We start from the raw sequence: 274,225 nt of genomic DNA on the forward strand, positions 1-274,225 counted from the left end.
ACTGCCCTGGTGTTGTGGACGACGGGAAAGTATCACACGATCACAGTATTGATCATGACTAATCCAACTTTATTGCTGTAAGCTCCATGCTTATAAAGGCTAATAATTAGGCTCATTAATATTCCAAATACAAGCTCATCATTGGCTCCCAATTACCTAAGTTATATTTGCGCAAATGCTGCCTCTTTCTCATGGCTATAGTTACTTTATTTACTATTTGCTACTTTCTCTACCTTTCCCATCCTGTTGCTCTAATTTTTCTATCACGTATGCAGTTTCTTAAACAATACAGCTTCACAGCAGACAATGCAGCCTTGCAGTTTCTTAAACAATACAGCTTCACAGCAGACAATGCAGCCTTGCAGTTTCTTAAACAAAGCAGTTTCACAAACACACTGATCAGTGACCTTCTAATAGTTTTCTTGCTTTAGCGTGAGACCAGCGGTATAGAATCTTTAATGTGTCCTCTCTCTACCAACCAGGTTTCTGTAATATCTTCCACACCCTGGGGAGCCTGGTCCAGTGCCCAACCACCCTCGGAGGGAAGAACCTTTCCCACATATCCAACCTAAACTCACATGAAAAAAACCTAGTCGCAACCAAAAAGAACAAAAAGTTGCTATTTTCTTCCTTCCCCTTCTCCTTCTTTGGTGTTTACACAACAGTACTTCAGTGCCCTCGTTCATTGTCCTTGTTTGTAACTGCCTGCCTTCCCTTTGCGGGGAACACAGGCCTGTCTTTTGCATGGTCTTTTTTGTTTTACTTTGCAGTGTACACTAGGGGCAAAAGAGGTTTTGGAGCCAAACAGTTTGATCCAGATTCAGTTATCTTACTGGCACATAAAAATCAGGAGCTGGACTCCACGGTGCTGATGGGACACTCCCAGCTCAGCACATTCCATGATTCCATCAAGTCCAACTGTCACCTCAGCACTGCCCCAGGAACCCCCGAAACCACTAAACCGTGTCACTCAGCGCCACATCCAGGCACCTCTGAAACACCTCCCGGGGTTCTGACTCCACCCGAGCAACCCATTCCAGTGCCTGACCACCCGAAAAACACAGCGAGAAACATTTCTCCAGGAGCTGACCTGAAGCTCCCCGGCCTCAGCCTCAGGCCATTTCCCCCGCTCCTCCCAGCGCACGCTCCTTTCCAGCAGACCCCTCGCCAGAAGGCGGCTCACGGCTCCCCTCTGCCCCCCCGGCCGGCTCCGCTCCGGCCCCGCTCCCGCCACGGCCCCGCTCGGCTCTGCACGGGGAAGGAACGCGCCCACCCCGGCCCGACACCCCGCGGGGGCCGCGCAACGGGGGTCCCTCCCCGGGAGTCCCTCACCGCGGGTCACTTACCGGGGGTCGCTCACCGCGGGTCGCTCACCGGGGGTCACTCTCCAGCGGCCACTCGCCGGGGGCCGCGCACGGGGGGTCCATCCCCCGGGGCCGCGCACCGGGGGCCGCTGCCCGGGGGTCGCTGACCGGGAGCCGCTGCCCGAGGGTCGCTCACCGGGGGCCGCTGCCCGGGGGTCGCTCACCGGGGGCCGCTGCCCGGGTGTCGCTCACCGGGGGCCGCTGCCCGGGGGTCGCTCACCGGGGGCCGCTGCCCGGGGGTCGCTCACCGGGGGCCGCTGCCCGGGGTCGCTCACCGGGGGCCGCTGCCCGGGGGTCGCTCACCGGGAGCCGCTGCCCGCGGGTCGCTCACCGGCAGCGCTCCCGACCCCGCCCGCTCCAACCCAAACCCCACCAACCGACCCTCTCGGCCCCGCCCCCGACCCGCCCAATCCCCGACTCGCCCCGCCCACTCCGCGCCCTCCCATTGGCTGCGAACGTTCGGCCCTGGAGCGCGCGGGGAGGATTCGGCGCCTCGAGCCCCGCGCGGGGAGCGTTGCCTGGAAACCGGCGAGGGAATCCCGGGAATCCTCGAGGCAGCGGCGCTGCCCCGCCGGTCCTGGACGAGCCCGCGCGGGGAAGGGGCACTCAGCGCGCGGCTGCGGCCGCCAGAACGGGCAGGGAAGCAGGCGCGCAGAAGGCACGCTTCGGCCCCGTGCTCTGTGACCACTGCCCTGGGGAGCCTGGTCCAGTGCCCAACCACCCTCGGAGGGAAGAACCTTTCCCACATATCCAACCTAAACTCACATGAAAAAAACCTAGTCGCAACCAAAAAGAACAAAAAGTTGCTATTTTCTTCCTTCCCCTTCTCCTTCTTTGGTGTTTACACAACAGTACTTCAGTGCCCTCGTTCATTGTCCTCGTTTGTAACTGCCTGCCTTCCCTTTGCGGGGAACACAGGCCTGTCTTTTGCATGGTCTTTTTTGTTTTACTTTGCAGTGTACACTAGGGGCAAAAGAGGTTTTGGAGCCAAACAGTTTGATCCAGATTCAGTTATCTTACTGGCACATAAAAATCAGGAGCTGGACTCCACGGTGCCACGAAACCCCCAAACCACTAAACCGTGTCACTCAGCACCACATCCAGGCACCTCTGAAACACCCCCCGGGATTCTGACTCCACCCGAGCAACCCATTCCAGTGCCTGACCACCCGAAAAACACAGCGAGAAACATTTCTCCAGGAGCTGACCTGAAGCTCCCCGGCCTCAGCCTCAGGCCATTTCCCCCGCTCCTCCCAGCGCACGCTCCTTTCCAGCAGACCCCTCGCCAGAAGGCGGCTCACGGCTCCCCTCTGCCCCCCCGGCCGGCTCCGCTCCGGCCCCGCTCCCGCCACGGCCCCGCTCGGCTCTGCACGGGGAAGGAACGCGCCCACCCCCGGCCCGACACCCCGCGGGGGCCGCGCAACGGGGGTCCCTCCCCGGGAGTCCCTCCCCGCGGGTCACTTACCGGGGGTCGCTCACCGCGGGTCACTCTCCAGCGGCCACTCGCCGGGGGCCACTCACCGGGGGCCGCGCACGGGGGGTCCGTCCCCCGGGGCCGCGCACCGGGAGCCGCTGCCCGGGGGTCGCTCACCGGCAGCGCTCCCGGCCCCGCCCGCTCCAACCCAAACCCCACCAACCGACCCTCTCGGCCCCGCCCCCGACCCGCCCAATCCCCGACTCGCCCCGCCCACTCCGCGCCCTCCCATTGGCTGCGAACGTTCGGCCCTGGAGCGCGCGGGGAGGATTCGGCGCCTCGAGCCCCGCGCGGGGAGCGTTGCCTGGAAACCGGCGAGGGAATCCCGGGAATCCTCGAGGCAGCGGCGCTGCCCCGCCGGTCCTGGACGAGCCCGCGCGGGGAAGGGGCACTCAGCCCCTTCCAGAACGGGCAGGGAAGCAGGCGCGCAGAAGGCACGCTTCGGCCCCGTGCTCTGTGACCACTGCCCTGGTGTTGTGGACGACGGGAAAGTATCACACGATCACAGTATTGATCATGACTAATCCAACTTTATTGCTGTAAGCTCCATGCTTATAAAGGCTAATAATTAGGCTCATTAATATTCCAAATACAAGCTCATCATTGGCTCCCAATTACCTAAGTTATATTTGCGCAAATGCTGCCTCTTTCTCATGGCTATAGTTACTTTATTTACTATTTGCTACTTTCTCTACCTTTCCCATCCTGTTGCTCTAATTTTTCTATCACGTATGCAGTTTCTTAAACAATACAGCTTCACAGCAGACAATGCAGCCTTGCAGTTTCTTAAACAATACAGCTTCACAGCAGACAATGCAGCCTTGCAGTTTCTTAAACAAAGCAGTTTCACAAACACACTGATCAGTGACCTTCTAATAGTTTTCTTGCTTTAGCGTGAGACCAGCGGTATAGAATCTTTAATGTGTCCTCTCTCTACCAACCAGGTTTCTGTAATATCTTCCACACCCTGGGGAGCCTGGTCCAGTGCCCAACCACCCTCGGAGGGAAGAACCTTTCCCACATATCCAACCTAAACTCACATGAAAAAAACCTAGTCGCAACCAAAAAGAACAAAAAGTTGCTATTTTCTTCCTTCCCCTTCTCCTTCTTTGGTGTTTACACAACAGTACTTCAGTGCCCTCGTTCATTGTCCTCGTTTGTAACTGCCTGCCTTCCCTTTGCGGGGAACACAGGCCTGTCTTTTGCATGGTCTTTTTTGTTTTACTTTGCAGTGTACACTAGGGGCAAAAGAGGTTTTGGAGCCAAACAGTTTGATCCAGATTCAGTTATCTTACTGGCACATAAAAATCAGGAGCTGGACTCCACGGTGCTGATGGGACACTCCCAGCTCAGCACATTCCATGATTCCATCAAGTCCAACTGTCACCTCAGCACTGCCCCAGGAACCCCCGAAACCACTAAACCGTGTCACTCAGCGCCACATCCAGGCACCTCTGAAACACCTCCCGGGGTTCTGACTCCACCCGAGCAACCCATTCCAGTGCCTGACCACCCGAAAAACACAGCGAGAAACATTTCTCCAGGAGCTGACCTGAAGCTCCCCGGCCTCAGCCTCAGGCCATTTCCCCCGCTCCTCCCAGCGCACGCTCCTTTCCAGCAGACCCCTCGCCAGAAGGCGGCTCACGGCTCCCCTCTGCCCCCCCGGCCGGCTCCGCTCCGGCCCCGCTCCCGCCACGGCCCCGCTCGGCTCTGCACGGGGAAGGAACGCGCCCACCCCCGGCCCGACACCCCGCGGGGGCCGCGCAACGGGGGTCCCTCCCCGGGAGTCCCTCACCGCGGGTCACTTACCGGGGGGCGCTCACCGCGGGTCGCTCACCGGGGGTCACTCTCCAGCGGCCACTCGCCGGGGGCCGCGCACGGGGGGTCCATCCCCCGGGGCCGCGCACCGGGGGCCGCTGCCCGGGGGTCGCTGACCGGGGGCCGCTGCCCGAGGGTCGCTCACCGGGGGCCGCTGCCCGGGGGTCGCTCACCGGGGGCCGCTGCCCGGGGGTCGCTCACCGGGGGCCGCTGCCCGGGGGTCGCTCACCGGGGGCCGCTGCCCGGGGGTCGCCCACCGGGGGCCGCTGCCCGGGGGTCGCTCACCGGGGGCCGCTGCCCGGGGGTCGCTCACCAGGAGCCGCTGCCCGCGGGTCGCTCACCGGCAGCGCTCCCGGCCCCGCCCGCTCCAACCCAAACCCCACCAACCGACCCTCTCGGCCCCGCCCCCGACCCGCCCAATCCCCGACTCGCCCCGCCCACTCCGCGCCCTCCCATTGGCTGCGAACGTTCGGCCCGGGAGCGCGCGGGGAGGATTCGGCGCCTCGAGCCCCGCGCGGGGAGCGTTGCCTGGAAACCGGCGAGGGAATCCCGGGAATCCTCGAGGCAGCGGCGCTGCCCCGCCGGTCCTGGACGAGCCCGCGCGGGGAAGGGGCACTCAGCGCGCGGCTGCGGCCGCCAGAACGGGCAGGGAAGCAGGCGCGCAGAAGGCACGCTTCGGCCCCGTGCTCTGTGACCACTGCCCTGGGGAGCCTGGTCCAGTGCCCAACCACCCTCGGAGGGAAGAACCTTTCCCACATATCCAACCTAAACTCACATGAAAAAAACCTAGTCGCAACCAAAAAGAACAAAAAGTTGCTATTTTCTTCCTTCCCCTTCTCCTTCTTTGGTGTTTACACAACAGTACTTCAGTGCCCTCGTTCATTGTCCTCGTTTGTAACTGCCTGCCTCCCCTTTGCGGGGAACACAGGCCTGTCTTTTGCATGGTCTTTTTTGTTTTACTTTGCAGTGTACACTAGGGGCAAAAGAGGTTTTGGAGCCAAACAGTTTGATCCAGATTCAGTTATCTTACTGGCACATAAAAATCAGGAGCTGGACTCCACGGTGCTGATGGGACACTCCCAGCTCAGCACATTCCATGATTCCATCAAGTCCAACTGTCACCTCAGCACTGCCCCAGGAACCCCCGAAACCACTAAACCGTGTCACTCAGCGCCACATCCAGGCACCTCTGAAACACCTCCCGGGGTTCTGACTCCACCCGAGCAACCCATTCCAGTGCCTGACCACCCGAAAAACACAGCGAGAAACATTTCTCCAGGAGCTGACCTGAAGCTCCCCGGCCTCAGCCTCAGGCCATTTCCCCCGCTCCTCCCAGCGCACGCTCCTTTCCAGCAGACCCCTCGCCCGAAGGCGGCTCACGGCTCCCCTCTGCCCCCCCGGCCGGCTCCGCTCCGGCCCCGCTCCCGCCACGGCCCCGCTCGGCTCTGCACGGGGAAGGAACGCGCCCACCCCCGGCCCGACACCCCGCGGGGGCCGCGCAACGGGGGTCCCTCCCCGGGAGTCCCTCACCGCGGGTCACTTACCGGAGGTCGCTCACCGCGGGTCACTCTCCAGCGGCCACTCGCCGGGGGCCACTCACCGGGGGCCGCGCACGGGGGTCCGTCCCCCGGGGCCGCGCACCGGGAGCCGCTGCCCGGGGGTCGCTCACCGGGAGCCGCTGCCCGGGGGTCGCTCACCGGCAGCGCTCCCGGCCCCGCCCGCTCCAACCCAAACCCCACCAACCGACCCTCTCGGCCCCGCCCCCGACCCGCCCAATCCCCGACTCGCCCCGCCCACTCCGCGCCCTCCCATTGGCTGCGAACGTTCGGCCCTGGAGCGCGCGGGGAGGATTCGGCGCCTCGAGCCCCGCGCGGGGAGCGTTGCCTGGAAACCGGCGAGGGAATCCCGGGAATCCTCGAGGCAGCGGCGCTGCCCCGCCGGTCCTGGACGAGCCCGCGCGGGGAAGGGGCACTCAGCCCCTTCCAGAACGGGCAGGGAAGCAGGCGCGCAGAAGGCACGCTTCGGCCCCGTGCTCTGTGACCACTGCCCTGGTGTTGTGGACGACGGGAAAGTATCACACGATCACAGTATTGATCATGACTAATCCAACTTTATTGCTGTAAGCTCCATGCTTATAAAGGCTAATAATTAGGCTCATTAATATTCCAAATACAAGCTCATCATTGGCTCCCAATTACCTAAGTTATATTTGCGCAAACGCTGCCTCTTTCTCATGGCTATAGTTACTTTATTTACTATTTGCTACTTTCTCTACCTTTCCCATCCTGTTGCTCTAATTTTTCTATCACGTATGCAGTTTCTTAAACAATACAGCTTCACAGCAGACAATGCAGCCTTGCAGTTTCTTAAACAATACAGCTTCACAGCAGACAATGCAGCCTTGCAGTTTCTTAAACAAAGCAGTTTCACAAACACACTGATCAGTGACCTTCTAATAGTTTTCTTGCTTTAGCGTGAGACCAGCGGTATAGAATCTTTAATGTGTCCTCTCTCTACCAACCAGGTTTCTGTAATATCTTCCACACCCTGGGGAGCCTGGTCCAGTGCCCAACCACCCTCGGAGGGAAGAACCTTTCCCACATATCCAACCTAAACTCACATGAAAAAAACCTAGTCGCAACCAAAAAGAACAAAAAGTTGCTATTTTCTTCCTTCCCCTTCTTTGGTGTTTACACAACAGTACTTCAGTGCCCTCGTTCATTGTCCTTGTTTGTAACTGCCTGCCTTCCCTTTGCGGGGAACACAGGCCTGTCTTTTGCATGGTCTTTTTTGTTTTACTTTGCAGTGTACACTAGGGGCAAAAGAGGTTTTGGAGCCAAACAGTTTGATCCAGATTCAGTTATCTTACTGGCACATAAAAATCAGGAGCTGGACTCCACGGTGCTGATGGGACACTCCCAGCTCAGCACATTCCATGATTCCATCAAGTCCAACTGTCACCTCAGCACTGCCCCAGGAACCCCCGAAACCACTAAACCGTGTCACTCAGCGCCACATCCAGGCACCTCTGAAACACCTCCCGGGGTTCTGACTCCACCCGAGCAACCCATTCCAGTGCCTGACCACCCGAAAAACACAGCGAGAAACATTTCTCCAGGAGCTGACCTGAAGCTCCCCGGCCTCAGCCTCGGGCCATTTCCCCTGCTCCTCCCAGCGCACGCTCCTTTCCAGCAGACCCCTCGCCAGAAGGCGGCTCACGGCTCCCCTCTGCCCCCCCGGCCGGCTCCGCTCCGGCCCCGCTCCCGCCACGGCCCCGCTCGGCTCTGCACGGGGAAGGAACGCGCCCACCCCCGGCCCGACACCCCGCGGGGGCCGCGCAACGGGGGTCCCTCCCCGGGAGTCCCTCACCGCGGGTCACTTACCGGAGGTCGCTCACCGCGGGTCGCTCACCGGGGGTCACTCTCCAGCGGCCACTCGCCGGGGGCCGCGCACGGGGGGTCCATCCCCCGGGGCCGCGCACCGGGGGCCGCTGCCCGGGGGTCGCTGACCGGGAGCCGCTGCCCGAGGGTCGCTCACCGGGGGCCGCTGCCCGGGGGTCGCTCACCGGGGGCCGCTGCCCGGGGGTCGCTCACCGGGGGCCGCTGCCCGGGGGTCGCTCACCGGGGGCCGCTGCCCGGGGGTCGCTCACCGGGGGCCGCTGCCCGGGGGTCGCTCACCGGGAGCCGCTGCCCGCGGGTCGCTCACCGGCAGCGCTCCCGGCCCCGCCCGCTCCAACCCAAACCCCACCAACCGACCCTCTCGGCCCCGCCCCCGACCCGCCCAATCCCCGACTCGCCCCGCCCACTCCGCGCCCTCCCATTGGCTGCGAACGTTCGGCCCTGGACCGCGCGGGGAGGATTCGGCGCCTCGAGCCCCGCGCGGGGAGCGTTGCCTGGAAACCGGCGAGGGAATCCCGGGAATCCTCGAGGCAGCGGCGCTGCCCCGCCGGTCCTGGACGAGCCCGCGCGGGGAAGGGGCACTCAGCCCCTTCCAGAACGGGCAGGGAAGCAGGCGCGCAGAAGGCACGCTTCGGCCCCGTGCTCTGTGACCACTGCCCTGGTGTTGTGGACGACGGGAAAGTATCACACGATCACAGTATTGATCATGACTAATCCAACTTTATTGCTGTAAGCTCCATGCTTATAAAGGCTAATAATTAGGCTCATTAATATTCCAAATACAAGCTCATCATTGGCTCCCAATTACCTAAGTTATATTTGCGCAAATGCTGCCTCTTTCTCATGGCTATAGTTACTTTATTTACTATTTGCTACTTTCTCTACTTTTCCCATCCTGTTGCTCTAATTTTTCTATCACGTATGCAGTTTCTTAAACAATACAGCTTCACAGCAGACAATGCAGCCTTGCAGTTTCTTAAACAATACAGCTTCACAGCAGACAATGCAGCCTTGCAGTTTCTTAAACAAAGCAGTTTCACAAACACACTGATCAGTGACCTTCTAATAGTTTTCTTGCTTTAGCGTGAGACCAGCGGTATAGAATCTTTAATGTGTCCTCTCTCTACCAACCAGGTTTCTGTAATATCTTCCACACCCTGGGGAGCCTGGTCCAGTGCCCAACCACCCTCGGAGGGAAGAACCTTTCCCACATATCCAACCTAAACTCACATGAAAAAAACCTAGTCGCAACCAAAAAGAACAAAAAGTTGCTATTTTCTTCCTTCCCCTTCTCCTTCTTTGGTGTTTACACAACAGTACTTCAGTGCCCTCGTTCATTGTCCTCGTTTGTAACTGCCTGCCTTCCCTTTGCGGGGAACACAGGCCTGTCTTTTGCATGGTCTTTTTTGTTTTACTTTGCAGTGTACACTAGGGGCAAAAGAGGTTTTGGAGCCAAACAGTTTGATCCAGATTCAGTTATCTTACTGGCACATAAAAATCAGGAGCTGGACTCCACGGTGCTGATGGGACACTCCCAGCTCAGCACATTCCATGATTCCATCAAGTCCAACTGTCACCTCAGCACTGCCCCAGGAACCCCCGAAACCACTAAACCGTGTCACTCAGCGCCACATCCAGGCACCTCTGAAACACCTCCCGGGGTTCTGACTCCACCCGAGCAACCCATTCCAGTGCCTGACCACCCGAAAAACACACCGAGAAACATTTCTCCAGGAGCTGACCTGAAGCTCCCCGGCCTCAGCCTCAGGCCATTTCCCCCGCTCCTCCCAGCGCACGCTCCTTTCCAGCAGACCCCTCGCCAGAAGGCGGCTCACGGCTCCCCTCTGCCCCCCCGGCCGGCTCCGCTCCGGCCCCGCTCCCGCCACGGCCCCGCTCGGCTCTGCACGGGGAAGGAACGCGCCCACCCCCGGCCCGACACCCCGCGGGGGCCGCGCAACGGGGGTCCCTCCCCGGGAGTCCCTCACCACGGGTCACTTACCGGGGGTCGCTCACCGGGGGTCACTCTCCAGCGGCCACTCGCCGGGGGCCACTCACCGGGGGCCGCGCACGGGGGGTCCATCCCCCGGGGCCGCGCACCGGGAGCCGCTGCCCGGGGGTCGCTGACCGGGAGCCGCTGCCCGGGGGTCGCTCACCGGCAGCGCTCCCGGCCCCGCCCGCTCCAACCCAAACCCCACCAACCGACCCTCTCGGCCCCGCCCCCGACCCGCCCAATCCCCGACTCGCCCCGCCCACTCCGCGCCCTCCCATTGGCTGCGAACGTTCGGCCCTGGAGCGCGCGGGGAGGATTCGGCGCCTCGAGCCCCGCGCGGGGAGCGTTGCCTGGAAACCGGCGAGGGAATCCCGGGAATCCTCGAGGCAGCGGCGCTGCCCCGCCGGTCCTGGACGAGCCCGCGCGGGGAAGGGGCACTCAGCCCCTTCCAGAACGGGCAGGGAAGCAGGCGCGCAGAAGGCACGCTTCGGCCCCGTGCTCTGTGACCACTGCCCTGGTGTTGTGGACGACGGGAAAGTATCACACGATCACAGTATTGATCATGACTAATCCAACTTTATTGCTGTAAGCTCCATGCTTATAAAGGCTAATAATTAGGCTCATTAATATTCCAAATACAAGCTCATCATTGGCTCCCAATTACCTAAGTTATATTTGCGCAAATGCTGCCTCTTTCTCATGGCTATAGTTACTTTATTTACTATTTGCTACTTTCTCTACCTTTCCCATCCTGTTGCTCTAATTTTTCTATCACGTATGCAGTTTCTTAAACAATACAGCTTCACAGCAGACAATGCAGCCTTGCAGTTTCTTAAACAATACAGCTTCACAGCAGACAATGCAGCCTTGCAGTTTCTTAAACAAAGCAGTTTCACAAACACACTGATCAGTGACCTTCTAATAGTTTTCTTGCTTTAGCGTGAGACCAGCGGTATAGAATCTTTAATGTGTCCTCTCTCTACCAACCAGGTTTCTGTAATATCTTCCACCCCCTGGGGAGCCTGGTCCAGTGCCCAACCACCCTCGGAGGGAAGAACCTTTCCCACATATCCAACCTAAACTCACATGAAAAAAACCTAGTCGCAACCAAAAAGAACAAAAAGTTGCTATTTTCTTCCTTCCCCTTCTCCTTCTTTGGTGTTTACACAACAGTACTTCAGTGCCCTCGTTCATTGTCCTCGTTTGTAACTGCCTGCCTTCCCTTTGCGGGGAACACAGGCCTGTCTTTTGCATGGTCTTTTTTGTTTTACTTTGCAGTGTACACTAGGGGCAAAAGAGGTTTTGGAGCCAAACAGTTTGATCCAGATTCAGTTATCTTACTGGCACATAAAAATCAGGAGCTGGACTCCACGGTGCTGATGGGACACTCCCAGCTCAGCACATTCCATGATTCCATCAAGTCCAACTGTCACCTCAGCACTGCCCCAGGAACCCCCGAAACCACTAAACCGTGTCACTCAGCGCCACATCCAGGCACCTCTGAAACACCTCCCGGGGTTCTGACTCCACCCGAGCAACCCATTCCAGTGCCTGACCACCCGAAAAACACAGCGAGAAACATTTCTCCAGGAGCTGACCTGAAGCTCCCCGGCCTCAGCCTCAGGCCATTTCCCCTGCTCCTCCCAGCGCACGCTCCTTTCCAGCAGACCCCTCGCCAGAAGGCGGCTCACGGCTCCCCTCTGCCCCCCCGGCCGGCTCCGCTCCGGCCCCGCTCCCGCCACGGCCCCGCTCGGCTCTGCACGGGGAAGGAACGCGCCCACCCCCGGCCCGACACCCCGCGGGGGCCGCGCAACGGGGGTCCCTCCCCGGGAGTCCCTCACCGCGGGTCACTTACCGGGGGTCGCTCACCGCGGGTCGCTCACCGGGGGTCACTCTCCAGCGGCCACTCGCCGGGGGCCGCGCACGGGGGGTCCATCCCCCGGGGCCGCGCACCGGGGGCCGCTGCCCGGGGGTCGCTGACCGGGGGCCGCTGCCCGAGGGTCGCTCACCGGGGGCCGCTGCCCGGGGGTCGCTCACCGGGGGCCGCTGCCCGGGGGTCGCTCACCGGGGGCCGCTGCCCGGGGGTCGCTCACCGGGGGCCGCTGCCCGGGGGCGCTCACCGGGGGCCGCTGCCCGGGGGTCGCTCACCGGGAGCCGCTGCCCGCGGGTCGCTCACCGGCAGCGCTCCCGGCCCCGCCCGCTCCAACCCAAACCCCACCAACCGACCCTCTCGGCCCCGCCCCCGACCCGCCCAATCCCCGACTCGCCCCGCCCACTCCGCGCCCTCCCATTGGCTGCGAACGTTCGGCCCTGGAGCGCGCGGGGAGGATTCGGCGCCTCGAGCCCCGCGCGGGGAGCGTTGCCTGGAAACCGGCGAGGGAATCCCGGGAATCCTCGAGGCAGCGGCGCTGCCCCGCCGGTCCTGGACGAGCCCGCGCGGGGAAGGGGCACTCAGCCCCTTCCAGAACGGGCAGGGAAGCAGGCGCGCAGAAGGCACGCTTCGGCCCCGTGCTCTGTGACCACTGCCCTGGTGTTGTGGACGACGGGAAAGTATCACACGATCACAGTATTGATCATGACTAATCCAACTTTATTGCTGTAAGCTCCATGCTTATAAAGGCTAATAATTAGGCTCATTAATATTCCAAATACAAGCTCATCATTGGCTCCCAATTACCTAAGTTATATTTGCGCAAATGCTGCCTCTTTCTCATGGCTATAGTTACTTTATTTACTATTTGCTACTTTCTCTACCTTTCCCATCCTGTTGCTCTAATTTTTCTATCACGTATGCAGTTTCTTAAACAATACAGCTTCACAGCAGACAATGCAGCCTTGCAGTTTCTTAAACAATACAGCTTCACAGCAGACAATGCAGCCTTGCAGTTTCTTAAACAAAGCAGTTTCACAAACACACTGATCAGTGACCTTCTAATAGTTTTCTTGCTTTAGCGTGAGACCAGCGGTATAGAATCTTTAATGTGTCCTCTCTCTACCAACCAGGTTTCTGTAATATCTTCCACACCCTGGGGAGCCTGGTCCAGTGCCCAACCACCCTCGGAGGGAAGAACCTTTCCCACATATCCAACCTAAACTCACATGAAAAAAACCTAGTCGCAACCAAAAAGAACAAAAAGTTGCTATTTTCTTCCTTCCCCTTCTCCTTCTTTGGTGTTTACACAACAGTACTTCAGTGCCCTCGTTCATTGTCCTTGTTTGTAACTGCCTGCCTTCCCTTTGGGGGGAACACAGGCCTGTCTTTTGCATGGTCTTTTTTGTTTTACTTTGCAGTGTACACTAGGGGCAAAAGAGGTTTTGGAGCCAAACAGTTTGATCCAGATTCAGTTATCTTACTGGCACATAAAAATCAGGAGCTGGACTCCACGGTGCCACGAAACCCCCAAACCACTAAACCGTGTCACTCAGCACCACATCCAGGCACCTCTGAAACACCTCCCGGGGTTCTGACTCCACCCGAGCAACCCATTCCAGTGCCTGACCACCCGAAAAACACAGCGAGAAACATTTCTCCAGGAGCTGACCTGAAGCTCCCCGGCCTCAGCCTCAGGCCATTTCCCCCGCTCCTCCCAGCGCACGCTCCTTTCCAGCAGACCCCTCGCCAGAAGGCGGCTCACGGCTCCCCTCTGCCCCCCCGGCCGGCTCCGCTCCGGCCCCGCTCCCGCCACGGCCCCGCTCGGCTCTGCACGGGGAAGGAACGCGCCCACCCCCGGCCCGACACCCCGCGGGGGCCGCGCAACGGGGGTCCCTCCCCGGGAGTCCCTCACCGCGGGTCACTTACCGGAGGTCGCTCACCGCGGGTCCCTCTCCAGCGGCCACTCGCCGGGGGCCACTCACCGGGGGCCGCGCACGGGGGTCCGTCCCCCGGGGCCGCGCACCGGGAGCCGCTGCCCGGGGGTCGCTCACCGGGAGCCGCTGCCCGGGGGTCGCTCACCGGCAGCGCTCCCGGCCCCGCCCGCTCCAACCCAAACCCCACCAACCGACCCTCTCGGCCCCGCCCCCGACCCGCCCAATCCCCGACTCGCCCCGCCCACTCCGCGCCCTCCCATGGGCTGCGAACGTTCGGCCCTGGACCGCGCGGGGAGGATTCGGCGCCTCGAGCCCCGCGCGGGGAGCGTTGCCTGGAAACCGGCGAGGGAATCCCGGGAATCCTCGAGGCAGCGGCGCTGCCCCGCCGGTCCTGGACGAGCCCGCGCGGGGAAGGGGCACTCAGCGCGCAGCTGCGGCCGCCAGAACGGGCAGGGAAGCAGGCGCGCAGAAGGCACGCTTCGGCCCCGTGCTCTGTGACCACTGCCCTGGGGAGCCTGGTCCAGTGCCCAACCACCCTCGGAGGGAAGAACCTTTCCCACATATCCAACCTAAACTCACATGAAATAAAACTAGTCGCAACCAAAAAGAACAAAAAGTTGCTATTTTCTTCCTTCCCCTTCTCCTTCTTTGGTGTTTACACAACAGTACTTCAGTGCCCTACTGGCTCAAAACTGATAAGTCCTTCCCGTATAGGCTGGATTTTGTCTCTTATGCAGTGCCTAATCTGTCTGGAGTCCACCAGGACTCCCAGAGATTCTGGAAGGGATGGAGGCTATCGCAGGAAGTAACAAAGGTGTGCAGATATTCCGTGATATTCTACTCTAGAGGCAGCTCAAGAGACAGCCCTGGAGTTGGAAGCACTTGCCTTTGTCGCTGGACGATCTTGTCCAGCACCACACAAAGGATCTTCTTCTACGGCAAAGCCGCAGCTGCCTGGGAGCCACGGATTGAGAACCGGTGTCTTGGGGACAGGAGCTGCTGGGCCACCTGCTCCTGGGAATCTTACACTGCAATGGCCTGGGCTCCCACTCTTATGTGCATCCTTTTCCTGGCCATGTGCATCCTCAGCGAGGAGCGGGCTCTGCTGTTCCCTGCCCCTCCCAGGCAGCAGGGAGACCTGTCCAGAGGGGCTCCTGTGTCTGACTCCAGCAGGTCTCCCAGAGGCTCTGGGAGGGATGGAGTCTCCTGCCAGAAGTAACTGGGGTGCTGAGATACTCCTTCTCCTGCTCTTGCCGTACTGGATCGGGAGAGAGCCCTGGAGTTGGGAAAACCTGCTTTTGCCGTAGGAGACAACCCCCCGCGTGTTGCTGCACAGGATCCTGATTTGGCACTGCTGGGGCGTCCAGGGAGGCATGGACTGGGCACCCGTGTCTCGGGGACAGTAGCTGTTGGGCCACCTGCTCCTGGGAATGCCTGACTGCAATGGCCTGGGCTCCCACTCTTACGTGCAGTCTTTTCCTGACCATGTGCATCTTCAGTGAGGAGTGGGCTCTGCTAATAGAGGGAGCAGAGACTCGTATCCATGGAGGCTTTTCCATCTGGAGTCCAGCAGGTCTGACAGACACTCTGGGCAGGATGAAGGCTCTGGCCAGAAATAACACAGATGTGCAGGAGATATTCCCTTTCTTGGTCCTCCACAGACAGATAAGTAGAGTACCCTGGGGATGGGAACAGCTGCCTTTGCTGCTGGAGGACCTTTTCCAGCACAGCGCGGAGTCTCTTCTTGTGTTGCAGCATCCTGAGAGCCATGGATTGGGCACTGGTGGCTCCAAGACTCTTTCAGCTCTGCAGCTTGTTGGTGGGAATGCAACAGGCTCATGACTTCCACACTTTCCCTTGCCAGGTGCTTCCTCAGGGATAAGATGGGTCTATTGACACCCGTGGCTCCAAGGGAGAAAGGAGACCTGTCCACGGATTCCCCTTCCTGGAGTCCGGCAGCTCTCACAGAGGCTCTGGGATGGGTGGAAACTCTTGCCAGAAGTCAGAGAGGTGCAAAGATATTTATCTTGTCCTCCGCAGCTGAATCAGGAGAGCAGCCTGGAGATGGGAACAGCAGTCTTTACTTCTGAAGGATCTTGTCTGGCACTGTGCTGAGGATCTTTTTGTCTGCCAGCCTCCTGAGATCAATGGATTGGACATCAGCAGCTCCAGAACACTTTCAGCCGTGCCAGTTGCTCCTGGGAATACCTTATTGGAATTGCACGGGCTCCCTCATTTACTTCCAAGCTTTTCCTGTCGATTTGCATCATCGGGTACTAGCAGGGGCTGCTGATACTCACACCTACGAGAGAGCGTCGAGACCTGGTTACAGGGTTCCTCTGTCTGGATTCTGGCAATTCTCAGGGAGGCTCTGGCAAGGAGGAAGGCTCGTGCCAGAAGGATCGGAGGTGTGAGATATTCATTATCCTGCTCCTCCACAGTGGGCAGGAGAGAGCACCCTGGAGATGGGAACACCTGACTTTGTCACCACAAGATCTCTTCCAGCAACATACGGATGGTCTTCTCCTATGGAACTGCCGCAGTTTCCTTGAAATCTTGGATTGGCACCGGAGTCTTGAGCTCAGTTCCTGCTGGGCCACCTGCTCCTGGGAATGCCTGACTGCAACGGCCTGGGCTCCCACTCTTATTTGCAGCCTTTTCCTGGCCATGTGCACCCTCAGGGATGAGTGGCCTCTGCTGATACCTGCAGCTATGGATATCTAAGCCTCTGTGGAGGCTTATCCAGCTGGAGTCCAGCGGGTCTCATGGAGGCTCTGGGAATGATGAAGGCTCTTGCCCGAAGCAAGGGATGCATAGAGATATTCCTCATCTCGCTCCCGCACAGCAGCTCCAGAAAGCACCCTGGAGCCAGGAACAGCTGCCTTTCCCACTGGAGGATCTTGTCCAGCACTGCACAGAGGCTCTTTCCATATGGCACTGCCGTGGCATCCTTGCAGCCATGGATTGGGCACTGGCAGCATCCCCTTGCTAGTCTGTCCTTCTCACTGCACAACTTTGTCTAAATCTTCCTGTTGGTTTCCCATACCACGTGCTTTGCAATACAGGCATTTCAGGAGGGGTCCCAGGAGGACAGTCCACAGTCATGTCGGCTCGTGAGAAGAAGAGAGCTCTGTTGAGCAGAAGCAAAAATGAAACAAAAATCTAGAAAAATATTTACCGGTCTCATCTTAAAGCAGAAGTGAAATCGGTGCAATAGAACATCCAGCCAACTACAGTTTTCATGACAGCTATGATACAGCTTGGAAGTCAGAGTTTTAACCAGGAATTGCAAAATATCCAGGTGCTTCTCCTAGTAAGTTTTCTTAAACTCTTCATTTCTATTTCTGTCCTGCTTCCTGGCATACAAAGTTTGTCTGCAGATCAAAGAAGGACAGACTCAAGCTTGTATAGTAACTACATTTCTTGAGTTCATTCACGTTACCAGGCTGTAAATATTCTTGACTTATAATCCTTAAAACATCCCCTTTCCAAGGGAGATTATTAACAGGAAAAATAGCTAAACTGAGTCATGGAAGAATAAGTGAGTTTATTCAATTCTTTCCGTATTTCAATAGTCAAAGCCTTGAAGCCCTTTTCACAATAGAGACATTTGTATTAACAATGTTACCGTATGTCACTTTTCTTCCTACAATAATCCAACCAAACTAATTTGTCACTGCTCCAAGTAATTACCAGCAGCTTTTGCTGTATTTTCCCATCATATATCTCTTGGAGATAACCCCAAAACCTACCGTTTTCAAACACTGGCATTCCTATATCTGAAACTCCCAGCGTAGCACAGGGATTTGATAGCTGCAGACACACACAGATCAAGGGCTGAGAAATTAAGGCAGGAAAAGCTCTGTGCCTTCCCCTCCCTGCGTGTTCCTCTCTGCAAGTACAAGTGGTGCCTGACACTGTTTCCAGATTTTCTCATTGAAAAGCAAAGATTTCTTGGCTCTCCTTGCTCAAGGGAATGCAGAAAAAGGCATCTCTTAAGCCTAATACTTTAAACTATCCTAGGTTATTATTTCAGGTCATTCTCTCAGGTCCTGCACTAATCCATCATCTTTCCCATTTGCTTTTTTCACAGGTTCTTGCGTTCACATTCTACCAGCAAACCCTGCTTAGCAAAGTTGGCTATTACTGGAACCAATCCAGCTTGGCTTTCTAATGTTAAAGGATACTGCCTTTGCTTTACCAGTTGACACAGGTTTTCTTTTAAAACTCCTGCTTGAGTTGTTTCCCCTTTAGCACTATGAAAGAGGGACACCTACGAGCTGGAAGGGGGAGGGAATTGGCTAGCCAGCTTTCCCTGCCCTGAGGGGATGGCCAGCGACTGAGGGGGGAAAGGAAGGGTTTTTCTTTTCCCGCAGCGCCCACCCTGCCGACCATACGAGTCCCTGCAGCCTTGGCTTTCCCGAGGCACAACAGCGTCACCTGTGACCGGGAGGGAGTCCCCGCAGCCCTGCTCCCGAGGCGCCCGCGCACCCGGCTCGGTGCGGTCTGACTGCGCCGAGAGGCCAAAAATTACTTAATTATTTCGGTGAAAGTTTCCATTACGGTACCGTTCCTTGTTCATTTTGGGCTCCGCGGGGGGGGGGGGGCAAATCCTGCGGGTTCGGTCTCAGAAATAGACCCCGGGGCCTACAGAGATCTCTGGGTCTATATACATCTCTATAGATCTGGGTCTGTAGGTTCATATAGATCTCTGGGTCTGTTTCTGGGACCAAACTCGCAGGATGGGGGACATCGCCCTCCCCGTACCTCCTCCACCGGACGGGGTGGGGGGGAGTATCATCCTAGGGGAGGTGAGGCTCCTCCGTGTGATGATCTCTGTATTCATGGTTCAGACTGACCTGACCCTCTCAGATCCCATTGCCACCCTTCCCCCACTTCCCCCTCACACAACCTCGCCCTTCCAACCCCCCCCCACGCCCTCCACTCCCAGCCTTCCACCCGCCCCCCCCCTTGGCACTCCATGGGCAGCAAGAGTTTTATCTCCTGGCACCTTTTGTCTGGGAGGAATCTTCTTCTGCATTCCATTTTGGGAGTCGGACTGGCACTTCCAGCGCAGAGCTCCTGCAAGCTTTCAGCCTCGGCATTTGAAGCCAAGTGCCAGAATGTATAAAGGCTCTGGGAGGACCTGCACCTGGTTTGCCAGTCTGACTTATATTCGGGATGGGTGAAGGACCTGATGGAGAAAATGACTCTTCATGAGAATCATAACACCTTCTCTGTTTCTACAGCTACATCCACCAAAACAGCAGGCAGCAGGTAAGAAGTCCAAATTCTTCTTTTCTGGGCAGCGATAGAAAAAGATAAAAATGCTACAAAGCTATGTAAAAAAGTAACTCGTCAAGGAAAATGATAGGAATTAGAAATAAGAAATACAAATACAATCAAGATGCTAAGAAGGAGAGAACGGAAAGACAAATCTAAGGAGGAAGAGGCTGTAGAAAGGAGAAGGACGACTCGGAATCACAAACAGCAGAAGACAAACAAGTAAGATGCCTAGAAAGAAAAAAAATCACAAAGATGCTTGGAAAACTGCGCCCTGATCAAATTCACAGACGACAGCGAGCTAACTGGCGTGGCTGACACGTCTGAGGTACGGGATGCTGTCACGAGGGACTGGGACGAGCTGGGGAAGAGAGGCTGTGAGAACACATGCCTTAGACACACTTGAGAGTAGAGACCCGAGGTGATTAGAAACCAGATATTACAAATAAGAGCAGAAAAAGGAGAGCAAGAAAGATGAGAAAGTAAACCCAAAGCAGGAACTAAAACATCAAAGGAAACTGGAAAAGAAAAGCTAGTAGTCGGAACATGAACGTGTTGCTGGACAACAAGGGCCTGCACTCCCTCCCGTTTTTGGAGTTCTGAGCTGTTCTTATTGGGTTAGGATTCTGTGGTTCCAGCTTAGTCTCTATGGTCTTGGATGTATCAGCTATCAGTTCAGGGTTTGGACAGTAAACTTCCAGCTTATTATCTACTGTCTTGGAGTTGCATCTCACTCCCTGCTTTGTATGTTCCTTTCAATAAAAGAAACCTCCACGCTCTGCCTCCAGTCCGAGCTGCACCTTCCCTGCACCCTCACACTCCCCAGCTGTTCAGGTGCACTGCTCCCCTCTCCTGGGCTGCCTCCTGGCACGGGGCTCGTCCCTCGGCATCTTCCTTGAGCAATGATCCAGGTCCGTCCAGGGGCTTCCCCCACCTCCTGTGAGATGCTCTCACCATCACTGCTTGAGAAAGTCCCTGGGATCGACCACTCCCCTGCAAAAAGCTCCCTACGGAAGGTGCCCCCAGGTAACCACCCAACAGCGCCCGCCCCTCATCCTCCTCCCCGGCCACACCTCGGGCTGCCCCGCACGGGAGGGGGCGGCGGGCGGAGCCGCGGGCGAGGAGGGTGGAGGCGAGCCAGAGGTTGCGGAGGCAGGCGCGGGGCGTGGGAATCCGTGGAGAAAGAGTCACTGACACGAGCCGGGCTGGGAGAAGCTCGATTTTGATTTCCGAGGAAGGCCCTAAAGCGCGGCCGCCGCCCCGCCCCGTGCCCGCCCCGCTGCTCTGAAGCGCGGCAGCCCCGCAGGGCCGGGAGCGCTCTGACCCACTCGTCCCTGGGCTCTGAGGGGGTGCCTGTTATCCAGCCCTGGTATTTAGGGCACCGCCCGTACCCATCCCCGGGTTTTGGGGGTCCCTGTTACTTCTCACTGGGGTTTGCAGGGTTCCCTTCGTTTCGTGGCCCTTCGACCTTTCGCCGTCCTGCCATTCCCGGCCAGGGGTTCTTTAGGGAGGGCCCCCCCCCGTTCCGGGATTGTTTTGGGGTCCCCCCTCAGCTGGCGGGGGGGGTGTTTCGTGCCAGGGTGGGGGGGTGGGGTGTCCTATTCAGACATTACAAGCCAGAGCCCTCCCTCTGTTCTGTTTTTGGGGAGGGGGCCCGGGCCCTGTCCCCCTCCCCTTTTGTGGGGCTTTTAGCACGTCTATTTTTGTACTACAATTCTCGGGGAGGTCTTGTGTGTCCAAACCCAAAAGAAAATGTTCCAACAAAGCCTCAGGGTTCAGCGCTGGGGGTTTATTTTGGATGGATTCTGTGGGGGCTTGAGCCGGAGAGTATTTTTGGGGGTGTCTCCCCCCATTAAACCACGTGGTCGGCGCTGGGGTGGAGGAGCCACCGGTCCTCGGGGTCCCCGTCTCCCGGGGGAATCTCGGGGGGGCCGCCCCCCACCCCAGAGCTGCTCTCGGGGTGCAGCGGGGAGGGGCGGGGTGGGTGAGGGGTGGTCTAGGGGGTCCCCCAGTGGGTCCCCAATGTCCTCCAGGTGCTGGAACTGCATCTCCTCCTTGGCCAGTCTGCGGTGTGTGTGTGGGGGGGGAGGAGGTCACCTCAAAACCCCCTGAAACCCCCCTTGGGGTCACCCCAAAAATCATCTGGGTTCACTCCAACCCCCACCCCCGAAATCCCCTTCGGATCATCCAAAAATCCCCCAGACTCTTCCTCCTCCGCCGACACCTGGGTTTGCCCCAAAACTGCCCCCAAACCCTCTCCGGGTTCACCCCAAAACCTCGCCGGGGTCACCCCCGAACCCCCCCCTCGGCACCTGAGGTCACCCCAAAACGCCCCCAACCCGTCCCCGACTATCGGGGGTCACCCCAACCTTTCCCGCGGGCCCTATCCGGAGGAGGAGGTCCGGGGAGCGGGGTTGGAGGGGGAAGGAAGAGAAGGGACAAAAGAAAAGGGAAAGGATAAAAATAACGGAAAGGAGACGTGGGAGCCCGAGGCCCCCGCGCCGACCCCGGGGCGCTGCTGCCCCTCCGCGCACTGCCCCAGCGAACGGCGGCGGGGGCGGATCCCGGGGCTCGAACACCCTCGGCCCCGCCCCGCTCACCTGTGCGGGCCCCGCCCCGCTCACCTGTGCGGGCCCCGCCCCGCTCACCTGTGCGGGCCCCGCCCCGCTCACCTGTGCGGGCCCCGCCCCGGCCCCGCCGCTCACACCCGGCCGAGCCGCGTCCGCCCCGCGGCTGCGGAGGACGCTCGTCCCGGGTCGCGGCGGGACCGATCGGCGCTCGGGGCTGGAGCCCCGGCCCAGGGGCTGCTCCCGGCGCTGCGCCGAGCCCGAGCCGCCGAGCGGGGACGGGACCGGTTCCTGCCGGGGGACGCTGCGAGTCCCCGGGCCGGAGCAGCGAGGCGGGATAGGGGCTGAGACCGGGATCGGGGCCGCTCCGGGCCGGGACTGCGCCGGGGCCCGGGCCCGGGAGAGCGGCGGCGCTTTCCTCGTGCGGACGCTGAGCCGGGGCTGGGACCGGCCGGGGCGCGGGGACCCCCCGGGCCGGCCCCGGGACCCCCGAGCCCGCCGGTCCCGCGGGGGCCCTCTGGCGGACACGGCGCGGCGGCGCCGATCACGGCGACCCCCGGTGGGCGGGGGCGGAACTGCAGCCCCCGGTCAGAGCACCCCCCGGGAGAATATCGCCCGCCTCCCCCTTCCCCGTGGCACCCTGAGATGCTTCACCCCGGACAGGCACAGCTGGAACTGCAGAAGCCATGGTAAGCTTTAACAGGTGGGTCAGACCCGAGGTGCCCTGAAGGCAGGGATATGCATCCCTTTCCTCAGGGAATAAAACTTCCAGAGGCAACTCCTGGGGCTCTGAAGTGACAATGGCTTCCTGCACGGAGAGACGTCCTCACCTGTGCTCAGGTGCTGCCTCACCACGTGCCGGGAGCGCGTCCCACCACCACCTTCTCCTGGGTGAACACGTCCCCTGGAGCCCAACCCCAGGGGGGTGAAAATCAGCTGAATTCCAGGGAACTTGGTCAATTCCCTCACAGGGACATCAGCGGGGCTGGGGGAGGAGGGTTATAATCAACAAATTCTATGGGATATCAACCTGTCCTGTCCTGATCCCACTGAGCTTCCTTGGAATGTTGGCTGGTTCCTGACAAACCTGGCGTTAAAGCGGCAGCTCTGCAGGGGAATATCTGGGCTCCATAAGGCACTGTGAGGCTGTTCCAGCAGGAATTCACCATTGAAGAAGCCAAGAGCCAAAAGCAAATCCCAGGCTGGTGGCCAGGCTGGTGGGCAGCAGTTGGATCCGCTCTGGGGGAAAACACCCTGCCCCTGCCAGGAGCTCTGATTCTGTTTTTCCTGCCAGCTCCTGATCAGTGTCAGGGCCACAGTGAGGGATTCAAAATCCAAATAAACCTCAAAACCTACAGCATGAGTAATCCAAAGGAAGAAACTCACTGTTGTCATAAGAAGCTTAAAAATCAGTTAAAAATTCTATGACAACAATACTGGGATTCCCTGGCACCTTATTAATGCTCTTGGTTCCATTTTAATGTATTTTTAGTCCCTCAATTTGCAGCTTGTAGAACTTAGCCTGGGATTTAGAGGTTGAGCAGGGTTTGCTTTGCATTAACTTTTACCTCTGGCCCCAAGTTGTGCAAACACAACTCGGATCAATGTTTTCCTACAAAAGCAGTTGCTCTGCCCTCTCTAAATTCCCCCAAGTTTTCAGCTAAAAATTTCACCCCTGTCCTCCCTAAGTCACCCCAGGTTTTCCCACCTGGGAGCTACAAGGAAGCTGTAATTTCAAAGGCAGAAAGAGAAAATCTACCAGCAAAAGACAGAAAAAAGGGAAAAGTTTCAGAAAATACTTCTGCAATCTAATTAATAATTACTCCCAATTTCCCAGTGAAAAGAACAAGAATGTGCAGCCATTAGGGCCTGACAGTCCCCTGCCACCAGAGCTCAGCACACATCCAGAGTGACAATTCCATCATCTAAAAGAAAAAAAAGGAAGAAAAAGGTGATTTAGTTTGTTTTAAAGTTATTCTCATTTCTTAAAACCAAACCAACATTTATTTGCTTTTGATTTTTATTGGGTGAATAATGAGAAGTGGGCACAGGGCATGTCATTAATGCTGACTGGAATGATGCTTGCTGGGGGAAGACCAACTGATTGCCCAAGTTCAATTCATGCCCAAGGACTGATTTGCACAGGAGAAAACCTCTTGCCTGAAGTGATTTTGTTCCATCTAATAATATCTGTGCTGCCATTGCACAGAGTAGGTTTTCCCCTCACAGTAACAACTCTGGGCAGGAAAAGATTTATCAGTCAAGATGTGTTACCTGATCTTTCTACTTGAACTCATTTCTTCTCTCCCTCAAGTTTCAGGGACTTGCTGGTCCTGGAGCTTCATCAGAAGCTTTGGGTGGGTGGGATACCCAGACTGAGTTAGTCCTGGAAATGCACATCCACACCCAGGTCAGACAGTCAGGGATGTTTCCTGCACTCCAAACACCACAGCCCCAAGCACCAGGAGCCTGCAGATGCTCTGCATTGCAATCCACAGCCTCAGTTGGTCCTACAAGGGAAAGCCAAGTGGTTTTGCCTCCTCTGAGAGAGGAAAACACACAACAGCAAGTGTTGGCCCAGCTGACCCAGCCCTTGTGGGCAGCTGTACCACTGAACAGGAGAATCCATCCTGGCTCACTGTTATGGTAAAACACTGCAAATCCGGGAGGTCTGGGCCTTAAAAGCTCAATTTAGGTCAGCAAAAAGCTCTCTGGCTGGGACAATTCACTGAATTCACTGGGAGGTCCTCAAATCTGTTTCCTAGGGCATAAAAAGTCCAAAGGAAAAGCTGCTGAGCACACAAGACTTCAAGGTGCTGCAATCGGAGGTTCCCTGAACTGCAGGGAAATGTCCTGAGTGTGGCTTTGGACTGCTGCCCCTTGCACACTGTGCTCTCCAGACCAGTCATCCTTCCTGGGAAGGCCAGGGAGAAGGGAATGTGTGTTGGAGGCTCTCAGGGAACCCCCAGCCCCACTGCCAGTGCCTGCAGCCCTCACCCCAGTTCCTGTCCCTCAGGGGATGGCTCTTCATGCAGGCCTTGGGGACATGGGCTGGGGGTAGCCTTGGCAGGCTGGGGCACCACTTGGACCCTATGGTCTCAAAGGGCTTTTCCAGCCTCAGGGATCCCATGGGACACTTAGTGACTGACCCACCTGCACAGATAGGCACGGAAGCTGTTACCCATGGATCATATTCCATAAGCCAGAGCACTTCAGGGCATCACTGAGAGACTGCAGAGAGCAGGAAAACCACACTTACACCACTTACCCTGCTCAGGGGTTTCCCAGAGGGTCAAGAACAGCATTTCATTGTGATCTTGAGGGAAAACAACTCTTAAGATGGCCCTGAAGATGCCACTTTTCTGTCACTCCTGCCCCAGAACCACGGCCCAGCAGGTTTCTGTGGGAACCTGAATTATTTCTGTAGTTCAGAAGCTGCACATCCCTAAAGCATTCCCTTGGGAACATGAAGCTTCCCATAGGCATTTTGTACTTCAGTTTGGACTTTCAGCACACTCAAAGACAGTTTACATCAGAATGAGGGGACTTGATGACAGCACAGCATTACAGCAGGGACATCAGGACACTCACCACACAATACTCACTGTGGACTCCCCAATCCCAGCACTCCTTCTGTACCATCCTCAGCTCTCACAGAGACTCAGTTCCATTTCCAGGACTACCATCAGGAAATGGATCTCTGTTCCCAGAAGCAAATCCCCAAGGCCATTTTTACTCCCCGCAAACACAAGAATGACCAGGGACAGCTGGTGGAAGAGGACAAAAAGAGGACTGTGATGATCAGACACTTTTAACTGGGAGAGCTCCAATTCCTACCTGCCATCCTTAAGCAGCTCTGCCTTGGCACTGCCCCTCTGCTCCCAAACACCTCTGTGGGATTTTGGCCCCCAATTCACACAATTCCATGGTAATTTGCATAATAACTCAATAATAATCATTAATGGGTGCCCCAGGTGGGAGTCAGTGGGGTTCCTGTGCGCCAGCAGTGCCAGGAGATGTCTCATCCCTTCCCCAGGGCGCTGCTGCAGGGACATCCCCCCTGGGAGGCTGCAGGACACATCTGCACCAGGATGGGAATCTGGGCTCCCAAACCCATCCAACAGCTCCGGCCCTGCTGCTGCACCTCCCGTTTGGCCAGTGGGGCTGAGAGAGGGAAAACTTACAGAGGGAACTGAGAAAACAACCCCAAATCTCAGTAACTCACTTTGTAGTAAAAAACTGTGCCTGTGTTTACACACATCCAGGAAAAGCACTCCCACTGGAGGAGTCTTGGAATTACTTCCTTTGGCATTCCCTGGACTGGCACAGCTCAAACTGGTGCCATTCAATTCTCCATCTCCCAAATCCAGGTTCTCCTTTGCTGTGGGGTTTTTGCCTGTCCCACAGTCCCGAGGGACCTCTGGCAGCTGCATTGCCCAAGAGATGCCTTGGGACTGCTGGGAAACACCATTGGGAGGGAGGCAGAAATCAACTAATTCAGGGCAGCACCTCAAAATATTGGGGGAAAACACCATAACATTCCATGGCCTCCCTTTGTAAATAAACACCAAACTGCATAAATAAAAACAATAAGTGGTACACTACAACTGTTTGGCACTTTCAGTTTAACCACTGCAAGTCAGTTAGTAAATTCCACAGTGTTAACTTTTAAAAAAAAAAAAAAATTCAATTATGACATGAAAATCAGGGAGATCAGAGATTTCCCCTACGGTTTTACTTTCAGGGAAGAAAAAAACAAACCCACCCCCACTGCTGCAATACCTCAGGCTCCCAAAAAGGCCCGGGGGATGTGCTGGTGCTTTCGGCTGCCCTGGAGCACACAGAGGAACACGATGTCACCATCCCCACGGGCACAGCTGAGAACCGAAAGAGCAGCGACACCATCGGCTCCTAGAAGCCCTGCTGTGCTGGGGGCTTGGGGAGGAAAGGCACTGGCTTTTCTTCCTGCCTGAGAGCGAAAAGCCTCATTGCTGGTGACTTCTCCTGCCAAGTGCATCAGCTCTGAAGGGAAGCTCACAAAACGCAACTTCTTGCAACGAGAAAGTTTCCTGTTTTCTGGATAACTTTTCCAACTGAACTCAAAGTTCACACTAGAGGTGCAGGAGAAAGGACAAGACTGAAGCAATGACCCCCACGAGAAACACACCGGGACTCACTGGCACTCACTACTTCCAAGGCTGCTTTGGCTTCATGGGAAAGCCGAGAAAACGCGTGGAAGCGATGCTGATTTATCCCGTTTTGTCCCAGCCTTTTCCTGGACCTCGACTGCTTTTAGCACAGATGCTGCTATCTCAGTAAGGTTTTGGAGGATTATTGAAAGATATTTTAAGAGCTTACTGACTGAAAAAGCATAGAGCGTTTATCACGGACATCTGAACTCCCACAAACAGCTTCTTTCCCCTTAAAGTATGAAGTTATTTTCACAGTATCATTTAACAGGAAGCGCCCGGGAACTCAAGACTGAGCCCTCGGGAACATTAAACAGAGGGGGAAGAAGCTTTGCACCGGTGTAACACACTTCGGAACACATCTGACTTGAGTTTTACTCTCTGTGTTGAGACATTTCACAGACAAACTCCAGCAGGAGAACTGGCACATTCCAAACGGTACCTCGAGAGTCCGCACCGCAAGCGGCGCAGGAAAGCCGCAGTCCCTGGGGATCCTTTTCCACCCGCCTCCCGCTCTCCAAACAGGACAAAGGGCGCCGCCATGTTGTGCTGCCCCCGCGCAAAGGCTGCTGGGAGTTGTAGTTCCCGCCCCGCCGCACAACATGGCGGCCGCGCGGAGCCGCTGGGTCCCTTGGCCCGCCCGCCCGTCCCCTCATCCCTGAGCACTCCGGTCCCTGCTGATGGCAACGCTCCGAGCGCTCCGGGGAGCCACACTTGTCCCCCCGCTGTCACAAATTTCCATTTCCCCACTGTCGCTGCCTCTTCCACGCTTTTATTGTCAGTGCGGGCGCAGTGATGGGATTCTGTGCTCGGGGGGGGGGGGGGGGGGCCGCTGAGGTGTAGACACCTCTGCCCCCCAGAGTGCAGGTGGGGTGGGGAAGGGGGCTTGCGGCCCTTCCCCACGGTGCCCTGGCAGCGGGGGCTCTGCCCTGTGCCCCCTAAAATTAGGGGGCAGGATCAGCGCTTGGGGTGGGGTCATCCGTGTGGTCGCAGAAGGGGCCGGAGCCGCCGTCCAGGCTGTGCTGCCGTACCACCCCGCGGGGGCGCGACGAGGGCCGTGACCCCCGGGAGGGACCCCCCGGTTCCTCCACGGCCTCGAACACCTGAGGGGGACAGGGAGAGATCATCCCACGCCGCCCCGGGGCCGGACCCCCCGACCCACTCCGGCCCCCCGCTCACCTCCCCGGCCAGGGGCTCCTCCGGCAGCTCGGGGGGCTCGGGGGTCTCCAGCAGGCTGATGCTCCGCATGACAGCGCAGAGGGAGATGCGGGGGCGCCGGGAGGCCCCCAGCACCGCCCTCCCGGACGCCTCCTCCTCGGGGGGCTGCGGGGAGGGCAGCGGGGACAGCGGGGACGGGACACCCCTGTCCCTCGGGGAGTCCTCGGGGTGCGGCGCCCGCTCGGCCGCTCGGGGCTCCCACAGGCTGCTGTGCCGGCTGCCACACACCCGTCGGTCAGCACCTGGACACGGCCCCAAGGGGAGCCACACCTGTCCCCTCCTACCTGTCGCCTTCCACTGTCCCTGCTCACCTGTCCCCTCCCACTCGTCCCCACCCTGTCCCTGCCCCATGTCCGCTCACCTGGCGCTCAGGATGCCCTGGTAGAAGTCGAGCTGCCGCATGAAGCCCGGGTTGGGCAGGACGCTGGGCCGGCAGTGCCGGACATGCCGCAGTGCCCGCTCCAGGGGCCACCCAAACTCCTTCATGGTGTAGGCCAACACGGTGGCAGCCGAGCGGCTCAGTCCCATGCGGCAGTGCACCAGTGCCCGGCCCCCTGATGCCCTGCACGGGGAGCATCGGGGACACTGTGTCCACAGGGCTCCCCAAATGCCCCAGCAACCCCAGGGATAACAAAGATACCATGTTCCCAGGGATCTCAGTGTCCCCATGTCCCAGACCTCCCCAGCTCCCAGTGTCCTCAGCCATCCTGGTGTCCCCAGAGTTCCCCATGTCCCCGTGTCCCCACCCCAACACGGTGTTCCTGGGGATTCCATGCCACAGGGCTTCCCAGTGTTCCCCAGTCACCCTGGGGGCCCCAGTGGTATCATGTCACCAGGGTTCCCAGTGTCCCCAGCCACCCCAGGTTCACCATGTTCACAGGGCTCCCAGTGTCCCCAGCCCCCTCAGGGTCACCAGGAACACCGAGTCCCCAGCCAATCCAGTGTCTCTGGGGACCCCATGCCCCAGGGCTCTCTGTCCCCAAGCCTCCCCATGTCCCCAACCACCCTGGCGTTCTGAGCCACCCCAGTGTCCCCATGCCCCTGGGGATCCCACATCCCAGTTCTCCACGTGTCCCCAGCCATCCCAGCGTCCCCAGGAACCCCATGCACCAGGGCTCCCCTTGACCCCAGGGACCCCATGTCCCCAGGGCTCCCCTTGTCCTGCAGGGCTCACTATATCCCCAAGAACCCCATGCTCCAGATCTCCCTGGTCGCCCCAGTATCTGCAGAGACCCAAGTCCCCAGAGCTTTCCAGTGCTCCCAGTGTCCCCAGTGCACCCCAGCACCTCATTCATCAAGACTCCTCCCCTGAGGGCAGGGGACTCCTCCCTTTGCCCCCAGCTCCAGCCCCTGCCCTCCGTGCCCCCGATGTCCCCCCGGCATCCCCCACATGCCCCGGGGCTGCCCTGGCCCCACTGACCGGACGTGGGAGAGGAAGAGAAAGGTGTCATTCCAGTGGGGCAGGAGCTGGGCCGCCTCCTCGTCATACACCCGCACGTTCATGTACGTGAACAGCGCCGGGAAGAAGTTGTCAATCTCCCGTGCCACGTTCAGGATGTGAGTGACCCTGTGGGGACAAGGGTGACACCCCAACGGGTGTCCCATGATGACCTCATACCTGCCCCACCATGATCCCATGCCAGATGATCCCATGCCACACTACCATGTCACTCCAGATGACCCCATACACATCCATGACATTCCAGATGACCCCGTACCCACTGTGCCACCCCAGATACCCCCATGCCCACCCCAATGGCATGCCAAGATGACCCCACACTCAACTTAGATGGGATCCCATACCATGCAACCATGACACTCCAGCTGACCCCATGCCACACCACCCCATATTGACACCACGCCCACCCCACTGTGCCACCCCAGATAACCCCATACCCACCCCACTACGACACCATGATGACCCTGTGTCACCTCACCATATGACCTCATGCCCACCGCATTGTGCCACCCCAGATAACTCCATACCCACCCCACCATGACGACCCTGTGCCACCTCACCATGTCACATCAGATGACCTCATGCCCACCCCAGCATGCCATCCCGGGTCCCATGCCCTCATGTCCACCCTGCTGTGCCACCCTAGATGACCCCATACCCACCCATGACACCCCAGATGCCCCCATGTCCACAAAGACCCCATGCCACACCAGTGGCACCCTAGATGACCCCATGACCACCCCACCATGACCCCAGATGCCCCCGTGCCATCCCACACTCACTTGTTCTGCTGCAGCTCCTCCAGGTTGGCCGCGTTCCACTCGGAACCCTGTGCGGTGACAGGGGTGAGGGGTGGGGACACCCCTGCCCACCCTGCCCACCCTTCCTGCCCCACTGCCCACCAGGTAGAGGTGTGGGAAGATGCGTGAGGGCCGGTCCATCTGTGCCAGCACCAGCAGCATCTCGTTGTCAATGAAGTCCTTGTGCTGGGCCAGGCTGTGCCCCGTGCGCCGCTCCAGCTCCTCCCGCACCTGCGCACCGCCAGGGGTGAGGGATGGCCGTGCCTGGCCCTCCCTGTCCCCCCCACCTGCTGCCACCCACCTCCTTGGAGGTGACATTCTCCAGGTCAGCAGTGGCCATCACGTCCCGCAGCAGTGCCCGCACCGCCTGCTCTGACAGCTCCGTCGCCGCTGGCCTGGCGCCCGCATCACCTTGTCATGGGTGTCACTGCCGCCACCGCCCACCTACCCCACCCAGACCATGCCCTGCACAGACCCCGCCTGCCCGTGCTCAGGCCCTTCCCCTAAATGCAAGTCCCGCCTCTCCATTACCCATTTTCTTTAAGCTGGAAACTTAAAGACTGGAAGCTCTACCCATTTTTTTTAAGCCCCACCCCATTACTTCAAGCCCCACCCCATTTCCTTTAAGCGCCACTTGTTTCTTTAAGCCCTACCCTATTTCCTTTAAACCCCTCCCCATTCCTTTAAGCCCCACCCCATCCAGACAAGCCCTGTCCCACAAGCCACACGCTGAATGCAGACCCCACACCTTAGCACAAGCCCTGCCCTCACAGCCCCACCCAATGCCCCACCCTTATACCACAAGCCCCAGCCCTACCCAGGCTGTGGGGTGGGGCAGGGGTGGGGCAAGGGGTGGCTCTTACCGCAGGGGTGGGGGCGATGCAGGGCGCACGGACTCGAGGTCAGCCATGGCCAGCCACTCGTTGAGGCAGCTCTGCTCCGAGCTCAGTGCCGCCGCATAGTCGTGGGCCCAGGCCAGCGTGGGGCCCCCCGGGATGTGCCCACCACGGGCAGCGTCCTCGCAGGCGCGGTGCAGCTCCTGCAGCATGGCCCTGCCGCACACCACCTGCCACCCCTGCTCTGCCACCGCCACCCCGACACCACCTGACACCAGTCTGCCACCACCCCAACACCTGTGTCCCCTGTGCTGGCTGTCCCCAGCATGTGGGTGCCACTATCCCGCTCCCAGCCGTGCTCAAACCCTCCCCCAACCCTGTTCCCATGACTGTGCCCAGGTGCCCATGGTGGTGCCTGTAGGTCCGTGTCCTGGCTGTGCCCATAGTGGTGCCCACATCCCCTCTGCCTATGCTAACACCCACGTTCCCTGTGCCCAAGCAGTGCCCATATCCCCCACGCCTCCAGCAGTTCCCATATCCTGTGTCCATGGTGATGCCCCTATCCCCTGTGCCCTTGGCAGTGCCCGCATCCCCCATGTCTGTTGTGGCGCTCAGATCCCCCATGCCATGGTGGTGCCCACACCCCCTTTGCCCATGTCCAGGGTGGTGCCCACATCCTCTGTGACTCAGGTGGTGTCCACATCCACCTTCTCTTGGATGGTGACACATTCCCTGTGCCCATGGTTGTGCCCATAGTGGTGCCCACATCCCTTGTGCCCATCCTGTTACCCGCATCCCCCTTGCCCACAGTGGTGCCCACATCCCCCTTGCCCGGGATGGTGACACATTCCCTGTGCCCGCAGCAATGCCCACATCCCTCATGCCCATCGCGTTATCCCCCTCCCCCATGTCCAGGGCAGTGCCCACACCCCTCACACCCACCATGCCCATGGCAATGCCCATGTCCCCCACATCCGAGGTGGTGCCCATGCCCCCCATGCCCTCGGTCACACCCAGACCTCGCTCACCACATGGTCTGCACTGAGATGGGCTTGAAGATGCGGGTCTGTCCCCCCGATGTCACGCTGAACCCCCTGGACACCGCGGGGACACACGTGGGTCGGGGTGGGCACCCCAGGCCCACCCCTCACACGGGCCCCGCCCCCTTAAGCTCCTCCCCATTCCCAGAATCCCAGCCCCGCCTTACCCATCGCCGTCGAGGAACACCTGGGTGTCGCTCCAGAGGGGCAGCACCATGCCCAGGGTGCAGCGGGCGGCCCTGGGGCGGGCACAGGTCAGGGGGTGTGGCCGCCCCCCCGTGCCCCCCCCGCAGCCCGCTCACCCCTCGTGGGCGAAATCCACTCCCAGCAGCGCCGTCTGGCCCTCAGCTCCCGCCTCCTCTGGCCGCACCACCAACAGGTACCGCACACGCCGCGGCCGCGCCGACTCCAGCCGCACCGCCTGAGAGTGTGGGGGGCGTTAGCAGGGGGATCTGCCCCTCCCCAGAGCCCCCCGGTGCTCCCAGGGACCTGGGAGGAGCATCAAGCACACCGAGGGGCCAGGCTGGGCCGTATCCCATCCTTACCCCATCCCCATCCATTCCATCCCTCTTCTCATCCTGTCCTGTCCTGTTCCTTACCTATCTTGACATCATCCTACCACATCCCCATCCACCCCATCCCATTCTGTTCCTGTCCATATCCCACCCCCATTCTATCTCATCCCAATTCTGTCCTGTCTTATCCTATCCCCTTCCCTGTCCCATTTCTTGTTCCATCTCATCCCCACCCTCATCTCATTTCCATCCTGTCCCCATCCATATCCCACTCCCATCCTGCCCCCATCCTCATCCCACTCCCTATCTTGTCCCATCCCATCCTCAACCGTATCCCCATCCTGTCTCATCCCATTCAATTCGCATCTCTGTCCCTATCCCCATCCCTGTCCTCATTCTGTCCTCATGCCATATCCCTATACCCATCCTGTCCCATCCTGTCCCCATCCCATCCCCATCCCATGTCAAATTCTGTCCATCCCCATTCTATCTCCATTCCCACTCTATCCCTTTCTGTCACTGTCCCCATCTCACCTCTATCTCATCCCATCCCATCCCATCTCTGTCCCCATCCCATCCCCATGTTCCAGAGGGCTCCATGCCCTACCAGCCGGATGGCATCCTGGGGGCGCAGCAACTGCATCATGAGGTGCAGGTGCTTCTCCTGCTGCCCCGGGGCCTGGCCAGGGGGCTCATCTGGGGGAGACTCATCCAGGGGGGTCTCAGCTGGGGGGAACTCGTCCTGGGGGGGCTCCTCCGCAGGCAGCAGCAGCGCAGCCCCCTTGACCATGACAAAGCTCTGCCTGGGGGGCAGGAGGGTCCTGAGCAGCCAGGACACCCCCAGAGCACTCCTCCGAGGGAGACAGAGCTGGGGAGGGGGCAGCTGTACCCCCCCATCCCAGTGCCCCCCATCCCGGGAGTCCCGAGGCCCCTCTCACCGCCGCTGCAGTTTGCCACGTCTGGGAGCATCTTCCTCCTGCAAATTGTGGGGGCAATTCCTGGGAGGAGCGTGACCCCAGGGCATAGACCATGCCTGGGCGTCTCACACAACCCCCTCCAGCATGGACACCACAGTCCAGGGACCCCCTGCCAACCACCACCCCTAATAGCATGAGCCCCTGGGGGGGGTGTGGGGGCCCCATGGGGGTCCCACTGGGGAGGTGGATTACTTGGGACTTCCCCTCGGAATAGCAGAGAGGGTACTGCCTCCGTGCCCCCCACCCCTGGAATGGGGAGCCTGGGATGAGCACCCAGAAAAGGCCCAGTAGTTACTGGAGAGGGGGGGCACTGGGAGCCACTGGGACAGCAAAGGGACTGGGAGGACTGAGGAAAGTGGGAGCAACTGGAGACAACCCCCCATCCACACCCCCATCTTCCCCCCTTAACTACGGGGAACTACGGGAGCAGCGGAGACACCAACGCGCACTGAGGGCAACTGGGTAAACTTCCATCAAACTCGTAGTAAAGTTCCACCAGGAACGGCCGAGATAACCTTGCACTGGGAGCGACTGGAGATTTCCGCCCCCACCCCCTTCGCGCTGGGATCCCCCGGAACAGCATATCGGGACCTCCAGGCACCGAGACTCCCGGGAACATCCCGTACCCCCCGCACCGGGACACCCCGAACCAACCTATACCCGCCCCCAGGGCACCGGGACCCGCAGGAGCTCCGAGACCCCCCAGGCCCATCCCGTAGCCCCGCACTGGGATCCCCCGGGGCTCTGGGACAGCCCGTTTTCCCCCGGGAGTCCTCATATCCCCGCACCGGAATCCCCTGTGCCAGCCCGTACCCCCGCACCGGGACCTCCCGGGGCTCCAGGACCCCCCGTCCCGTCCCCGCCGGGATGCCCCGTTCAGTCCCCATCCCGGTGCCGCACTCACCGCGGGGCCCCCGGCGGAGCCCCCCGCCCGCCGCACCGTCACCAGCGCCATGCCCTCCGCGCCGCCCCCCCGCACCAGGAAGCGCCGCCGCTGCCCCGCCCGGACGGGAACGGGAACGGGAGCGGGAGCGGGCACGGCCCCGGGCATGGCACGGCCCCCCCGGGCACAGCAACACTGTCCCCGGGACCACCCGAGAGCCCTCGCTCAGAGCGGGACATCTCCAGTGTCCCGGAGCCGCCCTGGCAGCCTTTCCCGGGGATTAGCCGGGCCCACCATCCGCGTTGCCCCTGGGCAACTCAGGATTCACATTCCAGCCCGTGGGAGGCCGCCCCCCCGGGAAAGAGGGAAACTCCCGAGGCTCCCCGGCATGTGGGACCCCCCCATGTCGCCAGCAGGCAGGAACCCACCCAGTTTCCCAGAACCTGGGACCCTCCAGGTCCTCAGAGGGTGGGAGCCCTCTGAGGGTTCCCGGCACTTGGGACCCCACACAGACCCCCAAAAGGTGTGACCCATCCCACTCTCAGATCTCCAGAAAATGGGAGGCCCCCAAGGGTCCTGGCACCTGGGAATCCTCAGGTCCACAGCAGGTGGGAACCCCACAAGGGTCCCTAGTATCCACACCACCCCAGATCCCATCATGTGGGAATCTCCTAAGGGTCCCCAGCAGATGGGAACCCCCACCACAGTTCCCTAACCCATGGGACACCCCCAGGTCCCCAGCAGGTGTGAACGTCCTGAGGGTCCCTAGCACTTGGGACCCCCTCAAGGTCTCATCGGGTGGAAATCCCCCAAGGGTCCCCAGCATGTGACACCCTCCCAAACCCCTTGTCACCCCATGGGTCCCCAGCCAAGCCCCTCTTCCTGGGTGAGGGTCTCCCCAGGAAATATAAATTAAATAAATCAACCCCAAGGCTGGGAACGGGGGCACAGGGTCAGATTTGGGGGGGTTCAAGGGGAGGAGCACCCCACCAGTGCCACCCATACGCTTACTGGCTGAGGCTCATCACCTGAGCCCCACCCTACCTGCAGGCTCCACCCTTTTTCCCAGCCTCCACACCCTGGGACACCCCACCCACCACCCCCACAGGCACAGACACACGTTTGTGTATATATATATATATATATATATATGTATATGTATATGTATATGTACAGACATTCGGGGCTCCCCTGCTCCCCCCACTGCCCCGAGGGATGAGGCCTGGGGGTCCCCTGGCAGCCCCCCCACTGGAGTGCCTTTATATAGGGGTCACCCACATCCCTCGGGGCCGTCCTGCCCCCCAGGGGGTCAAGGTACAACACTAAAGAGGAGGGAGGTCCCAGGGGAGGGAGTCCTGGAAGTTGGGGTGTTCCTGGGGTGGGGGTCCCCAGGTGAGGATCCCTGGGCTGAGGTTTGAGCCTGGCGGGAGAGGAGCCCTGGACTGGGGGTCCTGGGGGTAGGAGGATCCCTGGATCAAATCCCCCCGTGCGGGGGCTGTGCCCACATCAGGGGGTCCCCATCACGGGGGGGCCACCCTGGCAGGGCTATGCCCAAACTAGGGTGTCCCAGTGCAGGACAGTGCCCACGCTGAGGTGTCCCCTGGGTCGGGTGTCCCTGTCCCTGCAAGGGGTGTGTCCCCACGTGGGACATCCGTGTCCCTGCATGGTGTGACCCCACATGGGACATCCCTGTCCCGGTGCGGGACATTCCTGTCCTGGTGCAGAGTGTCCCGGCGCTACTTTTCGGTGAGGGAGAGGCGCAGGATGCGCTGGAGCTCCTCGTCCTCCTCACGCCGCCGTCGCTCCCGCTCCTCCTGCTCCCGCTCCGAGAGGGCCATGGCCAGGCGCAGCTGCTCCGCGAAGGTGCCGTACCCAGGGGGGGCCGGGGGGCTCCCACCACCCGCACCGGGGGGGCTCCCAGCGGCCGGGGGGTCGGCGCTGGGCCTGGCCTGCAGCAGCATGCTCTCCTGCAGGGCCCTGCCAGGGGGACAGCAGGCGTGGCCATGTCCCCTTTGTGGAGGCCACACCCCCTTTGTGAAGGCCACACCCCCTCTGACACACCTGTGCCCCACCCACCCTAGGTGGCCACAACCTGCTTCGCAATGCCAAAATGGGCTGGAGAGACACACCCCCCACATGCTCCACCCACACCCATCACTAGCCCTACCCTCTATGGCCACACCCTTTTGACAGTAAAATGCTCCTCCCCTCTTTGTGGCCCCCCAAACCTTGACACTGTTAAGCCCTGTCCCTCTAAGCCACACCTCATGGCCCTGCCCCTCTCCCACCAACTTTTTAAGCCTCTTTAGGCCACACCCCTCTACCCCACCCTGACACCTTTAAGGCTCACCCCCTAAGCCACACCCTCAGAACCCCTTCCCTACCCAATCTGACACCTTTAACCCCCTCCCCTTTAGGCCACATCCCTATGGCCACACCCCCTCCCCTCTTCTCAATTGGACACACATAAGCTCCTCCCCTCTAGGCCACACCCATGTGGCCCCTCCTCTCCCCAATTTCACACCTTGAAGCCCCGCCCCTCTAAACCACACCCCATGGCCCCTCCCCTGCCCCACCCTAACACTTTTGGGCCCCTCCCTCACACCAGGTGAGGTGGGTGTGGCACCCCACACCCCGTGGGTAGAGCCCCACCTTTCCAGCTGCAGGTCCTCGTCGTAGGGCGGCGGCTCCGCACCTGGGCGGGTGTTGGTCAGCGCCTCCCAGATGGTCACCTGTGGGGTGGGGCTGCAGGTGAGTGGGTGTGGCCAAGTGAGGGGGTGTGGCCAAGTGAGGGGGTGTGGCCAGGTGAGGGGGGCATGGCCGCACCTGGTCGGTTTCGGTGCCAGCGTCCAGCAAGCTCTGCTGGATGGCGAACTGCAGCAGGTCATCGTCCTCGTCCCGCAGGGGCTCGCTGCGCCCCGCGCCCAGCACCGTGTACCCCGCAGGCACCTCGAACACGCCCGCCTCCACCTCACACGGGAACGGCCAGGCTGCCATGCCAAGGGGGCTGTCAGCACCTCGGGGTATCCCACAGCTCCCCATGCACCCCGCAGCTCCCCATGGAAGCCCGTGACATCCCATGGCACCCCACACATCCCACGACATCCCACGGTGTCCCACAGCATCCCATGGCATGCCACAGGGTCCCATGGAACCCCATAGTATCCCACAGCACCCTGCACCCATGGCACCGCACAGCACCCTGTGGAATCCCGCAGCACCCCACAACACCCCATGGCACCCCACAGTGTCCCATGACGCCCCACAGCATCTCACAGCACCCCATGGCACCCTGTGGCATCCCACGGCATCCCACAGTGTCCTGTGACCCCCCCATGGCACCCCATGGCATCCTGTGGCATCCCATGGCACCCTACATCATCCCAGTGTCCCCTGGCACCCCACAGCACTGCACACCCGCTCCATTCCCCTGAGCACTCTGTATCACCCGTACCCCCACCCCACCCTGAGTCCACGGGGATCCCACGGCCCCCTCCACCCCCGGCCCCAGGACGCCCCCAGCTCCCCCAGCCTCACCTCTGGGCCCGGGGGGGTTGGTGCCGGGGGGCTGTTGGGGGGCACAGATCCGCACGGAGCCCAGCGGCTGGTCACACCCGCACAGGTTGCTGAAGGTGATGCGGGCGTTGAGCACGTGGAACAGGGGGATCTCTGCGGGTACAAGGGTCAGTGGCTCCGCCCCTAATTAAGACTTGCCCCTAATTAATCCCACCCCGCTAAGCCCCGCCCTCACCGATCTTGACGGGGAAGCCGGGGGGCAGCTTGAGGGTGATGAAGTCCCGCAGTTTGGCGAAGTGGGCGTTGGAGATGGCCATGAGGTCGATGATGGGCGTCACCTGCTCCGCCAGCGACAGCGGGTGCTGCTCGCACAGCCACAACGTCGCCTTGAACCTGCCCGGGCACCGCCATGGGCACGGGGACCCGCCGGGGACACCGCCCCCGCTCACCGGCACCGCCCCGGGGACACTGCCCCGGGACCGCGGCACCGCCCCCGGGGGGACACACACCCGGAGCCACAGCCCCTGGGACCCTGTCACCACCCTCATGGATCCTGACATCCAGTGCCACCTCCCCTGGGACCCTGTCATGGGTTCTAACACCGAGTGCCACATCCTAGGGGTCCATGTCACTGCCCCCAGGGGTCCTGACACCCACTGTCATGTCCCCCGGGACCTTGTTACCACTCCAGTGTCACAGCCCCTGGGACCGTTTCACCACCCCTATGGGCCCTGACACCCGTGCCACATCCCTGGGACCCCATCATCACCCCATGGGCCCTGACACCCAGTGCCACATCCCCGGGACCCCATTACGGGTCCTGACACTCCATGCCATGGCCTCTGGGACCCTGTCAGCACCCCAGGGGTCATGGCCCCTGGGACAGTGCCACAACCCCTCTGCCACATACCCCAGGACCCTGTTACCACCCCATAGGTCCTGACACCCAGTGTCATGTCCATGGGATCCTGTCACCACCCTGTGGGTCCTGACACCCACTGCCATGTCCCTGTGACCCCCATCCCCCCGGGACAGTGGCCTCACCTCTGGACCTTGCTGGACATCTCGATGGGGCGCCCGATGTTGCGGGTCTCGAGGTCGAAGTGGGGGTCAAAGTACTCCTCAGGGGTGATGGCCGTGGGGTTGGTGGGGCTGGCAGCCTGCAGCACGGGCGCCTGTGGGGACACCACCACTGCTCAGCCCCCCCGGGACCACCAGCCCCCTTTGGGGACCCCCAGTCTCCCCAGGAACCCCCCTGGCCCGGTCACTCACCCCGTTGTGGGTGCTGTGCTGCTGTGCGATGCCCAGGAAGGAGTGGAAGGGGGTCTTGGAGCCTGGGAGGAGAGAGGGGTGCAGGGGTGCAGTGTGGGCAGTGGGGGGGCACCCCCAGGGCTGCCCAGGCTGTCACCAGTCACACCCTGCATGGGGTGCCACACCTGATGGGTGACACCACACGCAGTGTCCCATGCCTGGCATGTCACACTCCACACCCAGAGTGTCCCACACCTGATATGTCACCCCCCACACCCAGAGTGTCCCACACCTGACAGATGATACCCTGCACCCATGGTGTCCCACGCCTGGTGTCCTACACACTGTCCTGTGCCTGATGGGTGACACCCCATGCTCATGGGGTCCCACACCTGTCACATGTCACCCCAGCCCCCCAGGTGTCCCACACCTGACTGGTGACACCCCACACGCTGTCCCATGGCTGACATGTTACACTGCACACCCACAGTGTCTTGTACCTCACGGGCGACATCCTACACACTGCCTCGTGCCTGATGGGTGACACCCGTTGCTCAGGATGACCCACACCTGTCACACTGTCACACCCACCACCCAGTGTCCCACACCTATCACGTGTCACACTCCACACACTGTCCCATGCCTGGGGGACACCTGTCCCACACCCAGTGTCCCACACTTGACACACGTCCCACCCTGGAAGGGAGCGGGCTTTGCACAGGAGTGGGCACGTCCCCGCGGCACACAGGCCCCCGACTGGCTGGTGGGGCTGTCACCTTTACTGCGTGACTTGTCCTGGTCCGAGAGATGCTCCGTCCTGGTCTTGGTGACCAGCTCCACATTACTGGCACTGTACACCTGAGGGGGTGACACCATCAGCCCCCTGCGCTCCGGGGTGCTCCAATGTCCCCCTCCATTCTCCGTGCCCACCTTGGCTTCGTAGCCGCTGACCACCTCCATCTTCTCCGAGCGCCAGCCCCAGATCCCAGACTTGTTCCTGGGAGGGTGGAAGGTGTCAGGTCCCCATAGGGGGGGTCCCCACAGCCGCTCACCCTCTTCTTGCACAAGCGTTTCCTTCCCCTCCACACGTGCTTCCCCCTGCAACAGCCCCTTCCCGCTGAGTGTCACCACCTCCAGCCACGCCAGGGTGCCATCCTCGCCCTTCCCACCTCTCGAAGGCGATATTCCGGGTGTCCAGGTGCGTGGAGACGATGGGAGAGGTGAGCCTGCCGGCCACGTGCTCCTCTGTGGGCTGCATGGCTGCCAGCAGCAGGTCGGGCTCGTGCAGGGCCAGCGCCAGTGTCTCCGTGTACACCACCTGCTTGTCGTGGTCCACCTCCATCACCACGGCCCCTTCGTCTGTGGGGGACACCGGGGGGGTCAGAACACAGCCCCCCATGGCACCCTGACACTCCTCAGCATGGAGATCTTAGGGTTCTGGGGTAACTGGGGGTCTCTGGTGTGTGTAGGGGCTGAGGTGGTCCCCTCAGGAAGAGGGAATTGGGGTCCCCATGGAGTCACTACAGGGGATCTAGGGGAATTGGAGGTTCCTGGTACATATAGGGGCTGAGGTGTTCCCCTCATGAACAGGGAAATGGGGCCCCCATGGAGTCACTATAGGGAATCTGGGGGAACTGGGGGTCTCTGCAGGAGAATGGGGTCCCTGGTATATGTAAGGGCTGAGATGGTCCCCTCAGGAAAGAGGAACTGGAGTCCCCAAGGGGTACCTGTAGGGGATATGGGGGGATTGGGGTTTCCTGGTACATATAGTGGCTGAAGTGGTCCCCTCAGGAACAAGGAAATGGGGTCCCCATGGAGTCATTATAGGGGATCTGTGGGAATTGGAGGTCCCTACAGGGGACTGAGGTCCCTGGTATGTGTGGAGGGCCTGAGGTGGTACCCTCAGGAAGGAGGAACCGGGGTCCCAGGGGGTCGCTATAGGGGATCTGGGGTCCTTAAAGGGGAGTACTTATAATGCAAGGGTCTTGGGGAGGCATCTGGAGGGTTCCTGAGTGTATCTGGGATCCAAGGGGGTTCCTATAGGTATTCTGGGAGGTTCTTATGGTGGTATTTATGGTGCAGGGGGTCTGGGGGATCCCCAGGGCAACTGGAGGGTCCCTCAGCATACCCAGAGTCCCTACAGGGGATCTGGGTTACTTACAGGAGTGTACTTATAGAGTAGGGGGTCTGGGGGGCTCCCCAGGTGACTGGAGGTTCCCAAGAGGTCCTTATGGGGATGTACTTTTAGTGTAGGGGTTTCTGGGGGCTTCCCAGAGGGACTGGAGGGTTCCAGGGTTTATCCAGTGCCCCAGGGGGTCCGGATAGGTCCTTACAGGGGTGTACCTATAGTCAGGGGGTCTGGCGGAGTGACTAGAGTGTATCTGGGTCCCAGGGGGTCCCTATAGGGGATCTGGGGTCTTTATGGGGATGTACATATAGTGCGGAGGTGTGGGGGATCCCCAGGGTGACAGGACGGTCCCAGGGGGTCCCGGAGCAGGGGGTTGGAGCTGACCTTCCCCCTTGAAGATGTAGCTGCGGCGGCCGCGCTGCCACGTCATGTGCTCGAAGCCCAGCAGGGTGGTGTCCACCCGCAGGCTCTCGCCGCGCTTCCACACGCGGTACACGTCACTGGGACACACCTTGGACACCAGCGGCACTGCGGGCACGGGGACCCCCTCAGTGACACGCCTGGGGGGCTCCACAGGACACCCCACAGCCCCTCACCCCGCAGAGCCCGGCCACGCTCACCCCAGCTGGTGAACTCCCACTTCATCTCCACGTAGAAGTCGGACGCCTGGAAGGGATGAGGAGCATGATGAGCTTGGGGGGGTCCCTGCTGGGGTCCACTGAGAAATCCTGGGGGCAGGGATTGGGGTTCCTATAGGTGGAGATATGGGGATCTGGGAGAGTGGAGTCATGGGTGGGGGTCCACGGGGAAGTCAAGGGGGCCCCAGGGAAAAAGGATAAACACAGGATCCCCAGGCAAAGAGTGGGGTCAGTGGGGGGTTCTGGGGAGAACTGGGGGTTCCTGCTGGGGTTACTGGGGAGGTGGGGAGTCCTGGGATCAGGGACTGGAGTTCCTATTTGGGCCCTAGATAGGAATATGGGGATCAGGGAGGGTGGGGTCATAGGTGGAGATTCACAGGGATGGATAAGCAGGGGGTCCCCAGGGAAAGAGTGGGGTCAATAGGGAGTTCTAGCAAGACTTTGGGGGGTCCTTGCTGAGGTCACTGGGGAGGTGGGGAGTCCTGAGGGAAGGGATGGGGGTCCCTACTTAGGCCCCGGGTGGGATCAGAGTGGGGTCATTGGTGGAGGCAAAAAACAGGGGATCCCCAGGGAAGGAGTGGGGTCAATGGGGAGTTCTGGGAAGACTAGGGAGGTTCCTTCTGGGCAGTGGGGAGTCTGTGGGGCAGGGATAGGTGTCCTTACTGGGGTCCTGGGTGGGGATAAGGGCAACCTAGAAGAGTGGGGTCATGGGTATGGGTCCCCAGGGAAAGAATGGGGTCAATGGGGGTTCCTGGGGAGGTTTGGGGGTGCAGGGGCTGTGGTGGGCCCCCAGCTATGGGGGCGTCCGTACCCGCCGGAGCTTGCTGAGCAGCTCGGGGATGCCGGCGAGCCGCCGCGTCGCCCGCTGGTAGTCGCGGTACTGGAGCACCAGCTGCACCATCTCGGGGTCCCCCGTGCTCACGGCCTCCTGCAGCACTTGGGGGTCACAGGGTAGGGTCACCCGGGGGCCGCTGTGGCGGTGTCCCTGTGTCCCCACGGCACCGCGGTGCCCCCGTACCCGTCCATCCGTTGGCGTTCTCCCGGCCCACGTTGGCGTTGTGCCGCAGCAGCACCCGCACCGACTCCAGGTGGCCCAGGGACACGGCCAGTTCCAGGGGCGTCCGGCCACGGGGGTCCGTCAGCTCCACATCGTGCTGAAAGGGTGGCGGGTCACTGCCCCCTGGGCACCCCGTGCCACCCAGTGCCCCCCAATACTTCCCCTGCATGCCCCATGCTCCAAAAGCCTAGTGCTCCCAGTTCCCCCCCAACTCCAGTGCTCCCAGCCCATCTTCTCCCAGTGTCCTCCATTTCCCAGCCCCTCTTCTCCCAGTGTCACAGAGCCTCCCCCAAGTCTCCCTGTATCCCAGTGCTCCCAGTAGCTTCCTGACCCCTGGTGCTACAGTACCTTATTATCCCACTGTCACCAGTCCTACCAGTGCTACCAGTTCTTCCAGTGCTCCCAGTCCCCTGTGTCCTAGTCTCCCTTAGTACTCCCCTTCCCCCCCAGTGCTTCCAGTCTTCCTCCAGCACTCCAAGTCTCCCCAGTCTCCCCTCGTGCTCCCAGTGGTCCCTCCCACCCAGTGCTGCCAGTTCCCCATGTTGCCAGTCTTCCCAGTCTCCCCCAGTGCTCCCAGCCTCCCCCCAATGCTCCCAGTCCTTCCAATCCCCTGTACCCCCAGTCTCCCCTAGTGCTTCCAGTCCCCCTGCAATGCTCCCAGTCCCCTCCCAAGTGGTCCCAGTCCTCCCAGTGTCCTGTGCCCCCAGCCTTCCCTAGTGCTCCCCGTCTCCCTCCAGTGCTCCCAGTCCTTATAGTACCAACCCCCCCCGTGCTTCTAGTTTCCCCCAGTCCTGTAACTCCTCCCAGAGCTCCCAGTCCCATATACCCTCAGTTCCCCCAGTTCCCTGTACCCCCTCTCCCCTAGTGCTTCCAGTCCCCCTGTAATGCTGCCAGTCCTTCCAGTATTCCCAGTCTCCCCCAGTGCTCCCAGTCCTCCCAATAGCCTGTACCCCCAGTCTCCCCTAGTGCTTCCGATCCCCTCCCCAGTGCTCCCAGTCCTTCCAGTGCCTTGTGCCCCCAGTCTTCCCTACTGCTCCCAGTTTCCCTCCAGTCCTTCCAGTACCCCTCCCACCCTGCTCCCAATTTCTCCCAGTGCTTCCAGTCCCCGTGGTGCTCCCAGTCCTCCCAACAGCCTGTACCCCCAGTCTCCGCTAGTGCTTCCAGTCTGCTACCCATGCTCCCAGTCTTCCCTACTGCTCCCAGTCCCCCCTAGTCCTCCCAGTACCCCTCCCACACTGCTCCCCATTTCTCCCAGTGCTCCCAGTCCCCCCAGTGCTACCCCCCCCCCCCCCGCCCCGTGCTCCCAGTTTCCCCAGTGCTCCCAGTCCTGCCGGTCCTCCCAGTACAGCCCCCCATCCCCAGTGCTCCCAGTTTCCCCCAGTCCTCCTAGTCCCCCCCCGACATTCCCAGCGCTCCCAGTCCCCCATTCCCGCGCGGCGGGTCCCTCTCTCTCCCTCCCCTCCCATCCCGCTCCCATCCCGGTGCCGGTGCGCGGTGGGGGTGGGGGAGGGGGGTGCCCGTTCTCCCGGTGCCATTCCCGGTGCCGCTCCCGGCGGCGTTCCCACCGTCCCCGCGCGCAGGGCGCTGTCCAGCGCCTGGTGCCGGTTGTGCCAGACGAGCCGGTGCAGCGGGAAGGTGTCGGCGGGCCGGGCCATCCCGGCACCATGTCCCCGGGGCCGCCGGGGCGGACGGACGGGCCGCAGCGCGGGGCCTGCCCGCAATGGCTGCGCGGGGGCGGCGGCGGCGGCGGCGCAGAGCGGCGGCTGGGGCGGGGCCGCACCGGGCACCGGGAGCGGCCACCGGGAGAGCGACGGGAAAGGCGGCGGCACCGGGAACGGGGATGGGCGCTGGGAACGGCACCGGTAGCGGGCACGGGCGCTGGGAACGGCACCGGCATCCAGAACGGCACCGGCGATGGCACAGGGCACCGGGAACAGCGTCGGCACTCGGAACGGCACCGAGCACGGAGGGACAGCGGACCCCAGCTCATCCTCGTCCCGGGGCTCCCTGACCTCTTCTAAAAATGTCATGACATCAGTCCCACAGTGGGTACACAGTGCTCAGGACCACTGTGCACCGGGCACTGGGCATATCCCATCCCATCCTCATCCTCATTCCGGGGCTGCCTGACCGCTTTTATGTCATGACATCAGTCCCACAGTGGGTACACAGTACTCAGGACCACTGTGCACCCAGTACTGGGCATATCTCATCCCATCCCATTCCATCCTCATCCTGGGGCTCCCTGACCCCCTTTTATGTTGTCACATCAGCTCTGTAGTGGGTTCCTGGTGCTCGGGACCACCGTGCACTCAGATCCAGGTTTACCCCATTTACCCCATCTCATCCCATCCCACCCTGACCAATCCTCCTCCTCATCCGGGGGCTCTCTGACCCCTTTTATGTGGTGACATCAGTCCTGCAGTGGGTACACAGTGCTCAGGACCACTGTGCACCAGGCTCTGGGCTTACCCCATCCCATCCCATCCCATCCCATCCCATCCCCAGGAATGCTGGAGCACCGGCCCTGCACGCCTGCCGCACCCCGACTGATTGCCCGCAGGCAGGGTGTGCGCAGAGAGGTGCCACCTGCACCGCCTGGTGACAAGGGGACAGCCAAAGTCACCCCCAGGGACAGCATAGCAAAGGGGAACACAATCCCCAGCACCCCCCGCTGGCCCGGGACCCCCACCCTGCAGGGCTTGGGGACTCCCTGGGATGTCCCCAGAGTGCCATTGTGTCCATGGGGGGGCACAGGGGCAGCCCTGTGACAGGGAGGTGACAGGGACACAGTGACACCCTCAGCAGGCACAGTGACCTCTCCACCCCCTGCAGGGAGGAGAAGCCAGGCGGTGTTTTTCTATATTTTTATTATAAAAACTCTTTTTTTTGGCATTCTCACATCTCTGCTCATGAAAATCTCACTCACCCGGTGGCCCCCCCTCTGCCCGGTGCCCCCCATGCCCAGTGCCCCCCCAGCCCCTGGAGCAGAGTGACCAGAGACCAATATTTACAGATGCTGCCAGGAACTGGGGAGGGAGGGGATGCCTGTGCCCACCAGGAGGCTGATTTGGGGGGGTCCCACCTGATCCCTTCTCCCCTGGGAAGGGGGGGTGGCAGTGGGCTGGGGGTGCCCCCCTTGCCCTGGGGGGCGGCACGAGGGGCAGGGGCAGAGCCGGGGGGGGTGCAGGGGACCTGTGGCACAGTATTTACAGGGGGTCCCCCTGGCGCGCGCACACACACACACACACACACACACACACACACACACGAGGAGTTGGCACCCACGGGACAGGTACAGCCACGCGGGGAGGGGGGGACACACCGGTACCCACTGGCCCCCTTTGGCACACGTGGCAGTGGGGAAGCGGGTGGGCAGGGGCGGGGAGGGGGGCGCGGGGGCTGCCTTCATCTGAGCCGGAGAGTTCACGGAGGATCAGGGTGGGGACACCAGGGAGAGGTGCCCAACGCCAGCGGCGTCACCGCAGCCATGCCCCTGGGGTGGCACCAGCCCCGGGGGACACGGGAGGACACGCGGGAACCCAACCCAATAAATTAGAGGTGGGGTGGGAAGGGGGGAAGGGGACACCAGGAGGGGGTCAGAGCCCGTTGGGGGAGCGCTGGATGAACGGCACTTTGCTGAGCTCCACCACGGGTGAGCGGGGCTTGTTCTGCATGCGGGGCACCCGCTGCAGCAGCTGCTGTGCCTGACGCTGCGCGTCCCGCAGCTCCTTCCGCCACTGCACCAGCTCGGGGTCGCTCTGCGGGGCAGGGAACGGGTCAGGAGGGGTTCCCCAAGGGGACAGAGTGGCCAGGAAATGCCCAGGGCAGGGAACAGGTCAGAACAGGCTCCCCAGGATGCCAGGGCAGAGGACAGGATAGCCAAGGTCTCCCCAGGCAGCATACAGGGTGGTGGGCTCCCCAGGGTGCCAGGGAAGGGTACGGAGTGGTTGGGTGCTCCCCAGGGCAGGCCACGGGGTGTCAGGGCAGGGGACTGGTGGTTTGGGGTTCGCTGAGGCACCAGAGCAAGATTTGGTTTGTCACGGTCTCCCCAGGGTGCCAGGGCTCCTGGTTTGGGGCTCCCTGGGGTGCCAGGGCAAGGTACAGGGTAGTTTGGGTCTCCCTGGGTTCTGGAGGTGCCCCAAGCTTTTAGTATTCATGCCCTGTCACAGCTTGAAGGACTAAATGTGCAGGGCTAGTGGCCAGCAAGAGGTGGCCAGCAGCTGGCAGGAGATGGTTAGTGCCCAGCAGAGGATGGCTAGAGACAGTCTGGAGGTGGCTAGTACCTAGCAGAGGGGGTGGCTAGCAGATAGCAGGAGTTGGCCAGCACCCAGCAAGGTTTGGTTAGTGCCCAGCGAGACCAAGTGGCACTCGCGGAAGACGGCCAGTGAGGGGGCAGGGGGTGGCCAGCACCCAGCAGAGATGCCAGTGGCCTCAGAGGCTGGCTAGCCCTAGGGGTGACCCAGGGGGAGGGGGGCACACTCACATCACACTGCAGCACAAACTGCTTGCCCCCGCGGATGCGGAGCAGGATGCACTTCCGCTCCTTCACCTGCGTCTCCTCCACCGAGTCGATCTCCTCCATGGTGAGCAGGGACTGCTGGGGGGACAGGCTCAGCCCGGCCCCTGGCCCCCCACGCACCCCAAACCCCTCACAGTGCACCCCCTGTGCCCGGCACACCCTGGCACCCACCCAGTGCCGTGCTGTGCCCGCCTTACCGGCGACTCGCCCTCCCCACGCCACTCGAGGCGGTTGGGAAAGAGGTAGAAGTAGCGGCGCTGCCACTGTGTCAGGAAGGGGTTGCCCAGCTTGGCCATGTACCCGTGCATGATGCAGTCCTTGCCCATGGCGTACTCTGTGCCCGGGAGAGGCGGGGTCAGCCCCGGATGCATCCCGAGGGGGCTGTCAGGGTGGGGGTCCCCAGCCCCACTCACCCTCCTCGTGGCCCAGCTGCTTGTTCTTGGCCTTCTTGCGGGCCTCCAGCTTGTCGGTGTCGGCGTTGACGGCGTTGAAGACAGTCTCGGTCACCTCCTGCTGCCAGCGCTCCGAGATGGTGAGCGGAAAATTGCGGTACAGCTCCTGGTCGCTCTCCAGCAGCTGGGCAGGGCGGGATGCCGGGGTGAGGGGCTGCTGGGCACCCCACGCCCCCACGCTCAGCCCCTGCGTCCCGGTACCTTGATGCCCTTGGTGTCCTCCTCGTCGAAGGAGCCGATGTCGAAGGCGTCGGCCGCGTTCACCTCGCCGCGGGGCGGGATGAGGGGCGGCGGGTACTGCGGGTCAGAGGGGGTCAGAACGGGGGGTCAGAGGGGTGGCTGCCTGTGTCCGTGTCCCTGTCCCCAACCATGGGTGTAGTGCCCCTCACCTTCTGCAGGAAAACCATCTGCCAGTCCAGGCCCTTGAAGAAGGGCTCCTCCTTCACCTCCTGAGCCCTGGGGAGGGAGGAGGGCAGGTGAGCTTGCTCTCAGGGCAGTGCACCAGCACACCCTCCCCGGTACCCCAGGGGTTTCGGGGGCACTCACCCACGCCCCATGCAGCCCAGGCGCCGGTTGACATCCCGCTGCAGCAGCCCCTCGAGCAGGGAGCGCAGCTCCGGGGAGAAGGAGTCCGGCAGCTCCACGGCCTGCGGGAGATTCCATGAACACGTTGGCACCAAGGGACATGCGTACACAGGGCTAGGGATGCACACAGATGTGCACAGGATACACGCAGACGGGCGCGAACATGCACTCTGGGCATGGCTCAGCGTGAAGGACCAGCTGTCCCTGACCCCTCACACCCCCAGTGAGCCCCCCAGGCCGCCACCAACACATGGTGGGGGGCACAACAGCCCAGAGGTGCTCATGCCCTGCCCTCACATCAGCACCCACCGGCACACACACACACAGGGGTGCCCCCACTCACCATGGTGAGGGTCATCCGGTCAATCTCATGCTTGTCCTTTGTCTTATGCTGCCGAAATGGGCTGTGCCTGTGGCGCCAAGGGGAAAGGGAGGTCAGTGGTGCTCACCTGTGCCCACCCATGCCCACTCGAGCCCAACACTCACCCCCGGAGCAGTTTGAAGAGCATACAGCCCAGGGAGAACCAGTCGGCACTGCTGTCGTACGCCACCCCCTTCTGCAGCACCTCCGGCGCCATGTACCCGTGGGTGCCCCTGGGGAGGGGGCACAGGGGGGTCAGGGGCCGCCCGGGCGGGTGGGCAGGGCGGGCAGGGGCGTGGGCACACTCACACGCTGGCGTGGGGCTTCTTCTTAGAGAAGTCGCAGGCCAGGCCCAGGTCGGAGATGCGGACGTGCCCAAACTCGTCCAGGAGGATGTTTGCTGGCTGCCAAGACATGGCATTCCCCCTGAGCCCAAGGACAGCCCATGGGCACAGCTGGGGAGCTCTGTGGGATTTGGGGTGTCCACAGGACTGAGGTGGGACTGGGAAGTGCTGATGGGGTCAGCAAGTACCCGCCCCAAGGTCTCAGAGTCTGCGATGGATCTTAGGGGGTTCCTGCGGTGTCAGGGGTGCCCAAGGGACGTGAGGGTGCCCTCTGGATTTGGGGAGTGCCCACAGGGTCTGAGGGCTCCTGCAGGGTGGCTGTGACACCTGTGACTGCCCATGGAGTCCTGAGGGAGGTTTCTAAAGGCCTGAGGATGCTAACAGGGCATCCTGTGGGGTCTGAGGGTGCCCACAGGGGTGTGGGTGCCTGTGGGGACGGTCACCTTGAGGTCACGGTACACGACGAAACGGCTGTGCATGTGCTCCAGGCCCAGGATGATCTCGGCCGCGTAGAACCTCATCTCCGCCTCCGAGAAGACGCCGTGCTGGGACAGGTGATAGTGCAGGTCCCCCCCTGTGACCACAGGGACCAGCTGTCACCCTGGCACTGCCCCCTGAGCCACAGGGTCCCTCGGGACCGGGGCCTCACCGTTCATGAGGTCGAGGATGAAGCTGAGCTTGTCGGGCGTGTGGAAGGCGTACGACATGCACACGATGAATGGGCAGTCCTGGCAGAAGACACGGGGGGGGTCACCCTCCCTGTCCCTGTCCCCTGTCCCCTGCCACAGCCCACGAGCAGGGTGCCAGCCCTGCCCGTATGCCCTCACCCCGGTGCTGACGAGGGACAGCATGATGCGCTCGTTGAGGGCCAGTGTCTCGCCCTGCTTCATCTTGATGCGCTTCTTGTCCAAGCACTTCATGGCATACCTGGGGGCACGGAGTCCCTGCAGCCACTGTGTCCCCACAGCCATACCACCGTGCCCCTCCAGTGCCACCACCCACGGCCACATCCCCACCTCCACCTCCCAACCACGGCCCTGATGTCCCTGTAGCCATGACAATATTTCCACAACATCCTGACACGTGTCATCATGGCAACACCCCTGCAGGTGCCCTCGGGACCACCAGCAGCCCCAAATCACAGGTGGATCCCTCTGTCCCCCCCACATGGAGCATCCCCTGTTACATTTTGCCCGTGTCCGCTTTCCGGCAGCCGTAGACCTCCCCGAAACCGCCGCGGCCGATGATTCGGTGAACACTGAAGTCGTTCATGGTGAGCTGGAGGGGGTGACAGGGAGGCACAGGTGAGCCTGGACACCTGGGTCCGTGGTGGCGGGGGGATCCACCCCCTGCCTCAGTTTCCTCAGGGGAGGAACACAGAGGCTCCCCGTGTCCCCCTCCCTGGAGGTGCATCCTGGGGTGCAGGGATTCCTGCTCACATGGATGTTCAGCTCCACATTCTTCCACTGGCAGAACCGCGTGAACTTGTCACTGCAAGGAAGCACAGAGAGGGCAAGAGTGGAGACCCTGGAGAAACACCCCCTGCCAAGAACCCTCGGATTTGTCTGGATATAGGTAGCACCCCCTGGGACCCTTGTCTGGGAACAGAGACCCCAGGACAGATCTGGGGATGACAAGTGTTCCCTGAGTCCTCAGTGTAGTGACAGATAGCCCTGGAGCTCTATCTAAGAAGGGACCCCTGATCCCAGTCTGGGCTGGGAGACCCAGGTCTCCAGGGGGATGGGACACCCCGATCCATGTGGGACTTTCCCCCCAACTCACCTCTCGATGAATTTCTGGAAGATGCCCCCTCGCAGGTTCTGGCAGATCTCCTCAATGTAAGGCTGGAGGGGACACAGAGCTCAGCACGGTGTCCCCAGGGATACCCACGTCACCCATCCCCCACCATTACATGAGGTCTCTCCATCCCTGGGATATCACAACCCCCACTGCCACTTCCAGGTCCCCAGGGATGCTTCTGCCCCTCAGGGTCACCTGAATCTCTCGGGACCACAACATCACCAGCCCTGGGGACTCCACTGTCACCCTAGGGTGACATCCCTGCTACCTCCAGCTCCCAATCCCCTGATGACCACCCCATGGGGACCATCAGCAATCTCCCCTCACTCCCACCATGCTGGGGACCCTCACACCATCCCTTGGGCTCCCCATACTTTCTGAGAACCCTCCCTCCCCCACAGCTCCAGGGACTCCTGTCATCCCCAGCCCCCTTTAAGGATTAACTCCCTGAGTACCACAGGTGGCAGGGACTCCCTTTCTGTCCTGGGTGATGCCCACCTGGAAGAGATCTGGGGGCACCTGCTTCTTGCTCAGACGGCTCTGGACATGCTCCGTGGCACTCTTGGAGAAGGGCTGTGAGGTGAGATGGGATTGTGTCACCCTGGATAGAAGGGACAGGGACACAGGGGCCAGGCAGGGGAAAACCCACGGAGGGGGTCTGTGTCTGGGTTTATGGCTCCCAGGATAGAGCCTGTGGAGGATTCGGAGCTCCCTCTGAAGACACTGGGTACCAGGCCCCTGTGCGGGGGGACACCCCTCCCACCCCGGTGCCTCGCCCCATGGCACGGCACTCACGTGGGAGCAGGCCAGCAGCTCCTTCATGATGTAATGGTCGAAGATGTGGCGACTCTGGGCGGCTCGTTCCTCCTCCGAGTCCAGCTTCTCGTACTTCTTGATCTGGAGAGGGCACAGCTCCGGTGGCACAGGGGCACACAGGACCTGGGACACTGGGAACCATGGTCCCAGCCCTTCCGTGTGCCACATCCCATTGGCACACGATGGTTATCCCATCCTCCGTGTCCCCTAAGCAGCACCTCCCGGCTCCCAGGACACTGTCACCTTGGGTACTGCTCTTGGCACCACGTCTGTGGGCCTGTAGGTACCAAACCCTAACCCACCCCTCCTCGTGAACACAGGGCTGTCAGGGGGGTGCCCCCATCTCACCTCCTCATAAAACTCCATCAGGGGCTTGGCCTCCTCAGCCTGGTTGAAGGCAAAGTCCCGGAAAAGCAGGTAGCCTGGCAGGGACAGAGCCACAGCATGAGAGATGCCAGCCCCACGGCCCACATCAAAGGACACAGGGACCATCCCCTGGGCCTGCCTGGCCCTGCTACCACCCCCATGCCAGGCTTGGAGAAGGGGAAATGCCAAGGACGGACCGGTGAGGATTTGGCAGGGTGACACGGGGGACAAGGCTGGCACAGGGAGCAGTGCTGTGGGGCACCGTGGGGCAGGGCAGGGGGGCAGTGAGGGGGCTGATGTGGAGGGGGACACCGTGTCAGGGGCATGGGCAGGCACCACAGGCAGGCTGCTGTGGGGAGGACGTGCCCGGAAACCGCCGGAGCCGGCAGGAGGAAGTGAGAGGCGCTTCCTGCCCAGGACGGTTAAGGCTGGCGTGGGGGGAAGTGACAGGGCGGGGGACATGGGGTGGGGAACGTTGCGCAGCCCCCTGGCACCCATGTCCAGCCCGGCCCCACAGCCCCCCTGCTACCTCCAGGGGGCAGGGGAATGGCCATGGCCACTACTACTGTCGTGGTGGCCACCAGCCCACCCTTGAGGGTGCTCCCCCAAGTGCCCCCTGTGTCCCCCACAGCCCCCCCGTGCCCCCAGCTCACCGATCTTCTGCGTGAAGATCTTGTCAAAAGTCACCTCTCCCCGGTCCTCCAGGTACTTCTGCATGACGCTGCGGATGCTGGGGAGACACCAGAGGGACTCAGTGCCCCCCGTGCCCCCTGAAAGACCCCTGCTCCCAACACACCCCCGTGCCTATCATACTCCTCCTCTCCCACTCCTCCCGTGTCCCCCAAGCCCCGGTGGCACACCTATCCTCCCGTGTTGTGTGTCCCCACCCAAGTGTGACAAGTTGCTGGGCCCCTGTAAGGATCACAGGGTGTCCCACGCACTGGGGGTCCAAGGGAGGCTGGGGAGGAGGGTATCCCCAGAAAGCCTCCTGGGTGCCTGGAAGTGAAGGCACAGGAGGGCACCGGGGTCTGGAAGGGGGAGTGGGGACCCTGACCATATGTGTGCACCTGGGCACAGGTGTGTGTGTGTGTAAACATGAGCGTGCACGGCAGCAGGAGAGCAGGGGGGTGACGTGGTGGGGACAGAGGGGGTGTATACACATGACTCTATGTCCATGTCCCTGTGTCTCTGTTTGTGCCTGTCTGTTGGGCAGGTTGACTGTGTCATCCATGTCTGTGTGTCCATGTGACAGCCAGAATGTGTGTGTGCCCATGTCTCGGTGTCCACATCTGTCTGTCCGTGCGTCAGGAAGGATTTGTGTGTGTGCCTATGTCTGCGTGTCTGTGTGTATGTCAGGCAGGATATGTGTGTGCCCATGTCCGTGTGCCTGTGTCCGTGTGCCTGTCTGTATGCCAAGCAGGATGTGTCCGTGTCTGTGTGTCCGTGTGTGTCCATGACCATGTCTGTGTATCCCTGTCCACGTCTGTGTGTCAGTGTGTGCGTGTCCACGTCCGTGTGTCTGTGTCCATGTGTCTGTGTCTATGTCCACGTCCGTGTGTCCACGTCCGTGTGTCCGTGTGTCCCTGCCCGTGTGTGTCCGTGTGTCCGTGTGCCTGTGCCGGGGCAGGACGCGGTGCCGGAGCGCAGCCCGGGCAGGTGTTCCCGGCCGGTGCCGCGCACACACGTGTGCGGGAGTGTCTGTGACACGCGGGTGTGAGCGAGCGGCGCCGGGAGCGGCGCGGGACGGGATGCGCGGGGGCCGCGGGGGGGTCTCGGGGCTGAGAGTGGACGGACGGACGGACGGACCGCCGGAGTGGCAGCGGCGGGGCCTCACCTGGGCTCGGGCAGGACAATCCTCTTGCTGGCGCGGGCGGCGGGCGCGGCGCGGCTCTTCTCCATGGCCATCAGGTAACTCACGTCCGCCAGCACCGCCTCCAGGTCCGCCATCGTCCCGCGCCGCGGACCCGCCGCCGCCGCCCCGGCCCGACCCGCCGGCCCCGGAACCGGAACCGCGCCCGGAAGCGGAACGGGGCCGGGCCGGGGGAGCCGGGCGGGGGCGCGGGGAGCGGCCGGGCCGGGCTCGGCGGCGCCGGGACACGGGACGCGCGGGGCCGGGAGCGCCGGGAACGCCGGGAGCGCCCGCAGAGGGAACGGGGCGCGGCCGCACCGGGAACGGCGGGCGGGGCCTGCGCCGCCGCCCCGCCCAGCCAGGGGGGGCCGCGACACCGACGGCAGCGGGGGGGTGACACCGGGGGTGACAGTGGGGGTGTCTGCGACATTATGTGTGTGTGACACCGGTGTGTGACAGTGAGAGTGTGACATTATGTGTGTGTGACACCGGGTGTGACACTGTGTGTGTGTGAGACACTCTGTGTGTGTGTGACATTATGGGTGTGTGACACCAGTGTGTGACACTGGGTGTGGGTGTGTGACACTGGGTGTGACACTGGGTGTGACACTGGGTGTGGGTGTGTGACACGGGGTGTGACATCAGGGGTGTGTGTGACACTGTATGTGACACTGGGGACTGTGTGTAACAGTGTGTGACAACAGGTGTGTGTGATACTGGGTGTGACACCAGGAACATGTGTGTTACACCAGGTGTGTCTCTCTGTGTGACACTGGGTGGGTGACACTGGGTGCGTCTGACACCAGGGGTATGTGTGACACTGGGTGGGTGTGACACCATGTGAGTGTGACACTGGCTCACTGTGTGTGACACTGGGTGGGTGACACTGGGGGCGGGTGGGTGTGACACTGGGGGTGGGTGGGTGTGACACTGTGGATATGACACCGTGAATGTGTGACACCATGTGACACTGGCTCTGTCTCCCTGTGTGTGACACTGTGACATCGGCTCTGTCTCACTGTGTGTGACACTGTGTGCGTGACACTGTGGGTGTGACACCGTGAATGTGTGATACTGTGTATGTGTGACACCATGTGAGTGTGACACCGGCTGTGTGACACCATGTGTGTGTGACACTGGCTGGGTGTGTGACAGTGGCTCTGTGTGTGATGCCCTGCATGTGACCAAGCAGGTGTGATGCATGACATCTCACGTGTCACCCCACATCACACGGTGTGACACCAGGTGTGACCACACGCCAGTGCACGTGGCACCGTGCAGCACCACATGTGCCATGTGGGTGCACACACCTGACAGCAGGTGTGACCATGTGCATGTGACACCGTGTGCAGGCTCCCTGTCCCCAGGACCAGGAGGGGACACCAGGAGGGGACAAGCAGGGGCTCTAGGTGCTCTGATTCTCTCGGTCCTGATGTATCACTCAGGTGACACACAGGGACTGGGGCACAGGGAGGGTGGCGTTGGCCTCGCCACCTGTGGAGGAGGATGTCACCCACGGAAGAGCAAGCCCTGCACCTCGTCATGCAAATGTCACAGCCCGACCGCCGGGGGACATGGGCTGTGACATCCCTGCACGCTGGGGGATGCCAAATGTCACCCTGGTGGCCCAGGAATCCGCCAAAGGAGAGCAGAGGGCAAGGACTCACATGGCCCTGCCAGGAGGTGATAGGACACAAGCACAGCTGCCACCACCCACCAGGATGGGGACACAGGGATGGCTGCTACTGCCACCCCAAGAGATGGACAGGGGGGACAGAGGAGGTCCCAGCCTCATCCCCTCCACTTTCCTCACAGACAAACAATGGGCAGAGCCAACACTCAGGGATTTTAGTTCGTTGTTTTTTTTTTTTTCTTTTACTTTTTTTATTCCAAAAATCCACCCCCAAGAAACAAAATATTTCCCTTGGGAGGCTGGGATCTTCCCTCCCCCCACAACAGCCTTGTGGTAATATGTTATGAGTAAGGATCCTCTCTAAAAAGCCCAGAAAAAAAAAAAAGGAAAAAAAAAAAGGAAAGGCAAACTGAAAATGAACCAAAAGTAACTGCCAAGTAGGTGCCCTCCCTCTGCCCCAGCCAAGAACCCCAACCCCAACTGAGAGAGCGCAAGACTTCGTTTGCTTTTACCCTTAATGCTTACATTTAATTTTAAAGCACAAACATCAGAGATGGACTCTAAATCGCCAACAAAAAAATAGATATTTACAATATTTCTCCAGGGAGGGGAAGGGAGGGAGGGAGGGACGGGGGGGGGCGGGGGGGATTAAAACAAAACAAAAACCACAACCAAACCCTTAAACAAGTAACTTTGCTTGCAGGAGTTGTCTTTAGGGAGCAGGCTGGGTTGGTTTTAAATCACTAAGTGATTTTTTTTATTATATATAATTCTCTTTTTTTCTTCCTTGTGGATTTGCACCACACCGGGGTGGTGAGGAGGGTCGCCCGCAGGCGTCTCTGCGGGGCACAGCGGGAAGGGGGCGCTGTCCCCGTGGAGGAGGGACCCCCAGAGGGGGGGAGCCCCTGGCCCTTCCAGCCACACTCAACCCCAGCTCTTTTAAGTTTTCTTTCTTGTTGCAAAACTCAAAATGAATCCAAAGGAAAAAGAAAAGCTTTTAATTCTTCCGACGTCTTCCCTGGTCGCCACCGCCAAGAGAGGCTGAGGCCGAAGGGTATTCCTCTCACCCACGGGTGTTTTCCTGCTCCGAGCCCTCCAGCAGTGAGGCCACACCACCCCTTGTCCAGGCACTCCGGGATTGTCCCCTCAGATCCCCCTGTGGCAGCCGGGGACAGTCCCCACGCCCAGGAAGGGGGTGGGTGGCCACCTCTCCTCCCTTATTGCTTCTGAAGCAGCAGGGGGGTGGGCTGCCCTCGGGGGACCCCCCTGTGGGGCTGGGGACGGGTGGCACAGAGGGGACACCCTGGATTGTGCTATCTGTACGCTGCCAGGGAGAAAGCGGGGTGCTGACATGGGGGGGAGAGAGTTGGGGAGCGTCCGGGCACAGGCAGGACAGGGAGGGAAATAAAATAGTGACCCAGAAAAAGAAGATTCCAACCTTTTTTCCTTTCTTTTTTTTTTTTCTTTCTTTTTTTTTTGTTGTCTTTTTTTTTTGTTTTGTTTTTTTTTGTTGGTTTTTTTGTTGTTTTTTTTTAAAGTGCAAAAAGCTCTCTGCTGCCCTAGAGAGAGGTTCTTTGGACCGACCATTCATTGCAAAGGAAAATCGGCAGCGAAAAGGGGGGTGGGAGAAGGAGAGGACGATGCAGGGGGGTGGCCGTGCCAGTTCGGTCCCGGGCCATGGAACAGCCCTCGCCCCTCCGGCCCCAGAGTGCTTCACGGTGCCGGGAGCTGGGGAGGAAGAGGAGGCAGCTCCTGTCCCCCCCATGTGCTCACTCACCCCTGGCTGATGCTTCCCGAGTCCTCCCTGAGCTCTGATGTACCTGTGGGTTCTCCCCTGCTCCATCCCCTCGGACAGACGGGAAGGCTGATGCTGTCCCAGAGTGGAAGCGAGTTATCCCCCAGCCTCGCCCCCCCGGGCTCTCAAAGCCCCTGCTCCTGGTGACACCCCAGCCACGGGGCTCCTGCCCTCGGCACCCAAAGAGCCGCCCGGATGTGTGGAAGCGGCGGGAGAAGGAGGGGGATGTATCACAGTCCCTGCAGCCAGATGAGGGGAAGAGAAAGGGCGTGAGAGCGCAGGGCAAGCGCCGAGCTGGTGGTGGCACAGAGGGGTATGGGGTGTTTCGGCTCTGCTCCCGCTTCCTTGGAGAGACCCTCAAGCTTTGTGCTACCGCGGAAGTGACAAGTGTTTCAAGGCAAGGAGACGATGGGAAGGAAGGGGAAAAGCTGGGGGAAGAGGGTGCCCCATTTCTCTGCACAGAGACCTCTGTTACAAGCTCCACCCTGGGAGCGGCCAGCCTCCGGGCTGAGGCTCCCTGCCATGTGCCCGTTCCTCCTCTGGTACTGGCCAGCCTGGCGGGACATCTTCCTCGGCAGAAGTCCCGGGGAAGGAGGAGGAGGAAGGACAGTGGAGCAGCGGCCCTGCCTGCCGAGTCAGGTGGGAGGCAGGACACGGAGGGCAAGGTGGGGAGGTGGAGGAGCGGCTCTCCGAGAGGGGTGGGATGGGCTCTTTTCCTTCTCCTCAGTCTGCCCCGGGGAGGGTCTCTAGCTGATTTTTTGGATCAGCTTCTCATCGGACAGGCAGTAGAGGCTGTTGATGGACAGGTCCGAGATGAAGTGCTCACAGGCTTTGCGGGTGATCTGTTTGCAACCTCGCAGGTCGATTAGGGTGACGTTGGAGATGCGGCGCAGGTACAGCAAGGCCTGGTCCGTCAGCTTATTGCAGCCTGCAGGGAAAGGAGAGCTAGAGTGAGTGGAACAGCTCTGGGAAGACATCCCGTGTCGTGCTGGGAGGAGGGAGGTGCTGCAGGATGGCCGGAGCAGCGCACCCACCTGCCATGTTGAGCTCGGTGAGGGAGTTGCGTGTGGAGGAGCCCACGGCGGTGAGGAGGTTGGCCGACTGGTCCGTGAGGTGGTTGCAGTGGCTGAGGTCGAGGCGGGAGAGCAGGGGCATATGGCGGATGATCAAGCGCAGCGTGGCGTCGGTGATGTCCAGGCCGGCGAGCCGGAAGTCGATCATGTTGCGGAGTTTGCTGCGATTGTCCTGACCTGCAAAGGAAGAGGAGGAGCTGAGCACGGACGAACTGCCCTGGCACACTGCGGCACTCCGGATCCAGCATCACCTCCCCGCTCTGAGATCGGAACGTCATCCCCTTCCATCTCCCCACAACCCACGGGGACCCTCCTGAGTGACCACCACTCCAGCCCTGCCCCGGGGCAGCAGCTTACTGGGTTTGTCTGTTGGAGGCGTGAGTAAGTCCCGGATCTGAGGGTCCTTGATTCCTACTGCCCACCGAAGATCGAGGGTCCTGAGAAGGGGGCAGCTGGAGGTACTGAGAGCACAGACCGCAGACCAGGAACAGCCCGCTAAGATGAGGTCTTTCAGGCCTGGCAGGAGGGAGAGAGGTAACGAGTCAGACGGGTTTGGTCAGCTCTGAGGCATCCCAGATCTCAACCCTCTTTTTCCAGGCACATGAGGAAGCAGGTCCCCTCCCTGCTTGGGGTGGGACATTTGCTGGGGATGAGATCCAGGAACCCTGGGAGTTCCCAAGCTGGCAGGTACCAGGGTGCAGAGTGTGTCTCACTGTGCTCCAGCCCTCAGGAAGCCTTGGAGCAGGCTGGTGGCAGATAGGGACCCCTCCCCAGCCCATGCTCACCTGGCAGCCTGTTGACGAGCCACGTAAGCTGTTTTTTGGAGATGTTGGTCCAGCTGAGGTCGAGGCTGACCGGCTGCCTTTTGATGATGCCGCTCAGCGCCTGGGGGGTGATGGACTTGCACCTGCTCAAGTCTATCTTTGTCCACAATCTCTTGTCACAGCACCTGGGGACAAGGACAAGGCTGAAAGTTGAGCCCCATGGGATAAGAGACAACCAGTGGGTTGCCTGGCTTCAGGGAGAAGCCCAGCCCTGGCATGGCCTCAGCCACAGAACAAGGCTCTCCTCCTGGTTTCCATAGGTTTCCCCAAACATGGGAGGTTGCTGAGGGTATCTGGCCACCCAGGGACACCCAGAGCAGATTCAGCAGGGTTTTACTACCACAAAACAAGACTCAAGAGTCACAGCTGCTGGTCTGCTTGTCCCCTCCAGGTGCTCCTCCTGTCAGGGCAGAGATTCTAAGGATCCTCGCTCCCAGCAGACACAATACTCCTCCTGGTCCCATCCCACAGCTCCAGCACCACTTGCTGCTTCACTGAGAGCTGTGGCAGAGCCCAGAGGTGGCACAAACTCCTCCTCTCCCACAGGAATCTGTGGAGACCCTGGACCCGATGGCAGCTCAGCTGAGCCCCTGAAGGTGCAGACAAGGGGACACTGTCCTCCAGCCATCACACCACACCCTTCCCACCGGCTGCCGATCAAAGCAGGCTGGTCCTTTCCCATCGCTCCATCCCTGCTGCTCGGCGGTTAGAAACCTCCCAGCTTCCATTCTCATCTGTTCCCAAGCCCTTCACCATGCACAGCTGTCCCAGTGCCAGCATTGTCTTCGGGCCTGCTGCCCCCTGAGGCACTTCCAGCCAGCAAATCCACCCTGCCTCAGCAAACCCATCCCGCCTCAGCCTGCCTTCCACACTTTCCCTGCCTGCTGGCAGCACAGGAGGCCAGGAAGGGCAAGGACCATCAGGGTAGTGGGTGAGGAAAGGACACTGGCACCTCATAAGGACATGGTGGGGGACACAGATGCTCAGATCTCCCAGAGGGGACAGTAAGGAGCAGTGCACACAGGTCCAAGGGCAATGCTGCCTGGCTCCAGGGAGCAAAGGGAAGGCCACCAAGCATGTCCCCCCAGCCCACCCCGGGTCCCCACACTCACCATTTGTACCAGGTCTTGCACACCCGCATGCACTCGCAGAGCTCCCTGCGGGTGAGGTAGCGGAAGACGGACATCCAGACCTCTCTCTGCATGCAGCTCTCCTCGTCCTCCTGCGCCCGGCCCCCGCGGCCGTTCAGCCGGGCCGCCCCCCCCTCCTCTGCATTCTCATCCTCCTCCTCCTCTTCCTCATCCTCCTCCTCAGCAGCCGCCTCCTCCTCGCCCCCACTCCGCAGGGGCATCCTGGCGGGCGCGTGGCGCACGACCACGCGGGGCGAGTGCTGCAGGTTGGCGGAGGAGGCCGTGATGGCTTGGAGCTTGGGGACGATCGAAGTGCCGTGGACGTCTTTGGTGGGGCGCTGGAGCGTCACGGTGAGGTAGGAGCCGTGCAGCTTGGCCTTCTCCACCTCCGACAGCTCCTTCTTGCCGCTGGGGTTGTTCTCCTTCTCCCGCACCATGGTTCGCTCCGTGGCCTGGAGCCGCAGCAGCTGCCGCCGCTTGAAACGCTCGTCCCGGCTGGCGCTGTGGTGGTCGCTGGGGCCGGCACCGGGGGATGAGCGCGTCACCACGCCCCGCGGGGACGCCGGGTCGTGGATCAGCTGCAGCATCGGGGTGGGAGAGTTGGGCGGTGGGGTCAGGGGCTCCTCACAGCTCCGCAGGGGCCGCAGCACCTTGGCTTGTGCCGTGTCATCGTCGCTCTCCTCCACCTTCCGCTTCTGTGGGGAAGAGGGTTAGCAGGGATGGGGCTGTGGTGGGCCTGGGGAATGTTTTCCCCCTTTGTTCTTCCCCAGGGAAACAACACAGTGCTGAGCAGGGCTTGCACCAGCAGTGCCCAGTAGAATCATAGAATGGTTTGGGTTGGAAGGGGCCTTAAAGATCATCTTGTTCCAAACCCCTTCCATGGGCAGGGACATCTTCCACCAGACCAGGTTGCTCCAAGCCCTGTCCAACGTGGCCTTGAACACTTCCAGGGATGGGGCAGCCACAGCTTCTCTAGGCAACATGTTCTAGTGATTCACCACCCTCTGAGTAAAGAATTTCTTTAACAGCTCATTAACCAGGATCAGAGCCCACCCACACCAGGAACCAATGTTCTCCTTCCCCCTTGACAAAAGGGGTGTCCCCTGAGGTTGGAAGTGGCTTCCACTAAATGCCTAACAGCCCAGTGTGTCTTGCAGTGGAATCTCTCAGGATCCCAGCTCAGCATCAGTGGGAACAAGGGGTGCTCATCACAGTACTGGGGGACTCGCCCCTGTGGGATGCCAGGATAGGATTGCAGCAAGATGTGGGCGGGCTTTCAAGTGCTGCACTCCCACAATCCTCACTCTCACTAGTCACTGCCCAACTGGTCTCTCCAGCCCACCCTGGCTGAATGCATCCCTGGCAGGATGCAGTGTGATGGAGGACAGACATTCTGCTCCTTACCTGGCCCTTCTCTGTGTCGTCACCCTGGTAGCATTTGGGGCACTCCCAGCAGTTGGGGAGCTCATCGTTGAGCAGCCCCTCCCCATCCATCTGCAAAGAAAAGGAGGGGGTCAGCAGTAGCCCTGCCCCAGAACCAAGCCCCCCCCATGCCCAGCACCTGCCCTGCTCACCTGCAGACAGCCAGGGTGAACGATCTCGTTGCAGATACAGCACTCCATGAGCTTCTTCTCAAAGTCCTGCGAGTCCTCATTCTGATCCACCTCGCCACAAAGTGCACATGTGACCGAGTGAGGCAGCCTGGGCTACAAAGGAAAGCAGGGGTGAAACCAGGGCAAGGTGGGACAGCCTTCCCCCTTTCCTTCCCTACTACCTGAATCATGGGGAAGGGGCCAGCTATTCCCCAGGAACCAAACTTGGGTAATTGCCCTCCTCTGTCACAGAATCACAGAATTGTTAGGGTTGGAAGGGACTTCTGGGGAGCATTTAGTCCAAACCTCCCACCTAGAGCAGGTGACACAGGAAAGGTCCAGGTGAGTTTTGAATGTCTCCAGAGAGGGAGACTCCATGCCCTCCCTGGGCAGCTGCTCCACTGCTCTGCCATCTTCAAGAGAAAGTTCTTCCTCATGTTGAGGTGAAACCTCTTGTGGTTTAGTTTATGGCCCTGATAGGCCACACAGAGCCCTGGCCAGACTGCAGGAGTCTCCCAGGGGAAGACTGAGGATGCAGACTCACCGCTAAGCACTGCCGGAGGACGCAGGACTGCTTCATGCGGCCAGGCCCGCCGAACTTCTTCATGTCCCTGCAGTAGTGGCACATGCCACACTCGCCCTGCATGCAAGCCTTGCATTTTCGGCACCGCACCCGCCTCCGCCTGGCGCCCGACACGATGGGAGAGACCGTGGGCCTGACGGGTGTTGGGCGCGGGGTCGGCTTCATGGTGTGAGGCTTGGTGATGGGGATGGTGGGCAGGCGCACCCGCAGCCGGGCCTGGAGCTTCAGCTGGCAACAGAGAGAGAAGGGAATAGGGTGAGAGGAATGAAGCACTGCATTGTGCTGAGGTCTGAAAGGCTCTGATCGGATCCGGCACTGCAATGGATAACATGCTGGAGAACAGCTCTGCACCCTCACCGCTCCACAGCCAAAGGAGCCTGGATTGGTGCTTCCCCAGCAGCTCTCCACACCCCACGCCAAGAGCTCCCCTTCCTCCTACCCCCCATCAGGACTCAATAATGGGTCTGAAAAGGGGTGATGAGTCCCAAAGACACCACAGTGTTCCAACAACATCCACTCTTTCCTTTTGAGGCAAGGAATGACAAGGTCCACCCGGGCTGTCCTCTCTGTGTGTCACTCAATGATTCTCGTGGGTCCCTTCCAACTCAGAATACTCTGTAACTCCTGTCTGTAACCCATGTCACCTGTCAGCTCTACACAGGACAGGGATCAGCTCTGGGCACTCCTTCCCAAGCTCAAGGCACACTGGGAACACCCACATCCCCGTTTACAGTACAGGTGGGACAGCACTGCTCTCCAGCTGACCTTTGCCACCCTGCATCCCATCAGCCCTCAAAGGAAATCTGCTGGCTGCAGCATGCTTCTGGGATCAGCCCTGGTGGGGTGTCCACCCCAGCTGAGGGGCTTGGGGAAGGGCAGGCTCCCAAAAATCCCAGTACAAGGATGGGGTTGGGGATATGCCAAGCATCTGAGTGCTGCACCCAAAGGACGTACATGTCTCCAGGTCTCTTCTCCCAAGAAAGCTGCCTGAGATGCTTCTGCTGCACAAGGACCAGCAATCCACACTGGATCTCCTTGGGCAGGGCAGGCAAGCAGAGACAGGCACCTCCAAAGGGCAATCCGAGAGGCTTGTTTGTCTCCAGACTCCCAAACGGGGTGTTACCCACCCTTCCCAGAGTGATGGGGTCCTGCTCTTCCCACAGCCAGCTTGGGAGCCTGTCTCCTGTCAGGAAGGAAGCAGTGACCTCGGGGATCCAACCTGGCAGGCCACAGGAAGGCAGCCTGCAGAGGGGAAGTCCGGCTGCTCCGTGCCTCCATCTGCTCAGCGAGCTCAGCCCGGGCTGTGGCCCAGCTGTGGGCCCTGGGTTATGAGCATAGCTGGAGAGGGAAAGGGCAGGGATGCATGGAAAGGTCCCACTGCTGAGGAACTGGCTGCTATCTGCAGGGAGCTGCCTCCCTTGGGGTTCTAAGAGCCAGTACTACAGCAGAGTGTGCTGGCAAGGACAGGGACACAAGGGACACGTTCAGCTTGCAGTGAGGGGCTGGACGATGCTGGCCTTCAACCCCACACCTCACATCACTACAACAGTGAGACCTTCCCCAACACACAACACTCCTCAGGCCACCCAGGACTCCCTTATCAAGCCAGAGCTGCTGGGAGAGCGGGATCACCCCTTCCTCCAACAGCCAAGCTCCATGTTCTCTGAGCATGACCAAAGGGCTGGAGAACATGGAGCAGCTGATCTAGTTACCACCCATCAGTTGAGCTGGGATAACCGGCATGGTGGGAGAACTCCATTCTGCCAGCAAACGAGTTTGCCCGCGGTGCTGTGGAGGTGGTTGCACCCTACATCCCACCTTGGCACTGCTCCCAAGGTGGGTATGGAAGCGGTGCCACCACACCCCAGTCCCGGGCAGCGACTCAGCCCCACGTGACACCCACCCAGGTCCCTCCTCACAGCTCTTACCTTATCTCTCTTGGGCCACTGGACGATGGGGACGCCTGTAAGTGCCAGTTTGGGGTCGCTGTTTGCGTATTCTTCCAACAGCAGCTAACAGGGAGAGAGGAGTAGGGGAAAACACAACACAGAGACAAAAAGCACAGGTGTGAGCAGAGGGAAACACGGCTGCCGCCAGTGAGGCAGGCTCCGACCAGATGCCAAGGCCAGCACGCTTCAAAGGCAGCTGGGAAGGAGCCCTCTCTTCCCACGCCCGCCAGCAACCCTAAAAAGGCAAGGAGATGCCTCAGGTGGACTAAGCCCTAAAAAGGCAAGGAGATGCCTCAGGTGGACTAAGCCCTAAAAAGGCAAGGAGATGCCTCAGGTGGACTAAGCCCTAAAAAGGCAAGGAGTTGCCTCAGAGGGGCTAAGCCCTAAAAGGCAAGAAGATACCTCAGGTAGCCAACTGGGCCCATCCCTCCCTCCAGTGCTAAGCCCTAAAAGGCAAACAACTCCTCATGCCAGGGAGGTGCAAAAGCATGCTGAGGGTATATAAACTGACTGGTGACTTTGAGAATTTGGGGGGTTCTCCTTCTCCCCCACCGCCTGCGAATCAAGACCATCGCTCTCAAGCATCACTGGAGACCATCGCTCTCAAGCATCGCTGGATCCAGTGGGCAGTGACTATGTCCATTTCTTTTATACTCTCAGCTTCTCTTTCCCCTTACTCTCATCCTGGTTTTCCTCTCCCCTAAACAGTTTCTCCCCCCCCCAAAAGTTATCTCTGTATTGCATTGTTTTATGACAACACCCAAACTGCTAGCATGCTTGTTGATACAGAATTGTTAAAATAAACCTTGTCAGTATATGTTTTCAAACACCGATTATTCAGTGTCGTTTCACTCTAATCTACCCCAAGGGAATTATTGATAAAAACCTGGGTTATCCCCCCTCCCTTTTTCTGGGGCGGGTCGTAACACTCCCCACATGAGACAGACAAGCTCTGTCGAGTCGATCTGCACCAGCACTTTCATCAACTGCATTTCAGCCCCGAGGCCCCGCGCTGGGCGGTGGTAGGGGGAGAGCGCCAAGATTCGGCAACTGGGGGGATTTACGGGGGAGGATTCACCAGAATCGGCCCCCCCATCTGCTCCCCCGGCATGGAGCAGCTGGAGGGTGCAGCAGCAGTGGGATGTGGTGCCCCAGCACCCCCTCCGTGGCCTGGCACAAGCTGCAGGGTAGCCGAGAGCTGCTCCCCCGCACTGCCTCGGGGTTTGGCTGTGACTTTGACGGAGAGATCCCTCGGCACTGACCGGACTGGCACGTTGCCCTACGGCGCAACAGCCCCTCGCTCCCGCTGGATGGGGGCTCCCACACTCACCCTGGTCTTTCCGGCCTCCTCGCCCTCCCCCAGCGCAGACCCCTCCCCACCAAATCTGCCCGTTGCAAAGGTGCTTTATTTACTTGACGTTGCCATGGCTACACAGGCAGGAGCCTCCTGCCGGCATCCCGGCGGGCGGTGCTTCCTGCTGCCAGGCAGGGCCAGGGCAGGGGGTGCCCGGCGTGCCCCCCACCCGGTTTTTCCGGGTGTCTCAGGAGGCAGGAAGCCGCAGCCTTCCCTCGGCTGCCCGGCAGCGCAGCGTGCTGCCTCCAGACCTTCCGCCTCCCCAGGAGCACATGCCGCGAGGAAAGGTCAGGGCTGGGGGCTCGCACACGGACATCCGCGTGGGCACCGAACCGCGGCGTCCCCCCTGCCCGGGGCTCCGCGGCGGCTCAGGCACGTTTCCAGCCGGAGAGCCAAGGGGCTGGGGGGGACTCTCGGGTCCTGCGGCTCCATCTGGCTCGGAGCCGGGGTGGGCGAGAGCCCACTCGTCCCCTGTGCCCCCTCGGCGCTGTAGCCGCGAGGACGCGGCGGAGGGGACCGTGTGAGCACCGCGGCCGGAGCAGCGAGCGCGCCCCGGGGAAAGGGGAAGGGAGAGGTGAGCCCAAGCACCAGCCAGAGACACCCCCAGGGAATCAGGGGTCCCACCGCAGTCCCCTCCCACCCTGCCTGGGACCGGAGCGTCCCCGCGTCCCCTCCCCACGAGCATTGCCAGCTGCCTGACCTTGCGCCTCTGAAGCTGCCGAGACTCTGGGGTGAAGTTTGCCGAGCCCTCTTTGTTTCGGTGCCCGCACTGCGAGGGCTGGGGCCCCCCACCCTCTCCCCGGACACCGCCGGGGGCTGGCTCAGACCCCGGCCGGACCCCCGGTGTTCGGGGACATGGCTGGGGGAGCAGCTGCGCCCTCCGCCCCGAGCGCCCCCGGCTCCCCCCCGCCTCCGGCAGCCGCACCGGCGGCCGCGTGCTCCTCCCGAGCCCTTGGGCAGCGGCGGCGGCAGCTTCCTGAGCCGGAGACAATGCTGCTGCGTCACCCACATGCGGTTCCCAGCAATGCTTTGCAACGGGAAGATGGCAGAAGAAAAAGCGAGCGAGGGAGCGGAGGGCAGAGCCGCGCTGCTGCAGCGCCGGGAGGGGCCGGGACGGCGGGGATTGGCGCAGGGTCCGGGCGGCGCTGCCCACCGGCCTCCCCGGGCTCCCTCCCTCCGCCGCCGCAATCCGAGATGCCGGGGCCAGGCTCCCCGGGGCCGGGGACAGCGTGGCGGAGAGCCCTCACCGCGTCCCGCTCACGCCCAGCCGCCCCGACGCCTTTCTTTTGTCTGCTCTGAGCCGGGTTTTGGATCTGGGAGACCCCAGTGGGGTGAGCGGGGTTTTGGAATGTAGGCAAAGGGTCGTCCCCCTTGCAGCCCCCTCCAGGGACTGCACCCCGTACTCTCCCGACCTGGATGGATGAATCGGCCCTGGGAAACATCCGGCCAGCCAAGTTTGGGAGCACCCGTATTCCCAAAGGCACACCGGCGACCAAACCACTAGAGGGGGACAGATCCATGCCGGGCGATCAAGGTGTCCTCAGTCAGCCCCAGCTCCCCGAGACCCCCACCCCCACCCCCAGCTACACACTGCAATTAAAATGGAGGAAACTCCTGAAATAAAGCAAAACAGCGGCTGCTCCCACTCCTGATATATCCAAAGCATCTGCAGGTAGCTACAGCTTTGTGTTTCCAGGAAGCCAGTCACATCCCGACCTGGGTCCAGACTGTCACCACCTGAACTGCCAATGACACCCTTGGGTCCTCGTGGCCCACAAGCCCAAGTGCTGTGTGTGTGACCAGTGCTGCCATCCCACCTCTCAGAAAGGGAGACCTTCCTGGCACAGCTCACAGGCCACCCTCAACTTCCTCATCCATCCCTGAAGGATACAATCCCCATTCCTTACCGAGTCCTCCTGGTGTCCCATTGCCCAGCCAGGTACGTGGGCAATGCCAGACCAGAGGCTTTGAGACGAGGTCCTGGAGACAGGATCACTACTTATGGGGAGGCTCTCCTTGTTTCTACAATCCTTGGTGCTCCAGCAGCTCCAAGGAAGAGTCCAGATATAACCCATTCATGCCAGGCCACAGGGCTCTGGCTCCAGAATTGTCAGACTTGCTGTGCTGCCTCATGACCATCCTTCTCCTCTCAAGTCCACACCCCAGAGGAGTCAGAAAGGATGGACAGGAACAGTCAAAAGACAACAGGACCTCTCAGAAATTCCCTCTTTGACAGTGATTCCTCCAATGACCCCATGATCAGGATTTTCAGACAATCCCTCCTGCCACAGAGCTGGAAGCACATCTTTGTCACATCCAAAGTGCCACGTCCCACCATGTGACGCTCCAGGCTCAACTCATGACAGGATACATACTTTTCCACATGACCCAACTTAGACAGACCCCGAAATCGTGATCACTACACAAGAGGCTGTGGGACAAGGCAGCATTTTCCTGCTCCATGCCTGCTACCCTCTGCCTGGGGACACTGGATAGAAGAGGGTGGCAGGAAGCGTGGCAGGACATCTGATCTGAGGGGCAGATCAAGGATGTCTGGGTGAGAAAACACCACATTCTGACCCTGGGGAGCACAGACCAAAGTGGGTTTTTCCCCAACAGTCCTTGGCCATATCCCAGGTCCATAAATGACCTTACCTGGTGCCACAAGGACAAGAACACCAGCTGCAATTGATGGCCCTAGTTAAAAGGTTTAGCTAGAAATGTCTTAGCTTTTTCAGGTTTTACAAGCCAATCTATACCAGCCAGTTCCATCACCTCTATGGAAAACAGAAGTTAGAAGAGTGGTTTGACAAACTTGTCCCACTTTCTCCAGCCACCGTAGGGTGGTGACTAAGCATCTTTGTGCCTTGAGGATGCCAGTCCTCAGGGCCAGAATCCTTCTGAACCTCCAAGGACAGCCAGCTTTAAGGAGCAAATCCTCAGGGAAACTGTCTGGGACCACAGGGATTGTCACCTGCAGCTCACAACCAGACACAGGGATGGGGGGGGGGGGAGTCACACCAAAACCAGAGGCACAGATTGATTTGCTCCAAAATATTAACAAATTCTTTGAACAGGTCTCAAAACCCAACTGAACACCAACAACCTTGACTGCTCTGCCTTCAAAACGCCCAACACCAGCCTCCTTTTCTCAGTCCAAGGGTGAGACATGGTGCTCACAGCTTGAGCTCCTTCAGAGCATCACACAGGGGCTCAGAACCACATGTGTCACATACTCTAAGGTCACAGCACACACAGAAGGCTTGAAAAGCCACAGGAAACCAGAAGTGCAGCCTTTAACAGCACCAACATCCACTCCTTCAGTCAGCACAGCCCACCCTGGGACCTCATAGCTGGATGTCAGCTTTGATACAGGCAAGCAGCTGAACAGATCACCATCAGCAAGTAGGGGAGAAAGTGGTAACTGGTTTTAGGGACTAAAATGGACTTGTGGGGAATAAAGTGAGGCTGATGGTTTCACTTCAGTGCTGAAGGGGCTAAAACACCAAAGCTCATGGGGTCAGCTCAACAGGTCTGGCAGACAAAGGGAAATAAAACCCCAAACAACCCTCACCGGCCTTAAAAAATTGACTCATGTTACTTCAGGTGACACCCTGGGCAAACAATCCAAAGAAACAAGGCCAAATTCACCTGGGCAAGGACAGGGCTCCAACCGTCACGGAGTCCGTAGGCAGAACTGGAAGTGAACTGCATCTCCAAGAGGCACTTTGCACTGACACCCATGAGGGACCCAGCCAGGGCCCAGAGGGTCCCCAGAGGGGTCTCAGCCACGCTGGCTGGGAGCACTCACTGCTCCTGCTACCCTGACCCAAAATCCAAGGGCTGTCCCTCAGGTGTGACATGCAGAGGAAGAGGAGGACACAGAGCCTGCAGACACATCACCTCCTGCCCCAAGACAGGTCAGGGTCAAGCCTTTTCACTTCCAATACCACAATGAAGCAGATGCAACCTGGCATCCCCCAGGAATGCCAGTCCCTGTGGCAGCCCCAGGCCTACCTTGACGTCAGCGATGAGGGCATCCTCATCCTCGATGCCAGTGGGAACACACTTCTTGTGCAGAGGGAGCGACTCCAGCTTGTCCACAAGGCAGCGCAGCCCCTCCAGCTCGAACTGCGTCAGGTGCACCTTCCTGTTCTTGCGTGGGCTGCCCCCGGTGGGGTCCCAGGCCTGGCCGTTTTGGGAGCCCCGGCTGGAGTCGGAAGAGTCTATGGATGGGGTCTTCTTCAGACCCGGCAGGCTGCTCCGGCAGCTCCTGCCCAGTTCATCATAGTCCACATTGGCACCATTGGCGATGGGGCTGGTGAGGATGGACCGCCTCGTGACCGGCCGCCTGGGCTCCTTCCCTGCTGCATCCTCCTCCTCGTCCTCCTCCTCCTCCTCTTCCATGTTCACCGAGTCCGAGGAGCTCAGCTCCATGTCTGCCACGATGGAGAGAGAGTGAGAGCACAGTGGGCAGGGTTTCAGCTTCTAGAGGAATCCCTCCCAGCCACAACAGATACATATGGGGACAAGGCAAGGGGAAAGGAGGGGACCCGTAGCAGCTGGAAAAGAACAGCTAAAACTCTTTCCCATTCCTGGCTTGTTTTGTGGGAATGCAAGGCAACAGATACGGAAAAACATCCCAGAGGAAAAGACAGCAACACCCTTGACTGAATTTTATGGAATCCTAGAATAGTTTGGGTTGGAAGGGACCTAAAAGGTCATCTTGTCCAACCCCTCTGCCACGGGCCCAGGCATTTTCCGCTACATCAGGTTGCTCAAAGCCCTGGCCAACCTAATTTTGCTTTGGAGGGCTTGGGATCTCCAGCCACTTGGTCCTGGGAGTGACTCAGGACCTTGATCCTGCCTTCATGACAGGAAAAACAGGATGTGGACTCACTCATGACTGTGAGGTCGCTGAGCCCTTGCAAGTAACTTTGACAGCACTTAAACCCCTGCATGTAGCAGCCCTAACCAGCAAGAGATCATTCCTGCCCCAGAGCCCACAGCACTGTGCTGGTCACTGCAACTTCCCTCCACCTCTTGTGTGACAGGCTTTGTGTGTCCCAACAAAGCCAGGAACTGGTGTGCTGGTTTTGCAGCTCTGAGGAACCTGGGCTGTCGCAGGGGCGAAGGAGGAAGCAGAAGTCTGGCTGGTTTTGGCTTCTTCCTCAGAGGAACACCCAGCCCACCACACTGCTGAGCCAGTACCCCAGCAGGAAGATGTAAGGAACCAGTCTGGCAGGGGCAAGGAAGGAATAAGGGCTGGGCTTACCCATACTGAGCGATTCCTTCTGGAAGTCCTTGGTGAGGTGTGAGCGGCTGGTGATGCAGTACACGTAACGCTCCAGCACGTACCAACACATCTCATAATAGAAGGGGTAACGAAACTTATTTGGGACCTGCAAAACAAGGCAAGAGGGTCTGCTCAGGCCTCCTTCACCACCATTGCACTCACAGTTCTATTACTGCTGCCTCAAAGCAGAGCGATCCCCTCTGGAGATAGGAAACACGTGTCCATGTGTAACAGTATCATTCCTGCTTCTGGCAGCCTGATGGGATTCTCCTTGCAGAAGGATGTTATCACCAGGCAGGGCACAGACCAGGCACTACTCGCTTGCCAAGCCATTAATATTTCATTTTTCTTTGTCAGGGTTGCAGCTCTTCTCCCACAGACCTTCTAATCACGAGTACCAGAGAAACTGACACATGCCACACCCGGTTTGGCCGAGTGTCCAACACAGCCCAGGTGTGTCCTGAAGCTTCTCTGCAGGAGCTGAGCACTGCAGGCCCACATCTCCCCAAGTAACAAGCAAGAACACCCATGTGCCTGCCTGTTTCCCCCCACCCTTCCTGCTCCTGGCTCTCCCACAGGTCCTTACCCGCGTGCGGTCTTCAATGCTGTAGATCCGAAGCTGCATAGGGATGTTGAAGCTGTGTAAGAAGTTGCCCCCAAAAACCAGCGTGTCCATGGGAGTGTACACAGCATGGATCCAACCTTGGAGAGAAAGGAGAGTTGGAAGAATCCTGAGCAACAAGATGACGTCAAGGTCTCACAACTTCCAGTCCTTTTCCATCTCTGAGGACCTCTGCTCTTCCGAGCAGGGCTGTCAAATCTGCACCACCTTCACATCACTCAGATAAGCCCACCCTGACAGTTACATCTGTATCCAGGTTAGCTGCAAGCACAAGACTGGCTACTGACCCCTTGTCACATCAACCAGGCCTAAAAGCAGCTGGGGGCTACAATGGGACCATATAGACCCCAAGTCATACAACACCAAACTCATTTGGCCCCCTTCCATAGTTTTTTTATCATCCTGGTGTTGTTCTATATTGTTTCCTAATTGTGTTGGGCCTAAGAACATCAGCAACAATGAAAACAGTCTACCAAAGTCTGTTCCAACAATTAAAACACTCTCAAAGTAACTCAGGTTCCAGCTCTGTTATCTCCAAGGCTAAGCAATCCAGCCAAGTCCAACATTTGGGGAATTCCAGAATGGGTTTCCTTAAGGCAAAGTCACTCAGTTCAAAAGAGGTGTCAGTTGTGATAACAGGACTCAAATAAGTAAGTTGAGCAATCCCTGCTCTTTTCTGTTCCTGGTCCTGCTGAAAGCTACAACCCTGCAGAGGTGTCATGAGACACCCAGGAAACTGAGGAGCCTGGACTAACCTTAGGCCAGCCTGTCCTCAACCTGCACTGTTCTGGGTGTCAACCCCACAGGATCTGGGAAAGCCTCCTCTGATAGTTAATCAAGTGTGATGTGAGCCAGCCACAGCTTTCCTGTCACTTGGGCTGAATCCACAATGCCATGACAGGCGTGTTCTGGGAGGTGGGAAGCAAGAGGACAGAGCCACATCGCATCTCTTTCTCCCAGTCACCCATGAGGAAGCTAAATCCTGCCTATGTTCAGGAGTTTCAGTGTCTCACCAGAACCCTGGCCAAGGCCAGGATGCCCCTGCCCATGCTGTGGTACCTGAGGGGATGACAAAGGTGTAGCCCTGCTTGAGCTCGATGCGCTGGCACTCCGAAACTCTGTCCCCAAGAAAAATGTCTCCCTGCTTCCCTGAGAGAAGCCAGTTTTCATAGAGCTCCAGGTTCTGGGGTGTAGGAGGGATCAGCCAGAAGATCTGCAAATAAAGATAACACACATATATAAGTCCTCGTATAATGAACAGTTACTGACTATCCCCTGCTTCTTTCAAACATCTGAATCTCTTCCTCTCCCCTCTCTCAGAGAAATTCCCAGTAACATGTCCTCAATAGATGCCCCTCTAAAGAGGTCAAGCAGCTGAGCAAGGTCTTTCCCAACTTGACACACTGAGTGCCACAGGTAGCTTGAGCTTGGGATGCTTTTTAAGTATTTACATCAGAGTCAAGAGCTGTAGAGCCCAGGAAAGACACCAGAGTGCTAAAGACAAGGAGATATTTACCTGAGTATTTCTGCCACATTAGAGCTACAACTGAACTAGAGATCAGCACCTGTCTGCCTCCACGTAACGTAAGTTTAGGGTGGAAAGACCTCAATTTGCTGTCTGGGACCTGCATCCTCAAGGATTAACAGGAGAACAGACTAACATCCACTGTCCTAAAGCACCTGTAGTTGTTCCAACAGGGACTGTCCTACCTTTCCCCCTCGGTGGATGTGGTACCACACAGAAGTGCCACCAAAGTCCACATGAAAATCTGTGTAGCAGCCCTTGACACTCATCAGACAGTACCTGGTGGAAAAAAAGGTGATGGTAAGTTGAAAATGAGTGGTTATCCATGTTTTGGAGCAGACATAACACATCCAAAGGGAATGGGTCCCCTAAACCCAGGCCAATGGCTCAGAGCAGTGCCAGAAGCCATGTGATTCCCCTCCTTCCACACAGCCAACGGGCTTAAATAACTGACTGCAGTGTCCTTACAAGTGTCACCCGCAAAATAAACAGGGAGACTGTGCCTCCTGCTTCCCCCTGGTACAAACTCCTGCTCCCTTGGGCAGTTCTCTTGCAAGGGATGCTTTGCTGGCTGCCACAGCTCAGGAAGTCACTTACTTCTGCACCTTGGGATACTGCATCTCCAGGATAGCATTTGTAGACTCTGTCTGACTCTCCTTCAGGTGTCTGGGCCACATATTATCAACCCAGTCAATCAAATCCACCTATGGCAGAAAGGTGGGAGATGTGAACAGAGAGAAAAGGGATACAGCAAACCCTTCTGCTAATTGCAGGTGGCAACCCCCTTTTTGTTCCCATCCCAGAGCCAGCAACCTTCCCAGTGCCACTGGGTAAATCCCACACATAAAGAACTCAGGATCAGATGTTCTGATGCCAGCACCAAGCTTACATAAAAAACATGCAGGGCAGCATCTCCTAGGGTGGGATTCAACTCCCTAAGCTTCAGGAGAGCCAGAGATGTCCAGGCTCCCTCTGCAGTTTACAGGGAGAAGTGAATGGCCCTACACAGCTGCCCCTTCCCTTCCACCATCTGCAGAGGGAGTTCAGGATGTCCATTCCATCCATCCCACCTTCCACTCCTCAGTAAGAGCAACTTGTTTTCCCACCACAAAACAGCTTCCTGCCCCTCTTTCAGCACACCTCCAATCCCGGTGTCCTCTGCCCTCAGAGACTTCAGCACTCGGTACCAGAAACCGTCCCTTCCATACTGCACAACCCTCTGGAGCTCCACTTCCACGTCTCCAATTGCTGACAGCTAAGGAACTCCCATCATCTCTCTGCAGAGTGACATGCCAGGGACTTGGCCATGGTCACCACAGCCTGACTGGGAGATCAGCTCCAGCAGCTTCCAGAGCACACACTCTTGAGCCCATGCAAGTTCTGAGAAGCCCCTCTCCTCCCACATTCCAGTGCCAAGAGGACCAGGGAAAGGAGATCCCTGCGGAAGGAAGAGCCATGCTCACCGTGGCAGGTCTCTGCACTAGGTTCTCCAGTTTGGTGTGGCTGAACTCCAGGCTGATGACATTGTAAAGCTTCTCCCTCTCCTCCTCTGGCGTTTCGTAGTATCGCGCCCACTGGGCCATGGACATCTCGATGTCCCGCTGTGTGTTCACATCCATGACATCCACCATCCGTCGGCTCCCTGCCACAACACACACACGTCACTGCAACCGGCCCTGTGCACAATGCACCACTCAGAAGACTCCAGGAGATGAGATCCTCAGAGAAGCCACCCACACAAGTGTGATGTCTTGGCCTCTCCCAGAACTTCCACACCCACATCAAACAGAAGCTGCTTCAGGTTAAATTAGACCCAAGAAGGTGATCCCCTGGGTAAGGGCAGCTCAGGTCCAACTAGCTGCACTCTGGGGAGCCACGAGACCTCAGCTTAAACCCAAAGAGTCTCCCCATTCCTCCCTACCTGCAGGAGGTGACACTTACCGACACACAGCCGCACATCATTCACGCTGAAGTCCGGATCCGGCATCCTGCGGGACAGACACCTTGCTCAGAAACCATCATGTGCTTCTGGTGCAGACCCTCCCCACCTGTAACCCAGGTATTGCACCCTGAAGGTGCTGCTTTGGGGTGTGTGCAGACCATGGTATTAGATCTGTAGGGGCGCAAGTCTGGGGTGAAACAGTGGGACAAACTTCTGGCTCAGGAAGCAGATTTGGGAATAGGATGTACCATCTCCAGAGCACAAGTCGTTGTACAGTGACTTCTGGCAAAGGAGCTAAGCGATCCCAGCCCTCTTTTTAGAGGCTGCTCGTGTGAGTTATCCCAATCCAAAGGCATAGCCAGACCAGTACATGCAGTATATTCCACTGACACAGCAGAACCACTCCAACTGTTTGTACTGGCACACTTCTCTGTACAAACACTGCTGTCACAGGCAGAACAGCCTGGCAGCCATTCGAGCAGCTCTTGACCCAGAGAAATACCCAAAAGCTCAGGAGAAATCTAGTTTCAGCCACACTCTAATCCTCAGTATCAAATCTCTGCCCTCCCAAGTCACCGAGCAGTTAAAACTGAGCCTGGCACGACTTCCTACCTAATTCACCCCAGTACAGAACATCCTGCACTGGATGAGATGTCACCCACCCATTCACAGCCAGCTGGGGGGGGTTCAGAGCAGTGCTGCTGATACTGCCTCAGAGAGTTTGTGAGGGGTCATTTATTCCTCTAATCATTGTATTAATCAACTCCCAAAAAACACTGACCCAGCTTTACACTCAAAGCTGTAAATCTCAATGAATGTACTGCAGCAAGAGAGACACAGAGCAGTTTAGAAGTTGGATAAAGCAGGCTGGAATTCTGGAAAATGCCAGAAATACTACAAATTGTTTGACTCTCTGGCAATAGATGCCTATGTTACTAGGAAAGAAACCCAGCCAGACGTCGCATCAGAGCAGCAGTGGGACTTTCCAGACATTTGGTGGAATTCTGATCACCTACAGCCAATTCAGTACTCTCATTTTCAGTCCAAACAGACTAATAAGAACGGGATAACTGAGGTGGAAGATATTTCTCTCTGCTCACTGCACATAAAGGACAGTGTGGACAGGACACAGTCATACCAGCTTGGCAGAGCCAGGATCAGATCCCACACAATGTGGGGAGATGAAGGAATTGGGCCAGAGTCACCCACCACTCCGTGCCCCCAACACTTACTTTATCCCCAGGCCGTCCGAGCTCCTGAAGATGAGAGGGTCCCTCAGGCCACCCCGCTGGATATACTCAACTGTGAAGTCTGGTGCAGGGAGACAAGAAGAGGGAAGGTTTAGGGGAGGCTCCTAAAGAGGATACACTGAGGTTAAAGCATCTCTGGAGATCTCTAGTCCAACCCTGCTCCCAGTAAACTGACTTCTGACTCGGATCAGGCCGTTCAGGGCAGTTGAGACTTGAGAACCTCCTCCTATCTCTGTGGTCAGCTAAAGAAAACCTTGTTCCTCACTTTTTTACACTCCTTTGGAGATCCTGGAACTCCTTTGCAGCAGTTCTGGGAGCAACATGGTGTGTGCTGCTGATAAGCCTCAGACAGGCCCCCCAGGGAAGTGGGAGTTTGCTCCAACAGGGAAAACAGCTCGGATTTTGGTCCTCAGTTTCCTAGAAAGCTCACAGCCAAGCAAGAGATGCCTTGAAGAAGTGCTCCTCCCTCCAGGAAATCCTCCCAAGCTTGTGTGATGAAAAGCCATCCCACTGAGCCGTGTGCATGGTGAAAGGAAGGGGAGAGATCCCACACAGTCCTTGAATTAAACATCTCATAGACAACATGTGGCTGCAATTACAGGTGGTGACCCAGGAGAACCCTCCCATTCCTGGTTTCCACGTGTCCCAGCCAACCTGCAACGCTGCAGATCAGCTCCCTGCTCTTTGGATGAAGCAGCTGCCATGCCATTTCCCTACACACATTCCCTGGCACCAGCCCTGCTTACTGATTAGCAGCCCCAAGACAAACCTTTGCCTTCCATGAAGACCACAAAGGTGGAGTTAAATTTGTTGGTGGACAGCTTTTCCTCGAGGTCAAATGTCCTCTTCCCTTCAATTTCATCGTCGGAGATTCCATCGTCCTCGTAACGCCGCCTCATCGTGCCACGCTGAGGGGAGAACACACCTCAGGGAGTGAGGGAAGAGTTACGGACCAGGAGGAACAACCAGAGCCTCATCCCAACCCAGCACAGCTCAGCCAGGGGCCCTGAGGGAGCCTGGACTCAAAACACACCACTGAAACATCAGATACGCTCTTCCTGCATCCACATTTGTGCAAGTTGGGCTGTATGGGAGACAGAGGATCATTCCTGATGAATTCTAACACAGAAATACAGGAGGAGGGGAGAGAGTTCAGAATAACTGAGGCAAAGAAAAAAAGAATCAGTTGCCCATTTTTACAGGTGCATCAGTATTTTGCTGCACTAGAGGTAAAGACACTTTGTGAATTTAAATGTCTGCCAGAACACCAAGTGATAAAGGAAAGGTTTACACTGGGACAAAATTCTCAAGTTTTCATGTCTGGCCAGGCCTGTACACGAAAGGTGATTTATTCCCTTGTTTGTGTGGGGAGGACTAGCAGAGGGGAAGGAACCCTTTTCTTACAAGGTCTCCTAAGTCCATCTGTGTGGGGATTCCTGACAGACATCCTCTTCTGGCATTGCTGGATCTGGAAATAATTACTGTCCCCAGCTGTTGGCCACCTGGCTAGGGAGCAGCCAAGCTCTGGCAGAACCCTGCGTGGGAATGCTCCCCAAATCCCCCCCAGATAAAAGGCAACCTGCTCTGAATTAGCCAAGCTAATTTAATCCCCCCAATTAGGGATGCTCCGTATCAAGCGTGCACACCAACTGTTGGGCCAGCAGACAGCCAGGATGGGACAGGAGGTGACACAGCTGCTGTCACATCTATGGCAGTGTCACAGCCTCAGCAACACCACTGGAACCAACCACGGACCATGAAAGAGAAAGGACTCCCTCATACACATTGCACTGCCTTAAAGAAATTCTTAAAATTAGTTAGTTTAACCAGTGCAGGAGGATGTAGGGACATTAATAAAAGGGCTTTCCACCCACCTCCAGTAACATTTAATTTTAACTGACAATTTTAAGCAGGCTGACGGGTCCACAAGGAGTTCCCCAGCCATCAAGGCAGAGCCATTTATCCGTTGTTAACACCTCATTGACTGCGCTCGGCTTTCCAACCCCCTGAACGACAAAAACGTGAACGACAGGGGCACAAACAGCTTATCTGCCAGGCAGGAACAACTTCTCCTGAATGGGGCACTTCAGAAAGATCCTTAAACAAGGGTGTGTCCCTCTCAGAGCTTGAATGCTCTGAGGATTAAACAATCAGGAAAAGGGATGGTGTTTGCTGTCCTTTGTCATAAGCCCTCCACTAAAGATGGAGAGAAAATGGGAATACTTTCTTTCCTTGATTTTAATAATACAAAGATAAAACTCTTTAATTACAGGTTTTTAGAAAGACAGAAAAACGCATTTAAAAAAAAAAAAAACCAAACAAATGGAGGTGGCATCAGCATAATTGACCTATTCCTGGGGAACACTTGGAATTGCACACTGGGCTGTGCCCACTAAAAACTGGAATTCCCAAATGCCCACTCTGCTTCTAAACTGAGACTGCCTCTTCAAAGGATATGCATCAGAGCATGAAGTTAGAGATGTAGAAGTTTTATGGCTGTGTTGTATCAAAGGATGAGTCCACCTTACAAAGCACTTTTCCTCAGAAATCACAGAATCCGTTAACCCAGCGTGGTGCTCAGCTTTAAAATGAGGGCACAGAGCAGATGTAAATCCCCTTCCAGCAGGACTATCTTTTCCCTTTTCCCAATCCCAGGCAAACCTAGGATTACAGGTCCCAGCAGGCAGCTCTCTGTCACTAACTAGAGGATATGCATAATGAGGCAAAGGACTCTGGGCTCTGTAGTCCATGGTCTCACCTGCTTTGGGATCAGGTGGGTGGTGGCTCACTGCAGGACCAGGCTGCCGCTTTACCCCAGACACTCACTTTTAGGAGGAAAAGCAGCTCTTGTCTTCACTGGGTACAAAACCTCACGAGTGGGGGAAAAGGTTTGGCACGGAATTCTGGCAAGAGGAGGCTATATCCAAATCAGTCCCTCAATAACTTATATTTGGCTCCCAGGCTGGAAATCTGCATGGTATTTCAGGGCTCCTAGTTAAGTGTACCTTAACTAGGAGCAAGGTTACATTGGGCTAACACTCAGGTAAGTCCCATTTGAGCGCAAGTCTCAGGAAACCTGGGCTGGAACACAGCTCCAGGCACAGACATGATGACCAGCCATTGTCTGTCCTTCTGGAAGTGGCACCGAGCCAGCACAGGCTCTGGATTGTGTAGAGCAGCTAATTCAACAGCAATGTGACCATGTGGCTGGGCCTGATCCCAGTACCTCTGGTGTCATAGGCGGATGCTGGAGATGCCACGAACAGGAGCTCCTGCTCCCTTCCCATCTACCCACTCCAGCTTTAGTGCCCAGTCACTCCAGTTTGGCATCTGGACCATGAGATCACTTTGTCTTGGCTAATCCTGAGCACAAACTTTGAGGACAGATCCCACTCCCACCTTCTGTGAATGTGTAGTAAATGACCTGGTCCCTCACTAACAAATCTGGAGTCTTTACGACCAAACAAATATTATGTGTCTCAGAGGAGGCCACTCCACCAGACCAGCCTGCTGTGGATTCACATTACATGAAACTACACTCCAGCTGGATCCACCCATGGATCTGTGCTGTGGGATCCGGGAACCATTCAGACTCTTTTCCCAGACCTCTTTCACAGCACAGCCTCCAAGACAAACAGGTTGGAACCTTCAACCCAAACCACTACGATAAGGCAACCACACCAAAAGTGTACACACCAGAAAACAGGCAGGAACACCTTAAACTCGAACTCCTTTGCAATGGGGAAAACAGGGATGCAAAACACAGAAGAAAGGATTGTCTCCTCCAGCCCAGCAAATTCCAAAGTCTATTGCTCTTGTCATCAGCAAAGCATCAGCCACAAAACTCCCTCAGCTCTGCCTGTTCCTGTGGGCAGGGAAGACTTTGGCCTCCTAATTGGCACAGCATGTAGGAGAGCAGGATCCCAGCCGTGGCTGAGGACCCAAACGCACAATACAAACAGCTCCCATCCCATCCTACCCAGCCGGGGCCACAGTGCTTTCATGTCATTGTTGTCTTGGAAGGGTGGGGAAAAACAATATTTCAGGGCCTGCAGAGCAGGCAGGAGGAAGGAAAGGCTTCTGTGCTTCCAAGAGTGCATTTTGAGAGAGGCAGCATCTGCAGCTTTCCCCTCCTGGAGTCTGCAGCTCCCTCACAGCACAGTTACACAAACCATGGTCCCCCAGCTCCCCAAACTGGGTCTCTGTACGAGGATGGACGTGGTCAGTGGATGCTCCAAGACCCCCTTTCCTCTCTGATGTGTTTTGATCCTCCCCTGGCACGCAGGGAATTGCTGCCTGGTTAAATAACTGGTACAGGTGACACCTGCAAAGGGCAAGAGACACTCAAAGCCACAGCAGGCTAATGACAACCTCACCTTCCCCCTGCACACACTCAGCTGTGCAAATCCTTCTGGCAGCACTGAGTTTGACCTCTTCCTGGGAAGAGCCAGCTACCTTTGTCTCACAGCCTGTGCCAGGGATGGGGCTTGGCTAAGTACCCCTTCCCAGAAGATTCAAACAGCCCTCCTAACTCTTCTTCCTGCTCCTTGGAGCAAGCCCATCCAGGCAGGTCTCACCAGAGAACGCAAGCAACTCCCAGCCCTCGGCTCTCAGACTAGGACCACTTCTTCCTGGGGGTGGCTCTGCTACTGGGAGCTCTTCCAGTGTCAACCAGTTCAGCCAGGGATGCACAACTTCCAAAAAGAAGATCAGCAGACACCCCCAAAACTGCCATCTGTAAAAGTGTCCCAGGAGAAGTTCAGCTCCAGTGAAGCAAGAGATCGAGTCAGGCCCATAACATACACGAGTGTTCAGCAGCAATATTAAAATAGCCCATTTTTTTCCAGCTTTCTGTTAGGATTCAGGCATTTTTCACCCTGCTGAGAGTTTTTCACCCTTCTTTTTACTAAGGAAGAACTGACAAGTGGTCCAAACCCTTTCTCCCTGTGTCAGGCAGGGTCAAGAAAAGGTAGTTTATTCATCCTCCAAGACCAGCCAGCCAGCAATTCCCATCTAAAACAGCTGTCCTTCACCATTCCTTTCTGGCCCTCTTGGGTGCCACTCAATTAATGTAGGAAAAAGGAAGCATGAATATTAATCCTGCTGACAGCTATCCCTTCTATTCTGATCTTTTCACCTGCAGTCTCCTTCTCCCAAGCAAAGTGCCTCACGTAGCTCCACAGTGGTACTCTTCAAAACTTCCTCGGAAACTTCTTTCCATGGAGCACAGCCCTCTCTAACAGCAAAGGAACTGACATCAGCTGAAGAGAGCCAGAAAACCTCTCTCCTGTGGATTTTTTTTGAGAGAAGAACGAGTACAAGGTCACATTTGAAAAAAAGAACAAGCCGTCCTTTCGCTGACAGAGCCTCCTGTATTTACAGACTGAAACCAACACACACCACAGTATTTTAGTCACTTCCTGTCCTGTCTGCTGCCATCCCCTCCCTCATCTCCCAACAACTTCAGGAACCTCCTCCTGCTGGGTCACAGCTCCTTCCCCCTCTTCAGGAGACCACAGCACCCTCACTTTTCCTCTCCCTATGCTTGTTGTCTTTCCAGAGCAGCTTCCCTGGTGTGAGGCCTCCCACAGCTCTCCCTTATTCCTTTAGAGAAAAAAGTTGACATGAAGAATGCAGTGAAGTTTCATCCCCATTTCCAAAATCCCTCCTTCCAGGTATTAACTTCCACCTGGTTCCCAGTATATGTATAGAACAGTGTGATTTACCAGTGCATTTCTTTTCCTCATCCCATCCCTTTATAGGTTTACTTTGCCCAAAATGCACCCAAATTGATAATAACAAGCACCAAACTGGTAATAAACCAACAAGCTCAACTCTCCTCAGTTTAGGAATTTAACTTCTCCCATATTTTTACAGCAAACAACTGTGGCTCTTGCCCAGATAAATCCAGGCCACCAACATCCAAACTTGTCTATGGGTGTTTTGATTTCGAGTGTGGCAGAGCAGCATCCAGAATTCTGCCTCTGAGAGCTTGTCCTGAGAATCTCCAGCAATTTTATACATGAGAAAGGGCTTCATTCTTCTGGAGAGGCACAAGGCAGCCTGACAGGGGGATGGACAAGCAGGCTGTGATCAGACTCAGGGTGGAGCAGGTACCAAAGCCAGAACAGACTATGCAGGGAAGATCTTCCCTTGCAAGTGCTTCCAGATACACCAAGGAGCAAGGCACCCAGATTACGACACCCAATCAGGAGTCTGCCAGGTCACTGCTTATCTTAAGCACAGGAGCTCTTTTTTTCTATATCCCTCTCCTCCAAGCCTGCACCTCCCACTTCAGCTCCGGAACTGAGCTCCAAGCTCTGGAGCATAAGCACAGCAGAGAAGCAGCAGGTTCCTCCTGTGCCTCCCCACCTCCAGGCACTTCAGTTTCTCCTCAGCTCCTCTTCCTCCTGTCACTCTTGGGGTACAAAGAGTCCTACAGAGGTAGGTCCATGTTGTTCTGTTAATATTTTGGCTCTGCAGAGCCAAACAACTGCAAGTGCCTGGGAGATGATCAGTAAAGCAGTCCTGGACTCCCTGCTCCACCAAATAGAAGGAGGCACCACTTAGGATCTGAAGAACAGGCCATAATTGCCCCAAGAACCAAACCATCACGCTTAACTCAGGTTTAACACCCCTCACCATCTCCTGTCTCTCTCAAAACCTGGAGAGCAGAACAGGTGTATCCCAGGTGGCACATCCCTGGACTCAAAGCACCAGGCCGGGAGTAAACAGGATCTACGCAGAACTGGAGCCCTTCCAGGCTTCACAGCTCCAGGAGAGATTCCTATCACGAGCAGGGCTGGCAGCGATTCAGAATGACCGGGGAGAATGCTTTGGTTTGCACTTCTGGGTTACAAAACTGAATGTACACAAGGAGTAATTGGGGAATTGGAGCAAGGTGGGGAGACAGCATGGATGGGCCTAGGAGAAGTCCAGCAGCTGCTGCTAAACCACACACTGACCAGCCAGAGCAGCAAAACCACAAGGCAGAGGAACATGCTAGATCAGAACACAGATGGGCAGGTCTGGCAACAGTCCCAAAACGGAAGCACTGCTCTTAGGGAAGGATACAGCTCCTCACTCCAGTCACCTGCAGCCCATGTCACACTCAGACACTGCCCCCACTGGCTTTCATGGCACTACTAAGCCCCCCACTGCCTACACCTACCACCAGCCAGAGCACCTGGCACCTGGACAAACCCTGCCTGGATTCCATGACAGGTTGAAGCAGCTCCTGCAGGACCATCAAACCCTCCAGCATGCTCCATTCCACGGCTGAACACTGACCCTCTGAGTGTTAAAAGCCACCCTTCGACATTCTCATTTCTCAAGGAGACTGAGAAAACCCCTTGAATTACATCCCACCACTTCCAAATCAGAAGAAATCCAAGGAAAAAAAACTTGTGTGGAGCCCTCTCCCTGCCAGGGGTCCCCAGCACATGCCCTGTACAGTTGGTTAGATGAGCACTACCAGCTCTGCTATTCCTTTTGTTTTGTGCAGTAAAGCAACAGAGTCTCCCCAGAATGGAACAAAGTAGACCAAACTTCCCCCAAAAAGGCAGGATTGAAGATTATACACATTTAGTTTGTTTTCCCACTACTGAGCCCACACAGAGAAGGAGGCAGAGACCCAGGACAGAGGACAAACAGAGCCATGAGCACTCAGAGGTGCAGCTCACCCTGCAGAAGCAGGTCAGCCCTAAGTGACTTCACTCCTCCCTGGGACAGCCAGAGCACCTCTCTGTCTCCAACACAGTGGGGGATCAGAGGATTAGCTTGGATTTTTTAATCAGGGAAAAGCTCACCCTCCAAATTTCCCAGGGTCCCAACCCAACCCTGCAGAAACCTGTTGCCAGTTCTGTCCCATCACACCGACTGAACAAGGCTGGACCACCAGAGGACTTGGATAACAAAAACACAGGAAGCTTTGAGGTTTGTACTGCAATTCCTGCTAAGCTGACACTGTTCTTTAAAGGGAACAGCAACAGGCTGCCTGAATTGCAGTTTATAGGGCTGAGGATGCTTAGGAAGAAAGAAAACAACACAGGGCCGTTGGGAAGAACACGGAAAACGCGTGAAACCAGCTACTAGGAAGGACATTTCCTCCATACTCTGTGCTGTTACACCATCCCTACACACTCTCCCTCCCCCTCTGCTCCACAAGGAGCCCAGGATTCGTCCTTTCCTTGCTCCAAATGGGGCAAAGGGGCTCAGTGACACATGGAAATATTTATGCACAGCAAATTAAAGACACTGAGGCAGTCTGACCTTAAAGGAGCATGCATTGCCAGCCCTCTCCTTTCCACTTCCAGCTGCTCCAGTTCAATCCTGAGATTACAGGGGTACATGGAAGAGCTGGGACAACTTTTATCAACTGATATTTTCTCCCAAACTCTGTCAAGATTGCCTCAAACACGACATGATTCTGCTCTCAACTCCCAACCCTGAGGACCAGCACCAACAAAAACCACAGACGATGCTCACACCCCAGAGCCTCTTCCTTGACCTAAAATGGTGTGTGGGGCAGCTTTATTAAAGCTCTTTAGTGCACAGAGTGATGGCTAAAACACGTAAAATTCATCGCCCTGCAACCCTGGGCAGATTTCAGCCCAAAAACTTCTCTGGTTCAAGTTCCTGGAACTTCCACAGGGATTCAGAACCCCTGGACATCCAGCTCGTGCTGTTTCTACAGCAACACAGATGCACAAGCATGGACACAGAGAAACAGAACGGACAGAATCCCCGTCCAACAGATTCATCTCCTCTCCCCCACCATGGATTAACAGGCCACACTTTGTCACCAGGTTTATCTCCTTGGCCCCCAAAAATCATCAGTGCCCTTGCCAAGGGAGATCTGCAGGTATCCAAAGGTGGGCAGCATGTGGAGTTCAGGCCACTGTGAAAAGGAAAGAAGAACACCAAAGTTCCTCACAGTGCCCAAAAGGCTCACCCATCATTCCCTCCTCCGGAATCAGCAACACTCTTTTATCAGCAGCAGCACCAGACATTTCAACCTCATTCCCCTCATACATTTCCAGAGGACGGGATTAGGGCAGCACCTTGTTTCTCCACCTTCTGAGCACACCACCACTTCCTTACACGTGTCATTTCTCCCCCAAACCCACCCAGGGACCTATAGATCCCTGTCTGGGTGGCTCCTGACATGATTAGGAAGGTGCTGAGTGTGCAGGGACTGCTCTCCTGACTTGTTGGTGTCACCTCCAGCTGGGATAACCCCGTGGAAATCCCCTCCTGATTACTACAGGAGACATAAATACAACTTGTTTGGTAACTCACAGGTAACTTGAAGCGCTCCTGTGCTGTCAGGCTCCTTGCTCTTAGTCAGCACTGCAGCTCCCAGGATACACTCAAGGCACAGCCAGGCTTGGGATAGTAAGAATCCAGCAGAGATATTCACCTCTTGCATCCCTTTCTGCTGACATGGAACATCCAGTTGGTTTCAGGGATATATTCTCCCATGGACCAGCACACTCATGCATCTTGCAGGATCTAAATGCTCCAAGGGATTTCTAAAGCTTTCCAAGAATAGCCTTCAGTTGCTGCTAGCTTCCACCAAAGCCCTGCACAGACCAAATCTGAACAGTCCCTAAATTATTTAGAGCTCAATTATTACACCTGGGTCATTTGCAGTGACTCATTTGTAGTGTGTCCAGTTTGAGGCATGTGGGAGAGATTAATTACTCTCCTTGCATGGGTCCTGTCTAGACTGGGAAACTGAGGTGTGTCCAGCAGACCAGCGACATTTGGCCAGACTGGGTTTCACACAGGGCACATAGCAGAGGAACTCTGAGCCCTTCCAGGCAGTGGGAGGGCGCTTGGCTTGACAGGAATTGCCAGTGTCACATTTCAAATGGAGGTGTATGATATAAAACCACCCAAATTCTCACTCAGTGCATGTGGCTTCAGTGTCTGTGGGAACAACACAGGCAGGGTCACCCCAGCACACACACGAGTCCCAAGTCAGTGGGAGCAGCCCTGGGAAAAATCAGTATCCAGCAGGACTGGCCTCTGCCAAGCACACATCTGGGGGTGACAAACACCAGCAACCTCAAGGAATCATTACCTGGCACTGAGCAGCTTTACAGGACAAACAAAAAGTCAGGCCGAACCTGATGGGATTGCTCCTTGCATCCCACTGTTGGGATAGCATGAGCCATTCGAGATGGAGCAACACAAGGAGGGCAGAAAGCTGCATCCTCCTCTTTGCCATCTTACCTGACACAAGCTCTGTCCTGCCAGCCCACAGCCTGCTCCCCCTGACCTCCCTTTCAGCTTTGAGGCCATTTATCCCTATCCTGTGGGGATAAGGGCTGGAATTTTGTAATGAGTGTCCTGCGAACATGCATGGACCTTCCTGGGCCCATGGCTTGTGTCCTGCATTGACATCACCCCATCCAGCAGAAAGGATTTGGTACCCTCAATACAAGTAAGTTGGAAAACACAAGATTCCAGCTGCTGTGACTCCGGGCATCCGTCAGAGCCAGCAGTGTCATCACTCAGGCACAGGCAGTGCACTCCTGGAGTCACTCCACAGCACACACAGCTGTGGGAGGACAAACCTCATCCTCCACACTCCCCAAGCTCCATCCCTCAGCTGATGCCTCCACGTGCTGTAAAGCCCATTTGAACTCTCTCCCAGGGGAGAGTGTGGACACCGACATGTAAGGACAGGTTTGGCAACTGCTGTTTACAGGAGAGGCCTCAGGTTTTGGCTGGTAGAGACAGGCAGAGGCCTCCTCTCAAATTTCACGTAAGGATCTGACCAGAGGGCAGGACAGTGCTAGGGCAGGACACGGACAGCCCCAAGCCATGGGAGAGACAGCTTTTCCCTCCCTGGCTCCCCTCTCACCTCCCAAATACTCCACAGCACTTGACACCAGGCAGGGCTTCTCCTCCACAAGCCCATTTCCCTTCATGGGTGCTACAACCACCTCCCACAATCAAAATAAGGGTGACACTGCACCCAGACAGGGATGGTCATTTGGGGGCAGCAGTCCAACACCCTCAGAGCTGTGGCTCTGCCCCAGAGAGCACCCACAGCCCCAAGGGAGGGTGAGGCTTCTCCTCAGGCTCTCTCCAGCAGCAAAGCCAGTTTAAGAGGTTCCTACCCCACCCTGTCTCCCCATCTCACACTTCCACTTCTCCAGCCTCGGCAGGTTTGCTGGTGGGGCAGGTAGTTCACTACCCCAGCACAGACAACAATTTGGATTAGGTGCTTCCCCACTGCCAACTTCTATCCAGGGCCACAATCCCTAATTCCCTGAGGCATCGTTCAGCTCAGGGGCATCAGCTCCTGAGGCACTGACTGAGGGAGGGAGAAAACCTCTTAAACCAGCTCTGCCACCCCAGCAATCCTAACTGGGAACCACACCCTGACATACAGACTGCTGACTTGACGGCAGCGGGGAGACCACGATGGGCAGGATCTGTCCTCTGGATAACAGCACTCTCCTGCTGTGCTCCCAAGCCGTTCCAAAGTGATCCAGCGCTGCTGCCCTTCATTCCTCACCCTGATCATTGTCACTGAAAGCCCACGGCATCACTGGTGATGTGCTAATCCCAGCCTGCAATTCACAGGGTCTTGCTACTCTTAGCTCACAGCAAAGGCCTGGCAAAGGGAGCCCTGGAGCAGGGAGATTTCCTCACACTCCAGCACCCAGGAATATGCAATGACTCCCCTGCAGAAGGACAGGCAGACGCTGTGAGGAAACACAGCACCAGGCCGACTGAACTTCTTTATTCTTGCCTTTGGGAAGTCCAGGCTCCTCGTGGGGAGCCTGGTGTGACATGGGCTGGGTGCAACCACCCAGTGACAGCCAGTGAAGACTTCCAAGTCTCCAAGAGGGACCGTGGCATTGTTAGTGCCAGGGCTGGACTGTCACTCAGGCACAGGACACAATGGAGCATTTCAGCTCCTCCATTAAGGGCCTGCAAAACACACAACTCCAGCTTGAAAAGCTGGCACCTCAGAAGAATTGCCTCGTTAGGCAGCTGAGGAGAACATTTATACAGAATGAGGAGAAAACTACTACTGCAAGTCCCATCCTCCACTACTCAGCCCGGAATCTCTGGGCGAGGAACATGGATATCCCATATCCATGTGTCCTCTCCACCCTCATACAGCATCACCCACCGCCTGTATGAGCCTCACCAGGACACGGCTTCTCCCACAGTTTTTTTTGAATGGGTGCAAGGCATCCTCCTAGTGATATCCCTGCATCCTGAGAAACTCACCCAGGCCTTTATAATCCTGGGAGTCATGGATACAGAGCCTGAACTTGGGAGCAAGCACAAGTTAGAACAGTTCAACCCACCTAATCTGTCATTGCGCCACAGGGGGATGTGTGAACTGGCAGAGAATTCTTGTAGGAGTGAGACTACACCCGGAGCAGAGGTGAATTTCTCCTCCAAACCCAGATCTTTCCCTAACATTGACAAATTCATTCAGAAAACAGGCACGCGTCAGATTTTTGTTGAACCAGAGGAAGGCAACAGGACTGCAAACTAAATAAAATAACATAAAACATTCAAGATTTCCTCTATTTCCTGATGGAAATCAGTCAGGAAAAAGATGCTGTTGCTGTGATTACCTGACACACCAGAAAACAAACTTTTTTTGCCATCTCAGGCCATCAAAACATGCAATTAATTCAGCTCCTTCACCACTATAAACTATTCTAGTCCAGGCTGTCTGGCTACTTAGATTATTTTTCTTAAATATATATTTTTTTTTGCTGTCACACACACACTGAACCCCAGTCATACACAGCTGATAGCAGCAGAAACACTGTACTAACCAACTACCTGCTTCCCTACCTGGAACTTTTAATTTAGGCCTACTAAAACCAGCTCCCAAGTCCAAGGCATACACAGGATATTCAAATAAGTCATATTCAGCACTTTTGCCTTCCTTGATAATTCAAATCATGCTTTACAGAAGAAAAATAATCATCTTTTAAAGGCACTTCAACAAGGGAGCGTCACCAACACAGCGAGAGCACGGAATGAGCTGGAAGTTTCCAGGAAAAGCAAGGCATGAGGTAAAGCTGTCCCACCACACAGGGGTCATGCCTCCTCCTCTGGGCCACAGGCCAGCACAGAGAACACACACACAAGTCCAGGTGAGCCTCATGCTCTGCTTGCTGCACGTGTGCCTTCCCAAACCCCTTAAGCACCGAGCTCATCAGTGTACAGGCATTTATCCAGCTTAGCACATTCTGCTGGAGCCCAGCCCACCTGCACCAGGACATCAACTCTCACTGATTTTTATTTGACAGATTAGAAGCATTTTTAAACCAGTAAATCCATGGCTGATAGCCCCCTTCACCTGTTGTGTCTTTATCCAGAGGTTTTGGGTTAGTCCTGGGTCGTTCCCCAGTCAAACCAGCACCTTGAGTTGTGTCCTGCACACTTGTGGGAACCAGTGTGCCAGGATGAGGGAGGAGGTGGGATTGCTGCTGTTGCCAAGTTAAAACATCCACCAAAACACTTGGGAGCTCTCCACCACCCTTTCCATGGCCAGCACCCAGAACTGAGGGCAAAGCTTAACGCCAAATACCACATGGCCTCACACCAAATGAGTCCAGAGTATTAAAGGATAAGGATTTACCTTTATGGGCAGCACCTTGAAGGTGAGAGAACAGGTAGTGCTGTGACTCAGAGAGCAACACCATCACAGAGCTGCCACTTGCCCTTCCCAGGGGTTTACAACCGCCTCAAAACCGTGTGGGAGACACAGCAGCTTTCCTGGGATCTCTGAGAATATCATCTCAAACTCTCAGAGCAGCTGCTCCCAAGCTGTTCCCAGTCACAGCCCAGTTCCCAGACCATGCAGTCCCCCCGAACAGCAGCACGAACACCAGACAAGCCAGAGCTCCTGACAGGGCCTAACTGGGACCTGACTGCTGGAATAGCTCCCTCCAAAAGAACACAATGAGAGAAGACACAGGCACAAGAAAACCAGCTTCAGGCTGAAGTTTTCTCACATTTCACAGCACACTCAAACCAAGGCCCACAGAACAGTCACACGCAGTGTTTCAACTCATCTCCTTGTTCCAGACACACACACAAAACCTGTTGTGACAAACTACACTGACACTTCTTTCATGTCCCTATCCCAAAGCTCCTTACTCAGCCTCCAACCCTCCTCCCCTCTTCCAGAGCCCAGCAGCCAAATTCCCTTCAACCTTGGTGACACAAAAGAACCCACAAAGCCACTGCCAGGCAAGCTCACCCCTCTGGGCAGGCTGCAGCCATCCACCAAAAGCCTGTTTGGGTTGTTCGACCCTCCTGCCAGGAAAAGCCTTCTCCTCCTCCAGTTCCAACAGAACCAAGACCAGAATAGGATTGTTTAGGGCCAATACTGACCAGTCTTTGGCTGTAACGGATCCGCTCTTCCTCAGGCTCCATCTCTGACTCCTCTGAAGAGAGCGAAAAGGACACGCCAGGACTGCTGTCTTCGTCCTCTTCCTCCTTGGAAGCCAGAGGGAAACAGTGAAGCAGGACATGGAGACACAGGACACCTACACCCCCCACCTCCCTGCTCTTTTTGGGACTGACCCCACAACCCTGTGCAGCGCTAAGAGAACACAGTGGCTGAGCCCACCTCAACTTTTAAGGTTCCCATTCTAATTTAGGCACGACCCAGTAAATGACTTCACCAGCTGCTCTGTAATGTGACAGGACCTGCAAGTCTCTCATCGGGAAAAGGCCTTTGCTCCACTCTACCACCAGCCCAAACAGCAGCTCCGTTGGCCCACAGTGGGATAAGAGACAGGGAAGGTGCTGTCAAACCCTCAGTGGCAGTCAGGGAGCAGCCTGGCTTCCCCAAAATAATGCATTAGAGAATCAACTCCTCCAAACAACACAACCACTGTCCTCGGGATCTCCTCTACCGTGTCATTTGGGAGAAGCTACACCAGCACAGAACATCTCTCATGAGCAGGGAAGGCACATACATACAGCACCCAAGCAGGGAAGCACTCAGGGATCTAACTCCTGACTTGAGGAGACCCAAATGCTTGGATCTCCAAATGTGCCACCTGGTGACATCGCACACCAACCTGGGAAAACCTCCCGAGGCGTCAGATGGCATCTACACTCTTTTTTTTTTTTTTTAAGGGACAGGATGGAACCAAAGCCCGGGTGTATCGAAGCTCTTAATCCCCAGGACTATGCCTAAGCCAGACCTTCAGGGGAAAGGGTCGGGGAAAGGGGGTCGGGGAAGGGGATCTGCCACCCCGTGTAACGTTACAGAACCGCTACCACCACGTAGAGAAAACTTGCTCCCTCCTGCACCTCCCCGATCCTCGGGTTTGACAGCAGATCATCCCCAGTCCCGCCAACACCTTCCCCACCCCTGCCTCCCTTCGAGCCCCGGGACCAGGACTCCCGGCTCGGCCGAGGGAGGCAGTTTCCCCGCACTTGCTGAACTCTGTTTATAAACAACCGGACAGCTGGGAGTGCAGCGCGCCCGCCCCGCCGCGGGGCGCGGGGGAGACCCCCGACCCTCCAGGCGCCCCCGGCCCGGCCCCGCCGGGGCAGGACGAACGGCGGGGGGCAGGGAGGGTCCCCGGGGAGCTGTCAGCCGGCACCCGCCGCCCCCTCCCCAACTTCCCGGCGCGGCCTCCGGGGGCCCGACTCTGGGAGACCCGCCCGCCCCCGCTCCCGCCCGGCCCCGCGCCCGCGCCCCGCGCCCGCCCCGGGAGGCGGCCGGTGACCCCCGCGGTGCTCACCAGGTCTCTCCTGCGCCTTTGTCCTCTTCTGCCGCCGGCACGGGGGGGGGAACAGAACACACGGAGGAGGGGGGAACCCCCCGGGTCAGCAGCGATCGCGCCCCGCGCTCGTCGCCCTCCCCGGCCCCGCCGCCCCCGGCGCGGGCAGCGGGCGCTGACAGCGCCGCCGGCCGCCCCCCGCCGCCGCGGGCCGCGTCCCCCCTCCGCCAGCGCCACCGCCGCCGCCGCCACCGCACCTCGCCCCGCCGCCGGGTGCCGGAGCCCCGCCGCGCCGCCCCGCCCCGGCCCGCCCGCCCCGCGCCCCCCCGGCGCCGCCGCCCCCCGGCCGGGACGCGAGTCCCCCTCCTCACACAGGAGCCGCCGCCGCCATTTTGAACCCGTCAGAGCCTCACATACACACCGACGCCGCGCGCACGCGCCGCACGCACAGCGGCCCCCCCTGCTGCCGGCCCCCCCCCGCGCGCATGCGCTGCGCGCCCCCACGGCCCCGCCCCGCCTCGCGCGTGCGCGCTTCCGCGGTGGCCACGCCCCGTCTCCGATTGCCGCGCCCCCTTTCCCGGGTGGCCACGCCCCCGGTGGCCACGCCTCTGGCGGGGGAGCCGGAGGGGGAGGGGCCCGCAGGGAAGGGACGGTGGGATTTTGGCGGGGGGAGGGGGTCGTGGCCCATCACACCCTGCTCGTGGGGTCCCTCGGTGTCCGCACACCCGTGCACACCTGTATGGGGGTCTGCGTGCAGAGATGCGGGCACATATGTGTATCTACATGTAACTGCATACAACTACGTACAGCTATACACGTACATATCTGCATACAATCTACGTACAACTGCTTAGATATAGGCTAAAGATACTAAGAATATAGTTATAAAATATATATAGTTATATATATAATATGTATAGTTATAAGCTAACAATATACAGTTATATGTATGGTTATAATCATATATATAATAAATATAGTTATGTAGATAGATATACACTACATGTATATAGGTATAGTTACATATATATATAGTTATAAACTATGTATATTAACTATATATGGTTATAGCTATAGTTATATATATATAGTTATAACTAGAGTTGTATATAGTAATAGATATATAGTTATATATATAGTTATAAGCTAACAATATGCAGTTATACATTCAGTTACAGTTATATATAATAAATATAGTTATATGGATAGTTATAAAGTAACTACATGTAGGGGTAATATATATAGTATATATATATCTAATATATATACTATATATATTTTATAACTATATTACATAGTTATAAACTATATATATTAATTATATATAGTTATATATAGTTATAACTATATATAGTTAATATATATAGTTAGAAGCTAACAATATACACTTGTAGTTATATATACAGTTATATACATAATATAGTTATAAACTATATACATAATATAGTTATAACTATATTATAGTTATAGTTGCATGTACTATATATATAAACCATATGTTAACTATATATACTTATAACTATTTATAGTTACTTATAAACTAACTCTAGCCCAACAATATAGTTATAAACTATATATAGTTCTAATTATATATATATGTAGTTACAAACTATATACAGTTCTAGTTATATATATAATAAATATAGGTATACAAAGAGTTTAAAAGTAACTACATAGACATATAGTTACAAGTGTAATATATATATTTATAAACTTAACTATAATATATTTACAAATAGAAAATATATAAAATGCAGGCATGTAAACACAGACAGTGCAGGTGCAGCACACACATGTGCACACATGTATAACACATACACACACGTGTACATGTTTATATACGTGCAGCACACACCTGTACACACCTGTACACACATTCACACTCGCCCCAGCCCAAAATCAGCAGGTAACCCCTTTTCAGAGGCCACCCATCCATCCCAGATCCATGGTGGGACCCCATTTCCCCATCTCCCACCCTGTGTCCTTGTCTCCCACTCCATGTCCCAAATGTCCCCATGTCTCTGGAGCACACCCCGTGTCCCCAATGCCCACTCCGTGCCCCCAGTGCCTGCCCCATATTCCTGACACCCACCCCGTGTTCCCGTCACCCACCCCGTGTTCCTGTCTCCCATCCCGTGTCCCGACGCCCAGGCCATGCCAGGGCTGCTTCTGCCGAAGGGACCGTGTCACGCTGACAGCTGACAAGTGTTGTGTCACTTTAATGGCAGAAGTGTCCCGCGGTCACCACCCGGTGTCACTCCCCGCGCTGGCCTGCCAGGGGGAAGGGGAATCCCCCACATCAGTTCTCTGCTCCCAGAACCTGGCTGGCGAGGATGCTTGGATGCTGGGATTTCTAACGGGACTGGGACAGGACGCTGGGATTCCTGGTTGGACAGGGACAGGACGCTGGGATCCATGGTGGGACAGGGACAGGACATGGGGATCCCTGGTGGGAGAGGGATGGGATGATGAAATCCCCAGTGGGACAGAGACAGGATGCTGGGATCCAAGTGGGACAGGACACTGGGATCTGCGGTGGGACAGGACACTGGAATCCCTGCTGGGACAGGGACAGGACACTGGGATCCCAGGTGGAACAGGATGCAGAGATCCCTAAAGAGGGTGCTGGGATCCCTGCTGGGACAGGACACGGGGATTCCTGCTGGGACAAGACACTGAGATCCAGGTGGGGCAGTTTCTTCATGCCAGGGGGATGCTTTCCTGCCGGCACCCCATGGTGACAGGCAGTGCCAGCCCCGGGACAGGAGGGTGGCCACGGTGGCGGCGGAATTCCGGAGGAGTCAGCAGAGGAGGCAGCAGCCGGGAGCCGCGGTGTGGTCGGAGCTGGGGACAGCGGCAGATCCCAGGGGTCGTGTGGTGCCGGAGGGCTCAGAGGAGCACGCAGCCCCTCCAGGCTCTCCTCCCGCGCTGTCTCCGGCGGGTGGCACTCATGGCAGCACTGCTGGCTGCCACAAAGATGTTCCCGACGTTCTCCTGGTACCTGGCCGAGCACTCCATGTAGGACACGGCACGGACCTGCCGGGCCATGGCCTCTCCCTGCGGGGAGACACAGAGTCAGATCCCCCAGAGGACCCCGGGTGCCCCACTGCCCCCCCACCCCGTCGGAGGGTGGCAGTCACCTGCTGGCGGGAAACGGGTTCCATCCGCCCATCCCGCAGCTTCCGCAGCGTCCCCTCGTCCTGCCGCAGGTCCGTCTTGCAGCCCACGAGCAGCACCGGGACCCCCTTGCAGAAGTGATTCACCTCCGGGTACCACTGCAGCGGGGACATGTCACCCAGGGATGGGGACAGGGGATGGGCACAGAGAGGAACATGTCACCCAGGGATGGGGAAACAGGATGGGCATAAAGTGGGACATGTCACCCAGGGATAGGCACAGGGGTGGGCACAGAGGGGAATATGTCAGCCAGGGATAGGGGACAGGGCCAGAGGGGGACATGTCACCCAGGGATGAGGACACAGGACTAGTGTGGAGGGGAGCAGGTGATCTAGGGATGGGGACAGGGGATAGGCACAGAGCGGGACATCTCATGCAGGGATGGGGACACAGGATGACCACAGAGGGGGGCATCTCACCCAGGGACAGGCACAGGGGACGGTCACAGAGGGGACATGTCACACAGGGATAGGGACAGGCAGCAGCCCCAGCGGCCCCCGTGATGTGTCACCTTTGTTAGGATGTTGTCAAAGCTGTTGGGGTCGGTGACATCAAAGCAAATGAGGACAACGCTGGCATCTGAGTAGGACAGCGGGCGAAGCCTGTCATAGTCTTCCTGTCCTGCCGGACCGAGGAGCGGACCATTATACACCAGTTCCTTACTGGACTGGGTCCCCCCTCCTCCGCCGTGGTCCCTCCCCCGAGGCTGGGACCACGGGAGTGACATCTTCTGTTAACCCCTCCTCTCCCACGGTCATTGCATGGGGACACCCCATCCAAGGCACGACCCAGGGGTGTGGGACACAACAAAACACCTGGATGGGAGAGTGAGGGGCACAACTGCCTGCCCTGTCCCGTCCTGTCCCACCTGCTGTGTCCCAGAGGTGGATCGTCACGGGCTTTCCGGCAACCTGCAGGGACGCCGTGTACTTCTCGAACACGGTGGGGACGTAGACCTGGCAGAAGACAGGGAGGGTGTGAGACAGGTCCTACAGGCAGCGGTGGGGGGCATCCCGTGGGGACAGGGCAGGGCACGAGGAGGTAGCCGGGAGAGGGAAACAGGGGTCAGGAGATGGTGGTGCCTCACCGGTGCAGGGCGCCGGCGGGGGGGGGACTGTCCTTGTCCCCCATCCCAGGGCACTACTGAACCTCATGCATGTCCCGGTGGGACACGGGGATCCAGACAGACATTCTGGGGTCTCGGTAGCTGCCCCCCCCTCCACACATTCCCCAGGTCCCGTCGGTGCCCTCACTGAGGGACAAACTCTGCTCCCTATCCCGTGACCCCCCAGGTGAGGCAGAGGTGCCCACTCACCCACCAAGGGGGGGCTGCCGCAGACCCCCATCAGCCCCAGGCTGGGCCACCCCTTCCCCAGTCCCCTGCCATCCCCATGTCCCACTGCAAACGTCCCCGCTGCTGCCACCGCGTCCCTCTCATCCCGCGTCCACCACCCTCTGCCCCTGTCGCCGCTCTCGCAGGGGGACAGTCCCCCTCCCCCCACCAGTGTGTCCCGCCGGGGCTGGGACAGGGCACAGGGAGCCCAGTACCTTGGGGAAGTCCCCTCTGGCGAAGGCCACCAGCAGCGACGTCTTCCCGCAGCCCCCGTCCCCCACGACGACAGCCTTGACCTCGGTTTCGGGGGGTCCTGGGCTCTGCCCCCCGCGCTCCGGCTGCATGGGGGTGTCCAGTGAGGCCGTGGAGCCTGCCTGGCCTCGGCGGAGACAGGGATGGGGACGGGGCGGTGGGAAGCACCCGCCCGGTCCAGGGTGCGGCCGTCACCTCACCCGCCCGTCGGGCCCGCCCGCGGCGCCGCTCGGGGCTGGGGCCGTGGAGGTGACAGCGGCAGGGACACGCGTGTGGGTGTCCCCGCGCACCTCGCATGACCTTCACCCGGCAGGAGGGGCACACGCTTCCCACCTCCACGTCCCTCCTGCGTGTGCAACTCCCCCTCACACACCTGCCTGTGCACACACGTGGCTGCCTCTTGCACACGCAGGGACACGTGTGACCCCATCCTACACGTGCAGCCCCTGTGCTGGCCCAGCTCCTCCTCGCACGTTCCGTGCAGGCTCTCTTGCACACTCGTGCTTGCACACCCTGCATTCCTGTGCCTGTGTGTGCAAACACACTTGTGTGCCCTCCCCAACACCCCATTCCCACCCCGAGCCTGGGTTTTATTGCCCCGAGCATCCACAGGAGACAAAGTCCAGGGGTGGAGGGAGGCACGAGGGGGGGTGACTCACTGCTACGTCCCTGCCACCAGTGCCACCCCTGACGTCACACCAGTGCCTTGCCATGCTAAGCCATGCCCTACCAGCAGTCTCTGGTGCCCGGCTCAGCACCAGAGGGGGGCAGCTCCCAGCCCCCCATCTTTTCCTGGTGACCCCAACACACCGGTGGGGACAGGCCATGACATCCCACTTTGCTTGGGGATATCCCAAACCAGCACAGATGGTGCTGGGGGTGGCCCCCACTGACCACTCTGTATTACCCACAGCAGCCCTTGCCCACCCCTCTGGGTTGGGGACTCCTTGGTGCTGCTTGCAGGGCTCAGAGTGTGCCTGGACATGAGGGTTTGGGGACGTAGGGTGGTCTCTGGGGAGCCCCATGTGGTGTCTGTTCCTGCAAGCTCCCCAGCCCTGTGGTGGGTGCCCCAGGTGAGCCCCTCGGGGTTATCAGCAGTCCTGGCAGCAATTACCTGGTTTAATGAGTCAAAAAAAGCAGCTTTCTGCCCTTGCTGGCAGAGCAGAGGGCACCTGGCACTTGAGGTGCTTTGTCCAGCCTCTGGCATGTCCCCCCACCGGCATAAGGGGTTCAGTGGCTGAAGGGGACATGGGGCAGCCAGTGCTGCTTTGAGGAGGAAGGAGAGATCATGTCCCCCCATACCCCTGCTTGGAGCTCCCCAAGACCACCTCCCCTCCAGTCAGTGCCCTCTTCTGCCACCCCAAAACCCTGTGGGAGTAAATGGGTGCTTCTGGTCTAGGGGTGCAGAGAGGGATGGGAGAATCATGTGTGCGGTTCCCTGACATTCCTGCAGCCCTGTAGCTCCTCTGCCACCAGGCCCTCTGGGCTCAGTGGGTACCAATCAGTCCAGGAAAGCTCTGGAGCCCTCAGACCAGTTGGGGTGAGTCCAAACTGACGGCTGGAGCACCAAATTCGAAATTCTCTCACCCAGGCCTGATGCAGGATGAAGTTGGAGGAGACACATCAGGGATTCTCATGCCGGGAGGCTGGAAGGCAAATGCACGCAGTAATGAACAATCTCAGAAGGATGCCAGCATTGGGGCAGGATGGGGAGAGGAGACTGGAGCACCATAAAACAATTAGGAAGGTGGTAATTACCAGTCTAATGAGCTATCAGGTTGAATCCTAAAAGCATCAAGATTCTTTCACATCTAACTGCTGCAGTGTTCGTCCTCTGGGGTATTCACTCGGACAAAACATTTCCTTTCCCGCAAGACCAACAGAAATTTGATGGGAGAAAAGACAGCCTGTGTGCAACTGCCCAGTGCTCTCACTGCCTGACCTGTGATTGTGCAGAAACGCCCCCAAAAGAAGCTTTATTTGGGGAGAGACGGGCTGCTCGGAGCTTCTGAGGACGTGGAGACCCCACACCTCCTCATCGGAGAAGATTGTGGCAAGGAGAGCTCAGACGCACAGGCAGGTCAGCTCTGGGCTGCTGCAGGGAAAGGGAAGGGGTCGGGACCAGAGTCCAGCCCTGGGGGTGTCTTCTTAGATCTCCCCACAGCCCCCTCACTGCTCCCACGGGTGTCCTTAATTGGGGGGGACGGGAGCCCCTCTAACCCTCCCTCCACCCTCACCCTCAGCCCTCCTATCACCCCATCCCCAGTCCTGCTTTGCCACATCCCCAGGACGCCTGTCCCTGTCACATCCCCTGGGTCCCACTAACTCCCTGCCCGCTCTGACCACAGCCAGGGACCACGTCCCACCTTCCACCATGGAGCTGAATCAGACATCCCCACCTCCCACATCTGCCGTGACGGACACCGAAGAAGAGAACCAGTGCAGGATAGAACTCACTGACGTGGCCATAGATGGTGTCACCCTGCTCATTGGCCTCTGTGGGCTGGTGGGGAATGGGGCTGTCCTCTGGCTCCTCGGCTTCCACATTCGCAGGAACCCCATCACCGTCTACATCCTCAACCTGGCCGTAGCTGATTTCACCTTCCTCCTCTTCGTCATCACCTTATCCCTCCTCTACATGGTGGACAATGTCTCCTGCTCCACTGTCGTGTCCGTGAGGTACCTAAAGCCGTTCCTCCTGCTGTCACTGTTCTCCCACAACATGGGGCTGTACCTGCTGACGGCCATCAGCATCGAGAGGTGTGGGTCCATCCTCTGCCCGCTCTGGTACCGCTGCCACCGCCCCCAGCACCTGTCAGGGGTGATGTGTGCCCTGCTCTGGGTCCTCTCTGTCGCTGTCATTGCCACGGTGACTTCCCTATGCCTGACACACAAGGAAGAGCTTTGCCAGATGTCTCTCATCTCCATGTTTGTCCTCAACTTCCTCATCTTTGCCCCACCCATGGTCATCTCCAACCTGATCCTGTTCATTAAGGTCCACTGTGGCTCCAAGAGACGTCAACCTAAGAGGCTCTACATCGTTATCTTCCTCACTGTCCTCTTCTTCCTCACCTTTGGGGTTCCTCTCAGCCTCTTCCACCTCCTGCAGCAGCTCAGCTACTCCTTTGTGTCCATCCAGGTTGCTTTCCTTCTTGCCTGCATCAACAGTAGCACCAACCCCTTCATCTACTTCCTGGTAGGGAGCTGCAGGAGGCGCTGTTCTCTGGTGTCCCTCCAGGTCGCCTTCCGGAGGGTCTTTGAGGAGACGGCGGTCACCACGGTCTCCAGCTAAGAGGCCACTGCCGTCCCGCTGGCTGTGCTGCCCACCCAGGCTTTACGCTCAGCTGCCCACCCTTGCTCCCAGCCAGGCCCCTGCAGGTCACCTCCGCGCAGCTGTGTGTCGGGATGGATCCCTTATCCCATCTCCACTCCGTCCTGATCCATGTTGTGTCCGTCCCCATCTCATCCTCAACCCCATCCCTGTCCCATCCCATCCTGTCCCGTTCTATCCCGGTCCCGCTCCACCCCGCAGGACTCCCGGCCGGCGGCCGCTCCCCGGCTCCGAGCGCGGCCCGCCGGGCTCTGCTGCCCTCCAGCGAGGGGAGACGGCACGGGCAGCGTCCACACACCTGCGACACCCTCCAGACCCCCTCCGACACCCTCCTGACCCCCTCAGACACCCTCTGACAACCTCTAGACACCTTCCAACACCGTCGTGGCACACTCCAGACCCCCTCCCACACCCCCCAAACCGCCTCGATAGCCTCCAGACGCCTTCCTGACACCGTCCAGACCTCCACAAGACCCTCCAGACCCCTCCTCCCGGGGTCGCCTTCCCCCCAGGCGGTGCCCGACAGCCCCACTCCTGCCCCGCTGACCCGGGACCCCCGGGAGCGCCTCCGCTCCTCCTGGCCCGTTCCCGCTCCTCCACCCCAATAAACGCCGCTGGCTCTATCTCGCCGCCGCCTCTTGTTCTTTTCCCAGGGAAGTTGGGGGGGGGGGGGGGGGGGCTGGACAGCAGGGGTGAAGCTCTGAGTGTGTGGGGAGTCTCCCAGAGAAACAGCCCCCCGAAACCTTATGGAGAGTCCTGGGGCGAGCAGCCCCATGGGGAGGGACTGGAGCGTCGGGAGTGAGGATGGAGTTGGGGGGGGACTGCATGAGGGGGCAGGACGTGGTAGGATTGGCATGGGGGAGCGGCGTGGGGGGTTGGTATGGGGGCTGTCGGATGTGGGGGCTCTTGGGAAGGTGTGGGACGTAGTGGGAAGGTGTGGGATGTGGTGAGGCTGGAGGGAAAGTGTGAGATGTGCTGGGAAGGTGTGGGTTTGGGCGGGGCTGGCGACCTCGGCAAAGCCACAGGGGAGGTGGGTAATGCCCCGTGGAGCCCGTGGTGACAAACACACTGTCACTCTGCTCCTGGAAGGGGGTAGCCGGGCTGGGAACCGCGAACTCCCCCTCCCTTTGCCACTGCACCATCCGAGTCTGCTGAAGGCGAAGCTGAAGCCAGGGTAGAGGGGGAGAATTTCCGAAGGAAAAGAGTCCTTTACATTTACACCTGGCTCATAAAATTAAAAAATATTTGGGGAGATCTTTGCTGTGACACTCACAGAGCAGCCGAGGGGGGGAACATGGAACCCCTGGGCCATCCTGTCCATGCCGGCTGTGCCCGTGCAGTCCCAGCTATGGGCTGTGGGGGTCATTTGTGCTCCAGGGAATGAGTATGTCCCCTCCGTCCATGTGTGTGCCCCCTCCCTCTACCCACATTCCCGGCTGGCAGTAGGAGCCAGAGGAAAGCGGCAAGCTCAGGGTTCACGAAGCTGTTTATTGATTTCAGACCACAGTGGGATGCAGGAATCACGTACCGGGGGGATTTTTGGGATCACAGCCCTGTGGGGCATGATTCCTTTGGAGGAATAGCGTTCTGGGACCTGGGAGGGAGGAGAAAGCCGTGCTCCAACATGCTCCCTGCAGAGCATCCCTCCCACACTGCCCTTGGCAATGCGCCTGCTCCCATTTCCCGGAGGGATTACACTGCGGGAGGGTGACACTGGGGGAAATACCGTGGATGTTTATTAATCTGGTGACTCAGGGAAACCCTCAGCCACCGTCCCAGGGTCCTTCAACAGGCTGGGACCACCGTGTCCATGATGGCACCATTGCTGCAGGCAGTGTTCTCTTCTGTCTCCTCAAAGACCCTCTGGAAGGAGACCCGGAGGGACACCAGGGAGCAGCGCCTCCAGCAGCTCCCCATCAAGAAGTAAGTGAGGGGTTTGATGCTGCTGTGGATGCAGGCGAGTAGGAAAACAACCTGGGAGGACACAACAGTGTAGCTGAGCTGCTGCAGGAAATTCGAGAGGCTGAGGGGAAGAGCGAAGATGAGGAAGAAGAGGACAGTGAGGAAGATAACGATGTGGAGCCTCCTGGGTTGCTGCTGCTGGGAGCCACATTTGACCTTAATGAAGAGGACTGTGCTGGAAATGACCATGGGTGGAGCAAAGACGAGGAGATTGAGGATGTACATGGAGATGAGAGACATCTGGCAGGGGTCGTGCTCATCCAAGAGGCACAGGGAAGTCACCGTGGCAATGACAGCGACAGAGAGGACCCAGAGCAGGGCACACATCACCCCTGACAGGTGCTGGGGGCGGTGGCAGCGGTACCAGAGAGGGCAGAGGATGGACCCACACCTCTCGATGCTGATGGCCGTCAGCAGGTACAGCCCCATGTTGTAGGAGAACAGTGACAGCAGGAGGAACGACCTCAGGTACCTCAGGGACACGACAGTGGAGCAGGAGGCATTGTCCACCATGTAGAGGAGGGATGAGGTGATGACGAAGAGGAGGAAGGTGAAATCAGCTACGGCCAGGTTGAGGATGTAGACGGTGATGGGGTTCCTGCGGATGTGGAAGCCGAGGAGCCAGAGGACAGCCCCATTCCCCACCAGCCCACAGAGGCCAATGAGCAGGGTGACACCATCTATGGCCATGTCGGTGACGTCTATCTCACATGGATCATCACCTTCAGCGGGTGAGGTGGGAGGTGGGGATGTCTCGCTCATCTCCATGGATGGACGCCGGGTAGGTGGTGGGACCTGGTCCCTGGCTGTGGTTAGAGTGGATGAGAGTTAGAGATTGGAGAATCCAGGGATGAACCATGTGGCTCCTCACCAACTCTCTGCCCTGGGAAGGATTCAGAGCAGAGAAGTGGGATGTGCTGGGGAAGGAGCTGGAGGACATTACAGGGTGGGAGAAGGGGGTGGGAGAGGGGGGTGGGAGGGCTAGGATGTTCACAGGACATGCAGGAGGCAAGTAGAGGGAGGACCTGAGGAGAGCACTGTGGTCACCAGGAGAGAGTGGGAGGAAAAGAGCCGCAGGTTGTGGATGTGGAGGAGAGGAAGGTGGGACAGGGAAGAAGGGAAACATTCCACTTAACTGTTCGCTGTGGGAAGCAGCAGGCGAGGGTTGTCTGTCCAGATCAGCGGCGCTTCTTGGCATCTCATGCTCCTTTTGGATCCATATCCTAGAGCAGATCCTCCCAGGACAGTTACATGAAGAAGAAAGCCTCTGGATCACCAGGAGGTCCCCTCTGACTCCTCTCCGTGTCCTGTCCTGGTGTTGTTCCCTCAGGAGCAGTGGGGACACGGGGGAGTTGGAAACGGTTTTGTAACTTTGGCTGCGTCAGAGCTGCACTTCCTTGGGGTTATTTATCTTGTTTCGGTTTGTTTTTTGGTTCGTTTTTTTTTTTTGCCACAAAGGAAGTGGCTTCTGCCAAAAGCTCCCCACGAAGAATTTTGTGAATGGCTCCTCCTTTACTCCTGATCAAAAACACTCTCCCTCGCCCCCCCCCCCCCCCCCCCCCCCCTCCCGCCCCGAGAACTTCCTGTTCTCCAACTGCATTCCCTCTCCAGCCAGGTTTTGGCCATTCCTCATTTTTCTCCAAACCTCAGCATCTCTGGGGGGTCACCACTTCTCTGGCAGCAGAGGGATTCTGGTGGTGCTGGAATGCTGGCAGTGCTGGCAGTACTGGCAGCACTGGAGAGGCAGCTGGGTACTTCTCAGAAGCAACTCTCATTCCGGAAAGAGCACTGGGATCATTGCCAAAACCTCCTCTGGGCCCAAGAGAACATACCTGCAAACTGGAGCCAAGAATTCCAGTTTTTGCCATTCTAACACAGGCCCTGACAGCCCAAGTGAAGGGCAGCAAGCAGTTGTTTGCAACCAGGTTATGAGCACTTACAGCCCAGATTAATTACTGCTAATACCTTTAGTGATGCAATGAAAGCTATTGGAGACCATATTTTGGGGTGCTGTGATCCCCATCCCAGCCCTTCACCAGCAGCATATCCTCCTACCCCTCAGGTTTGGGAGCACTTGTGGTTGTTCTTACCTGATCCCACCCCTTTGGTAGCAGGGTCACCTTCCACTGGCCCAGGTTGCTCCAAGCCCTGTCCAACCTGGCCTTGAACACTTCCAGGGATGGGGCAGCCATAGCTTCTCTGAGCAACCTGTGCCAGGGCCTCACCACCCTCTCAGCAAAGAATTTCTTCCCAATAACCCATGTAAACCCACCTTTTGTCGGTGTGAAACCATTCCCCCTAGTCTTGTAACTCCAGGCACTTGCCCAGAGTCCCTCTCCAGCTCTCTTGGAGCCCCTTTAGGCAGTGGAAAATGCTCTAAGGTCTTCCTGGATCCTTCTCCAGGCTGCACAACCCCAACTCTCTCAGCCTTTCCATAGCAGAGGTGCATATCTATCTATATCTATATCTATATCTATATCTATATCTATATCTATATCTATATCTATATCTATATCTATATCTATATCTATATCTATATCTATATCTATATCTATATCTATATCTATATCTATATCTGTATCTATATCTATATCTATATCTATATCTATATATCACCTATATCTATATCTATATCTATATCTAATCTATATCTGTATCTGTATCTATATCTATATCTATCTATATCTATCATCTATATCTATTTCTATCTATATCTGTCTATATCTTTATCTATCTATCTCACTGTGCATCAGCAGCACCCAGAGGATTTCTGAATGAATCCACCCACTGATCCCTCAGGTATTTTAAGCTTCCAGAAAGTAACTCCTCCAGCTGTCTTGCCACTTGCTGTATGTGCAGACAGCTGATATCTTCCAAGTTACATGTTTGTTCCCAAAGAGATCACTGTGTGTTGACATCAAGGTACTTTTTAGGGATTTTTGTCTGTTTGTTTTTTATTTTAAGGCTAAATAAATAGTTTAAGGCTGAGTCATTCTGAGTTGCACTGGCATGGCCTCTTTTTCAAGCTGATCTCAACCCCTCTTTCAGCTCAGCATGTGCTTCCACCCACCTCCCTCCAGCCACTCAGCTGGGAAATGAGATAAACACATCACAACTGGCTGGAGACTGGGAATTCCCGCTGCAAATGTGGAGGCCAGCTGGAAACATCACTGTCATTTCAAATCAGTACACGGGGTTCATAAAGAGATGGTCATTTTTATTCCAGGGAGGTTTAGTGGAGCAGATGGAGATGTTAGTCCGGGGATGGCAGGAATGTCTTCTGTGCCTTTTGTTATTGCTGAGCCTCTCTTTTACCTGATAAAGTTCATAGGAAGTGAGAATCCAGTTAGGCTGGATCTTTAATGTGTTGGGATTGTAGAGTCATTTTTCACAGTATCATAGAATCTTGGAATAGTTTGCATTGGAAGGAACCTTAAAGTTCATCCAGTTCCACCCCCTGCCATGAACAGGGACACCTTCCACTAGATCAGGTTACTCTAAGCCCCATTGAACCTGGCCTCGAACACTTCCAGGGATGGGGCAGCCACAGCTTCTCTGGGAAATGTGTGCCAGACTCTCACAGGGAAGAATTTCTTCCTAATATCCAGTCTAAATCTATCTTTCCCTTTAAGGCCACTCCTCTCAGATTTGTTATTTGCTCTTTATATTTACTGTTTATTACTTATTGCTATTTATTGCTTACCATCTATTGTTTTCTATTTATTCCCTACTTTATTATGTACTGTTTATTACCTACCACCCACAGTTTATTATTTACCACCTGCACTTTAGGATTTACTATTAGTATTATTAATTACTATTAGTAGTGTTTATTAAATACTATTCATTATTTACTCTTCACATTAACATCATTTTAAACAAATATTTAACATTATTCACAAACATTTGGGTAATATTGCTTAATGGCTGCAGGCTTTACTTTCCCCACCAACTGAGAAAGAGATGGAGAGGGATATGGAGTGACAGGACAAGGGGGAATGGCTTCACCTCAGAGGGTGGGTCTATGCTGAATAATGGGAGGAAATTCTTCCCTTGAGGGTGGTGAGACCCTGGCACAGGTTGTCCAGAGAAGCTGTGGCTGCCCCATCCCTGGAAGTGTTCAAGGCTAGGTTGGACAGGGCTTGGAGCAATCTGGGATAGTGGAAGGTGTCTCGGCCCATGGCAGGGGGTTGGAACTGGATGGTCCTTAAGGTCCCTCCCAGCCCAAACCATTCCAGGATTCCACGAACACACCTCAGGGATGTTGCCACCAGGCACAGAGGAGAAGCAAATGAGGAGGAAGATGAAAATTCCGTGCTCAACGTGACGCCAGGTTTGCAAAGAGGAAGTGTTTGAAGGAACCAGCAAATGGGGCTGCGACGCCCGTCCCGTGGGGTGGCACTCGGGCAGGACACTTCCGCTGCTCTCAGAGGGATGACCCAGCCCTGGCTGGGAGCACAGCCCACACCCAGGACCCAGCCCTTGCTCACACCCAGGGGCCACTCCTGAGGGAGAGGTGGGGAGCCAGAGCACGGACTGCTGAAGGCCCTCAGCATGGATTCACAGTGGTGCTGGTAACCAGATCTCGCCTGAGACAATTTGGGCATGTCAGCCTTGTGAATTTTCATGTGCAGCGCTGGCAGAGGGGACTGGAGTCTGCAGCGTTGGGACACCAAGGCCGTGCAAGGACTGTGCTCTCTCTGGAACCCCCGTGACTGGTGAGACGGGTCTGGGCTCACATCTGCTCTTCCTCCATCTTTCCATTCTTCCCATTCTTCTCCTCAGCCCTTTTTTACTCATAAAGGGCAAATGGCTCTGGATGCCTTTCCTTTCTCTCTCTACTCCCCTTTCAGCTCTCTGTCTGTCTTCTGCCACCATGTCCCTCCCTTTCTCTTGATTTCTTTGATCCCTTCCATTTCTCCTGTTTCCCTTCCCTTTCCTTCCCTTCCTTTCCCTTCCCAGACCTTCCCAAACCTTCCCAAACCTTCTCTGTCTATTTCCTGCCAGCCTGGGCCCAGAATTTTCCCTCCAGTCCCTATTTCTCTTGCCTGCCTTCCCTTCTCCCCTCTTCCCAGTGTTGATGTTCTCTGAGTTGCAGATGCTGAAGCCCTTGGAGGATGGGGAACACTGAATTACCAAAGTGCAGGTACTGGACACCCTAAAGTCCCTAATTTTGCCTTCATCTCTTGCGGGTCCCCAGGTGAGCACAAGGAAGATGGACCGGCACCCCAGCCACATGACCCACGACTGGCTTTCAGTGTTCCCAACTCCCACAGAGAGCCTGGACTACGGGGATGGACACAATGACACTGGGTGCTTTGTGGAGCACATCCCGGAGCTGCTCACGGGCGGCCTCACCCTGCTCACCTGCCTGTGCGGGCTGCTGGGCAACGGGGCCATCCTCTGGCTCCTGGGCTTCCGTGTCCACAGGAACCCCTTCAGTGCCTACCTGCTGAACCTGGCCCTGGCTGACACCTGCTTCCTGCTCTGCACCTCGGCCTTCCTCCTCATGTACCACATGCCCGTGCTCAGCCGCTCCCGCGCGGAGGTGCCACGGGCGCTGCCGCTGTTCCACTCCATGGTCCTGCTCACGTACAGCACCAGCCTGTACCTGCTCACGGCCATCAGTGTGGAGAGGTGCGTGGGCGTCCTCTGGCCCTTCTGGTGCCGGTGCCACCGCCCGAGGCTCCTGTCCCCCGTGGTGTGCAGCCTGCTGTGGGCACTTGCCTGTGTACTGGCTGGGCTAGTGTACTTCGTGTGTGACCTGGGGCACTCCGAGCACTGCTGGGTGGTTCTGGGAACCTTGTGCTTCCTCAGTTTCTGCGTTTTGACTCCTCTTATGGTTGTTTCCAACGTGATCGTCTTCATCAAGCTCAGGCGGAGCTCTTGGCAGTACCACTCACTGAGGCTCTACGCCGCCATCTTCCTCACTGTGTTCTCCTTCCTCCTTTTTGGTGTCCCACTCAGCATCCAGATTTTCCTCAACTTCTTTGTCTACATTAACCTTGTCTTTGAGATCTGCCTGTTGCTCGCCTCTGTCAACAGCGGCATCAACCCCATTATTTATGTCCTGGTTGGGAGCTACGGGAAGCCCAGGCTCAGGGGATCTGTCAAAGTGGCTCTACAGAGGGTCTTTGAAGACAGGGCTGATTCCCAAGAGGTGGGTGAGACCCCTGTGGTGGGAACTACTGCCTAAATCCCTGTGGGTGCCAACTGGCACTAGAAGAGAGGCAGCCCTACCTCTGCACAGTGGGAGCAGAGCCTTTGCCTGTCTGGATGAGTTGTGCATCCCCAGGACAAGGGCATACTTGAGATTTCTGGGGGCAGGGCTGGTTCCCACCTCAAATTTATATTTAAATTATTATAATAAATTTTTTTTCATGTAATTTACTGGGGACTGCAGTTCCTTCCCTTTCTGGCTCATGAGCTGCCTGTGCTTATTTCTAAAGTCACAGTTGTGACAGTCTCCTCATGCTTCCACTTAGTTCATCACACTGAAATGATGTGGCCCAGAAAGTCCTGTCTCATCTGTGCTCCTGTTCTCACCACCTTGATCCTCAAAAGCCCCCAGACCAGAGGAGATGATGGTGAGGGACAGAAATTATGTTTTCAGCTCGCTCTGGCTCAGTGTTCTCCTGTGCCACAGGGATGGAGAGAAAATCTAAGTGCTGCTGGCACCATCATCCAGCTGCCAAATCTTCATCCTCCAAGGGACCAACCTTAAACCTCCGAGGGGGTTTGACTGGGGAGGCAGGAAGGGATGGGAAAAGAGGAAAGTGCTGTGGTGACCAGCACTCTGGGGTCAGACAGACTGGCAAAGAGGGTCTGACAGCTGTGGGAAAGAGAAATTCTGTACTGGGGGTGGAGAAGCCCATGGAACAAACTGCAAGACCCAGAAGAGGCAGAAATAGAGGCTGAGAAGTACAGGAGGAATCCTCTAGGAGGCTGAGCTTTTCCTGCCAGATGAGATATCAGCTTCCCCACGCTGCTACCAGAGCCATAATATTTGCACATCGTGATTTCCTTTGTACATATACAAACCTGACCTTCACATAAACAAACAACTGATGTTTGTAAATCTCGTGTGGGAAATTCAGATTTCTAGAGAACATGCTCAGGACGTTGCTCAGGGAAGCAGAAGATGAGAGATCCTGGGGAATTCTGTTCTTTAATCAAGCACAGGACTTGATGGGGCAGCCACAGCTTCTCTGGGCAACCTGTTTCAGTGCCAGTCTCACAGGGAATAATTTTTTCCCAATATCCAATCTAAACCCCCTCTCTGTCAGTGTAAGGCCATTGCCCCTTGTCCTGTCACTCCATGTCCTCGTCTATTGGAGGCCCTTTAGATACTGGATCATGACCTGTTTGCACTGTAAAGGGTCAGCTTGGTGAGAGGATGTGAGATTTGGATTCCACAGTTTTGGACACAAACACAGCATCAGCAAGGAAGAGAGGAGCCAGTTCTGGTCCTTGGGTCCTCACACATGCCAGTTCTCAGTGGGAATATCTCTGCTCCCAGATGCATGAGAGTCTGGGTGGGAATCATCTCACCTCACTCCAGCTTTCTAGAAATTCCATGGAATTAATTTTGGGTGCTGAATGACTCCAAAGGGAGTGTGGAAGACAACTTAGATGAGCCCTGTAACTTCCCAATGGCTAAAGCCAGGCAAGCAACATTGATTCACCCCCTCTTCTATTCCTGAAATCCTGAATCATCCCTCTGCCATCTGCCCATGCTGCATCTCGTGCCCAGATTTTATTATTCCACGAGCTCCTTGACACACAAAGTAGAATCCTCTTTGAAACTGTGTGGCACAGGTCAAGTATCACTGAGTTTGTGGTATACAAGTGGCAAAATCAGATTTGAAGCAGAAATCGAAGTTTCCCAGCAAGTTTGTAGTGCAGGGTCCTAAAGATCCACCCCTGGAATGGGAGGAGAAAAATTCAGCCAGTTCGAAGATCATATTTTGAGACTGGGGTTGCTTTAAAAGGAAAGAGGAACCTGACACGGGGACAAATTCTTTTCCCATAGGTCTCTTTTCTGAGGTTCTCTTTTGTTAGTCATTTCCTGTACAAAGCCAAGAGTAGATTAGAACCAGAACCCTGCTACCGTCACAGGCGGGGGAATAGTTCCCCCTTTGCAAGAGCCCTCGAGAACATGAGTCAACGCTGAGAAAAGGGGGATGTGAAAGGACCAGGGTCAGACCCCATGTCAGACACTGCTCAGGCTCACCAGGAAGGCTTCGCTCCCATTTTCCAAGTGATAATTCCAGTAAAACTCCTGGAGATCCCATTCCAGGGACAGCAGCTGGCGAGTGTGAGATGATGTGAGACCGCAGCGCGTCTGCTCCAGTGGAATTCTTCAGGCTGCGAGAGGAAAGAAGGTCAGACTCTTATGGGTGGCTTTTTTCAGCTTAATCAGTGTCGTCCCCCCCCACTGGTGTGGAACCTGGTCATCAATTTTCACCAAATTTGATCAGGGAATAGCAGTCTGTAGGGTACTAAGACCTACAAATATTATGGAAAAAGGTGGGGGGGAGGGGGGATACTGAAATGAGTGTCCTGCTGAAGGAACCCAGCAGGTCAGTGATATCAACTACAATATTAGACACCTAAGAATCCAGATCAGACACACCCCAAAGCTTCTCATTCTTTGATATCTCCAAAGATGTCCTTCTTCAATTATTTTCCTCCACCAGATCTGTCCTGTCCAAATCCAGGAAGGAGGCATATCCCTGGCTTTTGTACCAGGCATGTTCATATCCACATCCCACATCCTATTTTCCATTTGTCCTGTCCCTCACCTCTCTGTACTCCCCCATGTGGAAGTTGGGGCATGGGACAAGATGGGAAAAGCCACATGTGGTGGACAGAGTGTTGCTAACGTGTCTCTGTTTCTCACCCCTCCAGCTGTGTGAGGGGAAGGAGAAGCAGCAGAGGTGTCACAATGGATACATCCTCTGCCACGGAAAGAGCCAGCCCCGCTTGCTGGAGCCAATCCAGTGGGATGGCATCTAACAGGAACTGGAGTGAGGACAACCCCTACAACTGGACTGACTATGAAAGCAGCCACTTGAGCAAAGTCCCTGTCACACTCCTCATCTGCCTCTGTGGGATGGTTGGGAATGGGGCTGTTCTCTGGCTCCTTGGCTTCCACATCCACAGGAACCCCGTCACCATCTTCATCCTCAACCTGGCCATCGCTGACTTCACCTTCCTCCTCTCCATCACCATCACTCTGGGGATATATTATGTCCCAGAGAGCCTCTGTCATGAGCTGGGCTCACAGGGAGTGACAACTGTGCTGAACATCATCATCTTGTTTGCCTTCACTGCCAGTGTCTACCTGCTGACAGCCTTCAGTGCTGTGACAGCTCTGTCTGTCCTCCCCATGTCCCACTGTCCCTGCCACCACTCTCAGCGCTTCCCAGTGCTCCTGTGTGCCCTGCTCTGGGTCCTCTCCTTCCTGCTCACCATGACCCTCTACTCCCACCCTTCAGCACTCATCGCCTTTGTCCTGAGCTACCTCTTATCAGTGCTCACTCTGATCTGCTCTGGTCTAACCCTGCTTGTTTTCCTATGCTGCTCATGGAAACATTCTTCAAGGAAGCTCTGTGCTGTGGTCCTTCTGGCTGTCATCTTCTTCCCCTTCTCCACTGCTGATTTTGGATACTGGCTCTTGCTAAGGGTGTTTGATTTTTCTGTCTTTGTCCTCAGCGCCTCCCTCCCACTCGCCTGTGCCAACAGCAGCGTCCACCCTCTTATTTACTTCTTGGCTGGGAGCTGTGCAAAGAAGTCCACACTCTCTGTTAGTGCTGCCTTCCAGAGGACTTTTGAAGATGTGTCAGAGCCTCAAAATAGAGACAACACAGTGGAATCATCATAAAATGGAATCATCATAAAATGAAATCATCATAAAATAGAATCATAAAATATCCTGAGTTGGAAAGGACCCATGAGGATCATTGAGTCCAACTCCTGGCCCTGTACAGGACAACCCCAACAATCCCACCATGTGCCTGAGAGTGTGTCCAAATGCTCCTTGAGCTCCGTCAGGCTCCCTGGGGACCCTGTTCCAGTGCCTGATCACCTTCTGGTAAAGAAACTTTTCCTAATATCCACCCTAAATCAGCTGTTTAAACCCCTGCCACCCCAATTCTATGATTCTGAGATGCTCTGGGGATGGAGGTGCCCTGGGGCAATACTGATGTGGGTCTAGCTATAGCTGAGTGGAATTAACTGCAGCACAAGGAAATGTGGTGGGTGGCAGGGGAACTCCTGCCTGGGGTGGATGCTGGATGATGTGATGAATAATCATAGAATCATCACAGTTTGGACTGGGAGGAATTTTACAGATCATTGAGTTCCAAACCCCCCACCATAGGCAGGGACACTCATGAAACTTGTTGCTTTGAAATCTGCTTTGAATCTTTCCTATTCAACAGGTCTGAGCTTTCCCTGTCTCAAAACTGAGCTTCTCTACCCTGTGGACTATTAAAACCAAGTCACCAAGGCTAAGAGTTCCTGCCAGTGGGGTTTTTTTGGTGTGTCTGCTTAAAAACAGAGTGCAGGTGAATATCTTGGCACAGCAGTGCAGACCAATTCCTGGATAATTCCTGACCAGCAGGTCCTGACACATGGGGATACTATGTGGAGACTTCACATTCAGCTTTGTTATCAGGGGCAGTAGGAATGTGTGTTTGGGATCCCCTCTGGAAGGTTCTCCCCAAAAGTGCATCGCTCCTGCTGCACACTGAGTTTGGTCTGCACATCATGTGACCTGTCTGCACACAAGGATTTGGGGCTGGAACTGCCTCCTGCGGATCCTCCCACTTTTCTCTGAGCTGTCTGGATGGTTTTAGCTTGAGCAGAGTGTCACAAACATGACCTGAGGGCTGGTTCCACTTCTGGAGACTCTGTTCCTCATCTGGGAAAAAAAAAAGGAGGAGGGTTAAAATTAAATGAGCTCTGCCTGAAGACTCAGCAAAGGTGAGATTTTCTATGTGAAAGAGGATACAGGGAGAGGGAAGGAAAAGGAAAACTGGACCTTTCATGGAAAAGAGCCTGTTGAGGCCATGAGGACTCAATCCCTGTAGCCTGGCTCAGGAATTCTCTGGGTAGAGGGGCAGTGGCAGCGCTTTCCCTGCTTCTCTCTCCCCTCCATGTCTGTCAGCCCTTTCTGAAATAAAGTATCTGAAGGATAGGCTTTAGAGGCTTTAGAATGAGAAGAAATAGAGGAAATGAGCCATTTTCTGACGCTGAGTCAGCCTTGCTCTGTTCACCAGTGACAAGCTCTGCAGCAAAGCCCAGACGCTGTTTATTTAACAAATTTCAGGGTCAGAGTTACCATGTTGGAAACAAACAAGAAAGAAATACAAATTTTATTCAGTAGTAGTAGCAAAGTGAGAAAGACTGGTACAACCAGGATTTTGATTAGTCATTAAAGCCACTGTGCAGAGTTGCTGTTCAGGTCCTCCTGAGGGTGGCCAGGTCCAGGATGGAAGTGGCGAATGGCTTCCTCTTCATATTGATGCTGGGGAATTAAAGGATGACCCCATTCTGCAGAATAGCAGTGTAACCCCCCTAATTTCTAAAAAATTAAGTGGTCCAAGCATCTGCTTCTGTGAATTTCTGTATTTCAAGCTCTTTTTGGTCATGGGTGCAAAGGTGTGTTCAGTGGAATTGGTATGAGCAGAGAGAGCACAGGAATTAGCTTGCCAAGCCCGTCTGATCCAGTGATCCCCTGCCTTGCTTCGCAGCATGGTTGGGAGCCGAGTCTGGAGAGGACTTTGTGATCTGTGCCAGAGCTGGTATTTGCCAGCTGTGCCGCTCTCTGGCATCAGAGAGGTGATATTTGGCATCAGACATTCTCAGTTGCTCTGTGTTATCTCACAGAATGACAGAGTGGTTTGGGTTGGAAGGGACCTTAAAACTCATCCAGTTCCAACCCCCTGCCGTGGGCAGGGACATCTTCCACTAGACCATGTTGCTCCAAGCCCTGCCCAACCTGGCCTGGAACACTTCCAGGGATGGATCATCCACAGATTCCCATGGGCAACAACTTACTGATGTGAACATGAGTACCAGGAACATACCTCTTGTAATTTCCCAGCACTAGTGAATCTACACTTTACTCAGAATGATTTAGTTCTGGAATTAAAGAATCTGACAAATTCCCACTTAAAGTGCAAGGGAACATTGTAGTTCCTTCCCCAGATCTGCAGCCCTGCCTGGCGTAGGGTTGTTTCCTTTCCCAAAAGTCGGGAATGCAGAGCCAGCTCTGCCGATCTGCTCTTGGGACAGAAAGGGAAGGGTGTTCCGTGCGATCCCAACCCCTCTCCTGCCATCTAGAGGTGTCAGCCCCAAAGAGACCTGTGAAATCAACACTGTCCCGTGCTGGATATATCCCCAGGGCTTACTATGTCACACCCTTTCCAGCCAAGAGATCCGCAAAACACCATGAAACTCATCTGCTGAGCCCAAGGAGACAGAGTTTATTCCCTGGGAATGGGGCAGTAAGGGTCATTCCAGGGGAATACAGCCAGGGAACAGGACCGAGCCCAGATACCCTGGCTCTGAGCCACGTGCCCTCAAGCCCCCACACTTCTGGCTGTCTGTGAGGTGCCACATCTCCAGGTCACCTCACCAGCAGTGCCTTACAGAGAGGTCACCTCCACCACAGTGTCCCAACACACGTGGCTCCTCTCCTCATTCCCTGCTTTCTCTTCAAAGGCACGTTGGAGCGCAACTTTGACGGAGCGATGGAAGCGGCGCCGCCGGCAGCTCCCCACCAGGACATAAATCACAGGGTTCAGGCAGCAGTCCAGCAATGCCAGCAGCAGAGGGATGTCATTTTCAGGGAATAAATCCCCTGAACTGGGAAGATTGAGGAAAACATCCATGCAGAAAGGAATGCCGAAAGCGAAGAAGACAATGATGTTGAGCAGGATGGCAACATAGAGCCTCCCTGGGTGTCGTCTCTGGGAGCCACAGCAGAGCTTGGTGATCAGGAACAGGTTGGAAACCAACATCAAGACTGACAAAATCATGGAAAACGCCAGGACTACACCTGGAAGCACTTCCCCAGAGTGTTCACTGAAGGTGTAGGTGACATAGAGCAAGGAGACAAAAACCCCGGCGAGGGCCCAGAGTGTCCCGCTCACGATGCCCGACAGGTGCCTGGGGCGGTGGCAGCGGTACCAGATGGGGAAGAGGACGGACACGCAGCGCTCCACACTGAGGGCTGTCAGCAGCCCCAGGCTGCTCAGGTCAAATACGTGGCACAGAAATCCAACTACAAATACAAAATCTGTGTAGAGAGGAGCAAGTTCAATCAAAGAAGTACAAAATGTTACTAAGATAAAAAAAACCACTAGAATCAGGAAAAACATGAGAATGAGGGAGAAGTCAGCAACAGCCAGGTTTAGGATGTAGACAGTGAAAGGGCTCTGCTTCATGTGGAAGCCCAGGAACCACATGACCATCCCATTCCCCACCAACCCACAGAGGGAAATCCCCAGGCAGACACTCCCAAAGACAATCAGTTTGTACGAAACGATTGAGCAAGTATCGTTGATAAATTCCTCAATGTCCAGAGATCCATAAGTCATGTTCAGAGTGAGGTTTCTTGTGTCACTCTCCTCCATGGCGAATGACCCTACTCCAGGTGGCCGCCTTCTCCCTTTCCCACCACCTCCTAGGAGAGACAGGGAACCAGAAGGGAACGAGGGCCATCAGCATTCCCAGCACCCACCACCTGTCCCCATGCTCCCATGTCAGACCCAGGAAGAACCTCATTGCCCTGCTGTGCCCAGGACAGGCTCCCACCCCTCCAGCCCTGTCCCTGGACAGGAGACATCTCCCACCTGTCCATCCCTGCACTCCTACCTCCTGGTGCTCCTGGGAACAGGGCTGTGCCAGGGCTCTGGCACACGGGACCTCCAGGCCTGCCAGGAGAGCAGGTCTGGTGGTGGCTGCTGGAACCACCCGCTGTGCTTCAGCCTCGTCCCTTTTGCCAGGGGTGCAGATCTTCAGCCAGAGATCACATCCCCTGGTCAGGAGCCTCCCCTCACAATCTCTCCACATCGGTGACAGCTTCCCCTCACATGTCCTGTGTGCGGAGATCTTGTCAGTAGGAGTTGGCCATGTCACCTCTTCCTCTCCCCCTGCCATTCTCCATCATGTAAGGGGCTTCTGGCTTTCTCTGTGTGTCTGCTGGTCCATCTGTCAATGCAGCAGGGGATATAAATCACTCTCAGGGATGGAGGGCGAGTGAGATGAGCCAGACACCTTCAAGAGTGAGCAATCACTGATGTGTAGACGTGCAACAGCACAAGGGCTTTGCTCGGTGCCTCTAATGACATGTAACTGGTGCTCAAAACCTCTCCCAGCTTTCTTCTGGGATATGCTTCCAGGACCTGCACCTGTCTGTAGATCTGTCTTCATCCCCCACTCATTCAGGGACTTTCAGCCTATGCCTTGTTTCAAGTCTGCCTCTGGCCCCTACTCTTGCAGCTCCAGGCTGGACACCCTGGAGAGACTGTAGACCTTGGTCATTAACAAGGATGTCCTTGGAGGACATGGGTCTTGGGGATGACATGGCTAGGATATAACTCCAAAGGAGGTAGAAAACACATGGAAGAGGGAGAGAAAATATGCAAAACAATGCACAGTCCCTGTCCTGTGAAAGGTTGAGATTGTGAGGCAGGAACCCCCTGGAGATAAGAGCACGCTGGCAGCACCATGTACCCCACAAAAAGTAATCTCAGAGGAGACACATGTCTGACAGGGGTGTGATTAGAGGCAGTGGGCAAAGCCCTCGTACTGTTCTGTATCTGGGCACTGGTGATTTCTCACAGCAAGTGGAGGCAAGGCCAGTGCTTGGCCCCACAGGCTCATCAGAGGAGAGTTTTGACCCAGGATTCTCAGCACCTGAAAGGACATAATATTATCTATGCTCTCCCCTCCTTCTCCATAGCTTTAAATTCATTTATATGGCATTTATAGGGTCCTAGTGCCTGTATTAATGGGATCATAATAGATCAGCACCTCCTGCTGTAGAATGGAGGGATGGAGAGGAAGGGGGTGATGTGGCCAAGTCCTACTGACAAGATCTCCGCACACAGGACATGTGAGGGGAAGCTGTCACCGATGTGGAGAGATTGTGAGGGGAGGCTCCTGACCAGGGGATGTGATCTCTGGCTGAAGATCTGCACCCCTGGCAAAAGGGACGAGGCTGAAGCACAGCGGGTGGTTCCAGCAGCCACCACCAGACCTGCTCTCCTGGCAGGCCTGGAGGTCCCGTGTGCCAGAGCCCTGGCACAGCCCTGTTCCCAGGAGCACCAGGAGGTAGGAGTGCAGGGATGGACAGGTGGGAGACGACTCCTGTCCAGGGACAGGGCTGGAGGGGTGGGAGCCTGTCCTGGGCACAGCAGGGCAATGAGGTTCTTCCTGGGTCTGACATGGGAGCATGGGGACAGGTGGTGGGTGCTGGGAATGCTGATGGCCCTCGTTCCCTTCTGGTTCCCTGTCTCTCCTAGGAGGTGGTGGGAAAGGGAGAAGGCGGCCACCTGGAGTAGGGTCATTCGCCATGGAGGAGAGTGACACAAGAAACCTCACTCTGAACATGACTTATGGATCTCTGGACATTGAGGAATTTATCAACGATACTTGCTCGATCGTTTCGTACAAACTGATTGTCTTTGGGAGTGTCTGCCTGGGGATTTCCCTCTGTGGGTTGGTGGGGAATGGGATGGTCATGTGGTTCCTGGGCTTCCACATGAAGCAGAGCCCTTTCACTGTCTACATCCTAAACCTGGCTGTTGCTGACTTCTCCCTCATTCTCATGTTTTTCCTGATTCTAGTGGTTTTTTTTATCTTAGTAACATTTTGTACTTCTTTGATTGAACTTGCTCCTCTCTACACAGATTTTGTATTTGTAGTTGGATTTCTGTGCCACGTATTTGACCTGAGCAGCCTGGGGCTGCTGACAGCCCTCAGTGTGGAGCGCTGCGTGTCCGTCCTCTTCCCCATCTGGTACCGCTGCCACCGCCCCAGGCACCTGTCGGGCATCGTGAGCGGGACACTCTGGGCCCTCGCCGGGGTTTTTGTCTCCTTGCTGTACTTCACATTAACCAAAGACTCTGAGGAAGTTCTATCAGATGTAGCCCTGGCGTTTTCCATGATTTTGTCAGTCTTGATGTTGTTTTCCAACCTGTTCCTGATCACCAAGCTCCTCTGTGGCTCCCAGAGACGACACCCAGGGAGGCTCTATGTTGCTGTCCTGATTGAAGTCATTGTCTTCTTCGCTCTCGGCATTCCTTTCTGCCTAGAGATTTTCCTCAATTCTGATGAAATATTCCCTGACAACACCTCTTTGCTGCTGGCATTGCTGGACTGCTGCCTGAACCCTGTGATTTATGTCCTGGTGGGGAGCTGCCGGCGGCGCCGCTTCCATCGCTCCGTCAAAGTTGCGCTCCGACGTGCCTTTGAAGAGAAAGCAGGGAATGAGGAGAGGAGCCACGTGTGTTGGGACACTGTGGTGGAGGTGACCTCTCTGTAAGGCACTGCTGGTGAGGTGACCTGGAGATGTGGCACCTCACAGACAGCCAGAAGTGTGGGGGCTTGAGGGCACGTGGCTCAGAGCCAGGGTATCTGGGCTCGGTCCTGTTCCCTGGCTGTATTCCCCTGGAATGACCCTTACTGCCCCATTCCCAGGGAATAAACTCTGTCTCCTTTGGCTCAGTCGAGTTCTTCCTGTGCATTAAATAAAAAGCTATTTATCTGATCCAGTCCCCATTTTCTCTCTTCATTTTACCCTCTGTTTATTTTAATTACAATTTGCCTTATATTTAGTTCTGTCATTGACAGTAATTCAAGTCTTATTTCCTCCCATACATATTGTGCAATGAGGATTTCTGGTTCTTCTCAGATCCCTCCCTAATGCAAAGCACAGCTATGACGGAAAGACATCCTAAGGAAGCTCCAGAATAGGTATAATGGATAACAAGATGGAGAAAATCATATTGCCAAATATTCATGAGATTCATCAATTAAGAACACAGAACAATAAAACAAAGCAATTAAGTGTGTGCTAATACCAATATAATTACCAGCACAGAAAATATCTATATAACCCAGGAATATCTGTCCGTGAAATAGGATATTTTCTATCCTATTTATCTTCCAAAGTTTCTTTCCATTAGTCATTTCCTCTACTCAGAGAAGACTGGAAGTCAGTGCCCTAAAATTTGGTCTGTGTTCAGAAGAAATTGGACTTTATGGGCTCATTCCTTCTTCATTTTAAGGTGATTTAAAAACAGCTTCTTTGTGAGAGGTCCCAAGAGATCCCAGGGGAAAAAATTCTGAATCACCTGTATGTACATTATGGAAAAATAGCATTAAAAATTAGAGAATAGTAGAAATGGGACTCAAATTTCAGCTTTCAGGAGCTCAAAACAGGAAACAAAAAGCAACTACAGGCATTAGGGTGAATCACTAATTCTTTTAAGTGATGCTTTTCAAATAAATAAAAAGGTAAAGGAACAGAAAAAAAATGTAGAAAATAATAGAAAAAAGAAGCTTTCCTTTAGGAAAACAATTCCAGATAAAGGAGTGAAGGTTTTTCAAAGAAAATTACCTATGTTTCCTTTTCCTAACAATTTTGGTTCAAAGAATAAATGTTAGGTAGTTTTATAGGACAAATAATCCCATCTTGTACCTCAAGGGATTAGGTCTATAGAATAATTTGTTGCAATTCATGTTATTTATTTACCTTTTTCTGTTTCCTGTATTTTTTTCCCTAATCTTGAAATTATTTTTATTGGTAAAGGAGATTTAAAAGCCATGGATTCTTATCTGTCCTTTTCAAGGAAGAAACAACAAGCAATTCACACTTTAGTTAAATGCAGAAAGTCTGTCCAGGGATGGAAGAAATTAAAATAACTTCACTCTTTGACATGCTCACATTAGGAAGCCCAGAATGGCTCTCTGAGCTGCAAAAGTGTGCTCGGATATGGGTATTTAAAATTAAGTAGGATAAATTCCTCCTCCTTGCAGGAGTTTTATGTTTGATTTCAACAGGAGGAAGGTTGTTTCTCATCTCATCTTCAGCGATCCGAGTGAAAAGTGACTGAGAATTCACGCACTTAGGAATGACAGGGATTTATTGAGTGAAGTGCAAATTCTAAGCAAGATTCCTTTGAGGAAATTCAGACACCAAGACATTTCACCTTATCAAATTAATGTTCTTTAATAGTCACTTGTGGTCCAAATACAGTTCAGGAAAATTCTGTGGTCCAGGTCCTTGTGTGATTTCACGGATCACAGACAGAACTCATTTAATCAGCTGAACTATCTACAGTGAGGATACTGAAGGTCAGGTGCAATGAACCTTTCCCAAAACCTTGGAGTTCTTCAACTCTGCCCACTCTTGTCTCCAGACCAGGCTTTTAGGAGGACATAGTTACTGAGTCCCTGGTTTCCTGTTCATCTTTGTCATCCCCTGACTCTTCAAAGGCCCTCTGGAATGCCAGCCCAAGGGTGAGCTTGAATCTCCGATCCCTGTAGCTTCCCACCAGGAAGTAAATGACAGGGTTGAGGGTGCTGTTGACACAGGACAGCACAAAGCCAATCTCTGGGGAGTAGAGAAATTTGTAGCCCAGGAAGTCAAAGAGGATGAGGACGCTGAGGGGTACGGCAAAGATGAGGAAGAGGAGGATGGTGAGCATGATGATGGTGAAGAGCCGGCCCGTCTGGAAGTGCTGGGAGCTGCACTTGACCCTGAGGAAGAGAGTGAGGCTGAAGAGCAGCATGAGGGGTGCGCAGATGAGGAAGTCGAAGGTCCCAATGGTGATGAGCAGGCTCTGGCAGAGCTTGGGAGAGGGGCGGATGGTGCACAGAATGTACCCCAGTGTGTTCAGCAGCAGGGACAGAGCCCAGAGCAGGCCGGAGATGATGGCAGACAAGTGTTTGGGGCGGTGGGCCCGGCACCAGATTGGAGAGAGCACAGACAGGCACCGCTCGATGCTGATGGCTGTCAGTAGGTACAGGCCGGTCCCATACATGGAGAGATCCAGGAAGAGGAATATCCCAAACTGCACCCCCACGTTGAACTGCATCAGGTACTGGACGGTCTCGATGGCGATGCAGAGCAGGTACCCAAAGTCGGCGGCTGCCAGATTCAGGATGTAGACTGTGAAGTGGTTCCTGCGGATGCGGAAGCCCAGGTACCACAGGACCAGGGCGTTCCCCACCATCCCACAGGCAGAGCTGATGAGGCAGAAGCTCTCCATGAACTTCAAGACAGCATAGGATGGCTCCTGTTGCCCCACAGCCCCACTCTGGTTAGTCCCAAGGGCCTGGGTGGTTGTGGCTGGAAGGAAGATTGGTGTGGCTGTGGAACTCATAATGGGTGATTTCAGACACACCTAGAAAAAGAAAGGGCAGAGGTGGTAACTTCAGGGAGACCTAGTGGTGTTCCAGGTTTTGTTCCAGGTCTTTGTAGCTAGAATTTGGACCTTAAAGCTCATCCAGTTCCACCCCCTGCCATGGGCAGGGACACCTTCCACTAGACCAGGTTGCTCCAAGCCCTGTCCAACCTGGCCTTAAACACCTCCAGGACAGGTCTTCCAGACCCCCTCTGAGCAACCTGTGCCAGGGTCTCACCACCCTCACAGGAAGAATTTCTTCCCAATATCCCACCTAAACCCACCCAATGTCAGTTTAAAGCCAAACAGAAGTCAGTGTTAACAACTCGGGGATAATTGTCTCGTGGAGATAGGATTAGGTGGGACAAAGATCTTGTCAGAAGTGTGAAGGCTCCAGGCAGCCAAAATACATGTTTAATTAGTGTAAAAACTGGTTGAGTTCAGTCCTATGTGCATACCCAGAAAACATGGTAGGAAGTACCTGGTCTAGTGGAAGGTGTCCCTGCCCATGGCAGGGGGTTGGAACTGGATGAGCTTTAAGGTCCCTTCCAACCTAAATCACTCTGTGATTCTATGATTCTATGGAAACATTTCATTCTATAAAAAGCTGGTAGTTTTTTTATATTGATGACTGATTTCTATTTTAATTAAGATATTAATTTGCCACTTAATGTGGTTGGTTTGTTCTCTTGGGTCCTATGTACAGACAATAAACATTTTGGTCTGGCACAGTCAGCCCTTTCCTCAGAAACTGTAAGAACCATATGTAAGAAACCACAAAATATCTCATCCTCACAGGACACTGGACTTATGGGTCTGATAATTCACCCCATTCCCTGAGGCAGTTCACTGTTTCCTCCCCCATGTTACTGAGATCTGAATGAGAACCTTGGTAATAAGAAAAAGTAGAAAAATAGGTTCAACACCTTTTTTTTTCTTTTCTCTGATAAGAACACATACTGTGGTTTTTTTGCTCCCTCTCTCTCAGCCAGCTGCTAATTTGGACATGGTAGGCAGAGAAGTGTCATGAGAGATGGGTTAAAAAGAAGAGAAGAACAAGCCAAAACAGAGTTTACTGGGAACCATGTCACTGAACCATCTAACCAGCACGAATCCTCTGTCACATGGATACAGACTTCCAAAAACAAAAAATGTGACAGATTGAATCATTGTTGTTTCATCCTAGCACTCCAGACACAATGACCATAGTTTTGCATGGACAGAGGCAAGAGAAATGCATGATGCAGGGAATTTCAAGGCCAGGTTGGACAGGGCTTGGAGCAACCTGCTCCAGTAGAAGGTGTCCTTGCCCATGGCAGGGTACTGGAATGCAATGATCTTTAAGGTCCCTTCTAACCCAAACCATTCCAGGATTCTATGATTTCCTTCAGGGTTGACTGAAAGCAGGGAACTTCTGCCACTGCACCACACTGTTAGATAATGGTGGATGATCCCATCCTCAGCTCTTACGGGACCTCAGGTCTAACCTCAAGACTTTAGGGCCCAGCCTTGTGGCTGTTCCACCCTCATCTGGGGTGGCCACGAATCATCAGATTTTGGTTCACAGCAGAAATTAGCTGAAGCAGCATCAAACTCTTGGCAGCAACCCTGCTGCAAGGACAGAGGAAGACCCGGTGGTTAAGGTGGTTTCCTGGCCTTTAGAAGACCCAAGGCACTGCTCTCTCTGCCACAAGATATCTGTGCAAATCTGAAGCAAGTTTCCAGTCCATTTGGAGAGGTCATGAACATTTGAGTGCCATTGTATTCCCTTGGAAAGACTGAATTCTTGTCTCCAGGACACATTCCAGACATGAATCTACTTCCTTAATAAAACTAACTAGTGAAAGTTCTGCTCAAACAGCAGCAGTCTGCGTCCAGGTGGTCTTTTTCTCTCTTGGAATTAACCAGGTTTACCTGCAAAACCTGCCTGCAAAACCACTTAGACTAAGGACAAAAAGTTATGCTGCTCTAATGCAGGTCTCTAAATGACATTTATATTACAGAGGTGTATTTAGAGCAAGCCAATAGCACTTGTTCATGGAAAAGCAACCCTGGAATGAAGTTCTTCTTACCTTGAAAATGATCACGACAGTGATCTGACCTACAGTAAATTTCTAACCAGCAGGAGAATATTTGATCTTCTCCTTTCCTCCACTGTTTTTGGTTTTCCCCCCTTCCCCTCACCATTTCCCCAAAAGCCTGGGAGAAAGCATTAGAGTGCAATGGCAAAGATCCATCTAGGAATTTCTCACCTTCTTGTGGGTTCCTTGGAATTTCAGTGATGGCTTTGCAGCAGCTGCCTGGTGTGGATCTGCTGGGCAATATTGTCCCCTGAATTCTGTGGCATAGGGTCCAGACAAGGTCCTTGTGTCAATACTGCAGTGCTGGGCTAATCAGACACTTTAAAAAGCCAGTGTGACACACACCAGCCAATCACTCTTCAGGGGAGAACATCATGTGTGTGTGATAACTGAACCACTTCCCCTTCCCCTCTTCACAGTGTCATGGAAACAATTTTTATTTTACTAATTCTCCTCTTTCTAGCCAGTTTTGTCCATACAAACCCATCCCTTGCCTCTTGCATTGATGTTTCATACCCATGGCCCTGAGATGCTCTGGTTTCACAGCCCCTGAAGATGATGCTTTACTGCTGCTTGGGGTTACACAGAGAAATTTTCATTCTTCTCCCAAAACACCTTTGCTGATGGTTTTGCAACCTCCATCAGCACAGCTGCTCATCCCTATTGTCCCTGCCCAACCATAACACACCCATCACCACACTGTCCTCTCCTGACCCACAGCCTCTCCCAACAAAATTCATCACTGTATTTAGTCCCTATTTTTTCATCTGACCTTCCCTGGAGGAGGATCCACCCAAAATTCACACCTCAGCACCCATAACTTCCCAGCCTTTGCTTGTTCTGCCCCCAGTGAATAATTCTGGTGGCAGGAGCTCTTTCAGTGCAGCTCCACACCCCACCTGCCACTTCAGTCTTTCAGCATAGTCCTTCACCACACCTCGGGCACTTCCGATTTCACAAAATCCCTCAAGAAAGCCTCCAGACTTTCACTTCCAGTTTCACAACTTCCCCCCAAACAGCACCTCAGCCTCAGCCTGCCCATCAAACCCATGGCTCTTCCCCACACAGAATTTACCACATACTCACAATATCCCACTCATCTTCTCACCATGCACACCACACACCCATGAGGACCCCCACCACAGTGCCCAGATCCAAAGGAAGTGCAGTGAAAACAGAGAACACACCTTTCTCCGTTCCTGGCAGCTTGTGTCTTTACAGAGAACTATTTCACAACAGGAGGTACCAGAAACTCTTGATTTTAACTAGTGCATGAATCACTTCTGCTGGTCCATCCGGCCAGGGGAACAAAGGCACACAAAAGTGTGACACCAGCCAAATTATTGCCATTTGTGTCACTGGGTATAGAAATGGGCAGATCCAGCCCAAATTTGCTTAGCACACCAGATACAGATTTGGACATCTTCCTCTTCCTTTCCCAAAGACTGTAAGACTGCTTTAACTTCCTCACCCAATAGTTCTTCCTTGAGTTGTTGCTGGTAGCCCTTATTAACCTGGCCAGGACTCCAGTGGAAAATGCTATTTAAATTAAAAGACTATTTGCACCCAGAGCACTATTTAACCTTCTCATAAATTGGAAGGTTTCTCTTTTCCCTGCCTGGATCACTGGCATTCTGTGTCAGGAGATGGTCACATCACCTTGGCTGTTAATGGGCCATTCTAAACTGCAAGAAATGTCAACAAAACAAAGTCATGGGCGGTGGATGAAACTATTGATTGATGCCCATATATCAGAATTCAAAAATACACAGGAAACTTCAGAGCAGTGATGGGTTTAAGTGATGCTTAAATTCATTGCATCCCGGAATGGTTTGGGTTGGAAGGCACCTCAAAGATCATTGAATTCCAACCCACTCCATCAGCAGGGCCACCGACCACTAGACCAGGTTGCTCCCACCTGGCTTTGAACAATTCCAGGGATGGGGCATCCACAGCTTCTCTGGGCAACCTCTACCAGGGCCTCACCACCCTCACAGCCAACAATTCCTTCCCAATAGCCCATCTAATCCTGCCCTCTGGCACTTGAAAGCCACTCCCCCTAATTGATCAAGTGATCATAGGAAAGCCTGGACTTGCAAAGACTCACCTCAGCTGACTTCCACAGATGCACAAGAGCTGACTTCCTCCCCTCCCTCAGTTTCCCAATTTGTAAAATAAGGGTTTTTCCCTTACTCTGTAATTCCCTGACTTTTGCTGAAACCTGCAAGTTCTTGCAAGAGACTTTATTCACTGGGCTGTCAGTGATGAAATTTCATGTCAAACAGGGACTTGGAGGGTCATCAAGAGGTGACCATCTTCTGTTTCTCTTCAACTTACTACTAGGGATCTCTGATTTTTATTTATTTTCATTTTTTTAATGAAGATTCCTGATTGATGTGTTGCTTTTTTTGTGTGTGTGTTTTTTTTGTTTGTTGTTTTGTTTTGTTTTGTTTTGTTTTAATAAAACCTGATTTAAAAGTCCTGTTTTATTTCTCACAAAACTATAAAGCCAAAGCAGTGGATCCAATGGGCCCCTTGGGACTTGGGAAAACCACAAATCCTATTTTCATGATGGATTCTGGGAATGGTTAACTGGACTAGGTCACATCACATGCTTGTCCAGTTTAATATTCAGCTCATCCATTGCCTGTTAGCTCAAGGAATCCTGGAATCAGTCAGGTTGGAAAAGCCCTCTAAGATCAGCGAGTCCAACAGTTCCCCCAGCGCTGCCAAGGCCCCCACTAAACCACGGCCCCAAGTGCCACATCCACGCAAGTCTGAAACCCCTTCAGCACCCCCGCAGTGAAGAAAGCTTTCCTACTATCTGATGTAAACTTCCCCTCCCAGGACAGGATTAATTTCTCCTCCTTCCCAACTTCCTTTCATTCAGCCTTCACACCTCCCTCCTGCAGCCCCAAGAGCCCTGCAGAGGAGACATTTCCTTGGAGAGGCTGCAGGAGTTCTACAGAAACAGGGAATTAAGCCCTCGAGGTGGGAGATTTCCTTGGAGATGCTTAAGAAGAGCTACTTAAACAATTTGCTTCTCAGCCTTCTCTCTGCTTGCTGGGCTGGGTGTGCAGCCTTCAGTGCCCACCCATCTCCAAGCAGCCTCCAAAGCAGCTCTCGTGGGCAGGAAACATCCAGATACACCTGCTGATACAGGAAAGCAAGACATTCAATTAGGTGGGATTATTGCACCTCCTAAGCAAGCAGTGCAAGCTTCCCAGAGGCTGTTCTCTGTTTCTGAAAGAATGGGCTCTATCTCATTCATCCCAGGAAAGGCAGAGGTTGAGGAGATCAAATCTTACAGCCCTTACACAAACAATTAGATCTTCAAACACAGAGAAGGTAAGTTTTCCACATTCTCTGCATCCTTTCCCTTTTTTCCTTCCTCTTTTCTTTCCTATTTCTGCTTTCCTCTCTTCTCTTTCCCCCCTCATTTTTCAAATGTGAAAATACAAAGAAGAAATTTTCACTGAACCATCTCTGGCTCTCTTTGCCCAGAACCACACCCAGAGCCAGTCCTGCAGTCCCAAATTAAGTTCTTTAATTCTCTTTCCCATTAACCACCTGAGATTTTAGGGGAAAACACTTGCAAGAAGCAGGTGGTGCAAGTTCTCATCCTTTCTTGAAATTAAAACAGTCCACATTGTATTTCTTTCGTATTGCAATTGACTGCATTATATCACATAACTCTAATCTGTCCTTTGAAAGATACTTTTAGAGGGAAGACCTATAAATTTTGCCCCCTTTCTTGAATGCCTTTTACCTCCTGCCAGTACAACTGGAAGCACAGGAAAAGTCCCAAACTTTCCCAACTTCCTCTCTAGGCTTCCCTTTGTGGGCAATTTTGAGAGCAATTTGGGGTTTTCTCCCTTTCCTGTGGATGCTCGAGCAGCTTTTTGCCTGCACAAGGGTTTCTGGTTTTGAAATCCTAAAGCAAAAGCCTGCATCAGATGGACCCAATGCCAGAAGGATTGAGTGGGTGGCACCCCTGCCCATGGCAGGCAGGTTGGAACTAGATGGTCTTGAAGGTCCCTTCCAACCCACTCCAGGATTCTATGGTTCTATGGCTGAAGTCTCATGCAAGGAAAATTAACCATGTAGAGGGGGAGGGAAAGAAAAATCAACAACAGAAATCAAACAAACATAAAAAACCCCAAACCAAACAAACAAAAAAAACCCAAAAAACCCCCATCCTTGATAAACTTAGTTCTAATCCTACACATTTCTTAGTGTGACTGTACTTCTGGTCAAGAATTCATTTTTATTCATTAAAAAACCTGATGAAGCATTTTGCCTTTATTTTTCCACATTCCCAGGCTCTGCATCGAATATCCCCCAACGCCTTAACATGGACAACGCCAGCAGCGTGAAGGAATTCATCCTCCTGGGCCTCTCGGAGAACCAGGGACTGCAGAAAATATATTCCGTGCTCTTTCTGGCTTTCTATCTGATCACTGTGGCAGGAAATCTGCTCATAGTGGTCACTGTCATCAGCAGCCAGGGCCTCAACTCCCCCATGTACTTCTTCCTCTGCTCCCTGTCCTTTGTAGACATCTGCTACTCCTCCACCACGGCTCCCAAAATGATTGCTGGCCTGTTGGGGGGGAGTAAAAGCATCTCCTTCGTGGGCTGCATGGCCCAGCTGTTTGGGTTTCACTTCTTTGGCTGCGCTGAGATCTTCCTCCTCACGGCCATGGCCTACGACCGCTACGTTGCCATCTGCAGGCCCCTCCACTACGCCGCCCTCATGAGCGGCCGCACCTGCGGCCTCATGGTGCTGGGCTCGTGGCTTGGGGCCTTCTTCCACTCCACCCTGCAGCTCCTTCTCACCATTTGCCTCCCGTTCTGCGGCCCAAACAAAATCAATCACTACTTCTGTGATGTCCACCCCCTGCTCCGCCTGGCCTGTGCCGACACCCGTGCCGTGGGCGCTGCCGAGGTGGTCAACGGTGGCTTGATAACTCTGAGCGCTTTTGCCATCCTGGTCTCGTCCTATGTTGTCATCCTGGTTTCCTTGAAAGGTCAGACAGCTGCAGGGTGGCACAAGGCCCTCTCCACCTGCGGCTCCCACATCACCGTGGTGATCCTGTTCTTCGGGCCGTGCACGTTCATCTACATCCGCCCCTCCAGCAACCTGGCGGAGGACAAAGCCGTGGCCGTGTTCTACTCCATCATCACACCCATGCTGAACCCCCTCATCTACACCCTCAGGAACCAGGAAGTGAAGAGTGCCATGAGAAAGCTGTGGAGCAGAAAAGTGGGAAGCCAAAATGCAAAGGTGCAGCACCATAGTCATGTTTCGAAAAGATCGGAGAAAATCGAGCATCTTTGGCTATGATTTCTTTTGTGACAATTCCTCACCACCTGCCCTTTAAAGGACAGCTTGCTGGGAGCTCCTGCTGTAATTAGGAAGGCACTAAAGGTATATTTGCTGAGGGGAAAGACACTGTGAACTCTGTGATGAGCTGGCATTCCCTATCTATTCTTTGTCAACAAGCACAGGTCCAGACCAGGGCCTCTTGAGCACAAACTCAACACCAGTGTTGAAATAAATACTGTCAAAAGGACTGAAAATGTTGTCCAGGTAGAGCATCCCATTAAAAAAACAAACACAAACCCCTGATATTATGTGGGAGTTGAGTCCTTTGCTGATGCAAGTAATGGGAGAGGAAACTTCTCCCCTTCCCCTCTCCCCTCAACAAATCCTTTCTGAAGTGTTCCAGACCAGGTTGGATGGGGCTTGGAGCAACCTGGGTTAAGGGAAGGTCTCCCTGCCCATAGCAGGGGGTGGAATGAGATGGTCTTTAAGGTCCCTTCCAAACCAAACAGATATTCTAGAATCCTACAAGTGTATTTACTTCTCCCATCCCTGCTGCCATCCTTCCAACCCTACCCTCTATCTTTCAGCTCGACCTCATGTCTTTTATTTTCATCCTTAGACGAATAGAGAATCACACATCTAGTGAAAGACACTTTCCTGACTGTTAAAAATTAAGGAGTCACCAAAGTAGGGCTTTGGAGGCACAAATTCATGGGAGAATAATAATAATAAAAAAGAATTGTTTAGCAGCTATTCCAGGAGCCAAAATAACTCCTTGCTTTAAGTAGGGTTGAATGTTACAAGGTGTTCCCAGCCCAAGACAGGGTCAGGATAACACACAAAAATGTCATTTATAACAAACACATGCAAAAAAATTAAAATATATAATTGCTTTTAGCTTGTTTAGTATTTATTTGTGTAAATAAAATGTATATATGCTTCCCCCTTCCCCTATAGAAGCCTCTGGCCTGAAAGTTTTTCTCTTTGGTGTTGGGATAAATTGTGGGAAGGGGTGGGGGAAGCCTGGAAGTTGGATTTTGGATTTCTAATGTGGCTCAAACTGCCACAATAACACACACACACAAAATATTAAAAATATTTAAAAATCAATTTTTAAATGCTTTGGAGGTGAACACCAATGGGGTTTTTGGAGGTCTCATTTTTGCGTGCTGCTGAGCAAGTATTCCCCCAGAGCTTATGGAAGGTGTCACTGAAAGCAGCATTAGGCTTCTCCACACTTTATTAAAAATTCTTACAAGAACTTCAGACATGAGCTAAAAAGTTGCTTCTGTGCTTTGCACTGTGGCAGTAAAAATTACTGATAGGAAGAGAGGAATTCACCACAAACCTTTCCAAATTTTTGAAGTCATTCCCTGTGTTACTTCTTGTTTCAAATTTATATTCATCAGGCATCTAAGGGATAACATCTGTTGCACAGGTGTGATTTTTGGGGTTTTTTTGTGCAGTGGTAAGAGCGAGTTAATAAGAAATAAGGATGCGGATGAGAAATATTAGCTTAGGACAGAGAGCAGAATTTATATAAATTTATCGGAAATTTATATATATGAGACATGTATGAGACATCCAACGTAAGAGGCATCTTTACTCCAACACTTCTCTCCAGACATTACCCTAAGAACTGTCCAAAGAACAATTTGAGCTCCTTGTCCACTGATGATTTCTGACAAAACTTCATTTGCCTCTGGGATCTCCTTACTCCTGAGACTCTTGGGCTTCTGCTGTGTGATTTATTTGAACTACTTCTGCTACAGAAATAATTGTTCTTGGAGATGCTCTTGCAGGTTGTTGTTTTTTTTCCAGACTGGGGAATTCAGACAGAGACTGGACCACTATTTCTGCCATGTCCCCTCTTGGCTGGTGCTGGCCTGCGCTGACACCTACACCAGCAGTGTCCGCGTAGCCGTCAGCAGTGGCATGATTTCCCTGGGCTCTTTTGTTGTCCTTGCAGTATCCTATACTGCTATCCTGCTTTCCTTGAGGACACACTCTCCCAAAGGGTGGCTCAAAGCTCTCAACACAAGCTCTTCCCACATCATGGCCGTCACCCTGTTCTTTGGGCCCTGCATTTTCATCTACCTGTGCCCTTCCGCCACCTGCCCGGCAGACAAGGTGGTCTCTGTCTTCTACACCATCATCACAGCCATGCTCAACCCCTTCAGCTCCACCCTGAGAAACCAAGAGGTGAAAAACAGCACGAAAAAGTTGTGGAGCAGGACAGTGAGGAGGAGTGAGAAATGAAAGGACACGGCAATGTTTGTAAGATGACAGGAGCTTAAGACATCATGGGGTGGGAAAGAAAAACTGGTATTTGGTGGAAGTTTGGTGATTTGCTGGTGCCAATTACTGGAGGGGAATCTTTCCTTCTTCCTCTACCAGGGCAATTTCCAGTGAAATCATTACTATTCCCATTCAATATCAGTATCATGATAAAATGTTCATCAGGGTAAGAGCTGAAAGCTTTCCTACAATAGCGAGTCAGTCTGAATGCTCCCATTTTGATAGATTTGCTATCTTCTGGGGAATGTGCTGTCTCCTTCAGATTTGTTCTCCCTCCTGCCCCTGGGTGCTCAAATACTCCCCTAGGAGGTCCACTGCCAACAACTGGAAGACATGCAAATTAATGCCCACCTCCAAAAACCACTCCTGTACAATAAACAGGAAATTATGGCTATTATGGGTTGGATCAACTTTATTTCAAGCAATCCTGAGACACTGATTTGATGTCACAGGGGACCCTTATCAGGGCAGCAGCCTGAGCATGGTTAAAGAGCACAGGCATGGTTGATATGTCTGTTGGAGCCCCTCTGCTCTGAAGACAGGCTGGGACAGCTGGGGGTGTTCAGCCTGCAGAAGAGAAGGCTCTGGGGAGACCTTAGAGCCCCTTGCAGTGCCTGAAGAGGCTCCAAGAGAGCTGGACAGGGACTTTGGACAAGGGCCTGGAGTGACAGGACAAGGAGGACAAGCCATTTCCAGTACAGCAATGTAGAAATGACCCCAGAATCTCACAACTCTGGGCAATGCCCTTCTACTGCAAATTGACTGGCTGTGGTCAAGGCATGAATTTTCTAAAAACTTCTATTGGCCCTAAAATTTTGGAAAGGGAAGCAGAGGAATGAGATGTCCTTAAAATAGCTGACAACTCACTCATTTGCCTGAAGGTAACTGGTGACACATGGAGATGAAATACAGCAGCAAGTCCTTGGCACTTTATGATGGCAGTAAAATTAGAAGTAAAACATCATTACATGGACAAAAAAGTGTTAGAATTTCTCTATATGTCCATCAGAATAGGAAGACAAAGAGGTAAGCAGGACTGGCAGAAGAGGAAGGGTTTATCTTCACTGTGTAAAACTAAACCCAGGGGTGCAGTCAATAAGACTTTCTTTCTGGATTGGAGGAGCAGCTCCTGAAGATGGAGCAGAAATGGCCTTCAAATTCAGTAATCACATTCATTGTTTCTAGAGATTACATGCTTTCAGAGACTAGATTCTAGGCTTTAAAATTCATGCCATGGGTTTGATTCCTTGGCTGGCTGCTGGACACCCCCACAGCCCCTCTCTCACTCATCCTCAGCTGGCTATGGGAAGAAATTGAAAGAAAAAAATTGAAATAAATAATGCTGAGATAAAGATGGGGGATCTCTTCTCAATTAACACCATGGCTGGAAGAATCAGTTCAATCTGATTTGAACTTGAGCCACAGTTCTCAGTGACATATCCCCAGCGATATGATGGTCTGCCCAGGCCTTCCTTTGACTTGGGGAGTGAACATTCCTATTTGGTCATGTTTACATCTCATCCTGGTGAGGCATTGATCCAGTCTATCCCTGGGAAACCAGGACTCCCTGCCCTGGCCCTGAAGCTCTCTGATCTCAAGCAACATTTCCTGCTGCCTCACGCGGGCTCAATGCACAGATCAGTGGTAGAACCCTACATTTACCATTTTATTACTAGAAACTTCAGGCTTTGTTTCATACAAAGGTCTTCTGAGTGCTTGGAAGTGTGTGGTGTTTTCTCCTCTCTTCATCAACCCCCAGGACTCCACTCACAGAAGGTCCTCAAGTGACTTGGGACCCAACCAAGGGACCCAACCAGCAAAACTACTTAATAAGGCCCTCAGGGACCTGCTTGCAGTTTGCTTTAGTCCCCAGTATGTTCCAGGAGTATTTATAGGCTGTGCTGGGGTGGGGTGACTTCAGGGAGAAGGAAGATGCGGGAAATGCAGAGCTCAGTTCCGAAAGCCTTGGAGATGTTCCCTCATTGGATCTCTCAGTGTAAGTGACAGACAGAAAACAGGGCATTGATGCCATCACAGTAAAACCTGCCTGGCAAGAAAGAAAAACTGCCCTGAAAAATACCTGAAGCAAGTTTCGATGCAACAAGAAAAATAAGAGCAAGGATATGGGAATTGCAAGCAGGAGGAAGAAGAGTGGAACAATTCCCTGACCTGTCGGATTAAGAACTCGCAACATGGACTGAATGATTTCAAACGTTTTCAGGCAACAAATGTGGAGCTCAGAAAGTTGATGTTGTAGCAACATTTAGGAACTGGGTAGTGTAGGAAGCAATTTTTCTCTCCTTTCCTTATGTTCTTTGTGTCAGCCATGGGGTATTAAAGCACATGTGTGTGGTGGTGTTTGTTTATGTGAAAGGCAGAGAGAAATCCTTGGTAAAGTGTTGAAAAATATGCAGAAACATGTAAATGCTAAATGTTGGCCATTGGGATCCTTTAAGGCAGCTTTATTTAATGCTGACGGCATCCTAGACATAGGGCCTGGGGCAGGTATCTGCTCTCCCTTTACACTCAAGGACAGAGGGACAATCTTTGATGGGCTAAATCATCTCACTGTGGTGTAATGACCTAAAAAAGGTCAAGTGAGCCATGTCTTTAAGGTGTTTCTTCCTCTTTCTTGACTACACAGGGAGGCAGAGCTGCTACACACCAACTGTGATGCCTGTTCTGAGCTCTCTGTCTAGTACAACCTCGGGGTGGCTGTAGACTCTTCACCCTTTCTGCACCTCTGGAAAACTACTGAGCCCATGGGAAAGAGAGAGGGAAAAGTGGGATCATTCCTAAACTAGTGCTCTGATTTGCAGACAGATATTCTGAATTCTGTGCTTGAGATCTACCAGAAAGGGGGAGAAAATAGAGCAAGACCTGAGGAAAGTGCAAAAGGCAAGAGGCACGTGAGAAAAAGAGACTCTGGTTTCTTGCTAGTAACCTCCTGCTTGCTGAGTTAGAAACTCTTGGGCAGAAATGAGCAACAAAGGAATTTCCTGGTGGGATTGTAAATGGAAATGGGCATTCCTCTGCTGGTCCCATCTGAACCTCCCCAAGACAGTGAGTGTATTTGTCTACTGGAGAACTTTAACAGTTCCTTTAAAAAATAAAGAGGTAGAGAAACTGGGCAGGGGGTTGCAGCTTCTGCTTTGTTAGAGACTCCAATTCTGGGAGGGAGAGTGTGTTCTGATAACAGCAGGAAAGCAGTGGGTTAAGGGGTGAGGGTCAGTGTGGGGGAGTCAGAGATCTGAAATGGGAGCGGGAAGGCAGAGGAGCAGGGGACAGTGCTCTTTGCAAACGTTGCTCACTGTGATTTAGGACATGACACTGTGCTTTCTGTAGCAGGAAAAACAGCAGCACATGCACGCTGCTGTCACCATCCGTGACCCTTGGAGCTGTAGCACATTCCCTTCTCTTGCTGGCCAGCCCATGACTGCCCCTCAGCACCTGTGCCACGGGAGCCTGAGCTGCAGCCATGGCACAGAGCAACTTCTCCCAGGTGACTGAATTCATCCTCCTGGGGCTCTCTGACACCAGGGAGCTGCAAGTCGCCTTCTTCACCATCTTCTTCCTGGCCTACACCATGGTTCTGCTGGGGAACCTTCTCATCATTGTGACAGTCAGGACTGACCCCAAGCTCTCCTCACCCATGTACTTTCTCCTCTGCAACCTGTCCTTCCTCGATATCTGCTACACCTCTGTCACCATTCCCAGGATGCTGGTGGACCTGCTCTCCCGCAGGAAGGCCATTGTGTTTGAAGGCTGCATTGCCCAGCTCTTCTTCCTGCACTTTGTTGGCTCCTCGGAGATGTTCCTGCTCGCCGTGATGGCCTACGACCGCTACACGGCCATCTGCAAGCCCCTGCACTACACGGCCATCATGAGCCGCTGGGCCTGCTGGCTGCTGGTCTGCTCCTGCTGGGCAGGGGGGTTCCTGCACTCCATCACCCAGACTTGGCTCACAATCCAGCTCCCCTTCTGCGGCCCCAACACCATCGACAGCTACTTCTGCGACGTGCAGCCCGTCATCCGCCTGGCCTGCGCCGACATCTACCTCACCCAGTGGCTCATGGCCTCCAACAGCGGCCTCATCTCCCTGGGCTGCTTCCTGCTGCTGCTCACCTCCTACACGCTCCTCCTGCTCTCCCTCCGGGGACGCCTCACCCAGGGCCACTGCAAGGCGCTCTCCACCTGCGCCTCGCACCTGCTGGTCGTCACCCTCTTCTTCCTGCCCTGTATCTTCATCTACCTGAGGCCCCCCTGCACCTTCCCCTTCGACAAGTACGTCTGTGTCATCTACACCATCTTGTCCCCGCTGATGAACCCCCTCATCTACACCCTGAGGAATAACGAGGTGAAGGAATCCATGCAGAGGCTGTGGAAGTGCTGCAGCGTCTTCTGAGACTTGCACCTGGAGGGACGTTCCTACAGACTGATGGCTTGGTGACTAATGCCTACACACTTCAAATTAGGTGTGTGGATCTATACACACACATATATAAATATTCATATTAAAAATCCGTGTTAAAAAATTGAAGCTTTTTAAAATATTAAAAATCCATGTTGAAAAAACCAAAACCTTCTAAACAGTTTAATTTGTGTGGGATCATAAGTTTCAAATAAATAAATCCAGCACAAGCATTTTCTCCCTCTCTGCCGTGCTGTTACTGTGCTGTGACAGCAGATGGCAGAGGCACATGCACTCAGTGTCCCCAAATTCCCCCACTGACACCGATGTTCTCAGGTGAAGGCAGAGACAGTGCAGACAGTGCAGACATTGTTTGTAGGATTTTCTTCAGACATAGAAGGATGGGAATTCTTTTAACCTTTCAGAACATAGTCCTAATTCTCTCACTGAAGTGCATTATTAAAAACATACCAGGGACAATATATAGAGGAAGGAGAGGGATTTTGGACAAGAACATGCAGTGACAGGCCAAGGGGGAATGGCTTCACACTGACAGAGGGTGGGTTCAATTGGATGTTAGGAGGAAATTCTTCCCTGTAAGGGGAGTGAGGCCCTGGCACAGGATGCCCAGAGAAGCTGTGGCTGCCCCATCCCTGCAAGTGTTCAAGACCACATTAGACAGGGCTTGGAGCAACCTGGGCTAGTGGAAGGTGTCCCTGCCCATGGCAGGGGGTGGGACTGGATGATTTTTACAGTTCCTTCCAATCCAAACCAGCCAGGGATTCTGTGATCCTATGAAGGAGTGACCCAACCCAGCATTCTGCCTGGGGAGATAACAACAGTGTTTGGGGAAGAAGATTAAGGAGAAGGCAGTAGGATTTTGTTCTGTGATGTGTTATTAATTAGCAACATTTCCACCTCACAGGAATTAAGTTTCTCTACTTCTTCAGCCAACTTTAGCCTTTCTGAGGGCAGCAATGACATCACCAAATCCATCAGGGATGGAAGTGCAGTGGCTGCCATCAGGAGAACACCAACCAGAATGATTTAGGACTGGATTCATCCCATCAAAATTAGAATCACTGAATTATTTATGTTGGAAAAGCCCTCTAAGACCAGCAAGTCCATCCCTTCCCCCAGCACTGCCAAGGCCACCACTAACCCACAGCCCCAAGTGCCACATCCACGTGCCTTTTAAATCCCACAGCGATGGTGACTCCACCACTGCCCTGGGCAGCTCTGCCAGGGCTGGACAACCCTTCTAGGGAGAAAGTTTTCCCAATATCCAAACCAAATTGCTGCAAAGGAAGTGGGAGGCTCAAATTCCTCTCTTAAATTAGCCCTCACTCTCACACCAGCAGAAAGAGGAGGAAGATCAGAAGCATCAGGGAGTCCCTGATCCTCCTGCTTAAGAGAGATTTCCACCTATCTCCCATCTTGATGCAAATCAGACTTCATTTGAATGGTGAATTCCTACTTAGAATCATGACTGGATCACCATGAAATGCTCTGGATTGGAAGGGAGTTTTTCTCTTTAGTATTAGAGGGAAATGCTGAAATATTAAAATGTCCTCCAGGTCAATTGGGTAAATTTCAATGGAGAAAAAAACTAAAATGCATCCCTGTGATAATTTTTAAGAATTCCAATCAAGTTTTTATTAGACATTTCAGAATGTATATTATAGAAATCACATACAATCTTATCATATTTCATAAAATTCTGGTTTAGATGGCATAAAATTAGGCAGGAAATCACACCCAGAGACTGGTCACCCAGTTTTGGACTACGTTTTGTGTTCCAGTGACATCTCCCAGCTCAGTTTTAACAAAAAATCAAATGAAAATTCCATCTTTTTGGGAGCTGGTGTCTCAATACAAGGATGGGACTTGGAATAGCCTGGTCCAGTGGAAGGTGTCCCTTCCCATGGCAGGGGGTTGGAATGAACGAGCTTTAAGGTCCCTTCCAACCCAAACCATTCTAGGAAGACAAACAATTCAATGCAATTGATTTTTCTCTCCAGGAAACATCTTGGCATGACTTTAATAAGGCCTCAGTTGGTGCTGTTAAAAAGTTGGGCCTGACAAATTGCAAAGGTGCAACTTTGGCAGTTGAGTTTGGAAGTGTCTGGAAATTGGCTCCACTGCGCATCATTAAAACCACAAGTTCTTTCTCTCCTGGAAATTAGCAGCTCTGAGCTCACTGTCATCCAGAGGACAGGGAAAAATGGCCTCAAAGGGCAAAAATATTCCCTTGACAACTGCTAGGATCTCTACAATGCTTTTGTTAAATGGCAAGTCAACTGAAGAAATCCCCGTCTAATCAATTTTGTTTCAAGACCATGGGACTGAAACACAAATGGACATCAGAGAAAAGGCACTGCAGTCAGTCTGGGCTCACCATAAGCATTTCCAGGTGGAAAACTCAAGGCTTAACAAGGCTGGGCAGTCCCAGAATGGTTAAAAACAAATCCCTTTGCTTGTGTTACACTGGGGATGGTCCTGGTGTGGCAGGAGGGGAGGGCAACAGGGCTAATCCAGCATATCATCAACTGGGGCACATCTGCATTCTGCAAATAGAGACTTTTTTTTGTTTGTTTTGGGGGTGTTTTGTGTGTTGTTTTTTAATAACTGGTTTTAGAATAGAATATAATGTAAGAACTGGAACTTTCAACTGTGCCTCCTCAGCCAGGGATTCCTTCTTGAGTCCACAGCTCACAAATTGCCTTGTACCAAGTGGCTTGGAATGACAGAGCAATTTGGGTGAACAAGACACAGAAAGAGTTTTCACTGGGCTGCCCATACCAGCAGCTCCTATGGGATGGCAACATCAAAGGCATTTTTACACCACCCAAGGATCTCCAGGCTGCTTGGAGGCATTGCAAGATGAGGAATACAAGTGGGATTTTTATTGACTGATTTAGCCTGAGGCAGAAAGCTTAGCCCAAAGACCATCCTGTCTTTCTAATTCTATTGACCCAACTAAAAATACCCCTGGAAATACACACTGGAGACTGGATGCAGAGCTGAGAGCCAGCAGTCCAAAAAGTAGTCCTGGGTGAGTGGCACCTTGATTTTGTGGGAGGTATTGCCCTCTCATGGCTGTTCAATGAAAAGCTGGGCCCCAGGCAGTGGAAGTGACATGAAGCCAGTGTAGGAAAATGGAAAGGCACAGCCCTCCTTCTCCTCACAGCTATGCATGGGATTGGTCCCCTTGTTGCATCCCTTTCTGGCATCTGGCTTTAACACAAAATTATTCTCTTCATTCTTTCTTGCAAAACTTCATGGGAAGTGTGAGGGTTTATGGTCCTTGGGTCAACTGCAGCACACAGGCAAAGACCTGGACCACGTGGATTTATTCCAGACCCTTGGAGAACTCCAATGTAGGGAATCCCAGAATGGTTGGGGTTGGAAGGGACATTAAAGATCATCCTGTTCCAGTGCCCTGCCATGGGCAGGGACACTTTCCACTAGACCAGGTTGCTCCAAGGCCTGTCCAACCTAGCCTGGAAAACTTCCAGGGATGGGGCAGCCACAGCTTCTCTGGGAAACTTGTGCCAGGAACTCCTCATCCTCACAGGGAAGAACTTCTTCCTAATATGTCACTTAAATCTCTCATCCTTTAGTTCAAAAGTGTTCCCCCTTGTCCCATGGAAGATGCCTTAATTTTGAAGGAGTCACAGCCTGCAAACACAGCAAGCAAGCTTGAGAAATGATTGACAGGCAGTGTCATTCATGGGAACAGGGCAGAAACTACAGGCAGGTATTGCTGCAATAGGAACAGGCCCGTTCCTAGTCCTGGACATCACATGGGAAGTGATTCTCCCATAAACTAAGGCAGGGATGCTTTCTGGAACCAAAGGGCAATTTTTTGATAGCTCTCCAAAAGCAGTGCTGATCATTTGAGTTCCTTCCATTTCCAGCCCCCTTGGGCAACATTCTGAAAAAAACCAAACATACATGCAATTAAGGTAACACCCAAAAAAGCTTCAGAGACACTTGTCCCCAGACACACCTTCTTGTTTATAAACCTCATCAAAGAGGAGAGGTGCTCACCCTGGCAGCCCAGCCAGCCCTTCTGCCAGTGCTCACAGGGGTCTGGGTGAATATTGCTACACTGCCCAACCTGGGCTCATCTCTTCCTTCACAGTGAAAGAATTGTTCTGTCCTATGTAGATATTCCAATCCGATGGTGAAGGAAGAAAAAGGAGAGTTGTGTTTCCTGGGGATACTCAGGACTATCTATTACCTGTCGTTAATCCTGTGGAGCAGTGAGTATTTCTGGGTTCTTTCTGTGGTATTTCACCTGGATGAGTTCCCCAGCTGAAGAACCTGCCTTTTATTTCTGTTGACTAAAATGTTCCCTTCTGTACTTTAAGCTCTGACTTTGGTCCCTCTCAAGCTTCTGTGAGAACATGAGAGCACAGAGGAGCCTGCCTTGGATGGGATATCCTAATCACCTGTTAAATCTCTGGACCAATGAAATCTCTTACAAATGAGAACATGGGACAATAGTCACACCAACAGCCCCATAATCAAGCTCTAATCTCCAAAAAGGAGGCACTTATTCTGAACTTTGCTTTATCTCCCTATAGAGCTGATATGGAAATCCTTACCATAAATCCTGAGTTACATTCCAGGAAGCAATGCAGGATTAATGGGAAGACCCTGGAATGCCAAATGTAGTCTTCTTTGAATTGAAAAAAGAGCAAAAGGGGAAGTCCAGAGAGATCCTAAGAGGACTAATTCTGTTATGGAAGTCTAGAGGGCAGAATGTAGAGAAAGGTGGGAAGTCTTGAATTGGATACCAGATTAGATCTCTTTTTACATCCCACTTGGTGAACGTGAAGGAACCAAAATCATAGAACCACAGAATGGTTTGGAAGGAAGGCACCTTCAAGATCCTCTAGTTCCAACCCTCTGCCATGAGAAGGGACATTTTTCTCTTGATTACTAGGGATTCAATTCCTCTGGGGTAGCATTACTCCTCTAAAAATAAGTTTTAGTTTCAGCTGGTAAACTAGACACCGTTGGGGACACTGTTATCACTAAATAATTTATGCTGAAAGGCTTTCTAGGGATCTGTACCCCACTCTCCTCACTCTGACAACCTTCAAAGACCACACACCTTGCCTGTGACTGTGTCCAACCAAGCTGGACACCTCAGACAAAGTAAAACCAACTTTCAGCTCTTCAGGCTGACATGACAACTTGAAAGAATTCAACATTTTGGATTCATGCCTTTGAAGCTTAATGCCTACATGTTTCCTTTCACACTAGGTAGAGGTGGGTCAAATTTAGATTTAGAGTGTGGCAACGCAAGCTTGCAAATGTTTTTGAACTGCAAAACAGACCCCTTGCACTCTTTAGAAGGTGGATGCAAATTTGACTAAGTCCCAACTTTTTCTCTCTTCCAGGGAAACCTCTGTCTCCTTTCCAGAACGAAAGACAAGATGCAGAGGCACAACCTCTCAGCAGTGTCTGAATTCATTCTCATCGGCCTTTCTGATGCTCCACACGTCCGTTTGCTCCTCTTTGTGCTGTTCCTGACCATTTATTTGGCCACCATGGCAGGCAACATCACAATCCTCCTTGCTGTCAGCACAGACACCCGCCTGCACAACCCCATGTACTTCTTCCTGGGCAACTTAGCCTTGCTGGATATCTTATGTCCTACTATCACCGTGCCCAAGATGCTGGGGGCCTTGTTGCTTGACAACAAGGGCATTTCCTTCAAGGGCTGCCTCTTCCAGCTCTTTTTCCTCATTCATGTGGTAGGCACAGAGATCTTCCTCTTGGCTGTCATGGCCTACGACCGCTACGTCGCCGTATGCCACCCCCTGAAGTACCTGAACATCATGAGGATGAAGCTGTGTGCTCACCTGGCCATTGGCACCTGGCTGGTAGGGTTTTTGAACTCCCTCCTGCACACCTCTTTGGTTTTTACCCTGGTTTTTTGTGACTCCAATCAAGTGGACCAATATTACTGTGACATTCCTCCTGTGCTGGGCCTCTCCTGCTCGTCTACTTGGAGCAGGGAACTGGTGATTCTGGCAGTCGCTGGGGTGCTGGGGAGCGGCGCCTTTGTGCTCACTCTCATCTCTTATCTCTACATCCTCCTGGCCATCCTGGCCACGAACTCCTCCCAGAGCAGGCACAAAGCCTTCTCCACCTGTGCTTCTCACCTGACCGTGGTTTGCCTTTTCTATGGGACCACCATCTGCACCTACGTGCGCCCTTCCTCCACCTACTCACCTCAGCGGGATAGGATCGTTTCCATGCTCTATGGAATCCTCACCCCCCTGCTCAACCCCATCATCTACAGCCTGAGGAACAAAGAGCTGCGAAGTGCCCTAAGGAGAGGGATCAGACAGCTCAGAACTGCTGTCACAGCACAACAACACCTCGCCCAGTCTCGGGCGTCCTCTGCAGCTCCAGCAGTTGGATAGGAACTGCAGCTTGTGACTGACCTTCTAAAAAGTAGATGCTGCAAGCCAAACTCATTTTGGGGGACTCAAAACTCCTCCTCTGGCCTCAAAACTCCTTTTCTGGGCTCCCTTTGCAGTTAGCAGGGAGAACTGTGCACCTCCAGAGGGCCAAGTGGATGGCACAGCTTTAGGCCACGGTCACAGCAGGAGAAGACCTCAGTTGGGAAGGTTTCTCTCCCCTGAGCCCAGAGGAAGGTTAGGTGAGAGCACACAGGTGTTGGAGGCATGTTTTAGAGCCCCAGTCTCTGTTAACAATGAAATCAACTTGTGCATGGACAAAATCTTCCACCAACCCCTGCCTGATGGTGCTACCTGCCTGTAGTTTCCCTGGGATGGAGGAGAACTCTGAAAAACTGAGGAAACTCTGAGGTAAGGCAGGAAAATTAAGGATTTTATTAACAACTTATTGCTTAAAAATGCAGCAAAGAGGAAGAGAAGAGGAGAAAAAGGACAATACATGTTGGAGAACACTTTTACCCAGGAATTCATGCAGATTCAATGGCACAAGAGTCTGCAGTTTCAAGTCTGGGTGAAGACTGTAGAGGAATTGAATGTATATCAACAGGATGAGGAACTGAGGGAAGGTTTCAATTACAAGGGTTGGAAATATCTAATCCAGTGGCAATATCTGATCACTGTTCTCCCAGTTACACAGATCCCAAAACAAGAATATTTACTGACCAAAGGCAAGCTGCAGACACATTCCTGGAGTGTATTTCACCTCAGAAGCTGCAGGAGAAGAGAAATCTTAAGAAATGAATAAATTCTCTATTACTTAATTACAAGGGGCTCTGGGTTTTTAAATGCTTTCATTAGGTGGTGAAACCTTGTATTAACTGTAGGCTTAGGGTGTTTGAAATGAAGTAATAGTTTGAAATACAGGAAAATTCATCAGTGTGAATAAGGGTACAGGGTTGCAACCGTGAGCAGGATATTTGTGAAACATTTTGCCGGCTGCCTTGCACAGCTCTACTTCTACGTGGCGTTCTGCACGGCCGAGGTTTACCTGCTGGCAGCCATGGCCTACGACCGCTACGTGGCCGTCTCCAAGCCCCTTCTCTACGAGCTCATCGTGTCCCCCGTGCTCTGCACGAGGCTGGTGGCCGGTTGTTTCCTTGTGGGGCTGCTGAGCGCGGCCGCCCACACTGGCGCGGCACTCCGGCTGTCTTTCTGCGGCCCACTGCTCATCGACCACTTCTACTGCGACGGGCCACCGCTCTTCCTCGTCGCCTCCACGGACACGCGCCTCAACGAGGCTCTGGTGTTTGTCCTGGCGGGGTTCAACATCGTTGCCACCAACCTGCTCATCCTCGGCTCCTACGCCTGCGCCGCGGTGGCCGTGGGCAGGATGGGCCCCGGCGCGGGCCGGCGCAAGGCCTGCTCCACCTGCGCCGCCCACCTGGCAGCCCTCGGCATCTTCTACGTGTCTCTCGCCTTTAACTACATGCAGCCCAGCTCGGCCCACTCGCTGAGCAGCAAGAAAGTGGCATCTGTCTTCTCCACCATCGTAGTGCCCTTGGTGAACCCTGTGCTTTACAGCCTGAGGAACCAGGAGGTGAACAACGCCCTCAGCAGCTTCATCAGGAGGACAATGTACTGATGAAAGGCTACCTTCTATTGTTTCCCTGGGTTTTTTCTCTTTATGGAGAATGTCTCATGTAGAGGAGACTGAGGGGAGTCCTCATTGCAGTTACAACTTCCTGGGGAGGGGAAGAGGAGGGGTAGACACTGATCTCTTGTGGTGACCAGGGACAGAACCCAAGGCAATGGCCTGAAGTTGTGTCAGGGGAGCTTTAGGTTGGATGTTAGAAAAAGGTTCTTCTCTCAGCGGGTGGCTGGGCACTGAACAGTGCAGTGGTCACAGCACCAAGGCTGACAGAGCTCAAGGAGTGTTTGGACAATACTCTCCTGCTCGTGGTGTGACTTGGGAATGGTCCTGTGCAGGGCCAGCAGCTGGACTCCATGATCCTTCCCTTCCAACTCAGCATATTCTTTGATTCTGTGAGTCTGGGAGGTCTTGGAGACTGTTGCCTCCAAGAGCATTTGGGACGTTGTTACAGCTGAAAAATTAATTAGTCTGCTCTCAAACTCTGTCCACTAATAAAGTTGCATCACTCTTGTCTCACGTACAAACTTCTTGCCCACTTACTCGACCTCGACTCTTACTCTCTACCTGCCATGATGCCACTGGGCAAAACAAGGGAAAAGGTGTCCAAGAGCCAGAGAGGGGGACACTCTGGATCTTCACACACAATCACAGGATGGTGGAAATTCGGTGGGACTTCTGGAGATGACCTAGTCCTGCTCAAAGCCAGGGCAACCAGACAGGCTGCCAAGGAGTGAGTCCACTCTGAATAGCTTTAACCATGGGCACCCCACAACCTTTCTGGGGTTTCAGTCTTGATTGCCTTTATGGAAATAAAGCTTTTTTTTATGTTTCAACTGGGTTGTAGCATCATAGAATCACAGAGTGGTTTGGGTTGGCAGAGACCTTAAAGATGATCTTGTTTCAACCCCCTGCCATGGGCAGGGACACTTTCCACTAGACCAGCTGGCTCCAAGCCCCATCTAACCCCAGCTGTGGCTCTGACCTGCAGGCAATGCTTTTCCTAGAGCAGCCCAGGAGGATCTTGACCTTCTTTCACACACGGACTGGCTCATGGGCAGCCCGCTGTCCCAGCAGGTCACACTCCAGCCTTTCCTGCTGCCTGGGGTTATTCCTCCCAGGCTGCAGCACTTGGTTGAACCCCAGGAGGTCCCTCCTGACCCATTTCTCCAGCCTTTCCAGGTCTCTCAATGGCAGTACAACCTGCATGCAGTGGTTGCATTTCCCATCTAAATATTTGCAGCTACTTAAAACCATCAGTTTTTGGATATTTTAGATCTTCTGGCATCATCTTAAAACCATCCCTCTCTTTGGTTAACCAGAACTCTTTGCTTTCTTTTCCATTTTTGGTAGGCAATTTGACTGAAAGCTGTATTTCCAGAGTGTTTGGTGAGCATGAATTCTAATGTGCAATACTAAATGAAAAATACTTTCAAAGCCAAGATAAAATATAAAGTTTTACTAATTCTCAACAAACTTATGTTATATATCTCAATATTTTGGCTGAATCATGAAATGATGCACTAACTCATTTGTTGGCCACCTCTAGACCCCAAGATAGTCACGTATAACTTCATATCCTTCCCTGAATACACTTCCCTGTATACATAAAGCACACATTAAATGACCTGTTTAAATTCATCTTCTGAGTCTTACCTTAATGTAAATTTTCTTCTCTAGATTCTATTAAAAACCAGAGGTGCTGTTTCCCTTTGCTCAGCTCAGCACAGAACATGAAACAGTGGCCAAGGACAGAACTTGGGGCTTTTTATTTCCTTTTGGACATTTCTTTCGATGGAGATAGACTGAATTCCATCAGATGCCCTATTGCTCAGCCTCTCCTCAGGTGTGATTCCCCAGCACTACCTCAGGACGTGGATCTCCTTGTTGTCCTTGGTGTTCCTTGACTGCTTCCAGGTCACACTGAGGAGCTCACACCACTCCCCACTCCACTGCTGATTCAGGCAGGTGCCAAGAAGTTCTCCAAGAGAAATAAGGTGCTGATGTCCCTTTCCCTCACCCAAAGGCAGAAGTGAGGAACTTCAGGCTGAGGAGAAGTTGTCACAAAGTAAAGTGCTCCACAAGTTCTCCTTTCCTTTAACAAGGAGGAAAGTTGCCTTCTCCTTAGTGTCTGTGAACTGGTCCCCAGGGGCTTGTTAGAAGGATGAAGTAGGTCTGCCATGAGCTTCCTGAGAGGGTCCCAAGATCTTTAGAGGCTTCTTCAGGATGCCCAGAAGGGCTTGTTAAGCTGAAGACCCTTGGGTGGCTGCTCCCAGGGGAGGGCCTTCTTTTGGGAAGGGTAATTTGGGATGGAAATAGATGTAATGACTGAGCTGCTGTTGGAGTTTGGGTCTGCTGAGGCTTCCAGTGGCTCATGCTATGACTTTTGCCTCCACCTGCTGCTGGAGGAGGCCTCTTCTTGATATTTTAGTTTTGCCTTCTCTGCCCTATCTTTGACTCATGGGAAGAATGTTTTTTAAAAACTAAACACTCCTTTAGGTGTGGTGGGAGTCAGGGTTGGTCCAGGACAAGGCTGGTGTCTGGCTCTGGACAAACTTCCCTTTTCCTCTCTCACTTTGTGCTGATCATTTTTCCATTTCTCCTTGTATTTGCCCACTAAAGGCTTCATCTATCCAAGGGGTCACCTTACACTGTCCCAAAGAGAGTTTTCAGGAGATGCAGACTTCCCCAGCACACAGCCCACCACGTCCAAACTCAGTTCTGGGCATCATTCAAGGCTAATTAATTAATTCATGCTCCTGGGAGGTGGCTGAAGACTCCTGGTCTGAGATGGCACCAAACAGCAGGAATATCTGACCATCCCATTCTGACTGTTATCTCGACCCCCATTTTCACCTGAAATATCACCAGGCTGTTGTTCCTCAGGTTAAAAAGCTAAAGAAGATATTGGAGCCATTTTGAGTCTAACTCGGCTCAATTTTCAGGATCCATCCATTATTTAGCTTCACTTTTAGCTTCCACTCTCCATAACACTATTTATTATTTTAATTTCAGACAGACCAAGACTTAGACTAAAATAGGTGGCTTAACATCCACAGAAAAAAAAAAAAAAGAGAAAAAAATACAATATATTATTAACATTAGGCCTGCTCATTGGCACAAGAAAAAGCTTTAATTTTTCCAAACTTCTTCTTCACCACCTACTTGATCCCATGCTTTTACCTTTTACACTCATGAAACCAAAATTCTCCTGTTAAAATGGTGGGGGGAAATGGAGTGCCACACAGGGATAAGAACACTTGGTTTTCCATAAGATGGGACTGGTGGTTGTTTCTCAGCTGGAAACCACTCAGGAACACTCCTCTTTCCAGAGATGCTGGAATCCAAATGGAGCTGGATGGAGAGATGCCTAAGGACGGATATCAGCTTGTGTGCAACTCCAAATCCTGGATGCCTTTTAAAACAGGCATCTGAATCCATGTGACCAACCTTGAGTGCAATTGCCAAGCTATGAGCAGATGGGAGATTTTGATGCTTCTCCTGTCTTGCAAAGCTGCAAAGGTTGCAATATCAAGTCTAACTCTGCTGTGCTTCAACCCCTCCCACCCACCAAAGCCCTGTGCTCCCGAGATGCACTTTAAGGTCCCTTCCAACCCAAACCATTCCAGGATTCTCTGACCTTCAGCCAGGATAAAGAGCTGCTACCCCTTTCTGGAGCAAGGGGCTTATCCCTAAGTTTTCCTCAAAACCAAAACATGCTCCTTCCTTGTGCCCAACAGCCTGGAACACTAGAAAGAGGGAACTCTGTCAGCCAGCCACAATTTTCTTTGCCAGAGCGGGAAAAATTGAACAGAAAATACTCGTCCAGTTTCTGATCCTCTTTCTCTGAAGGTCTCTTTTTGGCTGCTCTCACAAATGGATACCCCTGGGCCTGTCTCTCACCACAGAGCTCTTCTCATATTCTTAGCGGTGGGACTGCCCTGTTGGAACAGGGGGATGGAAATACAGACAGCACCATCCTCCAAATAAATGGAGGAAAAATGTATTTTTATTATGAAATCCTCCTATGAATCATCCCCTCTGCATTTACACTTTGCATTTGCCACTGAAAATCAGATACATATTTGTTCATCTTCCTCTTCCTTTCCCAAAGACTGTAAGACAGCTTTAACTTCCTCACCCAATAGTTCTTCCTTGAGTTGTTGCTGGTAGCCCTTATTAACCTGGCCAGGACTCCAGTGGAAAATGCTATTTAAATTAAAAGACTATTTGCACCCAGAGCACTATTTAACCTCCTCATAAATTGGAGGGTTTCTCTTTTCCCTGCCTGGATCACTGGCATTCTGTGTCAGGAGATGGTCACATCACCTTGGCTGTTAATGGGCCATTCTAAACTGCAAGAAATGTCAACAAAACAAAGTCATGGGCAGTGGATGAAACTACTGATTGATGCCCATATATCAGAATTCAAAAATACACAGGAAACTTCAGAGCAGTGATGGGTTTAAGTGATGCTTAAATTCATTGCATCCCGGAATGGTTTGGGTTGGAAGGCACCTCAAAGATCATTGAATTCCAACCCACTCCATCAGCAGGGCCACCGACCACTAGACCAGGTTGCTCCCACCTGGCTTTGAACAATTCCAGGGATGGGGCATCCACAGCTTCTCTGGGCAACCTCTACCAGGGCCTCACCACCCTCACAGCCAACAATTCCTTCCCAATAGCCCATCTAATCCTGCCCTCTGGCACTTGAAAGCCACTCCCCCTAATTGATCAAGTGATCATAGGAAAGCCTGGACTTGCAAAGACTCACCTCAGCTGACTTCCACAGATGCACAAGAGCTGACTTCCTCCCCTCCCTCAGTTTCCCAATTTGTAAAATAAGGGTTTTTTTCCCTTACTCTGTAATTCCCTGATTTTTGCTGAAACCTGCAAGTTCTTGCAAGAGACTTTATTCACTGGGCTGTCAGTGATGAAATTTCATGTCAAACAGGGACTTGGAGGGTCATCAAGAGGTGACCATCTTCTGTCTCCCTTCTACTTACTACTAGGGATCTCTGATTTTTTATTTATTTTTATTTTTTTAATGAAGATTCCTGATTGATGTGGTTTGCTTTTTGAATAAAACCTGATTTAGAAGTCCTGTTTTATTTCTCACAAAACTATAAAGCCAAAGCAGTGGATCCAATGGGCCCCTTGGGACTTGGGAAAACCACAAATCCTATTTTCATGATGGATTCTGGGAATGGTTAACTGGACTAGGTCACATCACATGCTTGTCCAGTTTAATATTCAGCTCATCCATTGCCTGTTAGCTCAAGGAATCCTGGAATCAGTCAGGTTGGAAAAGCCCTCTAAGATCAGCGAGTCCAACAGTTCCCCCAGCACTGCCAAGGCCCCCACTAAACCACGGCCCCAAGTGCCACATCCACGCAAGTCTGAAACCCCTTCAGCACCCTCTCAGTGAAGAAAGCTTTCCTACTATCTGATGTAAACTTCCCCTCCCAGGACAGGATTCATTTCTCCTCCTTCCCAACTTCCTTTCATTCAGCCTTCACACCTCCCTCCTGCAGCCCCAAGAGCCCTGCAGAGGAGACATTTCCTTGGAGAGGCTGCAGGAGTTCTACAGAAACAGGCAATTAAGCCCTTGAGGTGGGAGATTTCCTTGGAGATGCTTAAGAAGAGCTACTTAAACAATTTGCTTCTCAGCCTTCTCTCTGCTTGCTGGGCTGGGTGTGCAGCCTTCAGTGCCCACCCACCTCCAAGCAGCCTCCAAAGCAGCTCTCGTGGGCAGGAAACATCCAGATACACCTGCTGATACAGGAAAGCAAGACATTCAATTAGGTGGGATTATTGCACCTCCTAAGCAAGCATTGCAAGCTTTCCAGAGGCTGTTCTCTGTTTTTGAAAGAATGGGCTCTATCTCATTCATCCCAGGAAAGGCAGAGGTTGAGGAGATCAAATCTTACAGCCCTTACACAAACAATTAGATCTTTAAACACAGAGAAGGTAAGTTTTCCACATTCTCTGCATCCTTTCCCTTTTTTCCTTCCTCTTTTCTTTCCTATTTCTGCTTTCCTCTCTTCTCTTTCCCCCCTCATTTTTCAAATGTGAAAATACAAAGAAGAAATTTTCACTGAACCATCTCTGGCTCTCTTTGCCCAGAACCACACCCAGAGCCAGTCCTGCAGTCCCAAATTAAGTTCTTTAATTCTCTTTCCCATTAACCACCTGAGATTTTAGGGGAAAACACTTGCAAGAAGCAGGTGGTGCAAGTTCTCATCCTTTCTTGAAATTAAAACAGTCCACATTGTATTTCTTTCGTATTGCAGTTGACTGCATTATATCACATAACTCTAATCTGTCCTTTGAAAGATACTTTTAGAGGGAAGACCTATAAATTTTGCCCCCTTTCTTGAATGCCTTTTACCTCCTGCCAGTACAACTGGAAGCACAGGAAAAGTCCCAAACTTTCCCAACTTCCTCTCTAGGCTTCCCTTTGTGGGCAATTTTGAGAGCAATTTGGGGTTTTCTCCATTTCCTGTGGATGCTTGAGCAGCTCTTTGCCTGCACAAGGGTTTCTGGTTTTGAAATCCTAAAGCAAAAGCCTGCATCAGATGGACCCAATGCCAGAAGGATTGAGTGGGTGGCACCCCTGCCCATGGCAGGCAGGTTGGAACTAGATGGTCTTGAAGGTCCCTTCCAACCCACTCCAGGATTCTATGGTTCTATGGCTGAAGTCTCATGCAAGGAAAATTAACCATGTAGAGGGGGAGGGAAAGAAAAATCAACAACAGAAATCAAACAAACATAAAAAACCCCAAACCAAACAAACAAAAAAAACCCAAAAAACCCCCATCCTTGATAAACTTAGTTCTAATCCTACACATTTCTTAGTGTGACTGTACTTCTGGTCAAGAATTCATTTTTATTCATTAAAAAACCTGATGAAGCATTTTGCCTTTATTTTTCCACATTCCCAGGCTCTGCATCGAATATCCCCCAACGCCTTAACATGGACAACGCCAGCAGCGTGAAGGAATTCATCCTCCTGGGCCTCTCGGAGAACCAGGGACTGCAGAAAATATATTCCGTGCTCTTTCTGGCTTTCTATCTGATCACTGTGGCAGGAAATCTGCTCATAGTGGTCACTGTCATCAGCAGCCAGGGCCTCAACTCCCCCATGTACTTCTTCCTCTGCTCCCTGTCCTTTGTAGACATCTGCTACTCCTCCACCACGGCTCCCAAAATGATTGCTGGCCTGTTGGGGGGGAGTAAAAGCATCTCCTTCATGGGCTGCATGGCCCAGCTGTTTGGGTTTCACTTCTTTGGCTGCGCTGAGATCTTCCTCCTCACGGCCATGGCCTACGACCGCTACGTTGCCATCTGCAGGCCCCTCCACTACGCCGCCCTCATGAGCGGCCGCACCTGCGGCCTCATGGTGCTGGGCTCGTGGCTTGGGGCCTTCTTCCACTCCACCCTGCAGCTCCTTCTCACCATTTGCCTCCCGTTCTGCGGCCCAAACAAAATCAATCACTACTTCTGTGATGTCCACCCCCTGCTCCGCCTGGCCTGTGCCGACACCCGTGCCGTGGGCGCTGCCGACGTGGTCAACGGTGGCTTGATAACTCTGAGCGCTTTTGCCATCCTGGTCTCGTCCTATGTTGTCATCCTGGTTTCCTTGAAAGGTCAGACAGCTGCAGGGTGGCACAAGGCCCTCTCCACCTGCGGCTCCCACATCACCGTGGTGATCCTGTTCTTCGGGCCGTGCACGTTCATCTACATCCGCCCCTCCAGCAACCTGGCGGAGGACAAAGCCGTGGCCGTGTTCTACTCCATCATCACACCCATGCTGAACCCCCTCATCTACACCCTCAGGAACCAGGAAGTGAAGAGTGCCATGAGAAAGCTGTGGAGCAGAAAAGTGGGAAGCCAAAATGCAAAGGTGCGGGATCATAGTCATGTTTCCAAAGGATCAGAGAAAATCGAGCATCTTTCATTATGATTTCTTTTGTGACAATTCCTCACCACCTGCCCTTTAAAGGACAGCTTGCTGGGAGCTCCTGCTGTAATTAGGAAGGCACTAAAGGTTTATTTGCTGAGGGGAAAGACACTGTGAACTCTGTGATGAACTGGCATTCCCTGTCTATTCTTTGTCAACAAGCACAGGTCCAGACCAGGGCCTCTTGAGCACAAACTCAACACCAGTGTTGAAATAAATACTGTCAAAAGGACTGAAAATGTTGTCCAGGTAGAGCATCCCATTAAAAAAACAAACACAAAACCCTGATATTATGTGGGAGTTGAGTCCTTTGCTGATGCAAGTAATGGGAGAGGAAACTTCTCCCCTTCCCCTCTCCCCTCAACAAATCCTTTCTGAAGTGTTCCAGACCAGGTTGGATGGGGCTTGGAGCAACCTGGGTTAAGGGAAGGTCTCCCTGCCCATAGCAGGGGGTGGAATGAGATGGTCTTTAAGGTCCCTTCCAAACCAAACAGATATTCTAGAATCCTACGAGTCTATTTACTTCTCCCATCCCTGCTGCCATCCTTCCAACCCTACCCTCTATCTTTCAGCTCGACCTCATGTCTTTTATTTTCATCCTTAGACGAATAGAGAATCACACATCTAATTAAACCCACTTTCCTGACTGTTAAAAATTAAGGAGTCACCAAAGTAGGGCTTTGGAGGCACAAATTCATGGGAGAATAATAATAATAAAAAAGAATTGTTTAGCAGCTATTCCAGGAGCCAAAATAACTCCTTGCTTTAAGTAGGGTTGAATGTTACAAGGTGTTCCCAGCCCAAGACAGGGTCAGGATAACACACAAAAATGTCATTTATAACAAACACATGCAAAAAAATTAAAATATATAATTGCTTTTAGCTTGTTTAGTATTTATTTGTGTAAATAAAATGTATATATGCTTCCCCCTTCCCCTATAGAAGCCTCTGGCCTGAAAGTTTTTCTCTTCGGTGTTGGGATAAATTGTGGGAAGGGGTGGGGGAAGCCTGGAAGTTGGATTTTGGATTTCTAATGTGGCTCAAACTGCCACAATAACACACACACACAAAATATTAAAAATATTTAAAAATCAATTTTTAAATGCTTTGGAGGTGAACACCAATGGGGTTTTTGGAGGTCTCATTTTTGCGTGCTGCTGAGCAAGTATTCCCCCAGAGCTTATGGAAGGTGTCACTGAAAGCAGCATTAGGCTTCTCCACATTTTGTTAAGAATTCTTACAAGAACTTCAGACATGAGCTAAAAAGTTGCTTCTGTGCTTTGCACTGTGGCAGTAAAAATTACTGATAGGAAGAGAGGAATTCACCACAAACCTTTCCAAATTTTTGAAGTCATTCCCTGTGTTACTTCTTGTTTCAAATTTATATTCATCAGGCATCTAAGGGATAACATCTGTTGCACAGGTGTGATTTTTGGGGTTTTTTTGTGCAGTGGTAAGAGCGAGTTAATAAGAAATAAGGATGTAGATGAGAAATATTAGCTTAGGACAGAGAGCAGAATTTATATAAATTTATCGGAAATTTATATATATGAGACACGTATGAGACATCCAACGTAAGAGGCATCTTTACTCCAACACTTCTCTCCAGACATTACCCTAAGAACTGTCCAAAGAACAATTTGAGCTCCTTGTCCACTGATGATTTCTGACAAAACTTCATTTGCCTCTGGGATCTCCTTACTCCTGAGAGTCTTGGGCTTCTGCTGTGTGATTTATTTGAACTACTTCTGCTACAGAAATAATTGTTCTTGTAGATGCGCTTGCAGGTTGTTGTTTTTTTTCCAGACTGGGGAATTCAGACAGAGACTGGACCACTATTTCTGCCATGTCCCCTCTTGGCTGGTGCTGGCCTGCGCTGACACCTACACCAGCAGTGTCGGCGTAGCCGTCAGCAGTGGCATGATTTCCCTGGGCTCTTTTGTTGTCCTTGCAGTATCCTATACTGCTATCCTGCTTTCCTTGAGGACACACTCTCCCAAAGGGTGGCTCAAAGCTCTCAACACAAGCTCTTCCCACATCATGGCCGTCACCCTGTTCTTTGGGCCCTGCATTTTCATCTACCTGTGCCCTTCCGCCACCTGCCCGGCGGACAAGGTGGTCTCTGTCTTCTACACCATCATCACAGCCATGCTCAACCCCTTCAGCTCCACCCTGAGAAACCAAGAGGTGAAAAACAGCACGAAAAAGTTGTGGAGCAGGACAGTGAGGAGGAGTGAGAAATGAAAGGACACGGCAATGTTTGTAAGATGACAGGAGCTTAAGACCTCATGGGGAGGGAAAGAAAAACTGGTGGAAGTTTGGTGATTTGCTGGTGCCAATTACTGGAGGGGAATCTTTCCTTCTTCCTCTACCAGGGCAATTTCCAGTGAAATCATTACTATTCCCATTCAATATCAGTATCATGATAAAATGTTCATCAGGGTAAGAGCTGAAAGCTTTCCTACAATAGCGAGTCAGTCTGAATGCTCCCATTTTGATAGATTTGCTATCTTCTGGGGAATGTGCTGTCTCCTTCAGATTTGTTCTCCCTCCTGCCCCTGGGTGCTCAAATACTCCCCTAGGAGGTCCACTGCCAACAACTGGAAGACATGCAAATTAATGCCCACCTCCAAAAACCACTCCTGTACAATAAACAGGAAATTATGGCTATTATGGGTTGGATCAACTTTATTTCAAGCAATCCTGAGACACTGATTTGATGTCACAGGGGACCCTTATCAGGGCAGCAGCCTGAGCATGGTTAAAGAGCACAGGCATGGTTGAGATGTCTGTTGGAGCCCCTCTGCTCTGAAGACAGGCTGGGACAGCTGGGGGTGTTCAGCCTGCAGAAGAGAAGGCTCTGGGGAGACCTTAGAGCCCCTTGCAGTGCCTGAAGAGGCTCCAAGAGAGCTGGACAGGGACTTTGGACAAGGGCCTGGAGTGACAGGACAAGGAGGACAAGCCATTTCCAGTACAGCAATGTAGAAATGACCCCAGAATCTCACAACTCTGGGCAATGCCCTTCTACTGCAAATTGACTGGCTGTGGTCAAGGCATGAATTTTCTAAAAACTTCTATTGGCCCTAAAATTTTGGAAAGGGAAGCAGAGGAATGAGATGTCCTTAAAATAGCTGACAACTCACTCATTTGCCTGAAGGTAACTGGTGACACATGGAGATGAAATACAGCAGCAAGTCCTTGGCACTTTATGATGGCAGTAAAATTAGAAGTAAAACATCATTACATGGACAAAAAAGTGTTAGAATTTCTCTATATGTCCATCAGAATAGGAAGACAAAGAGGTAACCAGGACTGGCAGAAGAGGAAGGGTTTATCTTCACTGTGTAAAACTAAACCCAGGGGTGCAGTCAATAAGACTTTCTTTCTGGATTGGAGGAGCAGCTCCTGAAGATGGAGCAGAAATGGCCTTCAAATTCAGTAATCACATTCATTGTTTCTAGAGATTACATGCTTTCAGAGACTAGATTCTAGGCTTTAAAATTCATGCCATGGGTTTGATTCCTTGGCTGGCTGCTGGACACCCCCACAGCCCCTCTCTCACTCATCCTCAGCTGGCTATGGGAAGAAATTGAAAGAAAAAAATTGAAATAAATAATGCTGAGATAAAGATGGGGGATCTCTTCTCAATTAACACCATGGCTGGAAGAATCAGTTCAATCTGATTTGAACTTGAGCCACAGTTCTCAGTGACATATCCCCAGCGATATGATGGTCTGCCCAGGCCTTCCTTTGACTTGGGGAGTGAACATTCCTATTTGGTCATGTTTACATCTCATCCTGGTGAGGCATTGATCCAGTCTATCCCTGGGAAACCAGGACTCCCTGCCCTGGCCCTGAAGCTCTCTGATCTCAAGCAACATTTCCTGCTGCCTCACGCGGGCTCAATGCACAGATCAGTGGTAGAACCCTACATTTACCATTTTATTACTAGAAACTTCAGGCTTTGTTTCATACAAAGGTCTTCTGAGTGCTTGGAAGTGTGTGGTGTTTTCTCCTCTCTTCATCAACCCCCAGGACTCCACTCACAAAAGGTCCTCAAGTGACTTGGGACCCAACCAAGGGACCCAACCAGCAAAACTACTTAATAAGGCCCTCAGGGACCTGCTTGCAGTTTGCTTTAGTCCCCAGTATGTTCCAGGAGTATTTATAGGCTGTGCTGGGGTGGGGTGACTTCAGGGAGAAGGAAGATGCGGGAAATGCAGAGCTCAGTTCCGAAAGCCTTGGAGATGTTCCCTCATTGGATCTCTCAGTGTAAGTGACAGACAGAAAACAGGGCATTGATGCCATCACAGTAAAACCTGCCTGGCAAGAAAAAGAAACTGCCCTGAAAAATACCTGAAGCAAGTTTCGATGCAACAAGATAAATAAGAGCAAGGATATGGGAATTGCAAGCAGGAGGAAGAAGAGTGGAACAATTCCCTGACCTGTCTGATTAAGAACTCGCAACATGGAGTGAATGATTTCAAACGTTTTCAGGCAACAAATGTGGAGCTCAGAAAGTTGATGTTGTAGCAACATTTAGGAACTGGGTACTGTAGGAAGCAATTTTTCTCTCCTTTCCTTATGTTCTTTGTGTCAGCCATGGGGTATTAAAGCACATGTGTGTGGTGGTGTTTGTTTATGTGAAAGGCAGAGAGAAATCCTTGGTAAAGTGTTGAAAAATATGCAGAAACATGTAAATGCTAAATGTTGGCCATTGGGATCCTTTAAGGCAGCTTTATTTAATGCTGATGGCATCCTAGACATCGGGCCTGGGGCAGGTATCTGCTCTCCCTTTACACTCAAGGACAGAGGGACAATCTTTGATGGGCTAAATCATCTCACTGTGGTGTAATGACCTAAAAAAGGTCAACTGAACCATGTCTTTAAGGTGTTTCTTCCTCTTTCTTGACTACACAGGGAGGCAGAGCTGCTACACACCAACTGTGATGCCTGTTCTGAGCTCTCTGTCTAGTACAACCTCGGGGTGGCTGTAGACTCTTCACCCTTTCTGCAGCTCTGGAAAACTACTGAGCCCATGGGAAAGAGAGAGGGAAAAGTGGGATCATTCCTAAACTGATGCTGTGATTTGCAGACAGATATTCTGAATTCTGTGCTTGAGATCTACCAGAAAGGGGGAGAAAATAGAGCAAGACCTGAGGAAAGTGCAAAAGGCAAGAGGCACGTGAGAAAAACAGACTCTGGTTTCTTGCTAGTAACCTCCTGCTTGCTGAGTTAGAAACTCTTGGGCAGAAATGAGCAGCAAAGGAATTTCCTGGTGGGATTGTAAATGGAAATGGGCATTCCTCTGCTGGTCCCATCTGAACCTCCCCAAGACAGTGAGTGTATTTGTCTACTGGAGAACTTTAACAATTCCTTTAAAAAATAAAGAGGTAGAGAAACTGGGCAGGGGGTTGCAGCTTCTGCTTTGTTAGAGACTCCAATTCTGGGAGGGAGAGTGTGTTCTGATAACAGCAGGCCTAAGGGAGCACTCAAGCTTCCAAACAGCTGCTGGCTCGGGGGAGAGCATTTCCAGTGAGGAACCTGCTTTCTGTGCATATATTTCCAGTTTCAGAGTGGATGAGCTAACTAGAGAGTCCTTTCCTCAACTTAGAGGAGAGTCATTAGGAAAAGAACATGCAGCATCTCGTGCCTGAGCCATATATTGTAGAGAAGATGCTTGAGCATGGCAGGATTGACTTCCATCCTAGCCCTCCCAATTCCCAGCAGATAAAAGGACACTGTAGCATTTTTCCAGCTCTCTATTCTGTGAGAGTAGGATGTGGTGGAATTGCCATCCCTTCAGGGTTTGAAGTGACAGGTGCATGTGGCACTTGGGGACATGGTTGAGTGGTGGGCTTGGCAGTGCTGAGGGAAGGGTTGGACTCCACGATCTCAGAGATCTTTTCAACCTCAATGATTCCACGATTCTGGGATTCCTCCCTGACAGAATGGGAGCACACATTTGTCACAACAACTACAGTGCAGGAAAGCAGTGGGTTCAGGGGTGAGGGTCAGTGTGGAGGGGTCAGAGATCTGAAACAGGAGCGGGAAGGCAGAGGAGCAGGGGACAGTGCTCTTTGCAAACGTTGCTCACTGTGATTTAGGACATGACACTGTGCTTTCTGTAGCAGGAAAAACAGCAGCAAATGCACGCTGCTGTCACCATCCATGACCCTTGGAGCTGTAGCACATTCCCTTCTCTTGCTGGCCAGCCCATGACTGCCCCCCAGCACCTGTGCCACGGGAGCCTGAGCTGCAGCCATGGCACAGAGCAACTTCTCCCAGGTGACTGAATTCATCCTCCTGGGGCTCTCTGACACCAGGGAGCTGCAAGTCGCCTTCTTCACCATCTTCTTCCTGGCCTACACCATGGTTCTGCTGGGGAACCTTCTCATCATTGTGACAGTCAGGACTGACCCCAAGCTCTCCTCACCCATGTACTTTCTCCTCTGCAACCTGTCCTTCCTCGATATCTGCTACACCTCTGTCACCATTCCCAGGATGCTGGTGGACCTGCTCTCCCGCAGGAAGGCCATTGTGTTTGAAGGCTGCATTGCCCAGCTCTTCTTCCTGCACTTTGTTGGCTCCTCGGAGATGTTCCTGCTCGCCGTGATGGCCTACGACCGCTACACGGCCATCTGCAAGCCCCTGCACTACACGGCCATCATGAGCCGCTGGGCCTGCTGGCTGCTGGTCTGCTCCTGCTGGGCAGGGGGGTTCCTGCACTCCATCACCCAGACTTGGCTCACAATCCAGCTCCCCTTCTGCGGCCCCAACACCATCGACAGCTACTTCTGCGACGTGCAGCCCGTCATCCGCCTGGCCTGCGCCGACATCTACCTCACCCAGTGGCTCATGGCCTCCAACAGCGGCCTCATCTCCCTGGGCTGCTTCCTGCTGCTGCTCACCTCCTACACGCTCCTCCTGCTCTCCCTCCGGGGACGCCTCACCCAGGGCCACTGCAAGGCGCTCTCCACCTGCGCCTCGCACCTGCTGGTCGTCACCCTCTTCTTCCTGCCCTGTATCTTCATCTACCTGAGGCCCCCCTGCACCTTCCCCTTCGACAAGTACGTCTGTGTCATCTACACCATCTTGTCCCCGCTGATGAACCCCCTCATCTACACCCTGAGGAATAACGAGGTGAAGGAATCCATGCAGAGGCTGTGGAAGTGCTGCAGCATCTTCTGAGACTTGCACCTGGAGGGACGTTCCTACAGACTGATGGCTTGGTGACTAATGCCTACACACTTCAAATTAGGTGTGTGGATCTATACACACACATATATAAATATTCATATTAAAAATCCGTGTTGAAAAATTGAAGCTTTTTAAAATATTAAAAATCCATGTTGAAAAAACCAAAACCTTCTAAACTGTTTAATTTGTGTGGGATCATAAGTTTCAAATAAATAAATCCAGCACAAGCATTTTCTCCCTCTCTGCCGTGCTGTTACTGTGCTGTGACAGCAGATGGCAGAGGCACATGCACTTAGTGTCCCCAAATTCCCCCACTGACCCCGATGTTCTCAGGTGAAGGCAGAGACGGTGCAGACATTGTTTGTAGGATTTTCTTCAGACATAGAAGGATGGGAATTCTTTTAACCTTTCGGAACATAGTCCTAATTCTCTCACTGAAGTGCATTATTAAAAACATACCAGGGACAATATATAGAGGAAGGAGAGGGATTTTGGACAAGAACATGCAGTGACAGGCCAAGGGGGAATGGCTTCACACTGACAGAGGGTGGGTTCAATTGGATGTTAGGAGGAAATTCTTCCCTGTAAGGGGAGTGAGACCCTGGCACAGGATGCCCAGAGAAGCTGTGGCTGCCCCATCCCTGCAAGTGTTCAAGACCACATTGGACAGGGCTTGGAGCAACCTGGGCTAGTGGAAGGTGTTCCTGCCCATGGCAGGGGGTGGGACTGGATGATTTTTACAGTTCCTTCCAATCCAAATCATTCAGGGATTCTGTGATCCTATGAAGGAGTGACCCAACCCAGCATTCTGCCTGGGGAGATAACAACAGTGTTTGGGGAAGAAGATTAAGGAGAAGGCAGTAGGATTTTGTTCTGTGATGTGTTATTAATAAGCAACATTTCCACCTCACAGGAATTAAGTTTCTCTACTTCTTCAGCCAACTTTAGCCTTTCTGAGGGCAGCAATGACATCACCAAATCCATCAGGGATGGAAGTGCAGTGGCTGCCATCAGGAGAACACCAACCAGAATGATTTAGGACTGGATTCATCCCATCGAAATTAGAATCACTGAATTATTTATGTTGGAAAAGCCCTCTAAGACCAGCAAGTCCATCCCTTCCCCCAGCACTGCCAAGGCCACCACTAACCCACAGCCCCAAGGGCCACATCCACGTGCCTTTTAAATCCCACAGCGATGGTGACTCCACCACTGCCCTGGGCAGCTCTGCCAGGGCTGGACAACCCTTCTAGGGAGAAAGTTTTCCCAATATCCAAACCAAATTGCTGCAAAGGAAGTGGGAGGCTCAAATTCCTCTCTTAAATTAGCCCTCACTCTCACACCAGCAGAAAGAAGAGGAAGATCAGAAGCATCAGGGAGTCCCTGATCCTCCTGCTTAAGAGAGATTTCCACCTATCTCCCATCTTGATGCAAATCAGACTTCATTTGAATGGTGAATTCCTACTTAGAATCACGGTTGGATCGCCATGAAATGCTCTGGATTGGAAGGGAGTTTTTCTCTTTAGTATTAGAGGGAAATGCTGAAATATTAAAATGTCCTCCAGGTCAATTGGGTAAATTTCAATGGAGAAAAAAATTAAAATGTATCCCTGTGATAATTTTTAAGAATTCCAATCAAGTTTTTATTAGACATTTCAGAATGTATATTATAGAAATCACATACAATCTTATCATATTTCATAAAATTCTGGTTTAGATGGCATAAAATTAGGCAGGAAATCACACCCAGAGACTGGTCACCCAGTTTTGGACTACATGTTTTGTGTTCCAGTGACATCTCCCAGCTCAGCTTTAACAAAAAACCAAATGAAAATTCCATCTTTTTGGGAGCTGGTGTCTCAATACAAGGATGGGACTTGGAACAGCCTGGTCCAGTGGAAGGTGTCCCTTCCCATGGCAGGGGGTTGGAATGAACGAGCTTTAAGGTCCCTTCCAACCCAAACCATTCTAGGAAGACAAACAATTCAATGCAATTGATTTTTCTCTCCAGGAAACATCTTGGCATGACTTTAATAAGGCCTCAGTTGGTGCTGTTAAAAAGTTGGGCCTGACAAATTGCAAAGGTGCAACTTTGGCAGTTGAGTTTGGAAGCGTCTGGAAATTGGCTCCACTGCGCATCATTAAAACCACAAGTTCTTTCTCTCCTGGAAATTAGCAGCTCTGAGCTCACTGTCATCCAGAGGACAGGGAAAAATGGCCTCAAAGGGCAAAAATATTCCCTTGACAACTGCGAGGATCTCTACAATGCTTTTGTTAAATGCCAAGTCAACTGAAGAAATCCCCGTCTAATCAATTTTGTTTCAAGACCATGGGACTGAAACACAAATGGACATCAGAGAAAAGGCACTGCAGTCAGTCTGGGCTCACCATAAGCATTTCCAGGTGGAAAACTCAAGGCTTAACAAGGCTGGGCAGTCCCAGAATGGTTAAAAACAAATCCCTTTGCTTGTGTTACACTGGGGATGGTCCTGGTGTGGCAGGAGGGGAGGACAACAGGGCTAATCCAGCATATCATCAACTGGGGCACATCTGCATTCTGCAAATAGAGAATTTTTTTTTGTTGTTTTGGGGGTGTTTTGTGTGTTGTTTTTTAATAACTGGTTTTAGAATAGAATATAATGTAAGAACTGGAACTTTCAACTGTGCCTCCTCAGCCAGGGATTCCTTCTTGAGTCCACAGCTCACAAATTGCCTTGTACCAAGTGGCTTGGAATGACAGAGCAATTTGGGTGAACAAGACACAGAAAGAGTTTTCACTGGGCTGCCCATACCAGCAGCTCCTATGGGATGGCAACATTAAAGGCATTTTTACACCACCCAAGGATCTCCAGGCTGCTTGGAGGCATTGCAAGATGAGGAATACAAGTGGGATTTTTATTGACTGATTTACCCTGAGGCAGAAAGCTTAGCCCAAAGACCATCCTGTCTTTCTAATTCTATTGACCCAACTAAAAATACCCCTGGAAATACACACTGGAGACTGGATGCAGAGCTGAGAGCCAGCAGTCCAAAAAGTAGTCCTGGGTGAGTGGCACCTTGATTTTGTGGGAGGTATTGCCCTCTCATGGCTGTTCAATGAAAAGCTGGGCCCCAGGCAGTGGAAGTGACATGAAGCCAGTGTAGGAAAATGGAAAGGCACAGCCCTCCTTCTCCTCACAGCTATGCATGGGATTGATCCCCTTGTTGCATCCCTTTCTGGCATCTGGCTTTAACACAAAATTATTCTCTTCATTCTTTCTTGCAAAACTTCATGGGAAGTGTGAGGGTTTATGGTCCTTGGGTCAACTGCAGCACACAGGCAAAGACCTGGACCATGTGGATTTATTCCAGACCCTTGGATAACTCCAATGTAGGGAATCCCAGAATGGTTGGGGTTGGAAGGGACATTAAAGATCATCGTGTTCCAGTGCCCTGCCATGGGCAGGGACACTTTCCACTAGACCAGGTTGCTCCAAGGCCTGTCCAACCTAGCCTGGAAAACTTCCAGGGATGGGGCAGCCACAGCTTCTCTGGGAAACTTGTGCCAGGAACTCCTCATCCTCACAGGGAAGAACTTCTTCCTAATATGTCACTTAAATCTCTCATCCTTTAGTTCAAAAGTGTTCCCCCTTGTCCCATGGAAGATGCCTTAATTTTGAAGGAGTCACAGCCTGCAAACACAGCAAGCAAGCTTGAGAAATGATTGACAGGCAGTGTCATTCATGGGAACAGGGCAGAAACTACAGGCTGGTATTGCTGCAATAGGAACAGGCCCGTTCCTAGTCCTGGACATCACATGGGAAGTGATTCTCCCATAAACTAAGGCAGGGATGCTTTCTGGAACCAAAGGGCAATTTTTTGATAGCTCTCCAAAAGCAGTGCTGATCATTTGAGTTCCTTCCATTTCCAGCCCCCTTGGGCAACATTCTGAAAAAAAACAAACATACATGCAATTAAGGTAACACCCAAAAAAGCTTCAGAGACACTTGTCCCCAGACACACCTTCCTGTTTATAAACCTCATCAAAGAGGAGAGGTGCTCACCCTGGCAGCCCAGCCAGCCCTTCTGCCAGTGCTCACGGGGGTCTGGGTGAATATTGCTACACTGCCCAACCTGGGCTCATCTCTTCCTTCACAGTGAAGGAATTGTTCTGTCCTATGTAGATATTCCAATCCGATGGTGAAGGAAGAAAAAGGAGAGTTGTGTTTCCTGGGGATACTCAGGACTATCTATTACCTGTCGTTAATCCTGTGGAGCAGTGAGTATTTCTGGGTTCTTTCTGTGGTATTTCACCTGGATGAGTTCCCCAGCTGAAGAACCTGCCTTTTATTTCTGTTGACTAAAATGTTCCCTTCTGTACTTTAAGCTCTGACTTTGGTCCCTCTCAAGCTTCTGTGAGAACATGAGAGCACAGAGGAGCCTGCCTTGGATGGGATATCCTAATCACCTGTTAAATCTCTGGACCAATGAAATCTCTTACAAATGAGAACGTGGGACAATAGTCACACCAACAGCCCCATAATCAAGCTCTAATCTCCAAAAAGGAGGCACTTATTCTGAACTTTGCTTTATCTCCCTATAGAGCTGATATGGAAATCCTTACCATAAATCCTGAGTTACATTCCAGGAAGCAATGCAGGATTAATGGGAAGACCCTGGAATGCCAAATGTAGTCTTCTTTGAATTGAAAAAAGAGCAAAAGGGGAAGTCCAGAGAGATCCTAAGAGGACTAATTCTGTTATGGAAGTCTAGAGGGCAGAATGTAGAGAAAGGTGGGAAGTCTTGAATTGGATACCAGATTAGATCTCTTTTTACATCCCACTTGGTGAACGTGAAGGAACCAAAATCATAGAACCACAGAATGGTTTGGAAGGAAGGCACCTTCAAGATCCTCTAGTTCCAACCCTCTGCCATGAGAAGGGACATTTTTCTCTTGATTATTAGGGATTTAATTCTTCTGGGGTAGCATTACTCCTCTAAAAATAAGTTTTAGTTTCAGCTGGTAAACTAGACACCGTTGGGGACACTGTTATCACTAAATAATTTATGCTGAAAGGCTTTCTAGGGATCTGTACCCCACTCTCCTCACTCTGACAACCTTCAAAGACCACTCACCTTGCCTGCAACTGTGTCCAACCAAGCTGGACACCTCAGACAAAGTAAAACCAACTTTCAGCTCTTCAGGCTGACATGACAACTTGCAAGAATTCAACATTTTGGATTCATGCCTTTGAAGCTTAATGCCTACATGTTTCCTTTCACACTAGGTAGAGGTGGGTCAGATTTAGATTTGGAGTGTGGCAATGCAAGCTTGCAAATGTTTTTGAACTGCAAAACAGACCCCTTGCACTCTTCAGAAGGTGGGTGCAAATTTGACTAAATTCCAACTTTTTCTCTCTTCCAGGGAAACCTCTGTCTCCTTTCCAGAACGAAAGACAAGATGCAGAGGCACAACCTCTCAGCAGTGTCTGAATTCATTCTCATCGGCCTTTCTGATGCTCCACACGTCCGTTTGCTCCTCTTTGTGCTGTTCCTGACCATTTATTTGGCCACCATGGCAGGCAACATCACAATCCTCCTTGCTGTCAGCACAGACACCCGCCTGCACAACCCCATGTACTTCTTCCTGGGCAACTTAGCCTTGCTGGATATCTTATGTCCTACTATCACCGTGCCCAAGATGCTGGGGGCCTTGTTGCTTGACAACAAGGGCATTTCCTTCAAGGGCTGCCTCTTCCAGCTCTTTTTCCTCATTCATGTGGTAGGCACAGAGATCTTCCTCTTGGCTGTCATGGCCTACGACCGCTACGTCGCCGTATGCCACCCCCTGAAGTACCTGAACATCATGAGGATGAAGCTGTGTGCTCACCTGGCCATTGGCACCTGGCTGGTAGGGTTTTTGAACTCCCTCCTGCACACCTCTTTGGTTTTTACCCTGCTTTTTTGTGACTCCAACCACGTGGACCAATATTACTGTGACATTCCTCCTGTGCTGGGCCTCTCCTGCTCGTCTACTTGGAGCAGGGAACTGGTGATTCTGGCAGTCGCTGGGGTGCTGGGGAGCGGCGCCTTTGTGCTCACTCTCATCTCTTATCTCTACATCCTCCTGGCCATCCTGGCCACAAACTCCTCCCAGAGCAGGCACAAAGCCTTCTCCACCTGTGCTTCTCACCTGACCGTGGTTTGCCTTTTCTATGGGACCACCATCTGCACCTACGTGCGCCCTTCCTCCACCTACTCACCTCAGCGGGATAGGATCGTTTCCATGCTCTATGGAATCCTCACCCCCCTGCTCAACCCCATCATCTACAGCCTGAGGAACAAAGAGCTGCGAAGTGCCCTAAGGAGAGGGATCAGACAGCTCAGAACTGCTGTCACAGCACAACAACACCTCGCCCAGTCTCGGGCGTCCTCTGCAGCTCCAGCAGTTGGATAGCAACTGCAGCTTGTGACTGACCTTCTAAAAAGTAGATGCTGCAAGCCAAACTCATTTTGGGGGGCTCAAAACTCCTCCTCTGGCCTCAAAACTCCTTTTCTGGGCTCCCTTTGCAGTTAGCAGGGAGAACTGTGCACCTCCAGAGGGCCAACTGGATGGCACAGCTTTAGGTCACGGTCACAGCAGGAGAAGACCTCAGTTGGGAAGGTTTCTCTCCCCTGAGCCCAGAGGAAGGTTAGGTGAGAGCACACAGGTGTTGGAGGCATGTTTTAGAGCCCCAATGCCGGCGATTGGCGCTGGTGCTCTGTCCCCTGTCGCGATTCTCAGCACGGCCAGCAGGGAATGCTGAGCTCTTTTAGTGCTTCATGACTTCAAGGTCTCCAAGGAACACCTCGGTGACAAGATGCCTCTATCCTGGTCAGTTCTACAGGGTTTGTGCTCCCATGAGCAGATGGCAGAAACAGAGAGCTTTCCACCCGGTCTGAGGTGGAAATTGGAGATAAAAATCCTTGATCCCTTTTCAAATGAAATCCCAAATCTATTAAATTAGGTTTTATGGATTAGCCATGAAATCTCACTCCTCTCGCTCTCTCTCCTTGTTGGGTATGTGTTGTTTGCTGGAATCCTCCATTCCCTTTGGACTGAAGAGGACAAACACAGAGGGTTTCTTTGTGTGCAAAAGGAAGTTTTACATGTCTTCTATGGTCAGAAGATATATATCTTAAATATATATCCTGTTAGATTTGTCTCCCAAGGGTTTCTATTTAACCTAAGTGGCCACTGCAAAAATAAACCCAGGGTTTCCAGTAATAAACCGTCGGCCCATTCATAAACAGTTGCTGCAGTTTATTCCCCAGAAACACAGGGACAAAAAAATCTTCCAAATCAAATCCTCCCACAAAATGCATGCTCTTGGGCTTTTTGATTTCTTCCAAACTTATATCTGGAAGCAGAATCAATCATCCTACACACATATTATTTCCGATGCTTTGACAAATTCCCCAGAAAACTTCTGAGAGAAATCCCTTGGAGAAATGCCCTTGGAGGAATCTCACTCTCTTTTCCAGGTGCCCTGGAGAGGCTGTGATCATTTGTCCCATGAGCATGGACTCCATTCTGGCTTCATAAAGACCTGTGCAGCCTGGTTTTTGCCTGTGGCATAATAATTGGCTCTGAAAATAACATGGAGATCTCTGGAAGGACAGAGAGTGGGTGAATTGCTGCTACAATGCTGGAGGTAAAGTGTTGGCTGCCTTTACTCAGTCTCTCTTAACAATCAAATCAACTTGTGCATGGACAAAATCTTCCACCAACCCCTGCCTGATGGTGCTACCTGCCTGTAGTTTCCCTGGGATGGAGGAGAACTCTGAAAAACTGAGGAAACTCTGAGGTAAGGCAGGAAAATTAAGGATTTTATTAACAACTTAGTGCTTAAAAATGCAGCAAAGAGGAAGAGAAGAGGAAAAAAGGGACAATACATGTTGGAGAACACTTTTACCCAGGAATTCATGCAGATTCAATGGCACAAGAGTCTGCAGTTTCAAGTCTGGGTGAAGACTGTAGAGGAATTGAATGTATATCAACAGGATGAGGAACTGAGGGAAGGTTTCAATTACAAGGGTTGGAAATATCTAATCCAGTGGCAATATCTGATCACTGTTCTCCCAGTTACACAGATCCCAAAACGAGAATATTTACTGACCAAAGGCAAGCTGCAGACACATTCCTGGAGTGTATTTCACCTCAGGAGCTGCAGGAGAAGAGACATCTTAAGAAATGAATAAATTCTCTATTACTTAATTACAAGGGGCTCTGGGTTTTTAAATGCTTTCATTAGGTGGTGAGACCTTGTATTAACTGTAGGCTTAGGGTGTTTGAAATGAAGTAATAGTTTGAAATACAGGAAAATTCATCAGTGTGAATAAGGGTACAGGGTTGCAACCGTGAGCAGGATATTTGTGAAGCATTTAATCTGTCCATAAATGTCCTTGTACAGATATGGGGTTTGAAATTGGAAGGGAATTGGGTCAAAGGGGAGGTTGTGACAACCTACTTTCTGTAAGGACTTAAGGAAAAACAACTTGTAAGATCTGCTGATGCTTCTTCTAGAGATGGAAGATGCATTTCTGTCATAGTAAGAAAAAAGTCAGCAGTTCTTCCATTTTTTTCTTTTCCATTTAAATTCAGTGCCAGCACCAGCTTTTTTACATCGATGTTTATGAAGTGGGAATTGCATCAGGAATTGTTTCACCCTCCATGTGTCTCTGCAGGAATGGAAGGATGGCTGATGGGAACTGCACCGAGGTGCCCCAGTTCACCCTCGCAGGACTCACCCAACACCCACAACTGAAATTCCTCCTCTTTGGGCTCTTCCTGGGCACCTACACGCTGACATTAGTGGGGAACCTGGGCCTGATCGCCCTCATCAGGGTCAGCCCCCGCCTCCACACCCCCATGTACTTTTTCCTCAGTGCCTTGTCCTTCCTGGACATTTGCTACTCCTCCACCATCAGCCCCAGGATGCTGCTGGACCTCCCAGCAGACACCAAAGCCATTTCCTTTGCCGGCTGCCTCGCACAGCTCTACTTCTACGCGGCGTTCTGCACGGCCGAGGTTTACCTGCTGGCAGCCATGGCCTACGACCGCTACGTGGCCATCTCCAAGCCCCTTCTCTACGAGCTCATCGTGTCCCCCGTGCTCTGCACGAGGCTGGTGGCCGGTTGTTTCCTTGTGGGGCTGCTGAGCGCGGCCGCCCACACTGGCGCGGCACTCCGGCTGTCCTTCTGCGGCCCACTGCTCATCGACGACTTCTACTGCGACGGGCCACCGCTCTTCCTCGTCGCCTCCATGGACACGCGCCTCAACGAGGCTCTGGTGTTTGTCCTGGCGGGGTTCAACATCGTTGCCACCAACCTGCTCATCCTCGGCTCCTACGCCTGCGCCGCGGTGGCCGTGGGCAGGATGGGCCCCGGCGCGGGCCGGCGCAAGGCCTGCTCCACCTGCGCCGCCCACCTGGCAGCCCTCGGCATCTTCTACGTGTCTCTCGCCTTTAACTACATGCAGCCCAGCTCGGCCCACTCGCTGAGCAGCAAGAAAGTGGCATCTGTCTTCTCCACCATCGTAGTGCCCTTGGTGAACCCTGTGCTTTACAGCCTGAGGAACCAGGAGGTGAACAACGCCCTCAGCAGCTTCATCAGGAGGACAATGTACTGATGAAAGGCTACCTTCTATTGGTTCCCTAGGTTTTTTCTCTTTATGGAGAATGTCTCATGTAGAGGAGACTGAGGGGAGTCCTCATTGCAGTTACAACTTCCTGGGGAGGGGAAGAGGAGGGGTAGACACTGATCTCTTGTGCTGACCAGGGACAGAACCCAAGGCAATGGCCTGAAGTTGTGTCAGGGGAGCTTTAGGTTGGATGTTAGAAAAAGGTTCTTCTCTCAGCGGGTGGCTGGGCACTGAACAGGCTCCCCAGGGCAGTGGTCACAGCACCAAGGCTGACAGAGCTCAAGGAGTGTTTGGACAATACTCTCCTGCTCGTGGTGTGACTTGGGAATGGTCCTGTGCAGGGCCAGCAGCTGGACTCCATGATCCTTCCCTTCCAACTCAGCATATTCTTTGATTCTGTGAGTCTGGGAGGTCTTGGAGACTGTTGCCTCCAAGAGCATTTGGGACGTTGTTACAGCTGAAAAATTAATTAGTCTGCTCTCAAACTCTGTCCACTAATAAAGTTGCATCACTCTTGTCTCACGTACAAACTTCTTGCCCACTTACTCGACCTCGACTCTTACTCTCTACCTGCCATGATGCCACTGGGCAAAACAAGGGAAAAGGTGTCCAAGAGCCAGAGAGGGGGACACTCTGGATCTTCACACACAATCACAGGATGGTGGAAATTTGATGGGACTTCTGGAGATGACCTAGTCCTGCTCAAAGCCAGAGCAACCAGACAGGCTGCCAAGGAGTGAGTCCACTCTGAATAGCTTTAACCATTTTCTGGGGTTTCAGTCTTGATTGCCTTTATGGAAATAAAGTTTTTATTTATGTTTCAACTGGGTTGTAGCATCATAGAATCACAGAGTGGTTTGGGTTGGCAGAGACCTTAAAGATGATCTTGTTTCAACCCCCTGCCATGGGCAGGGACACTTTCCACTAGACCAGCTGGCTCCAAGCCCCATCTAACCCCAGCTGTGGGCTCTGACCTGCAGGCAACGCTTTTCCTAGAGCAGCCCAGGAGGATCTTGACCTTCTTTCACACACAGACTGGCTCACGGGCAGCCCGCTGTCCCAGCAGGTCACACTCCAGCCTTTCCTGCTGCCTGGGGTTATTCCTCCCAGGCTGCAGCACTTGGTTGAACCCCAGGAGGTCCCTCCTGACCCATTTCTCCAGCCTTTCCAGGTCTCTCAATGGCAGTACAACCTGCATGCAGTGGTTGCATTTCCCATCCAAATATTTGCAGCTACTTAAACCCATCAGTTTTTGGATATTTTAGATCTTCTGGCATCATCTTAAAACCATCCCTCTCTTTGGTTAACCAGAACTCTTTGCTTTCTTTTCCATTTTTGGTAGGCAATTTTTACTGAAAGCTGTATTTCCAGAGTGTTTGGTGAGCATGAATTCTAATGTGCAATACTAAATGAAAAATACTTTCAAAGCCAAGATAAAATATAAAGTTTTACTAATTCTCAACAAACTTATGTTATATATCTCAATATTTTGGCTGAATCATGAAATGATGCACTAACTCATTTGTTGGCCACCTCTAGACCCCAAGATAGTCACGTATAACTTCATATCCTTCAGCTGAATACACTTCCCTGTATACATAAAGCACACATTAAATGAGCGATTTAAATTCATCTTCTGAGTCTGTCCTTAATGTAAATTTTCTTCTCTAGATTCTATTAAAAACCAGAGGTGCTGTTTCCCTTTGCTCAGCTCAGCACAGAACACGAAACAGTGGCCAAGGACAGAACTTGGGGCTTTTTATTTCCTTTTAGACATTTCTTTCGATGGAGATAGACTGAATTCCATCAGATGCCCTATTGCTCAGCCTCTCCTCAGGTGTGATTCCCCAGCACTACCTCAGGACGTGGATCTCCTTGTCGTCCTTGGTGTTCCTTGACTGCTTCCAGGTCACACTGAGGAGCTCACACCACTCCCCACTCCACTGCTGATTCAGGCAGGTGCCAAGAAGTTCTCCAAGAGAAATAAGGTGCTGATGTCCCTTTCCCTCACCCAAAGGCAGAAGTGAGGAACTTCAGGCTGTGGAGAAGTTGTCACAAAGTAAAGTGCTCCACAAGTTCTCCTTTCCTTTAACAAGGAGGAAAGTTGCCTTCTCCTTAGTGTCTGTGAACTGGTCCCCAGGGGCTTGTTAGAAGGATGAAGTAGGTCTGCCATGAGCTTCCTGAGAGGGTTCCAAGATCTTTAGAGGCTTCTTCAGGATGCCCAGAAGGGCTTGTTAAGCTGAAGACCCTTGGGTGGCTGCTCCCAGGGGAGGGCCTTGTTTTGGGAAGGGTAATTTGGGATGGAAATAGATGTAATGACTGAGCTGCTGTTGGAGTTTGGGTCTGCTGAGGCTTCCAGTGGCTCATGCTATGACTTTTGCCTCCACCTGCTGCTGGAGGAGGCCTCTTCTTGATATTTTAGTTTTGCCTTCTCTGCCCTATCTTTGACTCATGGGAAGAATGTTTTTTAAAAACTAAACACTCCTTTAGGTGTGGTGGGAGTCAGGGTTGGTCCAGGACAAGGCTGGTGTCTGGCTCTGGACAAACTTCCCTTTTCCTCTCTCACTTTGTGCTGATCATTTTTCCATTTCTCCTTGTATTTGCCCACTAAAGGCTTCATCTATCCAAGGGGTCACCTTGCACTGTCCCAAAGAGAGTTTTCAGGAGATGCAGACTTCCCCAGCACACAGCCCACCATGTCCAAACTCAGTTCTGGGCATCATTCAAGGCTAATTAATTAATTCATGCTCCTGGGAGGTGGCTGAAGACTCCTGATCTGAGATGGCACCAAACAGCAGGAATATCTGACCATCCCATTCTGGCTGTTACCTCGACCCCCATTTTCACCTGAAATATCACCAGGCTGTTGTTCCTCAGGTTAAAAAGGTAAAGAAGATATTGGAGCCATTTTGAGTCTAACTCGGCTCAATTTTCAGGATCCATCCATTATTTAGCTTCACTTTTAGCTTCCACTCTCCATAACACTATTTATTATTTTAATTTCAGACAGACCAAGACTTAGACTAAAATAGGCGGCTTAACATCCACAGGAAAAAAAAAAGAGAAAAAAATACAATATATTATTAACATTAGGCCTCTTCATTGGCACAAGAAAAAGCTTTAATTTTTCCAAACTTCTTCACCACCTACTTGATCCCATGCTTTTACCTTTTACCCTCATGAAAACAAAATTCTCCTGTTAAAATGGTGGGGGGAAATGGAGTGCCACACAGAGATAAGAACACTTGGTGTTCCATAAGATGGGACTGGTGGCTGTTTCTCAGCTGGAAACCACTCAGGAACACTCCTCTTTCCAGAGATGCTGGAATCCAAATGGAGCTGGATGGAGAGATGCCTAAGGACGGATATCAGCTTGTGTGCAACTCCAAATCCTGGATGCCTTTTAAAACAGGCATCTGAATCCATGTGACCAACCTTGAGTGCAATTGCCAAGCTATGAGCAGATGGGAGATTTTGATGCTTCTCCTGTCTTGCAAAGCTGCAAAGGTTGCAATATCAAGTCTAACTCTGCTGTGCTTCATCCTCTCCCACCCACCAAAGCCCTGTGCTCCCGAGATGCACTTTAAGGTCCCTTCCAACCCAAACCACTCCAGGATTCTCTGACCTTCAGCCAGGATAAAGAGCTGCTACCCCTTTCTGGAGCAAGGGGCTTATCCCTAAGTTTTCCTCAAAACCAAAACATGCTCCTTCCTTGTGCCCAACAGCCTGGAACACTAGAAAGAGGGAACTCTGTCAGCCAGTCACGATTTTCTTTGCCAGAGCGGGAAAAATTGAACAGAAAATACTCATCCAGTTTCTGATCCTCTTTCTCTGAAGGTCTCTTTTTGGCTGCTCTCACAAATGGATACCCCTGGGCCTGTCTCTCACCACGGAGCTCTTCTCATATTCTTAGTGGTGGGACTGCCCTGTTGGAACAGGGGGATGGAAATACAGACAGCACCATCCTCCAAATAAATGGAGGAAAAATGTATTTTTATTATGAAATCCTCCTATGAATCATCCCCTCTGCATTTACACTTTGCATTTGCCACTGAAAATCAGATTTCACCTATTATTTGGTTGATCTCCTACAACCAGTGAGGGATGGAAAGGAACCATTTTCATGTACCTGTTCCTAAATATAAAGAATTCCTGAAATTCTCGACGTGCCTTCAAAAAAGAAAGGATGTTTTTCCTTACACAAAATCCAAATATGAATGTGTGGGTTGCAAGCAGGACTGGTTTTCCTCTCTCTTTTTTGTATGGTGCTGCCAGATATGAAAATATACAACATGAAAGAGGTTGTAAATTATTTACTTTTCTCTAAAAATACTGTCCACTTGTGGAATTCAGGTTGGGCTCTGGTTCTGGCTTTAAAATTTCCAAGATTCTGGGAATCAAAAACATTACACTCAGTGTTTCAGTGCCATTTTGTTTTCCCTTTCCCTGATATTTTTTAATTCTGTATATGAAAGACAGAATCAGAGAATCAAGGCACCTTGTGCAGAGAGAAACTTGGTCCTCTTTGTAGTTCCCCTTTAAGTACTCGGCTTTAAGCGACTTTCAGCTGAAGGAGGGAGGGTTTAGATCAGATATTGGGAAGAAATCCTTCCCTGTGAGGGTGGTGAGGCCCTGGCACAGGTTGCCCAGAGAAGCTGTGGCTGCCCCATCCCTGGAAGTGTCCAAGACTGGGTTGGATGAGGCTCGGACCAACCTGGGATGGTGGGAGGTGTCCCTGCCCACGGCAGGGGAGTTGGAAAATTATGGTCCCTCAGGTCCCTTCCAAACCACTCTGGGATTCTCTCATTCTATGAATACCAAAGTGCAAGTTAATTCCAGTCCATATTCTCCTTATTTCATCTAAAGATATTTTACATCCCTGACAGTCTTCCCTATTGGATCATTAAGAAGTATTTTAATTAATTAACACTCTACAGTCATCTGAGATTCTTGATTAATACTAGAGAAGTGATTAATACAGGCATGTGCCTGCTCCCTGAAATCATAACTGGGTCAGAAAAGACACACAGTCCTCTCCAGAACTCAGAGAAGCAACGTCCCCATGAGCCTACACAGAGGTGTTTGTGCTCTGGATCCTTCTAGAATCTGAGGGATTATTTCTCTACATGTCAGGAATTTAAGTTTAGACAAGTAACTTTTAATTCTTTGCGTGATGAAACCCATACTCAGAATATCAAAGGAAAGAGCAGAGATATAAATAATCATCCAAACACGGTAGTTTCCCCCTCTTCTCCTGGATGGGCTTTCCCTCAAACCAGAGCATCCATCACATCTCTCTTATGTGTCATAGTTTAGCCTCTGCCCAGAGCTTGGGAAGGTCCAAACACACCTATCACTGGCCACTAGAAACCTCTGTGGAGCTTTCCCATCTCTCCATAGACAGTTTGTTGAAATGGGAGAAATAAACATCAGTTCTCCCGTGGTATTTTGCTTTCTCCCACATGTAAGTCCTCAAGTATGTGATATGAACATTTATGTGCCCTCCACTGTGCACATGAACTAGGTGGAAGGAAGGAAAAGGCAAAAAAATGCAAATAAAGCTTCTTAGTTGGAGAATAATATATATATATTTAATATTTATGGAATGGTTGGGGTTGGAAGGGATTTTAAAGACCATCTAGTTCCAACTCTCCCACTAGAAGGTCAAGTCACAGTCAATTAATATCAACTCTCCTATGAAAGAACCAGGATTATCTCCTATTTTATCAACTAAATTTATATGAAGGGAAGAGATCAACTGCCTGCTTAATATAAGCAGCAAAGTAACAAGTTAAACTGCTCCAAATCTGTGTATAATTTCTGTATTATATCAGGACTAGAACCAGCACCTTTAATTTGATAGGACCATAATCACATCGCCAAAAGTTCTAATGACTGCTGGAATTCCATTTTCTAAATTCTCACTTGGAAGTGCATTTAAAATTTTTCAGTTTTAAATTTAATTTTCTTTTTCAATTTCTAAGGACATTTTAAAAGTCTGCTTCAAGATAGCAGTGGTCTTGTATCCATGACTCCAGATCATGGGTTGAGAATCCAATTTTCTTCAACGTCCATCCTCACTTTTAGCAATGTTTTGATGCTTTAAAAACCACACTTTATGGGTCTCTAGTCATGATCTTTAGAGCACATAATTGCATTGAGATACTTCCACGCTGAGAAAACACCAGGAGCACTTTAATTGGTTGTTCTTCTCTTCCCTCGTGGTCTCCTGTGTCCAAAAGGAAGATATAAAACCTCTGACATCCCCCAAAAGAAGCATTTCCTGCATCCAGGAAAAAAAAAATCAAATATTTCTCTAGCAGATGAGTCTCCAGATGAGTAAAATTTCCTTCCATTGAAGGAGTCTTGTTGACTGTGTGAATTTTGGATCCACCAAAGGAAAAGGTTGTTGCATCACCATGCAACAAAATAAATACTAATATATGTTTAAAAAGGGGGAAATTTTTGTGGTTTTCTTAAATTATTATTTTTGTGTCTAAATTTTTATCTGGGGACTGAAATTTCTTGCAGGTCTTCATCAGAGAGCACTGACTTTTTAGCAGCTGCTCGTGCTTCTGTGAGTTCATTTCAGAGCATGATCAAGAGGTGACAATAAGGAGAAACAGCCACATGTACATAACCAAGGCATATTTGGGGGGGTTGAAATCTTCTATTTTTGGCCTTTCACCAGGAATCTCTCAAATTGCCTGTGGTGGTGTCAAAATCAATGGTAATGTAACAGGATCTTTTGGCTAAAAATAAACCTCAACTGAATGTTTGTGGAACTTGTCACCTTATTCTAGGAATCAACTGAGGGACCTGTGTCCTGACCTGAGTCACTCCAGATATTTTAGGGAGTAAATGGTCATTTCTAGAAAATCATTGAGATTTTAGGATGCACTAAGCCTTCTCCAAGGCTTGAAAAACAAGATCAAAGTTGCCAAAAATGGGATTCACCTGACGTAGGGGTAATCATCCAAAATTCTGGAATTTATATTGGTCATCCAGACTTCCTCACACCAACCTTTACAAAGCAAAATGCAGGTGAGATTTGTTGTAACTGGTGTCTGCAAACACCTTTGGAATCTAAAATCCTCCTTTCTGTAACCATTTAGTATCCTCTCCTGGAGGAAGCATCTTAATTTATAATTATTTTATTTTGGCAACATAGACATTTCTGGTTTGTCTGTGACTTTGTCCACATAACATTGATATTTACAGAATTATTTAACTGCATTAACAGTTCTTTTATTAGATGTCCTTCTGTAATCCTTATTTTTCCTGTAAAGGTGAGCAAGATTTATCTGCCCTGTGTAGAATTCATACTGGCATCAGCAGAAATGTGTATTAACTTTCTCAAAATTAAAATTATGGTTTTTTTCTTGAAATGTTAAATTAATACCCAGAATTCATTTTCTAGCAGACTGAGTCCAATTCAAATTCAATTAATAATTTCAGGTAAAAAAAAAAAAGGTGGGGAAAACTGCTTGGAAATCCTAAAAATATTTAAGTTTGAATATTTAAAAACAATCTTCATGACTTGCTTTTCATTAACTGCTTAAGAATTAATCAGCCTCGGGAAAATAAACCCACAATATATTTGTAGGGAATCCTAGAATGACATGCGATATTTCACTTTAAACTCAATGTTTCCTGCTTGTTCCAAACTTATTATTTCTTTTTTTCTAAAAAAAAATAAATCTGCTTTTGTTTCAGCATTTCAACCAACTTTTCCAGTATTTCATTTTCTTGCTGCCTAAGAAAAGTCATTATTAACTGTGCCTGAACTGCTTCCTCTACTTGAAACACAGGGAAATGTGTAGCAGCTTTTATACTTCAATAGGATGTTTTTTCTCAAGTGATATTGTGCTTACCTGACTCAACCCAGACATTTTCTGGAGTAAACAGTCACTTGCAGATTATAATTCAGATTTTTGGATGTACCAAGCCTTCACCAAGAAAGGACACAGAGTCTTTTCTATACCTCTGGTGTGGGTATATATGGATGGTTTCTATACACTATGGCCTAGATCTTAAAAAATCCCACCCGAGCTCCTATTTCATAGATACTAAAGGAATATACAGGAAGGAATTCCACATTTAAAATGTGTCTCTAAAGCTCTCTTTGTCCTCCTAAGCTTTCCTTTCAATGGGTATCATCCAAACCATTGGTTTCCCCTCTGACTTGGGCAAGGTGCCTGAATTTCCACCACTTTTTCCTGTGCAGGATGTGATGCATTTGCGCCTCGACATCCACCAGGACCAAGTCAGCCCCTGACAAATCTTTTGTGCACAAAGCCAAACACAAGGGCATGAAATGCCTGAAGGAAACTGCACTGCCCTGACTGAGTTCATTCTCCTGGGTTTCACAGACTGGCCTGAGATGGAGATTCCTTTGTTTGGGCTCTTCCTGCTCATCTCCGGCACCACTTCGGTGGGGAACGTCGGCCTCATGGCACTTGTCCGGCTCACTGCCTGCCTTCACACCCACATGTATTATTTCCTGAGCAATTTATCCTTCCTAGACTCAGTTGTTCTTCTGCCATCACTCCCAAGATGCTGGTGAACCTCTTGGCCCAGCACAAAGCCATTTCTTTCCTTGGCTGTGGGATGCAGATGTTCCTCTTTGCCGCTTCCACTGAGTGACTCGTTTTGGCCGCCATGGCCTACGACAGCTACGTGGCCGTTTGTCAGCCTCTCCTCTACTCTGAGGCCATGTCCCACAGGATCTGCACCTCCATGGTGGCTGGGGCGTTCCTCAGCAGGGGTCTGACCTCGCTGGTCCACACCTGCCTCGCATTCTCGCTGCCGTTCTGCGGCTCCAGATGGATCAACCACTTCTGCGACATCCCGCTGCTGCTGGAGATCTCCCGCTCTGACACACGCCTCAATGAGGTCCTGCTCATCACCCTGTGTGGCTTCATCCAGACCAGCACCTTCCTGAGCATTGCTGTGTCCCACATCTCCATCCTCAGCACCATATTCCGCATCCAGGTGGCTGAGAGCAGGTACAAAGCCTTCTACACCTGCAGCTCCCACCTGATGGCCATCGCGTTGTCCTATGGCTCCCTCCTCTTCACCTATTTAAAGACCAGCTCCAACCACTCCTCCTGGGACACAGACAAAGTAGTGTCTGCATTTTATACTCTTGTCTTTCCCATGCTGAACCCCCTGATTTACAGCCTGAGGAACAAAGAAGTGAAGGATGCCCTGAGGAGGACAGTGGAGAGGAGGGTCTTTTCTCAGGGATTTTCTTAGAGTGTGTTTCTGGTCCAAAACACAATAAAAGCACCAGTGATGGGAACCATTGGGCTAAATGTAGGTGAGTCGTTAGGAATATCTGCATGGCGGGTTGCTTCCCAGGTCCATTTGGTAATCACTGGGAAAAAGCAGTCAACTGAGAAGGTGATTCACCTTATCAAACAGAAGCTCAGGTCAGGTGGATCCCATCCCAGAAGGATCCAGTGAGTGACAACCCTGGAACTACATGGTCTTTAAGGTCCCTTCCAACCCAAACAATCCCAGTGTTCCATGATCTCTTTCTCCTCACTGTCCATAACGAGTCTATCCCAAATGCAGAAGAAAGTTATATTTTTGCAGATTACAATTACCGAGACAACTCTTCACCAAGATGTTTGAAAGAAAAGTCCAATTAAAACAATTATTACATATGGGTGTGATTCTCTGTATTAGATTTGGAAAGCTAAAAGCTTTTGCACAGGGAAAATACTTCTCATATTTGACAGCCAGTTCTGCCGTACCCACTACAGAGAAAGGAGTCGTTTATTTATTTATTTATCTATTTATTTATTTATTTGTGTTACCATATTTTTGTGGCTGGACTTGTTCAGGTTTCACTAGGCACCTCCCTGCCTGTTCTGCTCCCCCCAGACATTTTTCATGCTTGTTCTCCTCCTGTGTTCTTGACAGTTTTACTACTCGTATGTATTTTTCCATCATCTCTTTCTGCCTGCAGACCACAAGCCCTTGTTTCCCTTCCCACAGCATAATTAGGTTTTTATTTCTGCCTAATTGTGTTATGAAATGCTTGTTGGTGGTTATGGGCCCGGCACTGTTACAAAACACACGCACTGATATCAAGACAGACTTTTGTAGCGCACCTGTGTCTGGATTCAGCATAAACAAGTATTAATTGTATCCTGGTACAACATGAGCGTGGTACTTCTGCTTTGTCTGCACAGAATTCCTGACATTTCAGCACTGGACCCTTTTTTGGTGGATTTTCCACTTGCTGATGTCTGTAGAAGCCCTTCTAGTTGCCCTTGATTGCTCCTTGTCACTCTAACCTGCAGTTAAACAACAGGTTTCCTAATCCCATTCTTTCCAAGCCCACGGAATGCTCCCCACTGACAAAGGCAGTGTTAGATAGGATATTTGGAAGGAATTCTTCCCCGTGAGAGTGGTGAGGCCCTGGCACAAGTTTTCCAGAAAAACTGTGGCTGCCCCTTCCCTGGAAGTGTTCAAGGCCAGGTTGGACAGGGCTTGGAGCAACCTGGTCTGGTGGAAGGTGTCCCTGCCCATGGCAGGGGAGTGGAATTCTATGATCTTTAAGGTCCCTTCCAACCCAAACCATTCTGGGATTCTGGGATTCAATGATAATCAGGACTTCGTCTTACGAACAGTGAAAATGGTAATTTCGCAGGCTAGCAACCTCAGAGGAAGCAAAACCTTCCTCCTATGGATTGAAAACATCTCTGTAACCCTCCCCTGTCATGTTGTTCCCAGCTTTCAGCTCCCTGGGCCGAGTGTCCAAGGTCCAACTCCGGGATGGCCCAACTGCATAACTGTGGCTTGGGCTGCTGAGAAACCGTGCTGTGGGAAGAGCTGTGAGACAGTGGAACCATTAAGAATGGGAAAGACCTCTGAAATCGAGCCCAAACGTTAATCCAGCACTAACCATGTGTCCTAAGTGCCGAGTCCCAGCAGGGAGTTACGAGTACAGTCAGTGGCAGAGTTGGAGCTGTGAGTGGCTCACAGAGCCAGAAGGACACGTAACAGCAGGGAAATTATTATAATTACACCGGAAAATGATTGTCATTGCGCAGGAAAAAAAAATCGGGAATAGTCTGACCGCGCTGCCAGAGGCGGTGTCAGCACCAGTGATGTCATCGCAGCGCGACGGCGCTGCCCGATCCCCACAGCGCTGCCCGATCCCCACAGCGCTGCATCCCGGCAGCGCTGGGGGATGGCATAGAACATTCTGCAGATCCTCAAGTGTCCATGACGCGAGAACAGCGCGGGAACCGCCCTGGACACCGGTGGAGGGGCCCCGCCGGGCCTCGGGAGCGGCGATGGCGGGGGTACCGCTGACTACAACTCCCAGCGTGCCCCGGGGCGGCGGAGCGCGCCTCCGCCCGCAGCGCCCCCTGCCGGCTGCGGGTGTCAGCGCAGCGGGGGCGCCCCCGCGTGGCGGCTCGGCCCGGCCGGGACAAACCGGGACAAACCGGGACAAACCGGGACAAACCCGCACCTCCACGGTGTGGAAGTGCTGCTCGGATCGGTTCTGCCACGGGAGAGAGGATTCCAGTGGGTTGTGACACAGCCTCAGGAAGCAGAGCAGATGTGTGTGAAGACCGACAGAGTGGGAAGGACTTCTAGGAAAAGGAGTTTTCCCGTGACGGGATCGGGCTGGTGTGTGAGCTGTGCCCACGGAATGGCACTGGGAGGCACCACTGGCAGCTTTGTTGTCCTTCCACCGTCCCCAAAATTCTATTAAGCTTCTGCGTTCGAGGTTGGAATGGGAGGAAGAGTGCTGGGAGTTGTGACCAGCTTCCCAGTGTTCTAATTCTTGACTGTAATCCTGGTGCTGGAAGAAGATGGGAATGTTAACGAAGTTTCAGGAATCCTCCTAGAGAGAGCTGTAAAGGACAGCATCCTTCACAAGGCAACTGGACTGAAATTAGAGCTGAAATTAAAGCTAATTAACATTCCTTTGTCTCCTGATTTCTAGTATAACACACGTTTTCAAAGAGGAGAAAAAAAAGTGGGTTTTAAAACTTGTCCTTGGCAAATGAATCGTTACTTTGTTAATTTGGTTATTGTAGATATCAGGCAAAGCACATCGCCTGAGAATGAATTGTTATCTCACTCTCAGTAAGGAAGATGAGTAAAAGTCATGTGCTGGTCAGGAAGAGATTCTTCCCCCACTTCCCAATTCCCAATCCAACTCTCAGGGTTTGTTTGCTTTCTTAGGTGCTGTTGCTCAGTCCTGATCCTCCCACCTGACAGGAAAGCAGAAACTCACTGAAACAGAGAGATGGGGCTGGCTATGGCTGAGGGTGATAGGGGGAAAGGGGTAGAACTGTCTCCTCCCAATTACTTCTGGAAAAAGCCACTTCTTAAGGCCCTGGAACAAGAAGAGAAAGTTTCCAGTTGATCTAAAGTAACGGTGGTGTCACTTTCTCTTCCCATTCCTCAGCCTCTCCGTGCACTGGTGGTTCTTATGCTGGATGTGGCTGTGGAAACACAGATTCTCAGTCCCCTTCCTCTTTTTTTTTTCCAGTCTCTGCAATTCCCAGCTGCTTCCCAGCTTGTCATCCTTGTTATTACAGGTCTCTCTGTGGCTGTGGTGTGACTGTGGGGCAGTTTAGGCTGAAGTAGTTTGGGAAGTACTCTTTTCTGTGGATTGAGCTGCTTTTCTGGCCTCTGGAATACAGCAAGAAAGTATTGAACCCTTCCATTCCCACCTGATGAATTTTGTGATGTCACAGCCTTGCAAGGAGGACTAATCTGGTGATGCAAAGGACAAGGGCTTCCAGTAGAAAACTTTGGAAGTGGATCTTCTTTCCTTTCCTAGGCTGACACAGTCAGTCATCCATGTTCCTCTTGAAGTTTACGGGGTAGGGAGGGGGTGTAGAGCCTGGTGACTCCAGAGTACATGAGAGTAAATACAGGCAGGGAAAAAGGTTGGAATTGCCTTTTTCAGGCACTCCCCACTGTTAGTTGAACCTGGCTGAGGCAGGGATGCAGGCGCCTAAGAATTCCAAGAAAAAGCTTTTTTGTGTGGTCATGCTGAGCCTGCTGGTCTCTGCTAAACAAAATTTCCTGGATTAAGTAACAATGCTGCAATTCTGGCTTCTTTTTCTTCCCAATCAGAAACTCTTGTTTTACTTGGTGACCTCAGAAATGCCCACGTGGTTTCGCCTTGGAGCTGCTCCCTCCCTCAGGCTGTTGTTTTAGCTGATATCAGCCTGTTGCTCAACCTGCACCTCCTGACTGCAGAAATGCTTTGTAAGAGAACCCTTTTGGGCCTTACTGAACATCCTCACTGCTCCCAGGATTCCTGGCATCTCAACCAAATCCTGGCAGTTCACCCTTTGCCTTGAGTCGCTGGCTGAGGAGTGGCTGGCTGAGCTCCTCCATGTGTCTCATGACTCTGGAGCTTTTAGATCCATCCACTGGCCAAGCCAGCCCTAGAAACTGGCCAAAAATGCTGTTTTCTGCCGGTCTCTGCCTGCAGAGACCCTGGTGAACACTCTAAGGGTGGCTGGGGACAGGGAAAGGAGACAGACAAGGCATGTGGGTGGAGAATTCAGTCTCCCCTTTTTGGCAGCCTCGAGTCGTGGGAATGTTTCAGCTGCAAGGTGCAGCTTTACACTGAACCTGCTGCTCCCCTGAGGGTTGTGTCCCTTCACAGTGGCTTTTAGAAGGAACCAGGAGCACCAAACACAAAGCAAGGAAGGGCCTGGCCTGTGCTAAACAAGTGTGGAGCGGAAATCTTGTGGTTTTTTTCTTGTCAGACTGGAAAGTTCCTGATTTGAGTAGTTTCAGCCTTGGTCATCACTGCCTATTTAGACAGGTTTTGGGCAGTGTGGCCATGCATGACTGAGCAAGCTACTCATAGAGCAACTGGGTGGAAGAACTGATTCCTTAGACCAGGCAGAGCATTCCTCTGGCTGCCTTAAACCTGAAATTAAGGTGGCTGCTGTCCAAGGGCAGTCTGAGAGCTTTGCTACCACATAAAACTGATAATTTTAGTGGGAGCATCTTCCCAGCATTGTGACCACGACCCCAGGTCAGCAAGACCTGGTGACCAAGGTTTAAGAGCTGGTGGTCTGCCTGGAGTTAATGGTTCTGCCCAGTCTGAAACAGCCAGATGTGATTGCTGAGGAGTCCATATGTTCCTGTGGCTGCCCTTCCCTGTTATCTCCTTGCCCTGATGGAGCAGGGGGCCTGCTCTGTCACTGTTTTATTGGCTGCTGGAATGCTGATATCTGTGGGCTTAGCCCAACATCTGCAAAGTTAAAGACAACGACTTAATCCAACCTATTTATTACTATCATGGTCAGGCCTTGCTCTAATAGAGACTTATTTTTTCCTGTTTTATTTCTCTCTTCTAATTTTATGGCTTTCCTTCCCCCCCCCAGATGCTGGTGGAATAAGTTTAAAAACGGAGAACCAGGTTCTTCCCAGTTTGTTCAGTAGGCAGGGAAAGCACCAGTGGGTCTCCTCCCCACCCAGCTGCTGCTGGCTTGTGGAAGGAGTTGTGTCCAGCTCATCCAGAGTTGACTTTTCAGGGACAATACTCTACTTTTCAACACTATCTGGCTGCTCCACAGGTCACACATGTAGGAGCAGGTCCAACTCAAGCCCCTTGAACTGCTTTTAAACATTTTTACCTTGATGCCAAGGTCTGGGATGTGACTTAGGAGGAAATTATACCTAGCAGGAAAGCTGTGGAGTTGTGGCTCCATCTCAGCTGCATGAACCACACGGGTGTTTTCAGTGTCTCTTCACAGCACAGCAGGAACCTGCTTTTCTCACAGGCTCCCAGAAAACTCTCCCTGCTTTCTCACCTCTTGTAGACAACATCCCTCCAATTTTTCTAAGCCACTACATCGATTTAATCTCTTCACTTCCTCTAAAATAATCCATGAAATGAGTTCCTGGAGAGACCTGCTGAGCAGCAGCAGCAGTTTGGAGGTGCTCCCCCCGCCCATCCTGCCTGACAGAGATCATGACATGGGCCACTGCTTGTTTTTTGTGGTGCTTTATCGGGCTGCTGCATGTTCTTTAAGCCGGTTTTTAACCGCCAGTTCCCTGTAAAAGCTTGTTTCTTCTCATCATGCTTGAAAGCATTTGCCTGCCAGCCCCTTTTCTGGGTGGCTGAATGTAAAAGCAGCCACCACCTTCTCTGGAAGGCTTTGTAATATCTGTTCAAGATGCTACACAAACTGTGCCTAAAGAACATCCTCACAAAATTAACTGAGGCCTGGGGTGCAAACTGTGGTCTGAAATAAAGAATCAGTGTCTCTGTGGAGGGTTACAAATCCAGTTTTTGTGGAAAACAAGGTGGCAGCATGAGGGAGGACAGACACCTCTTTTTGATTCCCAGATGAAACCTCATCTTTAAAAAACAACATTTTGCCTGTGTATCCTACTCAGAATGAAAGCTGCCTGATCATGAGGGCTTTGGATAATCCCCAGTGTTTTCCAGGGGAATTCATGGTAGGAAGGAGGTGATCCTTTGGTATATTGAGAAATTTCCCTGTGGTTGTTGACTTTAGATGGGTGGTTCTATTTGCAATTTTTTTCCAGTTTTAGAGTAAGTTAAAGAAACAGAAATAGAGAACAGGAATGATACCCACCCCCTGGTTTTTAACACTTGGTAAATCTGAGAGGGAAATAAAGTGGATGGCCCTGCAGGAGGATCATGACAGTGTAGTAAATGTTGTGGATTGTGGCCTGTGGTGGAATGTCAACATCAAATTATTGTGACTTTTGCAGCTTGGAAAAATCTGTTGTGGAAGCTCCAGTACATGCAGCTGGTGCACAGGATGCCTTTGGAATCCAAACTGGAGCTTTTCTGTCACAGATATTGAAGTTGGTCTTGAAATTAGTTTAGAAGGGGCTGATACATGCAAGTAAATTCACCAAATTCTGCTTCTGGCCATGCTGGGCTGACAGAATTATCATGTTATTAACAATGTTCTTCCTCACTCTATTAACTCTAAGTGTATTTTTAGAGGCTTGTAAAAATAAATAACTAATAAATAAAAATAAATAAAAATAAAATCAAGAGTAGTGTGGACAAACTAGAGAATTGTTATCTATGGCGTTTCATTCAGACTGTATGCAAATATGTTCAAGAGAGAGAAAAAACTGTAACAGAGTTTAAAAAATGTTTGTCTGTTTAAAACAGGGATTATATTAGTTGTTTACAAAATCCTTTAGTCCGTCTTCGGGACTTTTTTTTCCTGAATCAGAATAGCCTTGTGTTCAGTCTCCAAGGCAAATTTCCCAGCATAACTTCAAACATCCTTTGTCTTTCTGTCTTTGGAGAGTGTTTCCAGGAACCAGCACTTCTGTGTTCCCCAGTCATTTGCATTCTGTGCTGTAAGTACCCAGGGAAAACTCAGTGAAACCCCGGCTTTCCCACGTGGAGAAATTTGGACACCTAAAAGAAACAACTGAAAAACTTGCACCACGTTTTGCCCAAGGAGCAACAGAAGGAGTTTGCAGTTAATCTCACAGAGCAAATGGAGCCCAGATGTGTTTAGTAAACAGCTTTCAAAACTCACAGTTGAGATCAGTGTCAAATTTCCCCACACATGATCAACCTTGGAGCCAAGTTTAGAGTTGCTTTTGTGTTTACAGAAAGTCTGGGACCTGAATGACACTGAAATTCGTAGGTGGAATGGAGGTTCTCCATAACAAATATTTGACTGGATGCAGTTTATCTTATTTACAGGACTTTGAGCTTTGGGGGAAAAAAAAAAAGAAAAGGTTACTGTATTTTTGTTGATTTAATATTTGAGGCATATTCAGCACTTTCTTGTTCACTGAATCTGGGACAGTTGTTGATTTTTAACTGAGATCTGTTATTAATCTGTAATTAAACCAGCATGGCAAAATCAAGCATTTTAAAGCTATAGGTGAACTGTTTCTACAGATGTTAAATGAAATTTTGTGCATTTCTGAGCATTCTGGCTCTCTCTGATCACACCAAGGCAGCCCTCTTGTTGAAGGTCTAACTGTAAGCCTAAGTCTCATGCCAAGTTTTTTGCTCAGGGACTGTATCAGCAAAAATCTGCCTCAGAATTTACTTTGGGCAAATATTGTCCAGTATTTGCTTAGAAGTCCTGTTTTCAACCCCCGGGAAGGTCACTGTGGTCATTTGCGAAGGTCATGCACGAGAAGGCCATAGGTAGAGTCAGAATAAATGGTATTAAAGTGGGTGTAAGAGTCATGGAAACTTTCCCTTCAGGTATATCTTGATCTCTGACTTGATGACCTTTTGTATTTATATGGAGACATTCATCAAAGAAGCCCCGACTATTTTTGCACACCTAAAGCTCAGCATTACTGTCCCTAAATTGGCAGATTTTAGGGTCTGTGCTCTATGTACAAGCTGTAAACAAGAAAAGCTTGCTCCATTGTTCCTGATGGGATATTATCCAAGGGAAAACAGAGATTGTCTTCAACAATCTGAAGCTTGTGTAGGCAGACAATACAATGATTTTGCCTGTAGGCAGCCTGAATATGCCTTTACTTCAGACCAACAAAGCAGCTGAGAGAGATGTGAATTCAAAATCCACACACAAGGATGGGAGAGGCCCTGGGCCTCGAATACTTCCAGGGATGGGGCAGCCACAGTTTCTTTGGGCAACTTGTGCTAGGGAACAATTCCCCTCAAAGGGCACAATTTTCTCCTAAATGTGAATGTTACTTGATGGGAAGTCCAGCCTAATAAGGTGATGCTTTTAGCAGGCTTCTTCCCAAGAATGCTTGTAAAGTCCTTTAGGAAGAAAGTCTTTACTATTTAGGAAGAAATTCTTGGCTGTGAGAGTGGTGAGGCCCTGGCATAGTTGCCCAGAGAAGCTGTGGCTGCCCCATCCCTGGAAGTGTTCAAGGCCAGGTTGGATGGGGCTTGGAGCAACCTGGGCTAGTGGAAAGTGTCCCTGTCCACAGCAGGGGGTTGGACTTTAAAGTCCCTTCCAACCTAAACCATCCGAGGTTTTTATGATTAAATGCATCTTCAGGAAGAACAGTACAAGATAAAAGAAGGCTTAAACCAAACCATGAGGAAACAGCGTGAAGTAAAGTTGAAATTAAAACACTAGTTTGAGATAGGGAAGATCTGGGTATGGCTGAACATAATCTCATGTAAGACCAGAGTTTTGAACTCTTCACCTTGGTCACCAAGGCATGACACACGGCTGTGCAACCCCATGTTTCCTCTCCTGCCCACGTAAATCTGCTGTCACCAAACATCATGTGCATTGTGCAACTCGCAGTGGATCCAGAAAGCAGAATCTGGGACTTCCCTAATCTCATTGACGTTTAATCACGGGTGGCACAGACTGTCCGAACTGCAGAGGAAATATTGCTGTTATAAACTTTGTAATTATAAAGGTCTGTTTGATGTTCCAGGGAGCTGAAAACACTCTGGTGTGAACATAGTCATACAAGTCTGCCCAGCAGCTACGACTTTTTTGTTGTTGTTGTTGTTTTTTACATAAGCATTAGTGCGGGAGGAGAACAGATTTCAAGTGTACCTGGCAGCCTGAAGCATGGGTATGACCCACGCTATCTTATAGATCTTAATTACTTCTGAAGTTTAACCGACAGAAAACGGTGAAACAAAGGAAGGCAGAGGCTCCCTGTTCCCTCCAGGCTGTTTGGAACTGCCTGGAAAAGTGCTGTAGAAAGAACTGGTTAGAGGAAAAATTATTTAACCTGAGTTTACAGGCTCAGTATGTGGAGGAAATACTATTTAATCTGAATTTACAGGCTCAATACGTAGAAGAAATATTTAATCTCAGTTTACAGGCACAGTAAATAGAAGAAAAACTATGTAATCTGAGTTTACAGGCCAAATAAGTTAAATTTCTGATGGATTTCAGCGTGAACATTGGCTTGGAAAAAGCCAGGACTGAACGCTGGCTTGGTAAAAGCCTAGATCTTGGGAGTTTGATGTTAAAAGATGGTCTTGGTTAAGCAGGATGTTTCTAGCCCTCAAAGTTGCACTTTTAATCAGCTTAAAACTACAGAAAGCACAAAGTAAAATAGTCCAGTAGTGACTGAAAATAAATGAGCAAACTGAATGACTAAAGAACCCAGTGTTTATTGAAAATAAATTATGGCACTGACTGGGATAGCACTAAAAGCAGCTGAAATAACCATCTCGTTACCAGAGGGCTCAGTTTTTTAACATTTGCCCTTTGATTTTTCATTTTTCTGGATTTAGATTGGATTTTAGAAACATTTAGAAACGCTTTGGGGGCGTGTTTTGGGGGCCGGGGGCAGGGCGCGCCCTGAGGGCTTTTCCAGCAGCACCAACTCCATGATGGCGGAGGGGGCTGAGGGAAGCGGCGCGCGCGGACCCCGCCCCCGCGGTGGGCGTGGCCTGGGCGGGTGCTGAGTCATGCTGGGCCAGCAGAAGCGCGGCACAGAAGCCCCGCCCCTCAGTGGGTGCGCCCGGCGCGCGGCGGTATAAAATGTGCGCCGCGGGGCGGACGGCCCTCAGAACGCGTCGGCGGCGGAGCGGAGCGGGTTCCTGCGTCAACAGTGCTTGGACGGAACCGGCCGCGCTCGGGCCCGCCGCGCCCCCTCCCACACAACCACACCACCGCCGCTCACACAGTCACCGCCGTACCCACCGGAGCACCCAGCCATGGCAGCGCCCCCCTCCCAGGTGCGCCAGAACTACCACCAGGACTGCGAGGCCGCCGTCAACCGCCAGATCAACCTGGAGCTCTACGCGTCCTACGTGTACCTCAGCATGGTGAGAGGCGAGGGCTAGAGGGGCCGCACGCGGGCCTGGCGCGGTGGGGGGGTTCGCGGGTGCCGGGCGGTGCCTGCGGGCGCAGCTCCTCCTCTTCCTCCTCCTCCTCCTCCTTCCCCAGCGCCTCCGGGCCCTTGTGGGCCGTCCCCTGTGTGTAGGTGAGGCCCTTTATCTCGGTGTTCGCGGACCCCGCGGCCGTTGCCCTTGTGGGCCCCGTTATCAGCCCGGCTCAGCGGCTCCCGGCCGGCTCTGCCCTTGGGGCTGGGCTGGATAGTAGGACCTGCCTAACGAGGCGCTTGGCGCCTTTCCCGCGGGCGTGCTCGGCTCCCAGGCACGGTTTTTCTTTCCTCCGTGAATCAGGAGGAATCTGCGATTTCCTTGGCCCTGCGTCTACTTGTCTCGCTTGGCACGAGGGTCCGGTTTTAGCCACGCTGAGCTGCTCTGGCGCAAGGAGCAGCTCTGACCTCTGTGCAGCTTTAGACGTGCAGGGAACTTGAGACTTTCCGGTGGCATTCCATAATGTCGTGGCATGTACATCCAGCACTTTACGGCTTGTTTCTGTGTTACTGTAAAAGTTTTAACGCTGTTTTGTTCTTCCGTTGGTGGATGATAGTGGTACACAAAGCACTGGTGTCTCGCTTTGAACCTCCAGGCTGCTGGTTTAGCAGCAGAGAATTCTGTAGTAGTTTGGGAAATAAGTGGCAGTTGATGCGAAAGTTCCATTGAATCCTGCTAATGGCCCTGACTGAGGAACAGACAAGCTGTGTGATGGCTTCTAATTGTTGTTAGACGGGGGTTTTTTTTGGTTTTCAAAACAGTATTCGCTGTTGACCTGATATTTTAATTCCATTTGTCTTTTAAATGCAATACTGCTATTTTTCTCCAAAAGTAGCAAGTGTACTCTTTAGTCTAATCCCTGAAAAGCCTACGGAGGCATGAGAGCTTTATTGCAGGAGTACCTAAAAGTTAATGGCCACTCAGCTGGTGTTGCAAGTCATAACCCTGACTTGTGATCATTGTAAACAAGCTCGAGCAAACAAAGGGAAGATTTCTCCATGAAAAAGGCTTTTCAAGGCCGCAGTTTAAGGCATTTGAATGGTGATCAGAACAGGTATTTGTGGGGTATCGGGGATTTTTTTGTATCTTCAGAACTGAACCAAGGACACAACTACCATTTGTGTCCTTGGTAGGGATGCATGTTAAGATTTAATCTTAGTTGGAAAAATAGTAAGGGGAGGGTTGTTCCACACTGCCTTGCTGTCTGCTGGCCTCAGCTTGGACTCGGGCCATCCTGAGGCAGGGCTAAGAGGAGACACATCTGAAGCCACACTTTAGGCTTAGCTTGGGATTCTGAGCCTGTGAATCCTTATTTTTCAGTCCTACTATTTTGACCGGGATGATGTGGCTCTGAAAAACTTTGCCAAGTACTTCCTGCATCAGTCCCATGAGGAGCGGGAGCACGCGGAGAAGCTGATGAAGCTGCAGAACCAGAGGGGAGGGCGCATCTTCCTGCAGGACATCAAGGTGAGGAGTGGGCTCTCCCGGCCCAGAACTACATTTGGGGGCTGAGTTTCCCTCTGGGTCCTCTCCCAGAAGGAGCAGCAGCTGACACTGGAGAAGCAGAGTCATTTGAGACGTGTAGTAATTTGATAATTTATGCTGATTGACTAAGAAAAAGTACTTTTTGTGTAAGAAGAGGGTAATGGTTTCCTGTGGCAGAACAAGAAGGCAACTGGTTCATCATCATTAAATTTAACAGCAGAAGTGCTCTGTGGACTGTTTTGAGAAGTGGGATTGGGGGGTTGCATTCAGTTGTGTTCTGAGTGCACATCAAGTGTTTGTTACCTAAATGTCTGAATTTGATCCAGACAAGCTTTGAGGGTGGTCTAAAGGCTTTGCTCCCTACTGATTTGTGGGTACTTAGAGAAAACATGGGCTGTGCTTTCCCCTGGCAGAAGCCAGACCGTGATGACTGGGAGAATGGCCTGACTGCAATGGAGTGTGCCCTGCACCTGGAAAAGAACGTGAACCAGTCACTGCTAGAACTGCACAAATTGGCAACTGAGAAGAACGACCCACACGTAAGTGGAGGCTGAGCCCGAGAATGTGGCTGTGCAAGGAGGGGGCTTGGATGTGCCTAATTGTGCGAGTTTAGGGCTGAGCTGTGTGTCCTTGATGTTAATAAAGGTGAGAAAAGGTGAACCAGGGGTGCAGCCCTTCCAGAGGGAAGGGCCCAGATGTCAGCCTGTCCTTTAGCCCTTTGGTGAGGTTATTGCTGTCCTTCCAGGAGGACTTTTATGGTAGCTGAGACTTGCTTTATTCCTTCTGAAGTGTATTAAGCTTTATGGAGGCTTGTTTCTGAGGTGGTTGAGTTCTATCTTATGAGGCTTTTCTGCCACAAAATTCTGGTGTCACTTCTGGTTTCTCAAGCCCTGATACTTGAGAACAGGGTCTGAAACACACAGGGCTCTTCACAGATGAAAGTTTTTGGCAAGGCTGAATTGAAGCTGCTTAGTATCAGGAAGAGATTAATGTGTGTGAATCCAAGTACTCTTGTGAGTGTCCTGTGTAAGCTGGAGGGACTTTTATAAAGAAAACAATAAAACTGGGCTGTTTTAGAGGTGTAAATCCTCACAGTTGTGAGTTTGCTGTGTAGTGGGGGAGTCAAAATCTGTTCAGAGACTTGGCTAATGCTTCCTGTAGTGAGGAAGAGGAGAGGCTTCCTGAGCTCTGCAGGGTTCTGGAGCCAGTGTGCCTGTGTAAGCCCTGCCTCACTTTGATCTCCTTCTGGCTTTGCTGAAGCAAAACTTAAAAGCTGCTTCCTCTCAGCTTGAAAGTTGTCGTGCTGTATCCACTCCTTTCTGGGCCTGAATTTAAACTCTCTTGGTCTCCCTTCCAGTTGTGTGACTTCATTGAGACTCATTACCTGGATGAGCAGGTGAAAGCCATCAAGGAGCTGGGTGACCATGTGACCAACCTGCGGAAGATGGGGGCACCAAAATACGGCATGGCCGAGTACCTCTTCGACAAGCACACCCTCGGGGACAGTGACAATGACAGCTGAAGTCTGGCCCAGAGACACGCTGTGGGTTTCAGTGGGACTCCTACTTAATGTCCAGCCGTGCATGCAGCTTCAGCTACCTAGAGAAACAGTTCCATTCTCTGTACCAAATATCACCCCCCTTCTCTCTTGTGTTTTATGTACTGCCCTCCAGCCAATAAAGTGACTTGGTTCCAGCTGGCTTTTCCTGTTTAGTTTTCAGGGAGAGAAGGCAGCTGTAATGAAGGGATGTGGGAGGTAAATTTTGTCATGTGGTGTGGGAGTCTTGCAGCTGCTGCTGAAGGCAGAAGTAGAACTTGTATGGTTTCTCTAAATTCCCGTTGCATGGGAACTAAAATGAGGAAACGAAACGATGGTCCTGGGCTTGAGCCTTGCTTTTATTTTCTGAGGGTGGGCAGTAAAGCTCAGCTGAGTGGTGTGGGCTACCATCCACATTTCTCTGAGCACTCAAATCTGTGGCAGGGGTGATCTGGAACTTCGGAAGGAAGCAATGTGGGGGCAGGTACTGCAGCTGCCTGTGCTGGTATAGACACTTACCCTGCCTTACTCCAGTACTTTCCCAGTACTGGAAAAGAGCTAAGACAGGATTGGAAGAAGCACTGTGGGTCCGCATCAGCAATAATGTGACTTGCTTCAGTCCCTTACTTTCCCTGGAGTAGTGCAAGTCCTGCCTGAGACTTGTAAGCTCAAGTTCTACTTGCTGTGAGGAGGAGGAAGTAAGTATCCATATTAACTATACTCCTGTTTTGGGCTACACCTGGCTGGTGCCTGCTGAGATATCAGCAATACTTAACACTCAGTCTTGGCTTTTGGCTAAAAATTGGGTTTTTGGTGGTTTTCTTGTTGCAGCAGAAGTTGAGCTCGCTATGGTACCAAAACCAGGAGTAGTGTGTCCTTAGTGCTGGTTTTAGGCTAGGCCAGGCTCTAGCTGCATGTCCAGCACTGCCCTTCTGTTCAGGTGAGTGCCAGGTGTGAGGATAAGGAAGGTATCCCATGGAACCTTGTCTCCTTTAGCTGTACTGGTCCATCTGCTCCTCACCTGGGCTCTCACTGGCCTCCATGATCACCTCCATCAGCCCCACGAAGTCGCCCTCAGCCAGGGAGATTCCGGAGTCATTAGGGGATGGACTCTCTGCTCTTCTTGGCTCTTTTGTAGGGGTTGGGTTAGTGCTTCCATTCCCAGTGTCTCTCGTGTTCCTGGGAACCTCTGGATGCTGGTCTGGAGGGCTGGCTGCGTCTTCCAAGCTCAGGCTGCGAGCGTCAGGGCCCAGGTTCCCCTTATGGGACCTCTCCAGGGCTGGAGAGGTCACGGGAGTGAAGGAGAAGCAGAGGGAGGTGCTGCCCCCGGGGGTTTTGTTACTGGGGGTGTGAAAGGCACCGGAATGCTCTGAGTTGGGAGGAGCTGATGCTGTGTTCTCCAGGGTTAGCCAGGGTGGGTGTGAAGCTTTCAAGCTCTTCAGGCTCTTGTAGCTGCCCTGCTTCTCCTGGTCAGGGGACTCTGCCAGGAAGGGGAATTTTGGGCTGTCGGATGCTGTGGACTGTGCTCCTGGGCTTCCTGTGGTGGCAGCTTCCCTGGAGTTGTTCTTTTCCTCTTCCACTGTCACAGCTGTGGAGTCAGGACCTTTGCTCCGATCTGTTGGCCAGACGAAGGTTTCCTTTGCAGCTGAGCCCAGGGAGCTCTGGCTCTTGTAGACATCACTGGCCCTGGAAGGGGAGGCGTTGACGATGACATCCCTCAGGGAAGTTGAGCAGGCAGCAATGCTGGAGAGAGCAGGTGGTTTCTTCCGGCCTTGGCGTCTGGAAGGGAAAATCATGGGGATGGAGCTGATGGGTGTCTGGGGGGCGCTGTAGAAACCGGGTCTCTCATAGAAGGGGGTTGACATGAAGGCATCAAACTCCCTTAGTTTTCCATCTTCGCTGTCCCACTGCTCCTGGGAGTCCCCCTTTGGCTGACTGATGCCACAAGGGCTTCCTGACTTCCCCATGTCTTGGTAGGTGTAGTGGGAGAAGGGCGATGCGGGGTCTCCTCGCCTGCGCAGCAGGTTCATCCGGGACGAGGACCTGGAGAAGTTCGGTGACTGGACACCCAAGAGGCGGCCCAGGTGTCCCAGTAATGGTGTGGAGTGGTTGGCTTCCTCGTTCTCCTTGATCTGCTCCAGGGGCTGGAACTCCATCTCTTCTTTCTGCATGCTGGGAAAGGCAAAGCAGGGCTGTTACGCAGCCACAAAGGGAGGGGGGTTGTGTTGCCACTGCTGCCCGTGGCAGACCTCTCCCTGTACTGCCATTAAATGTGTTAGCGCCCCCAAAGCAGGGAAGCTCACAGTACAGGTGAGTGGGGGAAAGAGCTCAGTCATCCTTTTCCATGGAGGATGTTGGCTGTTGTCTTTGTGTGAGCCTAAAGAGATCTTAGAGCAAGATTTCACAGACTATGGAGAAAGATATTACTACCCATTCTTGCTCCTCAGGTGTAATATCCTTCTGAAGACCTGATCCAGGTGTAACTGTGGACTGTTGTGACACCCTGCACTGACCTGATATCAAAAGTGGAGCCGAGGAATGATGGGCGTTTGTACTCAGCAGTGGCTGCTGTGTAGGGTGGCTGGGGATCAGGCTCATTCCAGTAGAGGTCCTTCTCCAGGACTGGTAAATCCTGATGCATCTCATCCACTGCCATGAGGGAGACCTGCAGGAGACAGCAGGAATGTCACACAAGGTGAGCAGCCTGTTTTCTGTAGATGAAGGGATGCAGGGCAGGAGGAAGCAGTGTAGCACGGAAGTGGGGCAAGTGGCTGAGGTTGCTGTGGTTTCCTGTCACTTGGGTTGTTTTTCATAGAATCACAGAATCAATCAGAAAAGACCTCAGAGATCATCAAGTTCAACCCTTGACCCAATCCCACCGTGGTTCCCAGACTATGGCACCGATGCCACATCCAGTCTCATCTTAAAAACCTCCAGGGATGGTGAATCCACCCCCTCCCTGGGCAGCCCATTCCAATGTTTGATTACTCTCTCTGTAAAGAATTTCTTCCTAATATCCAACCTAAACCTCCCCTGGCACAGCTTAAGACCATGCCCTCTTGTCCTACTGCTGGTTGCCTGGGAGAAGAGATCAATCTTTACCTGGCTACAACCTCCTGTCAGGTAGTTGTAGAGAGTGAGGAGGTCTCCCCTGAGCCTCCTCCTCTCCAGGCTAAACAACCTCAGCTCCCTCAGCCTCTCCTCACAGGACTTGTGCTCAAGTCCCTTCCCCAGCCTTGTTGCTCTTCTCTGGACCTGCTTCAGCCCCTCAATGTCCTTCCTGAACTGAGGGACCCAGAACTGGACACAGCACTCCAGGGGTGGCCTCACCAGTGCTGACTACAGGGGAAGAATCACCTCCCTGGTCCTGCTGCCACACTGTTCCTGATCCAGGCCAGGATGCCATTGGCCTTCTTGGCCACCTGGGCACACTGCTGGCTCATGTTCAGCCTCCTGTCAATCCAGACTCCCAGGTCCCTTCCTGCCTGGCTGCTCTCCAGCCCCTCTGTCCCCAGCCTGTGGTGCTGCAGGGGGTTGTTGTGGCCAAAGCGCAGGACCCGGCACTTGGCCTTGTTGAACCTCATCCCGTTGGAACCAGCCCATCTCTCCAGCTTGTCCAGGTCCCTCTGCAGAGCCCTCCTGCCTTCCAGCAAATCAACACAGAGATTTTATTCACATAGAGATTTGACTAATTGTAAGGAAAATGATGCTGAAGGAAATAAAAAAAGCAGCAGGCTCACTAGGACAGATGGGCTCAGTCTTATGAAGGGCTGGAGGTGTGGAGTTATTGCACAGAAGAAAGCAGAGGAGGTTGTTTTAGGTAGATATAGGGTAGTAAAGACGGAAACAGGAATAATGTGTCGTTCAAAGGCAATGAGGGCCTGAAATGAGCAGCCTGCATTCATGCCATGTGCCAGAGCATGGACTGAAGCTGCTGTTGGTCTCTGTGTACAAAGATAGGCCCAAAGCCCTAAATTCCTTGGTGTGGAGAACAGGCCCTGTCACGGGTCTTGCCCCACACCCTTTCTGGAGCCTGGGCTGTCCCTGTGGCTGTGGAGGGACTGTCTCTCCATCCCCTCACAGGCAGGGAGGTGGGGGCAGAGGTTTTGCAGAACTTGGTGACTGCACTGACAGGGTGGGAGGATCTTCCTTCCCTTTACCTGCAGGTTCCTGTCGATGAGCCAGTTGGCTTCAAAGTCATCATCGTCCTCCCCAAAAGGGTTGATGAGTTGCTCGGCCACCTGCATGTGGAGAGCAGACAGCAAAGGTCACCATGGTCATACCTGCCCCTTTCCCTGCAAGGAGAAGGCCTGTGGGGCAGGGGCAAGCGTGATGTCCCTTGAATTCCTAGAAAGGCTGCTCCTCCCAAAAAGGGGAGGGTTAAAAGTGGAGGCTTGCCAGTGGCTGGGAGACATTGGCACACACAATAACAGCCCTCCTGCAGCCTACTGCCTCTCTTTTCCCCAAACTAGTGAGGACCAAAGCTGAGGAAAGGTGCAGCTGGTCTCCAGGGTGACACACTTGGAAAATCAGAAGGTAATTCCCTTCAGCCTCCCCTTGGCTTCCTGTTGTTGTGCACAGATCAAAGAACACACAGCTGGGTCCCTGGTGAGCTCACATGGGGAAAAACCCTTGGCTGAGTCATATTCCAGCTCCAGACGTATTTTCCTGGACTTACCTTTAACCAGCCAGCGTAGAAGAAGAACTGCAAAAATGTAAAGACAGGCACGAAGAGATCCAGTTCATGGCCAGGATATGCTTTTTCTGGATCCAGGAACTGCCTCCCAATCAGACAGGCCAGGAAGAAGCTGTAAACAGCCACGGTCACCACCTGGGAAAGATGCCAAGGGACACACCAGGGGAGCGTGAGTTCCCAGCATCTCCTTCAGTTCCACCCCACACATCTCCAAAACCAGATTCTGGCTCTGCAGCCTTTGGAAAGCCTTGGATTCACTTATGACAGGCTGCTGTTTTGCAGGGGGATGCATTCCCACAGCAGAAAGCTTTAAATATTCCCTTTAGCTGTTGCATGCGCTGTATGTCATTCCATGCTGTCCCTGGAATGAGACCTGTGTAGGTGTCACAGGGCCGTGGCAAAAGGGAGCACATGACATCCTGGATGGACTGAAAGCTGTCTCGTGGCTCAGTCCAAGCTGGCAGGCTGCTTCAAAGTCTGGAAGGGAACGCTGGCAGTCCTATTAGCTCCTTCTTTCCTGCTCCTCATGCTGAGCCTTTTTTCTATTTGCCTGCTTGCTTGCCTGGATCTCAGGCTGTGCTGAGTTTTGTGCTTTTCTCTATAACCACGAGACTGGAAACTTCCCCTTTTCAAATTAACAGTAACTGAGACTCTCTTGATACAAGCAAAGGGGTTCAAAATAAGAACATACTTTCCCAAGGTGTTCCCCATTAACCTTCAGCGGCTCCTATTTCACAGTGGAGGGCATCAGTGTTATCTGAGTAGCTGGATTGTAGGGGACAAAGGGGCAAGTTGGTGCCCAAGTGTCTGCCTGGGCTGTTAAATAGCTGAGGACACGCACAGAGCTCACTCACACCTGTGGCACAACTCCCCTGGAGCTCCCTGTCTGGAATGTGTGCCCTGCAAACTGGAGCAGGGAGTGGGTCTGTGGTCCCTGTGTTTTCTATGTACCTGTGTGGCACATTTGGGGTTAGTTCCCCCCGGACAGGGGTGTGTCTATAGAGATGGATGTGTCTGAGTTAGGGAGATGAGGCTGGGATGGATGTGTGCTGCTGAGGTACCTATGGAAAAGAGATATGTGTAGGTGGGGATGAGGGATTCAAGAGTATCCTGCATGGTCCATGTGTGAGGCAGGTATGGAGGAGGTTTTGGGGAGACTGAGGCCTTCCAGTACCTTAAGGGACTTAGAGAAAGGAGGGAGAGGGACTTTTTATATGGACAGATAGTGACAGAACAAGGGACAAAGGTTTTAAACTGACAGAGGGCAGGTTTAGATTAGATGTTAGGAAGAAATTCTTTACTCAGAGGGTGCCCATGGCAGGGGGGTGGAACTTTAAAAGATGAGCTTTAAGGTCCCTTCCGATGCAAACCATGGCAGGATTCCAGGTAAGGATGTAAATGGGGATGTGCACAGGCAGGTGGTGGAGCAGAAGGTGTGGGGATCCCTTCTCACCTGGGTGTAGACCAGGGGGATGCTGATCCAGTCGTACCCATAGAGTCTCCCGCACTGGCTGCGCAGGGTGTTGAGCTCCTGCAGTGGGGAAAAGGAATGGCCTGTCAGAATAACTTTGCATGTCCTTGCTGAGGACACAGAGCCTCTCTGGAACCACTGTCCCTCATTGCTCCAGCCCATTCACTCCTGCTTGCACCTCCTCTGAAAGGGAGGCTCAGTCAGGACTCCTGTTCCCGTGGTGCCCAGCTCTAGCCCGGCAGACCACCAGCAGGATCTCATACATCCCTGGAGGAACTCCTTGCTGCCTGGGTGTCTCCATCTGAGCCCAAGATCCCTTCCTAACTCACTTCCTAGCAGTTTATCTTCTCACAAAATGAGCATCCAACAGGAGAGGCAAAAGGATGTCTCAGGAGTATCCATTTCTCTCTCCTGCCTATAGATAAGTATGCCAGAGGGAGATCTCTCTCTCTGGGCAGATGAATCCCACTTCAGGCAACAGAAACCACGTGACTTTCTCTGCACATGAATACCAAGAAGGATGAGCTGCTCCAGAGTCTTTTTCTATGCAGCTGGGCAGGGATTGTTGCCAGGTCTTGTCTGTGGAGTGTGGCCTGCTGCCCAGGACTATCAAAGGGTTTTCAATAGCAAAGTTTTCTAAAGGACCTTCATTGTTGGGGATTTTTTTGACCTCTCCTGATCTCTTCCAGATACCTACTTTCTTATGGCTTTCCAGCTGTATCATAGAGACCTCCACTGGTTACTCTTGTTCGCTGCCCTGGAGCGTGTCAAGGCTGATCAGGGACCTGCTACTTGGATACCTCCCATTCCCACACCTAAAAGTGAGTCCAATGGTTCCTCCCAGTCCCATATTTGAGAAAGATGTCACATTGCCATCTCCTCAAATATATATGACATATGCTGCCATGTCAGTAGGCCATGGAAAGCTCTGTTCTGTCACCAGCTGGAGTGTGGCATTGGGAGCATTTTCCACCAAAGTTAATGGAACATCCCCAGGGATCCCCAGGATCTCACACAGTTGCCTATTGTCTCTGTCACTCACATTCAGGATTCCTTGGAGCAGCACACTGTCCCGGATCCTCCCGTCATTCCTTGCCTTCACAGCTAGATTGGAGAACCACACACATGGGATCCAAAACTTGTTGTGGGGGGAATTCAAGCTCTCAAACTTCTTGTGCTCTTCTGGTGTCATGAGGCCTGTGTGGAAGACAGTAAATGGAAAAGGGATGGCTACAAAGGGCAGAAAGGAATTGATCTGGTCTAAAATGAAAACATTTGAATCTTAGGTGGTGGCCTCAGCTCTCCTTAAAACCACGGGAAAGACTCAGGTGCTCAGAATTTTGGGAGACACACGGAAGGAGGATAAGTCTCATAGTTAAAATTTTGAGTCATAGAGGTTTGAGAGGTGGGATTTATGGGATTTCACTTTGGCTGTCTGCAGCACATCTGATCAGATCACAGTGCTGCTGAGGGTACAACTGCCTAATGTCCACAGCTATTTGTTTGGAATGGCATAACATGTGCCCTAGAGTGCCTGTTTCTCTCTCTGGATCGCAAAGGGAACCCAGATAATGGGGGCAGGTGCAGACCTCTCCCTTTGGGCAGACTGGGTAACGTTGTACCTTCAGGAGCATCCTCCCAAAGAGGATTCAGGGAGCCCAGCAGTTAAGTTTGGAGATCTGAGGCTCCAATTCCCACCCACCAGCGGAAAACTGTTGCCTGCTGCAGACACTCAGCAGACTGCAGCACTATCCCACCTCCAACCTGAAGGTCGGGAGGTCTTTCCCGAGGCTCTCTGCCCCAAAAATAGCAGCCAGGTGGTGGTGCCAGGGCTGACCTGCCCTCACGACGTGCTCCATGCTGGGGAAGCGCTTGTAGACGGCGGTGCTGACGGAGCGCAAGATCAGCACGCTGACCAGGTTGCTGTAGCGCATCAGGGTGCGCCGCAGGAGCCTCCCGTACTCATCCTCCCCGTCCACGTTGCAGGACACCAGGTTCATGATCCGGTCAGGCCACGGGATGCTCTCGTATTGAGCCCACCAGCGGGACACCACCAGCGCCACGTAGAAACCTGGAGGGGAGCTGAGCAAATTAGGCATCCCAGAGGAGTGGGAGAAGGAAGCTGAGCAAATTAGTCATCGTAAGGGAGTAGGAAGCTCTGCTCCTCTTCTTTTCTTCTAGTGCTCATACAGGGATGAGTGCAGGAATAACCAGAGGGGAATTCAGACCTTCAGGCTAAAAAGAGTCTGGATCTCATGGTTTGTTTCATAGAATCACAGAATTGTTTGGGTTGGAAGAGACCTTAAAGATCATCTCGTTCCATGGACAGGGACACCTTCCACTAAACCAGGTTGCTCCAGAGCTCCATCCAACCTGGCCTTGAATGCTTCTAGGGACAGGGTAGCTACAGCTTCTCTGGGCAACCTGTGCCAGGGCCTCACCACCCTCACAGGGAAGAATTTTTTCCTAAACAACAAAGAATTTCTTCCTAAAGAAATTTACAATCTCTGTCAAACCAGAGAGAAGAAATGCTGTCCCATTCCCCTCCCTGTGTGATCTCAGGCAGAGCTCCTTACCCAGCACGAAGGATACAGGGATTAGCTCAGCGTAGCTGTTGCAGTACAGTGCCAGCTTCTCAAACATCAGCCTTTGGCTCTCACTCAGGATCAGCCTAAAAGGGACAAATAGAAGCAGCAACCTCAGAGAAGAGTCTGGGCCTTGTTGGACCCGCTGGGGTGAGTCTGGCAAGGGAAGCCAAGGATGGGGAGTCTGTGGGTGAACAGCCCTCGTGAGCCTGGGATATCAGCCCACATCCCCAAAATACCCTATTGACTAGTCCAGAGGCCAGAGAACTGTGTGGTAAGTAATGCAGCCTGATGTCAGGGACCACCTTTATTCTTCTCGCTCAGGAGAACAATGTGTGGTACCAAGGGTTTGACACAGAGCTTGGATGTGCACTGCAGTTCACTTAATATCCTGGAAAACGTCAGTCTCAAGCTGTGCTCTCCCCTGAGTCCCTGCCTCTTAAAGTTGCTTCCTTTCCTTCCCCTGCCCTCCCTCCCTTGTCTTTCAGCTTTTTTTTCTCCTCCTTCAGCTTTTTCCTCTCCTTCCCTTCCCTCCTGCAAACAGAGGCTGATGAGTGTCTGTCCAGCATCCCTGTTCCAATCCCATGTTGCTCCGCTGTCCTGCTCCAGGACAGGCTGTGTTGGTGTCAGGGTGTAAGGTGCTCACCTGTAGATAAGGCTGATGGTGAAGTAGAGTGAGATGAAAATTAGGAACTCTGAGTAGAGCAGTTTGTAGATACTCCCTTTCCATTGCAGCAGCAGCTGGGAGAAGGTGCCCAGGCGGGCATCTGCCACACGGTTGGTGTATGTCACTGTCATCACAGGTCCTGTGGCACACACAAAAGGAGGAGGTGTTGAAGCTTGAACAGAAGGAGGAGCCAAGCAAGATGCAAGGATAGAGGAGAAAGAGAAAGACAACAAGATACAGTTGAGATCCAAAGCCAGGTAAGGTGAAGTTAGTGACACACGCAACCAGGAGGAAATCGGTTGTAAGCAATTAATTTGCAATCTTTCCCCTGTCCTTGAGCTGCACATGAGCTGGTTACAGTGACAGAGGATGTATTTTCTGGTGGAGCCCTGGATTTCTAGTGCTTGAGTGTCAGCATTCAAGTGGGGCTGGTTGGCTGGAGAGGACAGAGCCCATGTGCCACCACCTTCCCACAAAACACTGGTGTAAGGTTAAGTGTCACGGTCACAAACTCCACAGTTGCTTATCCCATTATTTTTTTTTGTTATACTATTTGTTTCAAATATGTTTCTGTAAAATGTTGGGAAGCATCTTCCTGGAATGCTGCTGGCAAAAAAATTCAACCCAAAGGAAAGCAAAAACCACAAAAAGTAGAGATTTCTTAGAACTGATCCAGATGAAGGTACCCAACAAGAATTGCTGTCTTTAAATTTGGGCTGAGGGCCATATCTGGACTCTGCTGGTCCTAGTCCTCCAGGTAGAACAGCCCTCCCTGTTACAGATCTGCGGGATGGAGTTCGGCCAGGCTCACAGAGCCCAAATTCCAGCAGCTCTGCCTCCCCTCTCCTTCCACCATATGTTGCACAATAGATCACACTGGATAAAAAAAGGCATTCAGGCTCCTGAAATGCTTCCCAGTCATGCAGCATCCCCGTTGCAATTCTAGTCTAACAGGGATAAATATTTCTTTATCATCAATTAGTAATCAGACTCACTTTCATATAAATCTGAATTTGTAAAAAAAACCCAAAAGAACAACAACAACAAAACAAAAAAAAAAAAAAAAACAAACAAAAACAAAAAACCAAAAAAAACCCCCACCAAAGCACTGATGTAATCCACGCCAGGCAGGTTGGTGAATGATCCCTTGGCTTATAATTAACCAGTGTGAAACTACTGGTATTTCTAAATCTTAACATGCCACCAGGGTGTTACACAGGCATTGCTATTTAACAGAGGTAACAACGTCAGTAATTATGGCACCTCGGGCTCTCCCCTGAATGATGGAGACAATGAAAACCTTCAAGGGACAATTCACACCTTGCAGCACCTGAAGGCAGATAAGTTTGTGCCGTGTTCCTTATTTAAACATCTCAGTGAAAAACCTACACCTAGGTGGGGACACCTTGAGTCCCAGTGAGCTGCTGCTGTGAAGAAAAACAGCAAAGTCTGGGCTTTTTGGCTACTTCAACCAAACAACATCTTTCTCCTGGTTTTGGCTTTTTGGTGCTGCTCCTCCTTTGGCTTTCCCTGTAGTAACTCAGGTCCCTGAGTCCCCTCTCACAGGTTATGTGGAGGAGCAGAGCTGGTCCCTGTCCCCAGCTGCACAAATGCACATTTCACTAAATCCTCGTGCACTTCTCTGCCATTCTCATACGAATTTCTGTGCACAGGACTGGGAAGAGTGAGTTTTAACTGCCCCAGAGACTGCACACATGGGCCGTATGGAAAAGAAATGTATGCCCATAAACCCATAAATTTGGGGGTCTGCTTACACAAGGCTATCTGCTTTCTCTATGCTTTGGGTCTTGAAAAAGCCCAGAGAGACTCTTTGTTGCGTAATTCAGATACACATTCACTTTTTACCAAAGAAGGAAAACTTCAGCTCTTGTCCATGTAAATAATGGATGTCACCCACCTCTGTGCAGTTCTGCCCCCGCATGGGATATGGTTTTTTTCCCCAGTGCTTTTCCCTCCAGCCCAGAATGGTTAAGGCACTTCCTTGCCCACCTGCCAGCCTGCATGGGACTGCCCAGGGATGTCACTGGGCAGCTGGCACACTCCAAGTACCATTTGGGGTTGAGGTGGGAGGTGACTCACTGGCACACCGGAGTCAGTATGGGGAGGAAGAACCATCCCCTGCACGGCACTGCTGCCTGCCACTGCCTGCATCCACCTGCCTCATCCCTCTGGACTAACCATTGCACCTGGAGGTCCACTGCCACTAATCAGAGTGTGGGAACCCACAGCAATCAGGATTCTGCAACATCAGGTGCATCACCCACCACGTGAGACGGCAAACAGAAACGAGCAGGTACCACATTGCTGGAGAACAAGGGGACAGAGCAGAGGGATGGAGTGAGAGGAGGTTACAGGAAGGCAGGAAGGTCTCAGAAGGAATCTGCCTGCTCTTAGGAGGACGGGATACTCACAGTCATGGGCTCCTTCACCACGCTGGATGCTGTGGAGGTTTGCTGCCGCACGTGTCCTCGCTGGGTCCTTTGTGGCCCACGCCACCGCCCGCCTCCTCGTGCCCCCTTGGCTCATGGGGGGATTGAACCTGCCCGACACGGTGTGCTAAGGAGCCTGAGACCCACTTGGGAGCTGCAGCCGGTCACTTGATGCCGTAATCCTTCCTCATTACAAAAGAGACTCTGTTGTCTTTTGCCCTGTTCCCTCCTAATCTTCTGAGTAAGCCCTGCGTGTTTATAGAGGCGGCCGGAGGAGGGGGAGGCAGGGCTGGCTGCTCTGCTGCTGCTAACTCCTGGCACAGCCATGGTGGCTGCCAGGAGAGAGGCATTTTTCCTCTAATTCTTTCCTGTTTGGTCCCTTTCTCCGTGTCACAATCTTACAGGAACCCCAGGAGATTATGCAGGGCTGGAATTTTCCACAAAGGCTGTAAAATGTGTCATGCCTGGGGGCTGCACAGCCCTCTCTTCCCTGGGGAAGCTCCTTAGCTTGGTGAAACACCTGGTCCATGCTCTGCCTGGCTCTCACAGGATGTTTCTCTGTCATTCCTCGCTGTCCCTGGATGAGTTTGTCACCTCTTCCAGCTGTGGTTTGGATGCTGGGGAATTTCACTCTGCCACTGCCTCCCCGAGACTCTTTCCATGGGTTCACTTTCTCTTCCTCTGGCTTCTTCCAGCAGTGCTTGGGGACTCACTGCTCTTCCCTGCATGACATCCTGGGAAACATCAGTCCTTGCCTTTGTTCTGAAATCTCCACCAAGCCAGAAACTCCTTCCCTCTGCCTCTCCAGGGTCCCTTTTCTGCTCCCAAGTCATCCCTCCCAATTGCCACCATCCTTCTCATCCACCACCTCAACAATCCCCCCTGTTAGGTCTTTAGGATGTTCCCCTTCCACAGGGCTCTGAATGAAAATCCTTTCTCACTGTTTAGTCTTCCATCATTTACCCAGCTGTGGGATGCTGTGGAGAGGGAGCACGGGTCTGACCCATGCAGGTAAGAGCAGCTGGAGACCAGGATTCCTGTAAAAATCAACTTTCTCTTGTGCTGGTTGTATGCCTGTGTCTTTGACACTTGTTTAACATCAGCAGTTGGGATCAATTTGTCCCAAATGCAGTTTTATCCTTCCTGTGGCTGATCCTAGACAAGGGGAGGGTGCTGTTGGGAGTGGTTTGGGTGCTCCTGGGGACATGAAACAACAAACCACAGAGTGTCCTGCTGTTTGTGGAAGGATGTGCTGGCATCTGGGGGACTCTGCTGCCCTCCTCTGAGAGCAGCTCAGCTGGCAGCTCGTGTGTTTCACAGCTGCTGCTGGGACAGCACGAAATATGTGTGGAATTTAATATTAAAGTAAATAACTGAAGGGCTACCAGCATGTCAGCCCTGCTTGGATCTCTTTTCACATCCCCTGTGGCCTCAAACCTTGCAGGACTTGAGGAAGATTCCTTGCACAGAAGCAGAGGAGAAAGCAAGGAGGTCTGATATCCCTCCTCAGCCTCACAGCCTTGGAATCATCCTCATTTTCTCAATGTTACAGACGCAGAAACTGAATTACTGTGGTGGGAATTGAATCCCTGTTTTGGGAATGCCAGAGGGCCACTCTCCGTGCTGAGTTAGCAGCAACTGTCTGGGAATGGCACGGTGCCCTCCTTGCTGTCTCGTAGAGAATAAGTGTTTTTTGGGACAGTGGGTCCAGTTTCAGTGGTGAGATAGACACAGAGGCAGCTGGCATCAGGGATGTCTCTCAAAATAGCATTCTTCCCTGGAATCTTACGTAATTAAAAAAAAAAAAGATAAAGCGGGAATTATCTGAGGAGGTGCTGTTTTGCAAGGACAGGATTTACCCAGAGATTTGAGCTGGCCAGGAATGTCTGAAGAGGATGCAGTGACCCTCAGTGCTTTTGTGAGGACCCCCAGGCTTCATCCCCTTATGCTGCAGAATTCTTCACTAATTCTGTGCCATCCTGGGGGGCTCTGAGAGCTGTGGGTGCCAAGCTCTGCACCTCCCTGAGACCCGAGTGCTAATCTCCATCTTACCCTCTGCATTTTGTTTTTAGGGGCTTGGAGGGTGACAAATCTCCCTCTCCGATGTTGCATAGTTCAGTTTGCACAGCATGAAAAGGAGGGAAAGGTCCTTAGCAAGATCCCCTTTCTCTTGCCATAGGTTCTGTGGCAGGGATTAGGCTCCAAAGGGAGGACCAAATGTATTGGTCCTGGAAATCAGGGATCTTAGAGCCAGAAATCCCAGAAAGCCCTTGCTGAAAGCCTTGCAGCCAGCTGAGCAAACATCAGCACAGCATCTGAGCCAGCAAGGAGGGGCTGGAAGGAGCTGGAGTTTGAGGCCATTTCATTCTCCTTTTCATGGCAATAACATCCGGTTTGGGTTTGCTGGGTCTGGGGCGTAGTCCTGCTTTCCAAGCTCTAAAATAATCCCCATTCCTCCTTCTCTTCCCAGCCTGCATCTGGTTTTCCCCTTTCCTTCTAGGAAGAAGAGGGAAGCACATGCCACTCTCCCCCTATGAAAAGTTAACTTCTGCAAGTGGCTGGGATTCAGAATCTTCAGCACATCCCCTCAATGCTTCCTGTCTGCACTATCAGTTCTCATCCTTCCTGCCTTTGTTGGCTCCTGGAATCGGTTCTACCCTTCTAATCTGAGGACCCTCCGTCCCTGCCAGCCAAGCCTTGGGAGTTAATAATTACAAAGACTAATTACTTATGGTGCTGCCTTGGAAAGCTGAAGATCTTTCCCCTCCTCCCAAAAGCTCCCTGAAGATAACAAAGGTTACAGCCAGTGACACAAACAGACACAAACGTCCCGAACACTCCGTTCCCAGACTTCAGAGCATGAGGCTGGCCTGTGCTGTCACCATGGATCCTGGCCATGAGGCAGGGCAGGGCTGCAGATGACAGGGACATCCAGGAGATGCTGGGACAGAGAAGTGCTCCCTACGTGGTATCCACAGCAGCATTCTGCAATGGATACATGGATCACCATGTCTGACTCACCAGCCTTTGGCCTTGGGTCTGGCAGTGAGGTAGAGGATGGGCAAATGGAGAGCAAGGCAGGAGCACGTGAAGGCTCTGAGGGGATACGGCTGCCTGGAGGGAAGCCCTGGGCAATGGCAAGGTAGGATGTGATGGGAAATGTGGGGAAGGATCGATCTGGAAAACATCCTCTTAGGGTGGCCTGCAAGGGCAGGGGCAGTTTTTGGTTGAGTGGAGACACTCACCAAAATTTCAGTGCTGTCAATTCAGAGGTGGGTGTGGGATCTGCTGTTGGGACTGGGGTAATAGCAGGAGTGGTTTGCCTGTTTTGTTCCCAGCCCTGTGCTCTCCTTGAATGCCAAGTTTAAAAATCCTGGACAATCAGTGGCCTTTCTTCCCCCAGCCAGGTTTCCCCCATCCTTTCAGCTTCCTGCATATTATCCCTGACTTCCTCAGTGTGTTGGGGTTTGGGGGGCACAGTTTTGGTAGTGGGAGAGTTACAGGGGTGGCTTCTGTGAGAAGCTGCTGGAAGCTTACCTATGTCCGATGGAGCCATTCCCAGCTGGCTCAAGATGGACCTGCCTGAGCCCATCAGCGACAGTGGGAGCACCTCTGGAATAATATATTTAAGAAGGGAGACAAAAGCTATTGCATGGGAGCAATTGCAGCCAGAGGTGGTCCCCGTGGAAGGATCCCACTCTGGATCAGCCCGTCCCTAAGGGACTGCACTCCGTGGAAGTGACCCACGCGGGAGCACTCCGTGAATAACTCACGTTGGAGTCCACGGAGGATTGTCTCCCCTGGGAGGGACCCCATGCTGGAGCAGGGGAAAAGTGTGACGAATCCTTCTGAGCAAGAAGGAGCAGGAGAGAGCTGACCGCAGCCCCGTGTGGAAGGAGGCAGAGGAAACCAGGCGCGAATCTGAGCCGGGGAAGAAGAGAAGGGCAGAGGAACGGCTGTTTAAGATTTAATTTTCGCGTCTCACTGCCCTGCACTGATGTGATCGGTAACAAACCACCCTAATTCCCGCGATTCCAGCCCGTTTTACCCGTGCCGCTGCTCGCCAAGCGACCCTCCGGGGCCCCGGCGGGCTCAGGGCGCAGCCGCGCCGGCATCACGTGGGCGGTGGTGGGGCTGCGGCTCCTCCGGGATCCGCTCCGGTTCCAGCGCGGCTTCCTCCGGGATCTGCTCCGGGAACGGCTCCCCTTCCTCCAGGAACCGCTCCGACTCTTCATCCGGCTGCGGCTCCTCCGGGAAGGACTCCCGCTCCGGCTGCGGCTCCGGCTTCTCCGGGCGCGGCTCCCGCTCCAGCTGCGGCTCCTCCGGGCATGGGGGGGGCGGCGGGCGCCCCTCCGCCGTGAGCCCCATCAGCGTCAGGGACCCGGCGATGTTGCGGGGGTAGGTGCGGGGGGGATCGGGGGCTTAGGGGGGTGCCTGTGCCCCTCGGGCTTCCACGGGGTTTGGTGGTTTCGGTACTCACACCTTGTGTCCCTGCTGCCCGGAGCCCCCCGGCTCCACCAGCGCTCAGGGCGCTGCGGGTGTTTCGTAGGATTCGTAGAATCCCAGAATGGTTTGGGTTGGAAGGGATCTTAAAGATTGATCTAGTCTAAGCCCCTGTCATGGGCAGGGGCACCTTCCACTAGACCAGGTTGCTCCAAGCCCCGTCCAACCTGGCTTTGGACACTTCCAGAGATGGAGCAGCCACAGCTTCTCTGGGCAACTTGTGGAAAGAGTTGTGTGGAAGCTAACTAAGGAGATGGAATGAGGAGACGCCGTGCGGCACCAGCACCCCCAGACATAAGGCACAACAGGGTCGTTGCTGAGGCAAAGACAAGAAACTGCAGTTGTGTGTTCTGCTATAATATAATAATATAATGAAACATGACCAGATGCTTTGCCAAAGCTTTTGAGGGATGATACTGAGCAGCCACGGGCTCTGGACAGATGCCAGCCTGTGATGATGAACACGGTGCCAGTCAGGCATCTGTCCCGGCGGGATGGAAAAGTCGGGTCCTCCTCCCAAACCCGCGGGTAAGAGTTTAACCTGGAGGGAGCCAGAGGCTTGCTTGTACGGGAAATAACCCTCTTGGATCAGCAGTGCAGGAAACATGTGGGGCCCGCTGGAAAAAGTGCAGATCTTGCACATTTTTTTGCTTTTTCTACAGAAACCAATTTTAGAAGGTTGTGGGGTGTTGTGAATTTTTTTTTCCTATGTAAGTTTGTACTTCTTGTGTCAGTGTGGGACTTATATAATATGATCCGTTTTTCCAAGAAAGACAGCTACCAGTCAGCAAGAGAGAGCGAGTGTATGTGGTGGTCTTTTGGTCTCTGTGGGCTGGATTTCAGAGCCCCACCTGGACAATGGAGATCCAGCATAGCCAAGGCTTCCGTGAGGATTCTGTTTGCGCAGTGTGGAGAATGAGCTATCACAGATGGTTTTTCAGGATATGTTTTTGGCATTACAGGGTGTGGGTGGGACTGTTTCATTCTTCCATATCCTCCAGTTTTCTTCTGTAGTGTGTGGAAATGTGCTGAAATATCTGTTTCCCAAGGCAGCTTTCATGTGAGAGTTTGAGAGTCATAAAGAAACAACATTGTTTTTTTCTTCCTGTGGGTTTGATTGACTGCATGAGTAGTTTAGTGGACTGTTGAAATGCCCTTTTCTCTGCTGCTTCTTTATTATTTTTTTAGTAGCTGCTTGGTTCTGAATCTTGCTTTTCCTCCGTGCTCTGATTTTTGTGCTCTGCTCACAGAAGCTGGAGGTGCTGGGACTGGCTGGGTCCCTTCTGCTCTGTTTCCTCTAATGCAGGAATACCTGGAGAGGTCTCTTTTCTGCAGTTTACCCTGTCTCATCCCAAAAGTCCAAAGCAGAGAGGACTTCCCCTGTGCCATCTGAGAACTGGTGTATCTGCTGGACAGACCTTTCTGCTTGGCATGGTTCCCATGGCAAATCCATTGCAGAAAATTTAGTCTTATCACCAGGGTGAGCCTCCCTTTCTAGATCTCCTCAGGAAATGGTCGGTAAAACCAGGTGAAGTCAGTGGGACACTAGTTAATTTCTGCACTATGATCATATTTGTGGTGCTTTCACATGTACTTGCTTGACAGAGAGGTCAGCAAAATCTGATACCAACCTGATGCCCCCCTCCCCGAGTTCTGTTGCCCAGATGCCATCCAGTTGGCATGGCATGGCAGCAGGGATGATCCTGTTGTCATCCACTGTCTTGCAGATCCTGTGCTCTTTGTCTTCCAAGGGTTTAGAGAGTTCTGTATATGTACTTTTCCACATGCTTTCTTGTGGTACCTGAACTGATTTAGCTGGTACCTGCTGCTTCTTTCCCTCTTTGGAAAATGACTGTGGGCAGCTGTTGCTCATAGACAGAGTTGGAGTGGGCACAAACAGAGAGAAATCTGAGTAGAAAAGGTGGTGGGACACTGAGGCTGGGTGAAAAGGATGGTTGGGCCTTGTGTTTTGGCTGCTTTCTGTGTTTGAGGGAGAACAAGGCTATTTTCGAGGAGCACATGGCTGAGGAGATAAGCCCAGCCTGTGCTGTGTTGTGCAGTATTGGGCTGGAGTCGGATCAGAGGGAAGAGTATGTCCTGGCTGGAATGCAGGAGGAAGAGCAAGTTCAGGAGAGGAAAGCAGATTGGGAAAAGGGAAAAAGAGAAAGTGAACCAAACCAAAGGAGGTGGTGGCTTCTCTGAAGGAGAAGGCAGCGGGCAAGAAGCAGTAGGAGTGTGGGCAGAGGGCTTGGGCACCGGAGCTCAGCCAAGGCTTGTGACCCAGAGATAACCAGCAGCAGGTTAATCTGCAGGGCAGTGTGTGTGTCCTGCTGGGTGGCTGGGCATGATAGAAAACTTCCATGTGTGCAAGGCTTGGACACACTCCCATTGCCTTCAAACGGCGAGCAACCACGTGAGGGCACTTTGATGCACAAAGAAAGGGAGATGCATACCCCGGGGTGACTGCAGTGCCCTGTCATGCAGGCATTAATGAGGTTTTCCTCTCCTAAAACCTCAGCAAAGCCAGCTAAATCCATCAGCCTCTCCAGCATCTGTGTTAATTTGGGAGTTGCACAAGTGCTGCTGGGGAACAGTCTCCTGGGTGGCTCTTCTGGTTTCTTCTTTCCGGTACATCTCCACTTGCCAGCCACTGAAACTAAAAAACAGGGCTTCAGCCCACTGAATGCACTGGTTTAGGTGGCTCTGTGGAGGCTTTTGGTGGGAAGTAGGGGTAGGGGAAGGCTGGGTTGGCAGCAGAGGGGATTAGGGTCTGTACACTGGAAATGGGAGAGCTGTGTTCCTTTTTTTTCCTACTTTCCTTCAGCTAGGGAAGCAGTGTCTGAAGTTGGGTCTGCTGGGTGAGTACCAGGGTCCTAAACAAGGCAGCTGCAGTGTGTTTCTCTTGGAATCCAGGTGAGAACAGGATTCCTGGAACAGCTGTCTTTAGTTCTCCTGCTTTATCCTGAGTGTCCTCTCTGGGACACACCGGTTGAGAAGTTTCTCTGTGCTGTCACCCCACAGCCAGGTCAGTTTTGAGGAAGAGAGCCAGAAGCAACCTGCTGTGGGGCACTGGAAGCCACTAATGCCATCCAAAGGCAACAAGGAGGAGCTGGAGACGGGATGCCAGGATGCTGGAGGTGTGGGTGAGACCCAGTCCACCGAGCAGCTCAACGTGTCGCGCCTGCGCAGCTCTTCGGTGGAGATCCGTGAAAAGGGGTCTGAGTTCCTGAAGGATGAGCTGCACAAAGCACAGAAGGTAAAGGGAGAACACCTGGGGATGGCAGCATGGATTGGAGCAGTAGGAGTTTTCCTAGAGGTGTTTTAGGAGTCTGGAGCAGGCAGAAGAGGAGAGAGACTGAGCTGAGGTGGCCATAAAGTGCTTTGGAGCAGGACATCAGTTGCTGGATGTGCCAATATCCAAATTAATCCTGGAAACCTACTGCAGGAAGCAGCTCAAGGCAGTGCTTAACTGGGAGCCTCCTTGCTGATGACAAATGAGCTATTCCTGAAATGAGCCTGAAAATCCTGCTACAACTTGTGGAGGGAGGGTGCCTTTGGCGCAGAGTTTAGTGACAGGAATCTGGGATCGTGGATCTGTGTCATGGTGGGGAGGAAGGGTTGTGATTGACAGGGCAGGGCATCAGCACTCCTGGGATCTGCTGTGGGCTGATGTGTCCTTCTCCATTTCCTCAACAGGAGCTGAAGCTGAAGGACAAAGAATGTGAAAGATTGTCAAAAGTCAGGGAACAACTGGAGCAGGAACTGGAGGAGTTAACAGCCAGCCTATTTGAGGTACCACCCTCTTCCTTTTCTTACCCTAAGCTTGCATCCAGCCCCTTTAAGACAGGCTTTCACTGAACTTCCAGCTGTGTCCTCCTACAGTTTCTTCCTTTCCCCTATTCTTTCCCACTTGGAGAAGCAGAGCTGGGCAGTGCTGCAGGCAGAGCCTCAGAACAAGCTCCTGGGGAGCATTTAACAGGTGTTTCTTGCCCCTTCTGGCAGCTGTGGGGTGGTATAAAGAGCATAGTAGTTATGGTGACAAAACCAGATGTGGGGATGCCTGGAGCTGGAGCCAGGCACAGCTCCCTGTCCCTCTCCATGTCCCTCTCCATACCTGCTGGGCAGCTACTGCAGAATAGAGATGATTCCCTGGCTTGTCTCAGCCCTTGCTGGGGGTGGGAACAGGCTAGATGTCCTCACACATTCTGCTCCAATGAGTGTCCAGAAGACCTGTCAGTTGTGGTGCTTTTTGTTTTGTTTTGTTTTTTTGTAATGTGATTCTTGCCAAGGTCTGTCCTGGCAAAATCCCATTTACCAGCAGCTCTTATGTCTGGATCTGTCTAGATAGTGAGGAAAGCCAGAGCCCATCTGTACCTTTGACACACAGGGATATGAGGGCCAAGAGAGCAACTCCCCCTTGAAATTTTGGCTACCTGAGCTCAGGATGATCTTGGAGATAATAAAGCCAAGGGCTGTTCCCTTCCTTTGGTGGCCTTGGCCAGACTCTGCTTCCAGACAGTGCTGCAGGGGGGACCCAGGTGGGATTCATCCCACTCCCCTCTTTCTGTGGGAGAGCCTTTTAAGCCAGTTTCTACCATTTGGCCCCCACCTTAGCTCCATGTCCTGCTGTGTCCCAGCCGTGCCTGGAGCAGTGAGGACTGGCTACTCCACAAGGGAAGTGGGAGCAAAGTGCAGTGACAACCCAGGCAGGAGCAGTGACCTCACCAAGATGTGGAGAAGCAGGTCTGGATCAGGATCAGTGTCACAGACAGCAGGGCAGGGGCAGAAATAGGTTTAGTGATCAACCAGCAGAGCTGCAGTGACTGGGGTCAAGCCAGGAAGCCAAGCTGAGGGGAGGCTGGAGTCAGAGATGTTGGAATAGGGGCACCCACAGCCCCTGCCACAGCACCCATAGCAACACAGCTGAGTGTTCATGTTAAAGCCTCAGCTTTAAGCAACTCCCAAGGGCAAGGAAGGGCAGGCCCTTGCTTCTGACATTCTTCAAGCAGCCCCTATCAGTGAGAGAGATGACCTTGGACTAGTCAGCTAAATGCTTTAGTTTAACTGATTACACTCCTTAGCAGGGGATGCACTCCAGGCTCTGGCACTGGGAGCATTCTCCGGGAAATTCTGGGGGAAGACACTTCACAGCTTGCAGAACAAATCCCTTGGATGTGGCAGGGATGGCTGTCCCCTTGCTTGCTTGCCTGGATCATGTGATATGGCATAGCTGTGACCTGCCTTGGTGGCTTTGTGTAACAAGCAGACTAAATTCTCTCTGGTGCAGGAAGCCCACAAGATGGTGAGAGAAGCCAACACTAAACAGGCTGCAGCAGAGAAACAGCTGAGGGAGGCCCGGGGCAAGGTGAGAACTGCTCTCTGGGACTTGATTTTTGGGGTAGCCTGGTGGCATCACTGCCCAGACTGGCCACAGTGCTGCTTGTTGGCTGGAGGAGAGTAAAGTGCTTGCATTTGCTCTTCTCCCTTTGCAGCAGACACTGGAAAGGGACTAGAATGAGGGGAAAGAGGGATCCTTGCAGTCTGTTCCTGATCTAGCTCCTTTTTGGGAAATGGATGCCAGGGAAACCACAGGGAACTGATAAGCTGTTTAATCGTCACAGCTGTGGGAATGGATAGAGCAGGGACCTGGGGCATTGGAATTTCCTGGCAGGGCTGAATCACAACGTTGCTTAACTCAAGAGAGAAGTTTCTTTGGGGTTATTGGGTCTGAAAAGAGCCTGGGGCAAAATGTGCTGACTAAAGGGGCAGAGGGATGGGATCCCAAATAGCTGCTGTTTGTTTAAAATTCTGGGTGGTGCTGGACACTGGGAGGGATGGGGAGAAGCTTCATGGCTGGGCTTGTAGCTGGTTCTCTGTGGCTTCAATATGTGATGGGATGCAGCAAACTTGAGTTCAGCAGGTGTTGACTCTACCTGGTCTCCTCAGATTGACATGCTGCAGGCAGAGGTGACAGCTCTGAAGACGCTGGTGATCACGTCCACACCTTCCTCCCCCAACCGGGAGCTGCACCCTCAGCTCCAGAGCCCTTCCAAAGCCGGCTTCAGGAAGGGCCATGGGCGAAACAAAAGCACCAGCAGTGCCATGGTCTCAGCTGCCAGACAGAATGTGTCTCCAGAGCCAGTCACTCGGGAGTGCAGAGAGGTGGGTGAGGGCCACTCGCTGAATCGGCCTCAGAGCCACTGCTGGCACTGTGCTCAGGGGCTTCCTGGAGAGATCTGTGGTTTCAGTGTTGGAAGAAGCTGTTTGTGTGGTAACATGCCTTGTTCCCTAAATTTTTGCTGAGGCAGGCTGTGGTGGGTTTCCTTTTGTGGGTGTTTCCTCTTTGGGAGGCGTGTTGGAGGCTGTGTCAGGACAACAGCAGTTGAGGGATCTCTGGGGGACATGGGCAGATCCAAGAGGTACCAGTGCTGTGAGTTGCTGAGCAGAAGCCAGTGGTTTTCTGCACCTTGGCAGATGAGTCCATAGCCTGTTCTGGCATGAGATGGTGGTGGTTCTTCTTCCTACTCAGTTTGGCTTGGACACCAGGACACCTCCATCAGCTAGTAGCCTCTCACTTGTCCTGTGTTCTTGGGCATGGCACTGTTCTCCCTCTTTGCAGAGTATATATTTAATTATATTTAATTCCTTCCTCACTGGAAGGAGCTGGGCAGAGAAGCATCCAAAGCATTGTGAATAACTTCCAAACAAGCCCTGTTTAATTAAGGTGATCCTTCGATAGCGCCCCCCCCAAACCTAATGTGACCAGGAGTGTAACACTTCTTCCTGCTACCAGGATCTTTCCTTCTGGGAATTTCCCACTAGCCAGATGTGTACACAGCTGTCCTGGGGAGCAAAAAGGAGGCAACTTATGGTACTTGGTCAGGAAGAATGAAAATGAGTGAGAATGTGGTGGGGGAATATATCTCACTGGTGATTTTTTTGCTGCCTCTGTCATGAAGAATTGTTGAGGAAACACCAAGGACTTGTTTGTTTAAGATCTGGACCTGTCATTTCATCATGGAGGCAACTTCCACAGGGTGCAGATATCTTGGGGTCTAAAATCTCAGGGCTCAGCTTCCAAAGTGACTAATAATGTTCTGTATCAAGGATGGGGTGGTTTCTTTGTCTCTCAGATTCTTTAATGGCCTATGTGAGAGGTGATAAAAAGGAGTCTGGCGTTCAGAGGGTTGGTGCCCTATGAAAAAGATGTGTCCCATCCTAAATTGAGCCTAAAAATGGCAATATCTGTTCCCTTTTTGCACCCTAAGCTAAAATCTAAAGGTGTGACTTGTGTCCCTGTGATGCCTTGAGCAGCATGCTCAGTTCCTGAAGGGCAGGACTTGAGCCTTTCTTCCTATCTCCTGTTTTACCTCATGTTTTTACCTCCCTTCTTACCTGTCTCACTCTAAACCTTTTCCTTCACTGTCTGTCTCTCCCTCTGCCCTCCAAGTCTGGGTTCCCTGCTCTCCTCTCCTTGCTCCTTTGCATCCTCCCTGGGAAGGCCATCCACATCACCTATGAGCCAGGCTGGCAGGCCTTGGGAGCAGATGCTTCCTCCTCCTCCTCACGGCAGGTAACCAACCTTTCTGGGGATAGGTGGGACCCAGCTACCTCTCATGCTTCCAGCCTTTTAGTTCCAGCTCCCTTTTATGCTAACCTCCATTTTTTTTCCTTTTGTTTTGTTTTTCTCCATTTGTTTTTCCATCTTGTGGCTCTGAAGCTGTTCCTGGTCCCAGGTGAGCAGTCTCCATGGCACAGAGGGAGTGTGCTGGAATCCAGACTTTCCCGGCTGTGTTCACTCATGTGCTTTGTGTTGCTCAGCAGGGTTTCTTTAGTTTTATTGTTTTCTTTCAGCAGCTTTAACATAATTTGCTGGGCTTGTAGGAGATGCCCTGTCGGTCAAGTTGGTGGTTTGGCTAATGATCCATCTGGGATTTAAATGCCAGGTCCCAAAGTCTCCCATTGCCACTGTGCTTTGCCACTCAGCTGCTCTCATCATTCCTGACATGGGTTGAGTGGGAACTTGGTCTGTTCAGTGGTTGTGTGGTGGCTTTTCCTGCATCACGGGTGCTGGAGGAAGATGGGATAGAGAGGTACCTGCAGGTTTCTGGCACAATAAGCCCAGGATGGCTGTGGCTCAGAACTGTTACAGAACTGCTGGCGGGTGGGAGATGAGAGGCAAGGCAGCTTCTCTCAGACACTTCCGTGGTGTCTGAACCTCTCTAGATGCCAAAGGAGATGTTTTGCAGTGCGGTTACCTGCACAGTAGCATTTACCTTCTGATATGAAATCTTTTCTTGTGACCACCCTGCCACTTCCCTTTCCTCTTGGACACTTGCTGCAGGTCGACTCCATCTTATTTGCTGAGTTCGAGGCCTGGAAGGAATCTCCAACTTTGGATAAATCCTGCTCCTTCCTGGACAGGATTTATCGAGAAGACATAGGACCTTGTCTGGACTTTACTAAGCAGGAGGTGAGTGCTGGAAAAGCAGCTCCAGAGGGTCACCTTTGTGGAGGTGACCTTGGCACGTTCGTACCCGCTCTCCCTTCTGTTTGCCGCAGCTGTCGGAGCTGGTGCGAGTGGCTGTGGAGCAGAACACCCTCACCATCGAGCCAGTGGCTTCTCAGACGCTCCCTGTGGTGAAGGTGGCAGCAGAAGAGTGTGGTGGGCCAAAGTAAGGACCGTGTTTACCGTCTTTTGTCCCCTCCTTGCTGTTGGTCGGTTTGTCCCGTGCCGTGGAGTTTGGCCGGGCCTCGCTCAGTCGCTGAGGTGAACAGTTCAAAGGGCTCAGCTGAGTGTTCTCCAGGCTTGTGAGCAGTTGGAATTTAGCTCTGCTCTGCCTGAGAAGAGGAATGAGCTTAGCTCAGCAGATGAGCTGTTGGCTGGTTTTTGGGATAACCTGTGACATGTTAGTGCCCTTGACCGGGGGATGGGTTTTTTTCCCTTGCCTTGAGGCAGCAATTTGTTTATGTTCTCTGAAGGTGTTTGTGCATAACCAGGAGTCAAAGGGTTAAATCAGAGCTGCATTCTTGCATCTTGTGAGGTTTGAGCTCACCTTGCATCCTGACCTTGCTGGGGGGTTTGAGCCTAGGTCAGAAGAGATCTCCTTTTGCTGCACATCATCTTTACCACCTGATGCTGTCACCTTGCCACCAGAATTGGGGCTGCAGCTGCTTCAGAGCTTGTGTGACTGTATCTGCTGTGACAAACAGCTTGGGATCACCTCAAGGAAGAGGCACTAGCAGAAATGACATGGTATTCCAGATGAAGGAGAGGTTTTTATTCAGCTGATGAATTCAAGTTCCATCAGGGCTCCCTTTCTCTGTCCTTCCCTCCCTTACCTTCAAGCAGAGCACCCCCTAAAGTGTCCCTGTGAGGGCAAACACAGGTTTCCTACCACGCTCCTGCATTTTCTGCCATCTCTAGGCAAATTGCTCCGAGAACAACCCATCCTGTCTTTATCCTTATCACTTTCCTTTTGCGTTTTTTTTTTTTGTCTTCACAGTGGGTTCCGGTCACAAATTGTAACGTAAGTGAAGCATTTATTGTTTAGCCAGTGATCAAAGTGCAATATAGCAGCTTGGAGGCTCGAGCTGAACTGAGCTAACTCTTTAACCTGTTTAATTTCCAGGTAGGATGGTGAGGAGTTTTGCTATTGGCAATAAAAAAAATCCAAAAGGAATTTGTTTACTTTTGTTTCCCAGGTGTAAAACACTGATTTTTGTGGCATTTTTGGTTACCTCTAAATATGGTTGTGACAGCTGTAGTTACACCAAGTCACCAAGAGTCTCTTTTTTCTATGTGCTCCAATGTTCAATTTTGTGACTTAAAAATATCTTGTTATTGGTCATCCTACACTTCCTGAGAATTTAATCTCCTTAAGTTGTGTTAATATTTGGTCAGTGATTGCTTCTCCTTGCATGTGGACTCCTACAGCCCATGCTTCCACTCTTGGCTAATATTTGCCTTGATAGCAGTGGAAAACAAGCCCAGAGACATGCTCAGAATCTCCTTGAAACATCTGCTCCCATCTGTTGGCGCCTTCCATGGCTCCCAGAGCAGTTTTTTGCAGCTGGGGAGTGATGTTGCTCTTTCCACATGCAGGAACTGAGCCTCTGAGGAATGTGGTGATAACTATGCAATAGAAAATTCTGCTTTACTGCTTAAAGTGAGGATAAAGGAAAGGCAACTGGCTGGTGATGGAAACCATAATAGAAGAAATAACAGAAAAAATGGCAGGAAAAGAGAGGCCGTTGACTGTTTTGAAAAGACTGGTTTTGTCGCTCTGAGTGAAATCCTAAAATTGTGAAGCCAAGCTTCTTCGCTGTCTGCCCAAGAAGGGATCGGCTTGTCCTTACGGATTGCAAGCCTCATCCAGAGCCGTGTGGCTTGTTTTGAGTTCTCAGCATGAGCAAATTCTGCTCTAATGCTGGATTTACCAGTTTTGAGGCCAGGTTTGATGTCCAGCCAGCATGTTTGCATCCCAGCAGGAAAGCTGATACACCTGAGTCTTCCCTGGAATGTGGAGGAGATATGCAGGGACCAGATGACATTACACTCTGTTTTCTGTAGCTTTCTCCTGGGCTCTGTGCCAGGGAAAGGGTACAGCTTGGTGTATTTGGATATGGAATAATTCATGATTCCAGATATTTAACTCTCCTAACTTGCCACTTATGGAATCTTTTAGGAGCAAAAGGCTCTATCAGCCATGGGGTTTTTTTCATGCTGACTGACCCAGATCCGGCTTCTGAGCTCCCCCTTCCACCTCTTGAGATTCCTAAATTCCTGATCTCTGCTATGCCACTGGATTGTTGAAGTGTTTTTTCCTTTCCCAGCAGGAAATGTGCTCTAAGTGGCCTCCCCAGGACCTGCAAGCACCGGATCATGCTGGGGGATTCTGGGAATTACTACTACATTTCACCTTCCTGCAGGGCCAGGGTGAGTCCTTTACCTTCCCAGGGTGCCTTGACCCTCCAAAATTGTTCCATACCCTGAGATGTAGGAGCTCTTGAGGGTCAGCCTTCAACTTAAGGAAGACCTGTGGGATTTGAGTTTGTTCCTGAGCTCAGGGTGGCTCTTGGTTTATAATTAGGGTGCAGATCCAGCCTTGCTTATGCTTTCAGACAGCCCTCAGTGTGTTCACTTTCCATGGTTTCATTCTGTACAGGACTTTGTTTTTTTGGCTTTATTATTATTTAATTCCCCTTTGTAAAATACAGTAATTTTCTGCTCTTTAAATGCTCTTACTGTTCCAGTCAGATCCATGACTCGGGTGGTTGTGAGAACAAGTTGTTCTTTCTGTGGAGGGAAGGCAAAAGGTGGATAATTTATTAATGTTGCTGTTGGGGCTTTGATTCAATGGAACATTTTAGAAGTTTATTCTTTCCTGAGCTGCATATCACAAGAGCTGATCCTGAAACATGTGACCATTTTGGATACAAAAAGTTGTTTTTTGTGCACAGACTTGACTCATTTGTGTCACTTGCCCCAAAGCAGTGTCTCAAATCTGCAGTAGATTGGAGTTGTTCCATGTTGTGTCTCATGGATAATGTAATGTCTAGGGATGGGATGGAAGATACCCAGATGGTTTTTTTAAATTTTATTTTTAACCAGCTTTCATCCTACCTGGTGATATGTGGGACTATTTCTCTGATGCTGAACACTGAGCTCTGCTGCTGAGTGCAGGGCAGGCCTTTTGGCAGAGCAATTCTGGAGCTAATTCCTGATTTTTCTCTTTTCCTCTCTCTCTCAGATCACAGCAGTCTGCAACTTCTTCACATATATCCGCTATATCCAGCAAGGCTTGGTGAGGCAGGATGGTAAGAGCTGGTTCCAGTGGGATGCTTTCTGTGGAGGAATTAAGAGGTGCTATTCCAAATGACAGGAGTGGGGCCAGCTCAGGGTCCCCTCAACTCCCTGTGTCTTTGAGAAGCAGTTAAATGACAAAAGAAAAACATGAGGGAAGGAAGCAAAGCACCAGTTCCTGGGAGCTTTGCCCTGGGGTGGTACTGATGAATGGTGACCTGATGGGCATGTCCTGCTTCCCTGACTTTGGGAAGGAGCCTGGCTGGGCTGCACTGGGAGGTAGTGTCCAGCTGTGCCTTGCTTACTGATTTTTGGTTGTTTTTTCCCTTCTCTTCCCCACACCCTTTTGCTTTGCAGTGGAGCTGATGTACTGGGAGGTCATGCGGCTCCGGAGGGAGATGTCCCTGGCCAAACTTGGATTTTATCCCAGTGAGATGTAAGCAGAGGCCTGAGCATGGAAGGAAACTGCTCCAGTATGAAGGGCTTTGTGAGTGCAGTACCTGCCCTGCAATGGGCCTTTTTCCTTCCCCGCCCTCTCTCTGCCTGAAGCTGACCAAGAAGCACAACTTCCACCTTCAGCTGTCCAACTGCTCCAACTGTGACTGGAATGCAGCTTCCACGCTGTCCCCTCGGAGCTGGGCTGGCCCTGGCTGCTCTGAGGTGACCATCTATAGACTTTGGAGTCTCCTATACGCAGTGTATATCCATTTTTTTAAACTTTTGTTTTTATATGCAGTCTTCTTTGGCATTTTCTGAGGAGGGCAGGAATTCTGGACCTTCCCTGTAAGCCAGTCTGTCAGGACAGATGCTGGCTGTCTGTCCCCGTGCCCCACTCGTTTTTTGGGGGTACTCCGAGGTCCTGCTGACCATACTCCCATAACAGCCCAGAAAATGCCAGCAGAGCACAATAATCTTACGGAGAGCCATGAACAGTTTGTTTCCAAGTACTTCCTTGTTCCTTTTAAAGGAGCCTGTGAGAGAAGCTTTCTGCCAACGGAGTCACAAAGAAGGAATTGTTCCTCTTTTTAGCTTGCTGTTTGACTCTGGGTTATCCAGGCTGGGGAATAGCTGGAGCTGTGCACCTGGGGCCTTCAGCAGAACAAAGGGAGCAGGAAAATTCCCTAACTCCCAGCTGGCTGCAGTCAGTGCAGGATGTTTTCTCCTGGACTGGGAAATCTGCTGCAGTTGTCACAGGCAGACCTTATTACAGACCCTGTGACAGTTCTTGGTGTAGGAGTCCGCCTTGGTGCTCTTAAACACAAACCTCACCTACAAACATGCCCTGGAGCTGTTCCTGATCCTGAGGGAGCTTTGGGCAGTCCTGTTTGCATTGTTTAGGTAGAATCCATTTGCCCAGGTTGGGTTCTTCATGTCCCAGAAGGAGCATGCCCAGGCTGGGCAGTCCTGAAGCCCAGAGATTTCCTCCCTCCTATTACACTAGACCTAGAGATGCCCATTCCAGTGGGAATCCCAGCTTCTCCTGGGCTGCCATCCCCAGTGAGGGAATTGAGACATCTTTGTGTGCATGTGAGGGGTGTGGCTGCAGTTCCTGCATCTTCCAAATTGTGCTGGGAGGGAGGAATGTCACTAAAGCTGTTGGAACACACAGATCTGCCACAGACCCAGGTTTGTTAAAGCTGTGACAGTGGTTTGTAGCCAACTTAGCCTTTTTTTCAGTGTCTGTGGAGCAGCCACCACCCACCCTGGGGTTTCCATCTCTGACTGACACATCGCCCTGCCCAGCACCAGCTCACCATCCTCAGCTCCAGAACTTTCAGCCTCTCCTGAGGGATGCTACAGTAAGAACTCAGTTTTATTCCACTAAAGACACAAACTGAGCTGCTGTGGTTTTGTCCAGAGGATGGAGGAATAGACAGGGAAGGCAAAAGCCTTGGTTTCCCCAGCTGCAGATTTCAGCTCAGGTAAATTCTATCCCTGGAATTTCCCCTTTTATCTGCCCCCCCTGACCTTTTGATCTCTCCATGTCTTCCTGTGCCATTGGCTGCTACATTGCACAATATGTGGCTGCATTGCAGTGCTGGGAATGAGGTGATCTCTCAAGGTAGGAGATGTTTTGGTTTGTGGGATTTTTTTCTTCCCCTCAGTGTCACATTGTAAAGCACTTTTGAGATGAAAGGAATTGGAGAAATGCCATGTGTGAAGTTGTCTTACATTTGAAATGAAGCAGAGAGAACAATTTGTAAAGGAAAATGAAGTCACTCCGTTAACTGCGGGATGGTTGCACCCTGCTCTTTAATAATGGAAAATAAACATTTGCTATTAACCTCTAAAAGTCTGGTTGGAGGTTGAGGGATTGGGTTGGTTGGGGTGCTCAATAGCCAAGAGAAAATGAAGTTTGGCTGATATTCTTTGAGCTTCTCTGGCCCCTGTGTGACCTCTTGGATTGGGTTTTAATGTTTTTTTTCATCAGTGTGTCCCTCCCATAGTTGGCTGCTCCCTGACTTCATGAGGGGAATAAGTGATAGTGTTTTCGTGCCAAATGGAAGGGTTTTTTCCCACAGGTGGATGAACATTTCTTCACAGAATCCCAGAATGGTTTGGGTTGGAAGGGACCTTAAAGCTTATCTTGTTCTAACCCCCTGCCGTGGGCAGGGACACCTTCCACTAGTTCAGGTTGCTCCAAGCCCGGTCCAACCTGGTCTTGAAGATTTCCAGAGATGGGGCATCCTCAGAGAGCCTGTTCCAGTGCCTCACTGCCCTCACAGGGAAGTAACACTTATGACAGGACAGGTCCCTGTTTTTCGTGAGGGAAGCTGAGGTTTCTCCTGCTCAATTTGCTGGCTTGGAGCATTGCACGGGATGTGCTGCTGTCCTGAAGGCTGGTTAATTCAAGGATCTTTCTTCCTCTGTCCTTGCAGGGCTAAGCAGTCTCTTGCTTTTCCTAACATCAGGTAGAGATTTTAGGCCACTCTGGTTTCTCTCCTCCTGTGTTCAGCTCTGGACATTAGCATGGAAGATCTCATCATCATCTCTTGGGGATGACAGTGGAAGGAAAAAGCAAAACATCAAAGACCTTTGGGAAAGCAAGCTGAGGTACAGCCAGAGCAGAAAACGGGATTAGACCCCATGGAATAGTGGTTCTGGGATCTGGAGCTGCTTTTTACTGTAAACTTGTAGGAGGGGTGGCCAGGCCTTGGCTGTTTTTTCCTGCTTGGATGCACCCTGAGATCCCATCGCTGGGGGTTGCTATGCCAGCCAGAAGCATCACCATGACCTTCACATGATGGGAAAGGCAGGAACTGGAGTCCTGTGTCCTCCCTACTCGGAGTGCCCTGACACACTCCAAGCTCAGCCCCTAAATCTCCCTGTCACCCTTTTCCCTTCACATTCCTGTGTAAACATGGGCATTGCCTCCCTCTGATGGGATGAGCTGACCTCATGCTGCTCTCGGATTTCCCTCGTCAGCGAGGGTGTGTGAGGTCTGTACTGGCTGGATTCACACTCCCACGATGGCATTTGAGGAGGGCACTGGAGGCAGTTCAGTGCCCAACAAATGCCCAGAAGGAGGGGCTGCCACATATGGAGAACCCTTACAGGTCCGAGGGAGAGCAGTCTCCAGAAAGAGACATAATTTTAAATTCAAAAGTAATACAAGAATCTGGTGGTGCAGCGCGGTCGGGCAGCCACGAGAGGGCACAGACAGCCCAGACAGGACTGTCCTCCCTCCTGATCCTCCCTCCCTGTGGGAACGGAGCATTTCCAGACCCCTCCTGGCTTCTGCCTCAGTGAAGCCCTCACACCTGCTGACCTGTCCCCTGCAGCCCCTTGACAGGGAAACAGCTTCCCTGTGCTGCTGGAAATGGGAATTGGTGTTAGATGGGTGTAAGTCTGTGATGTGGGAAGGAAGGATTTGGATTTCTTGAAGGGGAATGTTGCAAAGCCATGAGGGTGGCCAGGTGACAGACTGGGAATGTTTGGCTGGTCTTCAGGTGTAGTGTCAGCAGGGATTGCTGTCAGAAACTTTTCTGTAGCTGGAGCTGAAGGACAACGAGCAAAACTATCAAAGAGGATTTAGTTTTCATTCCCCTCTCCCTTCTAAATCCTTTTTCCCTGTCATAAAGTGAGAGTTTGGGAGAGAAAATGGATGTTTTCTCACTCTGATGGAGGTTAGTGTTGTGCACAATGAGGTGCTTTTAAGTATTTAGATGTTAATACACAAGAGGAGAATTTAGGGGACTTGGTATGGCAAGAAGAGAGAAAGCAGGATAAGGGACCTTGAGAATTGGTTACTCCTGGCAATTCCCTGTGTGTGCTAGTCCTGTCTTTTCCCCTGCCTGCAGAGTTCCTCCAGGTTTGCTCAAGGCTGTAAATCAGGCTTTGCTCAGCGGTCAGGCTGTCCCCACATGCTCTCAGAGCTGTGTGTTTCCAGGAACCAACAAATTAAAGATTTTTTTTTTTGTTTGCTTGCTTGCTCCAGGTGCAATCAAGAAAAGCGGGAGAAGATAAGCAGCTGGCCTCAAAAAAGTCAGATGTTTCAAAGCTTCCCGCAGGATGAATCTATCAAAGCAACTGGAATTATTGCAGAATAGGCAGCACTGTGTCAGCCATGGGGAAATTCCAGGCATTCAGGGAGTGTGGCCCTGCCAGGAAAAGTCAAATCTGGCTGCACTTTCAATGTGCACGTGGCACTGAGGGCTGGTCAACTCTGCCAAGGCAACACATTCCGAACAGGAGCAATCCCTGTGGTGGCACTGGTGCTGGGAGCCAAGGGGTTTGCTATTTATCATGTCAATATTCCCATGTTTGTATGAGGGTTATTGGGCTGAGCTGGAAGGTTGACTTGAGCCAGGCTGTGGAGGCAGATGGACTTTGTGCTGATTTATAGAAGACTCAGAGAATTGCCAGAACAGGCCCCCAGCGGGGTAATTCCCTGCTTTTCCCTGAATTTGCAGGGGATAAACTGCAATAGTGAGATGACAGGTGTGTGGTGCACAACCCAAAGATGAGAGAAGTGAGAATTTTACCTTGTTTGGGGGTGGATTAGAAGGAAAAGGGAGCATGGAGACAATGAGACCAGGACTAGTTGTGGGCTGGATGTGAAGGGAGAAATGGGTTATAGAATTACCTTTAGTTGAATAGATTAGATTTTAGATTTAAATAGATAATAGATTTACATTAGATATTAGTTAAAAATTTTTCCCTGTGAGGGTGGGGAGGCCCTGGCACAGGTTACCCAGAGAAGCTGTGGCTACCCCATCCCTGGAAGTGTTCAAGGACAGCTTGGACAGGGCTTGAAACAACCTGGTCTAGTGGAAGGTGTTCCTGCCCATGGCAGGGAGTTGGAACTAGAAGATTTTTAAGGTCCCTTCCAACCCAAACCATCCTGTGATTCTCTGATAAATCTGAGCTCACAGTGGTGCCTTGGCTCAGGAGATGTGACAGAACTACCTCAGATGATGGAGCAGAGAGACAGCAGAGAAAGTTTGGGAAGGAAAAGGTAATCTTTAACTTTCTTTTGCCTTAAACTTGAAATGATTCCCCTTGTAGGAGAAGACGTCGGCTACAAGGAGAAGACGTCAGCTGAATCACTGGTACAAATGTCGTTACTTACAAGTAACAGCAGTGACAGAAAAGGAATTCACAGCCATTCGTGCAGGAGTAGTAAGTCCCAAAACAGCTCCCTGTGGGACTGTCTCAGAGAGGAGAGCTGTGAAAAGGAAGCTTTGCAGTGAAAACTCCAGCACTCATTCCTGTGCTACTTACAGAGCTTTTAGTGGGGTTCACATGGGCACACAGAACCCCATGCGCTTTTTAACCAAAGACTTTGTTCGTGTTTCTAATTTCTGCTTCCACTCCAGTTCTGGGACTGCAGGCTTTCCTCTGGCAGATGTAGATGGGATATTGGCTCAAGGACAGCTCTCTGCCCTTAATTCCCCTGGCTCATTGGGCTAATTCTGCTCTGTTAATCACCTTAGAGTCAATTTAAGATGCTTCCTGATGACGGACATGTATGTTGGTCACGACTGAGAGGCACCTTTGCTCTTTCTGCATCAGCAGCTGGGGCTGGAAGATGTGACTCCCCTGTTGCCCTTGGTGATCTTCCTCTTTGTCAGGCCATCAATGCCAGCTGGCAAAAGCCACAAAGAGGGAATGAAGCACTAATCCAACTTTCAGTCAAACTGAAGGCAGTGACAAATATTGTCTTGGGGGGAATTGGAGCATTGGGAATTGTCTAATGGTCCCATGATGCTTTTGGACAGGGGAAGTGTTGCATCCACCCAAAAGTCTTGGCACCTCTGGCTTCCATTAGTCCTAAAACTTCTTCTACACAGGAACATTAACAGAGGAAATATGAGTTCCAAATCTTGTTCATCTAGCACTGAAATTATGTGTGTGTGTGTGGAGAAGACCTTATGTGTAGTGTTTGAGGATGTCAGGCTGGTCAGTGCCTGACCCAACTGAGTTTTGAAAGCCCAGAAATCATTTTGATGTCATCAGCTGTGGTGTCACTATTTCCTCTTCATCGTGCTGGTTTTAAAACCCTGGATTTACACATTCAAAATGCACAAATGTCTTAAACCCTCTTACTGCAGCACATGGGACTGTCTTAACACTGCCACATCCAGGAGAACCTCTCTGAAACTCGGGTCCAGTTACCACATATTTCAATAGAGGCCTTGAAGATTGTCCCTCTCTGTTAGGAAACATTGCAGAAAGGAAATTGCTTCTTAATCTCTATCTTCTGTTTTGTGCATGATTCCTTTGCTCATCACAGAACAGAGCAGGCTCAACATCTCTTCGCTTTTTATTTATTTTATTTTCAGTTATGCAGACAGAAATTATCACAGTTGTGGAGTGGTTTGAGTTGGAAGAGACTTTTAAAGCTTATCCAGTCCCTGACTTGCCCAGAATCTCCTGCTGCAACATTCAAGCCCAGACACTTTGTTATTATTGAGTTGTTGACTTTTTGCAGGATGTGAAAGGAGTCATGATGCTGGAATGCTGCTGGAACACTGGATTTGTGATGCCTTGCCCTCCAGTGCTGTTGGATTGCATTTCAGTTGCATACTTTCACCAAATCAGGTGCTTAATTTTAGCATTTGGTGAGCTCCAGCATGATGAGGAGACAAGAATGAGCACGGGATGGAATTGGAATTGGCAGCAGCACTTTGATTTAGGTTCACACTTTATTTATTTGCCCCTCCCCTGGGTGATGGTGAAGCACAGGTTGTGCTGCTTTGGTCCATCTGGGATTATGAGTGTGGCCTGAAGGTTTTATAGACTTGCAAAGGGTGGTAATTTCAGCTCAGAATGATTTACCTGCAGATGCTCATTGGGCCAGGCAGGAGCAACTGGCTCCAGCCAGAAACCAGCAGCATCTTCTGCAGCTCAGGACCCAAGTTTTCAGGTTTTATCAGGCACCTTGTAAGCAACAAGGGAATAAAACACGGAGGAAGAGCAGTATGGTTCCTGTGTTTTATATAAAACCATTTGCTGCTTAATGAAACAGATCTGAGGCCAAGATAATTAAGGCCAATGAAATTAATCAGGCAAATAAACCAGACACACCCATTTGAAGGAGGATGGGTGCAATCACAGGCAATTAAGGTGATTAATCCTCTCATTGTCATTCACACATCCAGCACCTGAATGTAGTTGTGTGGTTACCTAACTGTGCTCAGAAGGGTGCTGCAGGCAAAGGTGGCGCTTCCAGGGGAGGATTCTTCTCCTTGACCTTCTCCCACCCCATTCTTGGATTTCTGCTGAGCTTCCCTTGACCTGAGTAGCCTGAGCTTGACTTTCAAACCTCAGTTGTGGGTGGAAGAGCTCTGATACAAGATATTTAAGAAAACATCATCACTTACCCCAGTGGAAATTTGCACCCACCAACCTCTGGGGGAGTTAGATAACACTTTTATTTATATTTTACATAAGGGTTGCCATGGGGGCATAATTCATCTCCTGGCTTGCTTTCGAATTCTAGAATCCTGGATTATTCCCTTCATCATATTTATAATATAGTTTTCAAATGGATAATGAGTCTGAGTGGAAATGTGAATGGAATATTTGCCTTCACTATACCCTGTTCTGTAGAATCTGCAGCCAACCAGGACAGAGGGATGGTGTAAGCAGGACCCGGTATGGAAGTGTTTCTATATGATATTTGAGGAATTCAGACTAATTTTTCAAGCTGCCCAATAAAATATATGATAGTATGCTGTAACCCAGCACAAATGCTGAATGAGGTTCAACTTGCCATTTGAACAGAATTTGAAAAACCTGTTGCAAAAAGGGAGCTCATGGATGTGGCTGCCCCATCCCTGCAAGTGTCCAAGGTCAAGCTGGAGAAACCTGGTCTAGTGGAAGGTGTCCCTGCCTATGACAGGGAGTGGAATGAGATGGACATTAAAGCTCCTTTCCAACCCAAACCATTTTGGGATTCTGTGTAACAAGGTACCTCCTTGCACCATCTGGGTAAAAACTGCATGTCTGAGCACCGTAAACATGTTTCTTACCATGCTGATGCCAAGGTATGTCGTGAAACAGTTTCCTGAGACATCTGGAATTGGGCCACTGCATAGTTAATAAAACATTTTTTTTAAGCAATATTGTTAATGACCTTCAAGATCATCAAGTCCAACTTAGGTGCATTTTATGTCGATTTCCTGCTTTAGATTCCTGACTATCCCTGTGCTAATTTCAAAGGAGGGAGTTGAAAAGGTTTAATTTCAAGTAACCTGTGGAAGTTTTAGTCTTTCACAGCTTAAAACCAGATAAATTAAGTACAAAAATCACCCAGCCAGGTGTACTGGGTTCGCAGGGGCAGAATGGCTTCCCAATTCTCAGCTGAACAATGGGCTGACCTTTGGATAGGTTAAGTCTAAACTCATGGAAGATAAAACTTGGAAAACTGTCTGTCTTTCCGCATTTCAGCTAATGCCTGAAGATTCCCAGCAGAGATACAAGCCCTGTGGAAAAGCAGAGAGTGTTTTAGTGTAGGCATCTTAATCCAGAATGCGACCCCAGAACTTCCAGGTCCTTGGTCCCTTTTGAGCCATCTTCCTTTGGAATGCTTGGAGTTTCAAGCCATGCTGTCCTGGGATGCTCAGCCATCCTGGGAACAGCTGTACTCCCAGGGAGGAAAGCCAAGTCTTTATTGATTTGTAACAGTTTATTTTTGTGTAACAGCTCCCTGTGTTTGTATTAGGGGAACATGTTTATTCTAGGATTAAATAAAAGTCCCAAAAATGGGGCAAGTAGGGTCATTTTCTGGTTTGACTGCTCACAGAACCTGCTCTCTGGTTTACCTATGGAGCAATTCCTGTGGACTCTGGTAAAGCTGTAGTATTGATTTAAGGTGGCAGATAAGCCCGGTCTGGCCTTCCCCAACCATCATTTAGTCTCGTGACTGGGGCAGCCTCTGTGCTTCCCACTCACAGCCTCAGGCTCTCATGCTGCTCCAGCTGATGATTGAGGTCTAAATGGGGTTATTTGGAAAAACCAACAGTCTCCCAGTTCTAAAGCCTCTGGGCTGACCTCAAGTCCACTGATGGCCTTGTCCTCAAATGGTGTTTGACGTAAAACCCACTGATGGTGTTGACCTCAGGCTCACCAAAGCACTGGATCCGAGCTGTGAATTAGAAAAGCTGCTCGCCATAGCCCTGGATGAGCCATGAATGGGCAGAAAATTGACTTTTAGAAAACTGTAAAATGCTTCTATGAAGTTTTCACAACAATTTGGCTCTCGGTTGCCTCCCCGAACAGTCTGGAGGCTGAGTTTGGATGGCCAGGCAAATCTTTGACAGGAAGGTCTCCTTTCCTTTGATGCTTATTCCCAGGATGAGGGAAAGCAGCACCATTGTTCCTGAGCTGTGTGAAGGCTGATAAAGAAACCTATCCATGCTATAAAAGTAATTTCCCTAAATTCACCATGTGAAGTGCAAAAAGGACTTTCCACAATCACCAGCTCTGTAAAAAAGAAAAAAAAAACAAAACAAAAGAGTTAGAAAAACCAAGAGAAACCATAATCAGCAAGTCTGATCCCAAACCCTTTTTCAGAGTTTGCTTCCACAGTGTTCTTGGTTTGGGGTCTGATTTTAAACTGATAAAAACAGCAGTTACAAGATTAAATCTGAAATTCAGGCTTGAATCCCCCTTTATGCCAAATCTTGCCCTGACCCTTTCAAAGCTCTGAATTTGAACATCATAAGTTCTTGATCTCAGAGCAAAACCTGGATGGTGACATTCCTGCCCTATAAATGTCCCACCTTCCTTAGTTGGCATCTCCATGCCACCTGCTAGGGGGTTTGTATGGCAGAAGGTACTCCAAGAGGAAGCAGATTCCCTGAGCACTCCAGTGACTCTGGATGTGCCTGGAAAAACCACATAAAGCATTTTTATGGTCAACAAATAGTTATGATTTATTGAGTTGCAGAGTACACAAGAAAAAATTGTTCTTTTTGAGTTACTGAAATACTTTATTTTTAAAGAATGAAAAAATCAGGACCTGTCCTAATAAGGAATGTGGGTTTGCTCTTTTAACATTGGGAATGTTAGGGCTTTGTTAGAAAGGCTTTCTTAGGAAAGCATCTACTAGGAGAGGCCATGGCTAGGACATGGCAGCTTGTGACAGAAGGAAAAGGATGTCTTTGCCCTAACAAAGACCTCAAATCCAGCCAGAGTGCCCAGATGGTGCCTGGAGATGGGTCCAGATGAGGCTCTGAGCCTCCCAAGCCCTATTTCAGTGAGCAGTTGGGATCTAGATTCCTCAAATCCATGCTTAAAAGGAAAACCCCAGTGCAAGTCCCTTAATTCCCATTTCTAGTCAGTCCCTGCTCTCAGAGCTGGGTGGAGGGAGCTCATGTGAGATCCAGCTCACCATGAGGTGTTTAGGGATGTCACCAGCCCCTGTCTCTCCTCTGAGCCCAAGCTCTGCCCTGCCTTGTCTCCTTCTCCAGCACAGTTCTCCAGGCAGACACCTGGAGTTGGGAGAACATGGGACACCTGATTCCAAGTTGCTTTTTCTTCTCTCCTTTCACCCCCTTGGCGATTTTCCTCCCACTCTCATGCATCCCTCCCCAGCCCTTACCTTCCCAAATTTCTCCCATCCCTGTCCTTGTCCTCACAAAGCACATGCCCATCTCTCTCCTGCCCAGAGGCTTCTCTTTGCTGCAGTTTATGCCATTCCCTGCCAACTTTCCTTAACCTTCCTGGGCTTCCATCTCCTCCTACTCCAGTCCCCAGTAAGAAATGTGTGAGGAGAAGCAAACCCAGCCCTTCCCTCAATTATCTGCCCTGAAACCAGCTTTGTGTTTCCAGCTCGTGGCCTCTCCCTGTTGCCATGTGCCAGTGATGTGGTGCAGCTGGGTTCAATAACCCCTGGCAGGCTCCCAGCATGTCTTACTGATTTTTTTTTTTCCATGTTTGTCATTACAGTGCAAATGAATGACCTTTATCAAGAGAGAAAGCGAACAAGACTTCACCTCATTATTTTCAGAGAAACGAGTTAGAGTCCTCAGAAATCCGGGCAAAACTGTGTTTAAATTCTGAGTTTCAATCATTTTAATGGCAAATTTTAACCTGCAAGGGATGTTTGTGTCTTACTGGTTGCTGCCTTTTGCCTAGGTTTTGCCTAGGAGACAGAGACAATGCCAAGCAAGCTCATGATGTGAAGTTTATATCCATCTATGTTTGCAGTTCTACTGAAACTTCAGGAATATCTCCTGTAAGCCTAATTTTATTTTGATGCTACTTACACTGATAATAAAACAAACTGAGCCAGACTTCCAGGGCTCTTTGTCAGGGATCTGTTTGACCTGCTCTAGTTAAAGGATGAAGAATTTATAGAATCCCAGAATGGTTTGGGTTGGAAGGGATCTTAAATATCATCCAGTTCCAACCCCCTACCATGGGCAGGGACACTTTCCATGGGAACAGGTTGCTCCAAGCCCTGTCCAACCTGGCCTGGAACACTTCCAGGGATGGGGAGTCAACAAAGCATCAAGGCACTTAAGAAATACCTTGAATTCCAACACAGAGTGCTGGATTTTTTGGAGGGAGGGGGAAAAAAATCATATGAGCCAGAGAGGCTTTGCCTGAATAAAATTACCAGTATCTTGTATTTTCAGCAGACAATCTTTTAGCACATAAAAATTCAATTAAGAAGATAAATGCCCAGCTATTTACAGAGGGCTGGTGCCCTGTTTTTTTGAGAACAGACCTTTTTCTTTTGCAAGAGCAAGGCCCATCCATGACACTTGGAAATCAGCTCTGACTCCACCAGTGCACAGGTTTTATTTCTGGATTTGAGCAACTGAACTTTTTTTTTTCATGAAAAGGAATTTTACATGAGGCTGAATCTCAAGATCAATCCTGTCCTCCCTTCTTCCCTTTTACCAAGGTTTTGGGGAAAAAACGTTGCCTGAGAGCTGGTCTTTCCTTCTGCAGATCATTGCTCTCCTTGAATCTTTCAAGTTCCTTTAGCCACCACCATCATCAGCTGCTGCCTCCTGTTAGGCCAGACCAGGCTCTTGTGTTGAGTTTTTAGCAGAAAACCAGTTCTTCCAGTCGACTGATCAGTGGCCCCCAGGAAAGCCAAGCTGCTAAAGCAGAACTATTTACCTGGGCCAAGCTTTGAGCAGTTTCTATAGGTGCTACAAAGCAAACAGTTTCCCAAGAAGAGAAGAGGGAACAGGGCTAAGGAGGAAAATATTTGCTCTGGAAATAAGAACTGGAGAGGTGACAAAAAATGTGGGCTGTCAGAAGAATAAGCTGAATATTTCAAAGCTTGCACTGCTGATCCAACTGTGGGCTTGTGGTGGCACAGACAGGGAGATACATTCAAAGAGTCAGGAAGGGATGCACATTTTAAGGCAGTTTTAATGAGGTTAGCCACGATTCCAGACTAGCTTGTTACTACCTGTCTGGGAAATTACAGCACCCAGAAGGATGTTGTTGTTTACGATATTAGAAATCAGTTTGCTCCAAGTCTGTTTGAGCTTCAGGTGCCCTGGAGACAGAAGTTTTTCATCCTAAACGTTCCTAGTGATATTCAGGTGGCCAAGAACACCAGAACAAGCCCTTTACAAACTCTAACTACTGCTAGGTAGCTCAAGTTGCAATCCCGATGCTGAATTTCCCATCTGTAAGCAAAGATAGAATCTCATTTTATTTTCCAAAGAAGGCAGCGGGGTGGGAGTACATTTTTTTTTTTTTGAAACGCTGGCCACAGTCCCAGAGTTGTCTCTGCTCATGAAGCACCTTGCTGGTTCTGTGGGATGCTGTTGGAATTCAAGGATTTGATAGAGAAGATCCAGTTTCAGAGCTGAGGGAAGTAATGAGGCATGAACAGTAACCAGAGTCTCCCTCTTGTGTGTTTCCAGTGAGCACTGAGATGGCTCTGGGAACTGGAGGCTGCTTTTGAAACCATGGCCCTTTGTCATAACCCAAAAGGTGTGTCCTTTCTGTTGTATTACACCTGATCTAAAGCCCTTGATTTATCTGGGATCAGGTTGCCTGTTACAGAAGCAGCTGGATGCTGTTCAACCACATCTCCTGATAAACCATCAGTGGATTTTGGTAATTAGGTGTTGAGCAGAAAACTGAGTTTTAGACAACCCGGGAGAGGGTTCTCCAGAAGGTTTCAGATCATGAGCACAGCCCGGTCAGTCCTGATTCCAGAAGGGTTGGGATTGAATGTTTGTGCAGCTCGTCCTTTCACAGGGAGAACTCCTTTTCATCTCTGCTTGTTCCCAAGGGAAGAGTGAACAGTGCCATGGCTCCTGGCCTCTGACAAGCACTTTGGTGCCTGCCAGGCACGTGCAGACAGGCAGAACCCTGTGCTTCTGCAGCCCAGGATGGTGAAAAGACCATTTGTGGCTCCTCTGGGGCACTGATGAGCAATTAGCAAGTTTTGCTTATGTGACTTGTTTTGGTCTTTTGTGTCATTTCCTGACAGCCATAATGCTCTGCCAGACCTGCTGCTCATTAAAGAGAAAACAGACCCTCTCCTAAAGGAGAGTTTGGGCTGTTTAAGCCCAAAAATCTTCTACAGACCCCTGGAAATAGAGGATGATGCTAAAAATACTGTTAGGGGTTAGTTGTGCAGGGTCAGTGTCACAGCTTGGGCTAAAGGGATGCTATGATTAGAGAAGGAAAGGAGGGAGGGAAAGGAGGGAGCTGGGTTCTGGGCAGGGCTGGAAGCCCCAGCACAGTCCAGCACCTGCCGGTCCTGTGGGTGGTAATTCCTCTTTTACACAAACATGGGAAAGGGGCATGAGCTGACTGCTGTGTCCTCAGATTGCAGACACTCTCTGAGGCCTAAAAACTCATGTGTGAATCAGGGCTTGTGTGGTTTAGGCAGAATTAGAATGGATCTCGCGAAAAAGAAGGTCAAGGTCGGATATTAATGCCCCTTTTTTAAACATTCCTCATCATCCTCTCCCAACCTTCTGTTTCATGCAATACTGGCATCGCTTTTCATCCTCTGAAGCACATTTTAAATCTGTCTGGGTTCAACAGGTGGCCTGAGCCTGCACCAGAAGCAGCTGACAAGACAAGAAAGTCCCCTCCAACCATGTGTGTAGATACAGACTGAGATCTGAGAGTAAAAGACACAAGTGTGATTCCCCCCCGCTCCCTCCCATCCCTCCCGGTCACTCACACCTCCCCAGTAAGACTCATGTTCACTTATGGAGATAAGCATCCAGCCAGAGGTCACCAGATTTCTTCAGGGACCTGTGGGAAGAAAATGAAGACAAGTTTGTTTGGGTTGTGAATCTTGTCTTTGTTGGGTTTTTTCCTATGAAGAAGCCTGTTACTGAATTTTAATATGAATCACAGAATGGTTTGGGTTGGAAGGGACCTTAAAGACCATCCAGTTCCACCCTGCTGCCATGGGCAGGGACACCTTCCACTAGCCCAGGTTGCTCCAAGCCCCATCCAACCTGGTCTTGAACACTTCCAGAGATGGGGCAGCCACAGCTTCTCTGGGCAACCTGTGCCACGGCCTAACCACCCTCGCAGCCAAGAATTCCTTCCCAGTATGCCATCTAACCTGTCCTCTGGCAGTGGGAAGCCATATCCCCTTGTCCTGTCGCTCCATCCCTTGTCCAAAGTCCCTTCCCAACTCTCCTGGAGCCCCTTTAAGGCACTGGAAGGGGCTCTTAAGACTTTAAGAAGCCTGGAGCCTTCTATTCTCCAGGCTGTTAACCCCAGCTCTCCCAGCCTGTTTCCAGAGCAAAGGTCCTGAAGCCTTTAGGACACCAGAATATGAATCCTTAGGACACCAAATGTCATTCTTCGGGACAACAGATACAGCAAGAAGAGCTGGAGCGAGCAAGAACTTCCCCTGATGCCCTCTGTGTTATTTGTGATCCTGTGGGGACCATGTGGTGGGGTACAGGGTATCACCTCACTGTGTCTGGGGACAAAAGCAGGTTTTGAGCCAGTTTTCAGCTCTTCTGCATGTTGTGGCCAACCCACTTTAATTTGCCTTTGCTTAGAGTGGTTTGTGCAGGAGATCCCTGGACTGCAGGATGCATTCTCATGTTCCCTGTCATAAATTATTCCCCTTGGAGAAACTGAGACAGAAACATTAACACAGAGGCTGCTGACAAGGACTATTAGACTCGTCTCCAGCTCTGCCTGTGGGGAACAGCCTGTTGCTGCTGGCAGAGCTCACATGGGACGCAGCACGGGCTGTAACCTGACTCATCCCCCTTTGATTCATCTCACTTTTCAACCTGGAGATCTGCTGCCAGCTCCCAAAACCAAGAATCACCAGCTGCCAGAGCAGCATTTCAAAAAGAGTGTTATAAAAAAAGGTCCCTGTTAGATCACAGAATCATTAAGGTTGGAAAAGCCCTCTAAGATCATCAAGGCTCCCAGCACTGCCGAGCCACCACTAAACCATGTCCCCAAGCGCCACAATCAGGTTAGTACCCATCTAAATGTTGTGTGTTTGGTATTTTGATAGCAGCAACACATTGACATGGTATTTCTGAAGGGTCTAGAGTGTTCTGAATTCTCTGTGCTAGAAAATACAGGATGTCCCATCCCTGTAACCATGAATTGCAGCTGCAGGTGATACCAGAAGGACCTTACCCAACAATGTCTACAAATGCTTTCCCAAGAGGCTTCTCCTCATATTGGACTCCATACTTGGCACATAATGACTTCACCAAAGGCTTCACCTTCCAGAAATTGTGCCGTGGCATTGTTGGAAACAGGCTGGAATATAGAGAGAGAGAAAAAACAAACCTGAGAAAACCCTGAAGACAAACCCCAAGGGATGGGCATCTCTGTCTACATCCTCAGGGGCCTCATTGCTAGTGCCTCCTCCTCCTCAAGCTGCACAAGCAGAAAAAGGAAGAGAGGCACAGACACATCCATGCTTTACAGCCCTCTGTTTCAAGGAGGTTGTGAAAACTCATTCTCCTGCTGTGCCTCAAAGCAAAGCTGCGTTCAGGACACAATGAAAGTCAGTCTGTGCAACAGGGGATGCTACAAGTGCAATGTGAGGGCAGCAGGAGGGAGGGAACAGCCTCAGTCTGCTCTCATGGCTGCCCATTTCCTTTGGGAATAACTGTTTCTTGCAAAATTTTAGCCCCAGTAACTCCTTTCCCACTTCCTGGAAGCTCATGGAAGAGACACAGGTAAAGAAGGATTTGGGGGCACCTTGCCCAGTGCTGTTTAACAGACATTTCCTAAGCTGAATTCCAAACCTAAAGCTTCACCCTAAAAGCCATCTCTTTTACATTTCGTGTTGTCACTGGCAACAGACTGCCCATATGGCCCTGGTTTTAACATCTTTTCTGGAACCTGGTGCCCGGCAGCCCATGCAGTCCCACACACTATAAAACACTGGAGTGCTTTAGGAGAGAGCAGATTCCTGATATGGATGCTCAAGTTCAAGTAGTTTGCTTAGGATTTGAGCCAACAGCTCATAATCATAATCATAACTCCTAAATAAACCCCAAATTAGAATTGAGAGGGTGAAAGCTGAAGTATTTGGTAGGAAGGCCAAGTGATGCTGGGTCTGTACTCACTGGTGCTCGATTTGGAAATTCAGGTGCCCAGTGAACCAGTCGTTGAAGAAGGACTGCTCAATGTTGCAGGTGGCTGCCATCTGTGAGGGCGAGAAAAGGTGAGGATTAGCGACATCTTACCCCAAAATCAGACCAAAGCTCCTCTTGCCTGAGCTGTCGGAGTGCAGACACTGCCATGGTGGGGCCACCTGGGTGCAGAAAGGGGAGCTTTAACCCTCCTTCAGAGCTTACTGTCGAGTAAACCTGAAGTAAGTCAAAGTCCGTGGGTTTGACTGGTGGTAAAGTGATGTGGCAATCCAAGCCCAGGCTCCTAAATCTCAGCCTCTCCCAGTAAAAATCAGATGGTTAACAACAGTACCAATGTGAAAAATGGGGCAGGAAAAATGCATGGACACAAAGCCTGCTTTTCCATCCCGTCTAGTTAATTCCCAGTTTGCCTTAAGTGCAAGGTCTGAGTATTCTGACAATATTTCTTAGCTATTCTTGCTATTAATGATTGTAAAATTAAATATTCTTTCTTAAAATCCTTTTGCACTCTGAACTGGCTATGCCGAGCTCTCCCTCCAGCTCTGACTTTCACTGGGTCTCTACTATTTGTATCTATATGCCAAAATTCAGCACACAGAAAAGCCAAATCATACTTCTTTAACCTGATATCGCCTCAATCTGAGGGAACCTTTTGATTACATTAATTCCAAAATTTTGGACTTTCATATCTCAGCCCAGCAGCGCTGGCTCTGGGAAGAACATCTTTATGGGAGGGGTCATGGGCAGATGCCCTACACTACATGGGGGTAGTGGTAACCCAGTCTTGGAGTAAATTCCATTTTGGGGGGAGTTTGGGGTGTCCTTTCCCCTCCCAGTTACCTGAGAGCTCAGCCAGTCTCTGTGCTTCTCAGAATCAATTTCCATTGGAATGTGATTCATCTGGGTGACCCACACGAACCAGTGACTCTCCAGAAACCTTCAAAACCAGGAGAAATCATGACAATTGATACATAGGTGGGGACACCAGGTGGGGTTTACAGGAAGCATCAGGAGACACAACCTGTGAGAAGGGTATTTCTCTGAGGTATTGAAATAAATTGCTCTCTCAGAACCACTCAAAGTCTCAGGCTTCTTTATTTAGAGTGGCTTTTTTATTGCTTATGGTATAAAATGGCATTTTTAGCACCTGTACAACAGTCTGGATAAATGCACTTTCTATTCCCTTTAACCAAGAAGTTACTTTATTGTAACTTTATTGTAGATGCATTAATCTATACTGAGATTTAGATGTATGTTGACAAGGTATTGCCTGGACTCATCCTTGTTCTAGGATGTTCACCAGTCTTGTTTAAGTCTTTAGGCTTGTTTTCTGCAATTTTGCTTTTTTTTCTTGCACTTTGAGCTTGATCAAAAATTTTGGAAGTAATGGGTCAGTTGAGATAAGTTTTTCAGCTTGACTTCAAGCTGGAGGCAGATAGAGAATTACCTCAGGGAAAGGGTGGCCTGAGCACCCTGGAAGCATCCAGCCATGACCAAAGTGGAAAAAACACATAAATATGTTGGGATTGGACAGTGTATGTGAACAGGGAATGAGGAAAGCAAGGAGAATCCTGGCTGGACCATCACAGTGCAGGGGGAGATGCTGAGCATCAGAACCATCTGTGCTGCAGGGAGGTGGGATTGGGAGATGGTAAGAGAGAAGTGAAGCAGTGGGAGTAGCCAAGATAACACACAGCAAGGAACCTAAAAAAGGGCAGAGCAGAGCTGAGACTGGACTTGTCTGGCACTGGAAGGAGGGAAGAGCAGTAGGGATGCCCTTTATCTCCTACCTGACAAACGTGAGGAGACACAGGGATCCCAGGAGGCCGTAGAATGGGATGTATGTGATGAAGTAGCGCAGATAGTAGCTGATGGCCCAGGCTAGGTCCTAGGGAAGAGAGAAGACATCGGGCATCCCTCTGCCCATCTGGGATAACATGTCCTTGCTGGTGATGCTGGGGACACTGGGTAATCCATCCCTCCCTCCCTGCTCCAGGGTGATCTCCTATGGAACAGCCAGACCCCACAAGGATGGAGGGAACGTTTCACTCACCGCCCAGAACCTGTGTCTGATCATGGTCGAGATGATTTGGATTTGGAAATACACAGGGATGAGCAGAGGTGGGAAGACTGCAAAGCAAAGGGAAATGTTTTGGCCATCAGAGGAGTGGGGAAGGTATGTGATATGAGGAAGCTGGTGATTTGGGACTGGTCCCAGGGAACTGGGAACATGCTTTTTTTTTTTTTCCATGGAGCATCTCCCATGGAGGTTACTCCCAGTCCTGACTTGGGGGCCTGCACAGTAATCCTGAGGAAGGGTGGGATGAGCTGAGATTTAAGGAGTTGCTCTGCTGGCACAGTAAGGGCTGGAAGGGTCAACTGGCATTCCAGGAAAAGGGAAAAGTGGAGGACAGATACTCACTGAAGAAGAAGTACTCGTGCTGGTGGTTGTAAGGCAGGTACTTCAGCTTCTTCTTGCCGTACTGCAGGACACAGAGGAGAAAGCTCAGCCTTGGATTGTGCCACTCACAGGTAGGAGCAGAGTCTCTGCAATGCTTTATTTACTGGCTGCAGAGTTTTGACTGAATTCCCACCACCAGCTAAGAAGTGTTTTGGGATGATTAAATATCATGACTTTGTAATTGTGTTAGGTGTAAACTCATTTATAAAGCCTCCTGGCTTGATCTTCAGGTAATTTCTATTTCCTTGAAAGCCTGATGGCATTTTAATGCACTTCTGCCATGCCTGTGGCCATGATAAAATCTGCTAAAACCTCCATCATTCCTGATATAAATGTGATAGGCATAAAGCCTGACTTTTTGGAAGTCACTACACGGAATGTCTGTGCAAGGCAACGATCCTTGTGTAGTTTTCCATGCAAAACTGAAGCACCAAGTTTCCAAACCTCACTTCCACAGTGAAATATCTAAAGCTATACAGAAATGTCTTTCTTGAGCTCCAGGACTGCTCCCACCAGGAGCCTGGAGAATGTGGATTGCTGTAAACTTGCATTATTGTTCCCAGCACAGCAACTTCCCAGTGACCATATACCAGTATCTGTGTCCCTTATATATCTCTGGAGTTACTTTCTCAATAGTATAAAAGCTGGCTGAGAAGCCATTTTTAATGTTGTATTTCCCTGTATGGTCTTTGCTGCAGGTGGCTGTTTATTTATTTTCTTCAGGTTTTTTTGTTTGTAAACTAGAAATCCTTGTTCCATTGTGAAAAAGACAAAGGGTGGTACAAGGTTTAAGTCTTTGCGTAGGTTTTTATAAGTAGACAGTAAATATTTTGGCTCTAGAGGAATAGATTGAATTAAAAATCACTTAATATAGCCTGTTCATTCATGTGCAGCATGTCAGTTAATGTAAAAAAATGAGAAAATATTCTTATGCAAGCAATATCCCCTCAACTGCTTCTGTGGAGAAGACCTTGTGCAGATCATCTGGGACACAGCTGGATTGACTAATGCTGGAAGATATTTGCTATGGAAGTGGAAGATCAGTTTTGAAATGCTCTTGATGAAGGACTGAGGAACACAATTTCCCCCTCACGCTGATATTTCAAGCCAGCAGGATGAAGTTGCCTTTGAGGGCTCTCTGCTCTCTTTCCAACCCCATCTGCATTGTTTTCCCCAAGCTACCCCAAAACACTTTCTCCCGTGGTCAGCACAGGAGATGGATAGGGAATTATTAGTCAGCCCTGCTCTTCAGCCCAAGCGTTGGGGAGGGTGTGATAGCCAAACTCCCGTCAGACAACGTAGCCAGATGAAATCCCTGGATTAAATATTTCCTTTCCAGCATTCCAGGAAGTCTTGACTGTGCAAGTCATGTCTACCAACAGGAGCCAACTCCTGGATTTGTGCAATCATTGCCTGAAGCCCTTTTAGGACAGTAGTTTTCCATGTTTTATCCACTTTCTCTTACCTCAACAGGCTGTGTATCTCCAAGGACAAAAACATGCAGCATGTTCACATCTGGGTCCTTCTTGAATATGTTGGGCTTGGCGTGGTGTTGGAAGTGACGGTGGTTCCACCAGTTTGCAGAGGCACCCTGGGCAGACACAAGGACAAGGGATTCATCCATGGGAAGCTCCGGCTCCTCTAAAGGTAGGATTACCCAATCATTCATATAAACTAAACTGGTGCAACTCAGATCATGGCCAAAATGTTATTTGCTTTTGAAATAGCAACAAGCAGGGAGTGGTTGAGCTGTTGGTTGATATGAGACTGCTGGTTCCAGAGGGATGGTTCACCCTCACTAAGGATTATCTGTATTGAAAGGCAGGGAATAAATACACTCTCAGTGAGTTACATGTCACCATGTCTTCCCATACAGAATGGTTTGGGTTGGATGACACCTTAAAGACCATCCAGTTCCAACCCCCTGCCATGGGCTGGGACACCTTCCACTAGAGCAGGTTGCTCCAAGCCCTGTCCAACCTGGCCTTGTACACTTCCAGGGATGGATAGAATCATTTAGGTCCTGTAAAATCATCAAATCCAACCACTGATTAACACTAACCAAATTCACCACTAAACACTCTTGCTGCCTTGCCAGTTATTATTCTTGTTTCCCTTCTCTGCCTGTGAGGCACAAAGTGGGTTTGGGAGATTGGTTCCTGCTGCACATGGATGAAATGCCTGGATTGCACTGGACTTTACCCAGGATAGAAGTCCTGAAGGCATCTTGAATGGGTGGCATGTAGCAGGATGGGATGTTTGAAAGATATTATTCCTTATTGGAGTGCATGGCAAAAATACGGATGTAAAAAATTATTAAGCTTTGTCCTCAGCTGATATAAATTAGAGTGATTCCACTGGAACTTTTGGAATTACTGAATCAGCTATGAATACAATCTCTTATCTCTTCTGCACAACAGCTCCATGTGCAATGGTCACAAAGTTCTTTATGCTTCTGCTCACTTTGGGAAAGTTTAGAGCTGCTCTTTCCTACCCTGACACAGCCAAAGTGACCCACAGGTGTTTCTACAGAGCCCTGTTTTCATAGTGTCCTTTACCTTCAGGTGTCCAATGACAAACTTGTGGACGATGTGGTTCCAGGAAGATTTTTTAAAGACAGACAGGTGTCCAAAATCATGTTGCAGCCACCCTGCCTGGGCCTGGGATGAAGGGAAATCAAATAGTTAGGAAGCTGTTTGGAATCAGAGTGAAGCATGAAGAAACAGAGACAGAAAGCACACTGTGAGTGTGAGGAAGGAGGGAATTAACTGAGTGAGAAGGTGAAGATCTCTGGAGGAGAACATTTAATCATGGAATCATTCAGATTGGAAAATACCCTTAAGATCATGAATCCAACCATAATAGTGACACTGCCAAATCCACCAAGATGTGGAAGGAAAAGAGAAAAAGGTGAGAAAAATGTGTGAGCCACAATCAGGAGGCACCACAGCGGCAGGTAAGTTGTGAGTATTTTTCACTGGTGTGACTGTTTTGCACTCATCAATAATGTAATATGAAAAGTTCAGCACACACTGTCCTTCTCCTGAGTGATTTGTGCAGCCAATGTGCTCCATCCCTACAAGTTCTCACCTGGGAAGTCGTAAGGATGCAGGCCAGGATGAGGGTTGTGATCCAGCCAGTACCAAAGTATGAAACCATCAGCCAGGCCAACACTTCCATTGCAATTATGTGGCCCAAGTAAAGAGAGAAGAACAAAGGACTTGCTCTGAACAAGTTCATGTCCTCTGCAGTCTTCCTCAGGGTCCGGAAATCCTCCACCAGCTGAGACTGCAAGAGACAGGCAAGAGCAGTGTGAGGCTTTTCAGTGACTCTGAATGAGCTGAAGGATGAATTCCACGCTAAGGACCCTGCATTGGTTGGCTACTCCAGAAGTAAAGGACCTGCCTCCATATTCACCCTGTATTACAGCTTTTCACAGTACTTCCCTATGAATAAACATCCTGGCTGCTCTGAGCCCACATCCTGACCTTTTGCACCTTGAGCCAGGAGAGTAATTCAAGCCTCCTGCTGTGGATCAGCAGCATGACCTGGCTATGTCAAGAATCATATCACCTGCTGACTCCTGTCTGAATGAGCTTCCCAAGTGCTAAAGAGAAGCTGGAGAAAGAGGGAAACCAGTGCTATTGTGCAGAATTCCAGAGCTCTGATGATGAGCATCCAATATCGGCGCAACGGTCGTCTATTCAAGCTGTGGGGCAGTGCCGTGCACTCGTCCATGAGAAGCATTCCTGGGTCACTGGGGGTCAGTGCTGGCTCCTCTATTGTGAGTGACACAGATATATCATAATCATGGCCAGCCACAAACATCGGGGCAGGATAGGGTTTCGTGGCAGGAGCCAGTCGTGCCACGCTCTGGGCCTGAATTATGGATGAACAGTCTGGCAGGGAGACAGAGCTGCCCTGGGGACGGTGAGTGGGTGGAAAAGCTGCTTGGTGGGTTGCTGCTCCTTAGCACAGCCACCAAAATGAGACATCTGGGTCACCTCTGTTCATGCCATGCATGGCACAATGTGCTCCCCAGAGCTTTGCTGGTACTGTACTCAGCAGGATAAGCCAGTTGGAGTCTCAAAGAGGCATTTCCCTGGGATTAATGTGTCAAAGGGAGCTGCAGAGCAAACAGGGAAAGAGATTTAGGTCTTGTTGAGGTGGTGAACACCTGTCTGGAAGCCTATTCAGACTTTGCCTACTCCTCTCCTTCTCCCACAACAGGCAAGTGGCGACGTGTTTTAGAGCTTGTCACCAGAGAAGGAACAGCAGAAGGGACCCCAGTCACCAGAGCTGCTGCACATTTCCCACTCCACATGTCTCAGTTCCCACTTCCCTTCAGGATGGGATCAGGCCAGCCTAGAAATCAGCTGTTGGTGGCTCTGTGGCAAAGGGAAGGTTTGCACAGACAGTCTGAACCTGTCGCCCCACTCCCACAGACATTTAAATCTATACTGGGATGTGTGTGTTGCTACGTGGAGATGTTTAGTTACTGAGAATTTTCCTCCCTCTCTGGAGCTGCCTGTAGTGAAGACACCTTTACAGTCTGCCTGCTTCTGACCTGGAGAACATACCAGGAGTTAAAAATGATGGGAATACCCATCATGAACCCAAAAATCAGACAAAAATACTCACATTTTTACCTCGGTCCTGGCTGGGCTCCCCTGGAGCAAGTTCTCCAATAAGCAATGGCTTGAGAAACTTTTGCACCAAGGTGGGATTGATATGGAAAGCCTGAAATGCATCCTGGAGTGGAAACAGGAGTAACTGTGAGATTCAAGAGTAAAATGTGCTTCCTATTCACTGTGTCATTCCCTTCCACCTCCAACAGCTGTGCCCCCCCACGTACCTGTGAAAGGGGGGCAGGAGGTGACCTCCACCTCTGTGATCACTGCATTAATTCCACCTTAAATCCAAAATGGATTTGCTTCCCTATTCTCAAGGGAATGGTGAGACCTGGGAAGTTTTTCAGCCATATGGTGAAAGGCACCTCAAGAAATGTTTTCTAAGCAACTAAATACTTAAACCCTGTTAATTCCCTTAGAAGGTAGGCAGGGAGGAATTTGTGCAAATCCCTACTAGGATATAAATACCCTTGGAAAGTCTGATGCTGGGCAGGGGTTGACTGTGGTGACTGAACGTGGACATAACTGCAAATACAAAAAATACCAAAAATACAAAAAAAACACCCAAATACAAAAAATATTACTGGGTGTAGATCCTGTAGATCCCAGCAGTAAAACAGCTGAGGAAATTTGGTGACTTTTTATTTTGGAGCCTGCCTTTCTCTTTTTATTCTGTAAGATGAGTAACTGGGTGCTCCCTTAACTCTTCTTCATTCTAGAACCATATTCTAGATATACTGGCTGTTCTGCAAGCCTTAGAGAGGAACCCAACCATGCTAAGCAGGTTAGAAATCTTCAAATTATCATAGTTATCAATACATGTGATAAGATTTCTTGTCATTTCTACTGTGTATTTTCTGTTCAGTGCATGTCTGAAATGTTTGGTGCATTTCACTGAAGTCTCTGTAATACTTGTTAATAGACATAAATAGTTTGTTAAATTTCAGCAACAGAATCTAATCGAGGAATGGAACTCAATATTGATGAAACCTGTGAGATAAGTCCCATCCTATATACTCCTGTGGCTGGAAAAGCAGGAAACCAGCTGGAATATGATTTTTCTTACTTATTTTCAAGGCTTCTTCTAATATGGAAGAATAATGCCTTGTTTGTAGAGTTGATTTGATCCTGGAGTTCATGAGTTTAACCAACTCTTCTTTTTTTCTACTCCTTTCCCTTCCCATATGTTTTTGTCTACCTGTATCCTACAGGTGCCTGATGGGAGCATATCTGATGTGAGTAGTGAGATCTTGCCCACCCCTCCTTTCACATGCCAAGGCTTAAATTTTAACCCAAACACAGTGTTAGGGACAAAAAGCTGACCAAGATCAGAAGCCCTTATTCTGTCCTTGCCCTTTCCTTATTGCACAGAGTTAACTCTTGGAATTCACCCAGGAGAGCTGTGAAGATTAGTTCCATGAAATGCTAAGACCAGTATGGAAAAAAAAGAGTTAAAACCGGGAGTCAGGAGTACTGTGCTTCAGCCTTTCCACCTTTGTCCCCTTGCCTAACAATTATAGAGACCAGCTAGGTCTCCCTCCTGGCTCTAAACAGAAAGGGCAGAGTGAAAGCTGACCCTTCTGGGAGCTGACCTCCATCAAAAGCCCAAAGTCCCAAAGTCCACCAAAAGCAACAGCACCTTTCACCTGATTCCAAGGCTTTGGACTGAGCTTTGAAATAGCACTCTGACTGTAGAAATTTTGCTGTGGGAGGTAATATTTGTGTGTATATGTGTATATATGTACACATATGTAAACAGTTACAGTAGCATTTTCTGCTCTAGGACCCACAAATACATCACTGAAATGTTAACTCTGGTTGCTGGCTCCCTTCTTTGGGACAATTTTCAGATGGTATAAAAGAGGAAAGAAGAGCAGAATGAATGGGGGAGTGGAGAGCTGACTGTACCTACTGCAAGGCTGTGCAATTTTGGGTGAAAAAAAGGAGAAGAAGGGGAAAGAGGAAGAGGGTGAACATGTAAGAAAAATGTCAACTCGATATAATTTAAACTAATGGGAAAAAAAGTCTTTGGAAGTCTGACTGGGTACTGCCTGTCACTGTGCTGGAGATCCTGCTGGTTTGTGTTGTATTAATTTAGGTTGTATTAATATAGCTAAAAGGTATTTTTGTCTACCTGGGGCTTCCCTGCCGGTAGCCTGTTTTCTAAACATACCTATAAATGCTCTGTCATGCCTTTTCCAGGGCCTTTTCCTTTTTCTGCCCCTGAACTGAATAGTTCACTTCTTTCTGGGTGGGATGAAAGGCAGGGGTTGGAACTGGTCAGAAATGCAAATGTGGATGTCAAAATACAATGTTACTCAACAAGAAATGTTTTTATTAGCTATATGTCATGTATCTCCTTTATTAATAGGTCCTGAATATTAGACAGTATCTGAATTTTGGGATTGTCCTCTGTTCTGTACCACAGGAGATAAAAAGCAAAAGGCAAAAGATAGTCTTGGGGAAGCGCTGTGTGATATTGGCACTTGACCTCCCAGCTTTATGTTCTACTGACCAAATAAGCTTAAGTGTCTTACAGGATATGGGCAAGAGGGATTTATTCCTGCTGCTTTTGATGCAAAAAAGCTTTGTATAATTGAGGTATGGACATTTGAAGTGCTTAGAGCATTGGCACAAGGATGTTCTTTCACATCCTTGAACATCCTGAAACTGAGATACTGCAGGGTGTCCCTGCCTTCCTGTTCTGTGCATGAGGTGACACCAGACCAGGTTGTCCCAGACTAATACGTTGTGTTAAAGTGTGGCCTAAAACTCATAGAATGGTTTGGGTTGGAAGGAACCTTAAAAATCATCTCATTCCATCCCCCCAGGGGCACCTTCCACTATCCCAGGATGCTCCAAGCCCTGTCCAACCTGTCCTGAACACTCCAAGGATGGGGCAGACACAACTTAACTGAGAAACTCATCCCAGAGTCTCACTGTCCTCAGAGGGAAGAATTCCTTTCCAATATCTCAGCCTAAAACCACCCTCTGTCAGTATGAAGCCATTCCCCCTTGTCCTGGCACTCCCTGCCAACTACACTTGTTGCCAAGGAGAATCTGAAAAAGATGGAAGCCGTACACAAAATAGGAATGTAAACATGGGAATTTTTATCATTGCCTTTTCCTCTTCCTAAACTCTCCCAGTTGTGATACCTTGCAACACAGAATAAAACTTGTCAGCTAAAGCCTCAACAGAGTCAAGGCCAAGCCTTTCTCACCCTGAATGAGAGAGAGGTTTTTTTGGCATTAAACTATTATTCACCACAGGGAAGCTGGAAAACTGATGCCAATCCTGCTTTAGGGCTCAGAGTGGTGATTTAACAATTTCAGAGCATTTTTAAGACCGTGACTTCATGGCATGAGATGTAAGAAGGGTGGGAAGGTGGGTGGGGAGGTGGGAGGAGGACCAGCAATCCTAGAATCACCAACCTGTATTTCAGCCTCCCTTTTAAGGATTCCAGACCAATATAATAGCTGATGCTTTTTGGTTTCTAATGGAGATATTGGAGTTAAATTCTTGGGAACAGGAGTCAAATTCCTCCAGTTTCACCAGCTCTGTGTTTAAACAGTTGAAAGTAAAACCTGGCCCATCTTTTTGAGGGAGAAAGCTATTCATTCAGAGGATTTACTGGAAAGGGACAGGAATGCCAAAATGCGGCTCTGTGTTTCAAGGAAAAGAATGGAAAAATTACCACGAAATGCAGGGAAATGGGGACTGATGGAAAGGTAAGGTCAGTGGTTCTGCCAAATAATTTTATAACACATGGAACCTCCTCCTTGTTAAGGTGTCAGGAGCTGTGGGAGACCAACAGTTAATGTTACTGCTTGATCTCTGCACATTTTGGGAAAAGCTCTGAGGCAGTTTGGATTTTATTAACGTACCCTGAGGAGAGAACACTCTCTGGATGCACTTCTGAGGAAGGTGGTTTTGAGGGAAACTCCAGACAACAAACAATTTATTTCTAATTTGTTCCTTTGTCAAGGTTGGGGTTTTCTTTTGGTTCGGTTTGGTTTGGCTTCTTGTTTTTTAAGTTGCTGAAACCTGAGAGGTGGCTGAACCCAGCACAGGAGCAGCTAGAGCAGCAGCAAATGGTTTGCTTTTTTTTTTTTTCTTTTCTGTAGCAACCTGTAACCAAACTCTCTAGAGAATTCGCTCCTGGGGAAAAAAACCAAAAAGCTTCTTGTTTTAAAGCCTCAAGTTCACCCTCCTCACAGAAGCAACTTTGAGACACAGCCTGGCCCCTCCTTAACCCTTCCCGTGCTTGGCTGTGTGACTCTGCATGTCAGACATACCAGAAAGGGGAAGATTTGGGACATTTTGCTCCTGGATTCAGAGCTCCAGGCACAGCACAAACGAGACAAAGGCAAACTAGCAGGATTTAGGCAGAGCCGAGCAATCTCTGGGCTGCGGATTGCCAGGGTTCCAGGGAGCTGCATCTCTTTGGATCAAGCTTTTCGCTCCTCCAAGCAGCGAAAGGGCTGAGCTGGATGTCCAGCAGGTGGTAGGGAGACTGGGAGAGGGAAGAGGCAGGCAGCCGGCTCCCTTCAGACCCAGCAGGGAGAGAAGGAGCTGTCAGAGGATGCTGCTGGAGCCGGGAGAGCAGCGGGGGTCGGTGCGGGGGGTCCTTACCGTGGCATCTTCGCCGGCGCAGTGGCTGATCACTCGCTGACCCCCCGGGTGTCTGTTTGCCCACTTGGTGATATTATAAACCTTTCGCTCTATCACCAGCCACTTGTCCGTCCTCAGGTTGTGCTTCTGGATCTCCTCCCAGGTGTAGAAGCGGATCTGCGCCGCCGGGTCCCCCGAATCCCCCCCTTGCTCTCCCCCTTTCCCCATGGGGCCACTCCGTTCTTTGTCTTCTTGCCCCAAGGGTGAGGTTGTGGGGGGAACCTGTCCCTGCGCTTCTTAGGGATGCGCCGGAGGGGAAGGGTTTTCCTTGCGGGATTTGACTCAGCTGATCCCCTGCTCTCCCCCTTCGCCTTCGCTCATGTCCTCCCTTCTCTTTGTCTCTCGCTTCCCAGCCCTTGGAATCTCTCCGCCTGCTCGGAAGTGCCCCCTAGGCTGGCTGTCCCCGCACTGGTGCACTTTCTCCTCGCACATAGCCCTGTTTTGTGGGAAGCTCGGCCCCTTCCAACACCCCCCCCCCCCCCCCCCCCCCCCACCCGAATACCTCCCCGCGGGTATACTCCGCCTCCGCCTCCCCCCCCCCCCCCCCCCCGCTGCCAGCTCCGCCCGCCCGGGCATCCTCTCACTCCCGACATCCTCTCCCCTCAACCATCCTCCGTCCACCCCCTTCCCCGGCATCCCCCCCGCTTTCCAGGGCATCCTCCCCCCCTCCAGCATCCCCCCCCCAGCCCGTGCCGGCGGGTTTCCCGGCGGGATCAGCCGAGCCCCAGCGCCAATCCCAGCCGTCCCGCCGCCCTCCCGCTCCCGGCCATTGGCCCGGACCGATCTTTCGAAGCCGGGGCGGCCGCGGGCCGGGACCGCCCGCCCGGGGCCGGGGGCGGGAGGGAGCCCCTCGCCTCCTCCTCCTCCGCTTCGCTCTGGGCTTCGTGTCCTCGAGATTTTTACTCCTGCTTTAAAGAGCTGCCCCCCTCCTCTTCCCCCCCCCCCCGTTGTTTTTCTCTTTTTTCTTTTTTTTTTTTTTTTGGGGGGGGGGGTTTGTTTCTTCCTTTCTCGCGGTGTCCTTTTCCGCTTTTTTTTTTGTTTGGATTTGCCTTTCGCCTCCCTTTCCCCTACCAACCCCCCCGATCCCCTTTTTCTCCCCCTCCCCGTTCCCCCGTTTATCCCCTCTTTTCCTTCCTTTTCCCTCCTTTTCCCCCCTTCCCTATTCCCCCCCTTTCCCCATTTCTCCCTCCTTTCTCCCCTTCTTCTCCCCTTTTCCCTCCCCTTTTCCCTATCTTTTTCCCCTTCTCCCTTTTGCCCCCTTTCCCCCCCTCATTTTCCCCCTCCTTTCCTCCCATTTCCCTCTCTTCTCCCTTCTTTCTTCCCTTCCCCCTTCTTTTCAGTCTTTCCCCCTTTCTCTCTCTCCCTCCCCCATTACCCTCCCTCTTTTTCCACCCTTTTCCCCCTTTACCCCTCTTTTCATTCCTTCCTCCCTTTATCCCTTCTCCCCTTCCCGCACTTCCCCCTTTTCCTCCTTTCCCCTCTTCCCCCCTTCCCTCACTTTCCCCTCTTCCCTCTTCCCCTTTTTTTAACCTTTTTTACCTTTTAAAACATTTTGACCCTTTTTAAACATATCTCCCTTTTTCATCCCTTTTTTTACCCCCTTTTTTCCTTTGTCTCTCTTTTTTTCCCCCAGACTTCTCACCTCCCTTTTTACTGTCAGGCTTAAAAAGATGTTGCAATTCTGCCTGAAATTACCATTGTTTTGCTCTATTTTTGCCATCCTGCCACTGAGGCTGCCAGACTTCACAGCTTCCTTGTGTCAAAAAGAGAGCTGGTTGATCTCAGCCAGTTTGCTTGCCAAGGGCCATGATTTTATGAACAGGTGGGACAATGCCATCTTTTCCTTGCCGTGGGGCACTTTATTCTATCCAATCCCTGTCGTTATGTTACACAAGGTGTTGTGGTGCAAGAGCAGAAACCACTCACAGCACTTTCCCTGCTGCTTTTTTCACATCTGAGAGTTTCTGTGACCACTTTCCAGGGCCAGGCAGGTGTGACCCCCAGCTTTCCTGGAGATAGGGATCTTTTCTTGAGATTATTTGCCATGAATAAATGGAAGGGTTATTAATCCTTTCTGTAGTGGCACTGTCTGGGTCAGAGCAGGAGAAGGAATTCACCATAGAATCACAGGGTTTGGGTTGGAAGGGACCTTAAAAATCATTTAATCCCACCCCTTGCCATGGGCAGGGACACCTTCCACTAGACCAGGTTGCTCCAAGCCCTGTCCAACCTGGCCTTGAACACTTCCAGGAATGGAGCAGCCACAGATTCTCTGGGCAACCTGTGCCAGGGCCTAACCACTCTCATAAGGAAGGATTTCTCCCTAATATCCAATCTAAATATCTTTCTTTAGTTTAAACCATTCCCCTGTCCTAGCAAATGTTTTAATTCACTTGAAATATTTTAATTCACAATGAAATTTTCTTTTTAGCCAACTCCCACACCTCAATGCTGAAGGGAAGCATGGGATGAGACCAGTGAAAGCATGAAGTGCCTCCAGTCCTGGTGTTGTTGTCCGGCCCAAGCCATGGTTTAGAGCAGGCGTAGGCAAGGGATATTCTGTTTTTCCCTGCTGCCATTAGCCTGGAGGAGCTGACAATCTAAATCTAAAATCTAAAAATCTAACAATCTAAATCTAAAGATTACTTGTTCCTTTCCATTTCTCCATCTATACCCCCTACTCAGGCAACAGGAACAGAGATCAAAGGAAGAGAACAAAACTTCTACACTAGTGAGAGCCACCCTGTGCTGCCTTTGTACCAAGCCCTGCTATAGCTTTCCTCTGCTTCTGCCTGGTGTTGGTGCTACAGGAGGACTTCAGCCTATTAGAGTCTTTTGCTGTGGTGTGGGGTGAGGAAAGTCAGAAATGAAAGGAATGTTTTCCTAAGACTTGCTAGTTTTATTTAGTTTGGTTCAAAATAGCCCTCTGACCAGGATCATACTAAATTACAGCAAGACATTGCATTAAGGTGGACCTGAAACTCACTGCTTGTGATGTGGGAAAAGTTTACTGTGACACTTTCTGAGTTCTTTGAATTTTGGGATCTTGATCCTGGCTAGGTACAAATAGTGATTTTCCTGGTAACAGCAGTTGAAAATCTGGTTCTCTAGTTTGTGTGATTGTGCTGAGGAGGACCACGGCCCTGCCCTGAGCCAGGAGGTTGTGCTTTAACCCTCAGAGGTCCTTTGCAAACCACATTGCATTATAATTCCATATAGAAGAAGATTGTAAAGCTGAAGAACACGGAGATGTCCAAGAGGATGGAGAGGCCCAGTGGGCAACACAGAGAAAGGAATGATTAAAACTGACAGAAGGTGGATTTAGATTGGATAATGGGAAGAAAATCTTCCCTGGCAGGGTGGTGAGGCCCTGGCACAGGTTTTCCAGAGAAACTGTGGATGCTTTGTCCCTGGAAGTGTTCAAGGCCAGGTTGGATGGGGCTTGGAGCAACCTGGGATAGTGGAAGGTGTCCCTGCCCATGGTAGGAAGTTGAAATGAGATGAGCTTTAAAGTCCCTTCCAACCCAAACCACTCTGTGACTGTGTTGATCCTATAAAATGAGCTGAAAAGTAGATTGGTACATTTTGGACATGCCTCTTTTCCCCATAGATGGGCAGAGGAGCAAAGTCAGCACCCAGAACTCCTCATCTGGATATCTCCCATAAATAATTGCGCAGTAACTTCATGACAAGTCAATGAAAGACGCCTATAAAATAATCCCTGTCACTCTCATCCTCCAGCAGCACAGCCAGTCAGGCTGTCAGGCTTCATGCAGCACTTGTTCCCAGTTTTCTTTGGCTCCTGGGACACAAAGCAGCCTCGGCAATGAGAGGAGAACAGACTCTGCTCTATGGCCAAGTAGGTGAAAGGCTGCAGTGGCTGCTCAGTGTAGCTTTAATGGCACAAAGAGCTTGTGTGAGAGACATAAAAGCCCTGAGTTTAACCAAATAGTCACAAGATGGGGGCAAAAAAAAGGTGAGAAACATGAAAGGAAACAAAATGTGAAAGAGGAGATGCAGAGGAGTGTGAAGCGGAGGGAGAATTCCTTTTTGCAGGAAGTACATGTAGAAGGGTGTGTCTGCTCCTCAGGGTGATGTAGAAATACATAAGCTAATGAGTAAGTCAAGGATATCATGCTAGATTAGACTGGAATGGGAAAAGAAACAGGACAAATTGGTAGTTCAGATATCTTTACACTGTGTCATGCATTGGTTTAAGGTAAAAGAAATGGAAACCCTCAGGAAAGCATTTTAAAAATGTAGTAAAAAACAGCCTTTTATGTGTTTGTTGTCTTTTAATTTGGTTTTTAGAAAGGACTGGAGTCTCCATTAATACCTGGTTGATTTTGACATCAGCACCCAGCCTGGAAATGCACTGTAACTGTGCGGTAGTCCCCATGGATGGAGGGAAAATCCTCCTTTTCCCCCATTTTAAACTATGAGATCCATCACTTGGTATGGATAGATCCATGACATGTGGTGGGAAAAGGAGGCAGCAGGAGAGAGCAGTGAACAAGGGGTGTGTGGAAGGACATGGGAGCAGGTACGTGAAGAGGAAAAATGGGACGGGCTAAGACAGAAAGTGGAAACTGAGAATATTGGGAGAAAAATACAGTGAGGATCAGATTTAGCTGCATCTTTAGACTTTTAGATACCTTTAGCTACTCTGCCAAGGAAAAACAAATGTAAGGAGAGAAAGGATCCCACGTTTTCCCTCCCTGTCACTAGAAGAAAAGGCTGAGGAGCTCTGAACTGGGTGAATAATAAATTCAAACATAGTGGGAAACAGCTAAATCACATCCTAACTAGGCTGGGGAATGGGATGCTGGAACATGGAGCCTGAGGTGAGAGAACCAGTGGTTAGGTAAGGATGCTGTAGCAGTCAATATATTTTAAATAAAGACAAAAAGCTACGTGTTGATATTTTATACTCTGACATATTCCAGTGTTGATGGCACTTGTTCCAGCCCTGAGAGAGTGGCTGAGAGCTGAGTAACTCTGTGAGGGAAACAACCAACAAAGAAACAGAAATCCCCATTGTGCCCTGACTGGCAGGAATTCCACATTCTGCAGTGGATCTTGGGCTGGCAGGAGGATTATCAGGGTCAGGGCACAAACTGCTCTGGCTGCCAAGGAAGCAGAGGACAGAGTCACACTGCTGGAGTACAGAAAGCAGCAGACACTGCAGGGCCCCACCAGGACAGGAATAAGGAGAGAAATGCTCTGTTCTGGTGCTGCCTTACAGTAGAATCTCATTTGTAATAATTTCTAATGAAAACTCTGTCCTACTAATGTTCTCCTGTTATCATCAGATTCTTTCCTTTTCTCCTTATTCAGATTTTATTTTCAAATGTATAAAAGCCTAAACAATTACTGCCTCACTCCCTCAGTTACTAATCTGAATTTACTTCTTCTGAAGGACAAAAAATAAGCTTATTTTTATCTCATCCCTTACATATTCCTGGTTGTTTTCTCTGGCAAGATGTAAACTGCTCCCAAATCCCAGTCTTCCTCCTCCTGTAATCCACACTGTACTACATTAATTCTTTCCCTTTGTCATGTTTATTTTTTGCATCTAAATTTTAACACTCAGTTGTTAGGGCAGAGAATTAAGCAAATACCTCATAAAGTTAATATGAGCTGAAGATACATAATTTATATGCAAAATCAAGAACTTATTGCTGGTGCAAAGTGTTACCAATCCAAACAAAGAGTTCTAGGTACAATACTAACTCATTTAGGCCAAATTGTCCAACTATTACAGCTCATTCCCAGTAATACAACAGGAATAGAGGAAATATTTCAAGTTTCTCCCACTTCTTCTGGTGTTACACTAATCCTTCCACTGGGTCCTCAGCCTGGTGCAGCGAGCTGTCAAGAGCTTCAAGCTCTTCCCTGGTAGGAGTACAATGATAAAATCAGTGTTTTCCTCCTGCATTTGCTTCATCAGCATGGCTGTTTTAATTGCACTGATGACAGCAGCTTGTAAATCACACCACCACAGTTCCCATGGGCTGTCATCTCCGGCTTTTCTTAGTCTGAACCGAAGCCAACGACTGATTCTTCTTTTAGACTTTGCTCTTTTAAACTGTATTTTAGCATTTGTTAGTTTTTCTTTAAACTTTTTTGTGGTTTTGGACCTCATCATCTGCTATTGTAACTCATTTTCCCTGATGGTAAAAGAAAGGCTGCTCTCCTTTCAATCCATCTCCTCCTTCCCTGATTACTGGTTTGCTCACCACATGCCTGAATATTTAGTGATCCCTCGTTACAGCCAAATCATGGCAGTGGCATAAGGAATTTTAATACATTTTCTCCAACTTCTGGTGATCCCCAGCCATCTGAGATGCCAGAAATGATTTGCAGCCAGATCAGAAGCCTGAATCAAAGTACATCTCTTATCTCCCCTTGGATTTTGGGTGATCTTTGATAGCCTGGGGAGCTGGGTCACTGCTGGATCGTGACAGTAGATATGGAGATGGGAGTAGTAGAGGTAAACAAGGAGTCAGGACACTGAAGGTCTCGTTTTACCAAGTTAATTGTCTTCCAGCAGAGACTGTCTGGATGCCAAGAGTCACAGCTGGATGCAGGATGTTGGCCAGTGTGTAACGGCAGCTGGATTTCCCTTGCAGTCTTTATCACAAAGATCCCATTCTTGTCTCTGAGACACCCATTGAGATCCTGAGTGTGGCAAGTGCAGGAGAAACAACCACTGCTGGCAACTGGCAACTCATAGCAGGACATGAAAACCTTCACTGCTTAGGGTTGGATGATTCCAGTAGCCTCCATGTCTTACCTCGGGTTGAATCCTCTGCTGAGGGGAGAACAAGCAGAGACACAGATTTTATGTCAGAAGAAGCTTTGAAGGGAATTCCAAGGATTGCTGTATAATTTGTCTGAGAAAATGTGTTAATAAGGTGTTAACACCCTTTATAGCTGAAATCAGAGATTGGCATATGAGGGGGATAGGAGTGCAGTTTATCAAGCTCAGTGGCCCTTAAAAAAACAAGTTTCCAAAGGTTTAACTTGTGTAGGAAGAATTTATTTTCTTTTAATGTGTTGTATAGAAAAAATAAAACTGTCCTATGTGTTTCTCCCCCAGTATTTATGAGGAAAACTCATAAATATCAAATAAATTTAAGACTGTTATTATTTTGTGCAACAGATAATCAGAAAAAAATATGAAACTGAAATAGTTACTGCACAGTTCTGAATATAATCGTTATATTTAAAAATATGCTAAACATTTATTAGTGTGTTTTCTGGTTATGTTGGTGAGATGGTTGAGAGCCAACATAAAAAACAACTTAATTTTTCTGAGGTCAGGAGAGAACCTTTTCTTTCATGGTTGACAGTGAAAATGTGTAGAAGCTCACTGCATTAGCTGTGTCATTGCTAAAGGGAAGGAAATAAGTATGTTTGATCAAGTGTTTTGCAGGGATAGAATTCCAAGATGTGATGTAGCCATCAGGTGATGCTCGGAACACGAAGGGATGCAGCCTGGTGGTTCTTTGTTTCCATGGTTACATTCAACTGGAATTGCTGTAACTAGGTCAGATTGGAAGGTGTGAATGAAAACAAAGAAATTTGGAATCAATAATGAGAGATCAGGGAGAAGAATGGTGCTACTATGAAAAGGGAGGAGGGAGAGGAATGTGGGGAGAGGCATTTTAATGTACATTTGTAATTCATATCCATGAAGTCCCACGCAGATGGATTTTTAGCATCATTCATCTTCTAACACTGTTCAATAGTCTGTTGTATGAAGACTCGGCTGCAGGGTTGTTATGTCATATATACCTTTCCTCCCTCTGGCTGCATATCCAGGAAGGAGCAGCCAAATGGAGCCATAGGAACAGAAGAGGCTGTGGCAGCTGGAAGGGGGAGGCAGGACAGATGGAAGAGAGGGAGGGGTTTGCTGCAAAGGAGAAACAAAACTCAGGGTAAGGAAGATGAGGCATCCTCAGCCCAGAAATAAGGAGAAACAGGTTGTGAAAGTGGTTCAAAAGAAGCAACTCAAGTGTGGGGAAGGGGAACTCCCTGGAAGCAGGTTGTAGCCGGGTGGGGGTCAGTCTCTTCTCCAGGTAACAAGGCAGGACAGGAGGAAACAGTCTAAAGTTGCACCAGAGGAGGTTTAGGCTGCATATGAGGGAAAATTGTCAAGGGTTGTCAATCCCTGGAATAGGCTGTCCAGGGCAGTGGTGGAGTCACCTGGAGGGATGACCTGGGAGGATTTAAAGGGCAGGCAGATGTGGCACTTGGGGACATCTTTTTGGTGGTGCCCAGCAACAGGATGAGGAGCAATGGCCATAAACTAAAACACAAGAAGTTTCACCTCAACACGAGGAATAACTTTCCATTGAGGGTGGCAGAGCAGTGGAACAGGCTGCCCAGGGACACTGAGGAATTTCACTCCCTGGAAGGATTCAAACCCCACCTGGACGCCTCCCTGTGTCGCCTACTCCAGGTCACCCTGCCTTGGCAGGGGGGGTTGGACTGGGTAATCTCCAGAGGTCCCTTCCAACCCGAAAACTTCTGTGATTCCGTGACATGGGTTAGACGTGCCTCGGCAGCGCTCGTTGGTCCCAGAGAGTTTCTCCAAACTAAATGATTCCGTGAATCATTCCAGCCTGGACAGCCGAGGACGCCTGTTGCGGGAGCCCGAATTCCCTCCCGTTCCGTGATGTCCATCACCAAATCCCCCATTGTCCCCGCTCCCCTCCTGTCCCCCCGGTCCCTCCGGCCTCGGGGGCGGTCGCACGGCGAGCGCAGCCCAGTGGGCGTGGGGGAATCGCAGAGGAGGAGCCGGGCCGAGCTGAGCTGAGCCCAGCCGAGCCGTGCCCAGCCGGAACGCACCGGAGCCGGGCCATGGAGGGCTCCGAGCCCGGCCGGGGGCTGCGGCGCTTCACCTGGGAGGAGATCGGGCAGCGGAACGGGCGGGGGCCGGCCCCGCAGGAGCGCTGGCTGGTGATCGACAGGAAGGTGTACGACATCAGCCACTTCTGCCGGAGGCACCCGGGAGGCTCCCGGGTCATCAGCCACTACGCCGGGCAGGACGCCACGGTGAGGGGCGAGCGGGGGAGGGGGGGATCCATCCCCGGCATCCCGGGGCGGGATGGAGGAGGGATGCGCGGGGGAGGATCGCTGGGCGCGGGAACAGCAGCGAGCAGCTCGTGTTTAACACGTTTAAGGAGATACTCTGTTACACACGGACGGTGTGAATTGCCTTCTATGTGCAAAGGAATATACACACTCCGCACTTCTCCTGGGGGACTATTTTTAAAAGGAAACATTTTTAAAGGAATTACGAAAAGGAATTTCTCAAAAGTGTGCGAATAGGGCGACTGCAGCCGGGCTTCAATCTGGGGGAATCTCTCCCTAATTTTTGCACGCAGAGTCAATAAGACTATTAAATCTCCAGGTGTGGCACAGGCGGGTTTCACAGTGACACTGCTGTGTGTGCGCACGCAGAGTTGTTTGCAAGTGCATGGACGCACATCCAGCCTCCTGGAACTTTAAAGAACCGAGCACCGTGTTTCCAAGAGATGGCACCAGAGCAAAATTATTACTGAAGGTCGTATTTCAGTCATCAAAAGAAATGAATCACTCATGCCTGGATGCCAGCAACTGTTGTGAAGCACAGTAGATGCTGTTCGATCGAGTTGGATGTGGGGTGACTTTGTTCAGTGTGTTTCCTTCCTTTATCTGCTTATGTTTTTCACAGAAGAAAGTTAATTTCTCCAAATGTACCTATTTGGACCCAAGGGTGGGGATGGGATGTGAATCTACATCAAGAGCCGTTTTGATGGGCTACGTTTCAATTTTGCCTCTGATCAGAAAGGATGGAACTTCAGATCTTCATGTGAAGATCTCATCAGATAAATATCACTTAAGGCTGAAGATGACACGTGGATTTGCACACTTCACACACACTTCATGAGTTCAGGATGCACATGTGCATTTGCAAAGCCCTATCACTGGAACAAGTTGCCCAGAGAGGTGGTAGATGCCCCACCCCTGGAAGTGTCCAAGGCCAGGTTGGACGGGGCTTGGAGCAACCTGGGCTAGTGGAAGATGTTCCTGCCCATGGCAGGGGGGGATGAAATGAGCTTTAAAGGACCCTTCCCACCCAAACATTCTGTGATTCTGTGATCAGAAAAGGGTCAGCACATGGTGTGAACATGGTTGGATGGTGGGATTGCAGCCAGCTGCATTCCTTAGGTGATATCATCATTGTCACTGCTGGATGCAGTTGAACTGCTGACCACTCAGGAACCCCTGCCAAGTTTTGTTTTCCAACAGTTTTGTCCTGGGATTGAAAAGAACAAGACTCCTCAAAACCAAGAAAAAACGGGAAGTGAAGAAAGAGCACTTTTGGTTTGCTGAATGCCTCTGGAGTGTTCTGATTTCTAGAAGGTACAATCAGCCAACCCTTCACCTCCAGCTGGGATTGCACTGCCAGGTTTTACAGCCCCCATGGAAAGGATTGGTTTAAATGTGTGGTACCATCCTCCTCTGATCTGCCCACATACTCCTCCCTATTTTCTTTCCCCTTTTGCAAAGAGAAAATGCAAATGTTGGTTCGCCTCTCTGTTTCCCTCCTTTATTCAGTAACCCTGAGCAGAGAGGATGCTACAGCTGACCCAGAGCTGGCAACATGAGCCAGTTTTTTAACCCCTTTCCTGACCAGAGATCTTTTAAAAGCACAATTTATTTTAAAAGCATATGATGACCTAGTAATTATAGTGATAAACAGTACATGGTGAAGGAAGATTACACAGTGACACACAATAAGCAAAATTGTCTCAGAAAAGAGGAAAAAAACATCCTTAGGCTGAGGGAAATAAATGTTGGGAGAGAAATGTGGAAAAGGGGATAAATGGGAGATCTTCAGTAAGAATTAGATGTCAAACTGCCCTGTGTGCTCAAGGGATTTGTAATTTAAATGTAGGGATAGAATGTGAGTATAACATAGAATGTGATAACAGTCACTAGTGATTCTTTTCACCTGGTTGCCATGGAGAAGGACATAACATTTAAATTATGAAAGTCATGGATTTCCCTGCCAGGGATCTTTTGAATGGTAAGGCTGGAAAAAGGCCTTTTCAGAACCGTCCAGACTGAAAATGAGACAGAGAACTGAGCTTCAAATCATAGAATCACAGAATGGTTTGGGTTGGAAGGGCCCTTCGGGACCATCCAGTTCTAAGGCCCTGCCATGGACAGGGACACCTTCCACTAGGTCAGGTTGCTCAATGATCATTTATGGTGTGAAGAAGGCAATAAGATTTGTGGCAGTAAAATCTGGTTGAGCCAGCTCCCTTAGCTGGGTTGCTTTCTGCTGAGTCCAGTATACCACGAAATATGTTTCTTTTTCTGCCTCCTGAATGATTGTTTTTCTCCATCCTGTTCCTGTGTCTGTGTTTCAGGATCCTTTCATCGCTTTTCATCTTGACAAGACACTGGTAAGAAAGTACATGAGCCCACTGCTGATTGGGGAACTGGCACCAGATCAACCCAGCTTTGAGCCCAGCAAGAATGTAAGTGTCTTAAAAATTTGGGATCTGGGTTGAAATTGAGCTATTTAATTTCTATTGCTGGCAGCCAGAATTCCTTGTACATGATATCGTAGTATCTCCTGGAATCACTCTGTTGGCTGAAGTTTCCCCTTCCTTCTACGTCATTATTAGTATTTTCTGGTGAAGATTTGTCTCCAGGTGACCCTCAGCTTTTCCCTTTTTCATCCCTGAGGGGGAAAACTCAGCTGCTCTTTAAGTTCCTGAGGCATTTTCTGACCAGCAGATGCTTTTGGGTCTCCCCACAGAAAAAGCTGGTGGAAGATTTCCGTGAGCTTCGTGCAGTGGTTGAGAAAATGGGGCTTCTCAACCCCAACCACACCTTTTTCTTCCTGTATCTCTGCCACATCCTGGTGTTGGATGTTGCAGCTTGGCTCGTCATCTGGTATTTTGGAGCATCCACGCTGCCTTTCCTCTTCTCTGCAGTGCTTTTAGGCACTGTTCAGGTAAGGAGCTGGGGAAAATAATCCCCAAACCCCACATTTGGGACTTAGGTGCTCATTGCCACAGGAGAAATCGTATCATGGACTCCCCAAAATGCTGCTTCTTCCTGGTTTCCACCAAAGGGGCAAAACTACAGGGCTGCTGTGATAGAGCAGGCTTTGCCCTACTTTTTCCTTCCCCTATTCCATCAAAGCCCTCCTTATTCCAGCCTCCCTCATACTATGAAAGCCATGCTCCCCTTGTGAGCTCCCCTGTGCCCGAACTCCAAGGCTGTGTGCAGGGGCCAAGCCACGGCGTTCCCATGGGAACTTGCAGGGAGTTAGAGGAGAGGACAGAGCAGCTCTCAAAGCCCCAGCTATTCCTCCTGTGGCCAGCTGATCCCCTTGGAATTACAAGTACTCGGAGGAGGCAGCAGCAAGCTGCTCCTTAAAGGAGACTTTGTTGCTGATTTCAGTGCAGTTTTGTGAGGGAATAAATGCTGTTTCTTGGCATCGTGGCTGTTTTTCTCCCAGGATTTCTTTCCTTCCTCGTGAAAACAGCTATCCAGGACTAAAAGTCATTAGGCAAAGTCTGGAGTACGCTGGTTTGTAGTAAAAGAGGAGTGTTTGGATTGAGTCCTGGTAGTGGGAGTGCTCTTGCTATCCAGGGATACGTTGCGAGGAGCGTGGGAGAATAAAGCCCTTTTCAGATGCAGACCCTCCTGACACTTTTTTTTCCCTCAGCTGCACTGTTGTTTGGTTTTTTTTTAATTCCAGGCCCAGGCTGGCTGGCTCCAGCATGATTTTGGACACCTCTCAGTCTTTAGCAAGTCCAGGTGGAACCACTGGGTGCACAAGTTCGTGATCGGCCATCTGAAGGTGGGTGCTGGGAGGGGCTGCAAGAGCAGAATGAGGAGAAAGCAAATCCAAGGAGCTGCTGGAGAGGGAGGATTAAAGGCAGAGAATACAACATTTTTAGGGCACTCTCTTCTCATCCCTTCCCACAGGGAGCCCCAGCCAGCTGGTGGAACCACCTCCACTTCCAACACCACGCTAAACCCAACTGCTTCAGGAAGGACCCCGACGTCAACATGCACCCCTTGTTTTTTGCTTTGGGAAAAACACTCTCTGTAGAGGTGAGACCTCATAAAAGCTGGGAGGTTGCAGCAGTGGGATTCAAATTTGGAAAGCTGCAGAGAGCTTGGAGGCTACAGAGCATTTGGTTCATTGAGCAAGTTTTATATAGTGCTACTTTGTCTTTCACTAATTCCCAATATTCCTTAGTAGTACCTCAATATTTCAATGCTTCTGAGATCTTTATATCCCTAAAATTTCACTAGAAGTTATTTCTGCTAGAAAATAAGAATGAAATATCTACCACAATTACAAGTTCATATTTCCCCGCTGAGACACTCGCAGTGGTATGAAGATAAAATGACAAGCTGTTCTCTCTTTACCAAGCTCAGTGTGACTAATTGTAGTGATCTGGGGAATGAAGCAGCAGATGAAAAGCAAGGGCTGTCTGGAACTTTTACAATCACTGATCAAAGAAGCTATTTTGGTGGTCTCAGCCTGACAGTGGGTGTCAGAGTGGCTCCCATCTGGAGTCCAGCTCTATTTCTGGTACAGCTCAGGAGATAATTGAATGGCTTTAGCATTTGCTGTTTCTTTAAAAAAATAGTCATATAAATTCAAAATGTCACTTTAAATGCTCTGATTTTCATTGAAATTAAGGGATGGGCTATTGGGAATTAGTTTAGACATGTACAGGGATATAATGGCATTCCTAAGGAAGTCAGTGACATGATCTGTTATGTTTATACAGCAAACACTGAAAAATTAGCAGTCTCAGAGGGAGGATAATCTATTCACTCTCATTCCCATGGACACAGTTTAATGTTTAGGTGCTCATTTATCTGCTTTGAAGACTAATTGCAAATAGGTAGGAGTTGTACACGCTGTCATCTTTATTAATAGTATCATAGGTTATTTTTTGGAGGTTTTTTTTTCCCTGAAAATCCATTTGGCAGCAAACTGTTCTCAGTGCCTCATGTGGGTTTCGATTTAAGCATTTTTAGGCAACTTGTGCCCTCTGTAGGGATGGAGGTTCCTGTGCAGGTCACTGTCAGTTTGCAAGGGAGTGCCCAGCCTCTTGTGCACCCAAAGCAGGGTGAAAACACATCATAGCAGCCACAGACTGAGTCATCTGCTTATTTTAACAGCTTGGTGTGCAAAAGAAAAAATTCATGCCTTACAACCACCAGCACAAGTACTTCTTCATCAGTGAGTAACCCACCCCTCTGCAGTTCTGTGGACAGCAGCCCCTTCCTTTTCCAGCCCATCTCACTGGGATAATTAATGCCTCTACAATCTGTTTTTCCACTCTAGTTGGTCCCCCAGCTCTGGTGCCTCTTTACTTTCAGTGGTACATCTTCTACTTCGCCGTGCAGAGGAAGCAGTGGGTGGTAAGTCAGCTCCAGCACAATTTTGGACAGCAGGGGTGACTTCTCCTTGGTTTGTGGATAAATTCCACTGTAAGGAATTACTGGGAGGAACTCTGAGCTGTGTATCTCTGTGGGAATATGATTTGGGAAGTAATGTTTGCTGGGGGAGAGAGGGTACCTTCCACACAGCCTTTCTCTGTAGAAGATCCATTGGATAACAAAGGGGTTTTGCAGGAGAACTTGGTGAGACTCTGTTTTGCAAAATGATACATTAAAAAACAAGTAGATTTCAGAAAGCCTAAAATGGAATCCTCACAGCTCAGTGTGAAGTGAAACAGGGAATGGGTAGTAGATTTTCAGAGTTTTTAGGGAGATGGCTTGTTAGGACTTTGAGGAACAGCGTGGTTTTTAGAGACTTTGGAAAAAATTCAGGAAAAAAAGAAGTTTCTTCTCTGAGATGGGGCTAGAGAGAAGGCATCCTGCTGTTTTATTCCTGCCTGGGAAGCGGGATGGTCAGGAGAAAATGACCATGAGGGGAAGAAGAGATTGCAAGAAATGTGAAGTGGAACAAAAAAGGATGAGATGGTGGTAAACCAGAGCTCGTTATTCTTTTAATTGGCTGGGGTTTTGCTTTTCTCACTGCTTGGTTTCTCTTTAGATCCAGAGGAAAATAGGATGCTTTAAGGTATGTCCTGGCTGGTGTTTGCCCTGTGCTGGGCTCATAAAACCAGGATAATTCCCAAGCGCAGGAATGGCTGGTGTCAGGTTGCTTTGTGATGGGGCCAGGGGGGGAGAGTCAATTAATAGAAGGAGGTTTTAAAGGGAGTGATGGTAAATTCAGAAACCAGAAATTCTTCCTTTTAGTAAAGTTTTCTCTGTTCCTTGGACTACAGGACCTGGCCTGGATGTTGTCCTTCTACATCCGATTCTTCCTCACCTATTTGCCCTTCCTGGGGGTGAAGGGTACGCTGGGGCTCCATCTGTTAGTCAGGTATCATTCAGTTTATAATTCCAACATTTTCTTTACCCAGTTTTTTACTCAGCTTTTCTTCAGCTTCCTGGTTATCTCTCTCATGGCTCCCTGTTCTTCTCTTTCCTAATGCCTTTCAGCAAGACAGAGGTGGTTTTCTGTCTTTTGTGTCTTTAGAAGGTGGAAGGTGTGTGTAAGTCTGATCTGATCAGATGTTTGGGGTTCCTGGTGTCCATTTTGTCAAGAAAAACGCAGCCTGTGTGTGTACAAGTGTTTTGTGCTGATTTGTTTTGGTTGGGTGTGAGACCTGCAATGGGTTTTTTATGTGTTTGTGTGCACAGGTTTATAGAGAGTAACTGGTTTGTCTGGGTTACACAAATGAATCACATCCCAATGCACATCGATTATGATAAGAATGTGGACTGGTTCTCTACCCAGGTAAGACCTTGTTGATGGAGATCCGTGACTCTGAGGGGAGAAGTTACACTTCTGGGTATGTAAAGCCCAAGGGAGCTGATCACTGAAGTGGTGGGAACTGAGAGAGGGAAACACAAGCAGCTTGTCCTCACTGTGTGGTGTGATCAGTGCCAGGAAAGAGGTGCAGAAGTGATTGACACTTCAAATGCTGAGCACAGGAGTCTCAAGAGGAATAATTAAAGATGCTACAATGCCCTTCAGACAGTGGAAGGATGGTCCAGATCTCTTTTGTGCTTTGTTTTATTTTAGTTCTGAAGTCATTACAAATTTTTTTAAATTAGAGAGGTGAAAGTCGGGGTTGTTGTGGCTCATCTCACTGGGGAAGTCAAATCTGTGCTCTTAAGTCCCTGACAATCACATATCTCAGCTTGGCCATCTCTTGTGGACTGGAAAGAACTCTTATAGCTGCTGTGTTCAGCCAGAATTCCCATGATGATGAGAAACCTGTACCTGCTTGCTGTTGGGTTTGAGAAGGGGCATTCCTAAAATAGCACTTAAAATATTACTTTTTTTTTTTCTTTTCCCTCAGCTCCAGGCAACCTGTAATGTTCATCAGTCCTTTTTCAATGACTGGTTCAGCGGACATCTGAACTTCCAAATCGAGCACCAGTGAGTTGAAACATGGGTTGGGAATGCCAGGGAGTTTCCAGGAATGCTAGTTACACTAAGGCTGAAGAGCCTACAAGGCTGATAGAAAAGATAATATGGGGAAATCTTGTGTTCTTTGTATGGGGATGGAATGGGAACACAGAAGATTTTTGGAGCACCAGTGAGCACCACCATGGCCTCAGATAAGAGGTGCAAGGCACAGGGGTGGGAATTATCAGTGGCACGAGAGGGACCATTGCAAAGCACTGATGGCTGTGACACAAATGGAGGTTGGGGCACTCCAAGGGTTAGAAGCACAGAAGAGGGCCAGGAATTCTGTAAGGTGATGACAAATGCCATTGAATCCCACTCTTGTTTTCCTGCAGCCTTTTTCCTACAATGCCAAGACACAACTACTGGAAGGTGGCCCCTCTGGTGAAGTCCCTGTGTGCCAAACATGGCATTGAGTACCAGTGCAAGCCCCTGCTCACGGCCTTTGCAGACATTGTGCAGTAAGTATCCATCCACTGTGTCCCCAAGTGAAGGGTTTTCCAGTATTATGGAGGGAAAATGGGACAGACAGGCCAGGGGAGGGGTCAGCTTGGCTCACAGAAGAGTAGGTGGTATAGATGACTATGAAAAGAATGGGAAAACTGTGCAGCCACAGCACTGGTTTCTGTCACAGCAGACAGAAGGTGTCCGTGGGAATGACCCAATGCAGAGCTCCTTTTCCTTCAGCTCTGAAGTCAGAGGTGCAGAGGATGCCAGGTCTGGTACCTCTAGAGTCTCCAGGGAAAAGCGATGTTTCCATAAAGATGAGTTTTAACTGTCATCCATTCTTTGGTTTTTTATTCCTTTCTTCCCCTCCTTGCCCCTAGGTATTTGTTATTCCATCAAAAATTCACACTTGCTCCTTTTATTTTCATTCTAGTTAAGTAATTACATTGTTTGCTTTAACCTTCCAGCCTTTGTCTGATGTAGCCCCACTGGTTTGTTTCTTCTTCCTCTTTTCAATGGGTCTGTAACCAACACTTCCTTGTCTCTGAAGGTCTCTGAGCAACCTGAGCTAAAGATGTCCCTGCTCATTGCAGGAGGGTTGGACTAAATGACCTCTAAAGGTCCCTTCCAACCCAAACCATTCTGTGATCTCCTTTGCTTTGTCTCTAGGTAGAAATTCTTCCCACAAGGACATTGTATTTAATTTTCTTGTCTCTAAAGAAGTGTGGTTCTCTCTTGGCAGCTCTTTGAAAGATTCAGGGGAACTTTGGCTCGATGCCTACCTACATAAATAAGCAGCAGTGGATCCCTGCAGAGGAATTCCCCAGCCTTGCTGCCTCCCGTGGTGGTCACCGTGAAGAGGAGGCTGAGCTGGCTAAGCTAGAGGTGGGGAGATGTGGCACCACTTGATTCCACTGATGAATGTAATTAATTTGATGGATTTTTGTAAAGATGTGCTCTTAATTCTTCTTGTGCTTCTTTCATTCCTCTTTGGTGCTGAGTTATGGGGAAAAGCTGAGTGGAGGAAGTTGTTCCACCAAGCTGGGGGCAGCTTTGAGACAGGGAACAGATTCCTTTCCATCTGCTGATACTTCATTTAGGAGGGGAGTTTCTTATCTAACATAGGTTTTTTGGGGTGGCTCTCATTGTGAGTGTAAGAATGCTGAGGCAGCACGAAATCAAGGAATGTGGGAGTTAGTGAAATATGGAAGCTCTAGGGAATTGGGTAGGTCTAGTATTTTCAAATACCTGTTTGTAGTTAGTGAGACCCCCAAACCAATTTGTATATATGTGGGTGAGGTGGAGAAGGTGCAGGCAGCAGTACTCTGGGAATAGGACCTAACTGAGGTAAAGAAACAGGAAAAAAGAGGCTATTCCACATGCCATATTCTGTGGGAATGCTGCCCTCCGCGTCTCCTTTGGAAGCCTCTGGGTCATTTGTCCGTTGGTAACATCCCATGGGGAATCTGCAAGTGGTTTCCACAGTGCCAGACTTTGGAGTGTTACAAACCCATTAGTGAAAGTCAGAAGAGATAGGAATATGTCACATCCATACTCAGGATCCCTACAGGGGTGACTAAGGAAGCAAAAGTGTTCAAGGCTGGATTGGAGCGAGCTTGGAGAAACCTGGTCTAGTGGAAGGTGTCCCTGCCCATGGAACAACATGATTTTTAAGGTCCCCTCCCATCCAAACCATTCTGTGATGATTCTATGAAAAGGGTGATCATAACCAGTCTGTGATCACCTGAAGTTCTGGAGGTTTTTTTTAAACCTCTGTTAAGAGGAGACAACTCCTGACTCCTGGCCCAGGGAGCATGAGGTGTTCCTGTCAGAGCTGCAGACAAATCTAATGAAATTAGGAAAGTGTTAGGGGATGGGCCACTGTTTAAATGTGTTTAACTTTTCAGTCAGCTGGGTATCCACAGGCTCATATCAGCCAAAACGTTGCTGGTTCTTCCTCTCTTGGATGTTGTGCCTTCCAAACACACCACAAGAAGGGAACATGTGCTGTGGGATTTATTGGAATAGCCTTAGTGCCTTTCCCAGGGTCTTTTCATTTACCACACCAACAATAGAGATGCCAAAGCAGGATATAACACCTGCCACATCACTAATGAGGATGCTCCATCACCTTGTTACCCCAGGGATTAGTACCCAGAAGGGATGGGTTGATCTTGAGGAGCATGTGGTGCTTTTGCCAACCAACATCCAAGATCAGAATGACTTGTGAAGGAATGGAAGAAATGCATCTTCCCAGGCCAAGAGTGTTGTTAAGCACAGGATAAAACTGTAATGGAAATAATAAAATAATCATTAAATACCTGTTGATTAAGACCATAAATAAAATGGACCTTAGTTATTGTTTTACCTTGTTTTTTCCCTGCTCCATTTCTCTCCCTTTTATTAGAACTGTTGATGGAGGAAAGACTAATAATAAAATTCCTTATCTTACCAATTATTGCTGTCACCAGAGTAAAATATGTCTGCACTCTCTAAAACATGGAACAAATCCCCATCCACAGCTGCAGAGAAAGAACTGTCATAAACCTCTTTCTCCAAAATGAGGAGAAAAGGAAAAACAAATCTACTCCTGATTTCTGGAAGCTGCATGACTTTGTATCAGAGGGCTGGAGCCCCTCTGCTCTGGACACAGGCTGGGAGAGCTGGGAGTGTTCAGCCTGGAGAAGAGAAGGCTCTGGGGAGACCTGAGAGCCCCTTCCAGTGCCTAAAGGGGCACCAAGAGAGCTGGAGAGGGACTGGACAAAAAGTGTGGCAAAAGAGGTAAGCAGAAGAAACTCCACTTGTTGCCGAAGTGGGCCATGAGTGTTCAGCAATATTGAGGCTTCTTGGGTTTGTTTTTGAATGCTCAGAGTCAGAACAATCATTACCTGGATGTTTAATTTTGAAAATAGAGATAGATTTGAGCTACTCTCTGGGCTGGGATGATCTGAGAGTTGACAGTTTTGAAGAGAATGGTCTCTCTAAGTTCTGCTTTACTGCCTAAGACTTTGGACACTCCTGTGTTTTCTCTGTTACAATAAAGAGGAAACATCCACAAAACAATAAACCAAATGCCTGAATAACCAGGAAAAAGAACACAGATTCAGAGTCCTAAAGGGGAAGAGCGAAAGGGGACCTGAATCAACATAACCAGAACTGAATGTGCTGACTTTGCTGGAAGATCTCCAGGCTCAAGAAGAGTTTTCCAGAGAGTTCTCCAGGCTCAAGAAGAACACTCCAGGCTCAAGAAGAGTTCTCCAACTCAAGAGGAGAAATACCTTATATGACAACTTCAGTTTCCGTGAGTACTCTGGATTCCTTACAGTCCACAGTAGCATATTACTCTTAAGCTAATAATACTGACATTTTACAACAATATTCAAATGCAAGTTCAAAACCCCTTTCAGGTTCTCTGGACCTGCACTGAAATACACCTTTTTGGAACAACACTGGCCTCAAATTGGGCATTTAGTGGAAACCCTTTGGCTTCACAGTTCAGCCTTAAAAGTGGAACCTGAATGTTGTGGAATAGCCACAGGGTGGCAGTCGGGCATCAGAAGGGAAGGAGGACTCCCCAGGGAATCAGAAGGGAAGGATCAGATAAAGGGACAGACTTTTGGCAAGGTCGTGGAGGGCAGGACAAGGGGGAATGGTTTCCCACTGCCGGAGGACAGGGTTAGATAGGATAATTGGAAGGAATTCTTCCCTGTGAGGGTGGTGAGGCCCTGCCACAGGCTGCCCAGAGAAGCTGTGGCTGCCCCATCCCTGGAAGTGTCCAAGGCCAGGTTGGATGGGACTCTGAGCAACCTGGGCTAGTGGAAGGAGAGGATTTAGTCCCCAAAAACGTTCAAAGAAGAAAAAATCCATCAGGCACTTACATGGGGTCTCTTAAAAACAGTAATCAGATGTTCATCAGGCTTCAAAGATTTTCCAGTTAAGTGGAGTGTTGTCGGACAAAGAGGTGGCTCCAACCTGGACTAAATCACTCTCTTCAAATCAGAGAGAGACATTTGCAACAATGGAGTAACTGGACTTACAAAAATGTTCAAATAGTTAAGGGTGATGGGGTAATTGAAGAGGAAAACACTAGTTTCCCCTTCCCAACACCCACTCCTTTTGATTTGTTCATGGGGTGGATTTGCAATCCTTGCCCAGCTTCTGTGTGTGTGTGTTTGCTTCCATTATCCCAAATTCCTGAAGAGGTTAATGGAATTTTCTCCATCTTTAGAAAAGAAGCAGAATGGAAGATGATTGTAGATCCATGCAAGATAGATAATGGATGCAGCTGAACCCCTGGAAACAGGAGGATTTGTTACTTCCCAAGATAGTTCTTTTATAAGGAGTATAAAGGGATTTCTTAACAGGTGAGGTAGTAATGCAACACTACTCATGGGTGGGAGAGGAAGAGGATTGACATGACACTGGAAGAGAGTTCATTGACATGAACTTGGTTTCTCTGTGATTTGCATCTTCTACAGAGACTGGGATTAAGTGTTTGGAAAATGGGGAGGAATTTCCACACAGTTTTGAAACAGCAATAGAAGTAATACAGTGATGACAGTTTATATGAAATGCTGGTTAGAATTATGTTCTTTAGGTAAAAATTCCAAAAGTCTGACTGATCCATAGTAGTCTGCCTTGATTTGGTCTCCAGAACAAACCCGGCTTTTTGATTTTTGCCCACCCCAAGAAACATCTCTCTCCATCCTCTGAACCATGGTCACCGTGCCTTGAATGGGAACTTATTGCTGTTAATGCATAAAATGGAGGTTCAGTGTTTGTGCCAATAAAAATAGAATGAAAATTGCTCCACAACACTGGTTTTAAGTTGATTTTTAACTTGTCCAGTGCTCAAAAACCTACTTGATAGCCAAGCATGTGAGCAGGAGCAGTCTCATGCTTCCCCTGTTAAAACAGGATGCTCTTAGCAGCATAATTTTTTGTGATAGCAGAATATTTTTTGTGATGCTCTTTCCCTTTTGGATTTCCTTTCTGGGGCTGGTTTTTTCGCTGTTTCACCTCTCCTGCCAAGCCTGTCTTTTTTTCCACTTTCTCTCCCCCTTCTTCTAAGGCTTTGGAGAGGAGAGGTAGGATCAGGTAAGGCCAGTCTAGCAGTCTCATGAGAATATTTTAAGTTGTTCTATGCCTAGGTTAGGCTTAATTTCTTTCAAAGTTATAAATACCTAAAAAATATTCTGTGTAGATATGTCTGCTATCAAGATTTAGGGAAGAGATGCAGGAAAAACTAAAGCTTCAGGAAAGATCCTTATTGTGAGAGAATGAAATTGTTGGAGCTCCCTGAGCCCAATGAAGGAAGAGGCAGTGATTTGACCATAAAATGAGAAGTTTTATAGCAGACAGTACTTCAATCTGTCAGTGATAAAGAAATAGCAGCTGAAGTGTGAATCAATACCAGTTCAAGATGTACAGGAGGTGTAAATTCCTAGTGCCAAGGTTAATTGCCCAAGAGCAGGGATAGATTATCCACTAAGGGAAATATCAAAATATCAAAATTCAAGAATAATTTAATTTTATAGCAGATGACTCCTTGTAAACTGTAGCAGTTGTTTGCTTTGACTCAGAAAGAGATTAGGACAGTCCTGTGGGCAGAATTATCCTAATTGGGTCACATCCTGCATAATCCACCTTTTGGGATGCACGAGTGCCTTTAAAACAACCATTTAGCTGCAGACCCAGATAGAAAGATAACTTCTTCTGGCAAGAAGAGATGCCAATGTTCTAACAAGTGAGTCTGAGTTCCTCTTCAGGATCATCTCACAATCAGTTGTGAAAAAGAAACAAGATGAAGTAAGAAAAGTTGAATGTTGCCCAAGTAAAATAAAAGGTGAATGAAGATGCTGCCAATGAGCTCAGATTATGTCTTAGTCATTTTGACATTTTTCTTTTCTCTCTTCTCTCTTCTCCCCTCATCCAAGTGGAAGATCAGGAACCTGTGACTTCATTAGAAACTAGAAAGCTAAAATATTTCTGTCTGGAGCAAATATTCCAAATTACCAAAAATAAAGGAATAAATAAAACATAATATATAATGGCCAGTCTTCGCGAGCGAAGATTTGGGAAAGGTCATTAACCCTTCCAGCCTGCGCAGTGGATTTTTCCCTTTAGTCCTGAGGTTCATCTGCCGGGGCCGAGCAAAGCTTGGACAGTGGCAGTGAGGTCCCCAGGATGTAGGTTTGTTTTTAGAGTGACCTTCTCTTAGGTGGATTGCCTTCCACGGCTGACGAGCTCCACCTGCCCAGGGGGCCGGGAATCGAACCCGGGTCGCAGCGGTGAGAGTCAGACACTCTAACCACTAGACCACCAGAGCATAACAGTCTGGATAATGGTCTCTAGATTGCCTAGACAATGTCTGCCTAATAATCATGGAATCATGGAATGGTTTGGGTTGGAAGGGGCCTTACAAACCATCTTGTTCCACAACACCTTCCACTAGACTGGGTTACTCCAAGCACTTTAGAGCCTTGACCACTTCCAGGGATGGTGCAGCCTCAACTTCTCTGGGCAACCTGTGCCAGAGCCTCCCCACCCTCATTTCTTCCCAATATCTAATAGGACAGGAATGGGGTGTAACTTCCATGTACTTACTCCAAGCTGGAGAGTTACAAGGATGCTTACAAGCGTTGTAGGTGTCGGCCTGGTGCTTGAGTATTTTCCTTTATCAACCAGACATTCATGTACAGCTCTGGAATATCCTTTGTCCCTTGAAATGATGCTGAAGGCCTGTGAAGCCATGTGAGGATTCTTATATAAACTCCATATAAGGAGTATATAAAGTTTATGGGACTTGCATTCCTTGCAAGGAGGGGAGAAACAAACTCACAAGAGCATCTTGGATTGATGAGGAACAATCTGTGAGACAGACTGCGAATAAAAAGAGTAGTGAAAAGGTCATGGAACTGCAATTAGGAATTGCAATAGTGTCAAAGAAAAATTAAACTTCAAAAGGAATTAAAGTAAGTAGCAAAAGCCCCTTCAGCCATGTAGAGGAAAAATATGACTGATGTCCTTGTGGGCAGGGTAGGATGTAGAAGTTTAAGGATGATGGACATCTCAGAGTCAAAATGCACGGAATATACAGCACAACATGTGTCTGAGGAAGACAGAGGCAGATGATGAAGGCTTGGGAATTGAATTCTGGTCAAATAGAACAGGAGGCAAGTTGTTGCAGGATCCCCGCTGCACATATTGCAGAGGTTGGAAGGTGGCCCAGGACCCATAGGAAGGACAGACAAAGGAAGGTGTTCTGTGTGTAGGCTGTGGGTGTCTTAATCATTGCTTATGTCACTTTGTTCCTAACTAGTGTTGCACAAGTCAAGAATTAAAACAAACTTTCAAGCAGAGTCACCTTTTGGAGGGTTTTTCCTTCTGTGGATGAGCAGAATATTCAGAAGTGTGTCTGCAAGTAGTGGGAGCTCTGCACTGAGCACAGAAAATGCTATAAAATATAAATGCTAAAAAAGCTATAAAAACGCTACCCAAATGTACAACAGTGGGAAAACAAAATGGGTTTGTTACATTCATTTAGCAATTTGATCTTGAATTATGCTGTGTCTTATTTTTCTTTTTAATAATATATAATGCTACCTGTGCACTTGAGAGAGAGCCTTTTTATAAGCTGTTAAATTTAGAATATACCATTTTAGATCAGCTGAATTTAGATCTTAAAGCCACAGAAGAGCCCATGGAGTTCTGGCTTCCATGAATTTGAATGATGGAAAGAGTATATTCATATTTCATATTTAATTCGAATTGCAGGTTAAATAAGAAACATAAACCAGAAAAGTACATGGTGATTGATGAAGAGATTGATATCACCCTTGTTTGAAAAGAATTTGGGGGGTGTAACTACAGCTGGTGTGTGTGAGAGAAGGTCACATCAGAATTACAATAGCAAATCCTGTCAGGCTTTACATCTCATTGTACAGCATTGCAGCATCTCCTGGGTAGGGACTTTAGGAACTTGCTCAGAAGTACAAAAAAATTACATAATATGTGTCTTAATGCAAATTATTGTTCTGTGGGGAGTTTTGGGTGAGAAGGCTTATTACAGAACCTATTTTTAGACGTCATTATAATTAACAAGGCACTCATTTTGGGGTTTTATTGTTCAGCCATAAAATGTAACCCAAAACTGAGAGGGAAAACGTGGTATTTCACAGATGGTTTTTTCTGTTTTGCAAAGGATATAGAGGAAAAAACCATGTGTTAACTTACTACTGAAATCTGGATTAAGGAATGAAAAAAAATTAATAAAGACTTTGAATATCTGAGCAAATTAAACCCCTCAAGGCAGGGAAGAGA

At 51.5% G+C, this 274,225-nt stretch overlaps 26 protein-coding genes and 2 long non-coding RNA genes across 40 annotated transcripts; 17 read left to right on the forward strand and 11 right to left on the reverse strand.

Moving 5' to 3' along the window:
- Positions 1-23,487: 23,487 nt before the first annotated feature.
- On the reverse strand, positions 23,488-27,473 carry LOC113988639. Of its 3 annotated transcripts, XR_003540976.2 has the most exons (5): positions 27,333-27,473; positions 25,307-25,468; positions 24,855-24,932; positions 23,976-24,211; positions 23,488-23,626 (listed from the first exon to the last, which is right to left on the reverse strand). It is a non-coding gene; the product is annotated as an uncharacterized LOC113988639 (long non-coding RNA). The 3 variants fall into 3 exon arrangements; XR_003540971.2 differs by lacking the exon at positions 24,855-24,932; XR_005565323.1 differs by having other exon boundaries at positions 23,976-24,932.
- Positions 27,474-27,549: 76 nt separating this feature from the next.
- Positions 27,550-34,690, reverse strand: SSH3 (slingshot protein phosphatase 3). The gene is made up of 14 exons (XM_027722444.2): positions 34,640-34,690; positions 33,697-33,734; positions 33,366-33,561; positions 32,546-32,664; positions 32,411-32,482; positions 32,232-32,297; positions 31,231-31,419; positions 30,669-30,762; positions 30,470-30,598; positions 30,350-30,396; positions 29,529-29,675; positions 28,470-28,670; positions 28,070-28,325; positions 27,550-27,993 (listed from the first exon to the last, which is right to left on the reverse strand). Exons 1-14 carry the CDS (start codon positions 34,688-34,690, stop codon positions 27,835-27,837), a joined length of 1,764 nt encoding a protein of 587 aa, XP_027578245.2. The 3' UTR covers positions 27,550-27,834.
- A 1,061-nt stretch (positions 34,691-35,751) lies between these two features.
- ANKRD13D (ankyrin repeat domain 13D) lies at positions 35,752-44,926 on the reverse strand. The gene is made up of 15 exons (XM_027722434.2): positions 44,774-44,926; positions 43,170-43,305; positions 42,963-43,087; positions 42,134-42,179; positions 41,898-42,041; positions 40,555-40,744; positions 40,316-40,382; positions 40,162-40,243; positions 39,407-39,468; positions 39,179-39,309; positions 38,370-38,527; positions 38,156-38,287; positions 37,445-37,608; positions 37,271-37,350; positions 35,752-36,595 (listed from the first exon to the last, which is right to left on the reverse strand). Exons 1-15 carry the CDS (start codon positions 44,861-44,863, stop codon positions 36,355-36,357), a joined length of 1,848 nt encoding a protein of 615 aa, XP_027578235.2. The 5' UTR covers positions 44,864-44,926; the 3' UTR covers positions 35,752-36,354.
- A 1,134-nt stretch (positions 44,927-46,060) lies between these two features.
- On the reverse strand, positions 46,061-54,417 carry GRK2 (G protein-coupled receptor kinase 2). Of its 2 annotated transcripts, none has more exons than XM_027722431.2 (21): positions 54,289-54,417; positions 53,108-53,184; positions 52,437-52,510; positions 52,068-52,169; positions 51,771-51,845; positions 51,255-51,316; positions 50,912-50,963; positions 50,659-50,750; positions 50,300-50,399; positions 50,122-50,200; positions 49,916-50,046; positions 49,438-49,532; positions 49,254-49,361; positions 49,111-49,177; positions 48,729-48,829; positions 48,572-48,638; positions 48,384-48,479; positions 48,144-48,306; positions 47,928-48,064; positions 47,695-47,805; positions 46,061-46,969 (listed from the first exon to the last, which is right to left on the reverse strand). In XM_027722431.2, exons 1-21 carry the CDS (start codon positions 54,399-54,401, stop codon positions 46,808-46,810), a joined length of 2,064 nt encoding a protein of 687 aa, XP_027578232.1. In that variant the 5' UTR covers positions 54,402-54,417; the 3' UTR covers positions 46,061-46,807. The 2 variants fall into 2 exon arrangements, with proteins under 2 accessions (XP_027578232.1, XP_027578231.1); XM_027722430.2 differs by having other exon boundaries at positions 47,695-47,808.
- A 3,009-nt stretch (positions 54,418-57,426) lies between these two features.
- KDM2A (lysine demethylase 2A) lies at positions 57,427-93,051 on the reverse strand. The gene is made up of 22 exons (XM_027722429.2): positions 92,980-93,051; positions 92,630-92,657; positions 91,263-91,367; positions 77,641-77,779; positions 76,854-76,932; positions 75,621-75,667; positions 75,143-75,321; positions 74,277-74,383; positions 73,865-73,958; positions 73,214-73,367; positions 72,119-72,234; positions 71,512-71,638; positions 70,254-70,675; positions 64,862-64,945; positions 62,895-63,161; positions 62,333-62,464; positions 62,163-62,252; positions 60,741-61,453; positions 59,590-59,753; positions 59,162-59,320; positions 58,766-58,981; positions 57,427-58,659 (listed from the first exon to the last, which is right to left on the reverse strand). Exons 1-22 carry the CDS (start codon positions 92,997-92,999, stop codon positions 58,478-58,480), a joined length of 3,624 nt encoding a protein of 1,207 aa, XP_027578230.1. The 5' UTR covers positions 93,000-93,051; the 3' UTR covers positions 57,427-58,477.
- A 2,446-nt stretch (positions 93,052-95,497) lies between these two features.
- On the reverse strand, positions 95,498-97,462 carry RHOD (ras homolog family member D). The gene is made up of 5 exons (XM_027722443.1): positions 97,334-97,462; positions 96,654-96,741; positions 96,297-96,406; positions 95,749-95,883; positions 95,498-95,665 (listed from the first exon to the last, which is right to left on the reverse strand). Exons 1-5 carry the CDS (start codon positions 97,460-97,462, stop codon positions 95,498-95,500), a joined length of 630 nt encoding a protein of 209 aa, XP_027578244.1.
- A 2,282-nt stretch (positions 97,463-99,744) lies between these two features.
- On the forward strand, positions 99,745-100,662 carry LOC113988636 (mas-related G-protein coupled receptor member H-like). The gene has a single exon (XM_027722442.2). The coding sequence runs from the start codon at positions 99,745-99,747 to the stop codon at positions 100,660-100,662; it is 918 nt and encodes a 305-aa protein (XP_027578243.1).
- Positions 100,663-102,169: 1,507 nt separating this feature from the next.
- LOC113988634 (mas-related G-protein coupled receptor member H-like) lies at positions 102,170-108,569 on the reverse strand. Of its 2 annotated transcripts, XM_039386039.1 has the most exons (4): positions 108,275-108,569; positions 104,496-104,502; positions 103,800-103,886; positions 102,170-103,469 (listed from the first exon to the last, which is right to left on the reverse strand). In XM_039386039.1, exons 3-4 carry the CDS (start codon positions 103,864-103,866, stop codon positions 102,487-102,489), a joined length of 1,050 nt encoding a protein of 349 aa, XP_039241973.1. In that variant the 5' UTR covers positions 103,867-103,886; positions 104,496-104,502; positions 108,275-108,569; the 3' UTR covers positions 102,170-102,486. The 2 variants fall into 2 exon arrangements, with proteins under 2 accessions (XP_039241973.1, XP_027578239.1); XM_027722438.2 differs by lacking the exons at positions 104,496-104,502; positions 108,275-108,569 and having other exon boundaries at positions 103,800-104,094.
- On the forward strand, positions 107,827-108,859 carry LOC113988631 (mas-related G-protein coupled receptor member D-like). Its single transcript, XM_027722435.2, has one exon. The coding sequence runs from the start codon at positions 107,879-107,881 to the stop codon at positions 108,857-108,859; it is 981 nt and encodes a 326-aa protein (XP_027578236.2). The 5' UTR covers positions 107,827-107,878.
- A 2,684-nt stretch (positions 108,860-111,543) lies between these two features.
- Positions 111,544-112,549, forward strand: LOC113988635 (mas-related G-protein coupled receptor member D-like). Its single transcript, XM_027722441.2, has one exon. It carries the CDS (start codon positions 111,611-111,613, stop codon positions 112,547-112,549), a length of 939 nt encoding a protein of 312 aa, XP_027578242.1. The 5' UTR covers positions 111,544-111,610.
- A 2,770-nt stretch (positions 112,550-115,319) lies between these two features.
- Positions 115,320-116,309, reverse strand: LOC113988632 (mas-related G-protein coupled receptor member H-like). The gene has a single exon (XM_027722436.1). It carries the CDS (start codon positions 116,307-116,309, stop codon positions 115,320-115,322), a length of 990 nt encoding a protein of 329 aa, XP_027578237.1.
- A 1,943-nt stretch (positions 116,310-118,252) lies between these two features.
- Positions 118,253-119,224, forward strand: LOC113988641 (mas-related G-protein coupled receptor member B1-like). The gene has a single exon (XM_027722447.2). The coding sequence runs from the start codon at positions 118,253-118,255 to the stop codon at positions 119,222-119,224; it is 972 nt and encodes a 323-aa protein (XP_027578248.2).
- A 1,678-nt stretch (positions 119,225-120,902) lies between these two features.
- Positions 120,903-124,752, reverse strand: LOC113988642 (proto-oncogene Mas-like). The gene is made up of 2 exons (XM_027722448.2): positions 124,343-124,752; positions 120,903-122,090 (listed from the first exon to the last, which is right to left on the reverse strand). Exon 2 carries the CDS (start codon positions 122,067-122,069, stop codon positions 121,113-121,115), a length of 957 nt encoding a protein of 318 aa, XP_027578249.1. The 5' UTR covers positions 122,070-122,090; positions 124,343-124,752; the 3' UTR covers positions 120,903-121,112.
- A 3,648-nt stretch (positions 124,753-128,400) lies between these two features.
- Positions 128,401-131,888, forward strand: LOC113988640 (olfactory receptor 4S2-like). 2 transcript variants are annotated; one of them, XM_039386037.1, is made up of 2 exons: positions 128,445-129,398; positions 131,700-131,888. In XM_039386037.1, the coding sequence occupies exons 1-2, from the start codon at positions 128,526-128,528 to the stop codon at positions 131,754-131,756; spliced, it is 930 nt and encodes a 309-aa protein (XP_039241971.1). In that variant the 5' UTR covers positions 128,445-128,525; the 3' UTR covers positions 131,757-131,888. The 2 variants fall into 2 exon arrangements, with proteins under 2 accessions (XP_027578247.2, XP_039241971.1); XM_027722446.2 differs by lacking the exon at positions 131,700-131,888 and having other exon boundaries at positions 128,401-129,755.
- A 3,256-nt stretch (positions 131,889-135,144) lies between these two features.
- Positions 135,145-136,305, forward strand: LOC113991914 (olfactory receptor 1509-like). The gene has a single exon (XM_027728651.2). It carries the CDS (start codon positions 135,274-135,276, stop codon positions 136,198-136,200), a length of 927 nt encoding a protein of 308 aa, XP_027584452.1. The 5' UTR covers positions 135,145-135,273; the 3' UTR covers positions 136,201-136,305.
- Positions 136,306-141,626: 5,321 nt separating this feature from the next.
- Positions 141,627-142,652, forward strand: LOC113991924 (olfactory receptor 5V1-like). The gene has a single exon (XM_027728663.2). It carries the CDS (start codon positions 141,657-141,659, stop codon positions 142,650-142,652), a length of 996 nt encoding a protein of 331 aa, XP_027584464.1. The 5' UTR covers positions 141,627-141,656.
- Positions 142,653-143,549: 897 nt separating this feature from the next.
- Positions 143,550-144,313, forward strand: LOC113991923 (olfactory receptor 151-like). Its single transcript, XM_027728662.2, has 2 exons — positions 143,550-143,554; positions 143,622-144,313. Exons 1-2 carry the CDS (start codon positions 143,550-143,552, stop codon positions 144,289-144,291), a joined length of 675 nt encoding a protein of 224 aa, XP_027584463.1. The 3' UTR covers positions 144,292-144,313.
- Positions 144,314-151,151: 6,838 nt separating this feature from the next.
- LOC113991973 (olfactory receptor 4S2-like) lies at positions 151,152-154,507 on the forward strand. 2 transcript variants are annotated; one of them, XM_039386038.1, is made up of 2 exons: positions 151,196-152,149; positions 154,451-154,507. In XM_039386038.1, exons 1-2 carry the CDS (start codon positions 151,277-151,279, stop codon positions 154,505-154,507), a joined length of 930 nt encoding a protein of 309 aa, XP_039241972.1. In that variant the 5' UTR covers positions 151,196-151,276. The 2 variants fall into 2 exon arrangements, with proteins under 2 accessions (XP_027584592.2, XP_039241972.1); XM_027728791.2 differs by lacking the exon at positions 154,451-154,507 and having other exon boundaries at positions 151,152-152,551.
- A 3,891-nt stretch (positions 154,508-158,398) lies between these two features.
- LOC113991974 (olfactory receptor 1509-like) lies at positions 158,399-159,454 on the forward strand. Its single transcript, XM_027728792.2, has one exon. It carries the CDS (start codon positions 158,528-158,530, stop codon positions 159,452-159,454), a length of 927 nt encoding a protein of 308 aa, XP_027584593.2. The 5' UTR covers positions 158,399-158,527.
- Positions 159,455-164,873: 5,419 nt separating this feature from the next.
- Positions 164,874-165,899, forward strand: LOC113991922 (olfactory receptor 5V1-like). Its single transcript, XM_027728661.2, has one exon. It carries the CDS (start codon positions 164,904-164,906, stop codon positions 165,897-165,899), a length of 996 nt encoding a protein of 331 aa, XP_027584462.2. The 5' UTR covers positions 164,874-164,903.
- Positions 165,900-168,179: 2,280 nt separating this feature from the next.
- Positions 168,180-169,112, forward strand: LOC113991927 (olfactory receptor 151-like). Its single transcript, XM_027728672.2, has one exon. It carries the CDS (start codon positions 168,180-168,182, stop codon positions 169,110-169,112), a length of 933 nt encoding a protein of 310 aa, XP_027584473.2.
- Positions 169,113-177,441: 8,329 nt separating this feature from the next.
- LOC113991938 (olfactory receptor 5AS1-like) lies at positions 177,442-178,382 on the forward strand. The gene is given in 2 exon segments (XM_027728705.2): positions 177,442-177,649; positions 177,652-178,382. Coding segments are annotated over 2 exon segments (939 nt in total).
- Positions 178,383-188,571: 10,189 nt separating this feature from the next.
- Positions 188,572-192,108, forward strand: FTH1 (ferritin heavy chain 1). Its single transcript, XM_027728650.2, has 4 exons — positions 188,572-188,871; positions 190,249-190,395; positions 190,827-190,952; positions 191,771-192,108. Exons 1-4 carry the CDS (start codon positions 188,761-188,763, stop codon positions 191,933-191,935), a joined length of 549 nt encoding a protein of 182 aa, XP_027584451.1. The 5' UTR covers positions 188,572-188,760; the 3' UTR covers positions 191,936-192,108.
- Positions 192,109-192,545: 437 nt separating this feature from the next.
- On the reverse strand, positions 192,546-203,939 carry LOC113991911 (bestrophin-1). Its single transcript, XM_027728640.2, has 10 exons — positions 203,802-203,939; positions 201,349-201,508; positions 200,694-200,788; positions 199,955-200,188; positions 199,160-199,314; positions 198,100-198,177; positions 196,629-196,781; positions 196,111-196,191; positions 194,464-194,615; positions 192,546-194,122 (listed from the first exon to the last, which is right to left on the reverse strand). Exons 2-10 carry the CDS (start codon positions 201,498-201,500, stop codon positions 192,943-192,945), a joined length of 2,280 nt encoding a protein of 759 aa, XP_027584441.1. The 5' UTR covers positions 201,501-201,508; positions 203,802-203,939; the 3' UTR covers positions 192,546-192,942.
- A 2,700-nt stretch (positions 203,940-206,639) lies between these two features.
- RAB3IL1 (RAB3A interacting protein like 1) lies at positions 206,640-222,421 on the forward strand. Of its 7 annotated transcripts, none has more exons than XM_027728643.2 (11): positions 206,653-206,961; positions 211,344-211,578; positions 212,019-212,114; positions 213,610-213,687; positions 214,269-214,484; positions 215,773-215,895; positions 216,667-216,795; positions 216,885-216,997; positions 219,162-219,261; positions 220,076-220,142; positions 220,486-222,421. In XM_027728643.2, exons 1-11 carry the CDS (start codon positions 206,738-206,740, stop codon positions 220,566-220,568), a joined length of 1,464 nt encoding a protein of 487 aa, XP_027584444.1. In that variant the 5' UTR covers positions 206,653-206,737; the 3' UTR covers positions 220,569-222,421. The 7 variants fall into 7 exon arrangements, with proteins under 7 accessions (XP_027584449.2, XP_027584444.1, XP_039241964.1 ...); XM_039386030.1 differs by having other exon boundaries at positions 206,654-206,961; positions 219,159-219,261; XM_039386032.1 differs by lacking the exon at positions 206,653-206,961 and adding an exon at positions 207,851-208,217 and having other exon boundaries at positions 219,159-219,261.
- A 9,768-nt stretch (positions 222,422-232,189) lies between these two features.
- Positions 232,190-249,345, reverse strand: FADS2 (fatty acid desaturase 2). The gene is made up of 12 exons (XM_027728727.2): positions 248,890-249,345; positions 244,267-244,377; positions 242,716-242,913; positions 242,184-242,285; positions 241,091-241,216; positions 239,587-239,647; positions 239,218-239,294; positions 238,955-239,052; positions 238,005-238,101; positions 237,138-237,217; positions 236,194-236,319; positions 232,190-234,825 (listed from the first exon to the last, which is right to left on the reverse strand). Exons 1-12 carry the CDS (start codon positions 249,094-249,096, stop codon positions 234,774-234,776), a joined length of 1,335 nt encoding a protein of 444 aa, XP_027584528.1. The 5' UTR covers positions 249,097-249,345; the 3' UTR covers positions 232,190-234,773.
- Positions 249,346-257,715: 8,370 nt separating this feature from the next.
- FADS1 (fatty acid desaturase 1) lies at positions 257,716-268,360 on the forward strand. The gene is made up of 12 exons (XM_027728729.2): positions 257,716-257,991; positions 260,358-260,468; positions 260,753-260,950; positions 261,704-261,805; positions 261,934-262,062; positions 263,149-263,209; positions 263,315-263,391; positions 264,264-264,361; positions 264,682-264,778; positions 265,347-265,426; positions 265,792-265,917; positions 266,646-268,360. Exons 1-12 carry the CDS (start codon positions 257,797-257,799, stop codon positions 266,695-266,697), a joined length of 1,326 nt encoding a protein of 441 aa, XP_027584530.1. The 5' UTR covers positions 257,716-257,796; the 3' UTR covers positions 266,698-268,360.
- Positions 268,361-268,589: 229 nt separating this feature from the next.
- Positions 268,590-271,946, forward strand: LOC120324213. The gene is made up of 2 exons (XR_005565331.1): positions 268,590-269,204; positions 270,132-271,946. It is a non-coding gene; the product is annotated as an uncharacterized LOC120324213 (long non-coding RNA).
- The last annotated feature ends 2,279 nt before the right edge of the window (positions 271,947-274,225 follow it).

The sequence above is a fragment of the Pipra filicauda genome, unplaced genomic scaffold, assembly GCF_003945595.2.
Source record: "Pipra filicauda isolate LSUMZ 115617 unplaced genomic scaffold, ASM394559v2 scaffold45_size4122338_pilon, whole genome shotgun sequence".
NCBI lineage: Eukaryota > Metazoa > Chordata > Aves > Passeriformes > Pipridae > Pipra > Pipra filicauda.

Bases quoted from the DNA above. Each gene is read 5' to 3' on its own strand.
- LOC113988634 (XM_039386039.1), bottom strand. From the start codon at position 103,866: ATGAGATGCCAAGAAGCGCCGCTGATCTGGACAGACAACCCTCGCCTG. The intron at 103,470-103,799 runs GTTAAGTGGAAT...CTCTAACCACAG, and splicing joins GCTGCTTCCCACAGCGAACA to CCAGGGACCAGGTCCCACCA.
- RAB3IL1 (XM_039386030.1), top strand. From the start codon at position 206,738: ATGACAGGGACATCCAGGAGATGCTGGGACAGAGAAGTGCTCCCTACG. The intron at 211,579-212,018 runs GTAAAGGGAGAA...TTTCCTCAACAG, and splicing joins AGCTGCACAAAGCACAGAAG to GAGCTGAAGCTGAAGGACAA. The intron at 212,115-213,609 runs GTACCACCCTCT...TCTCTGGTGCAG, and splicing joins TAACAGCCAGCCTATTTGAG to GAAGCCCACAAGATGGTGAG.
- SSH3 (XM_027722444.2), bottom strand. From the start codon at position 34,690: ATGGCGCTGGTGACGGTGCGGCGGGCGGGGGGCTCCGCCGGGGGCCCC. The intron at 32,665-33,365 runs GTAGGGCATGGA...CCACACTCTCAG, and splicing joins CCCAGGATGCCATCCGGCTG to GCGGTGCGGCTGGAGTCGGC. The intron at 30,397-30,469 runs GTGGGCAGTGGG...GTCACCGCACAG, and splicing joins TCTTCCCACACCTCTACCTG to GGTTCCGAGTGGAACGCGGC.
- ANKRD13D (XM_027722434.2), bottom strand. From the start codon at position 44,863: ATGGCCCGGCCCGCCGACACCTTCCCGCTGCACCGGCTCGTCTGGCAC. The intron at 40,383-40,554 runs GTGGGAAGGGCG...CCACCCTCCCAG, and splicing joins CGGAATATCGCCTTCGAGAG to GAACAAGTCTGGGATCTGGG. The intron at 37,351-37,444 runs GTGCGGCCATGC...CCCACCCCACAG, and splicing joins CTGGCACCGAAACCGACCAG to GTGACCATCTGGGAGGCGCT.
- LOC113991927 (XM_027728672.2), top strand. From the start codon at position 168,180: ATGGCTGATGGGAACTGCACCGAGGTGCCCCAGTTCACCCTCGCAGGA.
- RHOD (XM_027722443.1), bottom strand. From the start codon at position 97,462: ATGCAGCCGGAGCGCGGGGGGCAGAGCCCAGGACCCCCCGAAACCGAG. The intron at 95,884-96,296 runs GTGACACATCAC...TCCCCGCTGCAG, and splicing joins TTGACAACATCCTAACAAAG to TGGTACCCGGAGGTGAATCA. The intron at 95,666-95,748 runs GTGACTGCCACC...GTCTCCCCGCAG, and splicing joins AACCCGTTTCCCGCCAGCAG to GGAGAGGCCATGGCCCGGCA.
- LOC113988640 (XM_027722446.2), top strand. From the start codon at position 128,526: ATGGACAACGCCAGCAGCGTGAAGGAATTCATCCTCCTGGGCCTCTCG.
- LOC113988631 (XM_027722435.2), top strand. From the start codon at position 107,879: ATGGACCGGCACCCCAGCCACATGACCCACGACTGGCTTTCAGTGTTC.
- LOC113988642 (XM_027722448.2), bottom strand. From the start codon at position 122,069: ATGAGTTCCACAGCCACACCAATCTTCCTTCCAGCCACAACCACCCAG.
- LOC113991911 (XM_027728640.2), bottom strand. From the start codon at position 201,500: ATGACAGTGACATACACCAACCGTGTGGCAGATGCCCGCCTGGGCACC. The intron at 198,178-199,159 runs GTGAGTGACAGA...TCCCCACTGCAG, and splicing joins TGCTCCAAGGAATCCTGAAT to GAGCTCAACACCCTGCGCAG. The intron at 196,782-198,099 runs GTGAGAAGGGAT...CATCTTTCCCAG, and splicing joins TCCCCCTGGTCTACACCCAG to GTGGTGACCGTGGCTGTTTA.
- FADS1 (XM_027728729.2), top strand. From the start codon at position 257,797: ATGGAGGGCTCCGAGCCCGGCCGGGGGCTGCGGCGCTTCACCTGGGAG. The intron at 262,063-263,148 runs GTGAGACCTCAT...TTATTTTAACAG, and splicing joins GAAAAACACTCTCTGTAGAG to CTTGGTGTGCAAAAGAAAAA. The intron at 264,779-265,346 runs GTAAGACCTTGT...CTTTTCCCTCAG, and splicing joins TGGACTGGTTCTCTACCCAG to CTCCAGGCAACCTGTAATGT.
- FADS2 (XM_027728727.2), bottom strand. From the start codon at position 249,096: ATGGGGAAAGGGGGAGAGCAAGGGGGGGATTCGGGGGACCCGGCGGCG. The intron at 239,053-239,217 runs GTGAGTGAAACG...TCTCTTCCCTAG, and splicing joins TCAGACACAGGTTCTGGGCG to GACCTAGCCTGGGCCATCAG. The intron at 234,826-236,193 runs GTAAGGTCCTTC...TTCTTCCCACAG, and splicing joins GCATTTGTAGACATTGTTGG to GTCCCTGAAGAAATCTGGTG.
- LOC113991924 (XM_027728663.2), top strand. From the start codon at position 141,657: ATGCAGAGGCACAACCTCTCAGCAGTGTCTGAATTCATTCTCATCGGC.
- LOC113988632 (XM_027722436.1), bottom strand. From the start codon at position 116,309: ATGGAGGAGAGTGACACAAGAAACCTCACTCTGAACATGACTTATGGA.
- KDM2A (XM_027722429.2), bottom strand. From the start codon at position 92,999: ATGGCGGCGGCGGCTCCTGT. The intron at 76,933-77,640 runs GTTTGTCTTGGG...TCCCTGCACCAG, and splicing joins GGTCTTCATGGAAGGCAAAG to ACTTCACAGTTGAGTATATC. The intron at 72,235-73,213 runs GTACCACAGCAT...TTTCTCTCCAAG, and splicing joins CACCTTTGTCATCCCCTCAG to GTTGGATCCATGCTGTGTAC.
- LOC113988635 (XM_027722441.2), top strand. From the start codon at position 111,611: ATGGATACATCCTCTGCCACGGAAAGAGCCAGCCCCGCTTGCTGGAGC.
- LOC113988641 (XM_027722447.2), top strand. From the start codon at position 118,253: ATGGAGGAGAGTGACACAAGAAACCTCACTCTGAACATGACTTATGGA.
- LOC113991922 (XM_027728661.2), top strand. From the start codon at position 164,904: ATGCAGAGGCACAACCTCTCAGCAGTGTCTGAATTCATTCTCATCGGC.
- FTH1 (XM_027728650.2), top strand. From the start codon at position 188,761: ATGGCAGCGCCCCCCTCCCAGGTGCGCCAGAACTACCACCAGGACTGC. The intron at 188,872-190,248 runs GTGAGAGGCGAG...CTTATTTTTCAG, and splicing joins CCTACGTGTACCTCAGCATG to TCCTACTATTTTGACCGGGA. The intron at 190,396-190,826 runs GTGAGGAGTGGG...TTCCCCTGGCAG, and splicing joins TCTTCCTGCAGGACATCAAG to AAGCCAGACCGTGATGACTG.
- LOC113991974 (XM_027728792.2), top strand. From the start codon at position 158,528: ATGGCACAGAGCAACTTCTCCCAGGTGACTGAATTCATCCTCCTGGGG.
- LOC113991973 (XM_027728791.2), top strand. From the start codon at position 151,277: ATGGACAACGCCAGCAGCGTGAAGGAATTCATCCTCCTGGGCCTCTCG.
- LOC113991914 (XM_027728651.2), top strand. From the start codon at position 135,274: ATGGCACAGAGCAACTTCTCCCAGGTGACTGAATTCATCCTCCTGGGG.
- GRK2 (XM_027722430.2), bottom strand. From the start codon at position 54,401: ATGGCGGACCTGGAGGCGGTGCTGGCGGACGTGAGTTACCTGATGGCC. The intron at 51,846-52,067 runs GTGAGTGCCGTG...CTCACCTCACAG, and splicing joins AGCTGCTGGCCTGCTCCCAC to CCCTTCTCCAAGAGTGCCAC. The intron at 50,964-51,254 runs GTGAGTTGGGGG...GCTTCCTTGCAG, and splicing joins TTCCAGAAATTCATCGAGAG to TGACAAGTTCACGCGGTTCT.
- LOC113988636 (XM_027722442.2), top strand. From the start codon at position 99,745: ATGGAGCTGAATCAGACATCCCCACCTCCCACATCTGCCGTGACGGAC.